General features: G+C 49.8%; 6 protein-coding genes across 24 annotated transcripts; all 6 read left to right on the top strand.

Moving 5' to 3' along the window:
• Nucleotides 1-971: 971 nt before the first annotated feature.
• Nucleotides 972-13,840, top strand: ECE1 (endothelin converting enzyme 1). Of its 5 annotated transcripts, none has more exons than XM_077190283.1 (18): nt 972-1,115; nt 4,288-4,374; nt 5,294-5,435; nt 6,446-6,658; nt 7,964-8,088; nt 8,369-8,581; nt 8,673-8,864; nt 9,387-9,529; nt 9,615-9,729; nt 9,940-10,050; nt 10,302-10,400; nt 10,515-10,592; nt 10,976-11,079; nt 11,283-11,393; nt 11,522-11,589; nt 11,669-11,859; nt 11,947-12,042; nt 12,316-13,840. In XM_077190283.1, exons 2-18 carry the CDS (start codon nt 4,288-4,290, stop codon nt 12,490-12,492), a joined length of 2,265 nt encoding a protein of 754 aa, XP_077046398.1. In that variant the 5' UTR covers nt 972-1,115; the 3' UTR covers nt 12,493-13,840. The 5 variants fall into 5 exon arrangements, with proteins under 5 accessions (XP_077046398.1, XP_054503997.1, XP_077046396.1 ...); XM_054648022.2 differs by having other exon boundaries at nt 1,108-1,241; XM_077190281.1 differs by lacking the exon at nt 972-1,115 and adding an exon at nt 2,132-3,222.
• Nucleotides 13,841-19,195: 5,355 nt separating this feature from the next.
• Nucleotides 19,196-168,850, top strand: EIF4G3 (eukaryotic translation initiation factor 4 gamma 3). 13 transcript variants are annotated; one of them, XM_054648004.2, is made up of 36 exons: nt 19,196-19,738; nt 60,853-60,928; nt 69,202-69,330; nt 88,875-88,970; nt 94,180-94,212; nt 100,310-100,330; nt 102,452-102,631; nt 103,653-103,767; nt 106,987-107,087; nt 109,697-109,819; nt 115,775-115,874; nt 121,491-122,345; nt 129,452-129,540; nt 131,108-131,357; nt 134,407-134,564; nt 135,925-136,050; nt 137,114-137,224; nt 140,862-141,032; nt 141,997-142,194; nt 143,020-143,166; nt 143,841-144,077; nt 146,131-146,235; nt 147,833-147,965; nt 148,991-149,085; nt 150,619-150,712; nt 151,246-151,363; nt 152,722-152,945; nt 154,087-154,202; nt 157,328-157,500; nt 159,946-160,071; nt 161,121-161,202; nt 163,121-163,219; nt 164,060-164,206; nt 165,277-165,358; nt 166,691-166,837; nt 167,799-168,850. In XM_054648004.2, exons 1-36 carry the CDS (start codon nt 19,572-19,574, stop codon nt 167,978-167,980), a joined length of 5,406 nt encoding a protein of 1,801 aa, XP_054503979.2. In that variant the 5' UTR covers nt 19,196-19,571; the 3' UTR covers nt 167,981-168,850. The 13 variants fall into 13 exon arrangements, with proteins under 13 accessions (XP_054503979.2, XP_077046321.1, XP_077046327.1 ...); XM_077190206.1 differs by having other exon boundaries at nt 69,187-69,330; XM_077190207.1 differs by having other exon boundaries at nt 19,421-19,738; nt 69,187-69,330; nt 115,778-115,874.
• Nucleotides 168,851-178,498: 9,648 nt separating this feature from the next.
• On the top strand, nt 178,499-198,895 carry HP1BP3 (heterochromatin protein 1 binding protein 3). 2 transcript variants are annotated; one of them, XM_054647937.2, is made up of 13 exons: nt 178,508-178,577; nt 185,952-186,152; nt 186,560-186,662; nt 187,894-188,044; nt 188,386-188,545; nt 189,522-189,665; nt 190,473-190,553; nt 192,239-192,393; nt 193,063-193,153; nt 193,796-193,955; nt 195,952-196,063; nt 196,906-197,043; nt 197,749-198,895. In XM_054647937.2, exons 2-13 carry the CDS (start codon nt 186,054-186,056, stop codon nt 198,032-198,034), a joined length of 1,680 nt encoding a protein of 559 aa, XP_054503912.1. In that variant the 5' UTR covers nt 178,508-178,577; nt 185,952-186,053; the 3' UTR covers nt 198,035-198,895. The 2 variants fall into 2 exon arrangements, with proteins under 2 accessions (XP_054503914.1, XP_054503912.1); XM_054647939.2 differs by lacking the exon at nt 185,952-186,152 and having other exon boundaries at nt 178,499-178,577.
• Nucleotides 198,896-199,964: 1,069 nt separating this feature from the next.
• On the top strand, nt 199,965-206,930 carry SH2D5 (SH2 domain containing 5). Of its 2 annotated transcripts, none has more exons than XM_077190336.1 (10): nt 199,965-200,960; nt 202,065-202,289; nt 202,435-202,515; nt 202,625-202,699; nt 203,112-203,255; nt 203,330-203,549; nt 204,831-204,993; nt 205,079-205,181; nt 205,647-205,806; nt 206,621-206,930. In XM_077190336.1, the coding sequence occupies exons 2-10, from the start codon at nt 202,206-202,208 to the stop codon at nt 206,911-206,913; spliced, it is 1,323 nt and encodes a 440-aa protein (XP_077046451.1). In that variant the 5' UTR covers nt 199,965-200,960; nt 202,065-202,205; the 3' UTR covers nt 206,914-206,930. The 2 variants fall into 2 exon arrangements, with proteins under 2 accessions (XP_077046451.1, XP_054503908.2); XM_054647933.2 differs by having other exon boundaries at nt 200,000-200,960; nt 203,349-203,549.
• A 513-nt stretch (nt 206,931-207,443) lies between these two features.
• Nucleotides 207,444-219,254, top strand: KIF17 (kinesin family member 17). The gene is given in 7 exon segments (XM_077190337.1): nt 207,444-209,054; nt 210,495-210,641; nt 211,409-211,510; nt 214,405-214,420; nt 214,423-214,471; nt 214,473-214,648; nt 219,080-219,254. Coding segments are annotated over 6 exon segments (711 nt in total). The 5' UTR covers nt 207,444-208,790; the 3' UTR covers nt 214,606-214,648; nt 219,080-219,254.
• A 6,088-nt stretch (nt 219,255-225,342) lies between these two features.
• DDOST (dolichyl-diphosphooligosaccharide--protein glycosyltransferase non-catalytic subunit) lies at nt 225,343-231,887 on the top strand. Its single transcript, XM_054647907.2, has 11 exons — nt 225,343-225,579; nt 226,674-226,784; nt 227,025-227,111; nt 227,359-227,462; nt 228,221-228,315; nt 228,637-228,730; nt 229,493-229,641; nt 230,229-230,376; nt 230,489-230,609; nt 231,143-231,249; nt 231,331-231,887. Exons 1-11 carry the CDS (start codon nt 225,441-225,443, stop codon nt 231,478-231,480), a joined length of 1,305 nt encoding a protein of 434 aa, XP_054503882.1. The 5' UTR covers nt 225,343-225,440; the 3' UTR covers nt 231,481-231,887.
• Nucleotides 231,888-232,612: the final 725 nt, after the last annotated feature.

Here is a 232,612-nt window from a genome sequence, read left to right as displayed (position 1 = left end):
GAGGGGTTGGGTTGAGGTGGAGGTGATGGAGATGAGTGGGGTCTCCCTGCCTCAGTTTCCCCATACGGGCTCCTGCAGCAGCCCACGAGAGATCCCTGGTGGGATCCCGCGGCATTACTGTCGGTCCCACAATAAACACGGCGTGGTGACGAGGAGGTGACTCCCAGCCCTGCCTCAATTTCCCCGTGCCGTGGGCCCGGGGGGCTCCGTGACCCGCGGAGCCGCCCGTGACCTCCCAGAAGGTGGCGGTCTCGGCCCAAAAATCCGCTCCCCGAGAGCCTCGGGGTGCAACCGAGGGAGCCCCAACACGGCCGCGATGCCAGGGGACGGGCACGGCCTCGGCCTCTTGCGGACCCTCCAGATCCCTCCTGAACCCTCTCCCCTTACCCCTTTCCACCCTCCCTTCACCTCTCTGCACCCCCCGGCCCTTTCGCAGCCCAGCAGAAGCGATTTGCAGCCCCGTGGGTGTGATGAGCGTGTCAGTGCTCAGCCCGCCGGGGCAGCGCAGGGGGCGGACGGAGGTGGCACCGCGTGTCCCCATCCCTGTCCCCACGGCCGGGCAGCCGCCGGCGCCTTTCGGCGTGGGGAAGCTGCACCCACCCGTGCTTTTCAGCCGCAGGCGTGCACGAGTGGCTGCAGCCGCGGGCGTGCAAGCAGCACACGCGCGCTCTCGCGGCCGCCTGCGCGCGCTCTTGCACGACCGCGCGCGTGCCCGTCGCTGGCCCCGCTCGCTCGGCCACGCGCGTTCGCACGGGCGCGCTCCCACAGCCGGAGCCCCGTGCGCTCTCCCCGCGGCCCCGTGCGCTGCCCCGCGGCCCCGTGCGCTCTCCCCGCAGCCCCGTGCGCTCTCCCCGCGGCCCCGTGCGCTCTCCCCGCGGCCCCACGTGCTTTCGCCCTTGCACAAGCGGCGGCCGCCGCCGGGATCGCGCCTTGCACGCTCGCCCCCGGACGCCACATCCCCTGCGGCCAGGGAGCCGGGGCTGCCTCGGGGGGATGCTGTCGGCAGCGCCGTGGCACGTGGAGCCCCCCAAACGGGGCTCGGGGCCCCCCGAAAGAGTTAAAGGAGGCGTGCGGGAAGCCCGTCCCTCCGCGGCCCCATTGGTTTCCCATCCCAGGTACATCCTTTGCTCGTCACCCTCGCCACCCTCGCTAGGCCGCGGCGGCGTCACGAGAGGTGCCGGGGCTCAGCGGGCGCTCGCCCCATCGGGGCCGGGGCCGGCGGGAGTGGGGTGACGGCCATGGTGAGTGGGGGGGCCCAGCGACACCCCCAGATCTGGGGGTGGTTGAGTGGGGGCCGCTCGGCCGAAGCGGGGCGCCGGGTGATGCATCTCTCGTGGGATGCTCTTTGTAACCCCAGAGGACCCCCCCCATTGCATCGCGGGGGACCCCCCGGCATCCCCGCGGGACCCCTTTTGGACCCCCGAGGGACTCCGTGAGACCCTCATTGGACCCTTAAGGGATCCCCCATAGCATCCCAAGGGACCCCCCAAGACACCCCCAAGGAACCCCGCTGCACCCTTGGGTGCCCCACTCGGGCCCCCCCCGCCGCTTTTTCTTTGTGGCCGGGGGGTCACCAGGCGGAGACCCCAAAGTGGGTGCCCCCCTCGGGGTGCCCCCTCAACTCCCCCGCCGCCCCCAAATCCACTCTTGACCCAGACCCGCGGGGGTTTGCACCGTGTTTCCCTCTGCAAAGAGGGGGGGGCGCCCCCCACCCAACCGAACCCACTTTTGTGGGGCTGTTTGCGAACACCCCCAAACTGGGTTGCACTCCTCCCTATTTATTTTTTTTTCTTTAAGTTTAACCCCTTTTTTGCTGCTTTTTAAGCTTTTCTCAAAAAAATTACTTTATCTGCAGTCAGGGCTCCCTAGAAAACAGGGGGCTCTCCCAAAACACTTTCCCAGCACCCCTGATTAACACCGACACCCCAGGAATTGCTAATTACCCCCGGACATCCTAATCAGCAAGCTGAGCCTCACTGGGCGCTTGGCTGCGGGCTGTAGAGGTGCGGGGGCACCCATGGGTGCCGGGGGTGGGGCGGGTGGGCACCGCTTTGCCATGCGGGGCTTTGGGGGCGCGGGGGTGGCTTGGGGGGCTCAGGGTGGAGTTGGGGCGTTGGAGGGGCTGGAGGGAGGCGAGGAATCGCCATGGCGATCGTGGCCGCGCTTGCTCCGAAATGGCGCCCGGACGGGAATTGAAAGCAGCCGGCGGAGGCTCGGGGTGCCCGGTACCGGCTCGGGGCTCCCCCGGCGGGGCAGAGCCGGGCGCTGGGGCCCCCCCGGGCCTTCCTGGGAATGTGCGGGCTCCGAGCACGTGGGGTTTATTGTTTATAGAGCGAAGGAGCGATTTGGGGCAAAACCGGGCTATTTAATGCTGAGGTTTTTGTAAGTTGTAAAGAGAGTGAAAATTCCTTGCGCGGGGGGTAAAGTGTGGGTGCCCCCCACCCTGTTGGAGCGGGGAGAATGCGTTTTTATTCGGATTGAAGCAAATAAAGGCTTGGAGGGGGGAGGTGTACGACAAAATCTACCCCGTTTTGCCTCCACAAAAAGGGGTGCTCCTGCTTCACCTGCTGGAGAGGGTGGGGAGCACCCCGAGGTGCTACTATGGCCCCAGTATGAAGGATATGGGTGTTAAAAATACCTCCCGGGCCCGATTTCCCCTCAAATTAAGGATACTGAGGGTCGACCCCAGTGCCTCTCGGGGGTGTTTTGGGGAACTCGGGCTCAGTTTTGATTCCCTGATGGCTGGTACAGGGTTGAGCCAGCACATCACTTGTGAAAGGAGAACAGAAAGGGATTCTTGTTTTGGTCTTTTTCCTTGTTTTCAGGCTGGGGTAGGCGGGGTGGGGGATCGCTGAGGGAAAAAAAGATTGCATTTCCTCAGGAAATGGAGTGAAAGCTGGGATTCCAGGAATTTGTTGTTGCAGAGCCGTGGGGGCTTCATGGATCCCCCCTACCGCGTGAGCGGGGATTTGTACCCGGAGCTGCCAATTTCAGCCATGTGCGAAGTACTAAAATAGGTGGAAAAAAGTGAAAGGGGTGGGAAAAAATAGGATCTAAACAGAGATTTTCCCCACGATAAAATCTTGCAGTTGAGGCTCTTTTGCCTCACGGTTCTCAGGCTCTAGGCGGGCGCCCAGGGGAGATTTTGGGGCTGCAAACAGAGGTTTCGATACAACCGAGGAGGGAAACCACCTCTTTGTTTTAACCCTTTTTCTTCCCCAGGTGGGTATTGTGGTTAATTAAACTGAGGCTGGGATTTGGGATTCGGGGAGAGGATGAGACTTGTTATTAAGTGTGCAAAGGGAGGTTTGGGAATGCTGCTATTGGAAACAAGGCTGAGAACCGGTGCTTTCATTCTGCCTGGGGAAATTGAGGCACGGCTGTGCGGGGTCTGGGTCAACTCATCCCTTTGGGATTGATGGCAGCGGGATGGGGACATCCAGATGGGTTTAAATCCCCTCCCTGCACTGATTGCGGGTGAAGGGTTGTGAGTGGTGCCGCTCGGGCTATTGGTGGCAGGGTCAGGGTGGATTTTGGGGTGCTCAGCCCCTCGGTGGATTTTGGGGTGCTCAGCCCCTCGGTGGGGAGTGGAGGGTTGTTTGCTCCATCGGGAGACAATCTGGCTGGATGGCAGGGCAGTGCCAGGGGGAAGGAAACAGCGGCGGCGGCACGATAAGGGCCGGCTGCCAACCCGTGAGGTTTTCCTTGTTTTTCTGCCGGGGATGAGATAAGAGGCGGGCACAGGCACAAGATAATGCCCGGGGGACACGGCGCCGGGAGGGAGCCCGTCCGCAGCTGAAATTCCTGGTGCTGTCGCTTTTGGGTGCTCGCAGGGACCTCTCCGGGTGTTTCACGGTGCGCGGGGCTCGCAGATGGGGCATAGAGCGCGGGCGAGCCGGGAGTGCCGGGGAGAAAAGCCATTTTCTCTGCTGCCAGCCTTTCCCAGGTGCCTGGCACTCCGGGGTTCCCTGGCACAGGGGGGTCGCTCTCCCCGCTGCAGGGCGGAGGTGGATCCGGATTTATTCCAGGCTGAAGGGGAGGTTGCACAACCCGGCCCCGGGGGAAAGTGAGGCGGGTTCGGGCTTTGCTCAGCTCTTGGCTCCGGCCCTCTTTGCTTTCCATAACCATCCTCCGGCGTTTGTGTAGTGCTTTACTACCTCTGAGCCATTCGGGATTTTGCTCCCTGAAGGAAGAGGTGGCTTTAGAAGGTGTGTAAACCTTCCTTTTCCTTCATCTTTTCCTCATTCTGAGGCCACTGAGCACCTCTGTTGCTGATCTCCTGTGCAGATGTCGACCTACAAGCGGGCAACGCTGGATGATGAAGACCCCCTGGAGTCCCTTGGTGACAGTGATGGATACCCCAATGGCTTTCAGGTATAGCTTCATGTATCTTTTAGGGAGGAAAAAGGGAATTTTGTGTCCTGGAAAGCAGCAAAGGGGGTACAGAAGGGTTTTCTACCTTTGACCAGTGTCTGGGGGGTAAAGTCCAGTATGGGCAGAGCCATGTTGGCTCCTGCCACTGCTGCCCTTCGCTCCCCTTCTGGCACAGGGAGCCAGCAGGGCCATATCCTGCCTGCACTGTTTCAACACTCCACCTCCCAGTTTTTCTGCTGCCAAACCCCTTCCCAGCATGGCTGGGGTGAGCAATTATCGAAGCACTGGGAGTTTTGTCCCCACACAAAAGGGGATTAGGTTAATTCCTCCCCAAGCAGCAGGAAAGCAGCTTAAAGAGGGCTGAGGGTGGCAAGAAAAAACTCCACCAGTGCCAGTGTCCAGCCTCACTGGGAAAGGTTCAGGTCTGGAGAGACCCTCTCTGTCGTGGTCCCAGTCCCAGCTCCAGCAGTCTCTAGAATGGTGGTTTCTACCCCAAATGTGTTTTTACTTTTCCCGGCGGGGCCGTCTCCGCTTGCCGTCACATCGAGATGTTTCCTGGGGATGTTTTTTGGCTGAGTGGGAGTATCCTGTTGAGACATTTTGTGATGCAGCCCCCACCCTGTCCCAGTGCTGGCAGTGGGGACGGGGACAGCCGTGGGGTTACGCTGTGCTCGAGGAGGGGCTCAGGGTGGCACGGGACAGCAGGTGAGCCCTCCAAAGCGCTCGTCCCGCTCCCTTTCCTGCCATTGTGCCGCCCTTCCTGCCCTGTTTCTGGAAGGCAGCTGCTGCCTTTCCCAGCCCAATCCATGACGGATCCCTTGCCGGGGCTGAATTTCTGCTCTGGGCTGTGGGAAGCAAAATGGGGGCTGCGTCAGTGAGTTTCTCTGCCAGCGGGGAGACGACGCTGCTCTTCCCGCAGGTGAACTTCCGCGGCTCGCGGGGCAGCCGGGGCTGCTGGGCCGAGCGGACGCGTGCCGAGAAGCAGCTGCTGGTGCTGGTGGGGGTGCTGGCGGTGCTGCTCGTGGCCTGTCTGCTGGGACTCATCTTCCAGTACAGAGCCAGTAAGTCCTTTGCTCATTTTTGGGGGGCCAGAACTCCCAGGAAAGGGAGGATCCTGGGCTCAGCCTTTGCCTGGGAACACTGAGGCAGAGCAGCTTATCCAAGCAACCAGCAGGGATGGTTTGTTCAAGCTTTGAGCAAACAACTGCGCAGGGATCCCGCCCACTTGACCAGAGTGGGTTGCTGGGGAGTTCTCAGAATGCACTGTCTAGGGCAAGGGTGGGATGCTTACCAGCACTCCTCACCTCAGGACAGGATTCTTGGGTATCAAACGGGATGTTCAGGTGTGGGGTGGTATCTTTGGGCTCAAGACAGGATGGTCACCTGCACCCCTTCACCGCCCCACCCCAAGATGCTCAGATGCAGGATAAGGTGTTTCTCTGATCCTTTATCCTGGAACTTGATGACTGAGCACAGGATGGACTGTTTCTCTGTTGCTTTGATTTTTTAAGATTTTCTAAGCCTTCTGATGTTGACATTCTTGTAGCAAACTTTGTCACACATTTTCTGTAAATAACTCATTGTTTTGCATTCCTTTATAAAAGAAGAGAAAGTTGATAGACTGTTAGTCTGTCCAGTGTCATTGGAGAGGTGGCACTGTCACCCTCCAATCCACTGTCACTCTTGGAAAACTATAAATGTTGGGAGTCAGAAAATAAACTTCCCTTTTTCCTTCATCTTGAGAACAGCAGTGTGCACTTGTGTTCTTTCGTGTCCTATAACAACATTTCTCTGCATCCTTCATCCCAGGGTAGATGACAGGGCACAGGGCAGGATCTCTGGGCATAAGATGAGATGCTTGCCCTGGGATAGGATGATAGGGCAAGATGATCAGACATAGGTCAGTATGCTAGTCCATATTGCTTGCTGTAGAGCATGGTGGTAAGGTACAAGGTGGGATGCTCAGGAACCAGGGGGGGTATTTGCCTGCATCCTTCAGCTCGGGACAGGATGCTCTGTGGTGCTGCTCATTCTGCTGCAGCAGAGGAGCTGAACCTGTCCCTGCCCCCAGGGCCACCTGCCGTGTGCCTGTCAGAAGCCTGCATCTCCATCACCAGCTCCATCCTCAGCTCACTGGACCGCACGGTGAATCCCTGCGAGGACTTCTTCAGCTACGCCTGCGGGGGCTGGATCAAGGCCAACCCCCTCCCTGATGGTCACTCACGCTGGGGCACCTTCAACAACCTCTGGGAGCACAACCAGGCCATCATGAAGCACCTGCTGGGTGAGTGTGTGGGAGCGGTGGGACCCCGCAATGCTCAGGGGCCCCGTTGGGTCCCGGGGATGCCAAAAACATCTGCATGGAAATTCGAGTTTGGAACTGAACTCCAGCATCAAACTGGTCTGTGACATGTGTGCTGTGAGGACATTGAGAAAGGGATCCTGGCTGTGTTTGCTCTCCTAGATGGTCCTGAGATTTTTGACTGTGGTGTTGCTAGTCTGTGGTGCTGAGTAGGGAAAAGGCCTCTGTTCTGTAAACCCCATGGTGGCATTCCCAGGAGCTCTGACATTCAGGATGTGCATTCCAGACTGTGTCCAGAGGCTGTAGTGCCCCAGTATCACCCCAAGGATATATATTTTTCCTGTGCTATAACTTCCAGCCTTTGTGAATAGCCTTTTGGGGGGCTGGCTGCCAGTATGGCCATTTTGGGGGGGCCAAAACTGCCACAGCAAAGGGAGGGTCCTGGGCTCAGGCTCTGCGTGCGAACGCCGAAGCAGAGCGGCTTATCCGAGCAACCGGCGGGGACGGTTTGTTCAAGCTTTGAGCAAACAACTGGCTCCTTATCAGCACTTTCCACTGCGCCAGGGCTGATTATCTGGAAAGAGAAGGTTTGGGAAGAGTGTTATCTTCTGAGAGAAAGGGGGTGGCGCGGGAACAGCTTCGTCCCTGGCTTTTCCCGCAGAAATCTGGCGCTGGTTTTACCGGGAGAAGAGACTGGGCCTCCAGCCAAGTGGTCGTGGTCGGCATTTCCTTGAATTCCTTGGTGCTGAGGGACCTTTAGTTAATAAAACCACACAGCTGGGAAGCCAAAGGTGCAAGCTGTGTCATCAGGAAAATAAATTAAAAAACCCCAAAAACCCTCTGGGAAAGCAGAATTTTAGCCGGGGAGATGAAAGGAAGGTTTTGGAGGCAGAGGAGAAAAATGGGTTTATTGTTCCTTTTTGCAGGAATAAATAATACAGGTCTGGGGGGCACCAGCACAGAGGCAAGGGCAGCACCCAGGGCTGGATGATGCTGGGAATATCAGAGCTGCTGGAAAAATAAAAATGCTTTTTGTTTTTACTTTCTTTATCTTTTGTCCCCAAAGAGTTGGAGCAGTCACTGTGGGTGGGAAAGGAGAGGGGAGGCAGGAGGCCAGGAAGGGATGGGGCTAATGGGATGTCCTTGGGGGCATGGTGGGGACTACTGGGACAATCCTTGGCGCCTTTCTGGAGCCTGGCCTTGCCCAGAATGGAGCTGAATCCTTCTGGGTCCAGCAGATGCCCATCCCTGGAGCCCCATGTGATTCTCTCTGGGTACCTTCCACAGAAAACACCACGGCCAATGTGTCCAGTGAGGCAGAGCGCAAGGCACAGCGCTATTACCAAGCCTGCATGAACGAGAGCAAGATCGAGGAGCTGCGTGCCACCCCGCTCATGGAACTCATCCAAAAGGTTTGTCCCAGTCCTTGTGGAAAAGCCATCTTCCCTCTGCAAAATGGGGGGAAAAGCTCAGTCATGGGCAGTCCCAGCACCCTCCATACTCCATTCTTAGTGCTTCCTGCAGAAGAGCATCCCCCAGGTCAGGCAGGCAGAGGCAGAGATTTATAATCCTATAATGGGGCTTTTTAGCCCCCTTGCAAGATGTTTCCCCCCAGGATGGATATTGAGGGGATATTGAAGCAATTTCAGGTGGTTGTTTCTTACTCAAAAGTTGGTTGCTGTCTGTCCCCAGCTGGGTGGCTGGAACATCACAGGTACCTGTGCTGGTGACAACTTCAACGAGACGCTGCGGGAGGTGACGGCGCACTATCGCACCTCGCCCTTCTTTTCCGTCTACGTCAGCGCCGACTCCAAGAACTCCAACAGCAACGTCATCCAGGTGGATCAGTCAGGGCTGGGCCTGCCATCACGGGATTACTACCTGAACAAGACGGAGAACGAGAAGGTGAGGGTGTCAGGGGAAATGTGGGTTGGCTGGGGGGATGCTGTGGGTGGGTGGCACCTGCCGTGCTGATCCCACCTGCCTGACCGCGCAGGTGCTCGCCGGGTACCTGAACTACATGGTGCAGCTGGGGATGTTCCTGGGAGGCACCGATGAGGAGTCAACGCGGCAGCAGATGCAGCAGATCCTGGACTTTGAGACAGCCTTGGCCAACATCACCATCCCACAGGAGAAGCACCGGGATGAGGAGGTCATCTACCATAAAATGACAGCAGGAGAACTGAAGGTAGGGATGGAGCTGGCGAGTTTCCTCATTCTGCTTTAGTTTGGGAAGTGGGATGGATGGGTGGAGGTGACGCAGCTCCTCTGGGAATCCTACACCAGCTGACACAGCCTGGGAAGCTCTTGTGCAATAGCTTGGCCTACGTCCTCCTTGGGGAAATCCTAGCCTGACCCTTCCTCTCAGCCTCTAGACCACCCCTGAGGCCAGCAGCTACTTACTGCAGCACTTATGTCCTCCTGGGACTGCTGCCCTTGACGTCAGCCTGGTCACCTCCCAGTGTCCCCAGAGGGGCTGTAACTTGTGTCAACATCTCTGACACCCACCCCACTTTCTGCTCCTTCTTTGTGGGAGGAAATTGTTTACTCCCCTTCAACCTTTCAAGGATGCTGCTGTTATAGGAACTGGCCTCTGCAAAATCAGCTGAATTCATCAAATGGGGATTGATACAGCCAATTCCAGCTCAAGAAGCAGCTGCCACCTCCTGCGATGGTTTTTAGGTCCATAGCAGCGCTGTGGCTTTTGCAGGAGCTGGCACCGGCTGTGGACTGGATGCCCTTCCTCTCCACAGTCTTCTACCCTGTGGAGCTCAATGAGTCAGAGCCCGTTGTGGTCTATGCCAAGGAGTACCTGGAGCAGGTCTCTGACCTCATCCTGGCCACGGATAAGTGGTGAGAACCCCCAGCCTGTATGGTGACCTGGGTACCCAGGGTGGGCAGGAATGTGCTGCTGCCTACTCACCTCCTCTCACCATAGTCTCCTCAACAACTACATGATCTGGAACCTGGTGCGGAAAACCAGCCCACTCCTTGACCAGCGCTTCCGGGATGCCGAGGAAAAATTCATGGAAGTGATGTATGGGACAAAGAAGGTGAGGGTGAAGTCCTCAGTGCCCCTGAATCACCATTAAAATGGTGATGGTTTTTTATCTCAAGGCCCTCTCATGTGGCATCCAAACAATAGAGATGTGGAGCAGCCTTTGGGGTGGCAGAGGGTTGGATGGGCCAGGTGGAGCAAGGGGTGGGAATGTGGAGGGCTTTGTTCCATGCCACTGCTAGTGACCACCTCCTTTCCCATGCAGAGCTGCCTCCCACGCTGGAAGTTTTGCATCAGTGACACGGACAACAACCTGGGCTTCGCTCTGGGGGCCATGTTTGTCAAGGCCACCTTTGCTGAGGACAGCAAGCAGGTGGTACGTCCCCAAGGCAGCAGCGCGCGAGTCCCGGTGCTGGGAAAGCCTCTACAGTGGTGGAACTGTCAGGACAGACAATGTTTCTCTGTCCACCGTGTTGCATTCACTGTGCATCTCCGCATGCCGGGTTTTTCACCATGTGTTGTCTTGGCCTCCCACCCTCTTCTTCCCTGTGGTGTGAAGGTCCTTGACCTCTCTGGGACAGGAAGCCGGCTCTTTGGACTGACGCTGTGCTGCCTTGTTTTGTCTAGGCGGAGGAAATGATCGCGGAGATTAAAACTGCCTTCGAGGAAAGCCTGGAGACCCTGCAGTGGATGGATGAAGAGACGAGGAAATCAGCCAAAGAGAAGGTGAGGCGCTGGTGGCTGCGCTGGGGAGAGGATGAAGGTGGAGGATGGTGTAACAGGGTGAGCCTGTTCTCCATCTCTGGCACTGAGAGCACTCTGGTCCTTGTCACCCTCCAGGCAGATGCCATCTACAACATGATTGGCTATCCCAAATTCATCATGGACCCCAAGGAACTGGATAAAGTGTTTAATGACGTGAGTAGGTCAGATATGTCCCCTGGGTTTTCTGTAGGAGGTACAGGATGTGTCTGTATCACCATGGCCTCAGGGCAGCCTTGAACCCCAGGTTTCCTCCAGAAGGGTCTCACTGATGTCCTTGGCCCTTCTCTCAGGACTTCTCAGAGAGCTGTGGGCCAGTCCTAGGGTGGCTGGGGCTCTTGGGATCCCTGCCTGGGAAAAGGAGGAGCTGTTTTCCGTAATGGTGATTCATTTCCCTCCAGAGACTCTACAGATGTTGGAGAGGAGGAGAAACAGGAGAAGCCATAACTCTGCTGGCTCTGGAGGCTCAGACATGGCTGTGAAGGGAGGAGTGGGGCTGGGCGATCACCACACACCACTCATGCCTTGTTCTTTTGCAGTACGAGGCCGTGTCCGACCTCTATTTTGAGAATGTCATGCAGTTTTACAACTTCTCAGCCAGGGTCACGGCTGACCAGCTCCGGAAACCGCCAAACCGGGACCAGTAAGTCCTCTGCTCCACTTCCCTGTTGTACTCAGTGGGGAATATCAGCATATCTGGAGCACTGGGATTTGGTGTCCACCAGCCTGTGCTGGTTTTGAGAAGATAAATTTAGGACAACGGCTTTGCAACAAAAGTGGATGTTGTTGGAGCAAACACTGGTGATGGCTTGTGTTGCCATGATGGCCGTGTTTCTGTTCCTGCAGGTGGAGCATGACACCTCCGACGGTCAACGCGTATTACTCTCCCACCAAGAATGAGATTGTCTTCCCTGCTGGCATCCTCCAGGCCCCCTTTTACACCCGTGCGTCCCCCAAGTAAGAGCCATGGGAAAACAGAGAGGGCAGGTCTCCCAGCTTTCCTCCTATATCCAAATCTCTGGCTAAGTTTCATGGCTGTGGAGAGCAAAAGCTGCTTTCTTAACCTCTGCATTACCCTCCTGCAGGTCCCTGAATTTTGGTGGGATTGGCGTGGTGGTGGGCCATGAGTTGACACATGCCTTCGATGACCAAGGTACAACCACGGCCAGGTGGGTGGGCAGCTGGAGGGGTGGCCAGTATGAGATGAAGAATCCAAAACTGTGTTTTTGCAGGCCGGGAATATGACAAAGATGGCAACCTGCGTCCCTGGTGGAAGAATTCCTCCGTGGAGGCCTTCAAGCATCAGACAGCGTGCATGGTGGAGCAGTATAGCAACTACACTGTCAACGGTGAGGCAGTCAATGGCAAGCACACCCTCGGGGAGAACATCGCCGACAACGGGGGCCTCAAGGCCGCCTACCGGGTAGGACCACGGGGCTGGGGAGATTCGAAGGGGGACATGGTGTGGTGGGATTTGTCTCCTGAGCCCACTGTGCTTCCTGGTTTTCAGGCATATCAAAACTGGCTGAAAAAGAATGGAGATGAAGAAACACTCCCAACTCTCGGCCTCACCAACTACCAGCTCTTCTTCGTTGGCTTTGCACAGGTACATGTGGTGACCTTGGGAGGGTGAGCACACAGATTTTTGGAGGTGGAGCATGCCCAGATGGGGTTGGGAGGGTGTGATGGCAAAACAGTCCCCCAGAGATGATGTAGTGGATGGAGAATGAGATTGGGGTGGTGCTGGTTACAAAGGAAGACAGAACGGCAGCTCGAGCTGCCTTGGCCCCGTCACCCAGGCAGAGAGGTTGGATTCAGCACCGGGCTGGCCCCATGGTGATGGGTGTCAGTACTCAGGCCCCTTGCCCTCCATTTGCAGGTGTGGTGCTCAGTTCGCACACCAGAGAGCTCGCACGAGGGGCTCATCACCGACCCCCACAGTCCCTCGCGTTTCCGCGTCATCGGCACCGTCTCCAACTCCCGGGAGTTCGCTGAGCACTTCAGCTGCCCCCCAGGCTCCCCCATGAACCCCCTCAAGAAGTGTGAAGTCTGGTGATGGGCGAGTGCCCCAGGGAACCAGCGGCTGGTTGCTTTGTCCTCTGCCAACAGCTGGGCTTCCCCAGTCCTTTGAGGCTCAAACCACTTCTCCATGCCACGGAGAGCCTGACTCTTCAGCCGGAGCAGTGTCTGTGCCCCTGGCATTGTCCGAGGTTCAATCCACTGTGAAAACTCCTCATCCCCCGCTTGTTGGCGAAATGACTTCGGTTTGGGGGTCTCTTCTTTGCCACCATGACCGGGCCAAGTGCCGAGGCACAGGCATCTGTGGGCACTGCCTGTATTTACACACACAGCGCTCCAGCCTGACCCACCACATGGAAAACCCCTCTGTTTTGGAGGTGATAAAGGGAACCCCCAGCAGTGGCAGGTTTGTCTGCGTGTCTAAATGCACCTGATGTACCACCTTCTCTCCAAAGATGCGCACACAAGGGTGGAAAGTATTTTAAGATATATTTTTTTGGGGGAGGAGGGGGAAATACATATATTTTTTTCATGTGTTGTGGAATACACTGGAAATTTTCAGGGAAAATGCATTTAAAAGCCTTTTTTTAGTAAAAGATTAGTATATTTATTAATTTTTTTTACTTAGTGCAGCCATAGGTGCAGTACTCTGTGATCACAGTCCCTTGGCAAGGGAAGCTGGGTAGGGCTGTGGATATCTTTCTAGTCTTGGGTCCTGTGTTTTCTCTGGGAGGGACTATCCTTAGAGGATGCTGATGGGAAAATTAGGGACAGCAGGCCTGGGGACAGGGCTGGAGGATGCTGCAAGTCACAGAGGCTGTGCCGGGATGCTGCAGCTCCTGGGATTAGCTTTAATTTCAGAGTGTAAAGGGAAAAATTGACATAACCAAAGATGTAACCAAGGTGGTGATGGGGTGGATGAAGCATCCTGTTCTCCCTCCTCTCTCCTCTGAAGCCAGGCCAGCCAGGATTTCCTGGCCCTAAAGCTTCCCAGACAAGTGCAGGCGGTTCCTGCCGCTGCTTCTCTCATGCCGAGCCTGCCCTCTGCCTGGGAAACTGCAAGCTCCTAAAGCACCATGTGCCCCCAGAACTCTGTCCCTCCACAGCTGGTTTGGCACCAGTGTGAGAAGTGATCAGGATGGGGCTGAGGGACTTTTTTAAGGGATGTTTTTAATACTTGTTTTGAGGGGAAAGCACTGACAGGAGCTCAGGTGCTAGGTGCTGTCATCTCGCACTAGACAAAGCAGAGACCTAGAGGGATTTTTAATATTTATATGTAAAGGGAGGGATGGAAGGGGCTGGGTTTTTGTAACTATTTTTTCACCCTACGCATGAGGCTTATTGTAATTGAAATAATAAATACTTTTTACTGGATTTGGAGCTGATCATGACTTTAATTTTCTTATAGCAGGAGGGTCTGCATCCATTTATTTGTGGTCTTCTCCCTGTCTACACCATTGAGACTGTCCTGTGCTGACAAAACTGAGCCAACAAGGCTTTTCCCAGCCTGTGCTTGGTGACTGCTGCCTCTCTTGGAGGCTAAATCCAGGGGTTTTTGCCCAAAAACCTCTCTCTCACTGCAGGTGGCTCTTTGCTTTCCATCTCTATGGCATGGCCCCACACAGCTCCCTGGCAGGGAGGTCTTTCCCAGATGCTTTTCCTTCCTCCTGGGTGAGTTTTTGGCTGGCTGGGCTGCGGTTGGATCCAGCGGCACAGGCCCTGTTCAGGTTTCCCTCCAAACTCCCTTATTTATGGCTTGGTGATGCTGGTGGGATGCTGCCAGGTCCATAACAGGCCAGCATTTACTCTGAGCAGATGCTCCATGGCTTCATCAGGCTTGCCCAAAAAATGCAAGGCAGGACCTGGACTGCAGGCTCCCTGCAAGCCTCACCCCAGCGCCTGGCAGGGTTGATGGTCATTAACCACACCAAGTGCTGGGTATTCCTTTGCTATTTAACCTAGGAATTGTTATTGGGGGCTGGATTTGGGGCAAAACTAGGAGGCTGCAGCCCACTGGTAGCAAACGTTTGGGAATACAGTGTTCCTGCTGCTGGCACAGGCAGGACTGAGCCAGCAGTGAGCTGGGGACATGGGTGTTGCATAAATAAGACATTAAAGTACTTCTCTGACTGTTTTTACCGTGTTTTCTCACCCAGATGGAATCAAAATGTAGTAATAGCACTGGCTTTCTGCTTGCCTGACTCGGTGTGAGGCCCTCGGTTTCCTGCAGCGCTGAGAGCGGCCGTGGCCGTTGTTTTCCCTGAGATCCGCCTGGAAATGGCGCAAACCCGCAGAGGGCGGTGGAGCCGAGAAAATCGCTGCCTGCACACTCCAGTGCTTGGCTGGCAGGAACCAGCGACGTTACCGGCGTCCTGGTTTGGTCTGGATGTGGCCCCACGTGTTTGAATTGTGGTGGAATACCTGCATTCCTAGGGAAAGAGAAGAACAGCGTGGGTGTAAGGCAAAGAGGAATAGAGTGGGGCTGGGGTGAGAGGGTGTTTTCCCAGCTGCACAGGAGCAAGGAAGGGAGCACAGGCGTCACATGGAGATGCTGTTAAAAGTGGTTTAACCATCCAAACAGGAAACACTTTGGCTTCTGGGATTTAGTTGTAGGGAGAGACCAGGCAGGTGATGGCTTAGGCACAGCCCCAGGGCAGGAAGGACTTCGAGGGTGACCATGAGCCGTGTTGTGGTAGGGGACACTGTGGTCAAGGCTGCTCGTGCTGGGTGCAGGTGGGGGAGTTTTCCTCCCTGGGAGGCTGTGGGCACAGGGAGAGCGGGCAGGAGGTGAATCATCCTGCTCTGTGCCAGCTCCTGGTGTGGGCTTGCCTGGTCCTGGGTGGTATTCGCTTTGTTGTGCGCTCAGCTGTGCCCTGGAGGGCTGAGACCTGAGTTGTTTGCCGAGGGCTGAGCCCAGGCAGGGGGAAGAATGGGGAAAGCTCCAAGCAGGACCTTTTTGTTTTTCTTTTTTTTTAATGTTGGGTGGATTTTTTTTTTTTTTTTGTCTGGAGGGTGTTGGAAGAGGAACAGTGCAGGAAAAGCAGGAGAAGCCAAAAGAGGGAGGTGCTGCTGTGCTGTGCTGGGTGAAAGCAGGCACCTGGAGCGTGCTGGAGCCTACAAACAGAGGTGGAAATGGGGGCTGTTCATAGGTTTTGTGGGGCCAAGACAGCTGGTGAGAGGCTGAACCCAACCATCTGAACTGCCCCTCTCCTTCCTCCTTTGTTCCCTCCAGGTAGGATCTGACCCCTAACACATCACAACAGTACTGAGGTCACCTAGTGGAATGACCAGATTTTAGGGCCAAAAGCTTCCCTGAAAAACCATACCTTCCTGAAGGCAGGAGGATGGGGAGTGGGAGGTGGGGAGCAGGTTTCTAAATCCCACCTTGCAGCTGGGACCTGCTCATTCTGATCACTGAGTCAAGAAGGCTGCATCTCCTCACTCACTCCCAGGACCATGGCTTTGTGCTTTGTGCTTTTCCCACTTCAGGCTCTTCTCTTCACGAGCATCCCTTCAGGGGATACCCCACTCCTGTATTTCCTTAAGTTCACCAACAGCTACAGCAGTCCTCCTACACTCTGTGCTGTGGGGTTGTGTCTCTGCTGTGGCAGGTACAGGAGAGGCTGGTGGGACTGGAAAAAGGGCTGGTGATGCTCTGAAACAGGAGATCAGCACTGTGGGCTCCAGCTGCCCACGGTGACACATCGCTTCCCAGGTGCTAACAGAGCTAGCAGGAAAAAGAGGAGGAAAAACAAAATGGAGAGGCGGCAAGAAGGGTGTGAATCCAGCTGGAACTCACTCAGGCTCCAAAATCTGCAGGATTTGTTGGCCAAATCGTCCTACGTAAGGTAGAAGGGAGACATATCTGCTTTTTCTTCTCAGGAAAAAATAAAAAGAAGGGAAAAACATGGCTGGGGAGAGACTTTGACTCTGGGAGGGCTTTAAGGCAGAGCTGGGAGCCTGGATTCTTCACCTGGCCAGCACATTTTGGGAGCTTCAGCAGACAATATGGTGAAAATGCCATTTTTTTTCCTTTCTAAACAGGCAAAAAGTGTTATATGCAAAGATCCTGGAGTTGGGAAGCTCTTCTGCAGCTGTGTTTACAGGCAGCTATTTCTGTAGAACACAGGCAGCCATGGATGTCAATTTGCTTTTGAGATGAATTTCCTTCCATGCAAACGGTGGTAGCTAGAGAGGGGCTGTGCCAGGAGGTGGTCATGGAATGGCACCAACCCCCCAGAGCACACAGCTCTGCTTGCACCCTCCAAGTAATAACAGCCAAGTCTTTACCAGCTGTGGAGGGAGAATTGTCTCCCCAGCAGGAGAGGTGTGCTGGGAACACAGCAGCTCTCTGTGATGATGGGAGATCCATCAGTACCTGGGCAAATCCCATACCATGAGAGAAGTTCCTCCTTTGATTCCCAGTTTTGGGGAGTGGAGGAGGATTTGGCCTTTCTTTTTGGTCCTCCTTATTTCTCTCTTCAGTTTTCTTGGTGGGGAATTAGTTAATGTGGCAGGCTGAAGGCTGCTGAGGAAAACTGACTCAGAAAAAACAGCCACAGCCACCTCTAAATATTTGTTCCTGTGTTCAGATAGAAATATTCCCCAGTCAGGACTTCTTTACAGGCTGGCAGGGCTTGGTTGGGCTCTTTCCCCTCAAAAAGAAATCTCAGTGTTTCCTATTTCCCCCCATTTCCCACAGGCAGTGTGAGGTATGTATGAGCTCACCTCCTCCCAGGTATTTCCCTTACCCCATGCTGAACAAAGAGCACAGAAAGGGACACAGAGCAGCACATGATCACCTTCCCCTGCTGCACTAATGCCTGCTGGCACTGCAGGAGGTGGCTGTACCCTCCGGGTAGCATGTGAGTAAGTGATAAAGCATCCTAGTTGCAGGGCTGCTTTTAATGGAGACCTGTGTGGCAGCTCCCAGCTTTCCTTCTGAGAACACACTTCAGAGGAGGGAGGGCTTCTGGACTCACTGCAATCCTTGGGTGTCCTAAACCTGCCCTTCACAACCCCATTGTTAGATAACTCAGAGTCTGACTCCAAAGGGAAAACATACTCAAGACCCTTCTACTATGTTTTGCCCACTGTGCTGAGTTCTGCTCCAGTGAACAACACCCAGTCCAGATTCTCCACCGTCAGATTTATATTTAATATTCAAAATTACCTCTCTGCGTATAAACAAGACCATTGCATAGACAGGGATGGATGTGACTTCTCAGGTAGGTTTTCTTTAGTGCTCAAGACCTCTTCTCTCAGCTTGTGGTTGTACCAGCTACTCTCCAGGTCCCTGAATACACCACCATGAGAGCTGTTCAGTTCAGTAAAAGAAGCTTTTCACATTTAAGGGTTTATTTGTGATTGAATTAAAGCATTATCTTCCTCCTAAACTTGCAGCTGCTCAGAATTTGCAGCAGACGGAACACAAATCAGCTCTGGGAAGGTTTCCTAGAGCAGCACCCCAGGCTGGTGGCTGGGGCAGCAATACCTGTGGGCACAGCGAAGGCGCTGGGAGCATCTCCCTGGGACGTGCGGCGCGGCAGGAACGTTGGAAGGTGCCAGCGGGTTGGAATGAGCCCTCGGCAGCCAGCGGCAAGGCAGGACAAGTCAGGACAATCTGGCAGCTGCCGGAATCTGTTCTGAGGTGCTTTTTATCTCCCTGAGATGGTACAAACCACCTTGGCCGCTGCCAAGCTCAGGTGGTGGCCGTGAGGAGGGTTCTGCAGGTTAGGTGTGAAATGGTGAATGTGGTGGTGGTGGTGTGGCTACCCTGGGAGGGTGAAGGCTTGGTGTGACCGTGGGGTCAGGTGGACATGTCTCCCCACAAGGGCAGGTCTAGAGGGACCCCATTGCCACAGGTGGGCTGCCTTGGGGGTCCCCGGGTCCCTCACAGCCACCCTGTCACCCTTGGAACTGTCTGCCCTCATGAGGGGGCCACAGTGTGGCCCCTGTCAACTGCCCCAGGAGCTGGGAATTGGGCCTGGGAGCTGTAGGGCTGGTAAGGGAGCTGGTGGTGAGGTTTTTTAGGTGAGTCCCTTCCTCGGGCCCGCGGTAGGGTGGATACTGTGGGAGCCCTCATAGCCAAGGGGGTCCCGGGGGTCCCAGGCTTCCATGTTGCATTCAGGGCTGCTGGCCCTCACGACGCCTCGGGGGGGCTGTGGTGCTGCCCCTTCCAGTCCCTCCAAACGCCAGGAATAAGGGCTGGGGGTGAGTTTTGGGGCAGGGGAAGCCCTCAATGGGGTGGCTGCTGAAGAAACCCAGAGGGCCCCTGACAGCTTCGGGCCAACCCCTCACCCTCAAGCACTGCCGAAGTCTCGCCGAGCCGAGCCGAGTGTGCCCGAAGCTGTGCCCGCGCCGATCCCGAGGGATTCCGAAAATCGCCGAGAAGCTCCGAAGAACTACGAGCGGGGCGGGATTCCCTCTTCCGAGCCCCTCCGAAGCTTCCCGACCTGTCTCACGCCCTCGTCTTCCGGAAATAGCCGAAGTTTACCGAGCGCGGGGGTCACGGGAGGTGCTGGGCCGAGAGGGGAGGGAGGGGGTGCAGGGCAAGGCGCTTGCGCGCGCGAAAGCCTCTCCGGAAGAACCCGAGGTTTGCCGAGCGGCGCTAGCTGACGAGCGATTCCGGAAAGAGCCGAAGAGTGCCGATCAGAGGTGGGCCGAGCGACTCCGGAAAGAGCCGAAGGTCGCCGATCGGCTCTGGGCCGAGCGGCTCCGGAGCGGCCCGAAGGCGCCCGAGCGCCCGCCCGGCCGGACAGCTGGAGGCGGCCGCAGCGCCATGTTTGATGCTCCGCTACTCCAGTGAGGAAAATCCGCCGGCATCGCCCCCGAGCCGCCGCCGCGAACGGCTCCGCTGCCCCCGGCGAGGGCGACCGCGACCCCCCGCCGCCGCCGGCTCATGAGCAGCGCGGCCTGAGCCGCCCCCCCTTCCCTCCCTCCCTCCCCTCCCTCCCTCCCTCCCCGCCGGCCCCTCTCCCGAGCCCTCCGGGAGGCGCGTTGTCACGGAGACCGGCGCCGGTGCCGGCCCGCCGCGCTGCCCCGGCTCTCCCCCGGCCCGCTCCGCGGCTCCCCCCGGCCCCGCTCCCCGCCGCGGGGTGGTGGCTGCGCTTGGCCATGAGTTTACCGCAGAAGGCGGCTTTGAAACCCGGCGCGGCGGCGGCGGCGGGGACCGGCCCCGGGAGCGGGGCGGCGGCGGGGCCGCCTCCCCCCCCGGCTCCCCCTCACCCGGCGCCGGCGCCTCACCCCAACATCAGGGCCTTGCCGCCACAGCCGCCCCAACAGTATCCTTTGCCCCGGGGGCTCGGGGGTGACACCCCCGCCCCACAGCGAGCGGAGCCGGGGGGGTGAGGGCTGCGGGGAGCCCCCAGGCCTGCGGGCGGTGGGGGGTGAGGGGTCGCGGGGCCCCCCAGCCCGGGGGAGGGTTGGGGGTCGCGGGGCCCCCCAGAGCCGGGGGGGTGTGTGAGGTGGGGGTTGTTGAGGGGTTCCCGGCTCTTTTTTGTGTGGCTGTTTGTGTGTGGGGCCCCCTGCGAAGGGGGGCTGCACCTGCTGGGATGGCGCCGCGGAAGGGGGGCCGTGTACCTCCCCAGTGGGCTGGTTTGGAGGGTCAGCCCTTTCCAGGGGGTCCCTTTTCCCCCTCCCCCAAACCAGCGGTGACCCCAAGGGTAAACTTTTAATTATAAATGGTTCTTCAGTTTTGCTTCTGGTCCTGCCCAGGTAAGTGCTTTGGTTTTGTTGTTTTTCCAGGCGAATTTAAACCCAGGGTTTTTTTTTATTATTATTTACAGCTGGGGACGATTTTCATGTGATTTATTTTATTTTATTTCATTTTTCCTACTTGGCTGGTGGGAATAAATCTCAGGTGGAACGTTTCACTGAGCAGCTTTCCCTGCCAGGCCACACGTGATGGGGAGGAGGAGGAGGAGGAGGCTCCCACTCCCCAAAATCCCCCCACCAAAGCGGCCGCTGCTACAAAGAGAGGCCGGCGGGGGCTGCGAGTGTTTTTTAAAGGTCTTGGGTTCTGTGCTGCGAGTAGGCCCCGAGTCAGGAGGGAAATACTGCAGGGATCAGCAGGAAAGTGCCTGCCGGCCTGAGGTTTTGTTTGCAGCGTCCGACAGCATCCCGTGGCAAACTGGCTCTTCTCTCCCCCGGCCTCTCTGGAGTTTTGGGGGGGAGTGTGATGTGAAAAACACACTTTGTGAAATATCTCCGTGCTGTGTTATCGGGGAATGGTGCAGGGACGGTCGGGAGTGTGTTTTGCTATTAATGTTTGGCGGTGTGTTGGATTTTAAGGTGGAAGTACAGGGTGGTTTTCTGTGCTCTCAGAACTGTGTTCCCTGTGTATGAGCATTTTCCTCCTCTCACTTTCATTTTGGAAGTGGGAAAACCCAGCCCTTTTATAATCAGTTTAGGTCCATTGTTTTCTTGAACTTCCGGCAAGAATCACCCCTGCCATGACAACAAATTCGTTGCTTAAATCATGAGACTGTTGACGTTACGGATTTGTTTGGGTCAAGTGAAAACCCCTGGACGTTCTCTTTGCTGGCTGACTTTTGCCTGATTTGTGGCATTCCGTAATTCCAACCGGTGCTTTAGGAATTAAAAAAAGTGGGAAGGTGCTGTCAGTAGAGTCAGCGGGGTGGTGGTAAGTAAAACTGTTGCTCGGGGAGAATTTGCTTCGGTTTTGAGGGACGTTCCAAGAGTTGGAGTGGGAATGCCGTGCACGGGCCGTGCCCAGCAAGGTGCTGGTTTTGCTGGGAAGGGGCTTTTTTCCCGGGAAGGTGGCACTTGGATGCCCTGGCAGTTGAAGGCTGCAGTTTCCCTGGGCTGTCCGAAGCATTTTATTCCCGGGTGTTGCTGGGGGGAGCCTGCTGGGTCCATCGCGGGGCTGAGCTGCTGTGGCTCTTGCTGTTGGTGAGTGTCGCATGGAGCACATGAGGGATGAAGTTTGGGTTTATTCTGAGCACAGCCTAAAAACAAAAGGGCTTGGAAAGGCTGGAGAAGCTCCTGGGGGAGCTGGGGCTGCTCTGGCAGTGTGTCCTGTCCTGGGGACCCAGCTGGACCCCGTGAGCAGCAGGGACAGAGGGAGGGAGAAGCGTTAGATGGAAATGACAAGTTGGTGGTATGAAAGTAGAGAGGTTAAAATGACACAGTTTCATTTTTATTTCTAGACATGCCTGTTTTGAAAACATTGTGTTTGACCGATATATCTCCTTAACTCCTGAACTACTGATCTGTGCTTGCAATATATTCAAACACTTTAATTTTGATGCTTATTCGGGTGTCCTGGTGAAGCTTATTCAGGTGCCCTGGCTGGTTTTATCCTCCACCAAAAGCTGTGTTTGATTATAAACAAAAGCTGTTACCTCTCAGTGCTGCTCTGAGCGAGGCTCGGGGAGGAGAGTTCATCCCTGATTTACTGGAGTGCAGGGGGTCATCTGAGTTCAGCCTTATTTTTAGCCCTCTTTGGTTTCTTTTTTTTCTCTGTGTTTTGATACAACTGTTGAGCCACTGTTACCTCAGAGCAGATAAAAGAGTTGCAGGTTTCTCTGACTTGGGCTTTTTAAACCAAAGCAGTTTCTTACTGGTGAACTTTGTAACTTTGGAAATACCTGTGGTTTCAGACTTAATGTATCATGAAATTAAACAATATCTGTGTAATTGGAAAAAAATAAAAATTGTGTGAGAGAGAAGTGTTCAGCATTTGCATGTAACAAGGCATGAGGGAGGGAAAATTAAAATACGGGGGGAAGGAAAAGTTTTTTTAGAAAATAATATTTTTTGAGAGAAAGAGAAGCTGGAAAGTGATGGACATGAAGAGCAGAAATGTCTGGATGTGAGATTCATTCTGTTTCCTGCTAAATAGGAAGTTATTGGAGTTGCTGTAAGACAAGACAGACTTGTGAGGAATTTCCTTAACACAGTGGCTTTAAGAAGTTACATTTCCTGTGTAAAAGTAAGTTGGGATTATTCTGTGGCTCTGGTGGTGGTGAGTACTCAGCCAAACCTGATTTCAGGCAGAAATTGTGCTCAGAAGTTGTCAGTATGGATAAATCCTTCACTTGGAGTCTGACCCCTATTTGGGTGAAGTGACACACAGAAGGGATATTATAAAAAGTAAATCCCAATCTGCCCTTCTTGGCTTTGACTGCCAGCCTGCCTCTGCAGGAGAAGTTCCAGTGAAGTCTGCAGTGAGACTTCTTCCATAAAAAGGTGCAGTAACAAAGGTGCTGCAAGGGCACTGTGGGCCTTTGTGGTTTTACCTCAATGGTACTTCTGACACATGTCACACTCCACAGCTGGGGTGGGAATTCTTTACTCTCCCACTTAGCAATGAAGTATTTTTTTGTGTGTCTTACATTAAGCTGTTCTTTCAAAAGTCCCTGTGCTGTGAATAAATTTTGTGGCTCAATATAATCAGGTCACCAGTTTCTTCCCAGCCTAGACATGGGCAAACATTGGCTTGTAAGGGACAGCCAGGTTGATGGATGGCACCTGGGGTGACACCTCCAGCTGCTGGTTAACGTGACACTGCTCAGTCAGAGCCAAATCAGAGCTGTCTGCAGCTCAGGGCTGGTGTCAGTAGGGTTTTGTTTTCTTTTCCCAGCTTCCTCACGTTTGAAGGGAGTTCCTGGTTGTTGATGTGCAGGCATCAGTAAACTTGACTTTAATCTGTCCCTGTGGCTGCTTCCGTATTGGATTGGGCAGCTCTGAAAAATTGGGTGTTCCTCAGGCTATTGCAGGTTGTGGCAGGCTCAGGGTGGGTGTCAACACACTGTTACTAATTTTTTTTTTTCTCTTCCTCCTTGTTAATTCCTTTTCTGAGAAGCAGAGAGGAAGGATTGGTGTTTGGGGGACTGACCTCTGTGAATTCCATCCTTGCTGTGCAAGGAAACGTGTGTTTTATTAACATTGCCTCAGTAATTTAGTTTTAGTTTTTCTTGCATTGTTCAGCTAACTGTGTTGTAGTCCCTTTCAGGAGGTGCTGTGCTGGTTCCTGCTGTGTTGGGTGGCATCTTCTGGATGCAAGCAGCTTCCCCAAAGCCCAGGAGGACAGCAAGAAATACAGTATGGCATTGAGGAATGTCTGAGGCTGTGTGGGGGTGAGTTCCTGGCAGTGCTTGCCCAGTGTTGGGATGCCAGGCCTGCCTTGGAGATCTGGTTAAATCAAGATTCTTGAGGAGGACTGGGTGCGTGGGGTTCTCTGTTGTCTCTCCATGAGCCAAGAGCTGAGCTGGAGGAGAAAGTGCCCAATAATTTTGCCCAGGAGAGAATCTGCAGCGTGCACCGAAGGGTTGGGGTCTCTGGGTTGCTGTGATCCCCTCTGGAAGTTTGCAGCCAATGCCATCCTCCCTCCTTTACTTCCATTTTGAGTGGTGTTTTCCCAGAGAACCCGAGGGAGCAGCTCTGTGCTCTCTGGAGTTTGTCTGTTGGTGAGTTTGGAGTTGAGGACAAGGGATTTGGGCACAAAAGTCAGCTTGAAGAGCGTGGTGGTGGCTCTGGTGTGAAGCACTCCCTGTGCAGCTTTGACACCAGCCAGAGCACAGCTGGAAACCTCTGCCAGATGCCAGAGGAGGGGAGGAAAGTGCTGGGAGCATTACAGTCCCCACAGGGAGGGAGAGGTGAGAGGGGGAAGGAGGGACCAGGCTGAGATCAGAGGTGTCCCTTGCTCTCTGTGTCTGAGTTGAGGAGGGATGTTCTGAGATCTCTGCTGGATGAAGGGAAGGGGGCAGAGGTGTTGCCTGGGAAGTGTTTCTGTTTAGAAATGTTGAAGCTGTGGGGATCAAACATCAGAAGAGCTTGGAGAAGAGACTTTCCCTGCTGCTCTGGTGGTGGTGGCTCCTCTGCAGGGCAGGAACGAGCACGGACTGGGGAGCGTGTTGCCAAAAAATAAAGTGCCTTAAGCCCTCTCTGCCATCTCCCCTGTTGATGTTCCCCAGCCTTGGCACATCTTAGTGTTCTTTCAAGCAGCAATAGCTTTAATTTATTTAATGACAAAAGCTAATCATGTTAGAGCACAGATATGTCACTTTACCAGCTTTGTAAGATTTTTGTGGTGAAATCTCTTGGAGAAAATCATTCTAAAAATGTGATTTCAAGTGGCTTATTTTCTTCTCACATCCGAGGACATGATTGTGTATGTTCTCTGGCAGAAGTCTCTGGGAGAGGGTTACTTTATCCTGTTAAATATATGTGTATTTAATGAGCAGCTCTGATTTGGGAGCAGAGTTTGTGTAAGAAGTTGTTGAGACAGTAACAGGAGACTCAGAACAAATAACTTTCCTTTTAGATGTTGGGACCTAGAAGGATTTTTACCTGGTTTTTATTATTTTATCTGGGATGGATTTTATCCATCATTTTCAGGCTGAAAGGCTTTTCTGTTAGCAAACATTGGGATGTGTTGAGCTGGTGCATTTGTTCCACTTTTGTTTAGTAGTAGGAGTTAGCAGTGAAGATCTCCCTTTAGAAGGCAGGGGTAACCTATATTTTCTTTTTCCCCTAATCCAGCAATTTCAGGGCTAGTCAACTGTCAACTTTAGTTGTGTGTAAATCCACTAATATGATTAGAGTTGCTGGAATTTTTACTCTGGGGAATTACAGATGGGGTATCACTGTTTTACAGGCATTGCTTTGGTAGGAAACTTTATCTGTGACTTGAATGTGGTTGCTGGCAATTGCAAAAGCTTTTCTGGAATGAATGGGGAAGAGAAAACTGGTGTTTGTTCCAAGGCATGAACATGTGGGGGGAGGAGTGGTGTGCCCTGTGGTCTGGAGGAACCAGGGGAAACTACTTTTTCTTCTTGTTTTTTAAGGGAATGCAGTTGATGAGACTCTCAGGGTGCTGTGTTTTACACTTGCTGTAATTTCAAGCCCTCTCTGTACAACTTTCCTTCCCAAACCCTGGACTCCGTTTTTCTCCCAAACAGGAGCTGATGATGTGGAACAGCTGGAAGAAGAAAATAGAATGTGTTCTTAAAAAAGAAAAGGATCAAAGGGAGGAGAGCAAAATCAGCTTTTAGGCTAGTGAAATTTTCTGGTGCATGTTATTCCTCTGGTTTATTCTTTACCTTTGGAAGGTGTCCCAGGGCGCACTCCCTCTTTTTGGAATAGGTGATGGCACGCTGTTGCTGATGGGACTTGAGTCAAATTGCTGCTGGGCATGTAACTAGGTTAATGGGACAGCATGATTATTTTTTTTTCTTTCCTGAAAGGAAAATTACACGCTCTGTATTTGGATTGTACCTGAGGAGTTGTTTTTACCTTTGTTTGCTGTGTAGTTGAGGTGGAGAGAAAAGGACAAGTTTCCCCACACCGAGATTGTATCAGGTTTAAATCAATTCTGCCACCAAAAATAAGATGGTTTAGTTGTTGGTTGTAACAACTTGGTGTTTCCTTTATCTACATGAGAGTTGAAATCTTTCTAGAGCTTTAGATAGGCTTGGAAAAAAAAAAGCCAAATGGCTTCCAGAATGTGTGAGTTGGAAATAAAACTTATCCTGTCCTAGACCGATCCTGGTGGCGCTCTCTGAGTCTCTTGGAGTGTTGAATGGGTTTGGACTTGTCGAGGTGCACAAGCAGCTGCTCCTTTCCAGGTGCTTGAGCTCAGCAGGAATGAGGCTCCCATGCTCTGGAGTAAGATTATCTGCACAGGAATAGCTGGAAAAGTTGGAAGCACAAGGACCATCCCTGCTTCTAGCAGGGGAGGGGACTGAATGTGGTGGGAACAGAAATTTCCCTGCCAGCCTTGGAGTTTGCTCTTGTTGCTGTGAAAACACTAAGCAAGGAGGAATTAATGCAGTTAAAGGTCTTAAATAACATGGATTTTCCTAAGTTTGGAAAGCTTTTGGAAGGTGGAAACTAATGAATGTTGCAGGGCTGCTCTGTTTGGGGTTGTCAGATGATGACTGTGTGTTTGCTTTGATTTACACGTGAGGGTGACTGTGAGTTACTGAGTTGGAGCAGTCAGAGGAGTCTGATTGCAGTGTCTGTGGCACTGGTGATGGGTGAAAATCCATTTGAGCTGCTGCTATGGCTTTGCTAATGGTGGTCTGAAAACTGATTTCCCTCTTTTATGTGTTATTAATAAGTCATAGAAGTTACTGTGCCTTGAAACTGGCTTTTCCTGGGCTTATTTTGTTCTCTTGCCAAAAGGCAAAAACAAGAGAAGTCTTTGGTCTTTCAGACCAAGCAGGAGGCTCTTTCTATGTTCATCAAAGGGAAAGACTTTTTTAGTGATGCTACTTTCAGCTTTGTTTTTTTAGTCAACTCTGTTCTTGGGAAGGCTCCTAAGCATCCTGAGGAAAGGACCTTTTAAAAAACACCCAGTGCATTTCTACTGAGTGGTGAGACCCAGCCCTTCTGTCCTGGAGCTGCCATGAGATCTTCCACACAACTGTCAGGTCTGATGTGAAATTCAGACTGAAATCTGGCCTGAAGACTTTCTGGAAGTCTTGAATTCCTGTTTGGGGTGATGGACAGGCTCCATACTGGCTTTTGCAATGTGCAGCTGAATCATTGGGCTGACTCAATGTTTTATGTTGGAAAGGGAACTCAGCAGGGATGTTGAAGTTGAGGGTGAGCAACCTATACCAGTTGTTTGGGGGGAATTCAAGAACTGAAACCAAAGAAACATTTAAAGCCTGCTTATTGTGACTTTTAATGTGAAATTCATGGTGCACCTTGAACCCTGGAGTGTGCTGGGAAGGGGATTTCAGCAGCTTTAGCCTGGCAAGGCTCATTTGGAAGGTGCTTTTGGATGTAGTATTTCTTGAGCTGGTGAGGCATCTTGAGTTCTACTTGCTCTGTAGAATGTGAAACCAGCTTCAATTTGCTTTCTCAGTAGTGCTCACACAGTTATAAATACTTGTCACTGGACAGTCATTCTCCAAATATTCAGTGTTTCTGGGCTCTGTGTTTTGTATTTTAGAGTTGTGAATGCAAATAATTCAGCTGTCAACCTGTCCAGCTTGAGTTTTATTTTTCCTTCAGTGTTGTGTTTTAAAGTCGATTTCAAAGTGCCTTTGTGTCTGTCTCTTCAAAAAGAAAAAAAGACCTAATTTTTGCTGATATGCAAATATCACAAAGCCTAAGTTTCAATGAGTTTAAGCTATTTGCCTTAATTCCATTGATTACCTTTCCAAAACACTTTTTCAATTTTGAAAAAGTTCATCTGCCCAGATAAACTCCTCTATATTTCATTATTTGGTTGTGAGGTTGTGCACCACGTTGAACTTGAACTGATTCCCATTTTGCCCCAGATACCCCATCTCATGGCAGTGGCACCTGGCATCACCAGCAGCCACTGAAACAATTGGCCCTTGGCACAGCCCCCTCCCTGCCTTGCTGCAGCCAGAGCACACTTCATCCTCTCAGACTGATGCTAGGAGCATGAAATAAATGAATGAATTGTACTGTCACCAAATTCCCATCCTGGCAGCTGAAGAACATGAGAGTTTTATAGCCAGGACCCCTGTCCAGAATATCAGGAGTGGGAAGAGTCAGCAAAAAGCTTTCTGGTGAAATGTGTGAGCCTTCCAGAGAGTTATGGTGGGGAGTGCTGTAAAAGCTTGAATTACCAGACATCTGATGCTCCTGGATGAGTATTAATCAACCTGGGAAGGGCATGGAGAAAGGAGCTGGAGCACAGCAGTAAAACAAGAGAGCAGGACAGACACAGAGAGTGGGGAGAGCTGGGTCTCTGTTGTCAGGTCAGCTCTGTCTTGTTGTTTGAAAGGAGTTTTTAGGGGAAGAATGCAGCCAGGCTTGGAAGTGTTGAAAGCAGGGATAACTCTTGGTCTCCATCAGGGAGTTTGAGGTCTCACTAGTTGAGCTAAAACTCCTAAAGGTCACTGCTGCTTTGGAAGCTCTTGGAAAAGGCTGCTGAACTTCCACCACTGGAAGGAGAGTTGCAAATATTCCCTCAAAGGAGGAGAATTCACTCCTCAGGCTTGGATTGCTTTTTCTTGTGGTCCAGCTCCATCCTTGCTTTTATGATGTTGTGCTTAAGATGGTGTTTGTGCTTAGGAGTGGGAGACAAAAGATCTGCATCATTCACACTGGCTGTGAGTGGGTCTGAAATGTCTCTGGATTGTGGGGGAAAAGGAGGAAGATGAAGTGTGTTCCAACCAGTTTGGGGAGCCAGATTGCACTGCAGCCCCTGATAATGTCAGAGGTGCTAGGGATATCCAAAATGTTTGATTTGATCCATTCCTGTTCTGCAGTGTTCCAAAACATCAGCATTTAAGGGAAAAATACTTCTGTTATTCTTCCCATCCACAGTGTTGATCTTAACTATGGTTCATTTGAAAAAAGGCTGCTAAAATAGCACTGGTCACCAGCACAGTCCTCAGAGCTTCCTGTCTGTGCTTAAGGTGGTGATGGCACTTGTGGCCATGGTGCTGGTGAAACCCAAGTGTCTGGGCAGTGTTTGTAGGTGGAAAGCTCAGTCTTAAAGCCCTGCTGAGGCTGTGGAGGTATTGCAGTCAGAAATCAGCACAGCCTGGGTTGATGCTCCTCAGAAAAGGAGCTGTGGTGCCTGTGCTGGTGCAGACAGGCCCCAGCAACCAGGCAGGGACAGGTGCTGCAGTTTCCTTTTCTTTCCCATGTGGGATGGTGCATCAGGTCCATCTTCACTGACTGCTGCCTGTGCCTTGGTTCCACTGTGTGGCATCACATCAGAGTCCTGCAGCAGCTGCAGCCTTCCCTCTGTGTTCTGTCCCTGTTTGTGGCCTGAATCTATAGAATCCCAGAATGGTTTGGCTTGGGAGGGACCCTGAAGCTCATCCTGTTCCACCCCCTGCCACGGGCAGGGACAGCTTTCACTAGACCAGGTTGCTCCAAGCCCCTTCTGACCTGGCCTTGGATCCAACAGGCTGAGCCAATGGAAGTAAACCAGGATTTCTTTTAATGGGGGATGCTCAGAGACTAATTTACTGCTCATCTTCAGAGCCTGGTGGGTGAATGTATCATTGCTGTTACTCTTTCTTGGATTCCCCTGCACAGGTGTGTGTGAAGTGTGCCCCTGAGATTCCTTTGGAGGGGAAATTAGAGGTGCAGAGGATTGAACTGAGGAGACTCAGGGCTTTCATCCTACCAGCAGCCCTCTGTGAATTTGGTTTTTGTGCAGCTGTGTAAGATGCTCTGTCCTCCCTGATGCCAGCTTTCCCTGGATTTCATTTTGTATGACACAGAATTTTAGTTCAGGGGAAATCATAAGCTCCACATGTGGCAAGAAGGAACTTAGGATTTCGTTTCATGTTGATAAACTGCTGAAATAAAGATTATGGGCCAAAAACCACGAGGAGTTACAGCACTGGGAATGGAAATGAGCATCAACATTCTGGAGAATCATCCTTCCAGAATTCCTTGCTCAGCTGATGGGAGGACCATCACTCTGGGTGACAACATTGCTGTCACCACAACAGGGTGACCAGCAGAGCATTGCATTTCCTCATGAGGTCACAGTGTGAAGCATTGGAGACGCCACAGGAAACACAGCTGAGTGAATGAGACAGTAAAATACCAGGCTATTTGATATTCCTGCTTATCATACAGATGGAGAGCCTGGCTCAGAAATAGATGGATGCTGCTGCAGGGTCCCCAGCCCCCAGGACACAAGCAGGGCCTGTCCCTGTGGAGCAGAGACAGCTGGGGGGTAAAGCCTGGCAAGCTGGAGTGGTTTATTTGTGATTTTAGGGCACAGAGTTTGAGGTGAGTGGACAGGGGCAGTTCTGTGTTAATGCATGCACAGGAAGTGAAAAGTCAGCTGGTTTTTAGTGCTTCACAGCAATTCAGACTCCGGGTGAAAATTGCCATGAATGAGCACTGCAGTGCCCATGTCTGGGTGGGAACTTTCTTTTCTGGTGGTGTAACAAGGTGCCCCAGCTGCAGGAATGCTGGCACTGAAGGGCAGCCAGAGCTGGGAGGTTGTACCCTGTGAGTTCACCATGAGGGAGGGTAGGCTGTCATATCCACACAGAGGTTTATTCCAGGCTGTAAGCTGAATAAGGGCTGGATAAAAGCTTGTGAATCTTTTCTGCAATAAAAGGGATCCTTTTCCTCCTGCTCTGCCTTCCTCTGCTTGTACCTTTTCAGTTATGTCACCTGTCTGCCTTGGCTCTTGTGCTTTTAATGCTCTTACCTGGTTATGTGTGCCCAGGGCTAACTTGGTATAGAAATAACTCCGTGTGTGTGTGTTAAGTAACTGCTCTGAAGGAAGCAGGCCCCAAACAGTCCCAATTTTCTCTTCCTGGTGGGGCTGTTGGGACTGGGGTGTTTCCTGGTGGCTGTCCCCTGCCTCAGTGGCAGTGCTCTGTGCTTCCCAGCCCAGACCCAGAGTGTGGTTATCAGCTTGCCTCCCTCTCCCTGAGCTGCTATCAGGCCAGAAGCTGCTGTTTCAGCTGCTAGTCAGGGGACAGCTACACTGAATTGAGGGGCTTTTGTTTTTGTTGGATTGTGATTCAGTTTGTGTGAGATAGTGCCTGGTTTGGCTGTTTGGTGTGAATTTCTTTAAGCTCAATGATTGAAATTCGGGAGTATTTGAAAATAGCTGTTGTATCTGCAGTTGCATTTCAGAATGGGAAAGGAGGGAGATGGGTGTGGCTTCAGCTGTTTTGTCTGCTCTGTGGCATTTTATTAAAAAACCTCTTTTTTTCTGCCAGACTAGATGTGCACAAGCATCTGACACAGCCAAAAGTGCAGAGAACAGCTGAAGAACCATTCCTGTTCCTTTTGGAATAGAGCAAAAGCCAAAGTTACTCCAGAAAGGAGTAGGCTGGTGTGTGTGTCTGGCCAGACAGGAGATCAGAGCCTTCTCCTCCCTGGCTGTCTCCTCCCAGTCACTCCTTGTCATCTCCATCAAGGCAGCTTGCTCACAGCCTTGCTTTGGATATTTTTACAGCATCTACCAGGAGGTTTGCTCAGTCTTAGCCTTGTTTAGCTACTGTTCAGTGTCAGACTACTACTGTTGCTTTTTTTTTTCTGCTTGAAAATTCAAGAAAAGAAATTATCATCACAAGTTGTGGCTCTGACATTGCCTCATGTCAGGTCTGCCTCTGTCTCCCCTGGCCCTTCCTTGGCCCTGACTGGGAATTTGGTGTGTGTGAGGTTTTTCTTTGAATGCATGTCTCCTGTTAGAGATTCCTGCTTTCCCCTCATTTCTTGAACAATGTGGTTTCTTCATTCTGAAGACTCCTTCTCATTCTCTGGGAGTGATGATTCTCACCACCATCTGGGATGAGGATCTTCTGTTTTCCCCAGGGATGGTTCTAATTAGTTTGGTTGGTGCCTTTGCTTGAAAAAGTGACCCAGGAATTTTTCCTAGTACATCTCTTTTTCTCCCAACCCTTCTGCAGTGCCCAGAGCAGCTGTGGCTGTCCCTGGATCCCTGGCAGTGTCCAAGGCCAGGTTGGATGGGCCTTGGAGCAGTCTGGGACCATGGAAGGTGTCCCTGCCATGGCAGGGGTTGCAATGAGCTTTAGGGTTGCTTCCCCCTCAAACCATTCTGGGATTCCCTGATTCTGTTCACTTCCATATTTAACTGTTCAAGCAAGGATCATTTTACTGTCGCGGGTCAGGGAGGACTTTTGAGCTGCCAGGCCAGGGTGGGTGTGGTTGGCTTTGTGGGGAGTGTTATCAGCTGGGGCAGAAATGCCTTCCTGAGCAGCTGGAGGGGTTTTTGGCAGCCCCTTTGCATTGCATGGTGTCCAGAGGGAGGGTTGCAGTGTGCAGAGGTGCCTCCATGCGTGCTTAGGGGTCTGGCAGCTGCCATAGCATTTCCCTGCTGAGCTGTTCCATACATAAAGATGGTTTTTAACACTTACCAAATGCTTGGAAGCCAAAGGCTGCTCTAGGAGAACTTCATCAAGGAAAGCAGTGTAAAGATACCTCTCTGTTAGGTAGTGGATTTATTTTCCCTTCTGTTGTCATTAATCACAAAAATAAATGCAGTTCAAAGTATCTAAAGTACTTATTTTTTACTGCACCATGCTGTGAAATGCCTTGTTCAGAATGCTTTCTTTCCTCTGAGTTTGGATCCTTTTTAAATGCTGAAGGGCATTTTTGAGACTTTGTTTTAACTTCATTTTACATGGTGTTTATATGAAACAGACAAAAAAACCACCAGTGCTTTGCCAAATATTTTTGGAAAGAACAAGCTTTGTGGATAATCATTTTCATGTTCTACCTGCTCCTTGGTGTGTTCAGATGGTAGAAGAATCTTCTCTCCCCTGAAAAAGGCTTTGAGAGATTAACCTTAAGGTAGTCACTTGAGGCAAGTTGATTAAGAAATATACTGAACATTAGATTTAATCAAGATTGAGTAATGGAGTTAGAATTGACTGTCGCTCCTGGAATGCAATTATTTTTAGGTGGGGATGGGGATGTGCTGCTCCCCAGGTTTTCCATCCCATGGCTCTGAAGGCAGACTGATCCAAAGGATGTTGGACAGAGAGGATCTGCTCCAGCTTGGTACTGGCAGCTTCATCCCCTTAACACATCCCATAATAAATGTGTAGTGACAAAGCTTGGCAAATCAGAGCAAGGGGATTTCACTGCAGCACTGAGTGTTGTCACCCAAAATACACCTCAGGTATATCAGTAAAAACACTGAGCTGCTGTTGATGGAGCGACTTTACCTCCTTTTGTAGTTGGCTTCCTCCCAAGGGGCAGTGGAGGCACAGCTCCAGTCTCTTCTCTGTGAGCAGGGACAGGAGCCAGGGAGGGGCTGGAGCTGGGCCAGGGGGGTTTGGGTTGGAGATCAGGAAAGGCTCTTCCCCAGAGGGTGCTGGGCACTGCCCAGGCTCCCCAGGGAATGGTCCCAGCCCTGGGGCTGCCAGAGCTCCAGAGGGTTTGGACAGGCTGGGATTGTTGGGGTGTCTGTGCAGGGCCAGGGGGTCCCTTCAAGCTCTGGGTGTTCCATGGTTCTCAGAAACATTTGGTGAGGTACTGAACCTCACCTTTTGATCACTTAGCTTAGGCTCTGCCCTTGTTGCCACTGGTGTCATAGTGTGAGGTCCTGAACCTTTTGCCTGTGTTGGTTTTTTCGGTGGGTGCCACAAGGGTCTTGTCCAGCTCGAGGCCTTGGCCCTCTGTGGTGCCCTGCAGAGCCTCCTTTGTCATCTTGCAGGGTGCTGTAACTGAGCTTCGACTGGGTGTTTTATTTTCTCTTGCTTAAAGGTGAGAACAAAGCTGTTTCTTCGCTGTAACTTTCTATCTCCAGCTCAGGAAAGCAGGAAGTTTATCTGGATTAAATGAGACAGTGATAGGCTGGGAGATGTGGAAACAGCCCTGGGGAGTGACATCCCTGCCCCTGGCAGGGGCTTGGGACTGGATGGTCTTTAAGGTCCCTCCCAACCCAAACCAGCCTGTGGTTCTGTGAAACTGCTGAAGCTGTTTGCTGTTTGTTGCTGTTCCAGAGAAGCCAGGTTGCAGAAGGATTGAGTGGAAGAAAGTGGGGTCACTTGCATGGGAGGTGAATGAATCAGGATTATTGTAAAGGAGCTTCCTCACTTTCTTGACATGTCTTGACTCCAGAGAGAATCAGAGCAGCTGTCTTGCTAAATTTGTCTTAGATACAAGGGAATTGTGACACAATAGTCTTTCCAGGGACTGAAAAGTAAAGATCAGCTGCAGGTGTTGCATGATATTGTCATTTTGGTTGTGTCTAGTAATAATATCGATTTCCCTTTGCAACCCTCAGTGTCAGTGGGCAGAAAAGGCCAAGGCTCGCATGGTTCATCACGTGGTGCCCTCAAGCAAGCAGCTGTTCATCTGTCAGCTGGAATTGTGACTTTTTCCTGCATTATTCCCAGGCTGGGCTGGGCTTTGCAATGCCCAGGATGCCCATTTGTAGGTTTGGGTTTCTGGGTCAGTGTAATCACAGGGTGTGAAGTTACCAGGAGGGAAAGTCCTCTCCAGAGGCCTCAGCTGTGCTGCCTGTTGTGAGCAGGCAGGATCAGAGGGCAGGCTTGGATTTCCATGGGAAAAGCACAGTTTCTGGAGTCACTTTGCATGGTGCCAGGGGACAGGACAATATTTTAACATCATCCCAACCTCAGAGTTCACTCAGACACCTGAGAAATGGGGTGAGATCAGTGAACAGAGATTGTGGTATCTCTGTACCCAAAACACACATCACCCTTTTTGCAGTTTCCCGCTCAGTGAAAGCAAGGAACATAAAAGCAGGAGACCTCTTCAGGTGATGCTTTGAGGAAGCCCATTTGGTTAACACCTTGTGCTTGTCCCTTTAGGCCTGTTCATGCCTGGAGTGTTGGCTGCAAGGTTTGTACTGAAAGCAGGAAAGCACAACAGTTGGGACTTGAATCCACCTGCTCAGTGGCATCTACACTTGGAGCTCTTCTAGTGGCTCTAATAACCTTAATGAGGTTTTTGTGTGGCTTTTCTTAAGTCTTGATTTTGTTCCACATGAATTTTCAGGTATAAGCAGCATCTTGGAGTTCTCCTGTACAATGTAGCATATTTGAGAACTGTTTTTTTTTTTTTCTTCTCTTGGTTGTTATATTAACTTTTATCATAGATTGATTTTAAATGCTGGTGTTTCATAATTGCATCTCAAAACTTGTGTTATCTGGACTGTACAGAGCAGAATTAAGTAGAACAAATGCATCTTGCTTTATCTGGAAACAGGGTGTACTTTGCTACACATTATTGATGTTCTCTTATCTATGGTGCAAACACTAAAGCTTTGGAGTAAGGAGTTGTTATTTAATGCTGTGTGGTGCATGTTGTGATTTGAAATATAAATAAGCACAACTGACTCTCTGGGCTTGTTCTCAATGACCAGCACAGCAGCTCTACCATAGGAAGGTGAAAAGGAATTTCCTATTTATATCCTATCACTGTTCATCATGCCAGAATTGCCACTGGAAGCCCAAGTCATTGCCAATCAGAAATAGGTGTTTTAGGGACTTTTTCTTTGTTTGTTCTCCATTTCCACATTTCTTTAGACTTTGGTTTCAGGCTTGTGTATTGTAGCAGCTGCTGCCTTTGTGAGAGTTTTGAGTGCACAAAGAATTACCTGATTTCATGCCAGATCATCATGGAATATCCTGAGTTTGAAGGGCCTCACAAGGATCATCAAGTCCAACTCCTGACCCTGCACAAGACAAGCACAAGAATCATTTTCTTTTCTACCCCAAGGATAACTTTCTATTTTTTCTCTGCTTCTTTATTCTTTCTCACCTTTGAGGGTGTTCTGATAATTGGACTTGACCAAAAAAAAAGGGAAAAATAAAAGATGTGCTGCCAGAGCAGCTGTAAATTCCCACTTCTGCAGCAGCCATGGGTCCCTGGCTGTTCACTGGGACTTGGTTTGTCAGTTCCTCTTCCCCTCTTTACAAGCTGCCTCCTCTATATTGCCATTCCCCACCTGTGAGGAAACAAAGGAGGCAAAAAATATTCCTGCAGTGGAGGAGGAGAGTGGCAGGAGTGTGTGAGTGTGAGCGTGTGTGTGTGTGTCTGAAACCCCTCTTTGTGCTGCCAGGGGTGTGTTGGGATACATCTCCAGGCTTGGTGCCTCTGAGTGGATTTCCCCTCTGGATGCCTGAAGAGCAGTAACTTTTTTTGCCCAGCTGGCTGTTTTTAATGAGATCTTCCTTCATTTTCCAATGAGGCAACAGATCAGCACCTTAAAAGATCTTTATCTCTATGGTGAAGAGCAGGAGTCTTCTCTATATTGAAAAATCCTGAAAGGAAACATCATCCTGTGCGAGCTGTGGCCCTGTGAATGGGCTGTCAATCAGTTTAATTAAAACTCTGCTTATGGTGGGCTTTTCCTCCTTTTTAGTTCAGCTACAACACAGGGAGAAGAAAGTTTTCATCTTTACAAGCTATTCTTGCAGAAGTTGTTCCTGTGATTGCAATTAAGAAACCCTTGTGTTTTAGGCAAAAATAAATTAGCTTGCTTCTTTGTATAAAGAAATATGTTGCCCCTTGGCCATCTCCAAAAATAGATGTGGAGTCCCTGAAAGTGAAGTGTTTAAAGGCAGCATATGGATTAGCTCATGGGGTGGTGCAAAAGGACAGGATTCAGCCAGCTTTGCCTTTTGTGTGGTTATCCCAAGAGTGGCTGCTGAAGGGAAATGGAGCCAGTTTGTGTGTCCTGTGTGTGGAGCATGCAGGAGCTCCCTGGTTAGGGCAGGATGAGCCTGGTGTGGAGAGATGGAGAAATATTAAAGCAGTGGAAATAGACACTTTGTTGGTTTTGCTCACTTAAATGTTTCTTTTGAACATGGGTGAGACTCCTTGCAGAAATCTCTTCCTAAAGTCTGTGTTTGCATCCAAACCTTGGCTCTGCTGAAGCACTGAGGGTTCAAACTTTGCTTTTTGCTCAGAGGCTCCCATGTGCAGCAAGAGCCCAGTTTGGGAGAGAAGAGGAGCAACCCAGCATGAATTCATGGCTTTGGGTTTTATAGCAGAGTATTTGTGTTCCCTGGGACATGTGGGCCACACAAAGGTCCATGATAGCCACATCTTCCCCCACATGGAAGATCTTTCCTCATGGACCTTCCTGGTGCTGGTGGCTGTGTGGCCGAGGTGAGGAGTGTGTGTATCCTTCTTTCAACATCTGTGAGGAGAAACGTGCCCAGCAAGCATCAGACCCTTGGAGGTGGTGCTCACCTTTATCACTCTGCATTTCAGACTGGTGGTCACATGTGTCCATGTTTAAATGGGACACCAGTACCAGCTGGGACCCTCCTCCTTTGATCATTTCTAGATATTTTGGTTTGCTGCTGAACTCTGCTGAGTTTTATGGTAGCACTAAGAAAACAAGGATGGGGGTGTTAGTTCTGTTTGGTGGAGTCAAACACATTCAAGAGAATGTGTTCTCTCTTGAACTGTGAAAGGCCAGGTGCTTTTAGCACGGTGGGGAATGATGTTGAAACGAGGAGCAGGTCTCTAAATGTAAAGGACTCGGAGAAGGAACACAAACATTTCCTCAGTCCCAGGAGTGGAACAATAGCTCATTGTTGGGAGGAAGGGATTGCAGAAAAGCCAGCAGACTCAGAAACAGGGGGTTATTTTCTATAGCTTACTATTTATATTGCACTTGGAGGCTTTTTGGGGACTAGATGTCCAGTTGCTGGAATGTGTGTCCCTTGGTGGAGGAAGGCTGGGTGTGAGCAGAGCATGCCCTCAGTGGGCACTTGGTGTGCACAGTGCTGGGGTTGGAGCTCTTGGAGCTCTGCTCTGTGTCCATGAGAGTCCCTGCTCTGCCTCACAGCCTGGCAGCTGAGGAGACGTCCCCTAAAGAGACAGAACTCTTCTTCCTCCCACCCTCACTTTCCTTCTGCTGTCTATGGGCCGCTGAATGGGTTTGCATTGACCAGAGAGACAAAGGAGCCTTTCAGGCCCCGGCTTTGGCCACAGCCAGCGCGCTCTGGGCTTTTGTTAATGTGCTCAGTCCCCCCTTTCTCTCCGGGCAGCCTCACGCTCATTGTTAATGCAGCTCCGGAGCAGCACTGATAGTTCTGAATTCATTTTGTTTGCTCAGTTTGCAGGAAAAGTTGCAGAAAGCTGCAGAGAGAACATGTTGCCTCTTAGGTTCTCCACAGAGTATTTTCTTTCATGCCTTTCGCAGGGAAAAGTGGATCGTGTAAACAGATCCTGACAAATCCGTGCCCGAGCGGAGCGTGGCGGGGCAGCGCCTGCGTGTGCAGAGCCCGGTGCCTCATTCCAGGGCCTGGGAACACTAACTGGCTTTCCCCCACCCTGCTGGATTAGGCTCCATGTTGTCCTGTTTAATTTTGTTCCTGCATTAGGCAGCTGAAGACGTAAGCGCTTACTAAAACAGCTGCTCTGCTGAGCGGCAGCGCCGAGTCGGGAGGTGCTGTGCAACAGTTGGGAACTCGCTCAGCATCGCCCCAGACTGACTCTGCTGTGGGAGGGGGCTGTGGTCTTAGTGGCTTTAAGGCTTGAAGATGCATAGTCTTAAATAAGTTAAACCAGCTTCAGATAGATACAGCTACATGGGCATGGAAGATGGGAGAATCTCCTAGGGCAGCATTTCTTAGCAGTGCATAGAAAGACCAAAAACAAAGCTACTTTTCCAATTCCGTGTTAATAAACCTGAAAGGTGCTGGTAGGTGCTCTCTAATCACTATGAGACATCACTATGGAATTGATTCCTGGAAATAAACTGTTAGGAAGCAGCTGATGGACAGGACTGATGTGTAGCAGGCATACAAAAATAAATCTAAATGCTACTGGGGGTGAGGATGGAGGGAGAATGGTTGTTTCTTATCCTTAAGGTGGGCAAGTTTTGGAGGGGTTGTACCCCAAAATCAAATGCACTGTTGGGTGAAACAAACTGGGAGAACAGGACAGGGATGAGTTTGATTGTGCAAGTCAGGTGGTGTCAGCAGTTGAGAGATGACCACAAAGGCTGTTGCAGGATTCAAAGCACCTCAGTGAAGCTGGTTTTTCTAGAAATAGCTGGGGTTTTGGTATTCTGAACCAATTTTTAATAGCATGTAAAGCTGTGTCATCTTTGGTTACCATTGCCCTGACTGGAACACAAATTGTGGAGCAGGGAGAAGTGAGGCTGTATCTCTGCACCTTTTAAAGGATAGCAGAACCCTCTGTAGTGAATATGTGACAAACAGGGACAAAACCAATGTTCAGACACATGGAGGGGCCTGAGTGAGTCACGGAGGAAATCCTTGTCAAGAGAGCATGACTGATTTTTTTTTCTTCACCAAATTGAAAATGGCTTAAACTTTTCAATAGATGGCTGCTGAGCACACACTTTCAAGCTGGAAAAAGTGACCCCAGACACGACTGCTCATCACTCCCCCTCAGCCAGCTCGTGCCTCACCAATAGAAAGTACCCATCCTTGAGTGCACTTATTTTTAAGAACTTGAAGGTTTGAACATCCATAGTCTTAAATAAATTAAACCAACTTAGATACAGCAACATGGGGATGGAAGGTGGGAGAACCCCCTAGGTTGGTGTTTCTGTGCCACCTGTCTGGAGGGATGTGGGTCTGTCTGATTGCTGTGTACTCCATCCTGGAGTGAACTTCCCTGGATCCCTGGCAGTGTCCAAGGCCAGGTGGGACAGGGCTTGGAGCATCCTGGGACAGTGGAAGCTGTCCCTGCCCATGGCAGAGGGTGAAACAGGATCAGCTTTAAGAGCCCTTCCAACCCACACCGTTCTGGGATTCTGTGACCAAAAAAGGCACTGATATTTCATTAATTACTCAGGAGGGATTATTTATCCAGAAACAGCTTCACAACGGGTCAACCACACTCAATACAAACACTCCTCATGCCTTGGTAAGCATTGTCTTAATTCTGTTATTCTTGTCAGAAGGCCTGGTTCTAGTTTTTTGGGGTGTTTTAGCTTTGGAAGTCAGTGCCTGGGGTAAAATCCCTGTGTGGCAGTGGAGCCCAATAGGGGGAGTGTGAACTTTAGCTAAAGCCTTGTCTGAATTCTTTCCAGTTCCCTGTATGAAGGATGGGCCTCACCACGTGTCCAGAAGGCTGATAAATGTAGGGGCTTATAAATCAAAAGGGAAATGAATCTGAAGCCCTTGGGGCCTTTGCTTTGCTTAAAAAGTGTGAAATGTGTCCATGAGACGACACTCAAGTTGTCCTTTCTTAATAGTTTATTTAAAATTTATGCCCAAACTTACCCACAAAGTAAAAATAAGTTGTGTCCTTGGCATCTTCAGTGACTAAAACACCTCTTGGTTCAGTGGGAGAGGGTTTAGACCTCGGGACTGGACCAAATGAGCTGGAATTTGGCACACATGGCCCTGACTGAAGCAAGGAATGCTCTTCTAATCCCCCCTACCCCCAAAGCCACCCAAACCACAGTGTGGTTCAGCATTACCTGTGCCACAAATCCACCCAATGCCGTTGTTCCAGCTGCTGAAATGCAGGTTTTCAGATCCTGGTTTTCTTTCTTGGGAGGAAATCTGCTACCTTCCTCTGCAAGTCTTTCAGGAAGGTTTCTTCTAATAAAAGCCTTGGTTTTAGCAGCCCTGGTGCTGGCTTTGACCTTGGGTGCCCTTTTTACTGCTCATCTTTTCCTGTCTTTGATGTTGGAGTGCTGCATATTTGTGGTGATTTCCACAGGCATGTGCTGTGCTCAGACAGACATGGCTGCGCTTCCGGACTTACAACACCAATGCTCAGCCTCAGTTTGATTAGGTTCGAGTAAAGAGAGATTTTTGTAATGCAGAACCATCAGCCTGGAACTCTTAAATCAGATCATTAATTACAGTGGGAGTGTAGTCAGAGTGCAGAGGTAGGAAGCAGCTCTGGGATGGCTGGGAGGGGATCGATGCAGCTGAGTTAGGAGGGGTCTTGACCACACTTGTGTGATGCTTGATCCTCTAAGCTGAATGAGTTTGTCCTTCTGTCAGCCATGGGAAGGCACAGTCCCTGTTTTAGTCCCTTAAGCCTTTGCTGTCCAGAAACACAAAATCCCATTGCATGCCTGTTACAGTGGCTTAGCTGCCCTGGAGCAGAAGAACCCGGAGTGTTCAATGTGTCTGATTGACTGGGGGGCAGTAAAAATGCCACAGAAGCTGGGGCAGTGGTCCCTTTCCAATTTGGGCTGATCTTGGAGAAAGCTTTGCTGTTTCCCTGACATGGAATGCAGGAGATGAGTCAGATGTGACAAGAGGAGCTGCTCCTTTGTTTTACTGTGGGGCTCGTACTGAGAGTGGCCGCATTCACACACAACTGCTGGGCTTTGAAGGAATTGGATCAACTCCTTTTTGTTTGGGTCCTTCCATTCTCTTCCTTAACTTCCCTTCCCATCAGTGAGTTTTCAGCTCCAGCTCTTCTACTAGGCAATAAGTACTAACCTGCTTTTTCACACCCTCTTACTAATGGTCACAGTACTTATCATGCACATGCTTCTGTTTCAGGTATTTGTCCTCTTGAGCTCTTGAGGTCTGTTTACATTGTTGGGTTTTTTTTTCCTTTGAAAGTCTGAACATCATTGGAAATAAGTACATGGAGATTTATTCTGTGGGGATACAGATGATTTGTCATGACCTCATACCAAAATCAGTGCAAGGAGTGGGGTAGGGAACCACAACTCAGGTGCTTAAGGAATATCTGGCAATGCTGTTTGCTCCTTTTACTGAGTAGTTACTGGATTTCAAAAGCTTTTGGGGGAATGAGAACCCCAAAAACTTTTTTTTCTTCCCAAATGCCTTAAATATCCATTTCTTATGCTCTACCATCACCCACATCTCTCCAAAGAAAGAGCAAGTCAGCTGTCCCTGCTCAATGGGGGCATTGAGAGCCTGAGTCCCGGAAGCTGGCGCAGGCTGGGTCAGGAGTGCTTCATTCAGCTGCTGGGAGGCCCCAGGCCATGAGGGGAAGGCAGGATCCCACTGGGCTCTTCTGCCCCTGGGGATGAGCAAAGAGTCGTTAGTGCTGCTCCTTATTCACCCTGCAGAGTGTGTAAGTGCCAGGCTCAGAGCTGAGGTTTTTAATTCAGGCAACAAAGCATTGCCACGTTCCATGTTCCATGGGATTGCTCCCAAATCCGTGTACACACCTCGTCCTTGGAGGCTGAGCAGTGTTAGAAATCATCAGGCTTCAGAACTGCAGTGGCTTCTGGTTTGGGTTGGAAGGGCCCCTTGAAGCTCATCCTATGGGCAGGGACACCTTCCACTGTCCCAGGCTGCTCCAAGCCCTGTCCATCCTGGCCTTGGGCACTTCAGGGATCCAGGGACAGCCTGAGCCAGGGCCACCCCACCCTCACAGGGAAGGATTTCTTCCCCATAGCCCATCTAACCCTGTCCTCTGGCAGTGTGAAGCCATTCCCCTTGTCCTGGCACCCCAAAGTCTTGTCCAACTCCACTTGTCCCTTCACCAAAGTTCCTTAGAGCAGGATGTGAAGGCTGTCCTGGGGATTCTCTACTCCAGAGTGGAGACTGGAGTGAGCTGGGTGGAGCAGGGGTGGTGTTCAGGTGTTCAACCCACCTTGGTTGTCTCTTGGTTCATGATGGAGGAGGAGAAAGGGCAGGAAGTGCCCTGTAAGGGGAACAAACCAAATGCTCTCTCAGCTTGGCTTTCAGACCTTGTTTCTCACTGTTCTTGCTGGGGCCGTTTTGGGAAGTTCTGAAATGCCTTTTTCCTCCTGGTCCACCTCCAGGAGGTTACAGAGGAGACGTCCCTGCGCTTGCAAAAATTGTGAAATAGTGTCTGGGGGATGCTGTTGGTCTCTGTGCTTAGGGGTTGGCTGGGAACAAGGAGAGAGGTGCTCCAGGTGGGACCTTGGCTCCTGTGTGGATCAGCCCAGAGGCAGACACATCACAGCTGTTACTCATGGACTGGTTCTGGTGCTCTTTCAGACAAAACAGAAACTCTCTTCTGGAGTCAAGTGCTCTTCCTCTGATGGCCAGAGCCAAGGGGGTTAATGCCACTGAAGGAAAAATGCAGTGATGATGATGATTATTATTAACTCTTGCTCATATTGGAGTCCCTGCCCTTCTGCAGCAGGAGCATGAGAGACCCAGGAATTGGGAAAAGATGTGAAAAGCTGATTGTTCAGTGTTCATTTCAGCAACTCCTTACAAAGTAGCAGATTAGGCCAAGTAACATAAAATGAAAATAATCAAAGTGGCAATCAGTTTATCCGTAATAAAATTAATTCCTCACTATTTCAGAGGAGCTGCATGGTGAAATTGTACCTTTTTTTGCTTGAGCACTGTTCTGTGCCTCAGTGTTTCCTTCTGCCCTTGGCCACTGGCCCCAGCTCTGTGCCTGCCATGCAGTGAACGGCCTCGTGTGGTGTTTCCATAGCTCAGCTCATCTCAGGTTCCCAACACCACTCAGAGGGTCCTGAAAAGTGCTCAGAGTTTTCCATTGAAGAGCCCCTGCTTTCCTGGATGTGTACCAGCTCTTCTGTTAAGGAAACAGGAGAGGATGAAGCCTGTAGGGTGTGTTTGAGTGGGATGAGGCTTTCCTTAGGGAGAGAGGGGGTTTTTTAACCCTGGAAGCAGCAATAACAGCCAAAGCTTCACCACCCCAATCCCTTCAGTTAGGAGGAGATTGCTAAAGGATTTTTCTTTTTCAGGACTCTTTTCTCTGTCATAACAGGGAATTTATTCTTTAGTAAATAGCAGAAGGTAACTCCCTGCTGTCTGTGGGATCTTGCATGGGTTGCTTTGGGATTTGCCATGGTACATATCAGCCAGTGTTTGTAGGTTTTGGCTTTTCCTTGGGTGCCATGGCAGCAGCTCACCTCACCTGTGGCAGGGATGGTCCCTCAGTGTCACCTCACCTGTGGCAGGGATGGTCCCTTCAATGTCACCTCACCTGTGGCAGGGATGGTCCCTCAGTGTCACCTCACCTGTGGCAGGGATGGTCCCTCAGTGTCACCTCACCTGTGGCAGGGATGGTCCCTTCAGTGTCACCTGTGGCAGGGATGGTCCTTCAGTGTCACCTCACCTGTGGCAGGGATGGTCCTTCAGTGTCACCTCACCTCACCTGTGGCAGGGATGGTCCTTCAGTGTCACCTCACCTCACCTGTGGCAGGGATGGTCCCTCAGTGTCACCTCACCTCACCTGTGGCAGGGATGGTCCCTCAGTGTCACCTCACCTCACCTGTGGCAGGGATGGTCCCTCAGTGTCACCTCACCTGTGGCAGGGATGGTCCCTCAGTGTCACCTCACCTCACCTGTGGCAGGGATGCTCCTTCAAGCAGTGCCACGTGGGCTTTTCCCCCTTGCCCTACAAACCATGATGTGCTTCCCACTGCCACAGGGCTCTGTCACTGCAAGGTACAGATGAGGATTACATTTACCCACCAGGCTGAGCAACTTCTCCTGCTTGGAGAACAACCTTCTCTGTCCTTTATCTGTGCACAGATCCTCACCTGCCCTCCCTAAAGCTTTTTGATTTCTTGTTCTTACCAAAGGCCTTGTGTCAGGTCACCGTGGTGCTTCAGGAGCGTCTCTGGGCACGTTGGGTGTGAGTCAACCCAAATGGAAGTGTCCACTTAAAAGCCAGAGGAAAAAGCCTTTTTATGTAGCCAAGGCTGGGTACTTCAGGCTATAGCAAGTGTGATTAAATGAGTTGGAATTCAAGATGTGCAGCTCCTGCTGGGGATTTCCAGTTGGGTTTCCCCTTGCAGAGCGCCGTTGGTTGTATCGGAATAGGGGAAACATTAATAACCCATGGGATGGAAGGGAAAAAAGTGGGTTATGTAAAAGTAAGGATGGCTGATGAAATAGCTGACCTTGCAAAATGCTTTCTCTTGGCTCTGTGCTCTTAAATATGGAGGAACACATTACAGGAGGTGGATGCAACACTTGGTTATATTTAAAATATGGAGAGGCAGCATGCTTAATATTCCACTTAACTGGAGAAGCAACTTCTCAAGCAAACTCTGATCCATGACCCTAAGAAACCTCACACAAATCCACAGGTGGTGTGTGTGGTTTATAAAAATTTGGACATTTACTTAGGTAAATCTTGAAATCACATGTGTATTTACTATAAATGATTCTATCATTGTGTTGTCAATTAATCCATTTAGTGAACGTGTGTGAGAAGTTGTGAACAGCTCAGCTCAGCACATTTTAATTAATGGGGATGGTCTCTGAAGAGCTCTGTGGGTTAGCTGGGCTTGGATGCTTTGGAATTTTACAGCATCTGTTTTCTCTTTTTCCCGAAAGGAAAACTCAGTTATCTCTGCAGTTTTGCAAAATCCTTGTCTACAGGTCCTTAAAAATTCCTTTTTTAAGTAAACAAACTCAGCCAAAGACACCAAAGTGCTTTAGATTAAATGTGAATTTACCTGGCTTTGAGGGAGTTAGGTTTTGGGGGCTTTTCTGCATTCTGATAATTTGTTGCTAAAAATGTGATGATTTTGGGGGATTGGAGTATTCAGGGGTGCGAGTCTGACTGTGCCCATGCTTGGCACCAATTGCAGGAAATGTCAGCTGATGTTACATAACAGGTACAGAATTGCACATCAATCCAAGGATATGGTTAGTGAGACTTCTGCTGGCAGAACTGGGGCAAAACTGCTGCAGGTTTTTGTGATTAGCCCCTATTTTATTGTTTTAAAGGAATATTGGGTTTTAATCACAGGTGGAAAATTTGTAAATCCATCCCTTTTATTTGTTATCATGCAAATATACAGGTAGGACTTGGTCCAAACTTGGATGCAAACCTTATAAATGCTCTTCAATATTTAAGGAATATACTTCAGCAATGTCTAGGGAAATGGAAAGTTGCTTTACTGGTAGCAGCAGCAGCATAAGTGCACTGGAAATGGGGGGGTTCTGGGCTGCTGTCTGATCCACAGAAGCTTTTCCTGCCTTGGAACATCAGGGCTGTGTTTGTGCTGCCCAGGTGAGCGCTGACCTCGGATACTCCTGGCTTACGTTAAAGCCACTCGCTTGCGTAAGTGCTTCTTACACCTCAGTTCTTGTGCCATCCAGTGACACTGTTTGCCCAGGAAAACCTGAGTGACCTTGGCATTTGCTGGGAAAATAGAGGAGCATGAGGAGTGAGATGACTCAGGAGAAAAGGGAAGGGCAGGATACTTTTCGTCTTGAAGCATTATGGAGGATTAGAGGATGAGAGCTCTTTATGCTGATAGGGATGTGATAACTGTTGGAAAAGCCACATGTGGTGCTTGGGGCATCCAGGAAGATTGTTTTCAGTTAAATCTGCTTAAAAATCTACATCACTTTGTATTTTTTGCTGTGCAGCGTGGGGATTCTTTAATTGTTCCTGAATTTAAGAGGCTTTAATATCTCCAATAGAATAGGCATAAACCTTCCACCTCCAGCATGGAGATTTCCAATGATGCTGTGAATATCTGTGTGCCTGACTCCTCTAGTGATGGATATGGTTACTTGTGGCTCTGAGGGAGCTCCTGGTGTAATTGCCCCTGTCCTGGCAGCTTTCCTGATGGCTGCCCCCTGTGTTAGTGCTGGTCAGCTGCTCCTTGGGGTCCCAGGCCTCAGAGCTGGCTCCCACCTCCAGGGACCCCCTCAGCTGAGGAAGGCATGGGCCCAGTGTCCCAGATAACACCACTTCATCAGTTTAGAGCAGAGTGCAGCCAATTGCACAAACTGCTGCTAAATTGCTCTTTCTCAAGTGTGCCAGAAAACTTCCTGCACTGAAGTAGCACGGGCTGGAAACTCCTTCCTTAATAAGCAGTTTGTCCTCCAATACCAGCGTTGCTTCCTCTGAGGACTTTCATATGAAATTAACACAAAAAAGAGGAAGCTGGCTGAGTAGCAGCCACATATATTTGGTATTATAGGATATTTTAAAAACTCTGATCCCTTGGTCACTTTTATTATATAGGTAGATTATATATGGATTTATGTTGAACTCGAGCTTGGGAGCAGCCACATGTTTGTTGTGTGGACGTTCAGCAGCTTCTGGGCATAATTCTCGTGTGGAGGAAGGCTAAATGACAATTATCTCCTGGTTTCCTTGTACAGGGATGAGGGAGGGCTTCAGCCTTCTGTCTCAAGTTCCATTAGGCTAAAACCTTCATGAATTTTTGTCAAAGAACTTTATAGTTAAGCACAAGTGGTCACCTCCTCCCTCCCCTCCCTTCTGCTTTGAAGTCTTCAGGTGGCTGGAGGGAACTGCCTACATAGAGACAAGTGCCCTGTAGCTCCCTGTGCCAGCTGGGAATGCCCCATATTTTGAATTACAAGACATTCAAGCATAGATTTCAATGGTAGATTCCTTGATTTTACTTTTTTTCCAGTGTTGACTGGTTTTTGCTTGTTGTGTCCATTGAAAAGATTCCCTGGATGTAAATTAGTGTTCAGTGCTCCATTTAGTGTCACTTGCTGTGAATACTGTTCTCACCAGAGCACCAAGAGGTGGGAGCTGGGATAAACATGAGCTCCAGGCTGGGCCCTGTCTGTGATCTCTCCTTGCTCCCTGTTCCCAGTGCTGGTGATCTCCTTCCCCACAGTGCTGAATCCCTAAACCAGAAAAAGGAACCATGTAAAGCCCCTCACCTGGCAGATGATGTGGAATTGCAGCCTGACCCCTGCATAAACTTGTCTTGCCTGGGAATTGTCCCTTCCAAGCCCCCTCCTGTGTTTCAGTCATCACTTGGGTCATCCTGCACTGCTGTTTGGTCAGGGGCTGTGGAGGGACACATCCCAAATGTCCATGGCAGCTTGGCTTGTGACTGTAGCATTCAGCTGATGGTTTTAAACAATACTGGGGCATTTGCAGGGGTGGAGCTGCAGGATTTGGACCCATTCCACAGAATGGGATGGGGTTGTGTGCACTGCTGGACACAGCTCCAGATGGAAGGGTGCCCTTCCCAAAGTGTCTTTCCAGAGGAGGCAAGAGCTGACACGTTCAAGGTGGTATGTAAAACATCTGAAAGCTCCAGTGTTAATGGCACTGAAGTGAACTGCTCATTAAGGAATTAGAAGACTTCAAATCAGGTGCTAGCATAGAGACCAATCTCAGTGCTGAAGGGAAGCAGTGGGAAATCTGTACTCAGATAAAGTGTTGCTTTCCCCATGTCCTTATTTGTTCTTTGGTAAATGCATGACAAGTTTTGTGTCCTGTCCTCGGGCCTGAATTGCCTTGAGGCTCAAGGCAATTCAGTGGTGGTGTCTGGCTTGGTTCTTGCTCATTTGCTCTGCACCACTTCCCTTCACCTAGACAGACCACATCCCACCAAGATTCACCTCCCTGCCATCTCACATGAAGGACTAAAATAATCCTGGAGAATCACAGGGCTCCTTGTGACTCCAGCTGCTGTGAACATGCCCATTGCTTTACTTCCTTTCTCATAGATTCAGAATCTACTTTGGCCCTCAGGGCAGTCTCCTGGCTCCAGCAGGACTGTAGTGGAGGTGTGGAAACACAGGAGAAGGGAAGAGCTGGTGTGTAGGAAGAGCCTGGTGTGTAGCCATGCCCAGTCCCTCCATTGGAATGCAAAGCAGGCAAAGCCACAGAGCAGGACAGGGAGCTCTGCCTGGCTGAGAAAGGCACCAGCCTCTGGTTCACAGGGTGGGTTTGGGCATCTTCTGGGGGTGCTTTCATGGATGTGGTTTCATGTTGGGATTAGAGATGTCCCTCTGAGTGCAGTGGGAAGGGTGGATCTGCCTTTGCTGACTGGGCTGTCTGCACCCTGGTCTCAGATGTGATGATCATGTGAGCCTTTGGTGATTTAAATCAGCTCACAGAATCCATGGAAAACTTCACCCAGCCAAGGAAAAAAAATAGTTTTCTCTTGAATCACCAGGCTGAGCTGGTTCACCAAGGAATCTTGTGATCTTTAGTCCTTTCTGAGGAACTTTCCTTGCTGAGGGAGCTGGCAGAAGCTGTGGGTGCCAATGTTTGGCAGTGAGGTAGGTTTAGGATCCCATGGGAGCTGACCTGTGGCAGGGGCAAGGGAAGCACTGTGCCCTCAGGGAACCATGTCTTGGTTTTCTTCCCTTTTCCCAGGGACACTGGGGCTACCCCATAACCTGGAATTATTCCCCCTTGCTCCTCTAATTAACAGTGCTCCAGGAGGTTTCTAAACAATGCTCTGTGGAGGGTGCAAGGGAAGATCAGCTTTTAGAACTACAGCTTGCAGCACCTTTGAAGTCTCTGTTTCTTTCCCTACCTGGCCACCCAGGCATGGATGGATGAAGGAATTGCAGGATGGAGGACTTGTGCTTTTTCCCAGCTTTTTCTGGTTCTGATTCTGTCTCTTGTGTTTTGAAAGCATGAGATGTGCAATATAAGAACCATATAAAATAGTAACAGGCACTGACTTCAGTCACTTGCACAATAAATTGTTGTTGTTGTTGTTGTTGTTAGAATTAATATTATTTATTACATTCATTTTACTTGAGTAGACAGATGAGATTTTTTTGAGTTGGAAGGGCAGCAGGGTGAGGTGGTGTTGTAGAGATAGGCAGCCTGTTGGCTGACACCAAAAGGGATTTTATTTTTGTCAGGGCCACAAAATAAGTATTTCAGTGGCAGGGAAGCTTCAGAGCTTTGTCTCATTTCAGGGAATAGCAGGGGTGCAATCGTTGCATAAAAATCTTCTAATTAAAAGAAGCAGCTGAGCTATTTAGGCTTGTGAACTGCCACTAAACTACTAATTATTTTGGGATGTGAGAAGGTCTGGAAAAGCTTCTTCATCAGGAATCATGAAGGTTTCTCCTGTTTAAATCAAGTTCATGGGTTATATAGAAGCCCAGAATAGTTTGGGCTGGGAGGGACCTTAAATCTCATCCAGTGCCACCCCTGCCACAGGCAGGGACACCTTCCACTGTCCCAGGTTGCTCCAAGCCCTGTCTGGAGCAGCTGAGCCAGGAACTGCTGCCCCCCCAGCATTTTCTATAGGAGACCTCCTGCCTTTGTGAGAATGTGCAGATGTTTGAGGCCTCTCAGAGCACAGAAAGTGATTCAGCAGCTGCTGCCAACTATGAGAATAATTTTAGAAGCAATGTCACTGTCTCTGGTCAGCTGAAAGCCTGCTACTTACTCAGTTTGGATGATTTTAACATTTATATCTGTATTTGCAGCCTTCAGATTGTTCATTGCTAGTGTGGTCAGGTCTGGGGGGATGCACAGCCCCTGGGGGACAGTGCACCAAGGATGGTTTGGTGGCTCTTCTGTAATTGGGAAGGACAAAACTTAAAAGCTGTTTGTGATTACCTTTATCTTACTGAGGTCTTTTCATCCCTTGTGCTTCCAGATGAGTGAGCTGCTGCTTTTGGAGTGGGCTGTGCTCCTAGAAGAGATGCACATGGGTGTGGGGAACAGCATCTTCAAAAACCCCCTTGAGGCCTCGAGTCAGAGCAGTGCTTGGGTAGATTCGTGGTTATGGTACAGCACAGCACTGCCTCAGCTCCTTCCTGAGGGTGTGTACCTGCTCCTCCTTCTCCAGCCCCATCAAACCTCCATCCTCTGATTAAATCCTTTCCCTGCTTCATGTGCCTGTGAATCACCTGTAAAGGTGCATTTACACAGTGTAGGATCCTTACAAACACACTCTGACTGCTCTGACTCTGTGTTTTGATCACTTGGTACTGGTTTTAAGAAGTAAAGAAATGATATCTTGGTGTAGACCTTAAAATGGCAAACAAAAATCCAGGTTTGCTTTTAATATATGGATGTAAAAAGCAGCAGCACCAAAATCCTTAATTCCAATGCCTTGGCTCTCTTCTTGGGCAGAAAGCACAGCAAAGCTTCATCATTGCTGAGAGCTCCAGCAGAGATCCATAGTCATTTCATGGAATTTGAGGAGGTATTTAGCCCTGTATCACATAGCATGAGCCCAGCTTCCTGGCATTGCCCTGCCTGGGACTTTAGGGCTGTTTTTGGGGCCAGGCTGTTCTGAGCTGGCTGGGTGGGCATGCTGCTGCTGTAACACAGCTCTGCTTCCAATTTATTGGGTGCATTTTGGAGTTCAGGCCTCATCTGGAATATCTCCATGGGATGTTGGCCCACCATAGTCCTCAGTAACTTAGAGAGGACTCTCCAGAATTCAGCTGGAGTCTCCAGAACTCACCTTGTTGAGTCTTTTTCCCTCACCTTAATATTTTGGGCTCTTTATAAGGTGCCTGTCCTGGGGTTGTGGCTAGAGATCTGTGAGGAATCACTCAGAGCAGCAGGGTCTGTTGGAAGACAAATAGGGCTGCTCCAGGCTCCTGAGCATTGCCTGTTTTCTGCAGCCTAATGGGAGTTTCAATTAGCATGGACAAGTACAATCATCAATTATCCTCCTAAAATTAATGGAATTTTAAGGCTTCATTGGCACATTCCCTGTGATGCCGTTGCCTCTCTGTGGCAATGCCATGATTTCCAGCTGAAGGGAGCTGACGAGATGTATTGACTTTTTCATTTCTTAGAAGAGTCCATATATTTTGAGAATAAAATGTGAATTGAAAGGTATGGAAGTGGCTGGTGTTTCATGGAGGAAAGAGGACAAGTCAGCTGGTGAGAAGTTGTAGCTGAGCAAGAGATGCTCTCCTGGCACATCCTTCACCTTATTACCTGGGCACAACCCATGGAGCCTCCGTGGCTTTATTTTGGTAATTACTAATAGTTCATAGCTGGATTGAAACATGGATTTAACCTTATTCAGGCTGTGCTGTGAACACTTCTGGGAGCATTGAAAATACACCTCAAAGTTCAGAGTTACAGAAATATTCCATGTGTCACCTCCAGACCCGTCCCCCACCCAACACCCGTCCTCAAGGAGAATCCCAGCAGGATTAGCAGGATTTAGACACAGTTTCTTCCACCCCAAACAACCTCTGCAGGTCTCAGCTGAAAATAGCCACTTTGCCTCCATGCTGAGGTTGCCCTGGAGGGAGACAGAGACGAACTAACAAAATCAGGTTGCCCTTAGAAACGCATTTGTATCGGGCAGGAGAATTGATTGGGGTTTGTGCTGCTGGCTCGAGGGTGGGTCCTGCCAGCCCCCGGGCTGAGGCGAGGTCTGGGGTGATTTAGTGCGGGTGAGCTGTCTCACTGCTGGGTAATTCAGAGATGCAAAACTGAGCCTGGAAGTAATGAGCTCTGGCTAATTAGGTGCTTGTCTGCAGGTGGAACTATTGCAGCTGGTGCTCCCAATATTGCTGGTTTGTGTTTGAAAGCATCATGGAAGCAGTGGGATGCTGGGAATACAGATAATTTGCAACAAAGGGATTTTTTTTCTGTTACCTTCCCCCTAGCCCCCAGCTTTCCTTTGGCATTCCCATTTGGCTTGACTGTGAGATTATCACACATGGACCAAAGATGGAAGGGAAGGGATGAGGGGAAAGGGGCTTTTTATATAGGACAAAGGGGAATGGCTTCCCACTGCCAGAGGGCAGGGATAGATGGAATACTGGGCAGAAACTCTTCCTTGTGAGGGTGGGCAGGCCCTGGCACAGGTGCCCAGAACAGCTGTGGCTGCTTCATCCCTGGAAGTGTCCAAGGCCAGGCTGGACAGGGCTTGGAAGTGACCTGGGGTAGTGGGAGGTGTCCATGCCCATGGAAGGGGTGGGACTGGATGAGCCGTGAGGACCCTCAGAACCCAACCAGTCTGGGATCCTGGGCTGTTTTATGGAGTGGACATTTAAAGGGATGTGAGTTGGAGGGTTTGGAGACATGCTTGGCTACAAACAGGATGTGCACTGTGGCTGCTGCAGTGGCTGCTCAGACAGAAGGGCTGGGGATGTGCCAGGTGGGCTCTGGCCCTGACCTGGATGTGCCAATGCCCACATCCACAGATTCCCGAAATGTGGTGGGATTCCCAGAGGGAGAGGAGCAGGACTCTGAGCAGCAGCAGGATGCTGGGGGCAGTGGAGGGACAGCACGCTGTTCAGTCAGCTTTTCAAGGTCACATTTTCCTTTCAAGCTGCAGTTGTCAGCCCTGGAAAGCTTTTCTGCCAGGCTTTGAGGTTCATGGGGATTTGTGTGCCCCTTCTCTTTGGAAAGCCCTCCTGTTCCCATTCAGCTCCGTTCATTGTGGGGCAGACAGCAGGCAAAGGCAGCGTTTTGTATTATTTGGAAGCTGATGCTGAGATTAATGATACGTAATTAGGTAAAAAGCTCAAGATGTGTTTTGAGGCAAGTTTTGGTATGAGGAGAGTGTTCATTTAGAGCATGGAATTAGCTAGGATAAGCAGGGAAAGCCTCACTGTAACATTTGGATCCAGACAGAGCTTGGGAAGGATGATTTAATGAGGAGCACTTAATGCAGAGGGATGGACAGGATGATAACTTCCAGTTATCATCTCAGAGTTCAGGTGGGGAGCAAGGAACAAGTCCTGCAGTCAGGGATTTTGAACGAGGCAATAAAGGGGTGGTGAAACATCAACAATATTTATGTAAGTGCATTTCTAGTACAAAAGGAGAAGATAAATACCTTATTAAATGTTTTGTTCCAAGTATAAAATAGCCCATAAACAGGAATTTAAAGAGAGTTCAGTGATGGAGTTTAATACACAAAACATGTGACGGATTAAAGAGGTTGTTTGTACAAACACTTCATTGATCCACTTAAAATTTATATATCTGATAAATGGCAGTTGGGCTGTGAACATTGACTACACATGTGGCACCGAGGAGCTTTATACTGGGCCATTAAATGTTGAAACAAGCTTAATAATGGCTTTTGCCATCGGATTCTTCTGGGGATAAGTGGTTCTGGAAAGTGGCAGACCCTGAGGGTTTGCATCTCTTGACAGGGATGATGTACTGCTCTATTAAAAATCCCAGTACTTTTAAACCATGAACCCCATTTTTGCCACTTTGCAAACACTTTTTATTGCATTCCTTTGTTTTTAAAACATTTGACTTGCCAGAAATAGTCCTTAGATCAGAATTAATTATTGGTGTCAGGCTGCCATGGGCTTTTAAGGAATTCCTCACCTGCAACTCTTAACCGTGACCATATTCCTGAGTGCTCGTGCCAGCAAAAAGTTGTATTTGTTTTTCCCTGGTATAGTAACAAGAAACACCAAACACTGAAACAGCAGTGCCCCACTGGAGCTTGACCTGTGGTATAGTCAGGGCTCAGAATTGTGCTTTGTTTTGACATCCCATCACATTGTGCAAGAGCAGTTGCACGCAGCTGAGAAAACGGAAATAAAAGCACTCTTTTCATACAGAGGCCACCTCATTCCTCAAGACTCAGCCAAAAGGCCTGAACCTCTTGTCGGGAATCCACTAGCAAAAAAACCCCTGAGCAGACAAAAAACCCCACCCAAACACATCCTAAAGTAAAACATGATCTCTGCAAGGAAGGGAGATGGGATATGTCATTGGATGGAAGCAGGGAATGGTTAGGGAGGGTCAGCATTTTATTAGGTGGGGTCTTCAAATGTTTTCCAAAGTCCTTGAGTTATGTTGGTCTTGATTTTTATAGTATTAATTATCTCTCATCTGTTACGAGCAGGAGCAGCTCAGCTGTGAAGGGTCAGGGTGCTCGAGTCCTGTAAGAGCTGAAAACGTGGAGGTGACAGGGAGGGGGAAATCAGCGTGGCCTCTATAATAAGGGGCTGGATTCTGCAGATACACAGGAGGATTGAATTATGGTCACCCGGGCAACATCAATCCTGCCTTTCCCTAAGTTTGGAGTTACTTGAATTTTATTTTTCCTTGGAAGAAGTCAGTTTGGTTGTCACATTTCAGCGTGGAGAGATGATGACGCTGTTTTGATCTTATATATTTTAATTTTTCCCAGGTACTGTGTCACTTGGTGGAGTTTGCTTTGGGATTTTGTTGTTGTTTTGTCTTCTAAAGGCTGTAGTTTGCTTTGCCAGCATTCCTTCCTCAGGCTTCTGAAACGTGATCTGTCAAAAGAGGGATTGATTTTGAAGGGAAAATTGATTGCTGAAGTAGTTGCTAAGTAAAGGAGTTTGTGGTGCTACATTTGGGAGTAGCAAGATAAAAGCTGAGGGAAAACAAGCTGCAAGATTTCCTGCTGAGGAGTTTGTGCTGAGATTTAATTTTTCTGATAAGGGAGCACTGATGCTTTCTGAGCTCCTCACTCATTGCCGTGCAGCTTTCCAAACCACTCTGTGCTGTGGGGGAGTTCATCTTTCTCCCTTACCCTTTCCTTTACAAGCTTGGCTTGATTATTTTTCCCTATCAACTTGCTAAGAGGAGCACGATGCTGCCTTCCATCCCTGTTCCTCGTGGCACTGCCCGGAGCTCGGGGAAGCAGCGATGGCAGCGGGGCTGCAGCGCTCGGGTACCGAACCCCCGGAGCTCCTCCCGCGCTGCCTCTTTAAGAGCTTGGGCTCTGCCTGCGTGGGGATGGGCAGGGAGAGCTCCGGAGCCAGCCCGGCGTGGCACGGAGGGGACGAGGCTGTGAGGGGCTGAGGCTGTGAGGAGATGTGGCTGTGAGGGGATGAGGCTGTGAGGGGAGACGAGGCTGTGAGGAGATGTGGCTGTGAGGAGATGTGGCTGTGAGGGGAGACGAGGCTGTGAGGGGATGTGGCTGTGAGGAGACGAGGCTGTGAGGGGAGACGAGGCTGTGAGGGGACGAGGCTGTGAGGGGACGAGGCTGTGAGGGGAGACGAGGCTGTGAGGGGAGACGAGGCTGTGAGGGGAGACGAGGCTGTGAGGGGATGTGGCCATGGGCTTCGCTGATGGATGCGGGAAGAGGACGCTGCGCTGAGCCAGCTCACGGCCAGAGCTCTCTGGGATCTCACTGCCAGGGCTCTCTGGGATCTCACTGACAGAGCTCCCTGGATCTCACTGCCAGAGCTCTCCAGGATCTCTCTGACAGGGCTCTCCAGGATCTCCCTGCCAGAGCTCCCTGGATCTCACTGTCAGAGCTCTCTGGGATCTCACGGCCAGAGCTCTCCAGGATCTCCCTGACAGAACTCTTTGGGATCTCACTGACACGGCTCTCTGGAATCTTACTGACAGAACTCTCTGGAATCTTACTGTCAGGGCTCTCCAGGATCTCCCTGACAGAGCTCCCTGGATCTCATTGCCAGAGCTCTCTGGAATCTTACTGACAGGGCTCTCTGGGATCTCCCTGCTGGAGCTCCCTGGATCTCCCTGCTGGAGCTCTCTGGGATCTCCCTGCTGGAGTTCCCTGCCAGGTAGGACTAAGCATGCCGTACAAAAGTCTTGGCCCTGCAAGTGGAGGATGGTGGAGTTGGGAAGGATGGGGTGATGCCAGGGAAGTTCCAGCTGCTGTGACTGGCAGAGCTTTTCCCTTTGAACCTTTTCAGAGCCTTGTGTTACCCAGCCGGCTCAGTGAAGTGTTGCTGCTGTTGGGATGTTCACCTCCTGCATTTTAATTGTATGGTGAATAGAGAAGAGGCTGCAGAGGAGAAGCACACTCCTGGAAGGCTCCCTGCTGTCACATCCATGCATGCTTGGGTTTTATAGATTCCTTGCTCCAAAAAGCTGAAAAAAATGCTCAGATTCTTTGTGGTTTCTTGCCCTTCTGTAATCTTGCTTGACAGTTTTTCCTTGGGATTTTTAATGCACAGTTTCAGTACAAGTGGGGATACGTGTGGGGATTACATAACCCTGGGGAAGTCAGTGGGAGACTGGCTCCATTTCTGGGCAGGGATGAAAATCAGGAGTTCTGGAGTGGTTTGGTGTAAGGTGTTTGCACAGGTGCCTGTGAGTACCGTGGGTGTTTCTATTCCTGGGCAGAGATGCTTCCTCAGAGCTGTGAGTGGAAGGGGAGGAGAGGTCAGGGGTGCTTGGGGTAAAATGGTTGCTAGTTGCTGAAATGAGCTTAGGTGAACAGCACCATTCGAGGGAAAATTAATCCATTTTGGGAGAAAATGGAATAATGTTCTCTCTGTCTTCTGCAATCTCAGTGGAGCAGAGAAAGCTGTACAAATTCCTGCTGGAAGGGCTGGTTTTGGTGTGTGTTTCCAGGTCTGGACCAGCACACAGAAATCTCGCAGAATTGCAGTTCTGTAGTATGATTGGACCAAGCAGAGAAATGTGATAGAAGGAGGAGATTTCTGCAAGGAATTCCTGCTGTCATTTCACTCAGCATTTGGCAGTGTCACTGATTGCTCCAGCAGCTCCAGGCTGAATTTTTTTTCCCTTAATCACTTTACAGAGAAGTCACATATTCCCCTCTCCTCAGAGTGTGGCCGTGGCTGTCTAATTAACAGAGATCCTCCTCTTTTTAGGGAGATTTTTGGTTTCCAGAATAATTCTGCGTGGTTTCCAGCTGGCATTCCTTCTCCTACAGGGTATACAATAGCTCCTGAAATTCCCCAGCTTGTAATCACTGCTGCAGCCAGATGGGGACTAGGTGGAACACCCATTGCATCTGTGCCTGCATTTATGAATCTGCCAGAAGGATCTCACTTAGGTGAGATTTTGGATACATATTTCATGAGTTAATGAGCCCTGAGCAGCGATGAGGAGGATCCAGTGCTGGTACTGGCAGGGTTACCAGCCCTCTCCCAGATCCTGGAGTGATGCTGATGGAGCAGGGGGAGCTCTGAGGAGTCGTTCAGCCTGACACGAGCAGAGCAGGGGCTGCAGCTCCACTTCACCAGCTGATGGTGCTTTAAGAGGTTCTTGGATTTAGCAGGGTCTCTTTGCTCCTGCTTTTCTGCTTCATTGCTCTCTCCTTGTCTTTTCTCCCTGTGGAAGGAGCTGTGAAAACTCTGTGAGGTTTGGATTTTCTTTGCTTTTCCTCTACTCCCTCTCCCTTCCCACCCTCCTGGATGATTTTGGAGCAGAGTTGCCCAAATCAGTGATGTGGGTGGCAGGATATAGGGGAGGAGGAGGAGGGGGAGGAAGAGGGGAGGGCACAGGATGCTCCTGAATTGGATCTCAGCACAGCAGGGTAGTAACACAAAAGAGCTGCCTGAATTACTCAGGGCTGTTCCTGGTGCTCCTGGCTGTGGTGAATCCAGCACTGCACTGGGGCTGGGCTGGCTGCACTCTCACTCCTGCACTCGCCCGGCTGTGCTGGGGCAGCCTGAGGGCAGCAATCCCAAGGCTTGTGCTGCATTTTGGGATGTGCAGCCCCAGTGGCACCAAAATCTGTGTGTGAGAGCAGATGGCTGAGTGCCCTGGGGTGCTGGGGGTGTGGGTGTGGGTGTGCATGTGGATGGAATGATGCTGCTGGATGAGGTTCTGCTTCCACCTGCCTGCCCTGACCCCTTCACCTCCCTTGGTGGAGTATCCATGCTGTCCCTTAACCCTTTCCTGAAGAGCCTCATCAGCACAAGTTGTGATGAACTTTGCTGTCAGCCTGGCTCGCTTCTCCCCCAGTAACAGCAGCTGTGATCCCAGGACAGGCTCCTTTGGCAGGTGGAGGGAGAGGGAAGGTGGTGATTTCCACTGGGGAGCAGGAACGAGCTCCAAGGGGCTTGGTGGGAATCAAGAGCCTTTCCACTTGCCCAGCTCCTTTCAGGGATGCTGGAATCTCTCCACTGGTCCAGCTCCTCTCAGGGAAGCAGGAGCCTTTCCACTTGCCCAACTTCTTGCAGAGAGTCATTCTGTGGATGCCACAGGTTAGATGCTGGAAATAATCACTTTCTCTAACCATTATTTCATTAAGGTGTACTGGAATTGGAAGCATTTTGTTCCTATCAGTCTTGTGTCCAAGTCAAATCCTTTTGCAAAAAGGGCTTAAAAGGTTTCTTCTGGATCTGATGGGACTCATCCCTTCCTAGGAGTGATCTTAAACAGTGACTCCAAACTCTGCAAATCCATCTAAACTGCTCCTTCCTTCAGGCAGCTCTTCCTGGGTGCAAAAAGAGCAGTTGCTCTGCTCAAAGGAGATTATTTCCTCCTGACTTATATAAGTTCTAAAATAAGAAAATAAATCCCAACCTTGTCAGGGATGAAACCGTTTTTCCAAACTCAGGAACGATCCCTTTTGAAGCAGAGATTGCTTCCATGAATTGTCAGGAGTGCCTGGAGAAGGGAAATCTCAGCTGTGACACAAGGGGGGCAGCTCCATCCCAGGCCTTGGGCTGTCATCCCTGTCATAGGGATGTTCTGGGGAGAGGGACTGGTGCTACAGCAGGAAATTTGAGTTTTCATTCCATCTTCCAGTGTGTTTTAATCCTTCTGTCCCAGATTTGGGGTATTTTGTTGTTATTTTCAAAAACTTGGAGGTGAAGGACCCTTGGCATGAAGGCTGGGAGTGACTCTGTTGAAATCTGTGACAAATCTTACTGTTGCTTGCCTGGGTCAGGGTTTTAAATCCCATTTGGTTGGTTAAAACCTCTCTGTTTATCAAATGACACCACTTGGGCCTGAGCTGCAGATGAGCTAAGTGCAGATGAGCTTTAGACCCTGCTAATGAATTCTTGCCATCGTTAAAAAAGGCAAAAAGAGCTGTGGGGTGAATGAGCAGCAGCCTGGGCACCAGAGGGACCAGATCCTGTTCTGGTTCTCCTGCCCTGGAGGTGGCCCTGGGCTGTCCCCTGTCCCCTGTCCCCTGCCACAGTGGCAGCCCAGGGCCTCCCTGCAGAGCTGTTGCAAAGGCCAGGGCTGGGCTCTTCCCAGCATAATCCCATCAAGCAGCTTTTTATTGTGTTTGGTGCTCAAACATTGAATCTAGAACAAAACTGAGAAGCTTTAGAGCAACTTCTGAGCCTGTTTGGTGAGGAGGAGCTTTTTAATGATGAGTTCAGAGCCAGAGCAGAGCGAGGCTGTAAATTTAACTCTGTCTCTGTGTGTGTCTGGTGCTGTAAATTTGCCTCAGTGCTGCTGGAGGAGGAGCTGATCCAGCTGGGACCTGCTATGGGCAGTGAGCAGGTTGTGTCTGAGCAGTCCCTACTTCAGCCTTGACATTTGGTCCATTTTAAGGGGAATAGTTGGGATTGTGGAGCTTGGGGTGGCTGTTAAGTTGTGTCAGCACTGGCAGGGTCTGTCCTGTCACTGGGGTGTTGGTCCCTGCAAAGCTTTGGGCAGCAGCTTTAATCTGGGGATCAAACTTGGGCTGCAAAGAGTCTCTTGAAATCTTGACCTAAACTCAGAATTTAACTTAGCAATGTGTTTTTCCATGTTAGAATAAAACTAAAAAGTGTTTTAATGACTCTATTTTCTTTTTAAGTATGTTAACATGTGAGGTCTGTGTCCTTCCATATGTACAAGAACCTCAGTCAATCCAGCTGTTCTCATTTCCCATGAAATTTTGCTGTGTAAAATACAAACAGCAAAAAGGTGAAATCGATTATGGCATTTAGGAAAACTTTTCAGCAAGTCCCTTTTCCATGACAGAGGGCATTGGGTATTGTCTGGATCTGTGTGAGGCCACAAGGTGTTACCCAAGTCAGGCTTTTTTATTCTTTTGGATCCCTGCATCCCCCTGTTTTATTCGATAAATAAACCAGATTTTGTTGTGGGGTTTTTTTGTGCATAGGTTTTTTCCCCCTTTTTTCCCCCCCTTAGATTTCCACAATGCCTTTACAATTAAGAAAACTCTTGCAATTTGCCTTTAAGTCACTCTGCAGCAGCTCCTGGAAACTTCCCATCCCTTTGCCTGCCCTTTCTTTTGGTGGGTGGGTGAGGAAAGGAGTCACTGGGTGAAGAGAGGCAAACAAGGAAACAATTCCAGCAGGATTGCTGCGTGCTTGGCAGAACAGGAGCTGCCATTGTCCACAGTGCCCTGCTGATCTGCAGGGTTTGCCTCTGAATGCTCAGGGCTCCTGGCTCCGGGGCTTTTTCCCTTTCAAACACAAGCAGAGCTGGGGGAGGACGCTCTGGACAGGCCCAAGGTTTTGTGGATTATTCGAATTTGCCCCAAGGTTTTGTGGATTATTGGAGTTTGCCCCAAGGTTTTGTGGATTATTGGAGTTTGCCTTGGTTCCCTCGTTGCCAGGGTGGGACAGCTGCCTCTGGAGCCCGGGAGATCCCGAGGGACTGGAGCTGCCAGGCTGTGCTTCCAGGGTGGGGTGTCCCTGGAGGGGTCCCCTGCCTTCCACGCTGCTTTCCTTGACTGGCTGTGTTGCAGAATCCCCCGAGGTCCTGTCCAGCAGCCCCTGGAGGATCGGATCTTCACTCCGACCGTCTCGGCTGTGTACAGCACTGTGAGTACCCAGGGGCTGGGGCAGGGTGGGCTCAGGGTGGGCACAACCCCAGCACAGCAGAGAAAACGCAGCTTCCTTTGCCCCTGAAATAAATGGTGCTCAAAAGGACTCTTTTGGTGGCATGTGAGCAGGGAAAGAAGGGGGGACTTGTGGCTCTGCAGAGCTCCCTGACAGGAGAGTGCAGCCAGGGGGAAGTCGGGCTCTGCTCCCAGGGAACAGGGACAGGACAAGGGGACACAGCCTCGAGTTGTGCCATGTGAACCTCTCACACTGGATGTTGGGAAAATCTCTTTGCTGAAAGTGTGCTCAGACATTGGCCCAGGCTGCCCAGAGCAGTGGTGGAGTCACATCCCTTAAAGTGTTCAAAAGATGGGTGGGCATTGGGATACTGGGGGAACATTGGGTTTGATCTTGGAGGGCTTTTCCAACCTTAATAAATCTATGATTTTATGAAGAACCTTTTTAGTTGCATAGCAGCAAGAAAGGGAGAAATCTTTGAAAGACCTGTGGGTCCATTGCTATTTTTAAGTGTCCAGTTTTATTCAGTATATTGGAGAGTGGCACTGGAATGACAGTGTTTTGGCCATATTTTCACTTGGGTGACCCCATCTCTTTCCTGTCCCATGCATCTCACAGTCTGATTTTTTTGTGTACTAGTGGCTTCACATTTCTAACACCTTCTAATGAGAAAAATAATCAAGAAAGATTTGTTTCCACGTGAAAAATTCCATTGCACAGAGGAAGAAATATTTTGATAGTAAATAGAATATTTGGGATAGGTGCCTTTGGCTCGCTGTCCTAGATGATTGCTAATGTATAATATTGATTATTGTAGAAATTTAGCTTAGAAACAGTGATGTTTGTTTGTGAACATGATAGTCTTTTCCTTTTATCTATTTCTTTTTTTTTTTCCAATGGCAATAGCTGGAAGCCCAGGGTTATTTATAAGCTTTGCTAAATCAGCACAGCCCTGGGAAAGTCATATTTTGCTTTTCTGGTTGGGATAGTGCAAATATTTTTAATGCCAAAAAACCCTGCTTTTAAGCTGCTCTTTTAATTATTTGGAAAACAGGAAGAAAAGCTGTAGATGGGATAAATTCACTACATTTTATGCAGAAACATAAGCTGCTTATAGAAAAACATAAGCTGCTGTGCAAGGTTTTCTCCTTCTCTGTTTGCAGGGGTGACTGGGGATGGGGTTCTTGGTCCTGGCTCCCTGGGGACACCTGGGGCTGGAACATCCCTGGGGCTGCCCCTGCATCCCTGGCAGTGCCCAAGGCCAGGCTGGGCAGGGTTTGGAGCAGCCTGGGACAGTGGGAGGTGTCCCTGCCATGGCAGGGGTGGCACAGGATGAGGAGGATTCACATCCCTCATCCCTCCCGACCCAAACCATTCCTTGATGGTTCAATGGTAATGATGATATTTAGCCCTTCCCTTTTTTGGGTTGTAGGGGAGTTGGGGCTGTTGGGGCAGGATTAAGGGTGAAAGTGCTGCCATTGGAAATGCACAGCTCAGGTGGCTGTAGGGGCAGAAGGACTCAGGGGTGGCCATGGATTCCCCTCCAGGGGAGCTGGAATGGCTGGGGCACAGCTGACAAGGGTTGAAGGTTCTGAGGTGTTGACAGCAGTGAATCCACAAACCCCAGCTGCAGGCTTTGGGCAACCTCTGCTCTCAGTACCTGATACAGAAACGTTTGTGTGCAGAAAAGCAAAACCAGAGGAACAAATTCTGAAGAATCCTTCCCTGGGAGGGTGCCCAGAGCAGCTGGGGCTGCCCCTGGATCCCTGGCAGTGCCCAAGGCCAGGCTGGACAGGGCTGGGAGCAGCCTGGGACAGTGGAAGGGGTCCCTGGCCATGCTCTAAGATGAGCTTTTAAGGTCCCTTCCAGGCCAAACCATTCTGTGAACATAAATGTACAAACACTTCTAATAAATAATTCAGTTTGTATTATCTTTTATATACCCCATACAACACTTAAAAAAACACTTTAAAAATATCTGAAGTCCTTTAAAGAAGGTTATTTTTTTCATTTCTTTCCTCCCAAGATATAATGCAGATGCCTGTGGGGAAAATATGACTGTAAAAATTTAAATTAATGTAAAATAGAAAAGTAACTGTGAAGAATGACCTAAAATAGCTTTTCAGTGTGGAAAAATATCACTCCTTGCTATGTTACAGGAATAGAAGACAGGGCTGGAAATATCTCAGTTCCAGGATCTAAGAATGCAAAAGTTTGAGAAAAAATTTCATGTTTTGGGGAAAGGAGAGAAATTTCTCGGCTGGGTTCTTTTCAGGCTTCCATTTGAAGCCCCAGGCAGATTTCAGATTCAGAGGGAGTCCAGGGAAAAATGAATTGGGATGGAAAAAGCACAGGATGGGAGTGCCTTGACAAATTCATTCATGAAGGGTCTCAGTGGTGTGTTACACAAGGAGCAGCACCGTGTGTTTGAGGCCTGGGTTTGCATTAAACAGACATTTTGAGGAGCACTGTGAGATCACAGAATCCTGAAGGTTGGAAAAAGCCTCCAAAATCTTCAACCTTCACGTGCATCCTCAGTACCCAGGGGCTGCTTTTTCCCATCAGTGCTTTATTTGCTGGCACCTCCTCTGTGGGATTCCACGTGGATTATGGATCAGCACTCCCAGAGATGTGTTTGTCCAGAGCATGGCTGGTGTGGGGAGAGTTTTGGGGTCAGAAGCACCATGTGGTGACTCTGAGCTGCCCCCGTGTCTTTCCCTACATCGTGCGTGGGCTGGTGTCGGGTCTGTCTGTCTGTCTGTCTCTGCCCCGACACGGGTAGGGCGGTTCTTGGGTGGCCTGCATTTCAAAGGACGAGTCTGGACTCTTCAGCTTTTCAGTCTTCAGGTTGTTTATTATTTCTTATCTACAAAATTTTCTGTCTGCCCAACAGAGGCCTGACCTGCAAGCAGTCACAGGCACTCTCTGACCACCCACGGGGCGGTCATGTCTTTTTATACTAAAATCTACGTACACAATATTTACCTTTATTTCCCAATACTTTTCACCCATGTTGGCAAGTGCACTTTCACCAGAAACCAATCCCCAAGTGCCAACATCATCACAGGAGATGGAGGACAAGAAGAAGAAAGAAGAAGGACGAGACACGCCCTGATCCCTCCATCTTGTCTCCATAACCCCCCTGTACCAAAAACCTTAAAGTTTATATTTCACCCTATAAATGTGTCTCTTTTACACCTTTTACTCTAAAATGATTCTCATGTCCTCAAACTGCTGTCACTTCTGTGGATGGATGAAAATCAAGCCACCAAACACTCTTGGCAACATTCCAGGATTTTTGAGACCCCCAAGGGTTCTCCTGGCATCTCTGGACATCGGGAACGATGTGCTGAGATCCCACAGGCTGGGAGCAGAAATCCCTTGAGATATAGGCAACCCACAGATGAGCCCCCAGTTTTTAGTTAGATAAAGAGAAAAAATAATTCATTTCTCCTTTTTATGCCTTTCCACGTGCATTATGAGGATCTTGGTTGCACATTCCAGAGCTCTTCTTTTCCCCCCACAGCTACAAAAATGGGAATGGAAAATCATGTGGCTTCCAGTATGAGTCCCAATAATAAAACTAAATCTGAGGAACAAATTTTCCTGTAGGACAGAGGTAGGAGGTGAGGAAGAGGCCAAGTGGGATGAAGTTTGTCTGAGAACTTGGAGATGCTCAAAATTCACAACAAGGCTTTGGTAGAACCTCTTTATCAAGGAAATCATACTGGTATTAAAACCAAACCCACCTAAATTCATCATAAGTCACCTTTATTTATTTATTGTGGCCTGTTATACTGAATGGGTTGTTGGTTTGGGTTTTTTAATAAATAAATCCAGCAGTAAAATTATATGAAAGCAAACAACAGTTGGAAATAATTATTTCCATGAACTGACCTTGTAATAGTTTTCCCTCATCAATAATGGGGAATTCTCTATTGCAGAGCTACTTTAGGACATAGAGGTTTGGGGGTTGTCCTGTAAACTGCTTTTTGCCTGCTGTTTCCAAATCCTCTACACTGCAAGAAATGAGGGTGGTTACTTGTGTGGCCTCTGAAAGATCCAAAACCTGCAGAGTTTAGAAGGGGCATAAGAATGAAATTGGTTTTGTTGTAAATTATTTCAAAGAAATATATTCAAGGGAGTTTTTTGAAAAGATGTAGACCTCTAACAGGAAGGGAACTGCACAAAAAGTGAGTGTAAATCCCACTAGGCACCCCTGTCCTGTGCCCAGGGGAATGGGGCTGAATCTGTGGAAAATGAGATTAAAGAGCAGAAGCAGACATTGAGCACGAGGCACAGCTCTGGAATTGGATGAGAAGAATAAGGGTGCTCATGGCCATCCTGTCTTTGCACAAATAACTGGTTTTGGCAGGTCATGGTGGAGTTTGTAGCTGCTTTAGCAGCAAGTTGTGACTGGAAGTGCTGAAGCCTGGACCAGAACTACTCTGGGATGAATTCTCATGAGCTGAGGAGCAGCACTGAGGCCCTGAGCAGCCTGCTCCAGTGGAAGGTGCCCCTGCCCATGGAATGGGATGAGTTAAAGGTCCCTTCCAACCCAAACCATTCTGTGCTTCTGTGAGTGACCTGTGGATGAGAACTGATTGGGAGTGAGTGTTAACAGCACAAGGTGTGGTTGTGTGGGGAGAAATCACCTGGGCAGGTGCAGCCTGGAGCAGGGTCCAGCACTCCTTAGTTGCTGCCCTCATGTGCCTTTGGAGCAGGTACCACGTCCTGCCAGGGTGCCAGAGAAGGCAGTGGGGCAGTGAGGTGCTGAAGAGCCCTCTTGGCCCAGATTTTCATGGATTAAGGGTTGACTCTCATTGGCTCTTGGGGTGTTTGGTTGTTTCTGTCCTGGGGCGCCCCTTGGTCCTCCCGAGTGTTTCACACCCAGCAGAGGTTCCATGATTTGTGTCCTTTGAAGGGATCTTCCTGCACTGAAGAGAATCCTGTAGAAAAGGGATTAGGGAGGATCAGCTGCTCCAGCCTCGCTGTGCTCAAAGCAGGGATCTGGGTCAGGAGGCCGAGGCTGTGCAGGAGGGGAGCTCAGTGCCTCATCCTGCTCCAGCCTAGAACCATGGGATGCTTTGGGTTGGAAAGGTCCTTCAAGCCCATCCAGTGCCACACCTGCCATGGCAGGGACACCTTCCATTATCCCAGGGTGCTCCAAGCCCTGGGGCAGCCACAAGGAAACCAGGGACTTGGGTGGGGTAAAGAGTAATCCCAAACTTGTATGAGATGCTAAACCCAAAAGGTGTAAAAGAGCTCAGAAAGAAAAGAAGAATTCCAGACTGAGTTTTTATTTTGTATTTCATTACCTTTTTCCTTTAAAATATAGGATTAAGGCTTCTGGAAAACTAAAATTAGCTCTTGCTACTCAGGGAAAATAGAAGGTGATGCCCTAGCAAATTAATATGTAATTTTGTACATCCATTTTTAGGAGAACAATTTAACCTATAGATTTCTGCTTCTATAGTCATCTCAGACCATTTAAGAAACAGCAAACCACACCTTGGGCTCTGTGGGGGCAGGTACCCCAGGAGTGATGAGCTTAGACAGTCTCTACCTTTTACCTTTGTTAAAAGTTACTTAACCACACAAATTCAGCAAGTTTGTCTTCCTTTACTATCTGTTCACATTAAAATCAGTGTCTTATAATTCAGTTTATTTGTAAATAATTTGTTGTAGGAAGAGGTAAATGTGGAAATACCAACATTGCTGTAGCTGCTGAGAAAGGCTCTCTGTGCTTTTCCTTCTGCTGGAAAAAACACCAGTCCTTGGTCTGGGTGCACTGAGCTAGACTTGGCTAAACTTAGGAGGTCCTGGAAAATCAGTGGTAGGCTCCTACAGGATACTCTCCAAGTGCTGTTGCCAAACTATCAAACTGGTACAATTTTGTAATTGTTCTGCTGCCTTCATTAGGCTTTCAAGCCAATTTTAGTAGGTCCAGACCTGTATCTGCTGCACTGCACAAGGGTATCTCATGGACTCATTCAAGCAGCTGCAGTTTTCCTCTCAGTTCAGCTTCCAGATTTCAGATCCAATCACGAGAGCATTTCTTGATGTCTTTCAGTAACCTCCAGCTTAGGTTATTTTCTCCAAGGCAGTGCTGGAGTCACCACCACCCCTGGAAGTGTTCAGGTGTGGGGATGTGGCACTTGGGAACGTGGTTTAGGGGTGGACCTGGCAGTGCTGGATTTATGGTTGAACTAGATTGGATTAGATATTGGAGGCCTTTCCAACCTTGGTGATTCTGGGGTTCTATTCCACAATTCTACTTGCATGTTGTAATTTCTGAGGAGGAGAACTGCTGGGTGCTCACAGTGACCTGGGTTATTGGTAGTGCCTCTGTCCCCATTGTCAAAGCCCTGTGTGGGCTTGGCTGCTGTTGGATCAGAGGATTTTGGATGGCTCCAGCCTTAGCTGGAGCAGTGTTTGCACTGCTGAGAGCAGGGAGATGAAAACTGGCAGTGGTTGAAGTCCCACAGCTGTCACAAAATAACCTCTGGTTTGCCCCAAGAAGTGCCATGGGAGGAGAATGTGAGGAGCAGGGGCACAGCCTGCACTGGGGCTGTTGCTGGGAATGATTTCCTTGTGCTTTGGGTTGCCTGTGCTTCCTCCCCCTCCTGGCTGCATTATTTGATGCCCATCACAGCCCAGAGTGGCTCCTGAGCACCGAGTGCTGCATGACTGCCACGACAGCTCTCAGGGTTGACACAGGAGTCATGGGACAGACTTTCATTTTCTCAGGGATGGGCTGTGGAAAGTTTTATGGAGCTCTGTGTGAGGCTGGCTCTGATCCAGCCGAGGCTGCGTGCGCACACCTGCCAAGAGAGATCAGCCTGAAAAGGAGATGATTCATCCCTGGCCAAGGGAAGGGTCCAGTTGGGGACACAGGATGAGGTTCTGTGCCTGACCCACCCTTTCCTCTGATGAGCACTCAGGGGCTGTAAATCTTCCCTCAGTGAAGGCTCCTGGCCCATTCCCAAGCCCTGGAGCTGTTGTCTGTTGTGATTTCCTGGGATTTCGGGGCTGGCGCAGCTGCTGTGGTGGTTTAGGAGCTGGAATGACAGGCGTGGACACTCTGGGTGCAATAAAGTGACTTGGAAAAAGCACTTCAGTGGTGAACTCTGTGACTTCTGCTCTCTTGGAGCTAATACTCCATTAGAAGAGCCAGGAATTTCCTTCTGCCTTCTTTACCCTGCTGGGGACATTTATGCACACATTGGCCTGTGCAGTGACCTGTGTGGGCTTCAGGTGCCTTCAGCTCAGGCTGGGGAATGTTAGATGGGATATTGGATAAATCCTCCCCTGGGAGGGTGGGCAGGCCCTGGCACAGAGCAGCTGGGGCTGCCCTGGATCCCTGGCAGTGCCCAAGGCCAGGCTGGACAGGGCTTGGAGCAGCCTGGGACAGTGGGAGCTGACCCTGCCATGGCAGGGGTGGCACTGGATGGATTTAAGGTCCCTTAAATCCCTTTCCAACCCAAACCATTCCATTATTAAGTGGTACTTTTCAGCAAACGAATAAATGAGAAAAGGTCAGTGAGAAGCAAATGCTGAATTTCAGTAGTGTGGGTTTTAACCCAATCTGCCAAAATTTAATTGTGTTGAACAGCTGGAGGTGTCAGCCAATAGTTGTGTGACTCTTTTTTCCCTTTGATTCCTCTTTTTTTTCACTACTGCCACTCTCTAAAATATATTTAAAACAGTTCCATAGCAGAGATAGTAAAGTGGAGCAAATATTTGTGTGCCATGAAAACATTTTTCTAATACTTTGCTTAATGTGTTTTGTTGAGCATTTTTAATAGAAATTGAGAAAGGAGATAAACATATGCAAGATTTGCTTTGCTGTTTGGTTCTTTGCTTGTGGCAAGCCCTGCAGATACCATGGCCTCTCTGCAGTCCTTTATTTTTCCTTTTTGGAGGGGAATATGCAAATATCCACCTTACTTTGTTGCTGGTAATGTGTATCCCCTTGCAAAATCCCAATATTTTTTATATGGCTTCTCATGGAGAGATCAGAAGGTCCCTGGCCTGAAGGCAGAGGGATCCCACCCATTTCCACCAGTGACTACTGCTGGTGCTCTGATTTTTTGATCCCTCCACATTTTCCTGAATCACATAAACAGTTAAATAACTTGTGCAGTGTTTCACTTCAACAAATATATATTATTTTGTCTCTCTAGATATGTACAATGGAGTCTTACAGACTGATTACTAATGGAATGTTTTACTAACAGTTTATCTCCACACAGGTAACACAAGTAGCAAGACAACCGGGTCCTCCTGCCCCATCCCCTTACACTGCACATGAAATAAATAAGGGACACCCAAATCTTGCTGCAACGCCACCGGGACATGCATCGTCCCCTGGGCTCTCACAGGTAAGACCTGGCGTTGGAGCAGAGCGTTCCCAGCCTCCCCTTCCCCTCCTGGGCCATTCTCAGCTTCTCTGCTCAGCAAGGAACTGCCTTGTGATGTCTCTGACCAGTGTAGAAACAAAGTGAATGAAGGGTGTGGCTTGAGCCTTGCAGTGACCTATCAGCAGCACTTAGATTAGCACACCAATACCATCAGTTGGTGTTTATAAATTGCATTTCTATCGGTAAATTTATACCAATTTATTTATATTTATACCAATTTATAAATTAAATTTATATTGGTATTTAAATATTTATAAATTAAATTAAATTGGTATTTAAATACCAATTTATATTGGTATTTAAATAATTAATATATAAATGATTTATATAATTATATATTAATATATAACATATATTAATTAATATATATAATATATAAAATATATAAAATATATAATATATAATATATAATATATAATATATATAATATATACATATATACAATAATTAATATATATAATATATTATATATTAATTATTTATATAAATATATAAATTATTATTTCCAAATGAAATACAAGTTTACAGGCATTACTTGTACTTTCAGTTATATTCTGAATATTTTTTTTGTGTAGGCATTGGTTCCTCCTGGAGTCTGTAACAGAAACTAAAAACAAGTTGAAAAATTAGAGAGAATAATTGTGGATGAGGAGGAATGTGTTTTGCTGTTGGATCAGGGAGTTTGGGGCCAGTGACCAGTGTAGAAGGTGTGGCTTGAACCTTGCAGTGACCTATCAGCAGCACTTAGATTAGCACACCAATACCATCAATTGGTGTTTATAAATTGCATTTATATTGTATATTTATACCAATTTATTTATATTTATACCAATTTATAAATTAAATTTATATTGGTATTTAAATTGGTATTTATAAATTAAATACAAGTTTACAGGCATTACTTGTATTTTCATTTATATTCAGAATATTTTTTTGTGTAGGCATCAGTTCCTCCTAGAGTCTGTAACAGAAACTAAAAACAACCTGAAAAATTAGAGAGAATAATTGTGGATTAGGAGGAATGTGTTTTGCTGTTGGATCAGGCAGTTTGGGGCATGGCCTGACTTGCAGGTTAAACATCCCAAAAGTGCCCTGAGTCCTGACTTCTGGATTTTCCAAGGGGAAATCAAGATGGTGCAGTTTTGTACAAGATGGTGCAGTTCTGTAATTCTAAGAAATGGGTCAGGAAAATGAGTTGCACAAATGATTTCTCATAAAAGAGATGAGACAAAGGGCTGGTTACAGAAAAGTCCAGAACAGGAGATAAATGGGAGTTATAATAAGAATGGAGAAATGGAGTTTAGTGAGATATGTGGAATAAATTGGTCTCTTTGTAGCCTCTATTAGATAAATATTCTGCAGGGCTGGCTTGAGAGTGGAGAAGCTTATCTGAAAAAGGAGGGGGCAAAAGAGGCAGGTAATGGGCTGAGAAAAATAAGGGAGATAAAAGATACTGGGATGGGGAAAGTGGGATGTGTAAGGAGTGAGGTGTGAGCTAGAGGAAAGCCTGGTGTTCCCTCTGCTCCTGAGGGATTTATATCACACCATAACTCGTGTGGATCCAGCAGCAAGGCCTGAGCAGCTCAGCTGTTGAGGAGAGGGGGTTTGTTCTGAGGAAGAGGAGCAGGATGAGAGGCCAAGGGTAGGTTTGGAACAGGGAGGTGATGGGGAGAGCCTCAGGTGGATCTGAGCCCCTCTGCCAGCCTCTGAAACATCAAACTGCAGCTGAGCTCCCAGAGCAGGAGATGCCTGGAAAGAGCAGGAAAGGAGGGAGCAGTCACCTGAATGATGCACACTCTGGATAAAGCATGATGGGCCACAGACTCTGGGTGTGTTTGGGATGTGCAGATGCTCATCCTCCATGGCTGGGACATCAGAGGCTGCATTGGTGCTGTTGGGGCTGTTCTTGCACTCCAGCTGCAGGGGTGTTGGGAGTAAAGGCTGAGGCTCAGGGAACAGGGAGGGCACAGCAGGGTTGCAGAGCAAACCCTCAGATGCTGCCTGGATTTTGTCATGGATCAAGACATTCCTGCCTGGTAAACCTCATCAGCACATGAAGCTGCTCATGTGGCAGAGGAGAGGGGAAGAAGAGAACATTCTGGGCAGCCTCTTGAAATCTATTGTAATCAAGGGATTTCTCTTCTTCCCTTCATATTTTCCATGGAGTCAGTGCATCCATAGAGCGTTGGCTCTGTGCCAGATCTCCAGGCAGCTGGACAATGCTGCCCTCCTGTTCTGCTGCCTCTTGCAATGGGGGCAGCCTGTGTCCCTGCCCTGCTGCTGGAGTGACCTCAGACCCTCCTGCTGCCCCTGTGAGGAGCCAGCCCTGGTGTGCTGAGGCCCAGGGCTGAGGCAGGTGGAGTTTTGGGACCAGAGAGGGCTGAGCACTGCAGAGCTTCTCCCCAGGGGATCCCTGCAAGGTCACTGAGCGGTGAAGCAGCACAAGTGCAGCTCCTTCTGTTCTCAGGAGCCCTCCCCTTTGGGTGGAGCTTGGGTGGTGATGCCAGGCTGGACAGGGCTTGGAGCTGCCTGCTCTGGTGGAAGCTGTCCCTGCCCATGGCCAGGGGAGGGTTGGAGGAAGCTCATCCAACCCAAATCATTCTGGGGTTCTGTGAAGAGCCAAAGTGCAGGTGTCTGTGCTTGGGACACCAGTAAGGCTTGAAAGGGGATCAAAGCTTCGTAGAATAAGCTGTCCCTAGGGACAGTTTTCTGTACCCCTGAACTATTAGAGATTTGGGTAAATTTATATTCTGAATATTTTTCTGTGTATCTCACTTGGACCCCTATCAGGAGTTGAGTTTCTGTGTTTTGTTATGGTAAGAAATTCCCAAGGTAAAGGGAGATTTGGATGGAAGTTTAACCTGTTCATTGCATCTGTGATTTGTCTCTCCTGGCCTTCAAGGAACACCCTGGTGCTCATGTTAAGAAAGAGGTGAATGGAAGTTTCCTATTTCCACATCTCTTGTAGTTTGTGAATTTCCATCAAGTTTTCATTCATTTGCTTTCTTTTAGAACACGATGAGAGAGTAATTTTTGAGTAATTTTGTCTGATTCTTGGGCACCTTAAATCCTGCTGTTTCCCTTTAGAGATAAAGGGACCCAGGCTGACATGGGATTCAGATGAATGTGTTATTATTAATTCCTTTAACAGCAATAAAGCACAAATAACTGTATTTTACCCACCCACGCTGTGTTGATGATTGAACTCTGAACAAAGGTTGTCTTTGCCTTTGTCCAGTCATAGCTAACATAGCAAGGGGCTGTTTGTGCATAAAAGATAAGGACAAGACCACTTTGTTTGAATTAGAGTCTGATTAAGAGTCATTGATTTCTCCATCAGACCCCTGAGTTAATAAATACTCATCAGAGTGAGTCTGTCCAAGGTAGGGGCTGCTCTTGAGGCAGTAGTGAGTGACAATACTGGGGAGTGTTTGAGGCTTTGGATGTCATCTGGTACTGACTGGAGTTTGGGCAGAGATGGAATGTGTGTCACTGCTGGTGGGGCAGATTGCTCTGAGTGCTCAGCAGAGTCTGGCCTTGCTCTTACCCAGCTGGGATCTCAGCATCTCCTCAGGCTCTAGAGTTTCTTCAAGAGGGGATCTCACAGAGTCAGGGAATGTCCTGAGCTGGAAGGGACCCACAGGGATCAAACCCGACCCCTGGCCCTGCACAGACACCCCAACAATCCCAGCCTGTCCAAACCCTCCTGGAGCTCTGGCAGCCCCAGGGCTGGGAGCATTCCCTGGGGAGCCTGGGCAGTGCCCAGCACCCTCTGGGGAAGAGCCTTTCCTGATCTCCAACCCAAACCCCCCTGGCCCAGCTCCAGCCCTTCCCTGGCTCCTGTCCCTGCTCACAGGGAGGGATCAGAGCTGTCCCCACTGAGGGCTCCCCTGTGGCTCCTCTGCTCCAGGCTGAACACTCCAAGTGCCCTCAGCTGCTCCTCGTGGGGCTCCTCCAGACCCTCCTTGGCAGAAGCCATGCTCTGAAGGAGAAGGTGATTTAACAAATGCTTTGGTTCCACCAGTGACCCCTCACTGTCCTGGCTGCTCCAGAGCTGCCTGTCCCAGCACATCAGGTGCAGTAATAGCTTGAATTCTAGGAAGTGATGAAAGGAATTGCTGTCACTTGCTGGAGCTCCAGGAGCTGGAGCTATAGTAGAGGAAATGTATTGTACTTGAATATCTGACTTGAATATCTGTATAGGGGCTTTGCCCCGGAGGTCCCAGTTGTCCTTGATGGGCTGCAGCTGCCATGTCCTTAACTGGGCTGCAGCTGGGACCAATGAAGAGAACTGGGATAAAAGGGGGTGGGTTGGCCAGTCAGGGAGAGCCTTGGAGGAGCTCTGAACTGAGAGAGAGCAAGATGCAGAAGAAGGAGTCAGTGCCGAAGATCTGTAGCCATAAGAACACACCAAGGAGGTATGGACTTTAGAAATCTGACAACAATATAAGACTCTAGAAATAGAACAGCAACAACAATTGGTGACCCTGACGTGATGGTAGAAGCTGTGACAGCCAAGAGCTGTGGTGATAGTTAGCAGAAGATGAGACAGCCAAGAGCTGTGAAAGAACACAGCCTTTGGGTCAAGGAGCTGTGAAAGAGTATGTCCTTTGAGCAAGGAGCTATGTGTGTTGTACATGGCCTTTGAGTAATGGGGAAATATGGGTGTATTGTACTTGAAGTATTGTATGTAAAACCTGGTTCTGTAAGTAAAAGAAAAGGGGGAAATATAGTAGAGGAAATGTATTGTACTTGAATATCTGTATAGAGGCTTTGCCCCAGAGGTCCTGGTTGTCCTTGATGGGCTGCAGCTGCCATGTCCTTAACTGGGCTGCAGCTGGGACCAATGAAGAGAACTGGGATAAAAGGGGGTGGGATAGCCAGTCAGGGAGAGCCTTGGAGGAGCTCTGAACTGAGAGAGAACAAGATGCAGAAGAAGGAGGCTGTGCTGTGAAGATCTGCAGCCATAAGAACACACCAAGGAGGTATGGACTTTAGAAATCTGATAACAACAGTATGGGACTCCAGAAATAGAACAACAACAGAGCAGGTCACTGGAAGTTTGTGTGTGATGAGATGACAGCATTGTGCTGAGTGGTCTGAAAGGGAGAGTTAAGAACCAGGGATCTGAACCTGAAAAGTCAGGTACAAGTGAATGTTGTAGCTTTGTTTGGTCTCCTTTAGCTTTATCTAAGAGACAGAAACAGCTGGGGCTGTGGTGCTCTGGTTGTGTGGCCCTTTCTCTTCCTCCTCCACCATTTCCATCTGAGGTAGCCACAATAGGAGCAGGGCTCCCTGCTCCACCTCCTCTGAGGTTTTCCCAAGGGACACCTCCAGCACTTTGCTGCCCTTCAGGATTAGTTTGTGAGCACAGTGAGGAGGCCTTGGCAGCCACGTGCAGCAGTCCCACACCCCCATCTTTACAGCAACAGGCAGCATCTCTGCTTCCCAAATTCCAGGGCCTTGAAGTCATAGTGCTGAGCTCTGGCACAGGGGAGTGTGCAGCACATGCTGCTGAAGTGATGTTATGGCCAGATGTGGCCCCAAGCACATAAAATTTCATATTCCTGTTGGGTTTTGCGTGTTTTTCCCTCATTCTGACAGGGAGAGGAGGGGCACAGCCCCTCTGCTCCTGGCTTGAGGCTGCAGAAGGGGCTGGGTTGACACAATTCCCTTTCTCAGTGTGGGGAGGAAAGGAGAAACCATTGGGAAAGGAGCAGAGCAGCTCCTACTTGGATGTGGCTCCCAGAGCAGGTTATGCAGAGCTCAGGTAGGGCCTGGATTGACAGTCAGGCACCATCCCATGATGGATGGAGAATCCAGAGCAGGCTGAGAGCATTCCCAGAGCCCCTAACAGAGAGCAGCTGAAAGGCTGTGAATCTGCCTCATTGCAGTGCCTGACCCTGATGGATGGGATAATGGCAAAGCAGAGCACTGCCAGGGCAGCTGGGCTGGGAGCAGCAGGAAGGAGCTTCCCTCTGTCCAAGGAGTGAACAGAGGAGGAGAGGGCTCCTCCAGAGGCAGTGTGCAGAGCTTAGGGCACCAGGAGGAGGCAGTTTCATCCCCCTATGACCTGGGGGTGTTTTGGAGGATCCCAAGGAACAAGTGCAGTAGGGTTCTGGCATGTGAGCGTGAATGGTTTGGAGAAGACTCTTGGCTTTCTCTGCCTCAGCTTTAGAACTGCAGGCTCCAGTGGGATGCTGAGGAATTCTCTTAGTCCAGGCCCTCAGTTTGGAAGCATCAAGTGACCACACTTGGAACAAATTGCCAGGAATTTCCTCTCTAGGCAGGGATAGCTTCAGCTCTCATTAAGAACACGCTGTGCACTGAGCAGATTGGTGCTGCCTGCCCACGGCTGCCTCCCGGGATGGGCTGGAATGCTGGAGCTCCAGGGAGCAGAGGATCCCACAGCACTGATGGGGACATTCCTCTGCAGCTGCTGTAGTTGTGGCCATCCCTCACCTGCTCCTGAAAAGGTTGAGATACACCCAAGTGAACAGAAGAGCAGGAGGGCTGAATTCTCTGGATCTCGGTGCACGGAGACCTTGACTTTTAGGTGGCTGTTTTAAATCCAGAACAGATTGTACCAGCTGAAACTTGTTACCATCTGGTTCTGTGCCTGAAGTGAAGAGAGTTTTGTGGTCTCATTCTGCTCCTCAAAAATGTCACCATCGTTGAATTAGTGTTTGTAATAGCAGGGAGACATTCCTTAGTACCTTCAGGTCTGGGAATGTGTGCCAGGAAGCAAGTCTGCCTGCCATCTGTGGCATGTTTATTAGGCAATCCCCAAGCCCCTCTTTTATGATCTTGGATCCTTTCTACAGGAGCTGGAATAATCCTGTTAGAACCATGATGTGTATTCACTGCTTCCATCTTCTGCAGCCCCATTTGAGATGCTTTTAATTAAGGAATGTTTATTAAGGGATTGTAACAGAAGGAGGGATGTAATTTAATTGTAACCTCACCCATTGGTACCCTGGGGTCAGTCAGGTGCCCTGGGATGTGGGGATTGTCACTCCTTGTTCTCTTCCTGTGTTGGAGGCAGCTGCCTTTGGAGTCTGGTTGCTACACATTGAACTCAATGAGAGGACCCCAGGGAAGGGCTGGAGCTGTGTCAGGCTGGATGGAGATCAGGAAAGGCTCTTCCCCAGAGGGTGCTGGGCACTGCCCAGGCTCCCCAGGGAATGCTCCCAGCCCTGGGGCTGCCAGAGCTCCAGAGGGTTTGGACAGGCTGGGATTGTTGGGGTGTCTGTGCAGGGCCAGGGCTTGGATTTGATCCCTGTGGGTCCCTTCCAGATCCATGATTCCTCATTATTTAGATCCACATGTGCTTTGCTAGAAGGAAATAATCAGCATAAAACCAGATAATGAACTTCCTGTGCCCCTGGGGCACAAGGGGCTCCCAGTTTTATTGGCTCATTCAGATAAACTCCCTGTCCATCACTTTCTGTGTTCAGGAGCATCCCTGTGGATCCCTTGATCCGAGTTGATCTCTAAGCTTTGCAGGGAGCTCTTCCCCCAGAGAACTTCCCTGTGTAGGAACCTCCTTGTTCTGTGTAAGGAGCTGTTAGCACCAATTCCCTGCTGGTTAAACCCACCCAGAATCCCAGAACTCTTGTGGTTGTCAGTCAGGGAGTTTATTTGTGATGTAGACACAGATTGAAAGGTTAAACTCTCCTTGTATAAATGAAGAAGTTGGTGCTGGACCAGCTGAGGGAAAATGTTGCCTGTTTGTGCTGCTCCTCCAAGCAGCAGATTCCAGTTTCTTGGGTCTGAGGTCCATTCCAGATAATGAGAATAAGGCAAATTTAAACAACTCAACTCCTGACAGTGTGAACAGTAAACCTACCTAAATAACCAGATTAATATTTAGTAATGGGTTTTTTTCTGACTAGTCAGAAAAAAATTTTTATTCTCCCTTCTTTCCTTGTGCTTCCTTCTGTACATCCGGGTCAGGCTTCATCCCAGCACATTTCCAATGCATTTTGCAAATTCCAGGCTTGCAGAATTATGTGACTGCAGGTGGAGATTTGAAACTGTGAGTTATTTAATAGCTGATAAATCCAGGAGTGTAATCTTCTTTTGGCCTTTGTGTTCAAGACCTGCTGGAAGTGCAGCTGAACCCTCTGGTTTGTAATAGGATTAGGAGGTTTTTGATTGGGTTAATAATGCTAGGAATATTTCCTCTGAGAATGTATTTCATTATTTTTGGTTCATTACTGTGCTTTTTAACTCATTAAGTCTGGGCAAGTCTGGCTGGAAACATCAAACATGTCTTGTGTCTCAGTGCCTTTGGTCTTCAGGGGGCTTTTGTATGGGGATGCTGGGCTTCATGGGTGTCTTCTAATTTGGGCAGCATCTGGGGGTAAGAGCTGCAGGAAGGGAGAGTTGGAAGGCATAATGTAGTTTCAAATGCAGATTAACACTGTTTATTTTAATTATTTAACCTTGGAAGCAGTTGGCTTTCATAAGGTGCAACATAGGAGGGATGTATGAATTAGTTTTAGTATTTGTGCACTCAAGAAGGACAGAAAGAGCCTTTTTTTCTAGGAAGGAAAGGAAGAGCCATCACAATTTTATCTTGTACATGTGCAAAGAAAAGATTACAGCACAAATACTGACTCTAGTTGGGACCTTATTGTAAATCTTCCATATCTTCTGGGTGATTTCTCATGGGCATCTCCTCACAGCACTGACTCCTCCTTCTTCTTTACAGCACAGCCAACAAACTCCAACTCTCCTCACCACCAGCCAATCCACTCTTTTGTAGCACTTGGCTCCTTCTTGGACACAGCTGTGCTGTATTAAGGGCAGGGCTGTTCCTGATCTTTAGTGTTAGTACAGCTGCAACTCCTCAGGTGTGAGACCCCTTCTGCACTATTCCCTTGCATTCTATCCCTCCACACTAGGCCTGGCTTTAGACCCACCCCTCATCTGCCTCATAGAATCCTGTTATAGAATCCCAGGATGGTTTGAGTTGGGAAGGATTTTAATCTCATCCAGTGCCACCCCTGCCATGGCAGGGACACCTTCCCCTATCCCAGGCTGCTCCAAGCCCTGTCCAGCCTGGCCTTGGGCACTGCAGGGGATCCAGGGGCAGCCCCAGCTGCTCTGGGCACCTGTGCCAGGGCCTGCCCACCCTGCCAGGGAAGGATTCCATTCCACCACCCCATCCATCCCTTCCTCTGGCAGTGGGAGCCTTCTCCTTGTCCTGGCACTGTGAGGAATTCCTGCTCTCAGAGGTGTTTAATCCCTCTCCAGGCACTCTGGTTTGCCCAGTGGGGAGGGAAATGTTTTCCTGCTGCTGTTTGAGCTTTTCCTCTCTGGAGCAGCCATGCCCTGGCTCTGAGTGTGCCTGGCCCTTCCACCCAGGCCAGGCAGGGCCTTTGGAAGGGAGAGCTCTCTGTGGGTGTCTTGGCCCCACGGCCCATCCTGGCTGCTGCTGCTGCTGAGCGGAAGCGCCTTTGTTTGGCCTGTCAGATTATTGGGAATCAAAAGCACTTCTAAACTTGCCAGCAACTTGGTTTGGGGTGGAATAAAGCAGCATTTCTAATAGAAAATTGAACTTCTCTGTAGCTGTTTCAAAATTCTCCAGATCCCTCTCTTCAGGACTCTTCCCCGTGTATTTTCTGTTCTCACAGTCACGTGCCCTGGGTGTTATTTTGGTGCTTTTCAGACTTAGCCACTTGTTGAGCCACATTTTTATTCATAATATAAGAAGACAAAACAATATGAGGCAATTTGCCATTTTCTTGCATTTAATAACTTCAATTCTGGAATTCCTTCTGTAACAGTACCTTCTGTTCCATGCAATTTAATGGATGTTTTCTTGCATGCTCCAGAAAATACAGAGTTTTTAAACAAACACCATGTGTTCAGTGAAGCACCAGAGTCAGCACAAAAGTCAGGGCTTTACACAGCCTGTGTTTTGTGAGCATAGAGGGTATAAAATATCCCTGCAGTCAGAGAAACCAGGGAGATGCAGCCCTGTAGTCCACTGTTAGCTGTGGTGTCAGACTGGGAAACAGAGGAATAACCTCTGGAGCCATTGAACCTGCAGCAGGGAGGCCACATTCCAGAGGTGAGGCTTTGAATCCATAAACAGCCTGGTTCTCCTGCCAGCTGAACCCTCCTTGTGCTGCTTTCCATTGAACCAACAGAGGTGTTGGAGCCATAATTCCACTCTCTGCAGCCTGGAAGGGCTGTGCCTGTGTTCCCCACAGATCCCTCCTTATGGTGCCATTGGAAAGCCAGGATTTATTGACTTGTTTTAACTTGGTGCAAATTCAGACACTTTATATGGAGTTATAGTGGAATTGAGCAAAACTTTGATATTTTATCTGATTGCTGCCCTCACAGAGCTGAAGGTTGGGAGACCTGGGATCACCAGGGGCTGCAGGGGCCTGCTCTGAGCTGGATCAGCTGGAGAGAGAACTCTGGGCACCTCCCCTTGGGCTCTGAGTGTCTCCAAGGGTGGCAGCATCCTCTGAGATATCAGAGAACACATTTTTGGGGCTTCTTGTTGGCTTTGGGAAGAAAATAGGAGGAAAGCTGCAAAGCTGCTGATGTGGAATAGGTTTTGATGTGGAATAGGCTCTTGGCTGCTTGGGGTTGTGTTCCTGGGAACAAGTGTTGTCCTCCAAGTCTGTTTTGTTAAAATGGGAGGCAGTTTTATAGAACAGGCACTCTGTGAGCTCAAGGGGGTTTCTGCAGACAGTCCCAGCTCTGCTTGCAGCAATGGGGATGCTGGGATTTCTGCCCTCAGCACACACATACACTCCCTATTTTTGAGTGCCTTTATTACAGAAAATGCCAATTTACTTAATTTCCATAATGGTCATTAGCAGATCACCCCAGGCTGTGAGCCAGGTGCTGCAGCCAGGGCAGAGCCTGGCAGTTCAGCCTCAGGGAGGAGCCACATGAAGCCATGGCAGAGTTTCCAGATGTTCTGGAATGTTTTGCTGTGACAGTATCCATGGCCTCACACCTTCAGTAGCAGCAGACTCCGTGCTGATGGATTTAAAAATGGCTTTGGGAGGGAGCAGCCACCAGCAGGACCCCTGTGCACCCCCATGGCTCACAATCACTGCTTTGGACTTGCACTGCAGGTTCCTGTGCTGTGGCTGGAGGTCAGTGTGGGCTGGAGCAGTGCCTGGGAAGGGGAGGAGGATTCTGTCCTCTCTCAGGCTGGGGGTTCTGTTTGTCCTTGCACTGCTGAGGGACACAAACAGCCAGTGGAGCTGAGGAGAAAATCACTGAAACCCAGCATGGTTTGGGCTGGAGGGACCTTAAAGGGACCTTAAAGCTCATCCAGTCCCACACCTCCCACTGTCCCAGGCTGCTCCAACCCCAGTGTCCAGCCTGGCCTTGGGCACCTCCAGGGATCCAGGGGCAGCCCCAGCTGCTCTGGGCACCTGTGCCAGGGCCTGCCCACCCTCACAGGGAACAATTCCTAATTCCCAATATCCCATCCAGCTCTGCCCTCTGGCAGTGGAAGCCATTCCCTGTGTCCTGTCCCTCCTTCCCTTGTCCCCAGTCCCTCTCCAGCTCTCCTGGAGCCCCTTTAGGCCCTGGCAGGGGCTCTGAGGTGTCCATGGAGCCTTCTCAAGGTGAACACTGCCAGCTCTCCCAGCCTGGCTCCAGAGCAGAGGGGCTCCAGCCCTGGGGTGGCTCCTCAGGCCTCATTCCAACAGGTCAGGAATGTGCATTTTGTGTCTCTGTGGTCCCTGGCACAGAGTCCTTGTCCAGGGCACAGCAGACTGTGTTCCTTCACCATCTTGCCTTGGAGACAATCTCATTACCCACATTGAAGTAGGAAAAGTGCCTGTAGCTCTGTGGGTGTTACCTGGGGCTCAGTTTCCCTGTGCCTTCCTCCTTTGCCCACTCAGATGTGTGGGGTGAAAAGATGTAAAGCCATAAAAAAGATTGTTACAAATTTGGCTGTGCAGGTAATGACCCAGGTGATGGATCCTGAGACAAACTCCTGCAGAGGAAAAAGGGGACAGAGAGGACTAATTCCTCCTGGCTCAGGATATTTTTATCCTTTTAAAGGCTGAGCTTAATCACAGAATCCCAGACTGGGTTTGGCTGGGAGGGACCTTAAAGCTCATCTTGTTCCACCCCCTGCCAGGGGCATGGACACCTTCCACTAAAATGTTCATGTTTACCAACAAGGGGAATTCCCTCAAGGCTGGGCTTATGGAAAAAGAGGGACTAAACCAGTGGACTTGTCAGGAGAAGGGCAGTGAGGGTGCCAGCTACTTCTTCTCTGCATTTTCTACTTGTCTGCAATTTGTTCAAGTCCTAAAATCAGGCAAAACACCTGATCTGAGTCCTTTTGAGGAAATAGCTTTAGAAAAAGCCTACATATTTAAATAAACTCACTGAACAGTCACAGTTCCTGTTTATTATGTGTCTCCACCCAAATCCAAAGCTCAAAACCCCCCAGTAAATCCAGTGTGCAGGGATTTGGACCAAGTCCCACCCTGGTGCCATCCCAGCCCCTCCATCAGGAGCAGTGTTTGCACTGAATTGTGTTCATTCTGGTTTTTATGTGGAGCTCTTCATCTGCACAGTTTGTTTGGTGTCAGAGAAGAGTTCTAGTCCTTTTGTCAGTGATTTTAATGGGGCTTTGGATATTCCAGCTCTTATATACCAATAGATGCAGGAAAAGCAGTGTTTCTCAGGGGCTGCTGCACCCTGCAGGGGAGCAGCCCTGGCTTAGAGAGGCAGCAGAGTAGAACTGCTGCATATTTTTGTTTTGCAGCATTGCCCTGGTGAGGATGAGCTGATTTCAGTAATTCTGGATAATTTGCAAATGAGCTGCTTAAAAAATGTGGCATCCCTGGTGTGATGGGTACCTAAAACTGCATATTTGAACACATGGCTGTGAGTGGGGACTTGTGTTCAAGCAGAGGCATCTGAGAGTGTGTGTGATGATCATTGAAATATCATTGTAATAATGAAAGGGAAACTGGGAGCATTTAGAGGGAATTGTCCTTGTTTAGTGGTTTAATCATTTGTTGTGCTATTTTTAAAGCTGGAATAGTTCACAGGAATAGGGGCAGAATATGCTTTATGCGTTATTTGAAGGGATGCTGTAGAAAAAAGGCTGAAATGAATAAATTTAATAACTCAGGTTTCTCCACCATCATCTGTAATATTTGCAGATGAGCTGCATCTGTTTGTTACAGATACTCTTTTTCCTGCCAGCAGCTTCCAAGCCTGTTCTGCTGAGTGCAGAGCACACCAGGGAGGAAAAAAAGTGAGGTTATGTGGTTGCCAAGATAATGGTGACAGTCAGGTGTGTGCAGAAGAGGTGCAGGAGTGAGCAGTGCCCTGTTTGTGGCTAGATGCTGGAGGTACCTGAGATCCTGGCATCTCCAGAGCTCGGTGGCATAGCTACAGAGTGGTTTATTTTGTCCCTAAATACTGATTTTAGGTCAAAAGCTGCTCTGTCTTGTGCTCAGTGATCTCTGCTGCAGCCCCTGGGAGCGTGGCAAGGGGGACAGGGAGGGCAGGAGCTTCCCTGGCTGCTGCTGGAGTTCCCAAGGCAGCCCCTGGGTGGGAGAGGAGCCTCCTGTCATTGGCCAGTGTCTGTGGGAGGAGGAGATTTGGGCTCTGCTGGGATGCTCTGGCTGGGGCTGTTCTCTCTGCCATCACTAACACAGCTTTTCACATCAGATCCAAAGTGAAATCTCCCTGGAACCTTCAGTCTTCAGGTGTTCTGTGCATTTTGGCAGGAAGGGGAGCAGCTGCCTGTGGGGAGGCCAGGAAAGCCCCTTCCCCTGGCACTGAGTTTGTGCTGATGCACCTTGCTCAGAACCAGGGCATGAAGAAACCAAAGCTTGGGGGAAATCAAGGTGCTGGGTGTGAGTGAGGAGGGGCAGCCTGAGGAGCTGCTGTTGCAGCCTGCACTGCCTGCAGGGAGTTCATTAGGGAGAAATGAAGAGCCAGGGTTTAAATTATAATCCTCTTACTTTCCCAGAGCTGAATGCCCAGAGATTTCCCTCGTTGGAGGGTTGCAGTTGTTTGGGTTGCAGTGATTGAGTTGTCACAGTGATTGGATTTGGGGCTGTGGGAGGGCAGAGCCAGCCCAGCTCCATAAAGAAATGATGATTCACAATTAAAAGCCACATCCTTGCTGTCACCAGCAGTCCACACTTTGACTGAAGTGAGGTTTCTGCTGCTGTGGGGGATTTCTTCACCTGTGTCTGAGGCCAAATTCCTGCTGTCCAGGCCAGTGACCCAGGGGAAAACTCTGCAAAAGCAGCCTCAAGGGCTGGGGCATCAACACAGCCGCTCTGCTTGCTCCCTTCCTGGTTTTCCTCAACGAAAATTGTTCAGCAGCTGGAAGGAAAACCAAGTCTGGTTGTTAAAAAAGGGGATTGAGAGGTTTGGGACTGGGGGATTGAGAGGTTTGGGACTGGGGGATTGAGAGGTTTGGGACTGGGGGATTGAGAGGTTTGGGACTGGGGGATTTGGAGGTTTGGGACTGGGGGATTTGGAGGTTTGGGACTGGGGGATTTGGAGGTTTGGGACTGGGGGATTTGGAGGTTTGGGACTGGGGGATTTGAAGGTTTGGGACTGGGGAATTTGAAGGTTTGGGACTGGGGATTGAGAGGTTTCCTCCCTGCCAAGGTCACGGCGCTGGCAGGGCCGCGCAGCTCCTGAGTCACGGTCATGTGCTGGAGCTGCGGGTCCAGTTCTCCTCCTCGTGTGTAAGTTCAGTAAATTTAGACCCAGCAGCCTTCCCTGAGCCGGGAGGATTCGGGAATCTGCCACAGGGATTAACCCCTTCCCAGCCAAGCCAGTCACAGAGCTCAGCAAGTGACACTTTTCTGCCTGGGGCTGGAAGGGTTTTGTTCCCAAAAGATTTTTCCAGAGGCAGAGCTGGGTGACTCAGCTCTTTTGAGCCTGATGTGTGTACTTTGCCTGTTTATTCCCAGGACAGGCAGTCCCAAGGGAGTCATGTTACACTGCAGGCTCAGTGTTTATTAACCAGCTCGGGCCTGAGCTAAGAATAACTTTTTTCAGTTGTTTTGTTGATAGTGATTATTTTTCCTTGCTTAGCACAGGCAGCAGCTTGAGGTGGAAAGAGTCCAGAGAAAGGATTTTCCCAGCAAGTTGTGGGAATACATAAACACTCAGCTATTATCACCTTCCTCCCCTGAACAGCCCCAGCTGAAACATAAAATCAGGAAGGTGAGAGCTTTAAGGGAAGCAAATTGCTCAGTCTTGAAGTGGAGCAGCTCAGCAGCGCTCTGTCCTCTCCCAGCAGTTATTGGAACTTCAGGGATTCAATCCAGCCTTCAGATGCTTCAGAACCAACATTTGTCTGCAGAGCAATCCTTGCTTCCCTGCCTTCCCTTCTGTGGGGGTTTATTTAGGGGATTTTTGGAGCATTTCCTCGCTGATCTCTTCATTCCCTCAGTCCAGCCCCGGTGCACAGAGCCCTGTGTGGCTGCACGTGACCACATCACTTTCTGTACCCATTTAGCTGCTTGGCACAGAAAAAAGTCCTTTGGCAGATGAATAGATGCAATGCTTTAATCAGCTGATGTGTATGAAAAGCAGCAGAGTGCTGTGATTTATTCTGTTGGATCTTTGATAGTTTATTTAGGCTCCCACAGCCCATGTGAAGTTAATACCTGCAGAAATTTATAAACCACTTTTCCCTCCCTTTTCTTCCCCTTGTTATAGTTTTAACACAAATACCAGTTAAGGCAACATCCCTCTGGGTGGAAACATGTGGAGCAGAGGCATTTGTCTTGTGTAATAGTTGTAAAACATATTTATTTAGCTGATGCTTGTGGTCTTCAGTGGGATTTGTGTTGCACTTGTTCCTCACTCGTGGGGGTCATCTGTCCAAAGCTGCCTTGGTTGATGACACCTTCATGGCAAAAACCCTGCTCTGGCCTCTGGTTAAGCCTTTGTATGTTTTCTTTGTTTATACCTTCATGCTGTGCTCATTCTGGTAGGGTTTAAATGCTAAAGTGAGTTTAACCCTGGATTGTGTCACAGTGTCAGAAGTGACGTGTCACCAGTGAAATGCCTTTGGCACTGTGTTTCCAAACACCTCTTTTAAAGTTTTGCTGCTAAAACTCAGAGGATTTTTAGGCTTAGTGACAGCTGTGCTCCTTTTCTCTCACATTTCCTTTGGCTTGGGTGATTAAAAGAAGATGGGGGCTGTTTTGGAGGTGGGTACAGACTTTGGGGCAGGATCAGATGCCTGACTCACCCTTGGGAGTCATAGCAGAGCTCTGCTCTGTCACAGGCAGTTTAAGCCTGAAGAAAATGTTTTCATGAGCCTAAAGATGGGGAAGAATAGTAGTTATTTGCTTCTCTTGGTGCTGAGGTGCTGTGGGAGCAGCACTTTGAAATGAGGTCTCATCTCCTGTGGAGCTGGAGGCACAAGGAGCCAGTGATCAACTGGTGCATTTATTGCTATCATTTATTTATAATATTTCCCAGCACAGTCACCTGTAGTAAAACTGAGCAACCCCTGTGGCAGGGAGAAATGACACATCTGACTCCATTGATATCAGATATCAGAAGGCTAATTAATTACTTTATTATACTATATTACACTACATTTGAACTGAACTTGTTCAAGCATTTAATTTAACTTAACTGTACAGAATTTCCTGACTGCTAGCTGATAGTTCTGACACATACATGGATTTAATTGGTTAATGAATTAAAACACACGAGAATCTAATGAAATTCTTTTAGGTAAATAATTTTCTTCAATGTATTTTATTTGTTTAAAACACGGGGCAGTAAATGAGATAAGAATTGGGGCTTTTTTCTCTGAGGTTGAGAAAATCTTTGGGAAGTTGTGCCTTGCTTTTCTCTGTGAAGAGAAATGCAGCTACAGTCCCCTGCCTGTGCTCACTGCTGGCTGCTGGGAGAGATACCAGGGAGAATGGCTTTAAACTAAAAGGGAGTAGGTCTAGGTTGGATATTAGGAGGAAATCCTTCCCTGTGAGGGGATGAGGCCCTGGCACAGGTGCCCAGAGCAGCTGGGGCTGCCCCTGGATCCCTGGAGGTGCCCAAGGCCAGGCTGGACAGGGGTGGGAGCAGCCTGGGACAGTGGGAGGTGTCCCTGCCATGGCAGGGGTGGCACTGGATGAGGATGATTAAAATCCCTCCAACCCAAACCCTTCCATGGAACCATCCCATGATAGGAACAGCAGCATCTGGACCTGTGGAAAAAGCTTTAATCTCACCTTGGGCAGAGATGCCAGGTGCAGAAAGTCAGCAGCAAAATGCTACAAAGGCAGGAGAACTTCTCCAGGTTGTGGGTGAAGAGTTTCCCCACTTCTCCTTAGCCTTGGGTTATTCATTCTGGAATGACACTGACACCACCAGCTCCAGCAGAATCACTCATCAAGTAAAAGGGGAAAAGAGTTGATGCTATGTGACATCTCAAAAAAAAAATTAAATAGAAGGCTTCTTTCCATGTAGTTGTTTACATTAATTAGGTTTTGTAATGGTGAAAAGGGAGGGAAGGGCTGGCTGGAGTGGATTGGATCAGGGAGCTCCTGGAGAGGAGGGACAGGACAAAGCATTTGAGAGGAGGGAGCTGAACAAAGCATTCCATTGCTCTGAACCAGAGGCTGTGCTGCTGCATTGTATAAACTCCTCCAGAACAACACTGTCCAGCTAAATACCCTGCCCAGTGTGTTTGGTGTCCTGGATCACAGGAAAGGCCTGGTGCTGTACTTGGAGACTCACATTTATCATCATTGTGACCCAAGAAGCTGTGAAAATGAGGCAGAAGCTACCAGAAGGTCCTGCCTAGTTAAGTTGTGTGGTAGGAGCAGTGTCCTCACGTGTCTGTGGAGTCGTGTCTGAGTTTTGCTTTTTAAAAAGCAGATCCACTGTGGTCCCAGAGTAGGAATAGGTGTTGCAGCAGTTGGGTTTTGGGATGGGGCTATTTTTGGGCTGTGCTTGTTCCCCTCATCCCCTCTACCATGTTTTTGGAAGGGATGTTGTTGTATTTGTTGTATTTTTCCTTTTTTTCTTTTTCTCCTTGACACCAGGGAATCCCTGGTTAGATTGTTCCTGAACTATATTTTCATTTACCTTGTGTTGCACTTTAATCAGCAAGTGATTAGTCCAGGGATGGAAAAGCAGGAAAAAAGAGACAATGCAAACTGTGCCCCTGTGCTGGCACTTCTGGGGCATCTCCAGTCCTGGGGCAGCTCTGGGACCTCAGTTCAGGAAGGACCTGGAGGGGCTGGAGCGTGTCCAGGGATGGGAGCAGAGCTGGGAAGGAGCCCCAGGAGAGGCTGAGGGAGCTGGGGGGGCTCAGCCTGGAGCAAAGGAGGCTCAGGGGGCCATTGTGGCTCTGCACAGCTCCTGACAGGAGGGGACAGCTGGGGGGATCAGGCTGTGCTCCAGGGAACAGGGACAGGAGCAGAGGGAACAGCTCAAAGTTACATTATTGGGATATTGGGAAAATTCCTGCATGGAAAGGGCTGTCCAGCCCTGGCACAGGGCAGTGGTGGAGTCCCCATCCCTGGGGGATTTAAAAGATGTGTGGCCCTTGGGGACATGGTTTAGTGGTGGCCTTGCCAGTGCTGGGGAACAGTTGGACTTGAAGATCTCAGAGACTTTTTCCAACATTACCAATTCCACCATCCTGTGGTTCTTCAGAGCAAAGGCTGTTGCAGGCTGGTGGCTGGTTTTTGTGCCATTACAATAATAAATGATTTTTTAAAATTATAATGTAAATTATACTGGTTTTGTTCAAAAAGAATAAGGAAAAAGGCACTCTGAAAAGTTATTTCTAAATGTCTCATTAAAATGCGTCATCAGCAGAGCTCCAGAGCTCCAGTTTATTGTTACTTTGGGCAAATAACACTTGGGGAGAGCATCTGCTGGGATAAATGTTACAGCCCATGGAAATGGGTGCAAGTAGGAAAAATGTGCAGAGCCTGTAGCCATGGCCTGCCTTCCATCTGGGATGATTTTGGGCTGTTCCATTATTGCATTGGAAATGCATTAATGCAGCAGCAGCTTCTGTTCAACACACTCAAGGTTGTTTCTTGCTGTTTGCCTGATTTTGGAGGATTTATTGGCATTGTCTACAGGTCTGGCTGTCCTTGGAAGCTGGTTCAGGGGAGGCTTTTGGAGACAGGTGGCCAGGCCTTTGGACACACAGGGTTTTGGTGACACTGTCATGTGTCTCCTGGGTTGTTTCCCACTTCAGCACTTGGGAAGCTCAGGTGATGAATAGTAGCAAACTCTGACTTATAAAATTGTAGTAAATTCTAACTAATAATTACTAATGGAGCTGTTACTTACCAGTGGAGCTACTAGTGGATCTACAAGCTGCTCCCAGGAGAGGCAGTGTTGATGAATTGCTCCTCAACAGGGATGGTTTCTCTCTTGCAATCTTTTCATCTTAATCTCAATGTCAGTCCTTCCAGTTCTTTTCCTGCTTTTTGGGATGAATCATTGGATCCACTCACTTGGCTTTTCTTGTTCCCTGGCAGGCTCCTTATCCCTCAGGACAGAATGCAGCTCCCACCACGCTGGTGTACCCTCAAGCCCCTCAAACAATGAACACTCAGCCTCAGACCCGCTCGCCGGTAAGGAGCCCCCGCTGCCTCCTCCTGCTCTCTCCTCCTTGCTCGTGTGTTTCTCTGTCTGTGTGTGTCTGGAGCACGGGGCTGGTTCTCTGCAAAGCCCATTTTACTGACCTGGAAGCACATCCTGAATGGCAAACCTTGGTTGAGTTTTTCAGACACTGTCCTGGTAGGATAATTTTCCTTCTGAAGTTCCTAAAGAAGCGATGGAGGGATTCTCATCTACCTTTAAATAATACCATTTATTTTTAGCCTAGTTGCTTTCAGGTTCACTTCATTATAGAGTTCAGGTTCATTGCCAGAATCTTTCTCTTTTCTTCTTTCTTTTTTTCCTTTTTATTTTTTCTTTAAGGATGTGTTTTGTGCAGGGATAGACCAAGATCAAACACAAGCAGTTCTCTGCAGCAGCACTCACTCTCCAGTGGCCTCTGGGCTTTGCTCCCAAATCAGTGCCACTGATCAGTTCTAACCCTGGAGGTGCTCACATGTAACCTAGAGCTTCTGTGTACTCAGATCTTTTTGTGCTGAGCCCCTTTTTCATCCAGCTTTAGGTTTGATCATCCTTCACAGTCTGTTTTTTGGGGGTGGGTGTTTATTGTGATACTGCTCTGCTGTTGTAGGACTTCAGTTCCCCACACCAGGCACTTTCTGGGGATTCTCTGCTTGTAGCACAGCTCCACATGATGTTAGAAGACCCTCCTAGGGCATCAGAGGCTTTGCCCAGCTTCTGGAGGCATGGTGGCTTCCCATCAGCACATCCCAGGGCTCTGTCAGCTGAGGAGCAGCAATCCTGCACCTCCTGCCCCTCTGTGTCAGGATGCCCATAACCCCCTGGTGCCTTCCCTGCACTCTTCTCTCTTTAGAGTAAGGCAAACACTCCTGGAGCAAACTGAGGCCTCTGAGACAGAGGATTTTGTCCACAGAACAGTTATAAATACAGATAAACCCAGGGCAAGGATCCCCAAACCTGCAACATCACTGGGCACTTGCCCAGCTCTGGAGGTTTCCCCTCCAGGACAGGCCAGGGTTTGTTCTGAGGCCCCTCAACCTCTGCTGATGAAGGAGCCAGGTAATGCTGACTTTGAAGTTCTTTGATGTGCACAGCTGGGAGTTTGTCCTCAGTGCCCCATTCTGATCAGTAATGCAGGACACTGCTGCTAAAATTCTTTCCTCAGTAAGTATAATCATCTTTAATTGTTGCAAAGCACAACTAAGCTGGTATGGTTAGAACTGGAGCAAAAACTTGACTGAAGAGCTGCATCTCTAAACCAGTTTTTTTGACAGCCCAGCAGAACAGTGCCAATACATTGCACAGAAAACTGGAAGAGGAGGAAGGTTTTGGAACAGAGTCCGGTTTACAGGTCCCTGGCTGGAAGAGGCTGGATAAAATACTGCATTGTAAGCAATATAACAAACTGTACTCCTTCTTGCAGGCAATTGTGCCCACGGCCCTGTTTTGATTTCTTCTTCCTTTCTTTATTATATATATTTTTTTACCACATCCTTTTTTGTTGGCTACAGAAATGCACTGGGTTTGCTTCTTTGCTGAAAGCACGAGCTGCCGTGGCAGCCTCTGCCAGGTGAGGTGGTGCCACAAGGGCCCAAAGCTGAATTACAGAGGGGTCTGACCTGGGGTAGGACAGAGACCAGGCCCCCCTGGCCTTTGTCACTCAGCAGAGAGAGAATCTGCAGGAAATTTGGCCAGTAAATGTTAAATTTTTAGTGTTTTGGCCCCGTAACTGAGGAGGTCCAGGGAAGAATTTATCTGCACCTTGTTTGTATTGTTCTGAGCTCTCCTGTGTGCAGGTTTTGCCATGTGCTCTGCTAGTGCCCATCTCACCCCATGACTAAAAGCTGCTCCCACCCATCACATCTCATTCCACCTCCCACCCCAAAGCAAATGCAAGACCAGCCCAAGCCTGAGCTACTCCTGCATTTGGTTCTTCGCTTGATTTATTTCTTTGTAATTTAATTATTATTTTTTTCAGTTTATTTTTTAACCCATTTGGTGGTGAGGGGAGGGTGAGGAGGGGATGAGGAGGGTGGCAGGGTGGCTGTGCCATCCCTGGGTTCCTGTTGTGCCCTGGCACAGCTGAGTGGGCAGGCAGGGTTGATCCAGCCCCTCTCTCGAGCCAGAGCTTCCTCCATCCTGCTCTGCATCCAGGAGCCCTTGGGGGTGCAGGGCTCAGGCCCTTGGGGGTGCAGGGCTCAGGCCCTTGGGGGTGCAGGGCTCAGGCCCTTGGGGGTGCAGAGCTCAGGCCCTTGGGGGTGCAGAGCTCAGCCTTTGGGGGTGCAGAGCTCAGGTTTTTCTGTTCCCCCCAGCACAGCTGCCTTTGCAATCCGTGTTTGCTCCCACGGCTGGAATTGCAAAGCTCCAGCTGGGCAAGGAAAACAAAATCCGGGTCCTTCAGCACTGCTGAAAATTCCCCAGGAGCTCTTGGCCATGCCAGCCCCCTTCTTAACACAAACGGTCCCGTTTTAAGACTTTTCCAGAAAAAGAGAGGGTGCTGGAGCACTCCAGGAGGGGTGAGGTGTGCCAGCCCAACACCTGCAGGGAGAGAACTTTGCTGTGTCCATGGAGCAGTGGGCAGCACTGTAGGGAGGGGGCCATGGGGCAGGGAGGTTGGACCCAGGATTTATAAGGTTTTCCTATCTACTGTCTTCATCAAACAGAGAAAAAACAACCCAAAGTGTCTCTTTTAAGCCAGCAGTGACTACTACAGTTTGTTCTGTTGCTTACAGCTATTAACAGGAATAATTCCTATCAAACAGAATTATTTAAAAAAAAAATTAAAATCAAGAGCCAGTGGTGACCAGTGCAAAATAGATGAGGGCATTTTTCACTAACTTGGAGCTTTTATTTTATTTCTTGTAACACACATTACTTTCCACCATGGAATAAACTTTGGCTTCTTCAGATATAAACTTCCAGCTCTTGTTTTAGGTGCAGTGAGAACAAATCTTTTCTGTGCAACAGGGATGAGAGAGGTGCCTTGGCCCTGAAGTGAAGCAGTACAAGGTTTCTGCATCCCACCATTCTCTTTTTGGCTGTTTTCTTTCATTGGTGTCTAACACAGAATGTGCAGCCCTATGGAAAGGCTCAGCCCTTCCAGGGTACCTTTAGTCCCTTTTCCCAAACACAAGATACTTGAGCTGGTTTAGGGGAAATTCTTTGGGGAAATAAGGACTTGAAGTGCTTTAATCTCTGGAGACTCATCCAGGTACCTGTTTCTCCTCATCCACAGAGCCACTGGGAGAATGCCAAGAGGCTCTGAGTCCTCCTGTTTCATTAAAATAGAAATTACAGCTTTGTAGTTCCACAAGGTGACCATGCTTTGCTTTTTTATTCTTCATTGTAAGGCTTAGGGAGAATTTTCCAGGGTGAGAAAACTATTTGGTGAACCAGTGCAGGTCATTCTTAATAAACTCTTGTCCCAGGATCAGTCTGTGTGTCCATATTTACTCATTTCTGAAGGGTTTTATGACTTTCATCCAAGTGTCACCAAGTGCCACCATGATGTGAAGGTAGAAGGAATATATAAACACCAGGATTAGCAGAGTACTTCTTGGAAATCTTTAAATCTAGGCAATTTAAGTGTTTATAAGGAAAAGATCAAATGGACCAGTCAGTATTTATGCTTTGCTTCATGTTGGTGTTAGAGGAGCTGTAAGGGCTGCAAGTGAAGCCAGGCCCACTTTTCCATATAGAAAATAAACTTATTAAGAAAGTCACTAATTACCCAGTTTTGATCACTGTTGTGAGGCAGAGAGTGAACCACAATGAGCCCCTGAGTGAGCAGAGGTGGCTGTGCTGAGCCATCACAGCAGGGGCACGTGGTGGCTAAAATCCACTGTGGCTGTAGCTGTGGTCACTGCAGTTCATCAGTGGAGCTCTTCTCAGTAGAATTCCCTGCTCTCATGGTGGAGCTCTGCTCTAACACTGAGAATTGTGGGTTTCAACACCTAACTCAGCTCTGGAAGTGGGTACCTTGTCATCTTTATTTATATTTTCCATTTCTTGCATTCATTTTTATTTCTATTTTAACAATCAGTTCCTTCTTGGGAAATGCTTTTAATGTCAGCTGAGCATGTTAAATTGGGGTTCTTTTCCTCTGCTTGTGGCCCAAGTGAGTGGGAGATGATTCAGTGGCCTGAGCTCAGGGCTGGGACCCAGAACCTCCTGTTCTCCAGCCAGGCTGCACTGCCTGGGCTGGGCCTTGGCTTTCAGAGAGGTGACACATGCCAGTCCTTACAGGGGCTTTGCTGTGACCCCAGTGGAGGAGTTAGCTGGAAATGCAGTGGCAGGGGTGGACGTGCCAGGAGTGGCTGCTCTTTGCCTCTCAGGGATGTCCCCGTGCAGGGATGTCCCTGTGTAGAAATGTCCCCGTGCAGGAATGTCCCTTTACAGAGGTGTCCCTGTTTGGGATGTCCCCGTGCAGAAATGTCCCTTTACAGGGATGTCCCTGTGCAGGATATCCCTGTCTGGGATGTCCCTGTGCAGAAATGTCCCTGTGCAGAAATGTCCCCGTGCAGGGATGTCCCTTTACAGAGGTGTCCCTGTCTGGGATGTCCCCATGCAGAAATGTCCCTTGGCAGGGACATCCCTGTGCAGGATGTCCCCGTGCTGGGATGTCCATGTGCTGGGATGTCCCTGTGCAGGGGTGTCCCCTACAGGGATGTCCCTGTGTAGAAATGTCCCTGTGCAGGGGTGTCCCCATGCAGAAGTGTCCCTTTACAGAGGTGTCCCTGTCTGGGATGTCCCCGTGCTGGGATGTCCCTGTTCCTCCCTGGCTCTTCCCAGCCATGGGGCTCCATCCTCTGCTCCCCCAAAGCCCCGGAGCAGCTCCAGCCCAGCTGCTCTGACCATTGACTCCAGTTCCAACAGTTCAGAATCTCCACTGCTGCTCGTTTGCAGTTGGTTTTTGGTTTGATGTGTTCCTCCCAGGCAGGATAAGGGTTGCCTGCATCCCTGAGTGCCTTTAGGGGCAGCTCTGGCCGTTTGTCCAGCTCCCAGCACAGTGCCCATAGCGATGTCCATCGTGACACCTCAGCCCCTGTGTGTCGCTGTCCTGCAGCAAAGCTTTCGACCGTGTCGTTGTTATTTTATTTTCTGTGGGTTTATTTTGCATAGAGTGTGACATTTTGGTTCGTTGTGGTGTTTCTGACTCTTTGTGCCTTTCCTTTTGTGTTTGTTTCTCCCGCCTTTCCTCAGTTTGCAGCGGGGCCTCGACCTGCCCATCACCAGGTACAGTACCTGCCCCTTCGTTATCACCCTGCACTAATTGCCTGGGGGGGGGGTGGAGGTGACTCACCCACTAACTCAGTGCAGGAAGCAGCCCTGCAGTAGCTCCTGGCACGTGCATAACCCTGCTAACAGCCACCTGCACCCTGAGTGACCCTGACCTCCCCCGGGTCACCGCTGCCATTAACCACCCACACCCCAGGGCAGGAGAACCTCTGGGAATCATTGCCAGGGATGTGTGGCCTTCCCTTGCCTTCTCACATCACTAAAAACGTGTTCTGAGTATTCCCCAAACGAGTCAGTGGTTTCAGTTTCCTGAAGATGTCACCTTGGAGCAAACCAAACAACTTCCCTGCCTTTGTTGTGTGATGCACCTGGTTATCTGTCACCATTGCATTGCTTGGTGTCCTTCTCACTTAGCCCACAAAATCCACACCTGTAGGAAGCTTTGAGTGTTCCTGTTGCACCACTTGGACTTTGTGAGGAACCACTTCATTATTAAGGAGATCTAGGAATAGCTGTGGCTTATGGAACTCAGGGATGGCAGAGCTGGGACTTCTCCAGTGCCAGGACAGATGCACAGGCCTGTCTGTCCTAGTCAGGGTGTCTGGAATTGTCTTTTCTTCAGCTCCTACACTCCTCTTTCCCAAAACACTTGTCCTTGGGAACTGATTTTGATGCTTCTTGTAGGTTTTGAGGGAGCAGAGGTGGCATTGCTGGTGGGAAAGAGGAGGAGAGGCAGGACAAGGCAGGGAAGCTCTCCCAGAGCTCTTTTGGCTTGCAAGAGGCAGGTTGTTTCCACAAGATAATAGAAAAAAAATCCCAATAATCCTGTGGTGTCAGGACAGGGGCTTGAGGCATGGAAGGTTTGTTGCAGGGAATTATTTTGTTCTCACTTCAGTCATTTCCTGAGCAGTTGAACACTGGGATGAGCAGTGTGGGGAGAGCAGCTAAGTTAGGTGGGCACAGTCCCCAAATCCCCATGATCCTTGTTCCTTCCAGCTCAGGGGGCAGCAGGGGAGCTGGAGCCTTGCAGAGCAGGGCAGGAAAAGGAGTGTAAGGAATGGAATGGGCCAGGTGCAGCTGTTGGCTCATGGGCAGAGGTGGCATGGGACCTTTGGGACAGTGATTTCTGAGTGTGGCTGGACAGGCAGGGACAGAGGAATGTTTGCAGGGGCAGCCTGGGCAGTGATGGGGGCATCAGGGTCTTGTTCAGATGCTTTTGCTGTTGACCTTAACTTAGGTCAGTGTTTGCACTGCCCAATGCAGAGAGTGCATTCCTGCTCTGCAGCTCCTTAGTCCCTTCATTCCTAAGGATGTATTCACTGGGAGCCATTTCATGTTCTCCTAAAATTTACTGAGCTTTCTTTAAGAAGGTTTTGGCCCATGAGTCTTGAGGCAGCTCAGCTTTGGAGGAAATACTCCCATGACGGGAGCTTTACTGGTGGGACTTGGCCACCACTCTGTCAGAATGGGATCCAAAACTTTCCTTTGGACCCAGTTATGGCCCTGCCCTTACTGTGCTTGTAAATTCTGAGTGTTTTCCTGATTTTATCACAGTTAGATTTTTGTCTCTGTTACATTTGAATCTGCTTATAATGATCTGTGAGAAGCTGTCACCATTAGGAAAATATTCCAGGATTTATTCCAGTTACATCTGTCACGTGCTGCAGCAGGACAGGCACAGAGACACCTGGGCTGTGGATGAGCTCTTTGTTTCCTTTAACCCAAAACACCCACGGTGTGGATTGGGGGTGCAGACAGGGATTTTGGCCCCTGCCATGTGCAGGAGGGTCACAGCTGTGGGAGCAATTTCATCTGAACCCAGCACTCACAGGGTGCTCGAGACCAACAGAAATAATTATCCTCACAGGAGAGTTTGTAAACTTGGTTAAACTGTGTAACACAAGCTGAGAGCTTTGAGACTGAGATTCATCAGCTAGAAAATGCTAAATAAGTAAATTGGCCTCAGCAGGGCTAATATTTACTGCAGCAACTCCACCTTCCCTTTGAAGGCATCAGCAGCACTGTGGGGTTTGCAATTCCCTGTGTCCATCCCAGCTTTTATTAACATGTGCCTTGTATTGATTCTGGGTCTCCTTCAGGCAAATAATGGATTGTTCTTCAATGTTACTGCCTGTAATTATTAGAGCTTTAAGGTCCTCAAATGAGCATGATTTAAGCACCTGAAGTTGAATGACAGCTTTATGAGCAGGGTTTTGTCCTGGGTGGAAATGCCTGCCCTGCAGTTGGACAGTTACAGTGGGAGTTGGTGGAGCCAGTTAATGCTGAGGGAAATGTGACCCCACTGTGAGAGAGAAAACAGCAAAGATTTGGGTGTTACCAGTAGTGGCTGAAGGGAAATGAAATAATTGCAGCAGTTGTGACTGGAAGTTAAGTGTGCATCAGTAATCCCTGATTCTGAGATCACACACTGAGAATCTGCAGGAAAACCTCACTTCACAGGAGAGAGAAAACAGCCCCTGCAAAGTGTTTTGGGCAGTATTTTGGAATACACTGTCAGCTTGTGTTTTTCCCCCAATGCTGTGGCACTTGGAGCTATTCCCTGCTGGAATTGCTGCTCCATTTCCCACTTCCTGCACAGACTTTCTGGTTTTTCTTTCTGAGTGAGGCTGTGGAGTCACTTGTTGCTTCTGATCCTCACAAAGCACAGTTGAGAACAGCAGTTTTCTTCTAACCTGAGCTCCAAAATGCAAATTTTTGGTACATTTGAATCTGCCTAAAGCCCTTTCACTTATGAAGTGACTTGGGGAGTGTGGGGTTTATTTTAGAAATGAGTGCTCAGAAGAGGCTGGTGTGATTAAAAACAGAAATCAGAAATACAAATTGAAATGGGGTTATTTCCTTTTGACTTGAACTGTGTTTGAGATGGGTTTGCTGCTCGTGGCTCAGCCTCTCACTTGAGGTTGCTGGTGGAGTTTATTCCAGTTTTAGCTTGGGGTTGCTTGAGTTCCTCTGGATGTCACTGGTACAGGAGAATGGGCTTGGCTGGATGCTGCTGTGGAAAAGATTTGGGACTTGGAGAGGTTGGGAGTTCACTCCCTGAACTGACCCAGCTGACCATTTTGTAGCTTTTTTGGGGTATTTCAAGTCAGAAAGTGATGGGAAACTGCTGCAGTCACTTCCCTGTCTGCATCCATGAGTGTGTGAAGGAGCTGCCACATCTAAATACCAAAAAGGGCTTTTTCCCTTCATTTTATGATTTAGTAAATAATAAAACAGGGGCAGTCAGAGGGGAAGGAAAGAAGCCTTGAGCCAGCCCAAAGAGCTGCACTGGGGTGCTGGGGAAGCAGAGCTGGGGGTTTGAGCTGCAGCTCCTGCTCCTGGAGGAGGGACAGCACAAGAGGAAATGGCCTCAAGCTGCACCAAGGAGGTTTTGGGATATTGGGAAAATCTCTTCATGGAGAGGGTGCTCAGGCACTGGAAGAGGTGGAGTCAGCATCACTGGAAGTGTTCAGACAAGGTGTGCATGTGGCACCTGGGGACGTGGGTTAGGGATGGACTCGATGATCTTAGAGGGTTTTCCAACCTAAACAATTCCACAATTCTCTGATCTTCACATCTCAGGGCTGCAGCTCCTCAGTTCCTGCTGCATTGCCCTTGCAGGCACCTCCTCCTCCCTGCCCCAGGCCAGGCTCAGGTTATCCCACCAAAGGCTGGGGCCTGGTGGCACCAGAAAGACTAAAAATTAATAACAGGGCCATGAGAAGCTTGAGTGAAGTGCAGAGCTTGGGTGACAACTTGAGCTTTCCTTTTGCTTCCATTCTCCAAACCTCCCCCCAGGCTCCTGGGAAAAAAATAGATGAATGCCCATGTTTGCCAGGCTGAGCTTAGCTGAGCTTTGCCAGGCTCTTACCCCAAATTTCTATTTTGGTGCAGCTTTGGGGTCCAAGGGAGCACTCCTGGCACTGGGAGCCATGGCCTGGAAATACAGAGCTCGTGGCAAACCCATGAAAAGCTGTGCTTGGTGATAGAGGGGCCTGGGGCTTTCCTGGATTGTGATGGTGTTCACAGGGGTCTGAGGATGAGGGAAGAGATGAGGATCTGACTCCATGGTTCAGAAGGCTGATTTATTATTTTATGATATATATTATATTAAAACTATACTAAAAGAATAGAAGAAAGGATTTCATCAGAAGGCTGGCTAAGAATAGAAAAAGAAGGAATGATAACAAAGGCTTTTGTCTCAGACAGAGAGTCTGAGCCAGCTGGCTGTGATTGGCCATTAATTAGAAACAACCACATGAGACCAATCCCAGCTGCACCTGTTGCATTCCACAGCAGCAGATAACCATTGGTTACATTTTGTTCCTGAGGCCTCCCAGCTCTCAGGAGAAAAGATCCTAAAGGAAAGGATTTTTCATAAAAGATGTCTGTGCCACTGGATCTCTGCTTTTCCTTGGTGGCACATTGATCATTGATTTTATAACTCTGGGCATGGAGTGATTGGGGAAGAAAATGAAGAAGATGATGGTAAATAAAAGGATTTGGCAGGGTTGGGGTGTGTGAGCAGTGACCAAAGGGAAAATGGCAAGGAAGGGCAGAGGGGTAGGCAGGGGGTTTGCAGAGGAAGAGCCCCAGGCTGTGTCCCAGCATGGGGGCCTTGGGAGCCTCCAGGAGCCTTGGGAGCCTCCAGGGCCCAGTGGAGGCTCTGGAGGAGCAGCTGGCCTTGCCCAAGGGGCTCCCAGTGCTGGGAGTGTTCCCTGGTGCTCCCAGCAGGTTCTGGAGCTGCAGCAGGACCTGAGGAGCAGATTCCATGGGTGGGGTCTCCCCATCCCTGGCACTGGGGCTTTTCCTGCTCTGCCCTGTGGATGGAGGTGCTGTTGATACAGAGAGGTCTCACTTCTGCCTCCAGCCCTTTTCACTCTGCATAAACACACACCTGTGTGGGGCTTATTAAATTCTTCCAACCCTCCCTCAGTGAGACATATGCTGCAACATGCTTACAGCTTAAAAATGACCATTACTCAGTGAAGTACAGTGAAAAAAGAAAGACTTTTACACTTTTTGGTGTCTTTGGATATCGAAAAACCACAAACTCTGGTGATTCTCACCATAAATTCAGCACCTGTACTTGGTTCATGCCACACTCCTGCATCTGCCCCACATCTCCCAGCCACACACAGGTTTTATCAGAGCAGGACCACGCTGGGCTCTTGTTCTTCTCATTTGCTTTCTCCACCCTCACTTCCAAACTTTTCTCCCCAAACAGTTCTGTTCTCCTGGTTCAGGTCACACTTCCAGCTGGGGACAGCTCTTCATGCAGGTTGACAGGGCTGGACATAAATAATTGTGCTCACCTTAACAATGTCTGGTTATCTGAAAGAGTCACCCAGGGCTTCCCTGGAGAGGTTGTTTGCTGTGGGGAACAGCTCAGGTGTCATGAACTCTTCAGCAGCACCAGAATGGCCATTTTAAGCTCATTGTCATGTTGAGGACAGAGACATCACAACTGGGTGGACAATCCCAGCTCATCCCTTCCTTCCCCTCTCTTCTTTTCTCACTCCTCCTGGCACAGTTACTCCCTGTAGCACATCACTGCACAGCAGCCAGCAGGATTCAGTGTGATGTGTGGTGGCCTAATTATTATAATTACTTTTTACTGAACAGTTAAATATGTGGCATTTCTTCCCCTCCCAGTCTTGGTGCAGAAAAGGAAAAAAATCCATTATTGGAGCCAGGGTTTCTGCTTTATCTGCTCTCTCTGTACCACTGAAAGAGACCAGAAGGAGAAATATTTGATGTTTTAGGAACAGGGTAAAGACAAAGTCTTTCTGTAGTGTCACATTTCATGCAGTAAATCATGGTTTGATTGAGTTTTTTGTTTGGTTTTTTTTTAACTTTTATACTTGGATGTGAAACTTTCCTAGGAGAGTTCTGACCCTGTGGGATTCTGGCAGCAGAGTCCATGGTGCCACTCAGGGTCTTTTCTGAAGGGATGAGTCAGAGCAGGGCAGAAGCTGACTGCAACTGTGTTCATTTAGGGTGCATGTTGTATCCTATTCCTTCCTGTTGATCTGTAAGCTGTTCCATTGGCTTTCTTTCTGTTTCCTGCTGCTTTCTTGCTTCGTTATTGAAGGGAGGATTCAGACCTATACAGGTAACTCCAACTCCTGGTTCTGCATGGCATCAGTGTCTCTCACCTGGTCACTCCTCTGTCAGTGAATGCCTCAGCGTGTGGTGCCTCCCTCACCTCCTGAGCTGTGAGCTCAGAGCCAGGGTCTGCACCCAGTGCCCATCCTGGGGACAGAGCCAGGGCCTGCACCCAGTGCCCATCCTGGGGACAGAGCCAGCCCAGTGCCCATCCTGGGGACAGAGCCAGGGCCTGCAGCCCCGTGCCCATTCTGGGGAAGAGCCAGGGCCTGCAGCCCAGTGCCCATCCTGGGGACAGAGCCAGGGCCTGCAGCCAGTGCCCATCCTGGGGACAGAGCCAGGGCCTGCAGCCCCGTGCCCATTCTGGGGAAGAGCCAGGGCCTGCAGCCCAGTGCCCATCCTGGGGACAGAGCCAGGGCCTGCAGCCAGTGCCCATCCTGGGGACAGAGCCAGGGCCTGCACCCAGTGCCCATCCCAGGGCCCGCAGCCCAGTGCCCATCCTGGGGACAGAGCCAGGGCCTGCACCCAGTGCCCATCCTGGGGACAGAGCCAGGGCCTGCAGCCAGTGCCCATCCTGGGGACAGAGCCAGGGCCTGCACCCAGTGCCCATCCTGGGGACAGAGCCAGGGTCTGCAGCCCAGTGCCCATCCCAGGGGCAGAGCCAGGGCCTGCAGCCCAGTGCCCATCCCAGGGGCAGAGCCAGGGCCTGCAGCCCAGGGCCCATCCCAGGGGCAGAGCCAGGGCCTGCACCCAGTGCCCATCCTGGGGACAGAGCCAGGGCCTGCAGCCCAGTGCCCATCCTGGGGACAGAGCCAGGGCCTGCACCCAGTGCCCATCCTGGGGACAGAGCCAGGGTCTGCAGCCCAGTGCCCATCCCAGGGGCAGAGCCAGGGCCTGCAGCCCAGTGCCCATCCCAGGGGCAGAGCCAGGGCCTGCAGCCCAGGGCCCATCCCAGGGGCAGAGCCAGGGCCTGCACCCAGTGCCCATCCTGGGGACAGAGCCAGGGCCTGCAGCCCAGTGCCCATCCTGGGGACAGAGCCAGGGCCTGCACCCAGTGCCCATCCCAGGGGCAGAGCCAGGGCCTGCAGCCCAGTGCCCATCCTGGGGACAGAGCCAGGGCCTGCACCCAGTGCCCATCCTGGGGACAGAGCCAGGGCCTGCAGCCAGTGCCCATCCTGGGGACAGAGCCAGGGCCTGCACCCAGTGCCCATCCCAGGGCCTGCAGCCCAGTGCCCATCCTGGGGCAGAGCCAGCCCCATATCCATCCTGGGTTCAGATCCAGAGCCAGCCCTGTGCCCATTCTGGGGGGCAGAGTCAGAGCCAGCCCTGTGCCCATCCCAGGGGGCAGAGCCAGCCCTGTGCCCATCCTGGTTGCAGATCCAGAGCCAGCCCAGTGCCCATCCCAGGGGCAGATCCAGAGCTAGCCCTGTGCCCATCCCAGGGGCAGATCCAGAGCCAGCCCTGTGCCCATCCCAGGGTGCAGAGCCACCCCTGTGCCCATCCCAGGGCTGCTCCCAGCACAGGAAGGTGGGCATGGGTCTCTGCCAGGGCTTGCTTGGCTGCCTGGGCCTGGCCCATCTGCCAGGGCAGCACCTTATGCCAGCGTGGTGCAAGGCTTTGGGACCACCCTGGTTGCCACCCTTTGGAAAACAGGGCAGGACAGGTGACCTGGATGTGAAGGAGAGGCATGAGGTGCCTCTGACCTCTGTGAAATTCTGGAGTTTTAGCTCTTCTGGAGATAAATTGGAACAGTTGCCTTGATGTTTTATTTCCCTGGGGCATTTATAAAGGTGGGGATTTTAGCAGCCAGCCCACCTTATAAAAAGGAAATTAGACAATCTCATTTTTCTAAAGTTGGCTCTGAAGGTTCAGCTGTAAAATTCAGGGGATACAAACTAATAATTCTTAGTTTGTAAAGTTTCTTGTCTGTTTCTACCTTGTAAAATAGAAAGCCATAGATGGCCCTGCTGTTCACAGAGAAACAAGGACTGTCCTGCAGTTTTCTGCAAGTGTGGCAACCCCTGGAAACTAACACCATCACTCTAATATTGTAAGCATACCTCCAATTCTTTCCCAGGAAGTCTGACCAGCTCTTTGTTTTCTCTCCTCTCTCCCTTCCCTCTTGTAGTTTTTTCAGAGGCCTCAGATCCAGCCTCCAAGAGCCACCATCCAGAACAGCAGCCCCTCCATCCGTCCCGGAGCGCAGACCCCGACTGCCGTGTACCAAACCAACCAGCACATCATGATGGTGAACCACCTGCCAATGCCCTACCCCATGCCTCAGGGCCCCCAGTACTGTATCCCACAGGTAAATCCAGCCTCCAGGCACCTGAGGAGCTGCAGAACAGTGTTTGGTGCATGGGGGTTGTCTCAGGAGGCGCCAGGAGGGTGTGGGGATGTGGCTGTGAAATCAGGCTGGTAGTTGAATATTATGTGCCAGGGCAGGTCTAGATTAGGTATTGAGAAAAGTTCCTTCATGATGGGGCATTGCAGAGGCTCCCCAGGGCAGTCAGTGGTGGAGCCAGAATCCCTGGAAGTGTTGAAGAAACGTGTGGATGTGGCATGTGGGGACAGGGTTCAGGGGTGGGCATGGCAGTGCTGGGGGAACAGTTGGACTTGGTGATTGTAGGGGGCTTTTCCAGCCTAAATGATTGCAGGATTCTGTGGTTCAGCCTCTGTCCTTTCTCTGGATGAAGTATTTGTTCTTCTGTGCATGGAGGCACTAGGAACCAATCACCTCTTTCAGGCCTCCCTCAAAGACAGTAGGAAACCAATGTCTTGGACATTTAAATATTGGACTAAATATTGGACTAAACATCGGACTAAATATTTAGTGCTTTAAAAATACCTAATTTGACTCAATAGATCCACAGGCACTCCAGAACCTTGGGCCTCATAACACAGTGCTGCAATCAGAGCAGGGGCTCTGTTCTGCCTCAGCTCCTGTGTCCTCCCTGCCTTGGCTTTACCTTATTTTGGCACTAACATTTGGAGAGGTTTAGGTGGCTATTAGGGAAAACTCCTTCATGGAAAGGGTGGCCAGGCACTGGCAGAGGATCCCCAGGGCAGTGGGGGAGTCCCCATCCCTGGAAGTCTCCAGGTGTGGATGTGGCACCTGGGGACATGGTCAGTGGTGACCTTGGTGCTACTGGTTGATGGTTGGACTCAGTGATCTTAAAGATCTTCTCCAACCTTAACAATCCATAATTCTGTGCTGCCCAAAACTGTCATTAAGCAGTGTGAGGACCAGATGCCTGTTGGTCAGGGGGGCTCAGTTACAGCTTGCCCCAGGCCTTGTGCAGTGGTTGATGGCTGTTTTGTCCCCCCAGTATCGTCACAGTGGCCCCCCGTACGTCGGGCCACCGCAGCAATATCCTGTGCAGCCACCAGGACCAGGACCCTTCTACCCAGGCCCAGGTCCTGGAGAATTCCCCAATGCCTACGGTGAGTTCTGCTTGGAGACTGCTTACAGTCTGTCCTTGCTGTGTTTTTCTGTTGTCAAGCTGAAGATTTATAATAACAAGCTGGATTAGCATTTGTTTGAACTTCAAATAGCTGCTAAATTTGGTGGTGTCACAGCCCTGATTATTCACTCCTGAAAAATCCCAGAGTGTTGTTTGTGTGAGTGTGTCAGGAAAGGCTGCAGCTGCCCAGGATCACCTGTGACCAGCAGTGGGGCTGCTTGTTGTTCCCTGTTGTTGTTCCCTGCTCAATCATTATTATTTGTTCAGGTATTGTGGGTACATTTGGCAGCCCAGGTTTTCCCTGTGCCATGCCTGGCATTGCCAGTTAACAGCAGCTAACAGTTCTTAGCCCAGTGTTTCTTGTTTGGTGTGTGCTGGGGGATAAGAACAAGCCATGTGGCTTTTTCCCTGGATTGATGCTGCCAAGGTAATTTAGTCCAATCTGTAACTCCTGCAGAGGCCAAAATTTGGCCTTTTCATGCATTTGGTCACTCACTGCTCCCTGCAGAGATATTCTCAGGCTCCCATGGGAATTCTCTGTTGGAGTTTTGGAGCCTTGGGGTGACTGATTCCCTTCCAGGCTGACCAGTAACAGCCCTGCTCCCTTGGCAGAATTGCAGTTTGCTCTTCACACACAGAGATCCCTTTGGAAGGAGAGAAAAACCCAGTAGCTTCCCTGTGCATCATTCAGGAAGGTCTCTTATTTTTCCTCTTTTCCTTCTCTTATTTATCTGGTCTGTGTGGAACTCATAGGAATTATTGAAAGGTTGTTGTAAAGCCCTTGAACCTGGTAATGCAATTTCAGAATAGGAGAGAGGGTAATTACAGGGCAGCTACTTCCTGGTGGTTGATCCTAGAGAAAATAGAAGAAATATTGTAATGATGCTTCAAATCTGATCCACTAGATGAGGAAATTGCCCAGTATTCCTCATTTCTTGTAATGCTACAGGTCTGTTTTTTACTTCCTGCTTGCTTGGTGCCATTTATCTGTCTTCACTTCTGTAATTAGGACAAGGTTCATTTCCAGCTCCTTTCCTCTCCTGGAAGCACCTGGTTTTTTGCAGAAAATCTTGGAATCTTTCAGTCCCAGTTTTAGGTTGCTGCAGCTGTGGAGCATCAGTGGGTGAAGCCAGAGCTCTCTGTCCTGCAGAGTCCTCCAGGCAGGGAAGGTTTCACCAGGGATTTGCCTGTACTTACCCACACCTTTCCCTCCTGTCACTCCCTTGCTGTGTATAGGGACTGGGAATGCTCAGCTCTCTCCAGGTGCTGCCAGGTTTGGGGAGCAGCTAAATCTGCTTTTCAGGCATGTTCAGTGCTGCTGGCAGTGCCTTTTCCATCAAGCACAGGGCTTGTGGCCAGTGTGGCTGCTGGATATCCAAATCATTGCAGCTGGGCAAGACCTAAAGAAAGTGATATGGGAAAATACAGTGGAAGAAAAAACTTGTGAAGATGGGCAGTGCAGTTTTATAACTCAGTTTTTCAGTTTATCATTCTCTGATGTCAGGGAGTTTCTGTACAACACTGGGAAAGACCTTGAAGTGATCAGTGGATAGGAGAGAGAATAAAAGTTGGGTGCTGAAGAACTGGAAGGGATCAAAGGCAGGGAGCAGAGCAGAGAGTGTGGCACTGGCAAATGCACTTGGCTTGTCACAGAAGCTGTTTCTTTCCAGAAGTTACTTTCTTCAGGATTTGGGTTTTAAAAATACTTTTCATAAAGGGAGAGTCATTCCCTGAGTTCTGCTGGAGCTGCCTCTCCAGCAGGGATCCCACTGCAGGTGATGTGGTTATATCTGGTTTCCAGGAGACTGCCAGTGAAGGGAATTCACACCTTGCAGGATCCCAGGCTCCTCCTGTTCCCTCACCTTAGCCAGGCTCTGCTTGGACACCTGCTCACCAGCAGGGTTCATAGAATCACCAAATCCCAGGATGGTTTGGCTTGGAAGGACCTTAAACCCCATCCAGTCCCACTCCCTGCCATGGCAGGGACAGCTTCCACTGCCCCAGGCTGCTCCCAGCCCTGCCCAGCTTGGCCTTGGACATTTCCAGGGATCCATGGGCAGCCACAGCTGCTCTGGGCAATAATTTTTGATTCCCAGCCTGCAGAGATGCAGACAGAGACTTTGAGGCCAGATCTGAAGTGGCTTTGCTGACCCTGGCATTCAAACTGAGACATTTCCTGAGTAATTGAGTGCAGCCAGGAGTGTCACTTTGAGCTCCTTGAGGCCATGCAGTGCTCCCTGCTTGCACAGGAAGAGTTCCCTCTCTGAGGATGTCAGGAAAGCCCTCTGAGCTGGGGTTTACAGCTCTCAGCAGGAGGAATGCACCCTTGGAGTTGCAAATCAGGCTGTGCTGGGCTGCTTTAATTTGCTCTCTTGGATTTCACCCTTTGCCTGAGATCCAGCGACCTCCTGGTTGGGTTACAGGCACAATCCACATTTTCATACCCAGTTAAAGGTTAGTTCAGCTGAAGAATAGATCAGATTGGGCCAGAGGCAAGTGCAAGCACTCAGTTCATCCAGAATCCATGCCTAGAAGGGAGAACACCCAGCAGCACCTTACACATTCCCCTGACACCTGATCCATGGGCAGGAGGCAGCTCTGCTCTGCCACCCCCATCTCTGGTGTGGTCTTAAAGCACTTGGTGATTCACTGAGCCACTCTCATTCCGCTGAGAAAACCATAATGAACCACACTGGCTGCTAGGAATGTGACCAGCACTGTGGTGTAATTCTGCACTCATCACCATGGTCCTGCTTTTTGTGTGTTGCAGCATGACAGGAACATTGCTCATAATTAAATTTTCTGGTTGTGCTTCCAAATAGGTTGCAGTTGACCTCACAAATTGTTTGTATTGGTTAGACTGAATTTCTCTACAAAGGCAGAAAACCCCTGATAAACCAGCAGCAAATCCAGCAGAAAATCTTCCTGTTTGTCAGGCAGAGGAGCCCAGGGATGCTCTTGCAGTGCCTCTGTGGTGTCCACAGCCTCTCAGACATGGATGATGTACATGGCCAATTTGGGGTCATGGAAATCAAACAAGAAATGGTGCCTGAATCTCTTGTCTTGATGGAGCATCAGCTTCTGCTAAGTGGCAGTGGAGCTGAGCAAACCCAGCCCTCTCAGAGGGATGCTGCACCTCTGGCATTGGTTGTGTGTCCTGAGCTGACCTTGTCCCTCTGTTTGTGTCACTGCTGCCCAGGAACACCCTTCTACCCCAGCCAGCCCGTGTACCAGTCTGCACCCATCATTGTGCCTACGCAGCAGCAGCAGCCGCCGCCTGCCAAGAGAGAGAAGAAAACGGTGAGTGGGGCACTCTGTGCTGGGGGGAGCTGCAAGGACAGGAATAATGTTCTTCAGATTAAACCTGAGCTTTACCTTCACTGGAGGCCCTGGCACAGATGCCCAGAGCAGCCTTGGCTGCCCCTGAGTCCCTGGAGGTGTCCAAGGCCAGGCTGGACAGGGCTGGGAGCAGCCTGGGACAGGGGAAGGTGTCCCTGCCATGCTCTAAGATGAGCTTCAAGGTCCCTCCCACCCCAAACCAGTTATTTTGTGATTCCCAAAGAGATGAAGTGTAATTAAACATTGCACAGTGCTGTTTTCTATTTTGCTATGGGCGCTGTCCACTCTGAGTTTGTGACATCTCAGCCAGTCGAAAAGGAAAATAATTTTGCTGGTTTTTAATAAACATGAACAAAAGCAGCATGGTCTGCCCAAGCCTGGAATCCTCACCTGTGCTGCTGCTCAGAGTGCTCCCAAAAAGCCAGGTGGGAATGAGTGAACTCAGCAGTTTGGGAGAATGTTGGGAATTGGTTCAAAGTGACAAATCAGAAATTATTGAATATTATCCCTTGAAAAAGGTGGAAAAACAGGAATTTGTGGATGTATTTGCAGGCTTGAAAGAACCTGAGTGGATATGGGTTGGGAGAGCACATTCCCTCTCTTTCTAGTCCACTGGGGGGAATCTCAGAGAGGCAGATGAAGGGAATTTCAACCCATCTACAGGTGGATGTGGGGAACAGTGGAGGTGTGTGGGGTAAATGTGAGGTTTAACCAGGAAAAGATGATGTGGGCTTGGACTTGTGAATGAATAGTTTGTAAAGGACTGAAGAGGAAATTACAGCAGTGTTTGTGTGAGAGTGTTTTGGAAACATTAAAAGAACAGTTTCCTGGGGGTAGAAAAGAATAAAAGGACTTAGACATGTCTCAAAATGCAGAATATTTGCATCTTTGGAGTTTTGAGGGTGATCTGGGGTGACACTTGATTTGGGAGACCGGAAGAACTGAACAATGGGTGAGCTGTGCCTGCAGGAAAGGCCTTTTTGGTGGCTGCTCTCAGCAGCTTTTTTGTCACCTCTACAGGCCCCAGGAGTCTCTTTTCAGCATCCCAAACACGACATGCCCAGATCCCTGATGCCATTAAAATGCAGAGCTGATCAGACACGCTCAGCTGGGATTAAGGCACTTCCATGCCAGCCAAGCTGAGTTCTTTGAGGCAGAAAAGGGATTTTAAATGCCCAAGATGCTTCTCTCTGAATGTGCTGTTTCAGTTTGGTAATTGGTGTTGCAACTGTTGGAGAAATGAGAAAAATTAAATGTATTATTGTGCACATGCCCACATCCACCATGAGTTGAGTATTTGAGTACTACAAATTTCCTTTCAGGCAGGGAAATCTTGTTTTTAATGCCATTGACTCTGTGTCAGGAGGAGGAGAGGGCCAACTCTCAGGTCCTTGTTGCTGTAGTTAATGAAATATTTTAGCAAAAAAAAAAATTTGCTAAAATAATTAATTTATCCTTCTTTTATCAAAAATAAGAGAAGCCCAGACTCAACACCCTGAGTACAGTGTGTGTGTGTGTGTGTTCACAAACAGAGTGAAGCCAAACTGAGTTTGACAAGTCACAAAGCCCTTCTGCAGTTCCAGTTTTACAGCCCAGAATCCCAGAAGGGCTGGCTTGGAAGGAGCTGCAGGACCATTCCCAGCCCCTGCCATGGGGCCATTCATTACAGGCTGGTTTCCAGCAGAGCCCCTGCCCTGGGAAGGGTGATGGTGTCTCTTGGTTTGCTTGGATTTCTGCATGGAATTGATCTCAAGTTCAGCCAAGAGCTTTGGAGAAGGTGGGCAGATAGACAGAATTCTGTCTTCAGGGTTATCAGATTCTGCTGGAGATGAAAAGCTGTTTCACATTATCCCAGACATGCTGGCTCTTCCCCCTGCTCAGGGAATGGATTGGCTCAAGTGTCAGTTGAGGATTCACTGAGTGTTCTGGAGTGGTTTCTTTTGGAAAATATTTTTTCTTCCCATTTTGGAACTGTGAATAGACTCAAAAATCCCATTTCATTCCTAAATGCTGCAGAGTTCTAAGTTTGAGTTTGTTCTTTCAGTTTCCCTTTCCTCCACTCAGTATTTTTGTTTGATTCCCTCTGTTTTGGTGGAACCTGGGACTGATTTGCTTTCCCCCTTTCCTAGAAGTGGGCTGGCAAGGTCAGGGAGTTTCCTGTCAGGGTAAAAAACAAAACCTTTTCTCCATTCTTGCCCTTTCCACTACTGGGCAAGCTGAGCTTGTACCCAAACTGTCCCCCACTTTTTCTCAGTTGCAGGAAACTCACATTCCAGCAGCAGAGCCTGTATTTTGCATTACAGGGTGCACATATTTAGACTGAACTTGGTGTGGTTGATGATTCAATTAGGTTTTGATTAAATTAGGTGTTGATGAAGGGATGACATGCCATGCATTCCAAGCCATGGAAACAAGGCACATCCCAGTGCTGCTGCTGAGCCCCAGCTCATCCCAGAGCATCTCCTGCTGGTTGTGCTGGGAGCTTGTGCTGCTCTCCACCAGGACAGCAGGTGCAGGAACCTTGTGGGAATGATTCCTTTGCTCTTACTGCAGTTCTCTCAATCCTGTAGATCCGAATCCGGGATCCAAACCAGGGAGGCAAGGACATAACAGAGGAAATCATGTCTGGAGGGGGCAGCAGGAACCCCACCCCGCCCATCGTCAGACCCACCTCCACCCCAACTCCACCTCAGGTAAGGAAGGGCTGTGCTGCTCCTCCCCTGGGGCCTCTCCCTCCCACCCCCAGCCACACCTGGACCATCCCAGAGACCTGCATGCTCCCAAATGATTCACTGATTCACAGAATCAATATTCTCCAGCCATGATGTTTGCCCAAGTTTGGTCATTGGAGCCCCAGTGCTGCTGTTCTTTCCCCTCCCTGGTTTTCTATCAGCAGTAGATTTTCAGTGTTCAAGGAGGAGCCAAAATATCTGTGGGAAAGGAGGTGTCTTTATGCACCTGGGAAAGCCCATGTCACAAGGGTGATTGATTACAGACCTTCAGTTGCATCACTTTTCTTTCTGCCTTTGTGCAGTTGTTTTAGAGTCACCAGAAGATGTGGAGCTCAGGAATTTTCTCACAGAACTGTAACAAGTTATCACACATTTGCTCTCTGGGTGTTCAAACTTAACAATGCATTTTGCTAATGAGGAAAAAATGATAAATATTTTTATAATTATAAAAATTTAATTCATTCTTATTAATAATAATAAATATAATTATAAAAATTATAAATATAAAAATACTGAACCCAACCATCTGAACTGCCCCTCTCCTTCCTCCTTTATTCCCTCCAGGTAGGATCTGACACATCACAACAGTATTGAGGTCACCTAGTGGAATGACCAGATTTTAGGGCCAAAAGCTTCCCTGAACAAGCCATACCTTCCTGAAGGCAGGAGGATGGAGAGTGGGAGGTGGGGAGCAGGTTTCTAAATCCCACCTTGCAGCTGGGACCTGCTCATTCTGCTCACTGAGTCAAGAAGGTTGCATCTCCTCACTCACTCCCAGGACCTTGGCTTTGTGCTTTGTGCTTTTCCCACTTCAGGCTCTTCTCTTCACGAGCATTTTCTGTAGGTCTTAAATCCCTTCTTGTCCTGCACCTTTGAGTCTGACCCTTTTAAGTCCCTGGTTAGAGGTCAGGAAGGTTCTCCAGCTGAAGGCTGGGCTGTGCAGCTGAGCTGGTGCTGGGATGTGATTTCTTCTTCTTCCACCTTCTTCCCTGGTCGATGTTACCAGCTTTTGGCAGCTTTTAAGGTGAAACAGCTTTTCCTGAGCTCAAACCTTCCTTTCCTCTCTGTGTGGGAGTAGATTTTCTGCTGAAAGTCCTGTGCAGGAGCACAGCCCTGTCTGGGAGCACTGCTTGTGCTGCAGTGGGAGCTGGGGACTGCAGGCAGATGTGACTGGGTCACTGAGGGGAAGTGAGAGAGGTCCTGGAGATCCTCCCTGGCACCAGCAGGGCTTTCCCAGCTGAGTCCACTCCTTGTGTCTCTGGAGGCACCACCTTGTGCTTTGTCACTGGTTTTCTCCTCTGGTCCCCATCCAGGACAAGCAGCAGGCACCAGGTAAACTTCTTTCCATCAGAGATGCCAAACATGGGAATCTTGGTGAGATCATCTCCCCATTTCTTCTTCCTACCCATCCTTCCCCATTGGAAGTGGGAAGAGTTGGAGCCAGCCAGGATTTCCCGTGGTATTCCTGCCCAGTGCAGTGAATCCAGGCACTTACCTGATCATTCTTACATCCTGCAAGCTATTTTAAGGCACTACAATTAAGTCAAACAGAAGGAAATAAATGTGTTTCAAGGGGAGGTTACTAGGCCTGAATTCTGATCAGCTGTAATTTAGATGCAGAGCACAGCAGTGATGTCCAATCATCTCCTCCAAGGTATGCAAATATTCCATTGTTTAATATCCAGCCTTCCTTTTGATTAGGTGCTTAGAACCACTTTTGGTAATCACAGAAGAGCTCTGAAATTGGGCTCACCAGAATAAGTTCATTAGTGTAACATAACTGAAAATTTAAGCCCACTTAAGCCAGGAAATTCAACATTATTGTCCCAACAGCTTCTCTAAATCAAGTCTTGGGAGCACGTTTAATATCTTGGGTGAAATTAAATAGTGCCTTAATAACTGTGCTCAGGAATTGCACTGGTGGGGGTGCTGCTGTTTTGAGCAGGCTCCAGTCAGTAAATTCTCAATATTCAGCCATAACTTTTGAGATGCTCCTGACTTGGGGCAGCTCCTGGGACAGTGCAGGGGGAGCAGAGCTGCTGTTGTTTGTTCCAAACCCTGGACCACACTCTGCTCACCCCAAACCCTGCTCATCCCTCTGGACCAAACCCTGCTGACCCCAAACCCTGTTCACCCCCTGTACCACACTCTGCTCACCCCAAACCGTGCTGAGTCCCATGGACCAAACCCTGCTCATTCCAAACCCTGCTGACCCCAAACCCTGCTGACCCCACTGGACCAAACCCTGCTCACCCCAAACCCTGCTCATCCCAAACCCTGCTGACCCCAACCCTGCTGATCCCCCTGGATCAAACCCTGCTCACCCCAAACCCTGCTCATCCCCCTGGACCAAACCCTGCTGACCCCAAACCCTGTTCACCCCCTGTACCACACTCTGCTCACCCCAAACTGTGCTGAGTCCCATGGACCAAACCCTGCTGACCCCAAACCCTGCTGACCCCAAACCCTGCTCATCCCCCTGGACCAAACCCTGCTCACCCCAAACCCTGCTCACCCCACTGGATCAAACCCTGCTCACCCCCGTGGATCAAACCCTGCTCACCCCAAACCCTGCTGACCCTGCTGACCCCAAACCCTGCTGACCCCAAACCCTGCTCACCCCACTGGACCAAACCCTGCTCATTCCAAACCCTGCTGACCCCAAACCCTGCTGACCCCAAACCCTGCTCATCCCAAACCCTGCTCATCCCTCTGGACCAAACCCTGCTCACCCCAAACCCTGCTCACCCCAAACCCTGCTCACCCCAAACCCTGCTCATCCCAAACCCTGCTCACCCCCCTGGATCAAACCCTGCTCTGGACCAAACCCTGCTCACCCCAAACCCTGCTCATCCCAAACCCTGCTGACCCCAACCCTGCTGATCCCCCTGGATCAAACCCTGCTCATCCCAAAGCCTGCTCATCCCAAAGCCTGCTGACCCCAAAGCCTGCTGACCCCAAACCCTGCTGACCCCAAAGCCTGCTGACCCCAAACCCTGCTCATCCCAAACCCTGCTGACCTCAACCCTGCTCATCCCCCTGGACCAAACTCTGCTCACTCCAAACTCTGCTCGTCCCAAACTCTGCTCATCCCACACCCCTGCTGACCCCCTGGACCAAACCCTGCTCACCCCAAACCCTGCTCACCCAAACCCTGCTCACCCCAAACCCTGCTCACCCCAAACCCTGCTCACCCCAAACCCTGCTCACCCCAAACCCTGCTCACCCCAAACCCTGCTCACCCCAAACCCTGCTCACCAAGGTGCTCATGGAGATTTCAGCACTCAAAATATGAATGTGCAGCCTCAGGGCTTGACAAGGCAGCATCAAAGTGACTCCCAGTCCAATGAGATTTTTAGAATTACAGCAAATTCCAATAAAAGTGCTTTCTCTGAATCTGCTATCTCATTATTTAAATGGCACAAACACAAAGGAAGAAACATCCTCAGGAAGTGCTGGAGACCACTCCCTGTCCCAAATTCTGCATTTGAAAAAGAAACCCTTTTAAAATAATAATAGTTTCCAAATTTTTTCTTTAGATTTTAATTACTCTATTAACAGACTCAAACAAACCAAAACTTAGCTAACACAAGCCCAAAGCACCCTCTTCTCTCAGTAGGTTAAGGGCTGAACATCAAAAAATTGTTGGAACTGTGCTTAACATCAAAAAATCCCTGGAATTGTGCAGAAGATGAGCATTGCCAGGATGATCTGCATGGTTTGAGCCATTCCTGTACCTTTTACTCAGCAGCACTGACCAAAAAGTGCTTTAGGTGGAGTTTCCCAGTGCCTCTGCAGTGTATTTTAATTGCCTTTGAGCAAGTAAAGTGCTTTAAAGCTCCTGCAAGAGAAGCTGGAGGTACATGGAGATATGATTTATCCATTATCCAGATGCTGTTTTCACTCTGGTTTTTGCTGGGAAGAGAAAGAAAACCCAGGCCCAGAATCTGATGATGGTGTTGCCTCAGCCATGGCTTCCACAGAAGATCACTTTTGAAAGAGTGACTGCTCTTATTTTCCTGGCCAAGCTCTTCCAAGTCTCAGTGAGTTTGTCAGAGTTGTGTTTGCTCAGTGTCCAGGCTGTGGTGGGGTAAAATAACCCAGAGCAACCCTTGGAGCATCATAAATCAGGGGAGCAATTTTCAGTGGGAGTTTTTGCATAAAAACTCTCTAAATGCTCCATTTTGCAGCTGCAGAGGAACATTTATTCATTTGCAGTCCTCAGTGCATAAGGACCATTTTTTCATTTGCAATATCATTCCTACAAAATAAATGTTTTCCCCATTTCTGAAGGAAATACATTTCCTGACCCAAGAAGTTTCTGGCCTCACAGGTTTCTCCTTCACTGCTCTGCTTAGGTTGGTTCTTATCACAGTTTCCTTTCTCCACACTGATTTCATCCATAAATTTTCTTATAAAAGAAGAAAGTCCTGATCACTGAGGGTGAGGGGAAAGTGTTCTTGAAACCTGCTCATTTGGAAAGCTGGGTTTTCTTTGGCTTCTTCATTCATTCTGCAGTTCTTCATTCATTCTCCAGTCAATCTGTCAGGCTCATTGCTGAAAGAGGAGCAATCCCAAAGAAAACTTCAACCCTTCACCCCCACTTAAATCTTCATCCTTATTTTTCCAGATGTGCTTTTTCCTGGTCTTCCTGAAATGGTGAAAAAGAGTGTCTTGGAGAGAATTCCCTCTTTATCCTGCACTGTTCAGATGCAATGGGCAAAAAGCTGGAGATGGGAGATAAAAACAGAGTCCCAGAAAGAGAAGCAGGTTACCAGAGCATTTCCTTTTATAAGGAAATAAGTTTAGTGTGGATTTCTGAGAGCCTGTCTGCAATTAGAGTGATTAAAAAGTCCTTTTCCTGTAGCTGCTCAGAGGAGTTCATGGATGTGGACCTGGCTGAGAGCAGACAGCTGCAGGGAGCTGCCTGCTTTTCCACTTGGGATGAGGAAATGAAAATTTAGCCCCATTTTCTCCTGTGCCTGGTCCCCAGTGTGTATTTAAGGGGAATTTGTGACCAGCTGCCTTGGCCTGTCTGTGGTCACTCCAGCAGCTGCCTCACCTTTGAGTCTGGGGCACTAACTTGGTCTTCCTTAAATTCTGAGACTAAATACAAAGGATTTGAGCAAACTTTCTTAAGCACAAGTGAATGTTTGGTGGGAGATCATTGAAATATGTGTGTCTGCCACAGGCTGGGGCTCCTTCAGTCTTCCTTCAGTCTTTGCAGGCCTTTTGGATTTGTTCTTCCATACAGAAACCCCAGTCCATGTTCTTGGGGAACCTGCTCCTCCTGCTCTCCCTCAGATTCCTGCCCAGCTGCTTTTATTCTCCCCCTGCCCTGCAGGTCCCACCCCCAGGCTGCTTGCAGGGGGTGCTGGGGATGTTTTTCATCCAAGCACTGCCAGGCTGGGATGATTTTCCTCCTGGGATCAGGAGTGCTGTGTGTGCAGACACATCTGCCCACTGTTCATCCCATCCTGCACACATCAGCTCTGATAGGTACACAGAGGAGCAAATCAATAGATCTGAATCTCTCAGGGGGTTGAAATATGGATCAGTGGAGAAAGGAGTCAAGTCCCAAAGGTGAACTGAGGTCACAGAGGGATGCAGGAGCCTTGGTGTGTCCTGCATGGAGGAGCTCCTGGAGAGTGTTGGGAGGGCAAAGCACATTGGCACCAGTGCTGTGCTGTCCCTTCCTTGCTGTTCTTAACAGGGAGCATCTCCTTCCCCTTTTCCTGCTGCCTTTCCCATGAACTTTTTGGATTTATCCAATTGACCTGTGTACCTTTTCTCTATTTTTTCTCTTTGTTCTCCCCACCTTCGGTTTCTCCTCTCCACCCCCCCTGGCTCACCTGTCCCTTGCCTTTGCTGCCTGTTTTATGTTCCCAGGCTCATGGTGTTGTCCCTGTCCCCCAGCAGGTGCCCAGCCAGGTCCCTGAGCCCATTCCCACAGCGCTGGGAGCCCTGGAGAGCTCCCACCCCTCCGGCAGCACCGCAGCCCCCGCCTCCAAACAAGGTCAGTTCATGGAGATTTCCTCCCTCAGTATTTTCAATCATTTATTTTTTCCCCTCCTTTCTTGTTTTAGTTGGAATATTTTTGGCAGGGAGACCAGCAGGCAGCAGAAATAGGAGGGGAGGAACTTCTCTTCCTCCAGTGGAACATTTTAAGTGTGTTGCTAAGGCAATTAATTGGAATTTGCTAATGTGGAACTGGTTAAAAATAATTGTCTTCAATCTTCTGTGTCCTAAATGTTGTTTCAGAGCACACAGAAGGAAGAAAGTGCCATCCTGTCACCCAAGTGCCATCCTCCAGAACCCAGCATGTTGTCAGGGAAACGCTTTAGCCAGAGATCTTTGGATCGTTTGGATAATGAGCCACAGCAGTGGCACGGATCCAGAGGATCATATGGCTTCCCCAGAGCTGCTTGAGTGTCCAGTCCTGTAGGAATGGGCAACACTAACTAGGAAAAAACCCATTAGTGTGCCAAGTGCCTCATAAAGCCCATAGCAGGTTTTGCTGACTTTGGTAAAAATGGCACAGATGGAAAGAGTTTCTGAAAATTCCATTTCCTTGGACAGGGCCCTCAGGCACAGGATGGGATCCTTGGGGTCCCTGCACAGGGCCAAGAGTTGGACCCCATGACCCTGATGGGTCCCTGCCAGCTCAGGATATCCCATAATATACATTGGAAGGGAGATTTTTTTAAGCTATTCAAGAAATTGTCCCAGGAGGCGACAGAGCAGGCCCAGGCTGTTCCCACACTGGAATTTGCAGCCACTGGAAGCTGCAGCTCCTGATGTGTGGCAGCAGGATGGCAGCTGGGACACAGAGCTGCCACCTCTGTCTGTGCCAGTGTCACCCATGGCATCACAGCCACCCGGGCTCTGCTGCAGCAGCACGTGCAGGGATGTCATGGGGTGTGGGATTTTTATTGCAGGGTATCCAGAGTATCATGGGGTGCTGGGATTTTTATTTAAAAGTACCCAGAGTATCATGGAATGCTGGGATTTTTATTTAAAAGTACCCAGAGTATCATGGAATGCTGGGATTTTTATTTCTGAGTATCCAGAGTATCATGGGGTGCTGGGATTTTTATTTCAGGGCATCCAGAGTACCATGGGATGCTGGGATTTTTATTTCAGGGTATCCAGAGTATCAGGGGATGCTGGGATTTTTATTTCAGAGTATCCAGAGTATCATGGACTGCTGGGATTTTTATTTCAGGGTATCCAGAGTATCATGGAGGGCTGGGATTTTTATTTCAGGGTATCCAGAGTATCAGGGGATGCTGGGATTTTTATTTCAGAGTCACAGAATGACCAAAGTTGGAAAAGCCCTCCCAGATCTTGGAGTCCAACCCAGCACTGCCATGTTCAGTACTCACCATGTCCCCAGGTGTCACATCCATGTATTTTTTTTAACACTTTCAGGGATAGTGACTCCACCACTGCCCAGGTCAGTGCCTGGCCACCCTTTCCATGAAGGAATTTTCCTAAAATCCAACCTGAACCATGCCTGGCACAATCTGAGGCCATTCCTCTTGTGCTGTTGTATATTCCCTGGGAGAGGTTTGCTAGAGGAAAACCAAGCCCCAGAAAAGGGCACAAACCAACATTTCTGTGCTGCAGATGCCCTGATCCCAGCACAGTCCCTGCTGGGAAGCCAAGGATGGTGACCCTGGGGTTGTTCCTACAGCCACAGCATGGACATGGGGGTCTCCTCTTCCAGTGCTGTGCCTCTAAACTGCTGCAGTGGCTATAAATTGGTTGTAAAAGATTGAAAAAGGACCTTTTGGGGCTGGGCTGATCCCATCTCCCACTTAAAGGCAGGCTGTGGCTCTGCCTAGATATTGGTGCAAGCCTTTGGTGTCCCCAGTGTCACCTGAGCAAGGCATGGGTGGCTCTGATGTCCTTTGGCTCTGCTGAGGCTGTGCTGCCTGAGCTCCCCTGCCTGGCTGGCGCTGCCCAGCTCTGGCACAGCTGCTCTTCCCTGCCTCTGTCCCCTCTGCCAACAGTCCCTAGTCCCTCTTGCTGCCAGGGACATCCTCTGAGCACACCTGGTGGCACTGGTGGCAGCTGAGGTGCCTCTGCCCTTGGGACAGAGCTGGGCTGAGCTCTAAAGCCATGGAGTCACAGAACATCTCCTGCCACAAGGGTCCTGTCAGGATCACCAAATCCAACCCCCTGCTTCTCACAGGACCACCCACCACTAAATCATACAACCAGGAGCTCCTTGAACTGTGGTCTCTGAAAATCCAGCACTTTCCATCACAGTATTTCATCTCTGTGTATGAAAATGTGGATTGCCACAAACGGGGCTTATCCCTCTTCTCTCTCTCTTTAACTTAATCCCTTTGTAGGCTGCTGTGAGTAAACTGGAAGTAAGTGTGTTTGCTTAGTTACACAGCTCTGACAGTGCTGGTTTAAACATAAAGCAGGGCTTGACTGGGGTTTAGCACTGATGAGCTTCCCTGTGTTTATCTCTGTTCCATCCCAGAAAGAGTCAAACATTTGTTCCAGTCCAAAAATTGCTAAAGAGCACATTTATGTAAGCACTGCAGGGAAAGCCCTGGAATAACACCCAGCCATGGCTGGGGGGGCAGAGCAGTGTAGGGGTTGGTGTCAGTAATTAACAGATCTGTTAATAATATTTAAACTGAACTAATGACTTTTGGGGGGCACATCTGTTCAGAAATACGTGCCATGGTATCAAAATGATTTTTCACTTTGATGTTGGGGGATTTTTGCTTCCAAAATGCACAAGCAGTGACAGAGAGAGCTGCATGGCTGAAGTGCTCATTCCAACCTGTGGTGTTGTTTCTCCAAAGTCTCCTCTGCCCTGTCCATCCTTGGACCAGATCTCCTCATGCCCTCCTCTCCTGTGCCCTCCTGTGTTGGCAGCTGTTGAAGTTTGGAATCAGGCTTTCATTGGGATTCTGTCACACCAGGGCTGCTTGTGCAGCTGCTTCTAACAGTGAGCAGCATCTGGCAGCATCTGGCTGCTGTGCTGGGCTCAGGGTCAGGAGCAGAGCTGTGTGCTCTGCCAGCAGGCCAGGACCTGCAGTCCCTGCTGGCTTGGTCTGGAACTCATTCCCAAGGCTGGATTTGGGATTGCATTATTTAGATCTGTGATTAGGATTTTTTTAAAGACAAGACTTTGGCATTTTGTAGAATCCCAGAATGGTTTGGGTTGGAGGGACCTTAAAGGTCCTTCCATTCTGACCGCACTGCCATGGCAGGGACACTTCAGTGGCCCAGGGGTAGGAACTGCTGCTGTAATACCTTGAAGAATCACATTATTTAGGTGCAGGTTCTGTTCCTGGACATGCCCCTGGTGTGTCCATACCAGCCAGGCTGACAGAGGGGAGGATTCTGCTGCAGAATCCAGGTCAGGCCAGTGGCTGCAGGCCAGGCTGGTGCAGGAGCTGCAGTGGGATAGAACTGCATGGAATCAGAAGTGCCCACATTTTTTTCCACTTGCAGAGGTTCAGGGGGATGTTTGCAGTAGTGTTATCCTCTTTTTAGACCTTTTCCAAATCTTGCAATATATCAGACATGGAGAATGTACAACATGGTTTGTGGAAAACAGATGAATGTCAGAGCCTGGAGTTTGGAAAGCTCCAAAGCCCCTGTGCTGACACTGAGTCAGTCCTGGTGCCACCTCGTGAGTGTTTGCATCAGGACAAAAGATGGAAAAATGGCAGCAAGCCCAGCAGTTATTGTCAGATAAACACCACAGAGCAGGAACAAATTCCTGTATCCAGTAAACTCCTCCTCATGCACTGCCCTGGCCAGTCTGTGCCACTGGGACCACCCAGCAGCCCAACAATGGCTCTTCCATGAAGCAGGCAGGGGGGTCTGTCCCACTGGGTATGTGAAAGAATCTTTAAGAAATAACTTTGCAAAAATTGTATTTATTAGGAAATTTAAAAAAAATATCTCTTGATATTTCCCCTGGAGCAGCCAGCACTTCCTGTAAATACTTTCTAAATATAAGATGAGGAATGATCTCAGCGTATTTAGGAAGAGGGATTTGATCCATTTGGGATGAATTGTGTTGATTTTTGGTTTCCCTCCCCAGCTGTGAGCTGTTCACGTGGCTCCCTGTAACAGTTGGCAGGGATGAGCCTCCTCTGCCAGGACTTGGAGATTTGTTCTCTGGGATGGGGGTTCAAGTTCAGATTTGATTCTCATTAGCCAAATCTGCTCCTCATTCTCTGAAATCCCTCCTCAAATCACTTCTCTCTGGGATTTTGCACACACAGCCTGTATCCATGACAAGAACATTGGCCAGACAAGGTGTGGTTTGAAGGAAGGGAGTTAAACCTCTGGTTTCACATGCAGCTGTGGATTTGTGCTGGTTTTATCTCTCAGAATTAATTTCTTAACATTTCAAATGCATTTGCTTGGGGTGTTTTTTGGTTGGTTTTTTTTTTGAGCATTCTCCTTTGACTCGAGGAGAGAATATCCAGGCAGTTTATAGCGAGCTGTAAATGTCAGGAATGCTCCAGGAGCTCCTGCAAAGGATGTTCCAGAAGTCAGAGGTGATGTGTTTTCTTTTTCCAAACCACTTCCTGCGTCCTTTTTCTTCCACGGAGCCTCCAGAATCAAAATCAGCTGTTGGGATACTCTTTCCCATCTCTTTCCTCACTTGTCATCCTCCTGCAAAGCCACATCCCATCCCTGGCTGCCTCATTAGATTGATAAACTCCTGCTTTGGCCATGGGCCTCTGGATGCTGCTGGGGCTGCTCATGGCTGCAAGCAGAGCTCACTTTGCTCCAGCTATTCCTAAAGGTGGGATTTGAAGCTCCAGGCAGTTTCAAATGGGTTCTCCTTCAAAAACCCTTTGGTTCTCCTTCAAAAACCCTTTGGTTCTCCTTCAAAACCCTTTGGTTCTCCTTCAAAAACCCTTTCTCTTCAGCTGAGCTGTTGAATAAGCCCCAAATGGAAATCCAGCAGACCCAAACCTGTTCCATTCTACCCGAATTTTGATGATTTGCAGTTGGTTGTGGCCTTTGACTTCCTAATCTCAGGACCAGGTTTGTGCCTCTGGCTTCTCCAGAATTATTTTTGCTGGTGTAACCCTGTCCTGAAGGAGTCCAGTGTTCCTGCAAGATCCTAAGCAATAATGGTTCATACTTTTGTAGCAAAGGAGTGGGGAGCAGCAGAGCTGCAGCAGAGCTTTGGGAGCTGTGTGATGGTCATGGCAGGGATGGGACACCTGGTCTGCTGTTAATCATGGGATAAGGGCAGGGACTTCTTTCTGCACAAGATTTGGGGGGTTGTATTGATACATTTCTTCCAAACATCTAATCTAAATCTCTCTTCTTTCAGTTTAACCCATTCCCCGTTGTCTTGCAAGGTTTTGTCCATGTAGAAGTTGCCCTCCTTGCGTTATAAGGCCCCTTCAGGCACTGGAAGGGTGCAGTGAGTCTCTCCAGATCCTTGTCTTCTCAGGATGGCAGAGGTTGTATTTTCAAATTTTAGATTCCCAGTGAGGTGCAGGGGCCTCTGGTGCTTCCTCAGAGCTCCTTGGCAGAATGCAGGAACGGGACCCGAGGGAGCCAAGGCACCAGGCAGGAACATGGAGTTGCCTTGCTGTTGATAATGGGTTTTTTTCTCCTTTCCTAGAAGAGAAGCCAAAACCAGATCCAGTATTAAAACCACCTTCTCCAGTCCTCAGACCAGAACCTGCTGGGGAGAAGAAAGATCAAGCTGGGCAGACGACCGAGGTCCCCCCCTCAGTGGAAGCCCCGGAAGTTCCCCGTGCTCCATCACCGGCCCCGGCCGCTCCGGTCCCCGCTGTCCCCGCGGCCGCCGCCGCTGTCCCCGCGCCCAGCAGAGCCCCGCCCGCGGCCGAGCCGGAGGACAAATGTGACAAATGCGAACTGGCCTTCCCCAGAGAGGAGGCGATGCCTTCCCCCAGTGCCACAGCCTGCCCGGAGCCCGCGGCCGCTGCTCCCGCGGCCGAGCCCGGTGCCGGTGCCGAGGCGTGCCCCGAGCCCAGCAGGGCAGTAGCATCCCCCGGGGACGCCGCGCTGGCGCTGCCGGCCGGGCCCGCTGGCACCGGCGACACGGGCGGCGCCGAGCCCGGGGCAGAGGCGGCCCAGGAGGAACCTGCAGCGGGGACTGTGGAGGTGGAGGCCAGCGAGGCCCCCCCAGCGGAGGTGGAGAGCGCTCCATCGCCTCCCGGTGCTCCTGCCGCTGCTCCCTCTCCTCCTCCCACCCCGCCGCCCACCCCGCCGCCCCCGTCCCCTCCGCTTCCCGTCGCTGCTGTCACCACTACAACTCCTTCTCCACCTCCTCTCCCGTCTCCGAGTGCCCTCCCTGTTGTCCAGGGAGATTTAGAAGGGGAGGAGAGCACAAGAACTACTCTTAGTGAAGAGGTAAAAGATACTGAAAAGAAGGAAGAGACAGAAGCAGATGGGCAACTGGAGGAGAGCCGGGAGGCTCTGAGTGTGAACTCAAGCAAGAGTCCTGTCCCAGGTAAGCCTTGGCCTCTGTGGGTTCGTGTTGGGAACTGCAGGATGAAGGAAAGAGGCTTTTTCTTCTTCCAATAGATATTTCTGTTTCCATCTGCAAAAGAAAAAGCCTGGTGGTGCTGGGTGGCTGCTGTGATTGTGAAATGCTGATCTTCCTTGGCAGGGATAGAAATCCCTCCTGGCTGTTCAGAATTGGTCACTGACTTGCCCGTGTGTCCCGGGCTGGGGTGAGCTCGTGCTTTGATGGCAGCACAGGGCTGGTGGAGGGCAGTGCAGAGCACACTGCTCCTCATGGAATCCCAGCATGGTTTGGATTGGAGGGGCCTTAAATCCCATCCACTGGCACCCCCTGCCTGTCCTAGGCTGCTCCAAGCCCCAGTGTCCAACCTGGCCTTGGACACCTCCAGGGATGGGGCAGCCACAGCTGCTCTTCCCCCCAAGGTGAGCAGTTGGTCCAAGGGCCTGTGACTCTGGATTTGGGACCCTGAAACTTTTGGGATGAAGTCCCTGAACCACAAATTTCCAGAACTGCTGGAGTGGGGTCTTTTCCAGCTGAAAAAATGTGTGATGGTGTTCCCAGATGTGGGAAAATGAAATGGACCATTCACACTCACCCAAACAACTGACACCAGGGTCACCCACCAGGGTCACCACACACCCCTACCTGCCCACCCTTCATTGGTGACGCTTCTGGTTTTCGTTTGCAAAAGTCACATGTAAGCAAAATGTACAATGTACAATTTTAAATGTAAATTCTGCAGTTAGCAGTTTAAAATTCACTAAAAATCACAATTTCTGCAACTGCCTTTTAGAATCCAGCTTGTTTCTCCAGTGTTGTTGCCTGCCTTTGGTTTCAGCCCTGCCACATCTCTGGTTTGGCACTGTGGTTTTAACACTCTGTGTTTCCTATAGAAAATGGCTATTTTTGCAGGACTTCCTGGAGATCACATTGTGGAAAAGAAGTTAAATGATCAATTCCTTGTATTTGCTGCTGGAGGGGTGTAATGGGGGCTGTTCTTCACACCAAGCAGTGTTAAAGCATTTCATGTGTCACATTTTCTACATCCTGTTCTGCAGTTATTTCAAATCTTTGGAACTTGGTGAAGCTTGGACAAAGAGGACAAACAGTCAGTTGTCATTTGGATCATGTTGGTTCCATTTTTTTAAAGTAACATTTCATTTAGGGTGTTTTTGGTTCTTTCTTTGATAGATGGGCAATAGGCTCAGAAATCTCAGGCTCTGCTCTTAAATGCACTGAAAGGCTGAGGTTGGCCCTGTTCCATGTTTGTGTGATGCTCAATATGCTGATTTCAAAATCCAGTATCTACAGATGAGAAGAAAGATCCCTTTACTACACCAAGCATGAGGATTTTTTTCCTGTTCATCTTCTTCTATTTTTATTTCACTCGGGTCATTTCACTATTGTGGCACTTGTTGTTCTTTCAATCCAAGCTACTTCATAACCCAAATTAATTTCCTTAAAAAGGAGAGGAGAAATGGGACTCTGTAAATAAGGTTTTGCACAGGCAGGTTCCAGCTTGTAGTGTTATTGCTGGCTTTGTAATGGCCTGTAGTTTAAATTAAAAAAAAATTAACTTACAGTGTTTGGGCTTTTAATTATGCAGAAGATTAATTTTAATGCTGTAATGTCATTATGCTCCAGAGCACACATTAGCCAAGCCATTGGCTTTGGCAACATGGAAACAAGGAGTTCTCAAGTCATGTAAAAGATGACTTGAAACTCAGATTTCTGTTAAAAGCCCAGGGCTTCAAAGAAAGCACAAAGCTTTCCAAGTGGTTCTTTGTGCTCTACCCCTGATTTAATGATCCTGAACTATTGCATTTCTCTGCCAGCCTTCTTTTCAGCAATAATTTTCCAGTTCTTTCTTGGAGAGAGGAAGAGAGATTGAAATAACATCATCTGAGGCTGCCTGCTAATTCAGGAACAAGGAACAGCATGTCTGCCATATACATTGGAAAATCCAGCTGCTGACCCTCAGGAGCAAGGAGAAAGGGTTATATTGTTGTGTTTTTCTTGGACTAAAGGCTGAGAGATTTTTTTATGATCTCTGGAGTTAGGATTAAACCTGGGATAAGGGAAACTTCTCGAGCACATGCTGGTAGCTGTGAGCTCTGTGACTTTGAGCAATATTTCTTTGGGGTTTTCAGCAGAATGGTGTTTTTATTGCAGAGCAGCTTGGCCACAAATCATTCCCCTGCTTTCCCTTTAAAGGGAGCTGAGCTGGGCTGGCTGGGACAGTGCTGAGACCTCTCAGGATCATCTCATTCCTGCAGCAGCTCCTCCTGCCTGTCCTTTTCATAGCTGTGACCTGGCCTGCCTGATTTGGGGAATGAGACCTTCATCCCCTCCTCCCTGAGCTGCTGGGGCAGCACTGCCAAGGCTCCTGGGTGGATTCCATATTTTGCCCTGGAGGTGGCAGCTTTTTGGGGATGAGCAAAGAGCTTGGCCTGTTCCTGCAGAGTTTTACAGGACACAGCTTCTGTCCAACAGTCAGGGAAAACAGACTTGGATTTTTTTGTCAAGCACTGTGGCAAGAAAGAAAATACATTCAGACCCAGTTCTTTTTTTACAGCTCCACAAAAGGACTTTGGCAGTGTTGGCAGGGAGAGGCTGGAGCTGAGTTAATCCTGGGGGGATCCAGGGGAACCTCGGTTCCTCCTTTTCCACTGGCATCAGGGTCTCTACCACATTTCCAAGGTCAGGGGATTCTGCTGGAGCACTGGGAGTGGTGTCCAGGGTAGTCTGGAATTAAGGGTTTGCTGCTCCTTCCAGTCCCAAAGTAAATCTGTGTTGTCACTCCTGTTATCTCCCTTGGCTTTGGAAGCTGGGATAAGAGCTCAGTGTTGGTTGGGTTTCTGGTGTCCCTTCTTCAAAGGAATGGAATGAGCTGGAAACAAGGTCTGGGAGTGTGAACAGTGGCAAAAATGAACCTGCATTTGGGCAGGACTTAAAGTATTGGAGAGGACATGAAGTTGCTCAACTTGGGGACAGAAGAATGGAAAAGAAGACCAGAAGTGTCTGGAGCTGTCCCTTTCCAAGAGCCAAACTGGACACAGTACTTTGTATTTCCCTACAGCCTCCCAGATGAAACTCCATCTTCAGATGAAGAACACCATTGTCCTGTTGGATCTGGGGTTTGGGGAGGTTGGCACCCAAACTCACATCAGTGCAAATTCTCCTTTGAGCTCCTGCAGCAGAAATGTGAACTTGACAGAAAAAACAAAAAGAAAATCTGGTGTCTGCTATTTTACACTGAATTCTGCCTGCTCTGAGCACCCTCACAGCAAAGTTGGCAGCTTTGGTGGTTCTGTCTCTGTCTGTGAGTGACTGGATCATCATTCCCTGCTCATCAGCATCACTGCTTGTGTGTCCTGATGAAAAGGGGAAGATTTGGTGGTTTTCAGAGCACTAAAGCACTGAGCAGGGCAGGGTGTTGTACCCAGGGCTGGTTCCTTGCTGCTCTGAGCATCCAAAGGGAACACATTCCCCCATTCCCAGGTTGTGTTCCTGCCTCCTCAGGAATTTTTGCCTGAAGTTTTTAGGGCAGGCAGAGCTGTTATCTGCAAGGGGTAGGAGCACATGCTTTTTCCAGTAATTAATTCCTGCTCATCTGCTCTACAAGGAGAAAAATAGCTTATCAAGAGATGACCTGGGAGCTGCAATCTGCACTAAAAACATCACCCTGGCTAAAAGTCATCAACAACTGTTGCTTTTTGTTAAATTCTGGGATTTCCATAGCTACAGTGAGGGACCAGCACTTTCCAGGCAACAAAACAGGAGAAATGTTGGTGGAGTGGAATTTCTGCAGAAGGTGCTACCAGAGACCTGAGGGCCTTTGATGTCACCATTCTATCATGGCTATTAAAAGAAGCAAAGAGGAAAACAAGAGACTGATGTGTGTCCCAGACAGAGCTCCTTGGGACACAAGAAGCTGCAAGAACTTAATACACAAGGAATTCAAAGGGCTGTTTCTTGCAGAGCTCGTTTATGAGACATATTTCTGTTTTAAGTAGCCCAGCTGTGGCAAGCCCTGGAGTTTCTGAGCTGAGGAGTCTGTAACGAGCAGCTTGGGCTGTAATTGGAAATACCTTGGAGAAATTTCTCCAGCACCGAAACCTGGAGAGGCAGAAACATAAATCAGGTGTCGCCTTTTTCTTGATTTGCTGCCAGAACCACTGGAATATATTTTCTTTTCCATGGGCTGGAAGGCGATGGTGAATCTTTGCTTTGGTCTTTCATGGCATGTTGGATAATAAAATAAAAATGCAAGAGCTGGTATTAATTTAGGCTTCACAGTTGGCACCACATCAGAGGGGAGAGGCCTCGTGCCGCGCTGGATGGGTGTGAGCTCCTGGGTGGGTAAATCTGGGGGAGGATGTTCCACTGGGAACGTGACACAGCTGGAGGAATGGCTGAGGGAGCGTTGGGGCTGCTGAGCAGATCCCTGCAGGGCTGGCAGTGGTGTCCTGGGTAGTCTGGAATTAAGGGTTTGCTGCTCCTTCCAGTCCTAAAGTAAATCTGTGTTGTCACTCCTGTTACCTCCCTTGGCTATGGAAGCTGGGATAAGAGCTCAGTGTTGGTTGGGTTTCTGGTGTCCCTTCTTCAAAGGAATGAAATGAGCTGAAAACAAGGTCTGGGAGTGTGAACAGTGGCAAAAATGAACCTGCATTTGGGCAGGACTTCAACTATTGGAGAGGACATGAAGTTGCTCAACTTGGGGACAGGAGAATGGAGAAGAAGACCAGAAGTGTCTGGAGCTGTCCCTTTCCAAGAGCCAAACTGGACACAGTACTTTGTATTTCCCTTCAGCCTCCCAGATGAAACTCCATCTTCAGATGAAGAACACCATTGTCCTGTTGGATCTGGGGTTTGGGGAGGTTGGCACCCAAACTCACATCAGTGCAAATTCTCCTTTGAGCTCCTGCAGCAGAAATGTGAACTTGACAGAAAAAAACAAAAAGAAATGTGGTGTCTGCTATTTTAAGAGGGGGGAAGACTGAGCAATGTCTCCAGAGATCTCTGGAGATCCACCCCAGGCAGCTCCACACACGGATGGGGCTTGGAACCCCCGGGCTGATGGAAGTCGTGGGATTTAAGGCAAGACTCATTCAGGAGGCTTGGCAGGAGTGCAGCCTCTACTGAGCTCACTTTTGCCAAAAAAAGGTGGAAAAAATGTATACTTGAGCAGCAGTAATGTTCACATCCTGACAGCTGAGGAAGGAAACACCCCGGACCTTTGCCAGCCCTAAATCCGTGACCCCGGAGTTTAATTCTGTGTGGTTAAAAATGAAATGTTATTTTACACCGTGGATGGTTTCCATGGTTTGAGTTTGAGGGCAGTGGAATTCTGACAGATGAAAAACTTTGGGATTGATCAGTTAAATTACTTGGCTGTGGCAAAATTGAGGCTGTTGCTTTGCAGGCCTAATCCCTTCTTGGAGAAACCCCTGGGAGCATGCGAGTGACATCAGCAAACAAGGCTGGAAACAGCCCTTGGAAAAGGGCTCAGCTTTCACTGAATTTTTAGCAGATTTTGTGATGGAGGGAACTGGGGAAGCCTGTCTTAGATCTGAGCTTTGCTGAATTCCAGAAATTACCACGTGCATGGACACTGATCATCCCCAGCCTTGGTTTTGCCCTCGGATACTGGGAATAATTGGGCTGTTCTGCCAAGGGAGCTGCCTGGAGCAGCAGTAAAGGCTGATCCCTGCTGGGGGAGACAAAGCTGTGTTGCAGTCTGGGCCTGCTTGGTCCTCCCTCTCCCCTCCTTTGAGCCCCAGGAAATTCAGGATTTGTGCTGGGGCTCTGCCTTGCCCTTAGAGCCTCTCCATAGGGAGACACAGTGGATGGGATGGGCAGGACCTGGAGCTTGGGAGATCTGGGTGATTTTTCCAGCTGTTGGTTCTGTGAACAAGGAGATGATGTTTCAATACTTAAATAAGACTTTCCTTTGTTAAATGACTTTGCTTTTGGGGTGTTCAGCCTGAAGGTAAAAGGCTTCCATCAGCACTGGTAGCTCCTGTTGCTCTTTGGGTGGGGCCTGGATGTGGAGATTCCCCTGGGAATCTGCAGGTTCATGGTCACCCTCCAAACAGGGAAACACCCTGGAGAAGCCACAGAAACTCCTATGTATTCTTTGGGGCAGGGGAATGCAGCAAATCCCATTTGCTCCATGCCCTCAGGAACAGAGCTGGCTGTTTCTAACTCTTCTAATTTATGGTGAAGAACCTTTCAAAATTCTGGTTTATTGTGATAAAGGAGGTGCACCCTGGGTTTTTCCACAGATCTGCTGGAAACCAAAAGCCAGAGCTGGAAATCTGTTTGCAGTAATCTTCAGTCACAAAATCAATCCCATTTACACTCTGTTAACTGGGCATGTGTGCCTGGGATCCGAATTGAAGCTGGGAGCATTTGCCACAAATTAGGAGCAGATTAGATTAATGGGTTTGTCTCCTCTTAATATATTGTGTGGTTTCTTCTACCCTTTAGGGGGAAAACACGATTGGAGTGAATCAGTGCTGATCTTGGGAATACTCTGTGGTGTTTCTTTGACTCAGTTGGCCAGGGAGATCATTAATGCTGGAGTTACAACCTGCTTTTAAATTGAAATATAAATCCAGCTCAGAGCAGTGCTGCAGGATTGAAGGAGTTTTCCTTTTGGATGAGATATTGGAAATTTGGGCTTGCTTATGGTTAATATTATAATGATAACAATTCTTGAGAAAAATATGTTGAGAACAACCTTCTCTCCCAGCCAGCACCTGTTCTTTCCAAAATCTTGGCTTCCTGAAGGTTTTTTTCCCTGCATGATCCTTGTCCTGTTGGCAGTGACCTCCTTGCTACCCCAAGTGCCATTTGGAGCTTGAATGAACAACTTGTAGAACAATTCCTGTGTTTTCATGCCATTCTAATGATTGTTATTGCTGCACTGAAAGCCAAAGTGGTTGAATCAAGCTGAATCCTCCACAAGGCTGAGCTGCTTTGTTGTCCTGTGCCTCAGAGCAGCCCCTGAGAGGGAAGCTCATCCCCCCCAGCCCCATCAGCCCCGTGTCACTCAGGGCTGTAACAGATGCACGTTTCCATTGCAGCCCAAACCGCTGTAACTGCACCAAAGACCTGGAAGAAACCAAAAGAGCGAACCCAAGGCGCTGAGGAGGTGACAGAGGCAGAAACAGAGGTGAGAGGGAGCCAAAGTCCTGCTCTACCCAAATTTAAAGGGGTTGTTCCTCTCTGGAAATGATACTTTAGAGACACTTCTTCCTCATTGTCTCACAGGATTCAGGGCAGTTTTGGGGAGGAATTCTGATATTCCTCAGCATCCTTTAGATAACAGGTGTCAGACTGCTCCCTTTTAAACTCTTCAGTTTCTGTTGGGTTTGCCTAATTTAATGACTAACACAGTCATGGAATCACAGACTGGTTTGGGTTGGAAGGGCCCTTAAAGACTCCTCTCATTCCAACCCCTGCCCTGGCAAGGAACACCTTCCACTAGAAGGTTCCACTAAACTTCCAGCAGCCTCCCAGCACTGAGGAACCCCTTTCAGTGAAGGGTGAGGGAAAAGTGGGTTTGGATCCCTCAGCACTGCCCCATTCTGGTCCCAGGTCACCATCCTGACACTTGGCAGGGTATTCTGCACAGGGATATCATGGCCAAGGATAGTTTTCCTGATGACCAACTGATGGAGAAGCTGACAAGGGAAAATGCTGAAGTTTTCAGGCAAAACCACCTCAAGAGTGATTAGATGAGTAAAGAAACCTCCCTTGCTGCTGTTCTGGTAGGGATATTGCAGCAGGGGGCTGTGCTTAATATCCTGGGTCAGTATGGGGTTAGAATCAATCAGAAAAGGAGCAAGAGAGTAAAAATGTGGAAGTTCAGGCTGCCCAGTGTGTGGATGAAAGCTGAGGTTGGCCAGATGTGGTGCAGAGCAGGAGAGCAAAGGGGCTGCAGCAGCAGCCTCATCCTCCACACCTTCCTCGTCCTCCCCTGTGTGAGTCAGTGTCTCCTGCAGCACCTGGCAGTTCCACTGGGGAATTCTTCAGAGAATTCCCTTGAAACATCTGCAAGAAACGTTTTAGGATGTGGTGCAGTCAGGTAGGGAGGTACAGGATCAGGAGCCTCCTCCAGAGCATCCTCAGTGAGGTTTCTCCTTTGTTCAGTGCTGAGAGGGGCTGGGATTTCTCCCGGGAGAAGCGATTCCGACGCCTCCTCGTCTGAATGCACAATCAGGCTGTGTCCTTGGAGAGCTCTAAAATTAACAGCCAGGGATACTATTAATGCTTTTCCCTGAAACTGAGATGCTGGCATTGTGGCTGCATCTCACACTGCCTTCCTTAGTGGCATCTGCTCCAGTTGGCAGCAGGCATTTAAAGGAAGAATCCCCCAAACAAGCACCACGTGCCCTTTACCACCCCTTTCTCATGGCTGGTAGGAGAAGAGGAAAGCAGTTGTGTTTCCAGGCTGGGATTGCTCATGGCTTAACAGTTCCCTCAGTCCAATCCCGTGGGGATTTCATGGGCAATGCTGAGTCTCTCCAGTTGCACCATTAATTATCAGTGGGTTATCCATGGGAATGAGCTGATAAATCACCCAGTGGCTCAGTGTGCTGTTCCATATCCCTGTGTAAGATGCATTTGTATTCCTGCTGCTCCCAAAAATGCCATGTGAATCCAGGAAGAGCCGTTCCACGTGCACTGAATTTGTCAGGGTATTTCTAACAAAACCTCTCCTTCCATCCATGCTCCAGCCGAAGGAGGAGGAGGAACCTTCAGGGGACAAAGTACTTGAATCTGACCAGGAGAAAACGAGCCATGGGCTTGAGGCAGAGAGGGAACCCTCAGAGCTCAAAGCAGTGAAAGCTGTGGAGGAGAACGGGGAGCAGGAGGCGGAGCCGGTGCGGAACGGAGCCGAGAGCGTCTCGGAGGGCGAGGGCGCCGACGGCACCTCCAGCTGCACCGAGGGCTCCGGGGAGGGGCCCCTGTACCAGTACAAACCAGGTAGGTCCTGCTGCCTCTGCTTCTCTGCCTCCCCCTGAGGGCTGCTGCCATCCCTGTGGGTGCTCCCATGGGGCTGGAGGGGATTTGGTGTGCGCTGTGTCAGCTCTGCTGAGATCTGCAACCCAGCAGGCCCTGAGAGATCTTGTGGGGGACAAAAGGGTGTCCTGGTTTAGGGCAAATATGGGAAAAAACCTCCAAAAGGGGGCCCCTCCACAAAGCAAACCCACATGGCCCCTTGCCCCAATTGGGTCAGGAAGGATTCCTTGGAGAGAAGTGGAAAGAACCTGTTTATTTAACAGGCACAGCACCCCCCAGCACACAAAATGAACAATACCAGGTGACACCACTCTTTCACCACTCTGAAAAAAGATGACAACTTCAGAAAGTCTCTCTTGGGAGTGGTCACTCTGTTCTCAGTCCCTCCTGTGCTGGGGCAGCTGCTGCAGCCACAAGGGGCAAACTCTTGGTGTTCTCAGGTCCCAGTCTGGAGCAGGTTTGAGTAGGTCTAAAAAAAGGGAAAGGAAAAACAGTCTAGGGAAAATTTGGATTGCTTAGCTAAACTAACTAATGAGCAGAAGCAAAAAAGCAAGAGCAAAGCAAGAGCAAAGCAGAAGCAAGAGCAAAGGGAAAAGCAAAGCAAAAAGCAAAAGCAGCACCATGCACTGCCCTGTCTGTGTGTCCCACCAGCCGTGGGGGAGTGGCTGATAACAAAACCAAACCAAAACATTGACTCTTCAGAGCCAGGCTTGAAGGCACAGAACATGATATCCAGCATGAACAGAACACAGGAATGGGGATACAAGCATCAGAACGTCACCCTAGGACAAGGGGAAAATGGTTTTTGTCTTGCTGGTCATGGTCAAGAGAAGAGAAAATCACGAATTCCTTGAAATTTTTGTGCATTTGGATGCTGGCTACAGCACTGTGGAAATGACAGAGAGTTGATTCCTGTGTGATTGACAGCTGGAAACCATCCAAGAAATTTCACATAAACCAATATACTTCTGAAATAAGAGGTGGTTAAATAAGAAATGAAAGTGCTCATTGGGTCCTAAATACAAATGTGTGTGTTCATAAAGATTTAATTTCCTGGCTAAACAATTGCATGGATCTTTGGATTTCTACAAAAGTAAGGAAAAGTTTGTGGTTTTGGATCCAGGCACTGCCCAGCTCAGTCCCATTGATTATTGATTAGGGTATAGGATATCTATAGAGCATTTTTGTTATTTATGAAGACCTAACCTTTTGGTTATTTATGAAGATTTTGTAATTCATAGACCTGAACCTCAATTAATCCACCTCATTTAAAGAGAACTTGAGACCAACTTCTCAGTTGCTCCTAATTTTTAAGCAATTTCTTACTCAAGTGAGACTCCCTCCAAATAAAGTAGTGATTTTTTTAGGAGCCCGGAAATTAAAGAGAATAATAATAATAATAATAATAATAATAATAATAATAATAATAATAATAATAATAATAATAAAAGGAAGGACCTGGAGAACCTGGTGGACAAGGAGCACCACCATTAAAGGACTCCACTGCAGTGGTTATTTGTGCACCACTTTGTTCTGACAAAGACCTCAATTGCTTTGGTTTTATTCATTCAGCACAGTCAAATTGTGAGGGGAAAACACAGAGGCCTCTTGATAGCTCATCACACCCAGGGTACCTGAGCAGTTCACTGGCCACTTCCTGAAGTTAATGCATAATTCATCAGCTGATGCAGTCAGAACAATCCCAGTTGTGTCCACATGTCCTTTCCCTCAGCTGGAAGGGTTGGATGGGTCCCTGGAAAAGCAACATACATCAGACTTGTGCAGCAGTCCTCGATTTCAGCTCTGCCCTTCTGAGAAAGGGGAATTTCTGCCTTTGGAGGAGTTGTGTGTTTGATCCCTGTCTCTTCCTGCATGGGGGATCCTTCCTGTGATGCTGCCCAGCTGCTCTTCACATTAAAACAGCTCATTGAGAGCTTTCCAGGAGAAGGAAACCACACCTAAACTGCTTCTTGTTGTGTTGGAGCTTTTCCATGGTAAATGACAGGTACAGTGGGCTGGCCAGGAATTCCAGCCAGGATCCAGCCAAACCATTTCTGCACCCCTGTATCCTGAAGCTCTGCAGAAATAAAACTGCACAAAGAGCTAAAGTTTGCACTCACTTCTGTGTATTTTCATTCCCAGTTATTAAAACCCATCGTTGCAGGAAGTCCCTGCTTGTGGCCTGTGCAGGTGGTGAGATCCCAGAGATCCAAAGCCAGGGCTCAGGGAGTGAAATAAAGGAATAATAAATACCTGAAGGGCTGATGCATGCTGAGTAAGGCAGTCTGGCATGAGGGAGATCCAAAGGCAGCATCTCATAGAGATGTTTTCCTTCAGATAAAACATGTTTTCTTCCCTAATTTCAAACAAACTGTGTGGCTACTGCTGAAAATCCCATCTCCAGGCCACCAGAGACTGACTTTCCTTGTGCTAAAGTGGCTGGAGGTGTATGCTGTGATTTGCACCAGGCAGGGTCCTCCACACCCAAAAAGCCCCATATAAAACAGGTGGAAAGTTGTAATTCCCAGATCATGGTCTGTGGTTGTGGCTTCTCCTGTTTCTGCTTGTTAACTCCAGCATGGGTTGTTCACAGTTCATGGTTTCACTTTTTCAGAGGGTGTTTTGGTTCCATGCTCTGCTCTCCTTGACTTCATGTTTATGACTTCCTTTTACACCAGACAAACCCCTTTAACTTCTGCATTTTCACACAGAAACCGGGAATTGTCCCCATTCTACCATATCCCACAAGAGAGCAGAAGTCAAAGTTACATACATGGGTTAGAACTGGAATTAGTGCCCAGATCTGGGTGTGGTTGGACCTGGCTCTACACTCCCTGTTGTTCACATCCCTTTAATGTTACGTGTGTTGCCCTCCTCTCTCCCTTCAAAATCAAATTAAATTGAAATATCCCAGGCTGGTGCAGCAGCCTCATCCCTTTGGATTTACCAGGACCACATCTGGCTGAGCAGGGGGTTTGTTTCCTGTGACTCTCAGGGATTTCTCTCCCTATAGAGCAGTGGAAGCCCCTGGACCCAGAGGGGAAGAAGCAATACGACCGGGAGTTCCTGCTGGACATCCAGTTCATGCCTGCCTGCATCCAGAAGCCCGAGGGGCTGCCTCCCATCAGCGACGTGGTGCTCGACAAGGTGAGAGGAGAGCCCATAAAACAGGTATGTCACCCTGGTTTTTTAAGATTTTCTAAACCTTCTGATGTTGACATTCTTGTAGTGAGCTTTCTCACACACTTTCTGTAAATAACTCATTGTTTTGCATTCCTTTATGGAGGAAGAGAGAGTTGGTAGACTGTTGGTTCGACCAGTGGCATTGAAGAGGTGCCACTGTCACCCTCCAATCCACTGTCACTTTTGGAAAACTATAAATGTTAGAGTCAGAAAATAAACTGTCCCTTTTTTCCTTCACCTTGGTGAACTTGTGTTCTTTTGTGTCCTATAGCGACACAGGTATGGGTAGGGTTTTGATATAAATAAAGATCCATAGTGCCTCATTCCTGATCCATTTCCATGCCAGGTTTTAGTGGAAAGTGGGAATAGTTGGTCTCATCACAAAATGCTACAGATAGAGGTGTTGGTGCCTGATAAGTGTGTACAAATGATTAAAAACTGAAGCGTTTTTGATAGTCTTTATCTAGATTAAGTTATACTAGGATGTTATTAAAATTTAAAATTACCCAGCCATGAAGAGCTGAGGATCCAAGCAAGGCTGGATGGAGAGACAGTGGCTTCTATTAGATCAATTAATTGATCTATTAGATCAATTAAAAAGTAGAGAGAAGCTTTTGGGCAAACTGGTTTTTGATCTGAAGCAGTTTCTTCACTATTTATAAGCTGATCTAATAAAAGATCTTTAAGAACTCCATTCTTGGGCAGTTTTGGGATTTCTCTCCAGCCTCATCTCAGAGCTGATTGCTGGAGGTCTGGGCTTAGTGAAACACTTGGGATTTCTGACTGCTGACACTGAGGCCTCGTTCTGCTCTCACTGAGAGCTGGAGAGTTCCTTGGCTTTGATGGAGCCACGACAGCCTCACTCTTGAGACTCAGGGATGTGGGTGTGCAGAAACATTTCCACTCTGAGTTTCATACCCAGGCAAATTGTAAAATGCAGCTTTATTGCCAAAATTATTTCATCTACCTTCTACGTTCCCATGATTATTTCTCACTGTTCTGTGTTTGAGCTTCCTGGGCTCAGTTGCCCATCCCTCATGTTGGCACAAGAGCCATTGCTTTGAGGGAAGGTGGCAGTTTCATGCTCCTGAACCAAGACAGGCCAGTGTTACTATGATTTTATCCTCCGTAATCCTTAAAATGTTACTGAGCTCCACCTATTTCTTCAATAGTCTCCTAATTTTAAATTAAATACTTATTTTTATCACGAGTGTGGATGCCTAAAACTTGAGCAGTTTGTTAAAAGCTTTAATTTGGCTGTTAAAAATGACTGTCCTGCATGAGCAGATGCTGTGTGTAGATTGCATGGCTGAGCCTTCCCTGTCTGTGTGCTCTGCTCTCGGCACAGGTCAGTCAGCCCAAGCTGCCGCTGAGGACCCTGGACCCCCGGATCCTGCCACGAGGCCCCGACTTCACGCCAGCCTTTGCTGACTTTGGGAGGCAAGCCCCCGGGGGAAGAAACGTGTCTGGAAGTGTGAGTTTACCCCAACTTGCTCATTTAAAAACTGGCCCTAACATTGATTAAGTCCTTCCTCAGGCTTTTGGGCCTCTTCCAATGCGCCGGTGGTTCTGGTTTTGTCAGGGTGAATGCAGGGGTGATGTTTGCTTGGCCGACAAAATGTGGGGGAATTGGGAACGGTTGTGGATGTTTGTCATGGGGAGCTGCTGTTTGGGAAGGGTTCATCTCTTTCCTGTTCCCTGTGTGAGAGGTGGAAGCGTTTCCACACCAGGACCCGGCAGTCGCGTGCGTGGTCGCGCGTTCGTCGTACAACAGACCCGGCGTCGGCGCGTCAGCCTGGGGCTGTGCTGCAAAACACACCCACAGGGCAAAGGGATTTTACTAACAAACAAAATACAGCCAGCACCTGTGTGTTCCTGCTTTCTCTGTGCTTCCACGTGTTGCTTTGGTCACTTCATTCCTTGTTTTTCCACTTTTCCGCTGCTTTTCTCTCATTTACCCTTCTTCTCCCTGTGTCTGGCTTTGCCCACCCTCTGAAATCCCCCTGTGAATTCTTCACTCATGCCTCTGCCATGTCTTTTCCTGGGGCACAGGTGCCCCCAGCACGCGCTGCCCCGTCAGTGCCACTGAAGGAGGACGCTGCCACCGTTAGGGGCAATCACTGATTTTCAGCTGTTGAGCAGCTTCTGCTGTGTCTATCTGGATGTGTCTAACGACACAGCCATCGTGGAGCTTTCAAATCTGCTGGTTCCAGAAGAGTTCCCTGAATCACCCCAACTTCCAAGTGTGCAGGTTTCCAGGAGTCAAACCCAGCAGTTTTGGGTCAATGTAATAGTTCTGCTTTGGGAGCAGCCTCGTGGCCGGTGCCTCAGTTCCGGGGTGCACCCCTGTGTCCTGGAGTTGCCTGGGTGCCACAGTTTCTCTTGGAGCACCAGCTGGTCCACAGAACCCGGCAAGGTCGCCGGCGTTGGCCGCGTTGGGCTGCCCTGTGGTGCCTCCCTCCTCTCCCGTCAGCGCTGAGTGTCCCGAGCCCTGCGGCGCCCGGGTAACGCCGCTGTCGCTCTTTGTCTCTCCGCAGGCCTGCAAAGTGCAGAGCACCCCTGGATTGCCCTCCCTGGCTCGGTGCGGGCCCCCATCATGCCCTCTCTTGGTCTCGCCTCACCCACCATTGAGGAACCTGCCGATAGGGGTAAGCCAAATCCCCCCCTCTCCCCCCAGACTTTGCACCTTTTTGTAGAGTTGCCTTTTTTCCCCAACACCCACCGTTGATAAAGAACGACTGGCAGAAAACTTTACAAAAAGGTGCAACCTTGTTTAAAAAAAACCGAAACAAGACTTGCGTTGTACCCCTCTAGGCAGTCTTCAGTGGTGGGTGGGACATCACCAGCTGAGGGCATGCTGGGACGTTGGCCCGAGCGGGATCCGCGAGGGTCTGCACTTTGCAGACCTGTGGAAAGGGGGAGAAAAGGTAAGTCCCGCTTACCCCGTTCATTTGGAGCATTCAGCACGTAACATACATCTTACATTTGCGCCTTTGCAGAGCAGAGCCTCTCCTTGCCTTATTCTGGAGGAGGGCTGGAAGGTGCCGTGGTTTAACCAGCCTGTCCTCGATGCCGGCGGTTGTAGGATCAGAGGGTTCTGAGCCCAGCAATGCCAGATGTCCCCTCTCGTGAGCATGGCCACCCCTGCGTGTGCGCTGCCTGTCCCCAGCCATCCCACCTCTGCACAGGCCATGCCATCAACCATCCATCCACTGCCTCTTCCTTGCCCCAGTAACGTGGAGCAGCTCAGCGCTAACCGCTTCCGGCACGTTGAGAGTCTTTTGTTTCGCTTCTTTGGCTTTTGTCTTTGTTTCCCTCTTTTTGCTTGAACGTGTTTTATGACTGTCTCTGCCACTAACCAGTGTTGTGTCGGACGGCAGCGGGGTGGAGGTGCACAGGACAGGATCCAGCTGGGAAGGCTCTTTGGTGTAGGCAGGGTTAGGTGAGCGTGGCAGGTGAGGAGATGCATGCTCGGAGATGTGGGGCTGGAGCAGACGGGTCTGTCCCTGCACAGGCTGCGTTGGCTTCGTCCTTCCTCAGAGGTGATGGAAACTGAAATCACCTCGGTTCTTGTTTCTGGAAGGAACAACCCCTCCCACCATCAAAGATCAATTTCACTGTCTGCATTCAAAGCCTCTTACAGAGGGAGAAGCACTTCCTTAATTCCTTCAATGGTTTCTAAAGTATTTTCATGACTTGTGGCCTGAGTGGGAGCACCAGGCCAGTCTATGCTGCTGTGAGTCTTTGGCTCCTCTGCAGGAGTCTTGTACCTTTGTCTTCCTGCTTTCCTTCCCCGTGTCTTCCTCTGGAAGAGAGATCATTCAGATTAATGCAGGAACACCTGGTACTTGTCCCATGCTCCAGAACCATCATTATTTACAGGAAGCCAGGCCTGAGCTCAGGCACCTCTTGAACCTGCTGTATAAATCTGGAGCCAAAAACCCCAGACCCCCTAGACCATTTCTCTTAAAATTTAGATCCATCTGTTATGTTCTTATATCTTCAAAAGATGCTTCTGTTCACTGATTGAAAACCTAATCACACAGTTTGAACTGAGTTTATTCACAGATATTAAAAACATACAGACTCAAAGTCGTCATTGTGTTGATGCTTGAAAGATCTGGGCTCAAAGGCAGCTGGATGTGAGGAGGTGACAGGTGACACACTGGTGCTCTGTGCATCCCTCAGTTTTCCAAGGGAGTTCACCTCCCTCAGTGGTGGGTGGGTGTTTGCTGAAAAGGAACATTTGCATGGACCCGTGCCCGAGGCAGTGCCGGCCTCTGCGACTCCGTCCCCGTGGGTCACAGCCTGGTGTGTCTGGGGGTCCTCCTTGGGCAGGACATGGGGTGGCTGCAGATCACCTCTCCTTGGCTTTGCCCCTGTTCTGGGGGGGATGAGCTCAAAGGTTTGGGGTTTCAGGCACACTGCAGCCTGGCTCTGATTACAGAGCTGTCTGTGGGCAGGAGGTGTGTGCTGAGCTCTGGCACACGTGGCTGTGCCCAGCCAGTTTCTGTGACATCCTTGTCTGGTCTTTCAGCTGGAGGGAAGTCTCTTCTCTCCCCGTGGGCAGCGTGGTCAGAGCCTGGGCAGCAGAGCTGTGTAACACCAGAGGTGCTGTGTGAAGGCAGGGCTGCTGTCAGGCCTTGCTGAGCCTGGTGCCACTCAGGGCTCAGGGTGGGAGCAGAGAGGGGACACAGGGAGGGATCAGTGTCTGCTTTAGGAAGGTGTCTGACACACAGAACTCCTGAAGGCTCCCTGTGCCACTGCTGACTCCTCAGGAGTGATCAGCTGGTGTGGTTGTGCTACCAGTGGTTGGACTTGATGATCTTGGAGATCTTTTCCAAGATAAATGATTCTGTGATTACAGCATTCATGGGGCTTGTGCCCCATGCAGTTTGAATAATCTGCTGGGCTATTTCTGTGCGTGGCAGGGGATGTGAACAGGGGTCTTTGTAAACTGAGGGGAGCCCAGTGACACCCTGGCCCTTGGAGGCCTCTCCCAGGCACCACAGGGAGCAGGTCACTCCTCAGGGTGAGGTCATTGTCCTCTGACAGCATCTTCCTCTGCTGCTGTTATCCCCAACAGAGCTCCAGCACTGCTGGTGATCCTGCTCATTTGCACACATTACCTTGCAAAGGCAAGTGGTTCAACTCCCTCCTGCCTTTAAGAAGAATTTTGCCTTTCAGTAACCACAAATCCAGGTTTGTGGCTTATGTATGACATAAGAGGCACCAGCCAAGAGCTCTTTCCTCCTAGTCATTGAAGCTCTTCAAGTAATTGCAGTGGCCTTTTTGATGCTCGTTGAATCCATTTGTTGAACAAAGCAGTCTTTGAAATTGCCCATCTTCCATGAGTGGCTGCTGAGCAGATTAATTACTGCTGTGGGAAGTACCAGGTTTGATAATGGAGTTTTGCTGCTTTAATTTGTACCTTGAGGATGGCATTTGTGATAAATGAGTACAGAAATGTGAAAGAGCATGGGGGAAGAGCAACCTCCCTATAGCACCTGGTACCTTTAGTCCTTAATCAGATGATGGAAAGGAGGTTTGGGGGTGTCTTGTGCCCTACCACTTGTACATGTGGTGAAAAACTGCCCAGCTGTGGCAGGTTTTGTGCTGGTTCAGGAGGAGCATCACATTACACAGGATTGCAGAGGTGCTTAGGCAGTTCCAGAGCACCCTGATTCCCTTTCTTCTGTGAAACCACCCAGAGACAAACCCAGAGTTTGTCCCACATCTGTTAGGATCCATATTTTTCAAGTGCAGGAGCTGCAGTGACACTCCTTCACTGTGTTTTACATAATTCCCATCTCAAGATGGCTTTGTTGGAAGAAATCTCCAGTAAAACAATATTTCTGGCAGAGCTGCCAGTTTATCATTGTCTAAGTGCTTGGGATGGCATGTCTGAACTACACCTGTAAGGGCTGAATTCTTCCACACCTCGCTGTGATGCCTCAGTTATGGAGTGTCTGATCCCAAGAGGCACTTTTGGCCAGTTGGGGTCAGTTCTGCCCCTGTAGCAGCACCCAGAGCGCCGCTGGGTTGTGTAGGTTGTGTAGGCAGAGTCAAACCCCATCTCTCTGTTGGGAAGAGCTGCCCAGAGGATGTGTTGGGTGTCTCCACGTTCCCTGTGAGCAGCCTGGAGCAGTGCTGGGTCAGAGGGACTCCTGGTGTCCCAGCAGGACGTGCTGGTGGTTCAGCAGTGCCGTCAGTGGGTGTTGGTGTTTGCCCTGGATGTGTTACCCAGCCTAAAGTGGGATATAACAAGGAATGTTTTTGTCCTAGTTGTTGAATGTTGGACCGAGGAGATCTCAGCCTGGCCAGAGGAGGGAGCCCAGGAAGATCATCACTGTGTGTGTGAAGGAGGATGTGCACCTGAAGAAGGCAGAGAATGCCTGGAAGCCGAGCCTGAAGAGGGAAAACCAAACTGAGGACCCAGAAAATGTCAAAACCCAGGTGAGAGCATAAACAGGTCTGAGGGTGCAGCAGCTGCCCCAGGTAATGGGAATTTGGCTTCCCTCTTGTATCAGACAGTGAAAAAGGGCAATGCATTCCAGTTGGAATCCCAGTTTTCCCCTACCTTGATGGTAATTTTTGTATGTTTATTCTTGACCTGGTGTTTAAATGCCAGTCCTGTGTATTAAGCAGAGAACACCAGACAAGCTCCTGTCTCTCTTGCAGGATTGCTTTCCTACTGCTGTTTTAGTGGAATATTTCTGTCTCCCTTCTAAAGCAAAGAGCATTACATTCCCAGCACAGAACTTGGTTTTCATCTCCTTTTAGATCACATTTCTTCCCTGAATCCTCAGCAAGACTGAGGTTCCTCTGTGAAATCCCTCAGCTGGTCCTGCCCAGCCCAGCAGTGCTGTCTGGAGCTGCCTCTGTCCTTCTCTACCTCCTCTCCTCCACAGGGCACTTGCTCTGGGAGGAGGTGTTTGTCTGGTGGTCAAGCTTGTAATTTGTAGGATAAGGTGGAATGGTCTTGAAGGACACTGGAATTCTGTTCTTGGAGCTAATGGTGGCGTTGTTGACCTCATTATCATCCTGGACAGGAAGAAATAAAGTACCTTAAAAAGTGAATTATAGGAGAGGTTGATTACATCTGGCTGAAGGAGACAGAGACCACTCCCTGTTAATTTATATCTCATGGATTAAACTGATATAAAGAAGAGTATTTCTGACAGGAGGGGCTTTGTGCCTCTGTTGCACTTGGGTGTTCCCAGAGCTCCTGCCCTATAGTCTTGGTCTTTGGTAGCCAAGTGAGGACTGGGGTTGGGCTGTGCAGAAACCTGTGGTGTGTCACTCAGCTTCCCAGACATTCCTACAGGATGTCTCCATTCCCCTGTGGGAAGCATCCTGGCTCATTCCTGAAATCCCCTGTACCACCTGTGCCTGAGCTTGCGGTGTTTGTGTCCCTCAGGAGCTGTTCCGCAAGGTACGAAGCATCTTGAACAAGCTGACACCCCAGATGTTCAACCAGCTGATGAAGCAGGTGACAGACCTGACGGTGGACACGGAGGAGAGGCTGAAGGGAGTCATTGACCTGGTTTTTGAGAAGGCCATCGACGAGCCCAGCTTCTCCGTGGCCTACGCCAACATGTGCCGCTGCCTGGTGACGGTAAGAGGTGACAGGAGCTGCCCTGGCCTCAGGGGCAGCCACAGAAACTGCAGAGAGCAAAGTGGGAGCTCCTGAGTGTGAGTAGGAATAATTAATGTGGAGTTTTTTGTTGGCCATGCCCAAGGCAGAGGGATTTGCTTGGAGCAGTTGTTGGGAGTTGAGGACTCCTTGCTCCACCTGGTTGCAAGATGAGTCGCGTCTGGGAAGTTCATGGAATAGCATAGGCAGAAAAGGGAGCTTAAAGCTCTTCTCATTCCACCCCTTGCCATGGGCAGGGACAATTTCCACTATCCCAGGTTGCTCCAAGCCTCGTCCAACCTGGCCTTGGACACTTCTGGGGTGGGCAGCCGTGGCTGCTCTGGGCACCCTGTGCCAGGGCCTCACCACCTTTCTGTGTCTGTCAGTTCCAAGGGAGCCCAGGATGAGCCAGGCTTTGCACAGATCATTCTCAGATGGTGAATTTGGGACAAAAGAGCCCCTTTTTCCCCAGGTCCTTATTAGTCCTTCATGACATGCAGTGAAGGAATATGGCTTAAGCCTTCAGCAGAGAACAGGAGAGTTTTCAAGCAGAGGGTGCTTTTAAGGGATCATATGGATGGAAATGTAATTCATCCCCGGGCAGAGATGGTGTCAGCCAAGTTTGGAGTGTGACTTTACATCTGCAATGTAAAACTCCACTGGAAATCCTGATGTGAGGCTTTACTTTGACAGCCTTGCAGAGCCGTGCAGCTCAACGTGAAGAGCAAAATAAATTGTTATGGATGACCCCTCCTCTGTGGAGTTTATCCCTATTTCTGCTGATGTTTTTCTTCCTTCTCACTCCAGCTGAAAGTGCCCATGGCAGACAAACCTGGGAGCACAGTAAATTTCCGTAAGTTGCTGTTAAATCGCTGCCAGAAGGAATTTGAAAAGGACAAGGCTGACGATGATGTCTTTGAAAAGAAGCAGAAAGAACTCGAAGCTGCCACCACTGTAAGTGGTGTTTTTCTCCATAAGTTCTCAGAACTCCCTCACAAAATTATTTCCTTTTGAAACAGCAGTTAATTTGGGGGGATTTTGGAGTTGAGACTTTCATTCTGTCACTGTGCCTGAGCATAATAAAAAATACTTGCCTTGACAGTGGGTTTATGTCACAGACATCTTTTATGAAAAATCCTTTCCTTTAGGATTTTTCCTCCTGAGAAGCTGAGAGGTCTCAGGAACAAAATGTAACCAATGGTTATCTGCTGCTGTGGGATGCAACAGGTGCATCTGGGATTGGTCTCATGTGGTTGTTCCTAATTAATGGCCAATCACAGTCAGCTGGCTCAGACTCTCTGTCCGAGCCACAAACCTTTGTTATGATTCCTTCTTTTTCTATTCTTAGCCAGCCTTGTGATGAAATCCTTTCTTCTATTTTTTTAGTATAGTTTTAATATAATATATATCATAAAATAATAACTCAAACCTTCTGAAACATGGAGTCAGATCCTCATCTCTTCCCTCATCCTCAAACCCCTGTGAACACGGTCACAGGTTTATCCCAGCATCTCTCTGGGCTTTAGGAGTAAAAGAGGGAACAGTGTCCATGAACATAAAACTGAATCTTTCAAAGAGTCCTGTGCCCTGGGAATGTGGTTTTGCAGAGCTGTGTTCCTGTGTTGCAGCCAGAGGAGAAGACTCGGCTCCACGACGAGCTGGAAGAGGCCAAGGACAAAGCCCGGCGGAGATCCATCGGGAACATCAAATTCATCGGCGAGCTCTTCAAGCTGAAGATGCTGACAGAGGCCATCATGCACGACTGCGTGGTGAAGCTGCTGAAAAACCACGACGAGGAGTCCCTCGAGTGCCTTTGCCGCCTGCTCACGACCATTGGCAAGGACCTGGACTTTGAGAAGGCAAAGGTGGGGCGGGAATGGGAGTGAGGAATGAGGTTCTCTGGGCAGAGCTGGAAAAATGGGTGTGGGGTGGTTTTATTTGAAGATTTGTTTTTTCTTCAGGAATTTCCATATGGCATGAGGAAATCATCCACTCCTCTGTGGATGTTTCATCATGACCTGGCCTTGCTCCCTGCTCTGTCATAGATTCTGTATCATTTTCAACTGTGTTCTCCAGTTGTTATTTCCAAAGATTTTATCCAAACACACAGCCCAGAAATGCTCAACGTTTCCTTTTTCCAAGTTGAATGTCCCTCTTCCTTTGTAGTTCCCAAAACATTATTATTTCCAGTTGAAGGTTTATATTCCCTACAAAAGCCACCATGAAATGTGTTGTTCAGGTTAAATCTACAGCACCCTCATTAACCAGTCCAAACCCCACCTGGGCCTCGGGGGTGCCTGTGTTTTGTGTCATCCTTGTCCCCAGATGTGCTGGGATGTGGCAGCTGTTCTGCATCCTCCTCCCCCTTTTCCAGCAAATGTATCTGTAGCACAGAGCACTGTGCACTCCAAGAGCAGCTCTTGGCACAGACACTCTGCTGCTCCTTCACACAAACCAGCCTTGGGATGAGCAACCCGAGGGTTTTGCCAGGAATCAGTGGGACTGGGCTCTGGAAACAAATGGAGCTAATTGTGTTCAGCTGCCCCGGGCAGGGAGTTCCCTCTGCACTCAGGGATCTCAGGGATTGCTGCAGATCAGTCCTGAGCCTTAGGGGAAGGAATTTCCCAGGCTGTTCTGTGAGCATTGACCAAACCAGTGGGGTTTATCAGCAGTCCCAGGCTAACACCCGGTGCTGTGAGCACAGAACCAGCAGGATTCAGTTTCTCTGTGTGCTCTGGGAGGAAAAACAGGTCTGACTTCCAGGCTGGATGAGGCCTGGATGCTGGTTTGGTCTTTTGGAGCACTGTAAAAGCAACATTTTGGTGCTCTGCTGGTTGTGCACCCTTGAGCTGGGGCATGGCAGAGCACAGAGCAATTCCAGAGGCCTCTGTCCTGTCTTTGGGATTGGTTATTTCTGTCAATACTGAGGGAATCCTTCTTAATGGGGTAGACATTTTATTATGTGTTTTTATTGAAGCTGAACTGTTAGTCATGGTTTAATTAAAACTTCTAAACAAAGTCCATTGGAAGTATTTCCCCATCATGCCTAACTTTGGAAACATTTGCTTCCAGAGCTGTAACTTCCCAAGGCAAGGCCAGACACAAATTTTAATGAATTTTTTTCTTGTTTCTTTAACTACAAGGACAAGGGTTTAGCTAGATTTTAGTGAAGAGAGTGGGAAATATGGTAGAAAACTGCTCTGAAATTCTTGTTTGAAACAACCAGAGGCCTTAATTTGAGAAAAAGCCTTCTTAGAGCTTGGTGAGCCAAATTTAGACCTAACAAGAGCTTCTCTCCTGATCCCAATTCATGTCCTAGTGTGAACCTATTGGGATTCCACCACATCACAATTTTCTGGGTGAGGAGTTTGTGGGGTTTTTCCCCCAGCCAAGCCCATTAAACTGTTCTTGCAGAGAGACCCAGAGCTGCTGCTCAGTCTGGCCTGGCTCAGCGTGGGGGATAAACCATGGCATGGTGTGTCTTAGGTTGGTTTTGTACTCATTTTGTTTCCTGAGCCAGTTTTTTTTTGGGCTGAGGTGAGCACACAGCTGATTTGGATCTTCCAAATTTGAGATATTTGATTGATATCTCAATCTGGAAGCTCAGATTGAGATATATTTTTAATGAATGTCATGTTTATTATGTACGTGCAGAGGGTGTAGATGGTTTGTGTAATTAAAAACCCAGAGTAAGTGTGTGCCTGCACAGTTGTGCCTCATCTCCTGCAGGTGCTGCCCTGTGCATCCTCAAATCCACCCTGGAGGAGTGTACAGGACCCAGCACTGCCCTCTCTGGGGAGCAGCCCTGAGTCCCTGATGCTTCTAGCCCAGAAATCCCAGAACCTGCTGGGTGCCCCTCCTGGGAGTGTTTTCATTTCCTCCACAACTGATGGTGCTGCTGATGTTTTTCTTGTCTAGCCCCGCATGGACCAGTATTTTAATCAGATGGAGAAGATTGTGAAAGAGAGGAAAACCTCCTCAAGGATTCGGTTCATGCTCCAGGATGTAATAGACCTAAGGCTGGTAGGTCCCAGCTCCAGGGAGTAGAAGTGTGAAATCATGGGTGGCTGCTCTGGCTTGGAAGGAACCCTCAAGGATCATCTCATTCCACCCCTGCCATGGCAGGGACACTTCCCACTGTCCCAGGCTGCTCCCAGCCCTGTCCAGCCTGGCCTTGGGCACTGCCAGGGATCCAGGGGCAGCCACAGCTGCTCTGGGCACCCTGTGCCAGGGCCTGCCCACCCTGCCAGGGAACAATTCCTAATTCCCAATATCCCATCTGACCCTGCCCTCTGGCAGTGGGAAGCCATTCCCTGTGTCCCCAGCTCTCCTGGAGCCCCTTTAGGCCCTGGAAGGGCTCTGAGCTCTCCCTTGGGGCCCTCTGTCCTGCAGGTGAGCACACCCAGCTCCCATGCCAGTCTCTCATGTTCCCTTCCCTATCCAGGCTGGATAAGCTCTCATGCAGGAGCAGGGATTCATGGCTCAAGTGGGGTGTTAGGGGGGGATCTGTTCCCCTTCTCCCCCAGGTCTGGCTGTCCAAAGCCAGGAGATGTCTCCAGGTTGTCCTGGTGAGGTGCAGGGGGTCCCCACACTGTGCAGGTGAAGATGTGACCATGGGTGGAACAAACCTTCCCAGCAGCTGTAATTCCCCTCCAGGGGAGCTGGTTTGGGCTGTGTGGAGGCTGAAGTCACAATTTTGGCTGCAGGTAGAGATCATTATCCCAAGAGCTGTAATGAGGCTGCAGCAAGATAAGGGACAGTGTGGTCATTCCAGGGCTGGAGGGCTCTGGGCACTGCATGGCTGAAAAGACACATCAAGGAGGGAAAGTGTTTTTGGAGTGACAGCTGCTCCACTCTGCAGGATTCCTGTGTCAGCCATCACCATTCCTGGAGTGCAGAGCACTGTCTCCACTTAAAATCAGTCACTTGGTTTTTTTATTTTCATTTCTTCCCTCAAGCTTGGAGGAGAGGCTCCCACAAAGAGTATCAGTCATAAACAGAGAGTGACAGAAGCTCTTCTCTTTCCTCTGAGCCTTGAAAGAGAAGCTGGGAATGTGCAGGCTGGGGATTAATGAATTCACTCAGGTCTTGGCTGCAGTCTCTGTAGCTGAGTACAAGGCTCTGCTCTGGGGTGCTGGGATAACCAAGTCCATAATGTGTCCATAACCATGTCCATAACCATGTCCTTAACCACATCCATAACCATGTCCATAATGTGTCCATAACCTTGTCCATAACCATGTCCATAATGTGTCCATGTGTCCATAACCATGTCCATAATATGTCCATAACCACATCCATAACCATGTCCATACCCATGTCCATAACCATGTCCATACCCATGTCCATAACCATGTCCATAATGTGTCCATAACCATGTCCATCATGTGTCCATAACCACCTCCATAACCATGTCCATAACCATGTCCATCATGTGTCCATAACCATGTCCATAACCATGTCCATCATGTGTCCCAGCTCCACAGGATTTTCTCCAGCCCCTCTAAGGCATGACAGGGGTGGGAGGATGGGGCCTCATTGCCAATATTCAAACCCCTCATGTTTGATGCTCCCCTGGAAGGTTCCCTGAGCGTGTTTGGTTTTTTTGCTTCCTCCCCAGTGCAATTGGGTGTCACGGAGGGCAGACCAGGGCCCCAAGACCATCGAGCAGATCCATAAAGAAGCCAAGATTGAAGAGCAGGAAGAACAGAGGAAGGTGCAACAACTCATGACCAAAGACAAGAGGAGACCAGGTAAAGTAAAAGCCAAGTTGGCTGCTCATTTCACATCCAGTGCCTTTAGAGGGAATCCCACATAAAAGGAAAAAAATCTGTGGGGTTTTTTTCCTAAGTGTAATGAGCAAAGGAAATTGGGTCCTTATATGGCAGAGGCTGGAAAAGGAAAGATCTGCCATGGATTGGCTGTGGGGATTTTCAGGGGCAAATCTCATGGGTGAAAATAACCAACCACAGGCCAACAGTGCTTACACATTCCATTCATGCAAACCATGTTGGATTTTGTGACAGGCTGCCAGAAATCTGTTATAACAAGTTATTACTTAGGAGTCAGATTTGCCATCAGTTCTCATGCACTGCAGAGTCTCAGTTCAAGAGAAAAACATCTCATTTCAGGAGTAACCGTGTTGTCTTCAGTTGTTAAAGCCATGAGGTGCTGACTCTGTGTGAGGGAGTGCCTTGGTGTCACCTTAAACTGCTCCTGGCCCTCAGGGCACTGTCTGAAGACAAAGTTGGAGTGACTGGGAAAATGAAGACTGGGACAGAGCAGGGCAAGGAGAGAGTAATTTTGGGGATTCTTTAGGGACTGGGGGATCCTCTAAGGATTGTCAAATGAAAGTGCTTTGAAAATAGGGTGGAAAACAAATCCATGTAGACTTTAATTATCCTAAAAGTGACACCAGGAAAAGGTGAGGAGCCTGGGAGTGCCTGAGGGGCTCTGTGTCAGACCAGCCAAGTGCTGCAGAAATTGTGGGGGGAGTGAGGGTCTGCTCAGGGGAGGCTCTCACCTCACCAGCTCCTTCTGTGAGCTCCTTAACCTGCAGCACCTGCAGGAATGCAGAGAAATCCAGCCAGGAGCCATCTTCCAAAAACAGCCCCTGGAAGGAGTGAGAGCTGTTCTGTGCAGGCTGTGGTGTGAGGGCACAGGCAGGCAGGGGGAGGGAGGCTCCTGAGCAGGACCTGCCCTCAGAGCAGTGAGCTGGGCTGGGCTGGGCTGAGCTGGGCTGAGCTGAGCTAAATGTGGCTCTGTTTGTCCTCCTCAGGTGTCCCGCGGGTGGACGAAGGCGGCTGGAACACTGTGCAGGGGGCAAAGAACAGCAGAGTGCTGGACCCCACCAAGTTCCTTAAAATCACCAAGGTAGGTGCCAGCACAAGCCTCCTTCAGGGCAATAGAACATCTGCTAGTCCAGGAAGGACCAGGATGGTGTGTGCAGGTCACACCTTGGGGCTGGGACACATTAAATCCTCAGAGTTAATACTGAGTGTAAATCAAGCTGCATTTTCTTCTGGATGTTCCTGCTTTGTCCTGAGGGAAAGGAGTGTGCAGACTTTCTTTCTCAGGTTCACAGTGTCCTTTTGGTAATCCAGAAGCTCTCACAGTCAGAAAATCTCCATTTTATTCAGCGATGAAAATGTGAGCCAGGGTATTGTGTGACATGGAGATGCAGCACAGCACCCATGGGACCCATGGATCTCAAACACATCCCCTGGGGTCTCAAACACCTGCTGGAAATCCTTGGCTGCCTCAAGTTCTTGAGATCCTCATCTGATGCTGCTCCTCAGTAAAACAGGGAGGCCACATCCATTTTGATGTGTCACAAACAGCAGCACTCCAGCCTTAGGATGCTCCAGTAGAATGGGAAGAGCTGTGTCTGCTTTAGAGGTTTCTCGACTTGGTGGCATGGTTGCATCCCCCAGTATGTGATAAACTCTCATGTTCATCCTCCAGATGAGCATCTTCCTGTTCTTTCACCATTAAACTGGTGAATTTGGGACAGTTTTCCAGGCTGCAGGTTGGGCAAGTTGGAGATTTCTCCTTGTTGAACTTCAGAACAGCTCTGGGTTTTCTTGCTGAGGAGAAATCTGGCCTTTGCATAAATCAGTGACTCCTAAATATTCTCTTGTCCCACTTAATGTCACTTGCCCTGAATTTTTGCACTCAGTGCCTGGATTCTTGGAGAGCTGTAAAGCAGGATCTGGACAGACTGCAGCCCTTCTGCAGATCCAATCAGTTTGTTCCTTCTGAAAGTCATCAAACAGTTCCCAAAACTTAAATAGCAGGAGAGGCTACAGCTCACCTGGGAAAAGCCCTTCTCCTCTGTTCCATACAAATGGAGCTGGCTCCCCAGCAGCTGCTTTGGAAGGAGAGGGGAGCTCCTCTGAGATCTGCGAGGTCACAACCTCCTTGTCAATAAACTCTCCCACTGAACATTGTAAAATCAATATTCTCTTCTTGCCAGACACCACTTCCTCCAAGTTCTGTGACCTGTTGTCATCCTTTGCCCTCTGGATTGTTTGGTGTCCTGCAGATCCCCCCCAAAGCCATGACTGGAGAGTTGATGGACAGTGAAAGTGGCTTCCACATCACAAACAAACTGAACATCTTTCAGATATGGATATACTGAGCTTTTCCACCTTCCTGAGCTTCAGAATTCCCAATAAAAAGAAGCTCCTGCTCACTGTGAATGTCTCTCATTGACATTTGGAAGAGACTCTTTGTGATGCCCTTTGTTGTTTGTGTCCCCTGTCTTGGGCCACAGTTTAGTCTTCCAGAAATATGTGCAGTGTATTTTGGTGTTCACAAGACTGGGATTATTGCCCAAAAATCTCCCATTTATTATTACAGTGTACAGTTTGCCCTTGTAATTGTACCTCTTGGTGTGTTTTCCAGCCCACAATAGATGAGAAGATTCAGCTCGTGCCTAAAGCCCAGTTGGGCAGCTGGGGGAAGGGCAGCAGTGGTGGAGCCAAGGCAAGCGAGATGGGTGAGTGAGGATGGACCCTCAGCCTTGGCTTTGCTGTAAAGAACAGGTTTGGGTGGGGTTCACAGAGTCAGGGAATGTCCTGAGCTGGAAGGGACCCACAGGGATCAAACCCGACCCCTGGCCCTGCACAGACACCCCAACAATCCCAGCCTGTCCAAACCCTCCTGGAGCTCTGGCAGCCCCAGGGCTGGGACCATTCCCTGGGGAGCCTGGGCAGTGCCCAGCACCCTCTGGGGAAGAACCTTTCCTGATCTCCAACCCAAACCCCCCTGGCCCAGCTCCAGCCCTTCCCTGGCTCCTGTCCCTGCTCACAGGGAGGGATCAGAGCTGCTGTCCCCAGTGAGGGCTCCCCTGTGGCTCCTCTGTCCCCTCTGTGTGACCTCCTGGCAGGAAGGGTTGAAGTGGGGCAGGCCCAGCCTTTTCCCTGCAGTTCTGTCCCCATGCCTGGGCTGAGCTGCTCGGTGGTGCTGAGCTCTCAGCAGCTCCTGTCCTGACCTTGTTGCTCTGCTCTGTGTTGTCTCCACCATCTCCAGACTCCTTGCGACCAAGTGCCACAAGTCTGAACAGATTTTCTGCCCTGCAGCCTCCAGTGTCCCCAGTGTCTGCCTCATCTGCATCTTCAGAACTAGAATCTCGCAGGGCCTTAACGAGGTGAGTGTTGCTCCTCACTGCTGCCCTTTGCACCCCCTGCTCTGGCACCAGCACTCAGAAAGAGGAAAATTCCTGCTTTTCCAGGAATGGCTGGGTCCTTTTCCCACTCTGAGTTAGCTTCCAACATGCCTGTATTTTATAATATCATAGGAGAGAGAGGTAGAATGAATTTTTAAAACCATTTTGATTAATGTTTTAGTTTCCACTTCACCCTTCAGCCAAGGGTGGTTGTGTTTAACAGATTAAAAACTCTTCAGATAAAATGTAGTTATAAATAGGTTGGATTTAATGGCTGTGAATTCAGCCAGGTCAGTAGGTTTATTTAGCCAGGAAAACACACCTAAAACCTGGCAGAAATGCAGCATAAAACCATGTCTGACCCTTCACAGCAGGTGTGACCTGCCCGTGCTCCCACATCCAACAAATGCCTCTCTCTCACTCCAATTCTTTCAGGGCTGCAGCCACTCCAGCGTGGAGCATGAAACTTGCATTAACCCTCAATAATTTATTAACTCTAGACACGGTTTATAAATGTACAGTTCATTTAAAATGTCACTGGATCTTCCTTCCAGTGCACACAAGCTGCTGAAGTGTTTTCCTGCATTGTGCCTCCAGTGCTTTCCCTCCTATTTCAAGGAAAGCTTGGGCTTACCTGGGAATTATTCCATTATGGCATCAATTTGCCCATCTTACTCATTAACACAGTAATTAATAGGACAGATCATTGTCACCTGTTGTTGGGAGCCTTCACTGTTTGGGAGGTATCTTTCAATTAATGGGTAAAAAACACAACTCTCATGGAATCACAAAATGTTTTGAGATGGAGAGAGTTGAGAGATCACCCATTCCACCCCTGCCATGGCAGGGACCCCTCCCACTATCCCAGGTGTTTCCAAGCCCCAGTGTCCAGCCTGGCCTTGGACTCTCCCAGGGATCCAGGGGCAGCCCCAGCTGCTCTGGGCACTCTGTGCCAGGGCCTGCCCACCCTCACAGGGAAGAATTCCTTTGTTACATCTAATCTAAAGCTCCCACACCATTTCAAAGGGAAACAGAGTCCATGTGTTACAAAACTCACTATTCCATGTATAAAATGGGTGATGTAGAACACTGCTTTTTCATATATTCTCTAGGAAGCATTGGCTGTTCCTGTCCACTCTGGGTATTTGTGTTTGTCTCTGAAATTGAGTTAATTTTAGTTGTGGGTACAGCTGTAAGAAACAGAGTCAACAATCCAGCAATCCTGCAAATTCTCTGTAAGAACAGAGCCAACAATCCTGCAGGCTTTAGGGGGTGGTTTTTCCCTGCAGTGAAGCCCTCGAGTCCCTCTCCTCACCCCTGAGTGGGTTTTTCTTTGGCAGTCGTGGGAGCACGGGCAGGGAGAAGAATGACAAACCTCTGCCACCCTCCCTGTCCCGGCCCAACACCTTCCTGAGGGGCAGCAGCAGCAAGGAGCTGCTGCTGGACAACCAGGCCCAGGAGGAGCAGCGCAGGGAGATGCTGGAGACGGTGAAGCAGCTGACAGGAGCCATGGAGATGGACAGGAACAGCACCGAGGCCGACAGGAACAAAGCCAAGGAACCTGGTAATGGCTCCTCTGTGCTCGGGGATCTGCTGAATGTGTGGGATGGCACAAGGGAGAACCTGTCAGAGCAGGGCAGGTGTCTGTGCAGGGCACTGGCAGCTGCACCTCCCAGAGCTGGGTGACCCAGCTGGGTCAGGCAGGCCTGGGCTCATCCCCTCTGCAGCCCCTCCGTGGGGTCCAGCAGGGCTGAGAGGCTGCAGGTGCCAGCACAGCACCACCCATGGCACTGTCTGCCCTGTTTATGCTGTCACTGTCCCCCAAATCAGGGTCAGTTCTTCAGGAATGCTGTTTCAGTGCCCACTAAAGCCATATCTGCCCTTTTCAAGCATTCCCCAGGGCCAGGGCAGGGATTTGGGTCTGGGACAGATGGTGCACAGCAGCTTTTGAGCTGCCAGGCCTCCTTCCAGCCAGCCCTGGTGCAGCAGGAGGGTGGCACCCACCAGTGTGACCTGTCTGTCACCTTGTCAGTCCTGCAGCTCCTGCTTTTCCCTCCTACCAGCCTGGGCTGATCTGTTACTGGGAAAATGGGGACACTTAGGGTGATGTTCCCAGTGGACAGAACCTTTGCAGTAAGGACAGCACTCAGCTCCTTCCCTGGGAAACATCTGGAAACTGCTGCAGTGAGGGAAACACCTCAACTGCCACAGCACAGCACAGGCTTGTCCTGAAGCTTTGGGATGTTCTAGACAGTCCATGGTTTTGGGATGTGTTTGGGAGATTGCCTTGGGCTGCTGCCCATTGCAGTCAGCACATTTTAACTTTGCTGCAGCAGCTCCCATTTAATTATTTAATGTTCGTGCAGAGCTTTGAAGGTGTTTGACCTGTGCCACTGCCAGCTGGGATCCTGCAAGGTCAAGTTACAGAAATACTGGGAGTTCACATGGGGGGAAAGTAGCCAGGAGAGAATCCCAGAATGGTTTGAGTTGGAAGGAACCTTAAAGCTCATCAAGCTCCACCCCTGCTGTGGGCAGGGACACCTTCCCCCTGTCCCAGGTTGCTCCAAGCCCCATCAAAGGACTGCCCTGTGCCTGAGGATGGGACAGGGGACACACCTGCCCTAGGGACTTCTATTCTCAGAATGTCATCTCTAAAATGCTGACTTTCCTTTTCCAAACATTTTTTGGTTTTGTATTTCCACCAGCCAAGCCAGAAGTTCCCCCAGCTCCAGCACAAGAAAAGCCTTCACTATCAGAAGAGGAAATAGAGAGAAAATGCAAATCTATCATTGATGAGTTCTTGCATATTAATGATTTTAAGGTAAGCAAGATGAAAACCTCACTTCCCAGACAGCTCTAAAGGGCTGCAGTGATTTCTGTCCAGGATGTGTCTCTGTGAGCACCCAGCCCACACAGGGGCAGCAGCTCAGGGCCACTTTCAGGACTTTGTTCTCCCAAGTTTGTTTCCTGCCCTGCTGGCAATAGGAAGAATAGCCCAGCCTGTGTGTTTTAAGTAGCAAGATGGATGTGTATCTGTCATGAATCACTGAGCAGCTCCATAATACCAGCAATTTTGGAAGCAGAAAAGCTAGTGGGAAAATAAACAGAGGTTTTCATTTAGTTATCAAAGCATGTGCTGTTCTGATCTGGAGGCAGATAAAGCAATACTAAATATTGAACAAACCACTCCAGAGGATTTTTAATAAACATTGGAAATTACTGAGCAGCTGTCATCACTTCCTAGTTAAAAGGTTGAAATTTTGTTTCCCTTGTAAATGGGTTTTTCAGCTCGTCCAGGGAGTTTGCAAGAAGTGTTACATTGGCTGCAAGGCTGCTTCATTTGATCTTTTCACTGAAATAAATTTTAAAACCTGCCAAGTTTGAAATGGCAGCACTTGGGAGTTGCTGGCTTGGCACCCTAAAAGCAGAGTTGCTGCTTCCATTTCATTGGACTTCCAATTAATAATTGGAAAGAGAAATATTCTCATGATGGATTGTTTAGAGTTCACATCTAGTTAATGGGATAAATTATTAAATACTTGGGATTGTTTAGAGTTCACATCTAGTTAATGGGATAAATTATTAAATACTTGCTTTGGAGAGGAAGAACCTTGCTCTGATTAGCAGTGAGCTGGTGAGCCAAGGAGTCTCTGCTCTTTTTCCTGCTTATGATGGACTCCAAAGGCTCCCCTGGATGCCTGTGATGAAGGGGCCTCTTCAGTTCCCTGTTTGCAAATCCAGCAGTGTATTTCTGTGGCTGGCTGCAAGTGGAGCTGAAGTGCATTAGACAGGGCAGGGCTGGTTCAAAGTCCATGGAATCAAGGCAGTTTGTTTGCATCAGGAATTGCTTGGTACTGAGGGATTCTTGGTGCTCTTCAGGTGCAGCAAAGCTCTGACTGCTTGAACTCTTGTTCCTGCAGCCACCTGTGAGTGAGCTCCTGCTGTGCAGAGCAGAGGAGCAGCCCCTTGCAGGGCTTTGGTCCCAGAGTCTGGCCTGACTGTGAGCTCAAACAGCTGAGCTGTGACCCTGGTGACAGCAGGGTCAGCCAGCAGGGCTCCCTGTGTGTCCCAGGACAGCTCCAACCTGAGCACACAGGCCAGGACCACCGGGCTCCTGACCTGCAGGAAAAACCTACAGGGCCTGAGGAAACTCATCTGGGGCTGCCAGCTCTTGGTAGCTCAAGGCATAAGCAGTCACAGAGCAGGTGCCTGTGGTCAGGAAGGCCACTGAGATCTGTGGGCTGGACCCAGAAGGTCACTGGAAAGCCCTTGTGAGACTTTAAAAGCTGCTCTCAAAGGCTCTGAGTGTTTCTTTGTTTAGGCTGCAAAATGCTCAACTCAGGAAGTGGCAGCTTTAGAGAGGGGAAATCTTCTCCAAGTGCTCCCCAGCTATTTTCTGCTCCTTGGTGGGCTGTGGGTTTGTAACACAGGCATTTGTGCCTGGTCAGATCAGTAACAAATCTGATCTGATACCTGTTTTTTGACTTGATATTTGATATAGCAATCAGTGTTTTGGTGGCATCCAGAAGATAACTTTTGCCATTTCCCAAGCAGCCCTGGAATGTGATTTGTTACCTGAGTGGTATAAGTTATTATGTGATGAGGTTCCACAGCCTAATTCAATGAGACTATGGAACCTCACTGAATTAGGAACCACTGAATAGGAACCACTTTGCCTGGCAGCCTCACTAAATCCTCATTTCACCAAAAATCCCCGATGTTGCAGTAGGAAATACTCTTGTGCCACGTGTTTGCTGCTTTCCAGTGCAGGCTGTGTTTGCTGCTGTCCAGTGCAGGGTGTGTTTGCTGCTGTCCAGTGCAGGGTGTGTGTGCTGCTGTCCAGTGCAGGCTGTGTTTGTGCTGTCCAGTGCAGGGTGTGTTTGTGCTGTCCAGTGCAGGGTGTGTTTGCTGCTGGTCAGTGCAGGGTGTGTTTGCTGCTGGTCAGTGCAGGGTGTGTTTGTGCTGTCCAGTGCAGGGTGTGTTTGCTGCTGTTAAGTAGAGGCTGTGTTTGCTGCTGTCCACTGGAAGGTGACTCTGTGTGCTGTTCCACTGGAGGCTGTGTTTGCTGCTGTCCACTGCAGGCTGTGTTTGTGCTGTTCAGTGCAGGGTGTGTTTGTGCTGTTCAGTGCAGGCTGTGTTTGTGCTGTCCAGTGCAGGCTGTGTTTGCTGCTGTCCAGTGGAGGGTGACTCTGTGTGCTGTTCCACTGGAGGCTGTGTTTGCTGCTGGTCAGTGCAGGCTGTGTTTGCTGCTGAACACTGGAGGGTGACTCTGTGTGCTGCTGTCCAGTGGAGGGTGACTCTGTGTGCTGTTCCACTGGAGGCTGTGTTTGTTGCTGTTAAGTAGAGACTGTGTTTGTGCTGTCCAGTGCAGGCTGTGTTTGTTGCTGTTCCACAGGAGGCTGTGTGTGCTGCTGGTCAGTGCAGGCTGTGTTTGTGCTGTCCAGTGCAGGGTGTGTGTGCTGCTGTCCAGTGCAGGCTGTGTTTGTGCTGTCCAGTGCAGGCTGTGTTTGCTGCTGAACACTGGAGGGTGACTCTGTGTGCTGTTCCACTGGAGGGTGTGTTTGTTGCTGTTCCACAGGAGGCTGTGTGTGCTGCTGTCCAGTGCAGGCTGTGTTTGCTGCTGTCCAGTGCAGGGTGTGTTTGTTACTGTCCAGTGGAGGATGACTCTGTGTGCTGTTCCACAGGAGGCTGTGTGTGCTGCTGTCCAGTGCAGGCTGTGTTTGTGCTGTCCACTGGAGGGTGACTCTGTGTGCTGTTCACAGGAGGCTGTGTTTGCTGCTGTCCAGTGCAGGGTGACTCTGTGTGCTGCTGTCCAGTGCAGGCTGTGTGTGCTGCTGTCCAGTGCAGGCTGTGTTTGTTACTGCCCACTGGAGGGTGACTCTGTGTGCTGTTCCACAGGAGGCTGTGTTTGTCACCACTGGGGCTGACTCTGTGTGCTGTTCACAGGAGGCCATGCAGTGCGTGGAGGAGCTCAGTGCCCAGAGCCTGCTGCCCGTGTTCGTGCGTGTGGGCGTGGAGTCCACGCTGGAGCGGAGCCAGATCACCAGGGATCACATGGGCCAGTTGTTACATCAGCTGGTGCACTCAGGAAAGCTGAGCAAGCAGGAGTTCTTCAAGGGGTTGGTATTCTGCACAGAGAATCCACAGATTCTTTTCTGCAGTGTTTCTTGTAAATGGATGCTGTGCTGCAGAGAAATGATCTCCCACCTTGTTTTGGTATCCTGCCCTCCCCACACGTTCTTATAGAAGGACTGGATCATTTGGGTGTATTTATAAGGAATATTATTATTGTAATATATTTTAAAGTGTTTCAGATGCCTTAGTGAACATAAATATGTTCATATTTATATCAGCTTTTATTTTGAAGCAGATCTGTAGGTGTCTGTTTAAATGTGTGTGCTCAGATCCCTGTTTGTGCTGCATTTCTCCCTGTTTGACTTTTGCAAATCCCTGAATGTAACTGGAAGAGGAGGCAATCAGAATCCTTCACACAACATCAGTACCTGGGAGCTCTGAGCTCCTGTGCACCCAGAGGCTCAGGCACTGTCCCCCTGGGAAGAAGGGACACACCCTGACATTTCCCTCGAGGGGCTGAGGAGCAGAACACACAGCAGAAGGGTTGGACCTGCCAAGAGAGGCCTGAGTTTTGGCTGCTGGCTCATTTCAGCTCCCTGAGATTTGTGTTCCCAACCTGCTGTCCAGTCCTAAAACAATCCCTGCTCCCATGGAGTCCCTGGTGGCTCTCAGTCCTCACTGGGGTGCAGAGCAGGAGGGATAAAACAGGGATAGGCACAAAGGCAGCAGTGAAGGAGCAGATGAAGTGCACTGAGTTGCTGAGGAGTTGGTTCTGTCTTGTTGCAGGGTGATGCCATTTCCTGTTTCACCCATCCCAAGCCCCCAGCTGTGCCAACCTCTCCTTTCCCCTCCCCTGTCCCTGGGTTTAAAAGGAGATGGGACCATGGGGTCTGGATTCTGTTGGGAGCTGGTACAAGATTCAGAGTCTGTCATCCTGGAATAAACTCTGCATTAAAACTCTACAGCAGAATCCTCTCCTTTTTCTCTTCACCATCTCCTGAACCTTTTCCACCAGAGGTAAACTGAGTTCCTGCTATGCCTGGATTTGTTCTGAGTGCCAGCTGCAGCACCCAGCTGGCCAAAGGTGTCTCTGAGGTGAAACCACAGCTGCTGCCTTTGGCCCAGCAGCAAGGACCAGACAAGGCCAGGCACAACACACCCAGAAATATTGGGATTAATATTCCATACTGTCTGGCTTTAATCTGAGTCTGTGTCATTGTGGTACCACCAACCACTCCAACAGGAAACTCCCTGCACCTGTGTCTGCCCCTGAACTTTGTCCAGATCACAGGAAAGGTTTAGGCAGGCTGAGCTCAAAACCACATGGAACTGCTGAAAAAATCTAAATCCACAGGGAATCCTCTTGTGTCCACACAGCACTGATGGTCAGAGGGACTCGTTTGAGGTGATGCACATCCAGAATGTATTCTGATTAAAGCTGTTCCTGAGCTTCCTGGAGTTTGGATAAGTGGATCTGGATGAAATACTTGGATCTGTGCTCTGAATGTGACATAAACAATGTGAAACAACTCCTGAAGATGATGGAAAGGGCAAGTGGTGTTCAGAGGGTGCTGAGGAGAGCACCAGAAGCCACCTCACCCACTGACACAGGAGACGTGACCGTGTCATGAGGGATCACAGGATGAACACTGGTCCCACCCTATGGCTGGGGAGATGCACAACAGGAAAATGATTTCTGACAGAAAGGCTGGAGGAGTAGCAGAGGTTGCAAAGAATAAAACAATGGAAATGGTTCCTGGTTTGAAACAAGAAAAAATGTGGATTTATAGTCATTAAAGAGGACATTGACTTTTCAAGGTTTTCAGGGAGAAACAAACCATGATGGAAATTAGGAAAGGAGAGCAGAAAAATTACCATATCCCAGGCATGGGAAGTGAAGCCACCTGCAAGGGTTTCATGGGAAAGAAGAGTTTTGAGCCATTCTGGAAAGTGTATCCCTGGGGAGCAGTGCTGTAATTCCTGCTGCAGATAGAAACTCCCCTCTGCTGAACTGAGTTCTTACAGACATTTCACTGCTTTCCTTACATTTGGAATTCTGCTAGGATTAACCCCCTTCTCTAAATGTTTGGATATTTTTAAGAATGTTTCATTTACTTGATGGTTTATATATACAGACAAGAAAGCTTTTTAGTTTTATAGATGTTACTGTTTAACAAGTGATTTGGTACTGGATATAAGAATTATTATAACTGGTGGTTTCCTGGATGGATCTGTTGGATCTACAAAAAGTGGTGTCTTTTCCACATATTCTCCTTGTTACTGCATGGAGAAATTCAGCCTTGGCAGTTTGGAAGTACCAAAGGCATAAAATGGCAATAGGTTTTTGGTACCTTTGTGATTCTCCTCACTCCTCTCCCTCTTCATTCCTCTTTTATGTTACAAAATAGTTTTAAAGCACAGATTTCTTTGAAGAAAATGTCTCCAATGAAATTTTATTTAACACTTGATGTTTTTTCCTCTTTGTGAAGTTTCTCTGAGACCCTGGAGATGGCAGATGACATGGCCATAGATATCCCCCATATCTGGCTGTACCTGGCTGAGTTGGTGACCCCCATGTTAAAAGAAGGAGGAATCTCTATGAGAGAACTTATACAGTAAGTGATGCTTTCCCAGCTGTGCCTGCAGGGATTTCTCTGTGTGGTTTCCATCACTAGTGGAGGATGAGCAGTGCAGGAGGCTCAGCTCCCACAGGAGAGCTCTTGCACACCAGCCTGAGAGCTCTGCTGGGAAGGGAGCTTGGTGCTTTCACCCTTGGAGAAGGGTTTTATCCATAACTCTGCTGTTGGTTCCAGCTGAGCTTGGTATCCATAACTCAGTTGGTTCCACTGAGTTCAGTGCTGTGGAGTGGAGTGATTTGGGAGCACAGAGGCTCTGGGAATTGGACCTGCACAGAGTGAGGCATTGCAGAGGGTCAGAGGGTAACTAAAGGGAGGGCTGGGCTAGGTGGGATTGGAATCAATTCCTCTCTGGGAGGGTGAGGAGGCCCTGGCATAGTTTGCCCAGAGCAGCTGTGGCTGCCTCATCCCTGGAGGTGTTCAAGGCCAGGCTGGGTGGGCCTTGGGGCAGCCTGGGACAGTGGAAGGTGTCCCTGCCCAAACTGTGGGATTCCATGTCTCTGCCACCTGGGCACTGCCTTAAACAGGCACAAAACCTTGTCTGCAAGACCAGAAACCATTTCCTGGAGCAGAATTCCTGTGTTTTTTGGATGTCCTCATATATTTGGGGATTAACTGTGAACCAGTTCAATGGTTCCTATTTCTATTACCAGTATATTAAGAAAATAACAGTCTTTTCCCTCTACCCAAGTGCAGCATCCCACAAAAAATGACTGGATTTGACATAAATATAAATTTCTTTGGATGTAAAATTCAAGTCTTTGTAATTAGCCCTGTTGTGACAAGGTCACTGCATCACTAAAATATATATTTTTTTTTTAATGTAAAATTCAAGTCTTTGTAATTAGCCCTGTTGTGACAAGGTCACTGCATCACTAAATGTTTTATTACCAGTGCTGGATTAATCAAATCCTTCCTCCCTGGCAGAAGTTAAAGCTGATTTCCTCCCTCAGTTTAGTCACTCCCCCTGGATTTACATCCCAAATACAAATGGTAACAGAAAAACACCTGTTTTTCTTTGATTCTAGAGAATTTAGCAAACCCTTGCTTCCTGTGGGAAGAGCCGGCGTCTTGCTTGCTGAAATCTTGCACCTTCTATGCAAACAAATGGTGAGTGCCCCATGCTGCTGTCCTCCAGAGGGAGGAGTGGATGCAGCGCTCGTGTTCATGCATGAAACCTTCACCATTCCCACCTGAGGACATTTAGGGATGGGCCAGCCAGTCCAGCTAACTTAGGAAAGCTGCCTCGCACCCCCAGTTTCCAACCAAGCCTTAGGAGGTTCCAAAAAGCTGAGTTAACTTTTTGTTTTCTCATCGCTTTTCCCTTTTGCAGGTACCTTTGCACCTGGCTTCTCCCAGAAGCTAAGAGTGCTGAAATACTGCAAGAGGGCCATGCTCAAGGGATTTCTGGGCTGACAGAAGCAGCAGGTGCCGGGAATCTTGCGAGAGAACGGTTCTTGCAGAGCGCAGAGGTTCTCAGGGTTCGGATAAGCTGCCATGGCCTCACGCTGCTCTGTGCTTATCCAAAGCAAAGCTGCCGACTGTTGAGGTTCACCCGGCCCTGGGGCAGTGACACCTCCTGACCCCGTGACTCCGAGAGCTCTCTTGTCTTGCACACCTCACAGCTGCGGGTCCAACCTGTTGGGTGGTTTCCCTATAACTCATCTCCATTTTTGTCTTTTTTTTTTTTTTTTTTTTTTTTTTTTTTTTTTTTGATTCAGCTGAATCCTACACTTTGGATAGTGTCTATTTCCAACCCTGTAAAATCCCTCACTTACCTTTTTTTTTTTGTTTGTTTGTTTTTTCAAGCATGCATTCAAGTAAGGTTGAATGTTCCAGGAGCATTTCAGTCCAACAGTGCAAAGAGTGACTTTTTATTTATTTATTTTAGTCTTGTGCTTGTTTGGACAGTCAACTTCCATTTTTTTTTTAAACTATTCTGTGAAAGAAAAGCTGCTGTGCTCTGGGTGTGGAAGCACAGCCTTGGGTCTCTGTTTCTGCCACAGCTTTCTGATCAGATCTTGTCCAGTCCAAGACTTGGACTTGGGTATTTCAGTGTAACATCAGCCATCTAACCCAGATCTTGGTGGATCAGAGCAGGAACTACGCACAGTTGGCTCTTAACAACCTGTATTGTAAACTGAAAATTGTAATCTGCTTTGTAAACTGAGAATCAGGCAGCATTTCTCAGCTTGACTTAGGCTGCTCAGTGATCTCCTGTGAGCAGGTGCTGTAAGGTGAAACTTTGGCAAAGCATTTGGGTGAAAAGAGCTGGTTGTGCTCAGCATTTTTCTTCTTGTCAGAACTGTGTGTGTCAGAACTGTGCTCTCTGAGGCAGGAGGCTCAAAGGTCAGTGTGACATTAGAGGCTGCAAAAGGCTGAACTGTCTGTGCTCAAGGGCACTGCTCTCAAGGTTTGCATAAACTCTAGGAACTGAAGAGAGGATTTGGGATTATGTGCCTGAATTGGAGGCTTGGTTTCTGCACAGAAAACAGCTGAGTGAATGAGGAGTTCTCTCAAAGGAGCAGATTGCCAGAGCCTTCCTGTCAAGGCAAGGGAGTGTGTGATGGAGCAAGGCAGGAGCAGGGGCTGAGTCAGGTGTGGAAGGTGCCCTGTCCCACGTGTCACTGCTCTGGGTCCCCCGTGTCACTCCTGCCTTGCCCATTCCCGTCACGAGGCGCTGCCCACCTGACAGGATGTGCATCCCTGGGGGACTGCACATGGGGCTCCTCTGCAGCACATGGGGCTCCTCTGCAGCTCATGGGGCTGCTCTGCAGCACATGGGGCTCCTCTGCAGCTCAGGGGGCTCCTCTGCAGCACATGGGGCTCCTCTGCAGCACATGGGGCTGCTCTGCAGCACATGGGGCTCCTCCTGCACGGGGTCTCCAGATGTTCTCACTTGTTGCTGGGTGTGTGTGGGGTGCCTGAACTGTCCTTTATTCCTCCTGACACAGCTGCACCATTCCGGCCCCTGTGAGTAGCCAGGGTGTCCCTCAGCTCTTTAAAGGGACAAACTCTTGTGTTTCAGAGCCATAAGAAAGTGGGAGCCTTATGGAGGGAGTCTGGCCTCAGTTGGAAGGACTACTTGCCCGAAGGGGAGGATGTACATACCTTTCTCATGGAACAGGTGAGTTCACATCATTTGTTTGATTATCCTGTTTGTTCATCCTCTTCCATCCTTTGCTTATGTGCAGTTGGAATATGGGGTGAGGTGTCTCCAAGTTGGGGTAGATGATTTCCAAGATGATTTCAGCACCACCTTGTGAAGCACAGGGAGGACAAGCCTGTCCCTGCTGCTCCCAGACACGCATCTTCAATCACCTGGCTTCCTCTAGGAAACCTGTTTCTCCAGCTGGGAAAAAAACATTCAATAATGAGTTTTAGAGCAAGGAGAGACAATCTGCAGAAGGGCCACAATTAATGGTGGCAGTTATTCACTCATCCACCTTGGGTTATGGTCCTGGAGCGAGCCAGGACTGATGGAGGCCCCTCACCTCTTGCTGGTGCTGCTCCTCAGGAAGTCACTGTCTCCCTTTGGAGCTCTGAGTGATCCACTGCCCTGTTCTGGCACTTTGGGAGTGCTGCAGGAAATGAAATTATTCCCATGGACTGGGCCTTGCTGAGGGGACTGCAGCTCTTCTGTCACAGTTCTCAAGGAATTGGGGCATTGGCTGCAATTCCTATGAGCCAGTGCCAGCTCTGGTTGTTGCATTCCAGCCCCCATAGCTCCAGCCAGGCAATGCACACTTGATTTTGTGCTGGAGCTGATCTTTGCTGGATAATGGAGTTCCCATGTGTAAAATGCTTCCTAACCTTTGGAGCAGGGAAAGTTGATATTGTAACGATAACTGAGCAGCTGAGAGATGCCAGGAAGCAAAATTAAATGGAGTTTCCTGCTTCAGTGTGGTGTAATTCAGGCTAGGAAAGTACATTTCACTAATTCTCATCATCACATGTGGTGTTGCAGAAGTTGGAATTCACGGAGTCTGACTGTTCCAGTTCCTCAGAAGCACTTTCAGAGAAAGAACTGTCTGCAGAAGAGCTGAACAAGCAGCTGGAAAAACTCATTGTTGAGGACAAGGCGAATGATGAACAAATCTTTGATTGGGTAGAGGTACAAAGAGATTTTCACCCTCCTTGCAGACTGCTTACCTGCTTTTGTAAATATGTTCTGATCTGAACCTCTCAGCTTATGGGACACTGTGAGGATTTGGTCTGTGCAATCAACACTTCCAAAGAATTAAAATCTAAATTATAATCAGTATTTAAGAGTCAGTTTTAGGAAGGAAGGCTTTTAGCCTTATTAACTGTGTAACCTTTTAAATACTGTAGACTTTCTGACACTGAATATCCTGCTTCTGCCACTTAGTGTATTTTAGATGTACACTGCTACATTGTTTCTTCATAAAATAGGGAAGAGAAGCTTCTCACTATTTTTTCCCAACATGACCTCTCCAAATTTCCCACTGTAAAAACATCCTGGGCAGTCACTGAGAACACCTTTTCCCAGTGCACTGGGCCAGGCACTGGAAGGGAAAATAAAAATAAAGAAAAAGAAAGAGGAAAAGGCCTCTCAACCCACTGGTGTTTGCTGTCGGTCTCTGGCTGCCTTTAGCTCAGATGTTTAGTGTCTGAAATTAAACCCAACCTATGCATTTACCTCTGTGCTTGTACTAAACCTTGGTCAGCTTCAGTTCAGTTATTTCTGTGGCAGAGCAAGGTGTTAGAAATGTCATTTTTCCACTGCTGTTAGAGGAGTTGAGAGTGGGATGAAAGCAGCACTGAAAATCTGGGATCACCCACAGGCTCTTTGGAGCCTTGGACAGTTTCCACAGCCATTCCCTGAATTTCTTTTACAAAGCAAACAATCTCCACCCAAGGAGCACACTGTGAAGGTGGTTGGAAAAGCCCAAAACTCTCTGGGACTGTTGTGAGGGCGTTGCAGGAGCCCGGCGGGGCTGGTTTGGTTCACAGCTCCTTGTGGGAGGTGCTCAGAGGCACAAGGATCCCAGGGGAGCAGCTGATGCTCCTGAGGGAGCTCCAGGAGTGAGGGGGGAGCTGAGTGTGCAGGGCTGAGCTGGGTTTGTGCACAGCAGAGCTGAGCCTGGACTTGCTGCCAGGTTCAGCACTGGAGTTTTGCAGCCCTGCAGTGTTTTTAACTGGTCCATTTCCTCTCGATTCCAGGCTAATCTAGATGAAAGCCAGATGAGTTCACCTACATTCCTTAGAGCTTTAATGACAGCAGTTTGTAAAGCAGCTATTATAGGTGAGTAACTTGCAGTGTAAACACCACACAACCAAACTGCAAAGAATTATGTGGTATTTTTGAGGTTTATATCACATTTCCCTGGCCAAGGCTGTGTTTTGTCTCACACTAAGGCTTTTTCATCATTTGGGATTGTGCCTGAGAGCAGGGTGTCCCTTCCCCATGTGACAGCTGGGTGCTTTGCTGGGTATGGAGTTCCTGAGGTGACCCTGGTGTGTCCCAGTGACCTTGTGTGAGCAGGGCTCTCAGACAGCTCTGGGTAATGCCAGGTTGCTCACTGATTTTCTTAAGGAAGGTGGAAATGACTGAGATCACCGTTCAGGCAATTAACATTTCCACTCCTGTGGCAGCAAAGATGTGTGGGCAGCAGGAAGAAGCCAGTCTGGGGCTCAGGCTTGTGAGAGTTTTCTGTCCAAAGTTTCAGTTTTGGAAGGAGGGGTTATGGGGAGTGCCTGACTGTACAGCTGGAAGCACAGGGAAGGAAAGGCTCCAGAGCCAGACACGTGAGCCTCGAGCCCTCAGTGGGGCTTGAGCAAAGCACTGCAGCCAGAAACATCTGCTCAGATCACTTGGTTTGCTTTAACTTCACTGTTGGCATCTGGCACAGCAAAAAGTGCTGCTTGTAAAGGGTCTGGTTGTGCTCTGAGCTGTGATGTCAGGGAGAGAACAGGGCTGGATTCCACCAGTGAGGGAGGGGAGGGACAGGCCAGCTCCTTCCTCTCTCTGGGAGCAGAGCCCTGCTCGTGCCACCTAGTGTTAGCAGAGACACAGGACTTCATTTCCAGTGCTTAAGGGATCCCTGTTGTGTAAGGAAAATCATCCTCTGGTGTAAATTTTGAGCTTGCCTCTGACTGAGTTTTTTCTTTTGTTTTCAAAATATCACTTAATTGGGTTGCATGATCTACTTGAAAGCTGCTGAATAATTCATCCTTGTGGCTGATGGACTTCTAATGCATATTTTTATATATTCACTATTTCCTATATCATGTGCAACTTATGATTTCTCTTTCTGGTATTTTTAGAAAAAAAAGAATTTTCTAAAACCCTTTTTAATGCAGTTGTCTCTGGAGACACCATTTGCACTGCAAAGTAAGGTTGTGCTGCTTCTGCTTGTGTTAGAGCTGGGGTCACTGCAGGAAGTGAACGTGGGGAACTGTAAGGACCAAGACTTCCAGAAATAGCCATTAACCAAAAATACTTCCTTTTGTTTCTCATCCTCCTTTTCTCTCCACTCTGAACTGTGTTTGTGATTGCTGTTTGCATTAGTAAAGGCAGTCAAAGACCTGTCCCTGTCCCATGGTTGCTGACCCTGCTTTCTCCTCCTCTCCCCAGCGGACTCTTCCAGCTTCCGAGTGGACACTGCTGTGATCAAACAGAGAGTGCCCATCTTACTCAAGTACCTGGACTCAGACACAGAGAAGGAACTACAAGCACTTTATGCACTACAAGCATCAATAGTAAAACTTGATCAACCTCCTAGTAAGTGTTGCCTCTGTGCTGGGGTTCTGAGCCTGGATAAGGGCAGGGGGTTCTGTGGGAGATGGAAAGAGGTTGTACTTTCCTTACCTCTGTAGGTGGCTGATGAGAGGAGCTGGTGAGGGTGGGCTCAGCTTGTCCAGATCCCAGGTTTTTAGAGCAGCTCAAATGCTGCTCTAAAAATGCTGGTGAGGGTGGGTTCAGCTTGTCCAGATCCCAGGTTTTTAGAGCAGCTCAAGTTCCCAAATGCTTGGCCAGAGGCTGGCTCTTCTTTTGGTTGTTCCTGTGAGCAGCCACACAGAAGGAAGGACAAACCTCTGCTGATAAAAAGAGAGCAAAAAAAGAGCAGTAAAAAATAATCTGAGTTTGCAGTACCTGGGCATGTGACACCATGGGTGTTGTTATTGCATTGCTACTCCACAGATGTCTGGGCTTGGAGGGAATAAAATGAGTTGGTCAACTGATGAGTTTTGTCCCAGAGATGCTCCAGAAAACCCTTGTGGGACAAGAGGCAAGGGAGTACCCAAAGAAGCAGGGATTCCCAGAGAATCTACAGCACAAAATGAGTTTTGAGTGGCTCAAAACATCCAACATGATCATCCTTAGTGCCCTTTATGACATTAGCTGGGCATTATCTCTCTGATGAGCCACAAAAATCCAGGCTTGGAGGGAATCCAGCCATGTGGTGCAGAGGAGATGGGCTCCCAGAGCTGCTGGGCTCCTGCTTGCCAGCCAGTCTCTAGATAAGATATTGATAACATATTCCCACAGCTGCTTTGCCAGCTCTCCCTCTCCTCTGACAGTGGCAGAGGGGTTGGTTTTCCCCCTCACCTGGGTGTGAGCAGCCAGAAGCAATAACTGAGTGTTGTCCTTGTCCCTCCATCTCCCGTGCCAAGAGGTCGCGTTAATCCCTTTATGTCAGCCAGGGCTGACAGATGTCGCTGCCTTTATTCCATTACTGCAGATTTGTTGCGGATGTTTTTTGATTGCCTGTATGACGAGGAGGTCATTTCGGAGGATGCCTTCTACAAGTGGGAAAGCAGCAAGGACCCGGCGGAGCAGAACGGGAAAGGAGTAGCGCTGAAATCCGTCACGGCGTTCTTCACGTGGCTACGGGAGGCCGAAGAGGAGTCAGAGGATAATTAAAACTTAAAAATACAGATTTAAAACAAACAAACAAACAAAAAAAAAAGAAACAATTTAAGTATTTTTTTAAAAAGTTTCACGTCTTCGCCAATCACAGTGCAGCAAGGCCAATTCTCTCTCGCAGACCCCCCTTGCCCCACGCACGCACGAGTGGGAGAGGTAAAACCCGATAAACACCGAGGTGATCATGGAGGCAAAAAGGTACTTGAAAACAAACCCACAAAAAGTAAACTTCAAACCTGAGGGCGGGAGCACTAAACCAAAATACATGTATTATTTATAGAAAATATTTTCTGTTTTAATCTTTTTCTTTTCTTTTTAAACAAGGACTCATACTTAGGAAAACACACAGCAAAACGAATCTGTTTAGCAAAAACAAGTTGAAAACTTTTAATTTATTATTTTAAGGACTGCAAATGCCAGTGTAATTTTTAAATTTGCAGTTTCTGTAAACAAATTGTATAATAGAACAAAAGCAAAGAAATAAATTTCCCTCCCCTTCATACGCACCTCAGTTTTGTTTCAAAGCATGATAAACCAACAAAACTTTGAAGGGGGTTGGGGTGAGCTAGATGAGGACAAGATCAATTTTTTTTTATTGTCATCAGATTTTTCTGCCTGCCTCTCAGCTTGCTTCAGAAATTTAAAAAGAAAATAGTAATCAAACCATACATAACCTTGGATCGGAAGAAAAATGCATTTGAGAAAACCGCAGCGGACCAGAGTGCTCCGAAAATAACTCATTGAAAACCGTGCTACCCCGGGGAAAAAAGTACTAGTGATACTTTGAGAACCTTTAGAGCAACTTTAAGGCTTGTAAATACATAGAACAAATATTTAAAAAAAAAAAAAAAAAAAAAAAGAAAGAAATTGACTCAATACTATTTCTTTTCACTTTCAAAATATAAAGAACAAAATAAAGACAAACATTGCAAGTTTAAAAGAAAGTAAAACGACTTCTCCTTTGACAGCTGCTGAATGTGTGCACCATCCTGAGCGGTGCTGGCTTCCTTGGCATGCCGTAGGTCCTCGGGCCCAAATTGTGTACATATTGTGTGTGTCTGTATGTGTGACTACCAAAAATGAAGGGTGAGAGCAATTGTTGTTTAAAAAAAGGAAAAAAAAACGCAAAAAGGGGATTCAGTTGTGCCGAGAAGCCCCGGGCCAAGGAGCGGCTGGTGGCTGCGGGGCCGAGCGGGAGCCGGGAGCGGTTGGTCCCCAGGCTGGGACGTGGCCTCAGGGCGGACGGTGCCCGACCCCAGCTGGGTCTCTGGGACGTGGATCAGAGGGGACTTGTGACCCTGGCAGCTCCGGAGGCGCAGCTGTGAGAGCCGAGATCCGACAGCCCACGGCAGGAGGGTGCAGGATGCAGGAGCGGCGCTGCCCATCCTGTGCGTGCCAGCACAGCCAGGGCACAGCCACAGCCCTGGGAGCCCTTCCCGTGCCCAGGGGGAGCCGGGCTGCTGCTCCAGACCCAGCTGCTGCCAGCCAAGATGAGCTCACTGAGAGGATCACCTGCCATCAAGGACTCTGCCAGGCTGGGGAAGCCCTGAAATATGCTTTGTGAACTGTGGGCCATGGACCGTGAGTAACCTGTGGAGCGTTTGCTGGGGGTGTCTGCAGCACTGACTGCTCACATGATGCTGTCTTTTTCTTTCCAGCTGCTAAATCACTTCTTTAAAAAAAAAAAAACAACAAAAAGAAACAAAAAAAAAAAGGGAAGAAAGCCTACAAATACATTACTTTCCTAATCTTACTTTTACATGTAAACAATTGCTGTACTTGCCTGAGGATGTGATTTGATCACCACGGGGAAGGGAGGAGGTGCCTGGTTGTGGCCAGAGGGGAGAGGTCCATGAGACACTTTCCCTGTTAACGTGTTCCACCCCATGAATCTGAGCTAGAGAATCCATGGCCTAAAACACTAGAGCATTGTTTGGTTATTTTTTTTTTTTTTAGTAACAATAAAACACTTTTCTCTGATGTTTTGTTAAAAAAAAAGAAAAAAAAAAGAAAAATATTCTCACCGTTCCTGTATGCTCATGTATCTGCATGTACCACACCCAGTGATGCCTCAGCCTCACCATTGGGCCCAGAGGTTTGGATGGGCTCTCAAGGTCTCCAAAAGGTCTGTCCCCACAGAACCCCCTCCAGCAGGGCTCCAGGGGTGTGTGTTACACCTCTGCAGAAGGTCATGTGGGTGCTCTTCTTCCAAAAGGCTTTTTTTTGAGAGGTGCTTTGTGGCAGTTAAATAGTTGAATTAAATGGATGCCAGTTTGTATGTAAATAAGGGTAAATATTGCCAAGTTGGTGTGGGCAAATGGTGGAATTCCTCTCAGGGTAGGCAGTGTCAGAGCCTGCTGGGAATGTGAGTGTGCAAGGACTGATTTCTCTCTCATTGCCTTGGATTGGAAAGGACAGACCTGCAGAGCCTTTGAACAGCCCTGTGAATCCCTGAGTGTGTCAGGGCTGGGGAATCTGTCTGGGGAGCTGGAACCTTCTGGCTCAAAGAGTTGGAAAAGCACTGCCTGGAGGGAATGGGAATTGCCAGCAGGTGGGTACAGGTGAGGTGAGAAAATCTTTCCCTTTTTTGTTAGAGTGTTTAATGATTCCAGGAGGTGAGAACTTGCCCTGTTAGTGTCCTGCAAAGGCCAGGAAGGGCCTTCTCAGAGATTTTCATGAGAGGTTTTACAGAATTACCCAAAGCTGGGTTTGGAGCATGTCAGGTTTTGGCTTCTCTGAAGTTAAATCAGCTGCACACTGGATGCTGTGAGCAGGGTATGCACAAGGCCTTGAGGTCTCCAGCTGTGGATGTGTCACCTGAAGTTTCAGCTTCCCAGCAATGTCACTGCAAGGAGCAGAACTCTGACTCCTTCCTCTGCTCCTGCTGTGTTCTGTGCCATGCATTTACTGCACCCAGTTGCTTTCCAGTTTCCTTCTAGGAAAGGAAAACAGGTTTGCAGGTGGTTGTGGCTCCTCAGGATACGGCTCATGAAAGATCTTTGGAACCAGTTTCTTGTGAAGGGTGTTAAAATATAAAAAACCTGTAAGGTATATGAAATAGAGAAGGGAATTATTAATTAAAACAGGTTCCCATGGAATGCAATTTGCAGGAGCCTCATTTTGTGTAAGTGAGGAGAGATGAGGAGGTTTATACCAAGAATGCTGCAGGTTATGCTGAGGTATTTCCTCCTACTCTTGATCCTCTTGAATCACATCTTGTGTGCAGGCAGGGGGGTTAAGGCAGCTCAGCATGGAAGAGCAGCATTAGAACCAATTCTGCTGCTGGGAACCCTCCTTTTCCCAAGGCTGGGCACAGTCAGCAGCACAGGCAAGGAGCAGATGCATTGCTTACATCCCTCTTCATTACTGAGAATGTCCCCTAACCTGAAGCCATCAAACAGCACATTTGCAGGTCAGGTGTCCACCTAAGGCTGGTTTCTTTCTAGGAAAGGGTTTTCAGAAGAGGATCAGCCATTTCTGGGAATGAAGGCAGGAAATACACTGATCCTGGATGCTGTGCTCTCTGCTTGTGTCAATGTGTTCAGCTTTTACCTTATTCTCCAAAAAAGCTTCAGGTCCAGGAGCAGATCTTGGTGTATGGAAGTGTCTTTTCATAGAACCCTAGAATATGCTGGGTAGGAAGTGACCCATCAGCACCATGGAGTCCAGCTCCTGGGGTTTTTCCTTGGGATCAGCCCTCCCTGCTGCAGGACATGCTAGGCCACGTGGCAGGAGAGGCTCAGGAGAAGGGATTCCTCTGCAGGGGTGGTTTTTAGTGTGCACAAGGCAGGTTTAGTAACTGAGATCAGTTGTTGCTGTGACCCACAGAGCTTTTGTTCCAACCCTATATATTGTTTTTACTAAGAAAGGAAAAGCAGAGTCTCTCAAAAGTCCCCTTAACTTGCTAAGCATTCTGAAAGCATTTAAAGGCAATTGCAGATGTTGGCATCTCATTGCCAGGGGATGGCTGTGATTGTTCTGCTGCACTTGGTCCCATGATGGGTCGTTGGTAGACACCCCTGGTTGCTTTGTCAGAAGTGTCCTGAGCAGAGAAGCTGCTAGCTTGGCCTGTATGCTTGATTTCTTTCCCAGACTCTGGAGGGTTTAACTTTGGGGGCAGAAAGTTCAAAATCAGACCTCCCCAGAATGCTTTTGTGCCCTTAGAGCCAACAGCCCTGGCCCTGAGGCTCTGAACCTCCTGGAGGAGAGCTGGCTGCAGGCCATGTGTGAGGGTGAGGTGCTGTGTGGGTGGGAGTTGGGCCAGGAATGCTGGGCTCTACCTGGGGCTGAGTCCACTGGGAGGTGTTTGGGCTGGCAAATGCTCCAAGCTCCTGCTTCTCCCAGTCAGGATGGGAACTGGAACTCGGCCTTTGTGCTCTTTGGAAGGTGTTGGCCTGAGCAGTATCTGAAGCCAAGCAGCACCAGCAGGAGCCTGAGCTCTTCACACACCCCTGGCTTTTCATGAGGTGCCAGCCCTGAGGTTTGCACAAGGCCCCACACGTTGACAGAAACTCCAGGTTTGCTGTGCCTGGGGCCAATTGCAACCTGCAACAACTGTAGGGTGGAGTCTGGGGACCAGGAGGCTTCAGCCCAGAGGATCCTGCTTGGCTTTCTTCAGATACACAACCTGCAAGGAGCCATTGGAGGAAAAGCAGCAATGGGCAAAGAACAGCAGCAAGAGATTGATTACCTCAGCTTCCAGCAGCGTGACCAAATCACAAGATCCAAGAAAACCTCAGGCTGTCTACCCTTGTATTTTTCAAGGGGCTCCATTTGCCACCTTTGGTGAAGGATTGTGGATCTGCTGTTTGCTGAAATAACTCCTGCTTCTTTAAACACTGCTGTAGGGATGCTGACTGTGGAAAGCTTTGTCATGTGGCACCAGCTTCTCTTTCTCATTTCCAGCTGCTAAATTGTGCTGAAATGGCAACAGGAATAAAACCAGCTCCCACTCCATTCAGTCCTTTCCATAGGGAAATTTGTCCACGTTGCTGGCCCAGCTGCAGGGATGGATATGCTGTGGCTGCAAATGGGAAAGGGGAGTAGGCATGGGGAAGGCAGTAGATGCTGCTGGTTGGGAAGTGTTGGTGTTACTGAGTGAGGGGAGAGAGCAGTGAAGCTCTTGGCTGTCCTGTTGCAGCCTCCTGCAAGAATTCATGGCAGATGTTACCCTAAGGCAGAGTTTTACTAAGATCCCAGGGTACAAAGCATTAGTGAGGGGAGCAGAGCCCTGTTAGGAGGGGTTTATCACAGCATTTTGGAGAGGAGCTGGAAAGGAGCTGCAAAGATCATCTTGGCAGATGCAGCTGGTGCATTCAGTCTCACCTGTGAAGGGAAATGGGTCATTTCAGCATGCAGGGTGAGCTGTTCTGAAGTAACACCTGGTACAAATGCTCTGGGACATTACAGATGGCATGAAGTGAATAATCCATTGGTCCTGGCCACTTCCCCCTCGTGTGAGAGTGCAGGGAATCACTCCCATGAAGGGAGCAGGCACTCAGCACCACCACATCATGAATCCATGGACATGGACTCAGCTCACAGCTCTGTCCCACCCAGGGTGTTCTCACACACCAGGATCAGAAACAGGAAATTTGACTCATCTCTGCAAAACAGGATTTGAGTGCTTTATCTGTTCTCCAAGGAAATGCATCACCTGGATTCTCCAGGCCTCTTGCAGCATCACAAGGATGTTCTGAGCAGGAGCCTGAGCTGCAGCTGAGACATCTCAAAGAAAAGCCAATTGCCAAGATTTTCCACAGAGCAACAAGTGAGCCAGCTCTAGAGCTCTTCCAGCAAGAGCCAGCACCAAAAAAGCTTTCAATTCCTGTTCAGTTGTCTTCCCAGCAAGGCTCACAGGCATGGCACTGCTCTCACACCACAGAGCCAGAGTCCAGCCAGGCTGCTTATGGTGGGGGGCTGAGTGCATGTGAGGCAGCCAAAAATGAGCTTTTGTGGCTGCAAAACCATTGCAGCCAGGAGGTCTGGCAGCAAGTTACTGCCTGCCAGGTGAGGGGAGCAGCCCCTGCCTGCAGCTCACTGGTTTTCATCCAAAACACTCTTTGGTTCAGAGGGAAGGAAATTCCCACTGCCAGATCTCTTACCTGTGGGGATATGTGGCTTTGGGAGAGCTGTCCCTGTGTGCAGTGTTGAGTTGGTCTTCAGCTGCTCCTTGCTTGGTGGAGGTGTCACTTCATGTGCCTGCTTTGGATAAAATTACTGTAATGCCAAAAGTGGTGCAGAAAAAGAATCACAATTTCCAGCCCCTGGCCCTCCAGTGATGACAGCACCCACCTCATTAGCACTTGGGAACTATTTCAAATTAGGATGTTTCTAGAAAAGCAGCAGCCTATGGAGGCTGCTCAGTCCATAACATTTTCCTGCTCCACATTCCTGTTGGCTCCAGTGGTGTTTCTATTCTACACTTGCTCCAGAATGAAACCAACTCTGGTGTATTTAAGTGTATTTTTATTCACTTGCTAGATTTGATGTAAAAAGTGAGTAGTTTGGTTTGGAAATGCATAGAGGAATGGGATACCCCTTGGAAAGGGGGAAATGTTTGAAAAGATAAGGAAGTAGAACCTTAAGGGTGTGAGTGGGGCAGCTGGGGAGATCAGCTGGGAGATGGTGTAGAGTGACACTGGGAGAAGTATGGAGAACTAATTATTAGGAAGCTGATAAGGAATAAAGAAATCAAAAGTGATATCTTGGAAGCCATGAAGAGGCAGAGAATATGCATTTGGGGGTTGAAAGCAGAAAAGTAGTGGGTTTTGCATAGAATCAAAGGAGCTGCAAGGGTGACAGTAAGACTGCAGCTGAAAAAAAGTAAAGATGAATTGGAAGAGAAGTGTGAGTTGTTCTGGTGATCATTAGAGATGTCTTTGGTGAAGTGAATCAGCAACAAAGTGGAAAATTGTTGTTTGGAGGACTAAAAATCCCTATTTCTACAAGACATGTAAAAGGGAAAAAAATCCCTTAATAAGCAAAGTAGAAGTGAGAACTAAAAAAGCAGCTCAGGCATAAAGACAAGGATTATGTGTGTGTCTGCAGGAAGGCAACACCACCACCTGACAGCTCCTTGTGTAATGCTTATTTTACTGTGGGCAGAAAGCCTCTGGAGGTTTGTGTGTGGCTCAACAAGTGAGAGACCCACATGAATTAAATGTTTGGTTCAGTGATGGTCTGGGATTGCTGTGCTTGGCATCACTCCCTGTGCAGGGTCAAGCTGAAGAGAGCAGTGACCATCCCCTCATGGCTGGGCACAGAACCAAAGCAGCCCCCTTGGACAGAAATTCAGGGATAATGAGATCTGAAGGTAAGGACCTTCTCAGGGAATACTGGATTAGGTGTATATATGATATCAGACTGGTTTTTCAAAGCACAAGAAGCTGAAGAAGCAGCAGCAGAACATGGAGTTTTAGGGATGAAAGAGCAGAGTGACAGGGAAGAGCTTCCCAGTCTGGTGGTGACTAGAAATGGGCTGGGCTGGAAAAAAGGCAGAAATTCCCCCTGAGCCAGGTGGACACCAGGTCAGAAGGGGATTAAAGGCTTTCTAAAATGTAAAAGCTTGAGGTAAAAGTGGAAAAGCAGAAAATCGACAAAAACTTGGGGTCACAACACCAGAGGCAAGGCCTGAGTGCATTCAGAGCTGAGGTTTGGAGCTGCAGGTCAATGTGGAAACAGCATTTGGCAACAGAGGCACAGCAGGATGGAGAATGTATGGGCAGAAGATGATTTCAGCAGGTGCACAGTCTGACAGAGGTAATAAAAAATGTAATAATGTGGCAGATTGCTGTTAACATCACAGAAGGGTGCTTATTAAATTCAAAAGTGTTCACTTTAAATAAAACATGTGGCAAAGTGGGGAAAACGTGAGTTGGTGTAGGGTAAGAAAATCAACACAATAACCCCTGGAATGGAGTTGCCATGGGCAGATTTAAAACCTAATTCAAAGCTGTATCTAAACCAGAAACACAGCAGGTTCTGTGTTTGTAGGAGAAGAACAAGACTGTGGCATTGCTCTGGACACTGGCTGGAAAGAGTAAAAGCCTGGAGTGCAAATTGTGCAGTGACTCCTTGGGGACAAAAGCCACGTGTCTGGGGGATCTGCAAGCAGCACAGCCCAAGGCCAGAGCTGTGGGGAGGCTCAGGGGAGCTCGAAGGGACAGCAAGTGGAATCCAATGGAATTATTTTCATGGAAAAACCAGTTGGAATCTTACTAGTCCATGGCACCTGCAGGCAGGAAAGGTAATGAGAAGGCTTAGTGCTTATTAACAGTGCTTAGTACTTAGTAGAAGTGTTTAATACTTATTAGAAGTATTTCTGACAGTGATAGTGCTTGACACCATCACAAATAACTCTGGCAGCAGCTCCCTGCTGCAGTCTGATTCCCTGGCTATGGATTTCCCTGTTCCTTCCTCCTGTGCTGGCTCTGAGCTTCCCACAGCTTCATTGCTGTGGGAACAGGAAGAGGGACAGAAATGACACAAACCTGCCCAAAAAGTCGACCAGAGGAGACAGAGCAGTGGGTGGTGATCCAAGGAATCTTCTGTGAAGGGTCTGCTCTTCCCCTCTGGGATGGATTTTGAGGTAAAAACCAGAGGAGACAACAACAGCTTTTCTCCTCCACTTGTAGCTCTGTGGCTCAGCCAACACCGGTGCTGGGGCTCATCCTTGCAGTGGGCAAAGGGAGAGCTGCTGGTCTGATTTCATCTTTTCCTTTTTGGTGTCTTAAAACTCAGTAGTAAAGGAGCACATTCCCCCCCCTTCCCCTCTGCTCTACCTTCCCCTCCTGCCAGAGAGGCACCACAGGGGGAGAAAGCCAAAGAACACATTTTTCTGCAGTTGCACAGGGTTTGTTTCACACTCACAGGCAAGACAGGAATGTTCAGCAAAGTGGAGCCATCTGTCTGCAGCACTCCCAGGGCTGCTCAGCTCCACATCACAGGGATCCTCTGGAGTGCAGGAGACTGAACGGGGCCAGGCTTTGCTCACAAGCCTTTAGGAGGTGGCATTCTCTGGGGTAGTAAACTTAGAGTAGTCACCTACGACAGGGGAGAGAGTTGGGAGAAGCTTGGACAAGAAACGGGCATTACTGCAGAAATGCGACACCTCTGCAGTGCTTTGAATGGTGTAAATGCTTCTAAATGTGCTCACAGAGGGGTTTCCCATCACAGCAGGGATAAAAGTGCCCAAATAAATGGGTAAGTGCCCATATGGTCTTCAAATTGTAAAAACACAGATGGGGAGAGAGGCTGGCAGGAGATGGGTAAAGATTATGTGCAGAAAACAAACACGAGAAAACTGCTCGGACAAGAGACAGCAGATGAAATTGCTGTGGTGTATTAGGAGCTGTTCAAAATGTGTGGATGTGGTACTTGAGAACGTGGTTTAGTGGTGGCTTTTGCAGTGCCATGGGAAAGGTTGGACTCAATGATCTTAACGTTTTTTCCCATTTTAATGATTCTGTGATTCTAGGCATGCTTATGGCAGAAAATAAGAATAGGTAGGGAATTGAGGAATTCTACCTTAAACTCAAGGTTAGGTAAAGCAGTGGGTTTTGAAGGAAGGGGGGGAGAAAGAACATCCATAGGTCTAGCTAAATAAAGTAAGCTTGGAGCAAAAGTGCAGCAAGAGGTACACAAGAGAAGCTTGGTTTTTACCTCTCAGTGTATCTGCACAGCTGAGATTACTGTGGCAGTGGAGATACAAGTGTGGGTCACACCTCAGCTCTGCCTCGCCACGATAATCCTCACCCTGAGCAGCAGAGGCACAGGTAAAAACTGCCTGAAACAGCAAAGCATCATCAGGAAAGGGATCCTTCCCACATGGGAGAACTTGTGAGCGTGTTGGGACAGAAAATTCCCAGCTTGCAGCCAGACCTGGTGTAATTGCGGCAAGCAATAATTACACAGTTAATGAGGGATGGGAGTGACGAGGCTGAGGCAAAGGGAAGGCGGCACTGGGGAAACCGCAGAGGGTGAGAAGAGCACGCAGCAAGAGGCTGGAGGTGAGATACAGGCTGGAGTGCTCCGGAACGGGAATTCACGGGGTACACACAGAATAGCTGGGGTTGGAAGGGGCCTCTGGAGAAGATCCACTTCAAACCCCTGCCTAGGCAGGGTCACCTGGAGCAGGTGACACAGGAACACGTCCACACGGTTCTGGCAGGGCTGAGGAGGCGGCGGCGTGGTCGCAGCCTGGGGGAGGCTGTACTGAGGATCCAGCGGGGCTAAGGGGGGCCCGGCGAGGCTGAGGGGGGCCCGGAGCCCCTCTGGCCCCTCAGCGACCCCGCCCGGCGGGAATCGCCTCAGCGCCTCAGTGGCGGGAAGCGCGCGCAGCCCCGCCCCGCGCACGCGCGCTCTCTCGCGCGACGTGGAGGCGGTGGGGCTGGAGGGGGGGGAAGGGGGCGGCATTCGAAAAATGCCCGCGGCTTCCCATTGGCCGGCGGCGCCACCTGGCCACGCCCCCCCGCCGCGCGCCCCGGGCCCGCCTCCCCCGCTCGGCCCCGCCCCTCGGCCGCCCCCCCCCCCCCCCGGTCCCGCCGCCGCCGCCGCCATTGGAGGCGCCGCCGCTTTGTGTCCGCCGGGCCCGGTGAGTCCCGGCCCCGCCCGCCCCCGGCGCCCCGCCGGGCGGGACACGGGGCCGCGCCCGGGAGGCCGCGGGTGCTGCGCGCGAGCCGCGGGGGCGGCCTGGCGGCGCCGCCGAAGGGGCCCCGGAACTGCCCTCAGCGCGTCCCCCCCGCCCTCCCTGGCCTGACAGGCCTGGGGGAGCGGGGGTGTCGTGACGGGGAGTCGCGACACGCTGCGCGGGCACGGCTCGATGTCGCGGTGGGCTCGGCCCGTGTGGCACAGGCCCGAGGAGGCGGCCCCGGGCCTCGGGTGTCCGCGGGCTCGGCGGGGCCTGGCAGGGTGCGGGCCCGCGGGCCCTCACAAAGGAGCTGCGGGGCTCAAACCCGCCTCAATCACGGCTCTGCCGTCCCGCCGACACAGGGCGAGCCCCGGGGAAGGTCAGCGGCGGAAGGGGCTGGCAGGGCCGCGACACAATAAATAATCGCTATTTATAGACTTAGGGAGCGCCTTGGCTCCCGCCGCGGCCTTCCCGCCTTCGGCCGCTCGGCTGTGCGGTTGTGTGGGGCTTTGCCTGCCCTAACTCGCTTCCTCAGCGCCCGACAAGTGCCACAGCTCGAGGGGAACCTCAGTCTGGCTCCGCTTCCTAAAAGAGGTTCCTAATCAGAGCCCCCGGCGCTGATAGCGATGGATACAGACCTACGTGTGAGGCTCCCTGCGCCCAGGTGCTCGCTGCCTGCCTGAGGAATGTTAATCACCCTCCTCCCCGTGGTGCACAGGTTCTCTATAGAGGAGGCTGTTAAATTCCACTCTGGAGCGGGGCTGTTCAGGCAGGCTCCCGTTCCTGTATCTTTATTCTTCTTGCCGCTCTAAGCTGTGGGGTGGTTTTGGGTAAAACAGCCTAGAACAGCTTCTGCGGTGGCTCTTGCCAGGTCACGATACCCCATCACCTTACCTGCTCCACCTGAGCACAGCTCCAGACTGCTCAGAACAAATCCTTACCACGTGTATTTTAACTGTTTTCCCAATAACCAGTGTCTGCAAATCACTGGGGAACTGCCCAGCCTGTGCTGCAGATGAAAAGTTGGATTATGTGAGATTGTGGGTGTGTTCGCTCCTTTATACAGCGTAGCAGGGACTGATCCCTTGGATAGTTTGTTTATAGATGTGGTCTGTCTCACATACTCGGCTATTTCTCACTTTTTAGGAGCCCTGCTGAATTATTTCTGGGGTAGCAATTGTGTCACTTCCCCATTCTTAACGAACTGTTCTGTGTTGCACTCTGATTTCCCAGCACGTGACTTTTGTTTGCTTTGACCATAAATAGTATTTTTAGCATCTTCAAGAAAGAGTTGGCCGGCAGCCTTTGGCAGGCAGCTCCCATTGAGGCGGGAAAGGTTCGGAAGTGCTTGTGTTTGTAAACAGAGTCCCCTCTCCGTGAGAGCAGCTCAGGAGAGGAGGTGTTTGATGGACTGGGCAGGAGAGTGCAGAACTTCCTCAGGTGACACCTCAGAAAATTGTTGGATAGAGTGGGAGATCCTTGGAAATCAGGAATGAGTAGAGAAAAAAAAAACAAACAAAAAAAACCTAAACAACCACCAAAAAAACCCATAACCCACATAATTCCTGTTAGGGGCAAGAAATACCTCAAAAAAAGGTGGCTTTTGGAGTTTGCTCTCATTTACCTGTGTGAGCTTGCTAATTAATGAACTTCTCAATTCATCATGCACGTTGTTCAGGGAGAAGCTCCTTGAATTGTTTTTTTTCTTCAGAATATATTTTCCTGCATTTTTTCCCTTTCAGCAGAAAGTGTCATGTAAATCTCTTGGCAGTGTTCTGTTACAAGTGACCTGGGATCCTCAGAGGATTTAAACTTCTGTGAGAGGGAATAGAAGTGTTACATTGATGGACTATAATGGGAAGTGTGGGTAGATTTCTTACAGACTGCAATGAAATAATGGCTTTTATCATGTATAGTTTTGTCTGTAGAATAATAAATGATAGCTGAATAAGTAGTAGTTGGGAGGAGGGTTTACACTGTTGTTTTAAATTTAGTCTATCCAGACAAGGAGGAGATGGCCTATAAAGGGTTCAAACCCTGGTATGTAACACTTGCAGCCTAAATTTTCATTCAGGTGTCAGCAGTTTGTCAAAATTCATGAAGTTGGATCCTGAATTAAAATATTTTATCCAAGGCTATGAAAACTTTCAGCAGGGGATTTTCATGTTGGAGTTGTTTTAACTTTGTGACCTGAGCTTGTTTTAAACTTAAAGCTGAACTCTGTGTAAGCTAATGGGGGTGATTTCATCCCTCAGTGGCCATGTGGCATAGACAGAGTGTGGAGAATTTGGATCATTCTAGCCAAAAACTGTTCCAAACTTGTAACTGTCCCTCAGAGCTTGTCACCATCATGATCCTGAGCATCAGGGTGGGGATGGATTATTTTCACACAGCCGTGCAGGCAGAAATTCTGCTTCATATGAATCCCTTGGCTGAAGTTTCTGTCAGTTTTAGGTAGGATGATGGTGTAATTTAAACTGCTTGCTGACTGTGGCTGTTTGGGGACATGAGGAAAAACCCCTGGGTGTAGGAATGGAAAATAATCCAAGCAACAGCAACGATCAGTTCATACTGCCTTCAGTGCAGGTCAGAGATTGCTGGGGAGAGAATCACAAACCTGGAGTGGTTTTCTGTTGAGCTGGAGAACAGGGGAGGTGAGCCTTGGCTGGTTACTTCTGTTTTAATTAGCACATGTGGGGATGGAGCTGGTTTGGGATTGCTGGTGTTGGACCCTAACAGAGACAAGTGCTGAGCTCAGCCCTGGCTGGGAGCATCAGCCTCACTCTACTAAGGTACCAAGGGCTTTTTTTGTTTTGGTTTGGTTTTTTTGGGTTTTTTGTTTGGTTGGTTGGTTTTTTGGGGTTTTTTTGTGATTTTTTTTTTGTCTTCAGTGAAAGGAGCATCTGTGTGCACAGAAGGGCAGGATTTCATTTTTGCTGTGCTCTGTAAAACTCAGGACAGGCAAGGTGTAAGTTGGCTTGCATTCGTGGCATTTGGAGTCAGAGGCTCAAATTTAATGCTGACCAAAAATATTTTCAAATGGAAATACATCTTTAGGCTTCAAAACCCCTGCTTTGGGTCTCTGAGTGCAGGAATTCCTGTGGTTGGATGCCAGGAGTGTGAAGGATTTTTGCTGTGCTGCCCTGAACCCTGATGTGCAAGGGGTTTGTTGTACCCATGCAGGGAAGGAGGGGTGGAAATGGCCCCTGTAACACAATTCCTCCATCCCACTGAGGAATTGCTGCCTGGCAAGTGGGGAGCTCTGGGGGTGTGTGCTGGACCCTGCTCCTGCCTAATTGAAACAAGCTGCTCTGTGAGGGCTCAGGTAGCCTGGACAGCCCTGGGAGCCTCCACTGCAGGAGAGCTGCAAATGCAGAGCTTGGAGCTGAATCAGGGGGAAATTCCAGGGAGCTGGGACCCCTCCTGGGGAATGGTGGCCCTAAGGACCAGGACAAAACTTGCTGGAGTGATGGGAATGGCAGCTGTGCTCAGCACATGCAGGGAGTTTCCAAGTGGGTTGACAAATAAGGATCAGAAGTTGGAAGTAACTTTGTATTCTTTGTTCAATAACATATTTTATTAATCTGGTTTAAATGACTGAGTACTCCTGGGCTGCCTTAGCCAAGAGCACAGGCAGCTCCAGGAGCTGGAAAAGCCAAAGGCAGAGCAGGGGAACCCCTCAGTGCTCAGGCAGCCCCAGCCCCAGCTGGGAACTCCTGACAGACACATTTGTATCTGAGATATTCTGGGACCATTACATTCTGAGGCTTTGAAAGGTACCTGCTGCACCTGGGCTGGGATTTTAGGGAACAGCTTGGAGGATTTCAGGGGCACAAAGCCTTAAAGGAGTTGTGCAGCTTGCAGTTTAGGAGGTGATGCATTTTGGCATGTTTGGATTTGCAGAAGTATTAACGTTTCCCGTGCTTTTTTCTGCAGTTTCCAAGTCATTTAAATACTCTTGTGTATTACAGAGCAAGTAAATAATTGTCAATAATCTCTAGGCTGGTTTTTAAACCCAGTTTTACTTTGCTTTCTAAGGCTTTTGGATAACAAACAGCTGTTCTTGCTTGCATCCCTTGTCAGGCTGTTGGATTTGTACCCCTTGACACCCTGCCTCCTAACCTGCAAGTGCATCAAACCTTTTTTTAGCCCTTTTTGACCTCATTTCTAGGCCAGTGTCGTGTGCTTTGTACCCAGTCACATCTAAGCACATCAATCACCTGTAGGTGTCGTGTGACAGTAAGGGGACACCCCCCTGGCCCAGGATTGGACACACTTCCTCATTTTTCCATTGCAGATTTGTTTGCAGCCTGCTCACCCTACCCTGAGTCCTGTCAGCTGGAGTTTCTGCCAGCCTGACACTTGGATTGCCACATTCAAAACCTAATTTATCCTGGAGCATTTTCTCTCAAAGGAAATAGAAGGCTGAGATAAGTTGAAAAATCTTGCAGCCAGCAGAAATTCAAAAACTCAGACTATTTTTTTTGGAATTATTATCAAATATGTGTCTCACCTGGAGCCTCCCTTTATTTATTCCTAATGGTGTGGTAGTTCAGGAGGAAATTGCTATGGATAGTTCAGAGTAGTTCCTGAAAAACTCTCTGCACTTTTGGATTTTCCATGAGCAGCTACTCCCTGAGCTGGGCCATGGACACTTTCTGCTCATCTAGAAATCCAGGAGTCTGGGGGGGCTGTTGCTATCAGCTCTTTGCTGGATTGCCTGCTTGGGAATAACCAGTTCATGATAGTCTGGGAGCCTGTGGATCTGCAGTTTTCCTGCAGAAAAAGAGGTGTAAGTCTGTGAGGAGTGACTTTCTGTACTTTGGTGAAGGTTGGTATCCTGGAGGTGTTTTCAATGCTGATGGGATTATATTTTTCTGACATTTGATCAGATTTAAACATTCATTGAAATCACCCAAGAACCACCTTGAAAACTGCATCCTCAGCTGGTGGCCTCTACCCCTTTCAAGGCACAATATTTGTTTGGTGTTTGTGTAAATGCAAAACATGGTTTTGCATTTCACTTTTTTATTGAGTGATGGTTGTGATTGTAGCTGTAGTTCCCATTTAAAGCTGTCTTTTGAAATAGTGTATCCAGGTTTGGGTCACTTGATTTCCCCTTTCCACAGATCTGGTTGATTTGGAGAGGGGAATGAGCTTTTCTACGTTGTCATTGCAAAACTTTCTCCTTTTTTTTTTTTTTTTTTTTGCTGTATCTTTTTGCTGACCTGAATTCAGGCCTGTTTGTGGTCATTACTTCACACTCAGTGCAGAAAATCACTTCTGATGCCCCTGTGGAAAGCAATGTGCTGAGCAGGCAGGGTCCCTGCAAGGATGCTCTCACCAGGTGGGGTTTCTGAGCTTGCCCTGGAGCTCAGTGCCTTGAGGGGATTGTCCTCCTGCCCCTTGGATTCCCATGAGATGATCCATGCCTGGGATCCAGACACAATCAACAAGCCTGAATTTCTGCTGGATCCCAGTTTGTTTGTGTGTACTGTAGGCACAGAAGTGAGGGATTGTGCTAAGTTGTACTCTTGAGAGCAAAAAGTCTCCAGTGCTTTACACACTCATCTAAACAAAAGGGTTTTCAGGACTTGGGGAATTTTAACTCAAAGCTGGGAGTACTTGTGTACATGTTTTCATGCATGTGTCATGCAAGTCACACAGCTTAAAAAGAATTAAACCCCAGGACTATGTCAGCCACAGTGTGGTTTGTGTGTGTTTTTTAATGCATCTTTTGGAGCCCCCCACTGATTTCCCTGAGGGGGAATCTGTAGTTGGTTATTTTAAGACTCACTTCAAAATTCTGCCATTTCCTTAAAGGGCTTTAGACTCTGCTTGCTAGAAGAAACACTGGATATTGAGCTGAAGCCTGGTGAAAATTTTCATTTCTTTCTCCTTTCACTCTCCACACTTGAGGAAGAAAGGTTCCTTAAAACAGGCCAAAATTTTTAAGTGCTGTATCCTGTATATTCTAGTTGGCAATTAGTATATTTTCACATCCTGACCTTTCACAAGAAAGCTTCATGCATCTAATTTTTTTGTTTTGTTGGCATGTGCTGTGTTTTGATCTTTCTGTTTTGTCTCAGAAGAAAACATCCAAAACCCTTGGGCTTTGCTTTCCCTGGTGCTGAGGCAGGACCAGATCCCTGTGGGTTTTCAGAGTGGCTGTTCAGTTCCTGTCAGAAGTGCTTCTGACTGATCAGGGATCCCCACTGCTGAGTAATGACAGAAATATTAATAATAATAAAGAAAATGTTGGTGTAATACAGAGCTGTGCAATGGGGAGAGCAGTGCTGAAAATCAGCTTGAAAATAGGGCTGGGGCTGGTGCTGGGTCTGTTCAAGAGGAAAACACCCAGGCTGGAGAAATACCTATTGAAAGAGAAAGTTTCTGGTAAGTGCCTGAGCAAAAGGAGACCCCCAGAGGAGGTGAAACCAGGGCATTGGGCTGTCTGTCTGTCTGTCTATCTGTGTGTCAGGAGGGGAGCAAGGCAGGCTGAGTTGATCTTTGGATTCACCTGGGCCAGGTCCAGCCCTGCTTTGCTGGAGCTGAGGTTTTGCCTCTGAGGTTTTGAAGGGGGATGCTGAGAGGAAGTGAATGAGCCAATGAATCCTGGTTTTGTGATGGAATTAGTGGAGCCCCTCTCCTTAGCAGAGGCCAGTGCAGGCAGAGGGGCAGCAGGTAAGAAAGGCTGTAAAACCAAGGTAGTGGTAGGGGCTGAGACCTGATGAGGGTTAAATTAAGCTTAACCCATTTGTTATCCACAACAGTGCATGGGTTTGGAGCAGAGCTTTGGCAAGCTTTATGTTTTCTGGTAGAAGGCATGGAGACTGCTCTTCTGATTGTCATTTTTTTGTCCAAAGATTCCTTCATTTCTTTAAATTGCATGAGGTTTAGTTTGAGAGGGCATGGCTTGTGTTCCCAGTGCTTGTATCTCCTGCCTGACAGATGTAATGCTGTAATGCTTTAGCTCCAAGTGCCAGCTCCTGCTTTTACCCAGAGTCACTGAGTGACCAATTCCCTCACCCAGGGCACGGTGCAATGGCTGCAGCTCATCAATGCTTGCCCTTAATTTAAAGAGCCTTTTTCTCTTTCAGCCATCTTCTAATGGAGCAGGTCTGGCTTGCACCTTCCCCATTTCTGCTCCACCCATAGCTCACCAGTTTGCATCCATGTTTTAGCACCTCTGTTGAATGCAAGTGTTGCTTGTCAGTTGTGTTAGTCATGAGCTGTAAGTCATTGATCCTTTTCTTTTTAATCTTTAATTTAATAGATACGTGGACGTAGATGGTTTTGTTTTGTTAATTTTCACACCACATCTTTTCTGTACTTTAGGTTGACTCCTCACTGCACTGTGAAAACCATTAGGAAAAAGTCCTTGGGGTTAAAACCTGGGGCTCCACAGTTACCTGCACTTGGGTCTAGAAATTAATTTAAATGTCGACTGATCTGTCTGAAGCTGAATGCGCCGTGCATCATAAGGCGCTTCCACTCCTAACGGGAGCTCAGCTGATCCACACGGACAAGTTAAGTGAGGTAGGGGCTGGCCCTTTCTCCAAGCTTGCCCTTGGATCAGTCCTTGGCTTCCAGTCCTGCTCAAGGTTACTCAGTGCTCTTTCTGCCCTGCTTCTAGGAAACTGGGAGTCTAACAAACTCTGCTTCCCCTTCCCTGCTTTCCCTGAGATGATGTGCCTGTCAAAATGCTCAAATGCTCATCTCATTTAATTTGGAATTGAAATGATTTCTTTTATAACCATAACATGTGGACCTATCCTCTCCTAGTATGCTTTGAAGAAGCTGATTTGAGGCCTACTGTCTTTTAACATCCTAAAAAATCCAAACCAGAATATTTCTACTTATGCTGCCTTGATTTACTTTAATCCCATTTCAAAACTTTCCAGTTCTTTGCAGCATCTGTGCTGATTTTCACGTGCTTTTTGTAGAAAGTGGAAGACGACACGATGCCGATCCGCCGCTCGGTGAACGCTTCTTCCCGAGAAACTCCTCCCAAAAGCAAACCTGCCGAAGGGGAAGAGGTCAAAGCAGGTACAGCCCTGCTCCCACAGGGGGCTCCTGGGTATCCAAACACAGGCTGGCTCTGAAACCCCTGGAAACCCTACAGCCAGGATGGAAATATTATTAATGTTCGGCTCCCTGTCACAGGCTTTGCCAGGATTGGTGTTTTGCAGACATTGTTTTCAGTCTGAACCCACTTGTTTTGTCTTTTATACCCTGTGTCACTCCAGACGTGAAAATATGGCTAAATATTGTCCCTTTTAAGTTTGCACATCCTTGAGGGTAAAGAAATTATGAAATTTCAGTAGCATCAGAAAGATGGTTTGAGATCAAAAGGTGCAGTTAATGAATAGAAAAACAGAGTATTCCATGTTTTTTTCTCTATTTTTTCTGAGCAAAAATGTTTCACCACAACGTGTCCTGCAATCTAGCCTGACATTAACATGAGTGCTCTTAGCAGCTTGGCCTCAGTGTCCCAGAATGTGTCATTTCACTCCTACAGTCAGTTGGTTTCACTGACTTTGTCCTTTTTGGTGACACAAGTAAAAAATCTACCTACAAAACTGACTCTTAATTCACTGTGCATTTTAAAGGCCTTCGTGGGAAAACTGCACAGGAATGGATCAGAAATGCTTAAGCTGCTCAGAGCAGCGTTGGTGGGCAGTTATTTATCCAAAGAGTGTGGAACTGAAGTTTATATCCATTTTATGTAGTAGGCAGCCCAGTCTAAGGCCTGTTCTCAGCTAAATGTACTTTCATGGATTTTTTCTTTCCTTGGTATCTGACTGGATTTGATCCTTGTGATATACAAGTGCTCCTGCCAATGCACGTGCCACCCAAAGCTTTGCCAAGTCTGGGAAAATGTGATGGAATTGTAATTATCCTTCAGGTGCTTTTGTGTTTGGAAATAACTGGGTCATAAGCAAAACTGCTTCTTAGAATCCCAGGCCTGTCTGCAACAGCAACTTGGGGAGTTAAGAGGAGAACACTGTTGGAAGTGGTTAATTGTGAAAATGTTGCATGATGTTGTTTGCAGTTATTCTGGCATTTGAGGGCTGATTGCATCTTTGTTCAAGTTCTTTTCAGTACTTCTCTTCACTTTTTAAATTGCTTTTAAATAACACTTTTAAGTGAGTGAAAATAAATTGGTGGGAAATAAATAGTGGGGTGTGTTCTTAAGTTTGGCTTTTGTTCCCTCTACCTCCCTAAAGAATAAAAGCTGGTTTTGGACAGTAACTTGATGCCTTTTCACATTTTCAAGATGCAGAAGTCACCTCTGAGGAATCTGCCTCTGTTGGAGAGGAGCAAGAGACTGAAACCCTGCCTGCTGCATCCAGTGAAGCAGAACAGCCAAAGGAACCTGAGAATGAAGGGAAGGAGGAAACAAAGCCCTCAGAAGAAACCAAAAAGGAGTAAGGCTTACCTCGTGCTGAATTTGGGGATTTGGGTAGGATTCTGGAGGAAGTCAGGCCCCATAGAGAGAAAAGACAGTGGGAGAGGGAAGGAAAATGAGTGCCTTAGGGTGCCTCTCCTTAAGATGCTTCTAAGGAAGAAGCTCCTGATCACATGGAGCTGCTGTTCTCAAACATGTGAAGCTGAATACCAACACAAGGTTTCTCTTTTTACTAATAGAAACATCAAAGTAGCCCTTCAGTTACATTAAATAATGTCAGATTTTCTGGGCTTTTTTTCTTTTGTTGTTGTTCTTGTCTTAGTTCCTTTTGTCTTACTATTGCTGTGCATTTTCCCTAAGGGAGAAGGATCAGGCCAAGGAGAAGGAGAAGAAGGTGAAGAAGACCATCCCTGCGTGGGCCACGCTCTCTGCCAGCCAGCTGGCTCGGGCACAGAAGCAGACCCAGATGGCAGCCACCTCCCGGCCCAAGATGGATGCCATTCTAACTGAGGCCATCAAGGTGGGCAGGACACTAATGGACTTTTTATTCCATTTCTCTTCTAAACCACACGATTTCAGCTCCCTGCTGTGTGTTAGCAGGAAGCTGAGTGTGTAAGATGGGTGTGCTTGTCCTGGAAGCCTGACATGTGAGTCCATGAGGATGGTGAGGGGCCCTGTAGCTGATTTCTTTAGAATTTGTTTCCCTCCCTAATCACATTATGAGGAACAGCTAAGATGGCATAACCTGGTTGATTGCTGTCATAATTTTGTTTGCTGTGCCTCTTAGCCACATTTAACTTCATTTACCTGGATTCATCCATCTATTTGATACATGTGTTTTCTTTTAGCATGAACTTACTCTAACTCAGTACAGACAGAGACACTGTAAACCTGCATTCCAGACTCTTGGTTTACTTGGTCTTGGTTTATTCAATCCCTCCTGACTGTAAGAGGAGATCTCTGCTGTTGTAGCTGTGCTGCTGCTCTCCTCTCAAGGCTTGGTCACTCCCTTCAGAGGAGGCCTGGACTCCACCAGCCTTAATTGCAAGATGGCCTTTCCATCTATCTTCAAAATATCTTAGGTTTTGCTTGTTTACTGATGTCAATCCTCCATCTTCTTAAAAAAAATAATTGGCAGGTTGTTCCAATTTAATGATTACTCAGTCTGGCATTAATAAAGTGTTAGTAAATCAGTTGTGCAGCATTGCCAAAAAGTGACTATTTTGTATTTTAAGCCATTCTGTGTGAGAGCTTCAGAGCAGGGGAGTAGTAGATATGTGCTTGCTGTGCTGCTTTTGTGTTGTTTGTGTTGCTCTTCAGCTACTCAGAAAAGTTCAGTATTTTGTTAATCATGTTTTGTACTTGATTCACAGTGGGGAAAAGGCCAGCCCTGGCATCCTGTGGTGGCCTGTGTGCATCAGTGCAATCTCTGTTCCTTCACCCCCCTCAGGATAATTCCAGTGTGGGTGGTTTCTCATGTTTTGTGTCTGTTCCAGGCCTGCTTTCAGAAGAGTGGTGCCTCGGTGGTGGCAATACGGAAATACATCATCCACAAATACCCGTCCCTGGAGCTGGAGAGGAGGGGATACCTCCTGAAGCAAGCACTGAAAAGGGAGCTGGAGAGAGGAATCATTAGGCAGGTAAGAGCTGCTTTGTGGAGCAGCACAGGAGATGGCATTGCTGAAGAGGGACTATTTCCAAGGGCCTGGAGTGCCAGGACAAGGGGGAATGGCTTCAGAGGACAGAGTTAGATGAGGTGTTGGAAAATGATCCTTCCCTGGCAGGGTGGGCAGGCCCTGGCACAGGGTGCCCAGAGCAGCTGTGGCTGCCCCTGGATCCCTGGCAGTGTTCAGGGCCAGGTTGGACAGGGCCTGGAGCAGCCTGGGATTGTGGAAGGTGTCCCTGCCATGGCAGGGGTAGAGCTGGGTGATCTTTAAGATCCCCTCCAGCCAAAACTATTCCATGACTGTGGGAACTGCATAGGAATTCCTTAACTCCATTAGAAGGTCTATGGAATGAGTGTGTTCTCCCTTGTGGAGGTTCTTCAACCTCTGTCACTGCTCTGATTTCAGCCCTGTTGTGTCAGTTGCATGCCTGGCACCGTTGGCTTTTGTGCAATTCCTGCTGTTTCTGGGTGTTGTGTCACACAGCATTGCAGCAGCACATGAGCCCAGCAGTGCCACTTCTGCAGCAGTGTGGAGTTTAACACTGTCATTTTTGCCTGTGTTTTATGTCAGGATATCCTGCTCAGCACAGCAATGTCCCAATGTCTGGCTGCAGTTTCTGATCTTACTGAAGTTTCAGTGGGTTCAAGTCAGGCCTCTGCCATGAAAACCCACTGCAGGGTGACAGTGCATTCAAAATCTGCATCATGATGAGTTCCTCTCAGGTTGTTAATATTCTGAGTTACTCTGTTAAAGACTGCAGTTGACTTTCTCTTGAACCAGGTGAAAGGAAAGGGAGCTTCTGGCAGCTTTGTGGTGGTGTCTAATGCAGGAAAAACTGTTCCAAAATCCAGAGACAGAAAGGTAAGATGGATCATTTGAAACAATACTCTGAAATGTACTGCACTGAAACACATGTACCTTACCCCGTGTTCTCAACCCAATGTTCTTCTCCTTCCTGGGCTTTTTCTCCCCAAGTACAGCAATTAAGACACCCATCCCACTGGTATCAGAAAGCTACTGTGAGGAATTAAACCCAAGTCAAATGATCAAAAGCTCAGTTTTAAAATGTTTACATTGACCCCCAAAGCTTTGGTTCAGAGACAGAAAACCGAATAACCATGAAACTCTTCTTCTGTCTTTAGTGGGCAGAGAGAAATGCCTCTCAGGTATTGGAAGAAAGTTTTATGCTACTGCTGTGTGTGTTTATCTGTTGTGTGGGTAAAGGGGAGACTCCAGTCTTTAGGACTGAGGGGAATGTTTTCCCATCAGCTGTGAGGACAGAGGGAGGAAGAAGAAAATATCCTCAGGCTTCTGGAAGGAAGCTGCTGATGCTTAGTGGTTTTGGGGAAGGGGATGGTTTGTTGAGCTTCACAGTTAGTTGTGGTTCCAGCACTTCTGATCTCCACTCCATGCTGTGTTGAGGATGTGAAACACATTCCTAATGCTGCAGTTACAAAATGTTTAGCTGGAATTGCCAATCCCTTGGGATTAGACATGGAACACCTTGGTGGTCATCTCCTGCCTCCTGGGGAGACCAAAAGCCCTAAAACTGAACTTGGTAAAAGGCCCTGAAGGAAATGAATTGCAGTTCACCCACTGGCTCCACAAGTGTGAGCAAGGCAGCCAATACCTGCTGACACACCACCTCTCTCAGCAGCACATGGTGTCTTTGTTTCTAGTTACTTTCTCTGTGTTGCAGCAAAACAAATGTTTTGGATGAATTTGGCTGGCAGGGGAGCAGCTCCCTCTCCCATTGCACTGTTTGCAGAGCTGCTGTTCAGCATCAAATCACTGAACTTCAGCACATTTTCTGTATAAAGAACAGTCTATTTTTCCCTGATCATCCCCTCTCATAGTAACAAAAGAGGTGGAGAAAAACTCAGAATGGAACGTTGGCTTGGCTTCAATCAGGATTTTATTGTGTTATTTAAAAAAAAAAAAAGGACTCCTGTTTAGCTGTTCATTTTGGGGAAGGGGAAGACTTGATTTGTGTAAGCAGGTTCTGTCTTTGCTATGTTTTAAGTTTTGTGTCAGCATGTGTCATCATCTTCACAGAAAGGGTTGTAAAGCATTGGCACAGGGGATCCAGGGAGTCACCATGCCTGGAAGTCTTCAAAAAACCTGTAGATGTGGCACTTGAGGACATGGTCTGGTGGTGAATATGTCAGTGCTGGGTTAATGTTTGAACTTGATGATCTTGGAAGGCTTTTCCAGACTGAATAATTCTGTGATTCTATGATTTTTCTTCTGTCTCACTGAAGTGTGGCAGAGGAAAACATCTATAGCAAGAGGAAGGAAATAATTCAAAGTACAGACGTTCGGTACTTAGCAAGTTTTATTTGTAAAGCTTTTCTAAAACTCCTATGAAAATTCAGACAGATTTTCTGTATATCTCTTAAGCTCCAAATTGTTTTAAGTTGTTAAAGAGCTGCCTTACAGCTCCTGAGTTTCCAGGTCAGGAGTACTTATCCCCACATGTGCATTGCTGGTTTGGACACCCAGAGTTTTGGGCCCTGCTGATGCATGCAAGTGTGTGTGTGTTCCAGAAAAGCACTTCAGCCCTGAGCACAGAGCAGCAAGTGAAGCTGGAGGATGTCCTGCCACTGGCCTTCACCCGCCTCTGTGAGCCCAAGGAAGCTTCTTACAGCCTGATCAAGAAATACGTGTCCCAGTACTACCCCAAACTCAAAGTAGATATAAGGTAAGTGCTGGAGTTGCTTTAGCAAGCAGAGGGCTGGAGAAACTGGGCCCTCCTCTGGTTCTATCTCCCTTTGCAATGATTCAATCTGGTGTTTAAGCCAGCTGCTGCTCTGAGTTGCAGGGCCTGTGAGAAAGCTTGAGGAAAAGCTGTGCCTTTTCTTGTGTCCCTGACACCACCAGCAGCTCTGCTCTGTACCCCTTAACCACACCCACATCCCTTTACTGCCTGAATGTGGAGGGTTCTCCTGGGGTCCTGTGCCCCTTGATCTGGATGCTTTAGCCAGCACAGACGTGCAGCAATCTCTGAGCTGACCTGTACAGAGCGAGTTGAGGCTTGACAAGCAAAACTAGGAAAGCCCTGTGTGTCATCTGTATCAGGGTTTTGTCAGCCCTTGTTTGCCTGTGAGCTGAGTGCCCACCACATCCAAATGTGCTGCTCAAGGTGAGTGGGTTCTTGCCAGGACACCGAGCCCGTGCTACCGCTCAGCTCCCAGCGCGGTGCCACCTTCTGCCCAGGCAATGAGCCTTGCTGACAGGTCTCCATTTCAAGTGTCTGCATGTAGGCAAACACTCTAAATGCTGCTCTGCTCACATCTACAAGCGCTGTTTCTCTGTTTGTTTTTGGAGCTGTCAGTGTGTGTCAGTAAAGCTTTCTCCTCCTGTGTTTCAGACCCCAGCTGCTGAAGAACGCCCTGCAGAGAGCTGTAGAGAAGGGCCAGTTAGAGCAGATCACAGGGAAGGGAGCATCTGGGACATTCCAGGTCAGAGACTGGCTTCATCCTTGTTGAGCACAAGCCTCGGATGTCAGTCACTACGCCCTGTCCCCTGGTTTCCCTGGGCTGCCCTTCCTTCAGCAGTCTGGCATGCTCAGCACTTGTCCAGTAGGACTCTTGTTCTCCTCTCTGTCTCCCTGTTCCCTTGCTGGGCGTGCTGCATGCACTGCTCAGCTCTGACTCACCAGCACAGTAGGGAGCTGGTGGGGTAAGCTTTCCTTTCCTTCCCTCACTGGAAGTGCAGCAGGTACCCCAGATGCTTGCAACATCTTTACTCATGTGTGTGCCACAGAACTCTCTTGGGTACATTTGGTCCGTGGGATGGAGGAAGAAGTGATTTATTTTGCTTTCTTTCCTCCCCTGAGCAATAGGCCCTTAGACTGCCACATCCTTGCAGTGTATTTGGGGGCTGGGGTGAGGTGTTGCTGATAAAGCCCCCCAGGCCAGTGACTGACTGTGCCTGTCCTCCCACCTACAGCTGGGAGAGCAGCGTTCCCTGTGCAGTGTTTTAATATTAAACGTATCTGTGCTAATGCAGGAGCGCCGACCCACCTGGTGCAGAGGAGCTTGTCCTGACCTGGTTTGGGAGAATTTTGTCTTGATGCTTTTCTCTTCCTCCTTGGAAAATAGCTGAAGAAATCAGGGGAGAAGCCCCTGCTGGGTGGGACTCTGATGGAAGATGCCATCCTGTCTGCTATTGCGGCCATGAACGAACCGAAGACCTGCTCCACCACAGCGCTGAAGAAGTATATCCTGGAAAATTACCCAGGGACCAACTCCAACTTGCAGGGTAAAGTACTGATCCCTGGATCACTTCTATTCTGCATGCTGAGAGAGTCCTGCAGCTGCAGATGTGCCTGTGCAGCACCTTTAAACTGCTCTGTTGAGCTTGCAGAGCTTTAAACTGCTCTGGGAGCTGCAGCTGCTCAGCCCTTTGTGCTGCAGAGATGCTCTGGGGTTTTAGCTCCCATCAGTCGCTTTCAAGGCAGTTCCTGAGACAGAATGCACGATTCTCTTGTCTATAGCCAGGAAGGGGGAACAGTATTTAAGTACTTTATTGTTCTTAAATCACCAAGTTGATTTCACATCTCTCTGCTTTGAAAGGGACAGCAGCTTGGCATCAATGCAGTTCCTAATTGCTTTTTATTGAGAGAACTTGTGTAGTTTAACTTTTTTAAAAAATTCACGAGCACCTCTCTTACTGATTTGTTTGAGGCCCTACTTTGCATCTGATTTTGAAAAGGTCAAGCAAATAAGGAGAAAAACCAATTGTATTTTATTTGGAAGGGAGATTTGGCATGTCTTTGTTCCCAGGAGTGACACTAATGTCTGGTTTGACTTTGGCCTGAGCAGAGGCTTTCAAGCAGATGTTCTGGTGGCTTATTTGGGTTGTTTGGGCTGAGCCCCCATGCAGTTGGTTGATGCTGGAGGTCCATAGAGACAGGCTGAGGTCCCAATGGTCTCTGCTCAAACCTGGACATAGGTCAGTTTGTTCCTGTGGTGTCACTGAGCTGGTGCTGTTCCTTAGGAGCAGAGAGATTTCTGATCCCACAGTCTTTACCTGGAGCACAGCATCAGCACAGCTGTTTGGTGCAGGGTTACTGACTGCTGCTGTTACACAGCACAGGTTCCAGGGCTGAAGAAGCTGCCCTGAGGCCTTCAGCCAATTAGAAATTGATGCTGAGTGAGACTTCATAATCTCAGGGCAGGGAAAAGAGGTTCCAGGCTTCCTAAGCCCTTGCATGGTTTATTTTCAGGACCATTGGAAATGTCCCTGGTCCTTAGGGCCTGTGTTGAGCAGCCTGCAGTGCTTGTCATTCCTGCAAGGCCGAGAAGGAAATCTCAGCTTGCAATCTGTTGTTTTCTTTCTCCTTCCGTTACATAAAAGGAATTTTGATGATCTCTGCTTTGTTCTGAGAGAACCGGAGGAAGATCTGGTGAGATGTGAAAAGCAGGCGGGCGCACACTGCAGAGCAGAGCTCTGCTCTCCCCTCCAGTTTATGGCTCACTGCAGAGCTGGGACTTGACTGGAGGCAAATCCCTTACGTGCTGTTATTGACCTTTGACACCCAGAGTGAAACCAGCCTTGTGTTATAAAAACTTTGGAACGTGCTAGAGAGTGAACCTTGTTTTTTCCTGGAAGCTCAATATGTAAATGGCCCCTCTAATTCAAGCTGAAAATGGTTCTGAACTGAGTAAACAACCCAAGCCCTTTGCCAGAGACAAAGATCCCCTGTACTTGCACAGTTTGAGTTTCAGTTCTTACACAGTACACAATGGGATGGCTGGAATCAAAGTCTGGAATAGAAGACTGGAATAAGAAGTTCATTTGTTGTATTTCTAGAGCAAATATGTTACCCTTTAAAGAGCAAAACAAAAAGCAAACCACAGTGTGGGTAAAGATGCAGCACATACAACATTTAGAACATGAGGAGATCAAAACCAGGGTAAAAGGCTGTTTTTAAAACACACTTTAGAGGACATTCTGAGACCTGGGTTAAATTTGGACAGAAGTAGTTACATTGAATGACTTGAATGACTCATGAAGGAGCATCCCATGATCAGGACATCAGAAACGTGCAATGTTCTCAACTCCTTCCTTTGGGGAGTTTAAGGCCACTCTCACCAGGTGCTCAGGAACAATATCTTGTATCTTGCTCAAATTGACTGAGAGGATTTCCCATCCTGACTCCAGCTCTGATTTCAGAGGGCACAGTAGAGAACAGTAAGATCAGACAAGAGGCTAAAGATAGTAACACAACCTTTCTCTGATTTCTTTTTCACAGTGCATCTACTGAAGAGAACCCTGCAGAAATGTGAGAAGAATGGCTGGATGGAGCAAATTTCTGGGAAGGGCTTCAGTGGAACCTTTCAGCTTTGCTTCCCTTATTATCCCAGGTAAAGAGCTTGTCTGTAAAATGACGTTCAGGAGTTTTGCAGAGCTCAGGTATCAGAGCTGGAGTTCATGAGCCAACCTCCTATTTACAGGGGGGTTATGGAGGGTTTGCTCACTGGTGAACTGCCACATTGTCACCCTTGCTCTGGATAATGGCATTACTTGGGTGAACAGAAAGCTGACTTCATGAGCAAGGGAAGCTTTTAAGGGCACTAGTAGGGCTCCATGTTCTCAGGTAGTCTGTCTGTTGTGCTGCTTTTGTTGCAGGCTGGGCTATTTAAGTGTTCTGTGCTAAAACCAATTCACCTGAGCAGGGAGGAGTGGGGTGGGTTCTCCATGCCAGGATGCTCCTAAGGAGCAGGACCCAGCTGTTCCTTCCTTAAGAGAGGAGAGGAGGGAAGAAGGAGGATGTGGAGCCCTGGGATGATCCTTGGTGTCCCAGGAAGAGCCAAATGGCAGCACAGTCATTGAAGTGCTGCTTCCAGCTCCCTTTATTGCACATGTGAGCCCCCACAGCTTCAGCCATGCTCAGCTGCTGGAGTCTGATCCTGCCAAAGGGGATCCTTCCCTGGGTTTGCAGGGAAGGAGCAATGAGGGATAGGAAAAATGGGGAAATGGAGAAGAGACAGCTTAGGGCTGGTACATTCCCAGGCTGTCATGTTTCTGCCATTGCAGAGACTAAATAACCTTGGTTTGGGACAGCAGCAATCACAGAATTCCTGGAGGTATTTCTGGACTGGGCTAAAGCTGTAACCTTAGAGGAGAGCCAGGGTCACCCAGGGGTTGCCTTCCCTGGAGTTGTACCTTAGAAGCAAATCAGACTCTGACCAGACCCCTCTTGTAGCCCAGATGTGCTCTATCCAGAGAAGCAGCAGGATGAGGATTCTGAGGAATCTGATGAGGAAGAAGAGGAGGAATCTGAGGAGGAAGAAGAATCTGAAGAGGAAGAGTCTGAGGAGGAAGAGCCACCACCAAAGAAGAGGTATGGCAGCATGAGAGATGAGTGGGTTCCTTTGGATGAAATAAGTGTTGGTCACAGCTGTAGAGTGCTCAGGTGTGTCTCTTGCTGTGGCCACCTCTCCACAGGGCTGTTGCTCACAGGTATTGGCAGAAGTTTCTAGTCATTCCTTATTCCAGAGGCACTGACCTCCCCCATTCCATAATTTGAAGCCTTCCTCTTTTCTCCTGTGTTTATTCTTTGTGTTGCCTTTAGTGTCCTGCTTTAGAAACTGTGATGTTTCACATGGAACTTTTTGTATTTATTGTTGCCTTAAAAGAATTCTTCCCTACGCTAATTATTTGCAGCTGTTTAGCCAGATATGGGACCTGCCTCACTCAGAATTTGGACTTAATATTGAGTGTTTGTTAAGTAATAAAATCCCATTTATAGAGGAGAGATAGTGTTTAAGGCTCTTAATTGTTCTGACAGCTAACTGATTCACTGTCATTATTTATATGTTTATTTGCCTAACAAAGGGGTTGGCAGCTGGCAGCTCTGTGGGGATGGGAGGTGCTCAGTGTAGAGCTACCAGAGGAGCTCTTGCTCTTTGGGATTTAGCTCATGGAATGTGCTGGCAAAGGACAGGGATGCCAAGATGTGCTTCATTTATGCAAATTGCTGACAGCAGCTCTGCTCTGGGTACCGTTTGTGCCTCCACTGAGCTCCTGTGCTGTCTCTTCCTGACAGGATGCAGAAGAGACCACCCCCCAAATCCCGGAGCAGGGCCCCTCCGATGAAGCGAAGAGAGTCCAAACCCAAGCCAAGGAAAACCCCGACCGCCCGCCGGGGCAAAGCAAAGCCCCCTCCCAAGGTGAAAACCCCTGCTAAGAAAGCCAAACCAGCAGCCCCAGCCATCAAGAAAGCCTCCAGTGGCAGCTCCTCCAAGAAACCAGCAGCCAGTGGGAGGAAGGAAGTGAAACCCTCTGCCAAGGGCAAATCCACCATGAGGAAATCTCTCCGGGCAAAAAAGTAAAATGTTTCCAATGTCAGGGAATCCCATGGTCAAATCCACAATCTTGTTTTATAAGTCAACGTGCATTTGTATTTTAGTTCTGATGCTTAAACACTTCTTTAATTTTTTTTAATTTTTTTTAATTTTTTTTTCTTGAATGATGGGGGGAAAAGCTGAAAACTAAATCAAACCAACCCGAGCATTCGTTAGATCTCGATGCTGTGCCTCGTGCCTGCCCCTCCCCTGGAACGAGTCATCTTTACTTTCTGCAATAATTTTAGGACTTTTCTAGGACGTCTCTAATCTGTACATTTATGGTATTCCACGTGGGTTTCGGGGGGGGAGGGTTGGCTTTTAAAACAATTCTTCAGAGAAGATCTTTATACCTTTAGACAGCAGGAACGGGATGATCAGGGGAATTGATTCTTTACTGAGAAGGTGCCGTGGCAGAGGAGTCCTCCCTAGATCCCTGCATGCCGAGGTCCTTGGTGCTCCCATGAGGGAGCTGTGTACAGACAGCACTTGCACTGAGCCCCGAGGTGCTGCTCTCCTCAGCCACAGCCCCAGGGCTGGCTGCTCAGTCGGATCCTGGGCGTCTCCTGAGGGTCTGGTGCCAGAGGGGCTCCAAAAGGGGCAGCTCTCGGGTAGGCGGGTGATTTGAATTAGTGTTTCCACGCCACATCTGTTACCTTAAAACCAAAATATATCAAAGTCTTCTTGAATCCAACTTTCAAATGTTTTTAAGAGATGAAAAGCCTGAGTTTCTCACCTCTTGTTTACCCTTTTTTAAAGAGAAGTTGGAGAGCTATACAATTGCTAATGTAGAGATGTTGATAAGTGAAGAACATGCGGTTTGCTAAAATAAAATGAAACTAGATTCCAGGCCTGCCTTCTGTGTCCATTCTCCTCACCCCAGCTTCTCCTCCTGGAAAGGTAGAGAGGAGGGAATTCAGTCACCACGGATTGCTGCAGAGGCAGATCTTTGTTCAAAGCCAGCGTGATTTAGCCTGAGCCACTGCCAAGCTCTGTAGTTGGACCAACTCCTGCCCTTCCCTGGTTTCTCTGGAGACAAAGGTGAGTGGGAAAAAAAAGCTCTGTTGGAACCTCTTGCTGATCCTCTTCTCCCCTTGTCAGTGATCAGTGAGGACAAAAATCCCAGCTGAAACTTTCTCCCCTGGCCCTGCTCCCCAGAGCAGCACCTGCCCTCAGAGCTCACCTCCTCCCCACTCTGCCATGCCCAGGCAGTGATGCCAATGGTCCCTGACAGTCTCCAACGTGCTGCTGCAAAGAGCTGTGAGGAGGGGAGTCACACAGAAAGGGAGGAAACAGCTTCATTGAATTTATTCTTTTCAGCTGCTGTCTCAGTGTGCTGCCTTTAACTGGGAGTTAAAAAATTCATATAGAAATGGCCTAAATTGTTCCCAGCCCTGTGAGAAGGGTACAAACAGCAGGTTAGAAATCACAGCTGATGAGGAAACAGAGTGAAAGCTCTGATCAAAGAATGAGCCACAGGGATGTAAAGCAATTAGAAACATTAGTTAATGGCTTGTTCCTGGGGCTGCTTGTACCGAAGCCGTGGGGTTTGTTGGCATTGTGGTGAATGAATTGGAGAAACTTCTCAGTACTGGCATATTTTTGGGGACAAGCAGTCTTCACCCAGGGCATTTTTCAACCTCCCTCCTCCCAATGGCATCAATCCCACACCAACAATCCCATGGGTATTTGTTAAAACACTGCTCTGGATAACAAAGATTTCTCACATCCGAGCAGGAGCACCTTGAATTAAGAGTTGTCCAAAACCTTGGTCATGGCCAGACTCTGGCTGTGGTTTGAATTAAGTGATTTCTGCACACCAAACAAAAAGAAAATCACAGGGTTGGTTGTATTTAATCCAAAGGATTGGTCCAGGAGCAGTGACTGGGATTGAATGGGAAAGTCTTCACTGCCAGCAGAGCAAACGCCTCCTGGGGGGTTTGTGCCGGTTCTGCCCCTCGCTCTTCCCCAGTCTCTGCTTCCTGGCCAGACTGGGCTCCATTCTGTTGTTTCTTCAGCCCCATCTGTCCCTTTTTTTCCCTTTTTTTCCACGCTTTCTCCACTATCGATGATGGGGTGGCTCTGCCATCGCCGATCGCGGTGTCCTGAAGCAGCTGGCGCTGGCAGTGACCCAAGGGCTCAATGGTGCTGGTCAGACCCTTTTCCTCACACCCTCGGGATTGCTGGGGCACAAGACAGGGGTTTGTGGATGCAGTGCTGAGGGTTAGACCCCATCTCCTCCCCAAACTGCTGCTTTCCCATTCCAGGAGCCAAGCTGGTCCCTGGCACTGGGGGCAGCTTCCTGTGGAGGGTGTGAGGGAGGCTCTGGGTTACGTGGTTGCTCTGCAGTGGGGCCAGAGCCACCCCTCTTCATTTTTATTCCAGCAAAAGCAGGCAGCAGCGGGCAAAACTCCGCAGGGAATGTAGAAATTGGGGTGAAGAGGGTCCGAGCATCAGGGCAGGGGGTGGCGAGCGAGCAGCCACGTGTGTACGTGTCAGGGTTAGAAATCGCTGCTCCGCTGGGCACGCCGGAGGAGACGGGAAAAGACGCAGAGAAAATCAGTTGCCGCCGCGTTTTCCAAATTCCCGAGCGAGCGTTCCTGCTCGCCGCCGCTTCCAAGAAACGGAGAGAACCGAGGAGGAAAATTGCGGTGATTCATCGCGGGCAGATCGGAGGCAGGAAATGAGAGTTTGCTGCCTGCCCCGTGCCCGGCGTGGGCTCCGTGGGCTCGGGCTCGCCGGGGCCTGGCTGGCGGCGAGGGCCTGACACCCACGGGTCGAGCATCCCTGCGCCGCGGCCGGAGCTGCCGGAGGAGCCACCGGCGAGGCAAACACAACCGGCGGAGGCCGAGAGCCGGAGCAGCGGGAATTTTTCACCTGCGTTTCTCCGGAGCCATCCAAGCGAGAGCTGCCCGTGAGCCGGGGGGTGCAGCGGGATGCGGGTCCCAGGGGATGCTTGGTGCCTGGTGTCACGCATCACCTAAATTTGAGGGGGGGTCAGCATCCCTCCTTGGGGACCCCCAGGGTGGTCGGTGGGCTGGGGGCTCCATTGAGAAATGAAGCGTGGGAAAAGGGGGGCGGGGCTTGGGGGCTGCCTGTCCGCGGATTGGCTGGGGGAGGGGGGAGACCCCCAAATTGTGCCGGGAAGGAGAGGGGCCAAGCCGCGCTTGTGACGGGGAGATGGCACCGCAGGGACCCCCCCGACACCGCCGGGATGCGCCCGGGGCAGCCGGACCCCTTCCCTCCCCCCTCCCGCCTTTGCAGCAGGCGGCGGCACCGGTCCCAGCCCGGCCGGGGGCTGCGCAGCACGAACCCGCTTTGGGTGGCCGGAGAAGGGTCCGGCGCACTCCTCCATGGCTGCTCTGGACCGAAAAGCGCCCCCCAAATCTGCTGTCCTCGCGGCTGGTGTTTGGGGATCACCCCTGGAGAGCCCTGGGGGTCTCGGTGCTGCTGCGTGGCCGGGGGGAAGTGGGATGGAGGATGGGAGGGGGAGGATGTGGGGGGACCCCAAAACCTTGCTGGAGTTCGGGATGTGAGACTGCATGCACCTCGCCTGGGGTCCAGAGTGTATGTTCGGCATGCAGGGACTGCCTGGGTTTCACTTGGGGATGGAATTGGGCACTGCATCCACCAGCAGGGACTGCCTGGGTTTCATTTGAGGATGGAATTGGGCACTGCATCCATCATGTTTGGGGTGGGGATTTGGGGACCCTCACATCACCGTCGGTGTCGGGACGTGGGGGATTGCCTGCATGCTGCTTGGAGTGGGGACATGGCAGCCTGGACTGGATCTCGGGAGCAGAAGATGGGGACCCCCACATCACCTGTGTGATCAGGAGGCTGGAACCCTTGTGCTGGGGTTGGGACCATTTTACTGGGGCCGGGACCTGGGGACATCTGCATTGGCGTCAGGACTTGGGGAGCTCCATGCAGGGGCTGCAGCACCTCCCCAGGGCTCAGCAGGCTGGAAACAGGGGACAGCGGGGGCAGGTTGTGTCTGTCCCCTCCCTCCTTGCAGGGACAGTGACCGGGGGCCGGACCCAGGTTCCCCGTGCTTGCTGCAGCCCCGTCACCCTGGAGGGCTCCGGATAACTCAGATGTGGCATGGGAGTTGCTTGACCCCATCCTGACCCGGCCTTCACCCGCGCTCCCCGCTGCCATGAAGAGGAAGCCGGGGAATGGGCGGGGGCCGGACTCCGCGGCCCCCCAGCAGCGAGCCCGCTCTGTCACCAAGCCAGCAGAGGTGACTTACCCACGGCGGGGGGCGACACCCCGACATCAGATTTGGGTGCTGTTGCACCCTCATGACCCCCCAAACCATCATCTCTGCCCTGGGGGGGCATCGTGGGGGGCTGTAGCTGACCCGGGTGGGGTTTTTGCCCCCCCAGTACGTGGGATCCTTCATGGTGGAGGAGCTGGACCTGCAGCAGCGAGCGGGGCGGGTGGAGGAGCAGCTGCGGGCGCTGAAGGTCGGGATCGACCACTGCTCCCCTCGCTGGGAAACACAGGGGACCCCAAATAATGGGGGCACCCAGAGGGGCACAGCCCAGCCCCCAGTGCCACATCTCCCCCGGACAGGACTGTCCCCGGAGGAGGTCGGTGGTGCTGAGGTTCAGCTTGCAGGGGCTGAAGGTCTACGGAGCTGATGGGGAGGTAGGGGCTGGAGGGGTCAAGGGGGATGGGCAAGGGGTGCTGGGGCTCAGGGGGGCTGAGTAGGGGCGTCAGGGGTGTTGTGGGGGTGTTGGGAGGGTCGGGGGTGCCGGGGATGGGAGTCAGGGATGCTGGGAGGGGTCGGGGTGTTGGGGGGCTGGTGAGGAGGCCAGGGGTGCTGGGGAGGCGGGTCAGGGTCTGAGAAGAGGAGTCAGGGTTGCTGGGGTCGGAAGGTCATGGGTGCTGGGGAGGGGGGTCAGGGATGCTGGGGGGGTCAGGGATGCTGGGGGGTGTCAGTGTTCAGGGGGGCTGCACTCTCCGAGCGCTGCTTTTCTCTCGAGCTGTTTTGTGTGTGCAAGCGGGGGTGCCCCTGGGGGGTCCCGGGGGTGCCCCTGACCCCCGCCCCGTCCCGCAGACGCTGCTGATGGCACACGCACTGCGCCGCATCCTCTACAGCACCTGGAGCCTCCCCGACCGCCAGTTCGCCTTCGTGGCCCGCAACCCCCACAGCCCCCCCAGCGCCCTCTTCTGCCACCTCTTCGTGGGGCTCCCGGGAGAGGTGGTGGCCCAACCCCGCCCCCCCCCCCGCCCAAAACACCTTCATTATTTGTTTTTTTTAATATTTGCACGCAGCGTCTTTCGCCTCCCCCAGGTCCAGACCCTGCACCTCCTGCTCTGCCGCTCCTTCCAGCTCTGCTACCTCCTGGCGCACCCCGAGGAGCAGGCGCCCGAGGGGGAGCTCCCGGGGCCGGGGGTGCTGCGGGAGCCCCTCAACCCCGAGGAGGTGTCACGAAATGTCAACGCCCTCGTGTCCTTCCGGCGCCTGCCCGGCCTCGGCCCGCTGGGCACCGGGGTAGGTGCCCCTGCCCTGCCCGGCCTGCCCGGCTGCTGCTCACACCTGGAATTCTCACACCCGGGATTCTCACACCTGGAATTCTCACACCTGGAATTCTCACACCTGGGGTGCTCACACCCGGAGCTCTCACACCCGGGGCTCTCACACCCGGAATTCTCACACCCGGGATTTTCACATCTGAGATTCTCACACCCGGGATTCTCACACCCGGAGCTCACACCCGGGGCTCTCACACCTGGAGCTCACACCCAGGGCTCTCACACCCGGGATTCTCACACCCGGGGCTCTCACACGGTGTTTCCAGGCTCGGTGCTTTGCTCAAATGCTTTGGCACCGTTTGTGTGCGGGGTCTCGCGGGGCTTTTCCCCCGCACAGCGTTTCCCAAAACATTCTGGGCTGGAAAGGCCCCACAAGGATGATCAAGGGCAGCTCCTGGCCCTGCACAGGACAGCCCCGTTTCTCTCACAGCACTCTGTGTATGGTGCTTTAGCACAGGGGGGTTTGCACAGCTCCCAGGCAGCTCTTGCGTGGCCCTTTCTGGCATTTTGAGCAGCACGCTGTCACTCCACACATCATCACCTGGTGCCTTGCATGGTTTCCTTGCATTTCCTCTTTGTGCAGCCTTTCTTTGCACACTGCTGTGTGTGCAGTGTTCTGCACAACCTTTTCTTCCGAGGGTGGCACGGCCCGGCGCCGCTCAATGCTCTGCTCAGCCTACCTGAAACCGGCTTGCCCTGAGGGCCCTTCCTGCCATCGGCCCCTTTGCACAGCTATTCCTTGCACAGCGATTTTCGCAGGAGATTTTACGGCGCATTTTTTCCTTGGCGTTTTTGCACAGCACTTTCTTTCCATGATATGTTTTTGTAGAACTTTTTTTTTTTTTTTACACAGCATTATTTTTCATAACTTTTTTTTACATGGCACTTTTTGCACAGTGTTTTGCACGGCTGTTTCGGCGTGGCAGAAATGTCTTCGCAGTAAAAATGCTCTTCACAGCTCTTTTGGCACTGTGGTTTTGCACAGCATGGTGGTTTTTTGCATGGCATTGTTCCACGGTGCTCTGCATGGAATTTCTTTCTGCACATCATGTTTTGCACAGCATTTTTTGCGCTGCATTTTCCCCGCAATGCTTTCCACAATTTTTTTTTTTTTTGGCGGTGTTTCGCACAGCTTTTTTGGTTCCACATCCTTTGGGCAGCATTTTCCCCGTGGTGTTTTACCTGACATTCCCCACGGCCAGAGCCCCCAGGCCACTCTCAGAGCCCGTCCATCCCCCAGGACCGGCGGCCGGAGGCGGAGGGCAGAGCCTGGCGCCCGGGGAACCCCTACTGCTCGCCGGTGCTGGTGCGCAAGAAAGCCATCCGGAGCAAAGTGCTGCGCTCGGGAGCCTACCGGGACTGCGGGGCCGAGGGGCAGCTCCACCAGCAGCCCCGCGACGCCGGTGAGTGCCGGGGGGAAACTGAGGCACGGGGACACACGGTACCGCGAGTGTTCGGGGCGAAGAGGGGATTAACGGGCTCCCGCAGCGGCGGCGGGAGGGGAAAGCAAAGGGGCGAGGAGCTTGGCCTTCCTGCCCGAGAACGAGAGCGTCCTCGCCGAGAGCGTGTGGTCCTTCGCTGGCATCGCCAGGTGAGCGTGTGGGTGCGAGCAGCTGATCCTGGGCACGCACGGCCCTGCCCCACCCTGGGCCCTGCCCCACCCCGGACCCTGCCCCATTCCCGGGTCCTGCCCCACCCTGGGCCCTGCCCCATTCCCGGGCCCTGCTCCACCCCGGCTCCTGTCCCACCCCAGGTCCTGCCCCATCCCCGGCCCTGCTCCATCCCCAGCTCGGCCCCAGCCCCAGGTCCTACCCCATTCCCAGCCCCTGCCTCACCCCGGGTCCTGCCCCATCCCCGGGTTCTGCCCCACCCTGGGCCCTGCCCCAGCCCCAGCTCCTGCCCCATTCCCGGCCCCTGCCCCATCCCCAGTCCTGCCCCATCCCTGGCCCTGCCCCATACCCATCCCCTGCCCCAGCCCCATCCCCATCCCTATCCCCAGCCCTGCCCCATCCCCTTTCCCATCCCCATCCCTGCCCCACCGCCGCCTCTCCCGCAGGGCCGCCGGGGTCTCGCTGCTGCGGCGGGACGTGCCCGGTTCTTTCCTGCTGCGGGCCGAGCCCGGGCTGCCCAAGCGCTGGTGCCTGTGGCTGCGGGCTCCGTGCGGCGTGGTGAGCTACGGTGTGCTGCGGACACAGCACGGCCGCTTCTGCGTGGAGGTGAGCCCGGGGCGGCGCTCGGTGCCCGCGGGCTGCCCGGGGGAGGCGCAGCGGGTGCGGCTGCAGCGGGGGCAGGCGGTGCGGTCCGGTCTGTGCGCCCCTGCACCGCTGCGGAGTGCCTCGCTGCATGGGTGTGCCATTTACCGTTCACCCGATACTCTGTGTGTGTTTGGAGCACCCACGCATGGCTGCACTGGGGCTGTAAGCGCATTTGCGCCTCGCTGCTGCACCAGGAGAGGGGAGCGCTGCTGTGTGCATGCATCTAATGCACGCTGTAAATGCACTCGCTGCGCTTGTGCATGGCTGCACTGGTGCCTCGGTGCAGGGATGCACCAAGGTGGGCTCGGGTGCGGGTGCGGGTGCACACAGGGGTGTGGGTGGTGGGCACATCGATCCACAGGTGCCTCGGTGCACACAGGTACACCTGGGCATGGGGTGTGCATTCACACTTGGGTGTGTAACACGCCTGAGTTCTGGGTGCACTAACACCCAGGTATGTGATGCACCAGTGCCCTGGTGTGCGTGTGGTCCCGTGCCAGGCCAGGGTGCTTTGGTCTGTGGGTGTACCTGGGCATACCTGGCACACACAGTGCCACGCAGGGCATGCACGGCTGTGCTGCACTCACGCCCTCACCTGTGCCTGGTGCCGTGGGTGCCGTGGGTGCCAGCTGCAGAGCCTGGGGTGTGTGAGGCTTGTGGGGGTGTGCTGGCACTCGGGAACGCCGGGATTCGTGGGTACTCAGTGCAGGGGTGTGTGGGGGGCACAGCCTGCGCGGGGGCTCACCCCTCCCTCTCCTCTCTCTCCCGACCGCAGCACTCCAACGCCGAGTTCTCCAGCGTGGCCGCTCTCCTGGCTCACTACTCCGGCCCACCGGGGGGCTGCTTCTGCCGCCTGGGCCCCGGCCGGCGCAACCCCGGCTACGAGGAGCGGGACCCCGGCGGCGGGGCCAGCGCGGGGCCGGGGGAGGCCGCCTGGGCCCCCGCTGCCCCCGCCGGGGTGCAGCACGAGCGGGGATAGGCCGGGACCCCGCGCGGCCCCCCCGGCACCCCCGGCTTTCACCCGCTGCCTGCCTTACCCCGGCCGGGCTGGCCGCTCCCCTGCAATAAAGGCTTCGTGCATCGGAGCGGGGCTCGGCTGCTGCTCATACCGCCCGCGGCGGGACGCGCCGCACGCCCGTGTGCTCACACCTGTTACACCTGTCTGCTCACACCCGTATGCTCACACCCGTGTGCTCACACCTGTCTGCTCACACCTGTCACACCTGTCTGCTCACACCTGTCACACCTGTGTGCTCACACCCGTGTGCTCACACCTGTCAAACCTGTCTGCTCACACCTGCGTGCTCACACCCGTGTGCTCACACCTGTCACACCTGTCTGCTCACACCCGTGTGCTCATACCTGTCTGCTCACACCTGTCTGCTCACACCTGTGCGCTCACACGCTCTCCTGCATGCTGTGGCACTGCACTGGTGCTCACAGGAGGTTGCACACCCACGTGCTCACTCACCCTCGCCTGCACACGCAGGGGCCACAGCTGGGCACCGCTGCCATTGCACACTCATGGCCCTGTGCACACTCACAGTCTGTGCCCTGGTGCACACCCCTCTGCACACCTGTCTCATGCACCCCCCTCTGCACACCTGTCCTCGTGCAACCCCCATTGCACACCTGCCCTTGTGCATCTCCCATTGCACACCTGTCCTTATGCACCCCCCCCTTGCACACCTGGCCTCATGCACCTCTCATTGCACACCTGTCCTCGTGCACGCCCCCATTGCACACCTGCCCTCGTGGACACCCTGCACACCTGTCCTCGTGCACACCCCGTTAAACACCTGTCCTTGTGCACACCCTCCCTGCACACCTGTCCTCGTGCACCTCCCATTGCACACCTGTCCTCGTGCACCTCCCATTGCACACCTGTCCTCGTGCACACCCCCATTGCACACCTGTCCTCGTGCACACCCCGTTGAACACGTGCGCGCGACCCCGCGTCGGTCACGTGACGCGCTGGGCGGGGCCTCTCTCCCGGCGCGGCCCCGGTCGCTGTGGCGACCGCGTGCCGCCGCTCGCGCATGCGCGGGGCCGCCTCCCGCCGCCTCAGCGCCGCCGTGCCCTCGGGGTCCGCGCGCCTCCGGCCAGCGCGCCACCGGCGGCGTCACCTCAGGTTTTCCCTTGCTCAGTCCTCTTTGGACGTGTCTCGGCTCACAAAAGTTACCTCAGGGTTTCTTACCCTTGGGTTTCCCGCCCTTCAGCTTCCCCCCAGGGTTTCCCTCACAAACCTTTCCCCCTTCAGGTTTCCTACCCCCGCTCAGGGAATTACCTGCGCTAATTCCCCCTCAGACCTGTTCCCAGCTTCCCCCTTTCCCTGCATCCCTCTTTTTCTCCTTACTTTCCCGTTCTCCCCCAGCCTCCCTCGCTCGAGGGTCTTTTTCCCGCGTGCCCCCAGTGAGGGGTAAGTGCTTCCCTCCCACAGGGGGTGCAGATGTCCGGGGTTAGGCTTGCTCCAGCCGCCGAGTGAGCTGTGGGGCTGGTCTGGATGGGTGGGGTGACCTGTGAGGGGAGTCTGACCCGAGTGTGTGGGGCTGACCCCGGTGTGTGGGGCTGATCCCTGCGTGTGTGGGGCTGACCCCGGTGTGTGTGGGGCTGACCTTGGTGTGTCACTGACCCGGGTGTGTGTCACTGACCCTGGTGTGTGTGGGGCTGACCTTGGTGTGTCACTGACCCGGGTGTGTGGTGTCACTGACCCTGGTGTGTGTGGGCCTGACTGGGTGTATGTGGGGCTGACCCCGGTGTGTGTGGGGCTAACCCCAGTGTCTGTCATTGACCCCAGTGTGTGGGTGACTGACCCCAATGTCTTTCACTGACCCCAGTGTCTCTCACTGACCCCATGTCCGTCACTGGCCCCAGTGTCCGTCACTCACCCCCGGTGTCTCACTGACCCCGTGCCCGTCACTGTCCCTCTGTGGGTGGCGGGGGCGATGGCGGCGGAGCCGGTGAAGGTGGTCGTGCGCTGCCGGCCGCTGAGCGGGCGGGAGGCGGCCCTGGGACACGGGGCCATTGTCCATGGTCGGCGTGGACAGCTCACGGGGCCGGTGGCTGGTGCGGAACCCCGCGGCCCCCGCCCAGCCCCCCGGCAGTTCTCCTTGGACGGGGCCTTCGGCGGAGAGCACAGCACCGAGCGCATCTACAGCGAGATCGCCTACGAGCGCATCTACAGCGAGATCGCCTACCCCCTGGTGGAGGTCAGTGGGCACCCGGGGCAGCCCGCACAGTTTTGGGCACCTCAATGAGTTCCAGGAGCGTTTGGACAATGCTCTCAGGCACAGGGTGGGATTGTTGGGGTGTCCATGCAGGACCAGGCGTTGGACTCTGATCTTTGTGGGTTCCTTGCAGCTGAGCGTGTTCTGTGAACACATAGCTCGGGACAGGGGCTGAGGGGTTTTACAGGTGATCCCTAAGTGAAGCAGGATCCACTTGACCTTCCCCACCTTCTGCCCGTGGCAGAATGGTGCAACAAGATGAACTTTAAGGTCCCTCCCAACCCAAACCATTTGGGGTTCCTGATTTAAGGGCAGAAAGCCCTGTCCACTGCTTCAAGAGGCTTAGCTACAAGCCTGGGCAGCAGAGGAGAGCAGACAGTGTCCCAGCAACAGTCTGAGAAATTGGGAAGAAACAAAACTTTGTTAGCAGCAGCAGGGTACTGAGGAGACTTACATTTAATTGTTTTAGGTGGATGTTTATATCACAGAATCCCAGAATGGTTTGGGTGGGAAGGGACCTCATGCCATCCCACCCCCTGCCATGGGCAGGGACACTTTCCAATGTCCCAGGCTGCTCCAAGCCCTGTCCAGCCTGGCCTTGGGCTCTGCCAGGGATCCAGGGGCAGCCACAGCTGCTGGGGTATCAAACTGAGGATTTTAGGGACATTTTTACTGTCAAGTGAGAAACCTTAGAGAAGAGGGGGAACCTCAGCCTGGATTTGACTGGCAGAAGAATAGGGGATCCCTTTGTTTCCTTGTTAGCAGCAGCACAGGAAACAGCTGAGGTTAGAAATGAACCTGTTAAGCAAAAAAAGACCAATCTCCCCCCCAAAAAAAGTTTTGTTAGAAGAAGTAACACAGATTAAATGGCTCATCATGGTTTTAAGATGGAAATTCCTAATCATGAGAACAAGCAGGGCTAGAAACAGTAGATATTAAAATAGGTTATTTTTTTGTCTTATTTAAACCTTAAGAAATCCAGTTATTTTTTCTTCCTACCACACTTCTCTGAAACAGGGACAAGTGACAGTGAGCAGCTTGCAAGCAAAAGTTATTCAAAGCTAGAGTCCATCCCCTTGGCCACCCCCTACCAACTATTGTTCTAGTTGTCTCTTTGAATCTCATAAGATTTTTGTGCCCTATGGCAAAAATATTATAGTTTGCTAAGTGTTGGTGTTGTCAACTGCTTTTCAACATCTGCACTGCTTCAAGATTCCTTGTTTTGAGAGAAAAACATTGATTTATATGCTAATTTTGTAATTGCTATACTCTGATGACGTGTGAAGATTAAGCAGCCTTTTCGTGTTTACTTCCAGCTCTTCCTTTAAAACACCTTTTGAGGGGGTGGGAATGAATCTGGACAATGTGTTTCCAGTTAGGCAAAGATGCTGGCTGTTTTCTCTGGTTTCCCCCCATTTCCAGGGTGCCATGGAAGGCTACAATGGCACCATCTTTGCCTGTGGCCAGACTGGCAGTGGGAAGTCCTTCACCATGCAGGGAGTTGCAGATTCTTCCTCACAGAAAGGGACCATTCCCAGGGCGTTTGAACACATCTTTGAGAGTGTACAGGTGGGTGTGAAAGAGATCCTGGCAAGGTTTTCTAGAAAGACTTTGGTGTCCTGTGCCAAGAAGTGAGTGCTGATGGCATGAAGTGTGACTGGGGACAGGTTTGGGGTGCACTGCTCTATGGTATTGTCAGGCACCCCAAGGAGGGGAGAGAAATGATGCATCTGACTCCACTGATGTCAGAAGGCTAATTAATTACTTTATTATACTATATTATTTTATACTATATTACATTGCATCTAAACTGAATCTGCCAAGCACTCAACTCTGCACACACTGCTCTGAATCTCGAGACTGCCAGTGGCAGTCCTGACACACACACACACACACCTGGCCCTGACAGGCCAAGGGAACAAACCACCATCACAGTGGGTGAACAATCTCCATATTGCATTCTACTTTGGCACAAACACAGGCACAGCAAATGATAAGAATTGGTTTTTCCTTTCTCTAAGGTTCAGAGAATGTGAAACCCAGAAATATTCTTGGGAAGAATTGTGCCTTCCTTGCTTTTCTCTGTGAGGAGAAATGTGGCTGCACATCCTTAAGCTGGGGCCTGTGCATAGTGACATGAACTAACTGTCCCCTCATGCCAGGTACCATTGTGACCCTGAGGTGGGGAAGGACCAGGAGTCCCTGCAGTTGGTGCTGAGTGGTTCCACCTGCAGTGAATGGCCAGGGTGAGGTGCTGGAGGGTGGGGGGCACCCAGCTGTGGGAGAGGCTCCCCTGTGCTGTGCAGCCTCACCCCCACTCCCCCCTGGCTCTGCAGTGTACTGAAAACACCAAGCTCCTGCTGGGAGCCTCCTGCCTGGAGATCTACAGAGAGGACATAGGAGACCTTCTAGGAGCTGACACCAAGCAGAAGATGGAGGTGAGACAGGCTCAATGTGTCTTAATTAAGTGCTTTAATTAGCTCAGATGGCTGTTACCATGACTTACAGAAGTGCAACAAAGGTCTCTGTCTGAAGCCTGAGTGCTAGAATATGAAGTTACATGAGAAATATGGAAGCTGAGAGGGACTTTTGAGGGACTTGAGTGAAAGTTTAGGAACAGGATGCAGTTGGAGACATGTCCAGTGTATCCCACATGAGAGTGGCTGGTAGCTCAGCAGCAGCTCTGTGAAAATCCTTCACTGGACAAGGCTGGAATAAAGTGCTCATGGGGCAATTTCTTCCTCTTCATCTCATGCTTGTCTCTATAGCAAGAGGATTCTGGGCCTTATAAATGTTTAATCTGATCTAGTGGAGCCACGGATGATCTCTTTATCTGCCTAAACAAAAAAGGCTGATCCTTTTTGAGGGCACACAGTAGATATTATTCCCCACGGGAACACATGTGACATTTACAGGACCATAGGAGGGTAAACTCTCCCAAAATCCTAACCAGGGGGCTGATCTTTATAAAATTTACCTCTTGGTGGCTTTGCAGATGCTTTTGTATGTATTCCTGGGAGGAGCTAGAAATCCCCTGTCCCAATTTCCTTCCTTGCAGGACTGCCCTGGTGTATAAAACCAAGGCAGCAGCACCTTGCAGCGCTCTGGGATGGCAACAGACCCAAACTGCCTTACAGGGCAGGTATTCCTGACAGGTTTCTGCCTTTAAGGCAGGCAAACCCGTCTCTGCTCCATGTTCCAAGCGTGCTTTGCTTGTCTCCTGCAGAGGGAGAGTGGGAGCAGGGGACTTCTTGCTGCAGTTTCCCTTCCTTTGTTCCACACCGGGGGTGCCGCGGGTTTCCATGGCGATGCTGTTGGCGCTGGGCGGGCAGGAGCTGGGCAGAGCCGTTTCCAGGGTAACTCTGTCACGCTGCCTGTTGCTGCCTGTGAAAAACGCATGTGTTTTACGATTGGCTTTTGGCAAATATGAAAATGAATCTTCTATGTGTTGTGTTAGAAAGTAATGCTGTATTAATTCTCTTAAATAGTGTGTTAAATATAGTTTTAGGTTATAAAAATTGTTAAAATAGAAACTGTGCTATGTAGGATACTTTTTTTAAAGAAAGGACTCGCAGCGAGACAGCAGCCACAGGACACCTGAATCTTTCAGAGAAAAAGAATTTATTGCCCTCTTATCAGAAGAAACAAACTTCTTCCTGCCCCAAAGGCGCTGTTAGGATTCAGAGGAAGAAGTTGATGATGACCAGACAGAATCCTGTATTTGAATGGAGTTTATGCATCATGGATGAGGTGTATGAATATGCAACAGGCTGTTGCTTTTAAGGGTTAATCCTCTGTTAACGTGGGTCCTTTTTCAGGCTCCTGCTGCCCAGAAAAAGGTACCCGGACTGTCAGTAACTCTTTGTATTTATTGTCCCATATTGTCCTAATTTAAATTGTCCAAATTATTATTACTCTGATTGTATTACTATTTTTATAACCATTTTATTACTATTAAACTTTTAAAATTTTAAAGACAACTGATGGCGTTTTTCACACTACCTCCACTGAGTACTTGAGGGAGGGTGTCCTGCCCAAACAAATCCCAGGCTGCCCCACTGCACACCTCTGAGTCCCCCAATTCCCCCAGAATCCCATTTTGTTCATTCCCTTGCCTTTCACCTCAGTGACTACAGCCACGTCCTGGGTCAGGTGTTCCTCAGGGACTCTGCAGCACCCCCAGACAGAGCCAGGCCAGTCCTGGGCTTCTCAGCAGCACAGAGCAGCCACAGTGTATGAACAGTGACTGTACTGGGTTCATCCTGTGCATCATGGCTTTGGAACAAGCATAAATCCCACCCAGTTGAGTGTGCGGCCACTTTTGCTCTGTTCTGTGGGATTTTTTTAACAGCAAATGCTGTTTTACATCATTTCTTGTGAACATCACTGAGGTAGCTGAGCCTCCTCTTTGGAAGTCACAGTGCCAAATGTGGTCTGTGCTGCTCCATCATGACAACCATATCTCGATATCCCAGCTGACATGATAAAGATAGTTTTGGTGATGAACTTAGCAGATGTGGGGTGTAACAGAGCTGTGGAAAATTAATTTAGCTCATTTAAAATTCCCAGTGTGGAGGGGGCTGGTGTAGGAGTGCAGGGATCTCTGGATTATTTTGTATTTTTTGTGTAGGTTTGATGGGTAACTCAAAATTTTGGATATTTCCATTGCTTATTAACATTCTGCATGAAACTTTTCATCTGTGCAATTGATAATTACTGAGAAGATGCTGTTGGGTATTTAATGTTCTGTCTCAACCCAGAGTCCCAAATAGGACTTTTGTTCATTTAAAAATTAATTAATCTGGAGAAAAATGGTGACAGTTCACCTGTGTGTGACGGGTGTTACTTTGGGAATGTTGTCAGTGAGCTCAAACCACCCACTCAGAACAAAGACTTCAGCAAAGCACTGGGAACAATATCTGGGAATATTGTATCTGTCCTTTGGTATTAAAAAAAGCTTCCTATGGCTGAGGAGATCTTACAGCCTTTGCCATAATAGGTGAGATGTATTTTGATTCTTGTTTAAAATATGCAGCTTAATAATAGAGAAGGTGGAGGGTGGATAGAAGCTGGGTTCCTCATGGCCTGGGGGATGTCTGAATCAATCAGTAACTTTTAGCTTGAATTCTCTGAGCCATGAAGGTGGTTCCTTCTTTCTCTGGGGTTTTATTCCTCCTTCAGAACTCAGGCTTCCTGGTGGCAGTCAGATGTGTTTTTCTCATACTGCAGTTTAATTTCACGTAGCCCTCAAGGTTCTGGGCCATTCCCAGTGTAATTTTCCCTGCTTTCCGTGCCCCTTGTTGTGACCTGGCTTGTGTTATCCTGTTGGCAGCTGAAGGAGCACCCTGAGCAGGGCTGTACGTGCAGGGGCTGTCCCTGCACGCCGTGCACAGCGTGAGCAGCTGATGGACAGGGGCTGCAGGAACAGAGCAGTGGCTTCACCCTCATGAACAAGAGCTCCTCCTGCTCCCACTCCATCTTCGCTGTCTGTGTGGAAATCTGCGCTCTCAGTGCGTACCTGGAGACCCTGTGAGGCCACTCATCATCCCTCAGCTACCCTTGGATCCCAAATCATGGTAGGTGCAGCAGAAAAATCCTCCTCCCTGGGAGAGTCAGAACCCAGGACATCCCTCTGGCTGCCCTGGATGGCTCGAGCCCCTGACAGGGTGTGACAGTGTTCACAGGGGTGTGAGGATGAGGGGAGAGATGAGGATCTGACTCCATGTTTCAGAAGGCTTGATTTATTATTTAATTATATATATTATATTAAAACTATACTAAAAGAATAGAAGAAAGGATTTCATCAGAAGGCCAGCTAAGAATAGAAAAAGAAAGAATGATAAAGGCTTGTAGCTTGGACAGAGAGTCTGAGCCAGCTGACTGTGATTGGCCATTAATTAGAAACAACCCCATGAGCCCAATCCCAGATGCACCTGTTGCATTCCACAGCAGCAGATAACCATTGTTTGCATTTTGTTCTTGAGGCCTCTCAGCTTCTCAGGAGAAAAAATCCTAAGGAAAGGGTTTTTCATAAAAGATGTCTGTGACAACAGGGGGTCTCTGAGCACGAAGCCAAAGACACCTGTGCCTTTCATTTTAACCCATGGAGAAAATTACCAACTGTGTGAAGATTTACAAGCCATGAGAGTTTAAGTAGAATGATAGTTAGTTTGTCACAAGATAGAAAAGTAGAATTTTGGGGGTTTAGAATGGGGGTTTATGTCTGGGGCTTTGCCCCAGAGGTCCTGGTTGTCCTTGATGGGCTGCAGCTGCCATGTCCTTAATTGGGCTGCAGCTGTGACCAATGAAGATAACTGGGATAAAAGGGGGTGGGATAGCCAGTCAGGGAGAGTCTTGAAGGAGCTCTGAACTGAGAGAGAACAGCGTGCAGAAGAAGGAGTCAGTGAAGATTGGCAGTATGAGAATACACCAAAGAGGTATGGACTTTAGAAGTCTGATAATATAATTATGGGACTCTAGAGAAATAATAGAAGAACAACAGGAATGGCACCAGTTCACTGGGTTTGACTCCTCACCAGGATCCATCTCCTCATCTGGGGGGTTTTGGGCCATGGCAGGGACACCTCCCACTGTCCCAGGCTGCTCCAAGCCCTGTCCAACCTGGCCTTGGACACTTCCCAGGATCCAGGGGCAGCTGCAGCTGCTCTGGACCAGGACCTCCCCACCCTCACAGGGAAGGATTTCTGTATATCTCATCTAAATTTCCCCTCATGAAACAAACTGAGGAGGAAAAAGTTGTATAAACTCATGGTCAGATCATGTTACTTGTAGAGGACTTTGGCTGAAACTGTAAGTACTGCTGAAATATGTGGAGGGGTGTGTGTGTGTTCAGAGAGAGCAAGAACAGGCATGAATTTTTACTGTGGATCCTGTTGAGAAAAGCACTAAACTGTGCAGTGTTTAGATTAAGTAGATTTTTTCTTACTTCAGGGAGTCAGGGCCCAAAGCAGACAAAGAGCAGGGCTGGAACAGGAAGTGGAGCCAAAACAGTCCTGGTTCTTGACTGTTGAGATGCTTCCTCCTACGAGCTGACTGGGAATTGTTTCCATGCAGATGAGCAAGGGCAGGATCACCTCAGGGCTGCCAAACTCAACTTGGTGCATCTGGCAGGAAGTGAGAGACAGGCAAGGACTGGTGCCACAGGGGAGAGGCTCAAAGAGGCCACCAAAATCAACCTGTCCCTGTCTGCCCTGGGCAATGTCATCTCAGCCCTGGTGGATGGCAGGTGCAGACACATTCCCTACAGACTCCAAGCTGTTGGGATCTTTAGAATCCTCCATTCTGTTTACAGACTTTTCCTTCACTGCTGCCAAATTGACCTTATTCTACTGAGATGGCAAAGACAATCTCAATAATCCAGTGTTTTCAATAGTGGCAAGTTCTGTTAGAAAAGGCTGAACGTGATTCAAATCCATGGTTATTTTTGGTGATTGTGGCTAGAATATGGTCAGTTGCAGAAGTAAGGTTTCAGTAGGAAGAACAAAAATGAGCTGCAAAAGAAATAATACTGTAAAATTCTTTTTTGAATATATATGTATGTTTTCAAATAAGCATTCAGCCTCTTTTTTCCTACAATGTATATTTTTGACACTACAAGAGAAGTTTTGCCATCCTTATGGCAGTGCTTGAGGACTCAGCCCAGCCTCAGCACACCTGCTCTGTCCTCTGGAGCAGGAATAGGAAATGTAGGAGCAAATGTAGGGGAGAGCAGTCTTTAGGGAGCTGATCACCTTTGGAGAATTAGCCCCTAAAAAGGGCAATTTTCAGCAGGGAATAAGGCTGTAGGATGACTTTTCCCCCCTTTCTGCCTCCTTCAGAAACAGCTGGGAACAAAGGTAATTTCCTTGCACTTTTCATCTTCCCGGTGTCTTTTATCTCCCAAATCTGTAGCATAGCCCTGGAAACAAGTCCTGTTTTTCTTTGAAAGAGATACTTTTATGTATAAATACCATCCAATTACATTCACTTCCATTTTCCCCTGAAGCTGGAACCTCTCCCTCTCTCCCCACAGCTCTGGAGCCCCGGGCTGGCAGCATTTTGGCAGCGAGTGCTGTTTGAAGGAGCACAGGGGTTGCCATGTTCTTTCCTGGCACCCAGCTTCTTTGTTCTCTTTCCAGGAATTCTGCTGACAATCCCACCCTGTGACTGTGGTTTTTATTTCTGCTTTGCTTTGTAGGGCTTCTACCTGCTGGGGCTGCTCACCTGGGAGCAAATCCAGCTCCCTATCTCAAACCCCAGGTGGATCTGGAAGCAGAGAAGCAGCTGATCACAGAAGTAAATTGGGAAGAGTGGCTTTGACTAAAACTTTTTTTCATAGTAATCATTACAAATATGGTTCAGCCTTTCCAGAACACTTCTCTTTTTCTATTTTTCTTTATTTTGTAATCCTTGGACTTCTCCTATGAACAGACCATGTGTTATGGAGGCCCTGTGCCTTATGATAAGCCACCTCTTGTTTCCACTTCTCTGGGGATGGATTGGAATGGATTCCCAGGAAGAATTTTTGGAGGAACTACATGTGAAATTGTCAGAAAAGAGAGGAATAGAGTTGAGGAAAGCATAGTCAAAGGTGTTAGGAAGAGTACAGAGATGAGGAAAAAGAGGAATAGAGAGCCAGAGGGAAACAAAACTCTCTCTTTGCTCTTTAGAAAGTTCATTCCAGAGCACCACAACCAGCCAAGGCAGCTGTTTCTAGGGCTGAACAGTCACTTTGATCAACAACAATCACTCCTGTGTCTACTTAAGTCACAGGAAAAGTCAGTGAATACTGGTGGTGGAGTTGTATTGGGATGGGCATAAGGTGTGACCTGGAATGGGCCTGGATGTGACCTTGGGAACAGTCCCAGGGCTGTTGCTGTGCCTTGCAGGAGTTCCAGGAGAGGCTGGGCCAGCTCCAGGCCAGCTACCAAGCAGAGCAGGCATCCCGTGCCCCCCTGGAGAAGGACAGCAGCAGCCTGAGGGGTGACTTTGATCTCAAGGTGTCTGTTCTCAGCATCTCCTCAGGAAGGAAGCAGGTGTGGAGGCTGTGCAGCCTCCCAGGTTCCCTCAGCAGCAGGGACTGGTTTTGCACTCACATCTGTGGCAGGCACTGCAGCCTTTAAAAGGCAGCAAGTGTTGCCACTGCAGCAAGTGCCCACGCTCATCCACAGCAGGAGCAGGGACTCTGCCTCTCCTGAATTTAGGACTCTGTCCCAGCTTTGTCCTCTTCCCTTTTTCCTCGACTTCTTTCCCTGTCGGAACCAGCCTGACCCTGACCCAGCCCTGTAAGCCTTGAGGCAATGAAAAGCCTCATTTTTGAGTAAAACACCTGCTTTTTGCCCACGGAGCAGAGTTGCCCCTGCTGAGGGCAGCGTGGCTCTGGAGCAGAGGTCACTGCTCTGTCCCCTCCCCCTGGACTCTCATTGCCGAGGGCAGGGCGGGGTGGCTGCCGCAGTCTCTTCCTCCGTATGCAAATGTGCTCCAGCACTTCTCTCCCGGTGGATTATCCACACCATCGCTCACTGCAAGGCAGATATTCCTCTCACATCCTAGAAATTGCCTCCTCTCCCTCTCCCTCCCCATTTCTGCTTTTCATGGACACCTGCAGTGCCTCAGAGCATGGTTTGCAATGTGCTCATACAGCACTGATCACCCACTAGTAATTCTTGAAGCTGTATTCATTTTTGGTGCTATCACTTTTTGAGGTGAAGGTTGAGAGGTTCTTTATTTCTTTCCCTTCTGATTACAAACGTGCACCCCCAGCCTGTGAAATGGATGATTTTTGGAGCCAGGCTCTCCCAGCCCTGTACAATCTGCTTTCCTTTCCTGATACACCCTCTCAGTGTTTCGTGGTTTTTACTGCCCAGCAGAAGCAGGTGAATGACAGCCCTTTTCCTTCCAGACACGTCATTCCTAGCTTTGGGGGGAGCTTTGGGAGATGGTTTCACAGATTTCTGTCTAGTTTTGCACAGCTCATTACCAACATTGTGTGTATTTCCTCTTTTCAGCTGCCACACGGACTAGAACAATCTCTCACCACACACCTTCACACGAAGATGCTGTTGCTGCAGCACATAAAGAGCCAACCTCAGCCCAGGTACCCTCCAGGCTCCTTCTCCCCTCTGGATGAATAACCCTGAGTGGGTAACATTGTGCTTCATCTCCCCCAGGACTCTCACTGTGTCTTTCCAGAGCTACAGCCTTTGTTTTCCTCTTGTCACCAGGACCCAGCAGCACCTGGGACTGTCACAGACACCAGTGGGATGAGCAGGGGCAGTGTTGGAGCAGTGGGAGCTGTCACTACCCCGGGGATTTCCCTGCCTGCAGAGCAGCAGCTGGTGCTGGCCAGGTCAGTGACATCCCTGCCTGTGCCATCTGTCCCCCGGGCACACCCTCAGGCAGGGGCAGCTCTGCCATGGCACCACAGCTGCTGAGCTCCCCCTGCAGTGCAGCCCCAAACCAGGCACATGTGAGTTCAAATGATGTGTGACCGTGTTCACAGGGCTCTGAGGATGAGGGAAGAGATGAGGATCTGACTCCAGAAGGCTTGATTTAATATTTTATGATATATATTGTATTAAAACTATACTAAAAGAAGAGAAGAAAGGATTTCATCAGAAGGCTGGCTAAGAATAGAAAAAGAAGGAATGCTAATAAAAGCTTCTGTCTCAGACAGAGAGTCTGAGCCAGCTGACTGTGATTGGCCATTAATTAGAAACAACCAACATGGGCCAATCCCAGCTCCACCTGTTGCATTCCACAGCAGCAGATAACCATTGGTTACATTTTGTTCCTGAGGCCTCTCAGCTCCTCAAGAGGAAAAATCCTAAGGAAAGGATTTTTCAGAAAATATGTCTGTGACAATGATGGACTGGTTTGGGTGGGAGGAACCTTAAAGCTCATCCCATTCCACCCCTGCTATGGCAGGGACACCTTCCACTGTCCCAGGCTGCTCCAAGCCCTGTCCAGCCTGGCCTTGGGCACTGCCAGGGATCCAGGGGCAGCCCCAGCTGCTCTGGGCACCCTGTGCCAGGGCCTGCCCACCCTGCCAGGGAAGGATTCCATTGCAATACCCCATCCATCCCTTCCTCTGGCAGTGGAAGCCATTCTCCCTTGTCCTGGCACTCCAGCCTCTTGTCCAAAGTTCCTCTCCAGATTTCTTGGAACCCCTTTAGGCAACCAGGAGAGGCTCTAAGGTCTGCCTGGAGCCTTCTCTCCTCCAGGCTGTTTTTAACCCAGAACTAACTTTGCCCTGTTGGGTGGATGAAGAGCTGTTCCCTGCAGTGCTCAGTGGGGCTGAGTGCCAGAATTATGAGAGAAGAATGGAGATGTTCAAGTCAGCAAACGTGGATGCCAAAAAGTGGTAACAAATCCTGGTAACAAATTCTGCCTGGAGCTGTAGGAAGGGGAGCCTTAAGTGCCCACACAGGTTATGGAGATGCCTCCTTTTCCTCTTGAAAGAGGGCCTTGAAGCACACTTGGAGCCCTCTCATGTCTTACAGGTAAGGCAGCAGCTGTCCTGTGGCTCATGCATGGACTCTTCCCATCACTGAGGCCACTTTTGCCTCCAGCTCATGCATCTCACAGAGTTTGCAGCACATCATCCACAACTAACAGCAAACTTTCCCAATAATCCTATTCCAGGGGCACTGCCAGGGCCTGGAGGACAGGGCTGGGATATGAGGGATGCAGGCTTGGACTCGTGTTCAGCCCAAATCAAAATCAACCTGGCTCAAGGTTTTCTCTGTGTGAGAGCTGTCCTGAGAGAATTCCCTCAGCCACAGCACACCACCACATATTGAAGCAGCATGGGGGCTTGGGCTGCTCCAGAAATACATGACTGAAGCAAATTCTCCTGAATTTTCACTTCCTCCATTGTGTGGAACTGTATACAATTAGAAAAGCTCAAGCCAAGATATGCTGTGACAGTCTGATTCTGAACAGTTCTGTGGGTTTTAACCAGTCCTTCTGTGGGTTTTAACCAGTCTTTCAGCTTCCCTGTGGTGTGTGCTCACTCTGTTGGGTCTCTCCTGGCTCAAAATGGAGCTGCTATGAAATGCAGAACAGCAGTGCCTGTAATTTATGGGCAATTCTATCTGTTAAGGGAGAGATCTCTAAAGAAAGCCTTCCTTTGGATTTGATATCAAATGTTAGTGGTCCTATTGCAAGAATGAATCCTTTTGTGGCAAACAAGGGAAAATGCCCTTCTAATCACATTGTTAAATCCAGGTTCTGTGCAGATTGGGCAGGAGGGTTTGGTTCCACAGGTGTGGGGATTTCAAAGGCACCTGCTCAAGCTTTACACATCAGGGCAGCTCAGCAGAGCAAGACTGAATCCTTGGATCCAGTGTGTGTTAAGCAGAGGAAAGGGAAGGTCACCTGGCAGGAGCAGTGCAGCAGAATAGCAGGTCAGTTCTGGGGGAGAATGAGCCATTTCACAGGGTTTGGAGATAATTAGGAGGCTGTTATCAGTAAAGGGGTTATCAGCCAATTTGAGACAGTGCTGGCCAACCTGAGCTAGACAAAGGAATGCTCTGGAGCATGGCTTTATTTCCATGCCAGAGATGATTTCAAACACAGGCCTGTGCCAGTGCTGCATTAACAATGCTGAGGTGACACAAATCATGGCTGATACTGCCCCAAAATGGAAACCATCCTGTGGCTTTCAGATCTAACACTCCCACATCCACCAGTTAAAATAATTCTCTGTGTGATTTTGGCACCTTTTGTGCATCCTTGAAAAAAAAAAATTGATGTTTATTTAAACAAGAATTTAAATATAAAGTACACAAAACAAGGGTTTTAAAGATAATTTTATGAGCTTAGATATGGATTTCTGATCATCCTTGTTGACTGAGGTGCTTGCAGTAACACATGCTTTGCCTTTGGGGAGTATTTTGCCCAGAGAAGCTGTGGCTGCCCCATGATGCCTGCAAGTGTCCAAGGCCACGTTGGACAGGGCTGGAGGTAGCCCTGCTGAGGGGGGGCAGTGAGATGGCCTTTAAGGTCCTTCCCTGCCCAAACCACTCTGGGATTCTGGGATTCTTTTTATGACACAAAGTGTTAATAATAAGTACAATCTGCTATGATTACTCAGGGCAGAAAATCTTCTCATAATTCCCATTTTTCTGTCTTCCCAAATGTCACCTGTGGAAGGACATGCCTCCTCCATGCTTATGAAGCTGTTCTTGAGCTCGGTGCTCCCTTCTGCAGGTGCTGCAGCAGTGGCTGCTGGGGGGGAGCAGGCTCAGAACCAGGACCTGCAGGAAAAGCACAGGACCTGCAGGAAAAGCACAAGCCCTGCAGGAATCCAGCGAGGCCAGCAGGCTCCTCCTCAAGGTCCATGACTCCATCCAGGAGGAGCTTTGAGCCAAGGCACTGGAGGAGCTGCAGGAGAAGGTGAGGGAGCAGCTCCTTCCTCCTCCACATCCTCATTTTTCGTGTTCTAGGGCTGTGGGTTTAGAGAATGACTCTGGCTGTGTCAGGATTTCATACACCACGTTGTGTGTGTGAGCTTTTATGAAATCCCTCATGTGAAAAATGCCAATCACTTGCTTTTAAAATTTTAAAAGTTTAATAGTAATAAAATGGTTATAAAAATAGTAATACAATTAGAATAATAATAATTTCTTCAATTTGAATTAGGACAATATATGACAATAAAAACAAAGAGTTACAGACATCTGGGTACCTTTTTCTGGGCAGCATAAGCCTGAAAAAGGACCCACGTTCACAGAGGATTAACCCTTAAAAACAATAACCTGTTGCATATTCATACACCTCATAAATGACCCATAAATTCCACTCAAACACAGGATTCTGTCTGGGCAGTGTCAGCTTCTTCCTCATATTCCTAACGGCGTCGTCCTGCCCGAGCAAGGAAGAAGTTTGTTTCTCCTGATAATGGGGCAAGAAATTCTTTTTCTCTGCAAGATTTAGGTGTCCTGTAGCTGCTATCTCAGTGCAAGTCCTTTCTTTAGAAAAAAAAGTATCTTATATAGCATAGTTTCTATTTTAACATTTTGTTATAACCTAAAACTATATTTAACACACTACTTAAGGAAATTAATACAGTATTACTTTCTAACACAACACATATAAGATTCGTTTTAGCATTTGCGAAAAGCCAATCATAAAATAGGCATTTTTCACACCTCAGGTGGGGGATTAAGCTTTTAAGCCCAAACCCCTGCAGCGGTAAGGGCTCAGTGTGTGACACCTGGCGGGAGGAGCACGTGTTGGGATGGGAGGGGATGCGACTCCCTCTGCCGACCTTCAGATCTGCTGCAACTGCTGCCCGTTCTGAGCTCGCTTTCTGGAGCAGGAAACAAAACATTATAAAGTAATGCTCTTAAATTTTACATTTAAAATCTTCATTTTCAAAACACTTGAAAATCAGTTTTGCTCTGATATTTTGTGGTAGAATCAGAGGGTCTGCAAAAAAATTGATATCTGTGTGTACAGTCCTAGACCTGCACATCAAGGACTTGCTTTATTTGGGTGTTTAGGTTATCAAAGAAATATTGCACCTTTTTAACCAAATTTAGGAAATTCCAGGAGTTCTAAGATAAGATTAGGTTCAGCTTCATTCAAATATCATCCCTGTAGAGAAACATGAGAAGACTTTCTTTAAAACAGACATGGAATAATCTCTCCCTTGGGCAGGGACACCTTCAACTATCCCAGGCTGCTCCAAGCCCCATCCAGCCTGGCCTTGGACACTGCCAGGGATCCAGGGGCAGCCACAGCTGCTCTGGATTTATATAATTTTGCTCTGGATTAATTTATTTTATTTAATCCTAATTTGTACCTAAATTAGAAAAGTTTCTAAATATTGAAGCTGGCTCGTAGCTTAGGGGTATCATCCAAGCTGAGTACTATTAAAATTTATGGTGGCAGGACGGAATCCGGCTCTGGTCAAGGGTGGGTGATTTAGTGTGGTTCTGCTGGGTTAAAATCATAGTTTATGTGCTGGTTTGTTGTTTTTGAGTGGGTTCCTATAGGACCCACATCCTCTTATTTACATTCAGTCCGGGTGCACGTCCCCCTGGGAGCAGGGGAAGTGGTTCCTGATGGAAAGGGGCACAAATACAGAGTGTGATGGAAAGGGATATAAATACAGGGTAAAACACTTAACAGCAGCAGCTAAAGGCAAGTCCCAGAACTCTTAACATTCAATATTTAACAACAGACCAACACTTCAAATTAAGACCCTATCAACTTCATTAACATCAACTAGCAATTACCACTCTGAAAAAGAGCTCTCATCTCCAGGGTTTCATTTCTCACAAGGGGACAGTGCCTGGGGAGAGGAGGGCACTGTGGGGGACAGGGAGGTGACCATGGCTCTGCCATGCTCGGCAGGCCACGCTCGGGCTGCGTGCACTCGTAACATCCTCCACACACGGTTTGTCTGCAAAGTGTGAGTAACAAAGGTGGCACTTGGTGCGGATCCCTCGGGAATGTGGGAGTGCCGGGATCAGGGAGCGCAGCCAGCAGGGTGGTTTTTGTTGTACACACAGCGACCATCTCTTCCCACAGCGGTTCCAGCCCTGCTACAGCCCAAACCTGGCCGGACAAGCCCCTCGATTGAGAGCAGGGAGCCAGCGGTACGGCCCATTCCTCCTCCATTTCTATCCCATTTTACCAATTTTGCCTCATTGCTGGCGCTGCTGACAGCGTTTGCCACCTGCAGCCCGAGGAAGACCACTCCAGGCTAGTGCTGGACAGGAGCGACAGCGAGACCATTGCCAGCAACTGCTTCCGATCCCGGCGAGCCAGCCAGATCCTGCAGCTGGACCAAGGTAATCCCCCTTGCCCAGATATCGCCAGCACTCATTTTCCTCCTTTTCCTTGAGAAATCAAGGATTTTAGTATATTTTATTATAATATAGGCGACCCACCCAAGATCATTTCCGCCTTAACCTCTTGACCTCTCGGGGGTTTCTCGCGGGACGCAGCCGCATTTTGGGGTCCTGCGCTGCCCCATCACCCCCCTTCCCCTCCTCTCGCAGCTTCTGCGGGCAGCACCGCGCCCCAGGCCCGGCCCTTCCGCCCCGCAGCCCCTGGCGCCCCGCGCCGACACCAGGCGCAGGAAGGGCAACGCCAGCTCCAGCGCCCGCCGCTTCTGACCCACCGCGGGCGTGGGCGCCGCGCAGGAGGGAGGGGACAGCAGCGGGGCCCTCCCTGTTCCGTCGCGATGGCGGCCGTGACGGCGCGTGCGCTGCGTCCCAGCGTCGCGGATCTGTCTGTCGCTGATTGGCTGGAGGCCGCTCGGCGCTGGCGCTGATTGGCTGTAGGCTGCTCGGCGCCGGCGCTGATTGGCTGGAGGCTGCCCGCCTCTGGAGTAGTTCGGCGACCGGGAGCAAGATGGCGGCGGCCGCTGTGGTTGTGTGTGGGCTCCTGGCGGTGCTGGCGGCGGGCGCTGAGGGCGGGCCCCGCACGCTGGTGCTGCTGGAGAACGGGAACCTGCGCGACACACACTCCATGTTCTTCCGGAGCCTCGCGGGTACCGAGCGGGCCGCGGCGGGATCCCGGGAGGGGTTGGATGGGGTGGGACCCAGGGTCAGGATGGGGGAGGAGGTTGGGGTTACCTGAGGGAAAAGGGGATGTTTGGGGTCTTCGGATTGGAGTCCCCTGGCTGGGCTGAGGGCGCAGCCAGGGGTCCCTTGCTGGAAGGGGCTGTGTCCTCTCGTCAGGATGGGGGAGTGATGAGGGTCCCCTAGGGGAGAGGGGGGTGTTGGAGTTCACTGTTCAGGATAAGGGAGAAGATTTGGGATGCTGCAAAGGGAGGAAATTGGAGTTTCCAGGCGGAAAAAGGGGGTGTTTGGGATTCCCATGTCAGAGCGGAGGAGGAGATTGGGGTCCCCTGTCCGGCTGAGGAAGCAGATTGGGGTCCCCTGAGGGAGAATGGAGTATTTGAGGTCTCCTGGTCAGTCTGTGGGAGGTGATGGGGACGCTGTGCCTGGGTGAGAGAGGAGATTGGGCTCCCCATGTCAGAATGGGGGAGGAGATCGGGATCCCCTGGTCAGGCAGAATAGGAGACTGGTGTTGCTGGGGAGAAGGGGTTGTTTGGGTTCTTCTGGTCAGAATGAAAAAGATTTGTGTCCCCATGTCAGGCTGAAGGAGGAGATTGCAAGGGGGGTGCTGTTGGAGTTCCCTGGGCAGGCTGAGTGAGAAGGAGACCCCAAGCCAAGGGAGGAAATAGGGGCTCCATGGTATTGGGGGAGGTGTTGGGGGTCCCCTGGCCAGGCAGAGGGAGAAGATTGGGGTTCCCTGGAGGAGGAGGGGATGAGTGTTTGGGATCTTCTGGTCAGAATGAGGCAGGAAATGGGGGTTTTCTCAGCTGTGCCTGTGTTTAGGTGCCCTGCAGCCTCAGTCCCTGTTTGATGGGTGAGAGTGAGGCATCCTTTGACATCAGGGCTCTTCAGGGGATCCACTCCCTGGGTTTATTTGGAACTCTCAGGTGCTGCTCTTAAAAGGCAGTGTTTCCAAACTGCTCCTTCACTGGGGAAACAAAGCTCTGGCTCCTGCTGCAGTTGTGCTGCTCCATGTGTGCTTTCATGGCGTGCAGAAGTTGTCCCTTTTGTGTCCTGGCTGCAGACAGGGGCTTCGACCTCACCTTCCGGACAGCGGATGATGCCGGCCTGTCCCTGATAAAGTATGGGGAGTTCCTGTATGACAACCTCATCATCTTCTCCCCATCCATAGAAGGTAAACGTGGAGGGGAAACCTGTGGAGCTTGATGACATCTTTGGAAGGGCATTTCCAGCTGCTCTGTGAATTTTAGTGAAGTTCTACGCTTTGGATGTACTCAGTAGCAAACTGCAGCTCTGTCCAAGCCTTTATTGGTGGTTCTTTCATTGATTTGGTGATTTGCTGTGGTTTAATTCTGCTGGGGGGGGGGGGGGTATTTCTGAGCTCCAGCCATGGATTCCTGCTGTTTTCTTTCAGACTTTGGTGGGAACATCAATGTGGAGACCATCACCGCGTTCATTGACGGCGGCGGCAGCGTCCTCGTCGCCGCCAGCTCGGACATCGGTGAGTGCAGGTGTCCCTGCAGAGAATTCATTCACTGCAGCAAAGGCAGCTGCTCCTTGGCACCTCAGGGCTTGCTCGGGGAGGAAATGGCTGATTCATGCCTTTAGTACCATGTTCAGTGGGAGCTCAGTGAGGAGGTCGTGTTGTTCCCTGGGGTTTGGCTTATAGAGCGTTGAACATGTGACTCTCAGCTGAATTTAGAGCTGAGTTCCTGTGTGGTGTGCCAGAGGATCCATTGTCCCTGCAGGTGACCCCCTGCGAGAGCTGGGAAGCGAGTGTGGCATCGAGTTCGATGAGGAGAGGACAGCGGTCATCGACCACCACAACTATGACATCTCTGACCCCGGGCAGGTAAGGGCCTTGCCTGCTCCTTCTGGCTGCTGGGCTGGGTGCAGAGCTCGAGGGGTGAATCCTCTGTCCTTGTGCTCCCGTTTTTCCTCTATCCCTTCTCTCCCTGGCTCCTCCCAGGAAAGTGGGAAATAATCCCTGTTGCAGCATTCAGTTCTGCTGCTGTCAGGGTGCTTCAGGCTCTGGTTTCAGATGGTCACTGTGTGCAGGCAGTGATTAATCCTGGTTCTGGATCCCTCTGAAGCTTGGGGGGGAATTTCACCTGAGGGTGAAGCGTGTCAGACGCTGAGTGCAACACTTCAGGTGTGGGAAGGGAGAATTTCAGTCCCAGATTTTCAGATCACTATAGAAACACACAAATTTCTACAATTTTGTCTGCCTGGTGTAATCCAGCATTTTAAAGTTAAAACATATATTAAAGTCTGAGCTAAATCTACTCTGGTAATTTTTGTTTAAGGTAAACTGTTGAAGCAGTACATACATGCATGTTGTCCTGGTTTGAGGATGAAGGTTGCTAATTGCAGGGAAATAAAACACTGTAGGTGTTGCTGTCTTTATCAAGTGGCAGTTTGTATTTCCTTGAAGATCAGTGTTAACCTAATGTGATCATAAACACAGAAATACTGCTGTTTTGCTTTTTAATTGAACCACAGCGTTCACTGAACAGTTGTAATTGTCTGTAAAATAAACTTTTAACTGAGAAGTTGCTGTTTGTCATTAGATCCCGACTCACCTCACATGGATCTCTCTTGTTTCCCCAGCACACCCTGATCGTGGCTGACACTGAAAACCTCCTGAAGGCCCCCACCATTGTGGGGAAGGCAGCCCTGAACCCCATCCTGTTCCGAGGAGTTGGGTGAGCAGCAGGGGTGAGGTGAGGGAAGAGCAGTTGAACCTGGGGTGTTGCTGCGAGGTGAGCATGGGGTCAGCCCCTGGGGCTCTTAACGTGAGCTTAACAAATCTCTCTTGATTTCAAACAAAAGTAGAAGGAAATCCTCCAAAGTAGTTTAGGTATTGACTTAGGAATGGTTCCTAATAAAATAGTGGAAGAAATATTTAGTTTCTCAGCAGGTAGAAGGGTGAGAAGGTCCATGGGGTTGAGCAGGTGGCCCCACATTCCTCTGGGTGTGGGGACCCTGGGGGTGTTTGTGCTGCTCACTGTGGCTTTCCCTGCAAGGATGGTGGCTGATCCTGACAACCCACTGGTGCTGGATATCCTCACTGGCTCTTCCACTTCCTACTCCTTCTTCCCAGATAAGCCCATCACTCAGGTATGCTCCCCTCCTTTCTCTCCTGTTTTGAGCTGTGCTCCTGCAATTCAGTCCCTCTAACTTCAGCTGCTTGGGAAAATCCTGGAGTGTTTGATCTAGTGATTGACTTTGATTGGGCTCTTGGCTGCTTCCCTGTGATGGTGTTCACAGGGGTTTTAGGGTGAGGGAAGAGATGAGGATCTGACTCCATGTTTCAGAAGGCTTGATTTATTATTTTATGATATATATTGTATTAAAACTATACCAAAAGAATAGAAGAAAGGATTTCATCAGAAGGCTGGCTAAGAATAGAATAGGAAAGAATGATAACAAAGGCTTGTGGCTCGGACAGAGAGTCTGAGCCAGCTGACTGTGATTGGCCATTAATTAGAAACAACCACATGAGCCCAATCCCAGCTGCACCTGTTGCATTCCACAGCAGCAGATAACCATTGGTTACATTTTGTTCCTGAGGCCTCTCAGCTTCTCAGGAGCAAAAATCCTAAGGAAAGGATTTTTCATAAAAGATGTCTGTGACACTTCCTGATGTTGCCTTCCTCTGCTTTCTGAGGAGCTTTTCAGTGCGAGGGACACGTGTCCTCCAGGCTCTGGAGGAGAGGCCAGCCTAGATCAAAGCATCTCTCCCATTCCATCCCAGCTGGAGTGCTAGCAGAATCCTCTTCCTGTTTTTTCTGAGCTTCGTGGTTACTCCTTAACTGCAGCTGGTGCTGCTGCAGCCAGCCTGTCCCACCCCACAGCAAACTGTGCCCGTTTGCCCCGCAGTACCCGCACGCCGTGGGCAAGAACACGCTGCTGATCGCGGGGCTGCAGGCGCGCAACAACGCCCGCGTCGTCTTCAGCGGCTCCCTCGACTTCTTCAGCGACGCCTTCTTCAATTCTGCCGTGCAGAAAGCGACCCCCGGCTCCAAGAGGTGAGTTGGCTTCCCTGGCTGAGGAGTGTTTGGGGAGCCCTTGGAGGACAGGACTCCTGGGAAACGGGCAACAAATGTTTGTGTTTTGGGAAGGAGCAGAAAGCTTGAATTGAATTGGGGTGACGCATCCTTTACCGTGGCAGAACAAAGCGCTTTGGAAAGCAGCTCCTTCCTTTAACCTCAGCTCAGTTTGTGTTGCTTTCACCTCTGTTTGGTTTGGGTTTAGGCCATGTATCACTCTTGCACTGGGGTCAGGGCAGGAACAGGCGAGAGGCAGGATCGTAGAAAAGGCAAAGAAGGATTTATTCGAAAGAACCATGAGGTTTTTATAGAGTGGTACGATAGATTCTATTCTATTGGCTAACTAACAGAAACATCTTTCTCATGCACTGCCCTTGCAAGGAACGGAAAAATAAAGTAGAAAAACACTACCTGCAATTTGTTTATAGTCAACAAGTTCTCACATCTTTCTAGCTCCCTAAAACTCCTCACAAGCCGCTGTGAGAAACGCTGGCTGTTTCTCTGTCCCATGGCACCCACAGCCATGGGGTATTTTCTCGGCTGCCTCAGCCTCCCTTGTTGCACAGGTACTCCCAGACAGGTAACTACGAGCTGGCCGTGGCGCTGTCCCGCTGGGTGTTCAAGGAGGAGGGCGTTCTGCGCGTGGGCGCCGTGTCCCACCACCGCGTCGGGGAGCGGGCGCCGCCCAACGCCTACACCGTCACCGACCTCGTGGTGAGGCTGCCGGCCGGGCGGGGCGGGCACGCCGGGGGGAGGAGCTGGGCAGCGCTGGGGCTCGGAGTGGGCTGGCGCTGGTTTTCAGGCATGGCTGGTTAATTTGTCCCAGGAGTACAGCATCGTGATCGAGAAGCTCGCTGACGGCAAGTGGGTGCCCTTCGATGGGGACGACATCCAGCTGGAGTTTGTGCGCATCGACCCCTTCGTGCGCACCTTCCTCAAGAGGAATGGTAGGTCCCTGTCAGGAGGAGAGGGAGCTTCCCCTCTAGAGGAACAACAGGTCCCTGTCAGGAGGAGTGGGAGCTTCCCCTCTAGAGGAACAACAGGTCCCTGTCAGGAGGAGAGGGAGCTTCCCCTCTAGAGGAACAGTGGATCCCTGTCAGGAGGAGAGGGAGCTTCCCCTCTAGAGGAACAGTGGATCCCTGTCAGGAGGAGTGGGAGCTTCCCCTCTAGAGGAACTGCAGGTCCCTGTTAGGAGGAGTGGGAGCTTCCCCTCTAGAGGAACAGTGGATCCCCGTCAGGAGGAGTGGAAGCTTCCCCTCTAGAGGAACTGCAGGTCCCCATCAGGAGGAATGGGAGCTTCCCCTCTAGAGGAACAGTGGATCCCTGTCAGGAGGAGTGGGAGCTTCCCCTCTAGAGGAATAGCAGGTCCCCCTCAGGAGGAGCAGGGTGTCCCTGTTGCTGCCCTGGCCCCACACTGGGAGTGTTTTCACCTTTCACAGCTTCTCGTGTCCCCTCAGTGTCACCCCTGTCTCTCCCTCAGGTGGCAAATACAGCGTGCAGTTCAAGCTGCCGGATGTTTATGGCGTGTTCCAGTTCAAAGTGGATTACAACCGGCTGGGATACACCCACCTCTACTCCTCCACACAGGTAAGTGTGGGGGTGTGAATCCCCCCTGTCCTGGCAGCAAAGGCTGCCCTGGACTGCAAGGGCTGCTCTGTCCCCGTCCAGGTGTCCGTGCGTCCCCTCCAGCACACGCAGTACGAGCGCTTCATCCCCTCGGCGTATCCCTACTACGCCGGCGCCTTCTCCATGATGGTCGGCCTCTTCATGTTCAGCATTGTGTTCCTGCACATGAAGGAGAAGGAGAAATCCGACTGAGCTCCCTGTGGGAGCCTTTTCCTGGTGCCAGGAGGGCCGGGCAGTGTCAGAGCCTCCGTGTATCCGTGTCAGGACTGGTGGGTGCTGGATGCACTGTGGGGCTGTGTTTGGTCTTTTTTGTTTTTACACCTGTTATCGAGGGGGTTATTGAGAATGACAATTTAATTTTGGGGGGCGAATCTGTTACCAAAGTGTCTGCAAACCCGGGACCAGGATGCTTCCAGTTTTTACTGATGAGTCGCAATGTTTGCTCACTCCACTGTTGGAATGATTGGGGTTGGGGTTGGGCTGGAATGATTTGGATGGATTGGGGTTGAGCTGGAATGATTTGGATGGATTGGGGTTGGGCTGGAATGATTTCGATTGCAGATTAACTCCCAGTTCAAAATAAAGTCTCGTTCCTCTCACCCTGGCTGGGAGTGAGGTGAGTTCATGGCTTGGGGCATTTGGATGCAATCTCAGAACTGAGGGCTGCGTCCCCACCTCGCCTGCTCCAGGTGTTCCCCAGGGTGGGAAGGAGGCTGGAGAGTGCTGAGAGGCAAAAGGGGGAGTCTGGGGCACACACCGGGACTTGGGACACCCCAAAAGCACAACAAAGGGTCTGGGGTGTCACCAAAGGCACGTGGAAGAGGACAGGGCATGTCAAAACCCCTTCTGTGCCCCATAATGCAAACAGGTGAGCTGAGGGACACACCAAAGGCTCAGCAAAGGCCAGGGATTCCCCCCAAATGCACACTGAGGGGTCTAGGGGGAAAAAAAACAGCTGGAAGATGTGATCCCAAGAAAACCAGAGTGAAGTGGAGGAGCTGACGGGAGGGCAGAGCTGTGAGATGGAGTGAGTGGCTCTTGGGGTGCACCTGGGCTGTTTTGGGACGGATGGTGGGGAAATGACAGTGGGAGTGATGGGGTCAGAGGAACCAGTGAATGAAAGGATGAAGGTGAAGGGGCCCTGGGGGCAGCAGGTGGGGCACAGGGACCGCCAGGGGCACAGGGACACCCAGGGCGGGGCACATCTCGGGGGTCACCTGGGGACAGTAGGGACCGCCAGGGGTACAGGGATCCCTGGGGAGACTGGAAAGGCTGGAGGACATCTGGGGACATCGGTACCGCCAGTGAGTAGTGACACCCGGGG

The sequence above is a fragment of the Agelaius phoeniceus genome, chromosome 24 (genome assembly GCF_051311805.1).
Source record: "Agelaius phoeniceus isolate bAgePho1 chromosome 24, bAgePho1.hap1, whole genome shotgun sequence".
NCBI classification, from domain to species: Eukaryota; Metazoa; Chordata; class Aves; order Passeriformes; family Icteridae; genus Agelaius; species Agelaius phoeniceus.
Note: the sequence above shows the minus strand (reverse complement) of the source record. Positions and strands in the feature narration are given on the sequence as shown.

Coding starts and splice junctions, on each gene's coding strand:
- ECE1 (XM_054648022.2), top strand. Junction 10,051..10,301: donor CTGAGGACAGCAAGCAGGTG/GTACGTCCCCAA, acceptor TGTTTTGTCTAG/GCGGAGGAAATGATCGCGGA. Junction 11,590..11,668: donor ACATGCCTTCGATGACCAAG/GTACAACCACGG, acceptor GTGTTTTTGCAG/GCCGGGAATATGACAAAGAT.
- EIF4G3 (XM_077190206.1), top strand. CDS start 19,572: ATGAGTTTACCGCAGAAGGCGGCTTTGAAACCCGGCGCGGCGGCGGCG. Junction 149,086..150,618: donor AGTTCCTTAAAATCACCAAG/GTAGGTGCCAGC, acceptor TGTGTTTTCCAG/CCCACAATAGATGAGAAGAT. Junction 161,203..163,120: donor ACCTTCTATGCAAACAAATG/GTGAGTGCCCCA, acceptor CTTGTGTTTCAG/AGCCATAAGAAAGTGGGAGC.
- HP1BP3 (XM_054647937.2), top strand. CDS start 186,054: ATGTCGACTGATCTGTCTGAAGCTGAATGCGCCGTGCATCATAAGGCG. Junction 186,153..186,559: donor ACACGGACAAGTTAAGTGAG/GTAGGGGCTGGC, acceptor TGCTTTTTGTAG/AAAGTGGAAGACGACACGAT. Junction 193,154..193,795: donor GAGCATCTGGGACATTCCAG/GTCAGAGACTGG, acceptor CTTGGAAAATAG/CTGAAGAAATCAGGGGAGAA.
- SH2D5 (XM_077190336.1), top strand. CDS start 202,206: ATGAAGAGGAAGCCGGGGAATGGGCGGGGGCCGGACTCCGCGGCCCCC. Junction 203,550..204,830: donor TCGGCCCGCTGGGCACCGGG/GTAGGTGCCCCT, acceptor TCCATCCCCCAG/GACCGGCGGCCGGAGGCGGA. Junction 204,994..205,078: donor CCAGCAGCCCCGCGACGCCG/GTGAGTGCCGGG, acceptor GGGCTCCCGCAG/CGGCGGCGGGAGGGGAAAGC.
- DDOST (XM_054647907.2), top strand. CDS start 225,441: ATGGCGGCGGCCGCTGTGGTTGTGTGTGGGCTCCTGGCGGTGCTGGCG. Junction 227,463..228,220: donor ACATCTCTGACCCCGGGCAG/GTAAGGGCCTTG, acceptor TTGTTTCCCCAG/CACACCCTGATCGTGGCTGA. Junction 228,731..229,492: donor CAGATAAGCCCATCACTCAG/GTATGCTCCCCT, acceptor TTTGCCCCGCAG/TACCCGCACGCCGTGGGCAA.